This window comes from Onychostruthus taczanowskii, unplaced genomic scaffold (genome assembly GCF_017590055.1).
Source record: "Onychostruthus taczanowskii isolate IOZ18803 unplaced genomic scaffold, ASM1759005v1 scaffold5, whole genome shotgun sequence".
Classification (NCBI taxonomy): domain Eukaryota; kingdom Metazoa; phylum Chordata; class Aves; order Passeriformes; family Passeridae; genus Onychostruthus; species Onychostruthus taczanowskii.
The window spans coordinates 1,884,679-2,173,036 of NW_024502568.1; the positions used below are offsets into that span (position 1 = coordinate 1,884,679).

General features: G+C 41.1%; 6 protein-coding genes across 13 annotated transcripts in view; 2 read left to right on the plus strand and 4 right to left on the minus strand.

The window, feature by feature from the left end:
* Positions 1–32,724: 32,724 nt before the first annotated feature.
* On the plus strand, positions 32,725–143,766 carry WDFY4 (WDFY family member 4). 2 transcript variants are annotated; one of them, XM_041415488.1, is made up of 61 exons: positions 32,725–32,985; positions 36,546–36,660; positions 37,275–37,378; positions 38,738–38,884; positions 39,251–39,440; positions 40,407–40,596; positions 42,477–42,637; positions 43,046–43,498; positions 43,882–43,986; positions 44,856–45,046; positions 47,244–47,854; positions 51,889–51,982; positions 56,554–56,768; positions 57,660–57,775; positions 58,695–58,896; positions 59,167–59,243; positions 59,920–60,138; positions 61,135–61,319; positions 64,279–64,510; positions 66,450–66,601; positions 67,131–67,242; positions 67,358–67,548; positions 69,065–69,217; positions 69,574–69,647; positions 70,451–70,612; positions 71,380–71,471; positions 72,363–72,462; positions 73,275–73,480; positions 74,084–74,253; positions 74,616–74,741; positions 75,189–75,350; positions 75,463–75,660; positions 76,665–76,786; positions 77,358–77,511; positions 77,983–78,221; positions 79,549–79,658; positions 80,384–80,575; positions 81,125–81,264; positions 90,098–90,175; positions 91,134–91,337; positions 92,191–92,242; positions 93,094–93,260; positions 97,330–97,478; positions 98,615–98,735; positions 101,051–101,136; positions 102,406–102,468; positions 115,306–115,348; positions 116,144–116,263; positions 116,737–116,854; positions 117,528–117,637; positions 122,643–122,796; positions 124,426–124,517; positions 129,074–129,286; positions 129,808–129,955; positions 130,404–130,561; positions 132,138–132,296; positions 136,113–136,292; positions 139,267–139,449; positions 140,058–140,145; positions 142,415–142,526; positions 143,515–143,766. In XM_041415488.1, the coding sequence occupies exons 1-61, from the start codon at positions 32,725–32,727 to the stop codon at positions 143,579–143,581; spliced, it is 9,588 nt and encodes a 3,195-aa protein (XP_041271422.1). In that variant the 3' UTR covers positions 143,582–143,766. The 2 variants fall into 2 exon arrangements, with proteins under 2 accessions (XP_041271422.1, XP_041271421.1); XM_041415487.1 differs by having other exon boundaries at positions 57,660–57,754; positions 58,689–58,896.
* LRRC18 (leucine rich repeat containing 18) lies at positions 105,231–106,088 on the minus strand. The gene has a single exon (XM_041415489.1). The coding sequence runs from the start codon at positions 106,086–106,088 to the stop codon at positions 105,231–105,233; it is 858 nt and encodes a 285-aa protein (XP_041271423.1).
* Positions 143,767–150,994: 7,228 nt separating the features above from the next.
* VSTM4 (V-set and transmembrane domain containing 4) lies at positions 150,995–182,707 on the minus strand. The gene is made up of 8 exons (XM_041415571.1): positions 182,585–182,707; positions 176,994–177,392; positions 173,329–173,397; positions 172,443–172,550; positions 169,894–169,927; positions 164,506–164,618; positions 163,612–163,673; positions 150,995–153,543 (listed from the first exon to the last, which is right to left on the minus strand). The coding sequence occupies exons 1-8, from the start codon at positions 182,637–182,639 to the stop codon at positions 153,418–153,420; spliced, it is 966 nt and encodes a 321-aa protein (XP_041271505.1). The 5' UTR covers positions 182,640–182,707; the 3' UTR covers positions 150,995–153,417.
* Positions 182,708–198,526: 15,819 nt separating this feature from the next.
* Positions 198,527–216,833, minus strand: TMEM273 (transmembrane protein 273). 2 transcript variants are annotated; one of them, XM_041415684.1, is made up of 7 exons: positions 216,739–216,833; positions 216,368–216,483; positions 211,710–211,760; positions 210,874–210,984; positions 210,347–210,371; positions 201,534–201,560; positions 198,527–200,742 (listed from the first exon to the last, which is right to left on the minus strand). In XM_041415684.1, exons 2-7 carry the CDS (start codon positions 216,459–216,461, stop codon positions 200,739–200,741), a joined length of 312 nt encoding a protein of 103 aa, XP_041271618.1. In that variant the 5' UTR covers positions 216,462–216,483; positions 216,739–216,833; the 3' UTR covers positions 198,527–200,738. The 2 variants fall into 2 exon arrangements, with proteins under 2 accessions (XP_041271618.1, XP_041271617.1); XM_041415683.1 differs by lacking the exon at positions 210,347–210,371.
* On the plus strand, positions 214,432–262,019 carry CUNH10orf71 (chromosome unknown C10orf71 homolog). 6 transcript variants are annotated; one of them, XM_041415681.1, is made up of 4 exons: positions 214,432–214,521; positions 226,858–226,969; positions 250,968–251,145; positions 252,854–262,019. In XM_041415681.1, exon 4 carries the CDS (start codon positions 253,030–253,032, stop codon positions 257,635–257,637), a length of 4,608 nt encoding a protein of 1,535 aa, XP_041271615.1. In that variant the 5' UTR covers positions 214,432–214,521; positions 226,858–226,969; positions 250,968–251,145; positions 252,854–253,029; the 3' UTR covers positions 257,638–262,019. The 6 variants fall into 6 exon arrangements, with proteins under 6 accessions (XP_041271615.1, XP_041271616.1, XP_041271612.1 ...); XM_041415678.1 differs by lacking the exons at positions 214,432–214,521; positions 226,858–226,969 and adding exons at positions 240,157–240,580; positions 246,261–246,551; XM_041415680.1 differs by lacking the exons at positions 214,432–214,521; positions 226,858–226,969 and adding exons at positions 246,583–247,902; positions 248,420–248,517.
* A 12,126-nt stretch (positions 262,020–274,145) lies between these two features.
* The window catches only part of DRGX (dorsal root ganglia homeobox), a 16,413-nt gene continuing 2,200 nt past the window's right edge, over positions 274,146–288,358 (minus strand). Inside the window, exons 2-6 of the mRNA XM_041415882.1 lie at positions 287,794–287,891; positions 287,427–287,528; positions 284,736–284,908; positions 284,314–284,426; positions 274,146–274,411 (exon numbers count right to left, since the gene is read on the minus strand). Of these exons, the coding sequence (XP_041271816.1) occupies positions 274,146–274,411; positions 284,314–284,426; positions 284,736–284,908; positions 287,427–287,528; positions 287,794–287,891 (752 nt within the window). The remainder of the gene's footprint in view (positions 274,412–284,313; positions 284,427–284,735; positions 284,909–287,426; positions 287,529–287,793; positions 287,892–288,358) is intronic.

The following is a 288,358-nucleotide window of genomic DNA, read 5'->3' on the forward strand; positions in this document are numbered from 1 at the left end:
ACAACACCTCCACTGAGGCTTCACTGCTCATACAACCATTCCTTGTGGCAAGTCATCATTGCCTCCCAGCTCTACATGGGAATAATGATATTGCTCACTCCTGACAGGACATTTGCCTGATGAGGATGTGCAAATGTATGGTGAGGGGGCACAAAGAGAAGGAGAGGGTATAAAAAAAATATTCTCACTCCACACACTACCAGTTTGGGGTGATTAGCCAGGGAACCCAGCTGCCATAGATGAGAAAAAAATTAAAAACTGAGGAAAATTAAAAAAGAGATTTGTCAAACAAAGTAGTGACTGCGAGCCACACAAAAGACATAGAGATAACACAGCTATCCAGAATAATTGAAGTCATCTCTCTCTTCAGGGCATTCTGACACTGAAGCAGAAAAACAAAATTAAAAAATAAAAACAAATAATAAAAAGACAAAATAGAGAAAAAAAATCAACACATAAATCTGAGGTAGGGTTTCAGAAACAGAAAATAAGTGAGGAAAAGTTTAAGAAATAGAAACCTTTTCTTTCCTCCCCTCTTGCATTAAGAGTACTGAAGCTTGGGGCATTTAGAATTAGTCTGGAGTAGCAGACAATGATTATATATTGCAGACATCAAGCCAGTCCTCCACAATAGATAGGTTAAGTGACCTCATAGGTCTTTTCCACCTCTACCTCCTTTGGATTTATGAAGTATCTTATAATAATAGTTATTAAATATTTCATGCCATTTTTCCTTCATTAGTGATAGTATTATCCTGCTCCTTCCCATTTTCTGCATTCAGCTAACTTGAAGCACAATTTATAACTGCCCACTTGGAACAAGGCAGGAGTTTACAGGCCAGTACCAGTAAATCTGCATCACTAATATCTCACATCAACACTGTGAACTGTTGCAGCTGAAAGCCAGGCAAGCTTCTTATCCAGTACCCCAGATACATAACAGCTAATTCAAACCATCACAAGGAAGGGAAAGCAAACCTCTGCCTCTCAGAGTACGGTCTAATTTTGCCTCTTTTGGGTTCAGAAAACTAAACATGGCCTTAATGTTACCATGTGATTTGTTTCTGCTCCTGGTGCCTCACCACACAGGGATGAAACTGCCGGCATTTGCCAAAGAAAGAAAAATAATGAGGATGTTGTGTTGTTTGGGGAATTAAAAAAAAAATAAAACAATCATATTTGCAACATTAAAATTGATCCTATTTCTTCACTTCCATGAAGCAAACTGCAAAATAAGGAGAGGCAGATAAGGGACTTAGGTCAGATCTTTAAAGAGCCTCCTCAGTGTAATCCAGTGAGGGAAATGACATTGGTGTCTGTGATAAAATCTTCTTTGACCTTCCTCATGACCTGGCAGTCAGGTCATGGTGTTGTGCTTTATCAAGAGCTCTAAACCAGCACATCTACACATGAAACACTTCCATCAGCAGAGGGCAGACCTGAATGGATCACATCCTCTCATTATCAAAAAGTCTCCATGGTACAATCTCCACTTCTATAGTTTCATTTACCTTCTCCTTCCACTCTGTCTTAAGGATCCACTCACCTCTCCTGTAACCATCCAGCAGGCACTCATACTGACCCCAACAACCTTCCAGTTTTATAGACAGAAGATGCATCACTTTGTTAAATTTCAGACTTGATGAAAACCCTGTCTGACAGGCAGTATGGATTTTTTTTTTCCCCCCATTTCTCTAAACTGCTAAGGTAAATCCTGCTGCTCTCAACAAAACTGTGAAAAACTGGTTTTGTCTTTTGGCTCAATGAAGAGAAATTAATTTTCAAATTACAACTCTTTTGTGATGTAAGAAATTAATTTTTTATTTTGTTTTTAATTTCACTTCAAAATTAATTTAAAAGTTGAAATGTTGTAAGGAGGAAGATGCTACTGCAGCATTATAGCTTTTTCAGAATTAGTCTTCCTTTACTTTATCTCCACACTGAAGTACCTTAGCAGTCTCCAACTTCAGCATGAAAATCCCATCAGCCTCCAGTTTTCCTGACTTGCATGTACTTATATACACCCTCTGCTACTTTATCTCTCACTCTAAAAAGAAATTAGTTTTATTTAACTGGAAACCTACCATCTATATTGGCACAGACCTCACAAAAGACACCAAACATCTCGCTTTGAAATGTTACCAAGTACGTTACCTTGTATGTTCCTTTAGCCCCCCTTTGATACTATTTGTACTGCTCACACAGTAATTATTTATTTTAGTCAAGAGTTAAAGCTTTCATGATCAGTCTCTGGAGAATGCAGAACTTTATTTTATTTTATGCAGCACCATGTCTCAGTCAATCGCTATGATTGTTAATTCTTAATGCCGTCTTAGCTTTCCATTTCCTTCTTTTCTGGTCGTGACTGTAATAGTTAATTTCATTAGGGACATACTTAGCAACTTCATCTGCAAGTCAACAACATGGATCAGATAGAAATTTTTAGAAAGGGGAATTATTTATGGCTATTAACAGCATTGATGCTTATATTGCATGCTTCACAGAATACAATAATTGCATAGAGGTCAGAATGAGCACGGCCTGCTTTTAAAGCAGCAGCTATCTTAGGTTACTGGGATCAAAATATCTGCTTTGATAATCTAATGCAGTACACCAAGCCCCCGATTCTTAATGGTAGAAATATATTATTTGTGCTTATCTATTTAACAGAATTATGGAATCAGCAGAACATAAGGAAGAAAACAAATCAATAAATCAGACTCACAACTCAGCAAATATTTACATGCTCTGGAGTTCTGATCCAGTAATGTGTTTTCAATAACACCACACAGGTTGGTTTCACTCTTCACATTGTCATTAGTTGATTATTGATTTATTCATACACCTAAGTTCCAAACAGAAATCAGTGTACAAAGGATTCAAACTGTCCTTGGGAAAAGGGTTAGGATTCATTTGCACAGCACAGCAGTACTGAAATGCCAACCACAACCCACACCACCCCCATCCCAAAGCAGGGAAACAAGGCAAGTGCAGCACAGCGAGGTGACAACAGACCGGGCAGACCCACAGGTGGCACTAACGAGGCAAGCCATTCTGGGATGGAAAATCATTCTGTAAGGCAAGAATCGCAATTACAGACCTCGAAATCACTCCTGTGACTATGGAAGTGACACTGGCACATGGAAGTTCTCACATCCTGATGAAGATGGGAGGAGGAATTACGAGCCAAGGCAGTGAAGTGCTGCTCAACACTCACTGTGCAAATGCCTGAGACTGCATTGAATAACCTCCCCTCCAAAACCCCATACTTGGTTGTCATGCCTCTAAAAGTAAAATCAAAGATTATCCTAAGGAGTGGATGGGTCAAATTGGATGGAGCCACACTGCCCTCCTTACAGAGGCAGCAATCCCTGTCCAGAGGGCCACACACCACTACAAGAGCTCCTCTGCAGCTCAGACCTGCCTCCAAGAAATAGCCACATTCCTGTTTTCTCATGACATTTATTTCCTACCCTGAGCATGCACATAATGGAGACAACATCATCCCTTCCCTATCCATACCATCCCCCCTTCCTGAGTTCAATCCTGCCTGGCAGTATTAAACAATTTTTCTGCTCTTCTCTCCCACTACCAGCTCTGAACACTACTAGAGATTTGAGCTTTCAGTAAGTACTTAAACCAGACATGGAAATCAATCAAGTCAATGCAATTCAATATCAATTAAAGATGTAATCTTTTGAAATTTCATAGGCAGTTAGCTAAAATCAATATAGTCATTATAATTGATTTTGGCCAACAAACTGTCCTATAATAAAGGCACTTTGCTCTGGTGTTCCTTCAGTCTGATGACACAGTGACACTACATATTATTTTTAATAATCTTCATTTAAAGTACTAGCCACAAAGGGAAGTGGCTTCCCATACTATAGATTATATTCTCAGTTGGTTTATTTAATTCAAATTTGGCCTTACAAAAAGGATTCACTGGAAATGCAGGTAATATGGCTATAAACAGATACTGAATTTCCTTTTACTGAACTGTAGGCAATAAAATACTTGGTTTAGATTTTTCTGTGTCCATCACAGAACCATATCTTTCTTTGAATTTGATTGCTAAGATACCAGAGTCAGTAAGCACAAACAAAACCAAGGTACTTCCTCAGTACAATTTGAGAATTAAGCATCTTGAAACACAGTAAGTCAAGAATTAAAGGCATAATGTCTGAAGTGGTTGGTGACAAGATATTTTTAGGCAATTAGAAGAATATCAGTTATAAGGAACTGACAAGAGCTTTTAGCTCCCTCAAGACAGAGTAGCAGTCTCTACAGAAACAAAAAGGTGCTACACAGCCATGTAGCTGCTCACATTTTGTCATGTGGATGACAATTGCCACATTCAGAAACACCACCCTAAGAGCCAGCTTGTGCTCTATCATTTCTGCACCTGTCTCCTCACAATACTTTATAGAGCAAAGTGACATGCTATATTTAATTCCTTCCCTTGATTTTTTTTTTCTTTCAGCCAACGGCCTGGTGATGTCTTTATCACATCAGAGAACACACATACAGCAGCACAAACTGATATACATTAATGCAGGACCTTTCCACAAGTCAAGGAAAACCCAAGTATATTTGATAATCAATGCGATCCACCCCACACAATACAAAAATAAAACCAAAAACCCAACCCAAAAACATATAGTCAGTGGGATAATTTAATCCTTTTCTCCTGAAGAACAATTGACATTCATCTTCAAATTATTGTTAAAAATCGTCAGCATGTTGGACTTCAGGAAAAGTGAAGGATTTTGGCAATCCATTGCTATCATATAGGTAAAGGGGCATTGCTTTGTTGGTTGACATTTCACACTGGAGACATTTCAGCTATTGCACAAAGTAGTCCTGAACTTCATTTGCTACCACTATCAGCAAGGCCAGCAGGTCTCTGCTCCACAGAATAATTCTTTAAATGAGTTTAACCTTGCATTTGGAAAAGAATTTGAATTACTGCTTCAGGTTGTAGGAATGTATGGTGATTTTGACACCTGTCAATGAACAAACCTTAAATACTGTAGGTAACCTGCCACCAGCTGTCCTTGAAACTGCCCTGCAAATCCATATAGCCATGCCAGTCTTTTCAAACCACTAGGACTACATTGTGGATAAGTGTCAAGATGGAAGGATAATGACTTAATTCTTTCTGCTACAACAGATTGACCTAACAATTTACAATCTAGTAAAGTGAAATAGCCCACATCCTTTGCTATTGCAAAGTCAGAATTTCAGACCATTTTGATAATACATGAACAAGTACAGAAACTGCTCCCAGCAAAAGACCATATTTTAAAGTCCTTTCCTCTGCACTGTCCTCTGAGACCTCCCACCTGGATCACTGCAGACTATTCAAGGGACAGATCAGCACTCAGGTCACAGCTATGGGATGTGTTGCTTTAAAGCACATGCACCTGTTAGGCACTACAGACTGCAATGTTATCTAGCACACCCAAGCACCAGCTCTCCACTCCCATTGAACCCTGGCACAATCTCTAGGAAGCTGTACATCTTCTCTGTCTGGCTGGTTAGAGCTGCATACCTGACAAGAGAACTGCATACCTCACACTGCTCAAGGCATCTCTGTTGCTGGCAAAGCTCTTGTAATCCCATTGACAACCACACTGAGCTACAGCTCACCACTGCCAGAAGAAGAGAGTCTTATTCCTCTCTTCCTACTTCCACTCTGCTCTTCCCATCTGCCAATACATCCAGCCTGACATTCCTACACTGACAAGGTGAGACCTTTTTATAAGAAAAGTTGCTCACTGGAATGGTAGAGAGTTCTAAGAAATTTTTTCTTCCTGGTGTTTCAGTAAGTCAAATCAGGTCAGAGAAGGAAGGCTGAATGAATACCTTGAACCCCTCTGCAATCAGCAAGAGCCCCTTGCAATCCTCCCAATGGCTATGGCTATTAATTTTTAATAATCTTCCCAGTCATAGTAGATTCAGGAACAAACAAAAAAATACTGACTACAATAACATTCAGTTTGGAGCTGGGACTGTGGCCTGAGCTTGTATAGAACCAAATGCTGTGGAGTCCTGATCAAAACTGTAGCTCTACAGCTCTACAGATGCAGCATAGGTCCACTGCATTGTAAAAACTTGGGCTCCTCAGAGGCACTCCAGTCACACACATGCTTTTGCTAAATACTGTCTGTGCCATGCCAAGCACATGGGCAATATTCCTCAGACAATGGATGCCAGCACAATGGTTCCTAAAATTGATGTTATGAGCATCGAAGAAATTTGTCCACCCCACTCCAGGGGACATAATTTTCCAAAATTATTCTGGACTGAAAAAAATAGAATCTAGAGTAGAGAAATCTCTCTCAAGGCATTTTGCCAGCAACTATAAGATGGCTATAAGATGAAGTGATACCAGAACCCAGCCACTTTCAGCAGTAACCTCCCCTGAATTCAGCCACAACATTGTATTCTTTCTGTCATCCAAAGATCAGGAGGGTATTCATTCCTACCCTGCTTTTCACATTAAACCAAGAGCTCAGTGTGTCTATTTCAACACTGTTGTACCTGTTTTTAATGTGCAAACAAATCCTGCTTCCTACTGTGTGCAACAGCTAAGTGACTTGCTGCACTGCCAGGGCTGATCTGGGAGACAAAGGCAGAAGAAATATAGGAATTCCTACTCCTGCATTAATTCATACTCTAAGTACTCAGATTATTAAACTATAAGTATTTGTGACATCACTGGTTAATACAACTGGAGCTCTGCAAAGGAGTAAGTATTAACCCTGTGCCTGAAGTTCTTCCAAAGAGATCATGAGCAACCCAATCCCTTCCCATGCAATAGAATCAGTCCTCACTTTAGAAACAACATGTGCAGCTTCTTTGTCCTTTATTTCTTATACCACAGGTTGTTTTTTTAACTTCAAAACCAGTTCACAGGATGACAATCTTAGTGAACATAACAATTCTTAACACCTGCTTTTAAGAGGAAGGATACTACAAGTAACTTCATTCAACCACACAAAAAAAACCTAGTCTCTCCTCTCTTTAGAGATCTTCATAAAGGCTAATTTACAGCTCTTTGGGCACAAAGGATGCACAGGAAAACTCTGTGGAAGGAATACTTCTTAGAAAGACTGTCAGCAAGACCCTCCCTCCCCCATGTTAGTTTTAAATACTTAAATATGTGCAGACCTGGGCAGAGTCTGGGCACGGATCCTCTCCTCTCCCAGCTCAGCAGACAACTCACACTGCAGCCTCACAAAGGAGTTTCCTCTTTCCCACCAGTGAACCCTTATCCTTGCATCAAACTACCCCTGTCCATACTGCAGAGAGCTGAAAGAAACAAATTAGGTTGCTTATGGTGCTGTGCTTGCCTATTATTTACCATAAATGTAAGGGGAAAGCCAGCAGGGAAAGAAAGTCATTCTGGTAGTAAACTTACAATGAAGAGTAATACATTTATACAGGCAGTAAAAGTGCAGGTGATTGTCCTCTCAGGAGAGAGGTGCTGGCATTTGTAGCCCTTCCACTGTGCTATTTACACACAGACTGCCAGTTTCACCCTGTACTCCCACAGTGATGTTCTATTAGTAATTAGAGAGCCTATGACTTTGTGATTTTTTAATATTTAATTCCCTCCCCACAAGTGCTCTCCCCAGCAGTCCAGCTGCCCTTAGAGTTGAATTACTGCTCTTTCCCAATGCCCCTTTCCCTCCCCAGGAGGTGAGGCTATGGGTCATTATTACAAATTCAGATTGCCTGTGCTTAATAAGCTGGTGCCTGCCTGCACACTTTTCAGGGCTTTTTCTAAGAATGTCTGCCTGCCTGAGCCTTCAGGCAGGGACAGAAAGCTGTTTTTGCCAAGAGCAGCAATTACTTCAGCATACACCACGAATCTCTTGGAGAAGGGTATCTCTACAGAGATGAAAGGGTTACACCTTTGAACAACTCACGTCCTTCTTCATGGGACATGCCACCAAGTACGGGTGAGAATGTGAACCTTCTCTGAAGGAATCCCACAAACATCACTTTCTTGACCCTGTCTCTATATGTACATGGCCACTGAATCAGGACAACAGAGAAAAAAAAGAACAATTAGAGCCCAGAGCTTATAACACAGGTCATTGCCTCACACCCCTGTATCAGAGCAGCACAGTGCTAGGAGCCTGACCCTGTATCACAGAACAAACTCTATGCTCCATTCACCTCCCTAGGGCTGCACACAGTGAGAAGGGACTCTCATAGTTTACTTGTCCTCTTTAGTCAGGTCCTATTTCTTCACACTGCCTTCAGGGCAATTAATCCAATACATGCACCAAGTCCAGCCCAATGCCTCCTTCCATAGCCCCTGTACTCCTGCCTTAGGACTTTAAGTTAAACTCAGCAGTTTCATCTCAAGCTCCTCCAAAGCAACATGGCAAAACCCAGGCTCATGCTGCAGGCAGCCCTTCTACCACCTCCTCCTGCTCCCCACCATCTCTGAGATGTCTTCCTCCCCCAAATTGAGATGCAAACCTAATTATACTTACCGACACGTCATCCTTGCCTTTTACCCACATACCTTTCCAGAGAAGAGCTCCCAAAGTGCCTCTCCTGCCTTACAGAATCACCCATGAAAGGATGTGGGGTAGTGAACCACCCCCTCACAGGTGGGCTCCTCATTAATGGTGGCTCGCTCTGCCAGCTGCACCAGTCACTCTGATTGCTCTCAGCCAGGGCCTCCTGTGCTCCCAGCAATGTTGGTGGGCTCCAAGGGCTGAAGGAAGTGTTTGGAGGAGTTCACAGCTCCAGGGCTGTTTACATTGGTTCCAGGAGTAGGAAACTGGGTGTTGCCATGTGCCTGGTAGGCTGGAGGTGCCAAGGCGCTGACTCCCATGTGCTCTGGGATAGCTGAGTACAGCTCCAGCCCCTCTAACCAGAGCTGACCATGGCTGTACAGACACCAGAGCTGCCCTGTGCAGAGCTGGGGCTGCAGGTGCTCAGTTGGCATTTGGTGAGGGGCACTAGACACATGAGATCTCCCTTTTCCATCTGGTGAAAGGATGGCTCTTCACACACCGGGAGGGAAATAACTGTTCTGCTGCAGGTATGTGAAGGATATCAGCACATTTGCACCAGCCTAACTAACCACAATGTCTCCCATCACTTTTGCTAGACTCTAAGTTTTAATTAAAACAGAAAAAAAAGCATTTTATTATATGACTAAGGAAAATTTGTAACATATGTATGAGCATGTCACAAACAGAAATAACAGGTCATAGTGTACAAAGTCCTAACAAGTGGAGAAGGGTTATTCTTAGTGCCTCTACAACTGAGACACATTGTGCTGAAGACAGGAATACTGTAAATTATATATGATGGCAGCAGGGTAACTCTTTCTATAGAGGGCAATCACATCACTCAAAATACAAATGCATAAGCCTGTAGCCAGTCCAACTTCTATTTTCTAGTACATTTAAGTGCAATTGGGCTGGCAACATTTTTGGGACTTTTCAAGTCAAGGATCAAATGCCTTTTTTTTTTTTTTTAATCTCTTAAAAACAATTAAACAAAAATGCACTCATTGAGACTGAAGGATGTAGTCTGAAAATTGCCTTCCCTCTAATCTATACAGAAAGTTCTCTTGCCTCCACTCTGCAATGCTATATTTTTCTGCCCTATCACATAAGAAGAAAGTGAAAATAGAAGTTTTCCATTGCAGCCACTTATTTTGGGATCCTAGACTCCACCAATTGCTGCGCATGAGATGAAAAAATAATGCAAAATCCATTCAGACCCAGCCAGAGTGAATGATTTCCCAGAAGGCCCATTTATTCACATTAAGATTTTCTGTCTGTGAGATTTTACACCTTTCTAGATCTTATGGAAAGAACATGTACCTCTGAATGCATATTTCAGAGTTATAGATGTGAGGCTGCTGGTGGAACAGCAAGGACTGCCTTGTACTTGATAGTTACTTTTAGTAAGGCAAATTATCTTTGTTCTCTACTGTCCCTTTCACAGACATTAAGAACTACACCCTGGGTGTCAGGCTCAAGTCCAAACCACACATTTTCAAAAGCTTGAATGTCTTTAAACCCAGGAGCTTTCTTAAGGACAATCTACAAGTTAAACAAAAATGACAGCATCAGACATCACAACTCCATGTTTAAAGGAAGATTCTCAGCAGAGAATTGGAAATAAAAGAGAAATTGATGAAGAATTCCTGTTTGCACAAATGTGGGGAGCCTGAAGCAAAGAGCTAGCTAGCCAAACACACAGAGTGGGGTTTGAACCTCAAGAACTCTAAATACATGAAGATCCCTGGGTTCAGCCACATTGCTGCCTTCTGTCACACCCAAGTAAAACCACAGATACTCAGGATACCCTGAGTATCCCTCCTTGTCCCTTCTCTTCAATCTGTCTGCTCAGAGAAGTCACACTGCTTCCCTTCCACAACTAAGACCCCAATGGCAGAGCTGACAGTCACTAATCTGAGAAGTCAGCCAGACTCAAGCAGCAGCTTGCAGCAAATCAACTGCCCTTGTTGATGCTCGCTGTATGCAGAACATTCTCGCAGCTTTCTGAATACGTTGCTTGTCCACTGTTTATCACCTGAATCTTCATTAGCAATCCCAGCTGAGACTCCAGGGAGCATGAACTACCATTTCCTATTCCGTTCAGTCTTGCAAGGTGGGACACTTACCTTCAAAAAGCATTCAGCATCTCTAACATGGCTTGTTTACAGTTCCTGTGTACAAGAGCTATAGAAGTACCTTGCAGGATTAGGTCCTACTTGGTAAGTTTTGCAAGAGGTTACCAGTGCTTTGCCACAGCATTGCAAAAGTAAGAAACTTCCTGAAGTTTCCAGACCCAGAATCCCAGCTCCTTTCATGAGTTCTAAATTAATTCAGAAATAAACTTATCTATGCACAGTTAATGAACCAAACAAACACAGAGAGAATAACACATGCTGCTATAAACTGAAATTGAATCACAAAGGTACACTATAGTTTGTCCTCTAAGTATCAGTAGGCCCTAGGTATCTAGAATGTCTGTCCCATAACTAGACTTCAATATATATTAATACACAAATTAGTCTCTTCCAGGTGATTTCAACAGAGTGGAAGAATGGCAGGCATGACACAGCCTTCCTGTACGACCTTAGTAGCATCACCTGGCTTGTCTCATCAGAGCTATAATAGCTACAGGAATGCTGGATAACACATATATTAAAAGACTTCCTTAGAAGGGGGATGGCAAAGAGGCAGCATCTACAAAAGACTTGCTGAACTTCTACAACCTTGTGTGACTGAAAAATAAGTACTTATGACTTTATTGTGGGTGCGGCAGTACATATCTGATCCTGACACCTCCAGATGGCAGAAAGCTTCCTCTTTCCAAGATGCTAACAGCTATTTAATGGGCTGTTGGTATTTTAAGGACTGTTCATCACGTAATATGGCTTTCAATATATGATGCAGTGACATTTGGCTGAAAGTACCAGTGTTGGAATCACAGTAGGTAGAACCAGTGATGCCTTTCCTATTTGACAATACTGGCATGGCTGAATAAAACCCTAATCTTTATATACTCTTCTGACTGTGTTTGCTTTAGCTCCTAAATTACATTAATCTGATCTATTTCAGGCAGGAAGAGATCCCTCTGACACTGTCGTTAGTTTGTGAGTGGCAATGATGATTTCCAAAAGCCATGTCAAACGAGTAACTAGTGCTGCCCCTGAATATCACAGAATGCATCCCCTGCCAGAGCATCTCTTCCAGGTGACCTGACATCGAGACAACGGTTGTGCCCAGCCCCAGCTCTCTGCTTTACAAACATGGCACACTACACCTCGCAGCTCTGAACGACTGCTCAAAGCATCTGTTGCAAACCCAGGGCAGGTTTTCCTTCCTCCCTTTTGTCTTGCCCACAGCTCACAGAACGAGTATCTCCACCTCCTGCATCCAGCCCTGCAAGGATAATGTGCTACAGCAAACTGCTTCTCCAAGATGCTGCAGGTAAACTAGACACACCTGTCTCCAGCCGTTAGAATCAATTCAGCGTTAGAAACACAGCATTAGTAACCAATAAGGGACTGAAAAGGCTATGTCGAGTCCCAGGACAGATTACTATTTTTTAAAATTTATCCCTGCTGCTCAGCCCAGACATTGCAGACCACGCCGGTGAACACCAGCACAGGTCTCCTCCTCCTAGGCTTCATTCTCCCCGCACAGTCACTCCTCCCCAGGGCTGGCTTCGGCCGGCGGGGCAGCAGCCGCTGCAGCCGGGCTGGGTGGCACTCCGCGGGCTGTCCGCCACCGCCGCGAAGTTTCCCCGCGCCAGCAGCTGGTCTCCGTCCCCACCCCGCGAGGCGCAGGGCTCGCACACTCACCTCTCCTGGCCTGCCTGATCTTGGGGCTCAGCATGCTCCCGGCTGGGCGCTGCCCGCAGCCTCAGCGCCCGGCCCCGGCCGCCGCCCCTCGCATCGCCACCGCCGCTCCAGCCCTGGCTCGGGGGCGACGCTCCACGCGGGGCCGAATGAACCCTAATGCATTATTTATCCGGCCTCGAATTAATTCCCATCCAAAGTCGGCACGAAGTGTGTCGGTAATTACTGCCGATGGATCGGCAGCGCGCAGACACGAGGGCTGGCCCCGGCTGCTGCCGCTAATTGGCCGCGCGGCCGTGAGATCAATGTGCCGCCGCCAGCGAGCCGCGCTCGGCCCCGCTCCCGGGCTGCGGCTGCCGCGGGGCCGTGCGCTCAACAGATGCTTCCACTCGGCAGCGATCCGATCGGGAGCTGAACCTGCTTCAGCGGGATTTCTTCTGCGCTGGAAGAAATACCAAGAGCTCTAGTCCCGAGGGCAGCGGCGTGCTAGGCCACCTGCTGTGCCCTGCATCCCTCCCGGGGAGGCATCCCGGTGAGAGCTGGGGAGCCGAGGGAGAAACGACCGTCTGATCTCTGCCAGAGAGACAAATATCTCTTGCCTGCACTGGCAGACTCGCAGGATGGGCGCAAGGGAATGTCTTCATTACATTTCACATTACATTACATTTTAGCACCCATCATTCTTAATTGTACTGTTTGCTAAGCTCACCCTCACCCCTCCCCCGGAGGGAGGCAAGTCTGCAGTTCTGCAGTCAATAATGAAGAGGAGGAAAGGACAAACGTTTGTTGACATCGATAGAAACTATTAAGTAGTATCTATAAAATATAAACAGATAATTGGATGATAATTGCCTCTTGAGTAATGGATATATCCTGACCCTAAGCTGCTCATAGCTCCATCCACCTAGCAGTCCCTTATGTGAGTGCCACAAAGGGGTAAATACTTCCCTAGCAGGGTACATGCCCTGTAGTATCTCCCTGCAGATTTGTGTTGCCGAGTTGTACTGACAAAAGGCATCTGAGATTGGCAGTTTTCTCCTCTTCCAAGATCTATCATATCTTGGATATTGAATGCTGGCTATCAAGCTATATCTCCAGCACTGGAAGAGGTTCTCTGGCTCTTTACAGTGGTTGTACTTCTCAATGTGCAACTGCAGCAGTAGCTAAAATGTTTTGGACCCTTAGCTGCTGGCAAAACCAGCAGCTTATAAGTGATTGTAAAGCTTTGAGGTCACAGGCATGAACTCAAGCTTACACACCTGTAAGCAAGGATTGAAACGGGATCTGAACTACTGTCAGTTCTGAACACACAGCCTCCTGCAGGTATCTCCCCACTGATCATCTGTTTTAGCTGGGTTTCAGCACAGTGAAGAATAGCTAATGGATAATCCCTTGGCCAGCAAACTTAGCAAGCATCCTGATACTGTGGATAAGCAGGAGCAGCATCAGCAGAGGGGTTTTTTACATTCCTGCCTTTCTGACCAACCATTTAATAGAACTCTTTTTCTCTCCATATTTTTAGTAATTCCTGTCTATTTCTGTGCTGTTTATACATAAAATTTTGCAGTTTGAGCAGGAAGTGAAAAGGTGTGTACAGTAAACATGACAAGGGATAAAGTTGACTGAACTTTTAACCTCATGGGAAGCATAGAACACTTCATCCTGCTAAGTCACTTCCCATGAAAGCTTGATTTCCTCTCTAGGAAAAATATTATATAATGTGAGCTATATAAATAATTATCATGTTTATGAGTAAAATTAAAACATTCAAGCCAAGTTCAACACTAAATGCTAACTTCTAAGTTTTTCTTGTTAAATAAAAAATACTCAGTGGAAAGAGAAACGTTCAATTTGACCTGTTTTGCTTTGACTTAAACATTTTCGGCTCTTCTTAAAGCCATTTTAAAGCATAAACATAACTTAAATGATTTTTTAAAAACTAGGAAAGGGCAGGGGGGAGGGGGTTGGGTTTTTCTCCCCCATTTAAATACTGATCTGACGTTTAGGTCTAAAATTATCTGACATTATTCGAGGGAAGTAAACTGCTTGCCAAGGAAAGAAAAACAAACCAAATTAAAACAAGCCATCTCAGAGAAAAAAACAAAGTAAAACACAACCAAACAACCACCTCCAGCAAGTGGTTCTACATTAGCTGCAATGCTTTGGTCTGAAAATTTAGAGAAATTGTTCCTTATAGAAATACTAAGAGTAGATGCAGTAGAAAGGTAGCACAAGTTTCTAGAAGGAACCAGACACTATGGGAATGTTTAACTCCTAAAACTTCTGTACTGGAAACTTAAACTGAGGAACATAATTGGGACAAGCTACCTCAATGGTTTGTATTTACCTTAATTCTCCTGTGTGAGTTTAACAGCTCCTTTCCATCCCAGCAGCAGAGATGTTCTCACATGCAAACACACTCTGCAAACAGGGGAGAAACCTGTGTTGTGGTCCTCAAGTACATTAATAGCCTTAATGGCCCTAACACACCTGGCATTGTCACCATCCACACCCTCTGCCCACAGGTCCAGGACCTCTATTTAAGCCCACACTTGGGCTTCATATCCAGCTAAACTATCTAGTAGGAACATTAGCCTTCAGTGTGTCTGTAGTGATGTTTTCATGAATTTGGGTTATGATTAGAGACTGTTTCTTCAGCTAGACCTTACATCTCCTTCAATGCTATGGATCTACGTAGTAATTAGAAGATTGTGTCTGGTATTGGTAATCTTTATTCTATGTAATTCTCACTCTTAGAGCTGTGGGGTGTTTTCTTATCTTGACCCTAGATCTGCTTCTTCATTGTCATAAATATTTTAGTTGTGCTCATGTTCTGATTGAACCTGGCCATTTCTAAATCTTTTCTCCTTACTTCATTCAAGTACTATGGTTGCTATGGCCTGCCTGCTGTGCTCTTCCTCTGTTATCCTCAGGGAGAAAAGGGGATTTGCTGTTTATTCTATCCCAGAGCTGGGCTCTAAGGGTTGTCCCATTTAGCAGGCTCCTCAGAGTGACTAAGGAAGCTGCTAAGCTGTAGGCAATAGGACTTTTTATGACTGATTTATGTTGAGAGGGGCATCCCTGATGACTTGGGATACCAAAATTGTTGCAAACCACTGCTCTCATGATTATATCCCTCTGCTTGGTTAAATCCAGAATGAAAGTCTATTGTAGAGCACTAAGCACCTAGTAGGCTAGAAAACAGAAATCACTTGACTAACCACATACTGGAGAAGTGCTACTATGTGACTCTTATGTGAATCTAAAAATAAATGTGGTCATTAATTATCTGCTGCCTTTTTGGAATGTGGAAGAACTCTTCTGTCTGTCACAAGTGTTCCCCATTGATGGTTAAGCACACAAAATGAAGGCAGATGATGTGACCTAGGGATTAGAAAGCTTTAGGAGAGTGAGGAGATGGCGTCTCTTGTCTTAATGACAGCTTATTTCCCATGGCTCCAAGCAAGATATTAAATCCCAGATCATGTCCATATTAATGCAGCATTCTGAGATCTGGGATTGGCAAGTGCTATCTAACTGCAGAGGATGATAGATAATGAGTTCCTGCAGTGGGGACCCTCACAGAAGATATGATTCATGTGTTGGCGCCAAGGCTGACGACTGGAGGCTATGAAACACGGCGGGTGCTTGAGACGGAAGAGTGCGTGGGCCAGTGGAGTTGCTGGAGCTGTTGTGAGGCAGATTGAATGGATCTCTGTTTCCCCAGGCTGCACACACAGCATGCTGTCACCTACCAATTAGCGCACGGTATATCCTTTTTTCCTCCTCCTCATCTTCTGCTTCCATCTGCAGGCCAAGGACTTGTTGTAACTAGCTGACTGATAACATTTTCTTTGCTCATCAGCATGATGCACTTGGATCAACGCCCAAGATCAAATCACTCTGGACTTTGGCCCCACTGAATCTCAGATCCAGTTTATTTAGACTGTAACCAAAATTGCAATCTGTTCTAATATGTTATGAAATGGAATTAATGGAAAAGGGTCCAGAGAAACAAAGCAAGACCACGGTGTGTATTTTGAGATCAATAAGTGCAGCAACATTTCTTCTGCAAGGTAAGTTTGAATGGTTATGTATTCAGGAACTGTGGAATTCTGCTGAAGAAGATTGTGCATAAATTAACAACTTTTCAAGTATCTAATGACCAGAAGGAATTTCAATTTGGTATAGCCCTTGCTTACAGGCTAAATGATCACCACTTGAAACCTCTTGATGCTGATGATGTCAGCTGGTTTTCCAGGTGAAAAAGGCTACTGGTCTTTCAGCTTCCAGTAACCAGTGATTTTACTGGCAGTCTTAGGACTTATAGCAAGAAACACTCAAGCCATGAAGTGAGAATTTTACTGTTCTTCTTTGGAGATGGCCTCTCTAGTGTCATGTAAACTGATGCTGCAGAATGGAAAAAGCTGTGTAGGTGTTCTAGAGCGGCTCTGGTAACAACTGGAAGCTCAAAGGTAACTTTGAGGAAAAAAAGGTGATTCAGGAAAAACTTTAGTTTGGGGATTATCTAATGCCAAGGGACAAAGACTGGAACAATTTCTTTGGGTTTGGCTGAAAAGTAAGAAAATGCATAAGCCTAATAACATATTGGGCTTCCCAGGGGTGATGGTTACTGCAGGAGGCAGGGAATGTGCCCAACACATCAGGGCTGGCAGGAAAGGACAGAACTCTGATCTTACAGAACTACATTCAGGAACAAGAGCTAAGGGGGGCACTGAACAAGAATAATTTTTAATGTTTTTCAGAGTGAAACTAGGGAATTTCTGGGTGTCTTTATTATTCTTTTACACTCAATGTTCCTTCCCATATAGTCATGTTCCACAAATAGGTCAGAAGTAATTAATCTTTGATTGCAGGGTGTAAGAGTGACTCTCTAGAAAGCAGCTGTAGCTGTAGAGAAGCCTATAATACAGCTGCCTTGGAGTTCAGTGGGATAAGAAATTACCCTGCAGGATATTCCTGGCACACTTTAATTTTTTTTCTCCTCTGCAGTGGTGAACATATACCAAATGTACCTATACCCCTGTAAGATCTCACCTACTACTATTGGAAATACCTGAATGTAATCAAAATTTATCCAAAAGAGTGCCCTGTAAGTAAGAAAATTAGATATTTTACATAAGTGGCCTGCAAAAACACCTTGAGAATTGTATGTTAATTTTCATAGTAGATTAAAGAACCATGGCTTGGATTTCTTTCTCTTTTTTTGTTGTTTATACTTGACAAACATCAGAGAAATTGATGTGCCCTTTCTGATTCTGGTATAAGCAGTGATCTCTGACCATGTCAAGGTGCACAATTCTAAGGAGAAGAGAAACCTCTGACAGAAATTTTCTGCTTTTGAGAAGCTATTAGGCAGTGCAATTGAACAGGTGGCAAAAAAAAAGGATAGACAATTCTGAATGATCTGATAAAGACCTCCAAATGTGTTTTGTGATGTACCTTCATATATTACAGGAAAGCAAGACTTAGATTAGGAATGCAAGAACTTTCTTAAGAGCAGTAGGTGTCTTATAAATCCAGATATTCTAGATTGCATAATCAGGGAGACAAAGTATGCTCCTAGTTTTTAATTTTTTTTTTCTGTTTTGCCTTTGTGGTATTATCGTTATTATACCAGGATCAGAAATCATATGTCCCCTTTAGTACTAGAAACTCCTGCTGTTGCCATATTCCTGAACATGTCTGCAAGCAGAGTTTCCTTTGGCAATGAAGGTGAACATAAGGATACTGAGACAGGATGGCTCTAAGTATTGCATTGCATTTGCTTTTCACAGGAAAAAGAAATAAATATAGACTGGATATTAGTTGGATGGACAACCAGTGCCCATCTTAATTTTGTGTCTAGATGATAGCTTTATTAATGAGGCAGAGAGAAATCTCTTATGCATTGCAAGATCTTCTGGGGACACATCAGGGCAGATCAGAGACTTTGAATTATTTGGTTCTGCTCTATACACGATCTAGTTGATATTTTCTAATCTGAAATACAATGACAATGACATTGCAACTTGTGTCTTACAGCCAGATAAAATAGAGTTAACACAATTAAGGTACACAGAAATAAATTTTTCTCAAATGATATTTGGTTTTAAGTGTTTCATGTCTGAATAAGGACTCAGACTATTGAGGAATAGGGCACCTCTCCTACAAGGAAGAATTAGGGGAGACAGACTTCCTTAGCTGGCAAAAAGGCTAGTGGGGGAATCTAATATCAACCCACAAGAAGTTAAAGGGCATTTTCAGAGCACAAAATCAAACACCTGGTAATACAGATGCTGAAACACAAAAAGCAATGCCCCCAAGTTTGGACCTTAGAAACTCAGACTGGAGTCCAGAATATCATTTTGACCAGGAAGGTGATGATGCAGTACTGGGACAGATATCTGCAGAGCAGGGCAGATGTCAGCCTAAAGAGTTTTTTAAGATTATTAGATTAGTCTGGTTTTGGTGCTGCTTCTGTTCCGAGCAAAAGGCTGGACTAAGTAACCTCCAGAGGTCCCTCCTGTCAACATTTTTCTGAGTCTGTCTTAAAGCCTGTTTTCTGCTGCTATATGTTTTGATCTAACAAAATGCTACTTTTCTCTCTAGCCCTTGCCCCACTATCACCTTCAGATCATCACAGATCTAAGAGGGCTGCTACTGCTGTCAAATCAGGGAAATCACAGTTGAAGATCTTCCCTTCATCATTGCCTCTTTTAAATGGGTGATTCTTCTCACAGAAATTCTGTCAAATGTATTCTGATCTTTCTGAACTTAATTTCCTGGTTCTAATAAAGAAAAGTATTTGAAAGTTAAATGTAAATTGTGAAAGAGTGCTCACAAACTTAACATTGAAATATATGCTTAACTGACCTGCTGGATCAGAATTTATTGGAGTAGTTCACATTATTTGGATTTTGCATTATGTAAGCAAAACATTACAAACTTCAAAATGAAGTTTCTCAATACAACCAAGTCCCATTTAACTGTGTTGTGCTCACATCTCTGATTCCAGTTGTGCTACCTACACAGTTATGCAGTCTGCTCCAACCACCTATCAAAATTTGCCAGGTTGAGTTTCTTTGATATTCCTGAGACAGGTAGGATGTGAAAGCCTGGAAACATCATGGATTTCTCACTTGTTAATCTGTTTTTGTGCACCTCTCCAGACCTTCCCTGCACCTTTGAGAACAGTGACAGTGATATATCCTTTGACAAGGAGCTGCAGGACCTCATGAATCAGCTGCATAAAACTCAGGAACCTGGGCAATTGCTTATCCCATCTGTCACCTATGGGCCTGAAAGAAATGAGGTCCTTGGCTGGGAGAGGAGATAAAGAAATGCGTTATTTAAAACTTGAATGCTATCTTCGCAGAATGAATGTTACTTTTTTTTTCTCTTAGTGGCAGGAATCAAAGAGCAGTGCATGCATATTTTAGACACCTTGGACTGAAACTGGCATCCTCAGGAATGTATGTACTCCTGCTGCCTCAGGGAAAAATACAGTCATTTAGGCAGATCTGATTCAAAATGAAACTAGGGTGAAAACTGGAGGCTAGGTGAAAAATGGAGGGAGCTAAAAATTTCAAATGTGTCGTTATTTTAACACTGACCCATTTTTCTTCTGTTTCAAATTATTTTAAGCAGGGAATAAGAACATAATGAAATTAAAATAGAGTCGTTAATGACTTCCAGACTTGGGGTTTGGAGGCCCAGGTACTATTTGTGGCTCTGCCACTGGCTGGGTATGTCATTTAAATTCTTAATATTACTGTTTCCAGCCTGTGAAATGGAGTCTGTAAAACTGAAAATTTCTCTGATAAGCTTTTCAAGGTGTATAGAAGAATAAGAAATATTACTTATTATGTATAAGTGTTATCTGAAAATATGTTCCCATGAATATTTATTTGATCACAATGTTATGGAAAAAATGTGGCATTATTTAAAAAAATATTTTCAACTTCTCTATGGATGAATAAAATTTAGGAATCATAGTATTTTAAAGCATCATTCATTTTAGAGCAGATATTGTCCCATTAAAGATTGTCTTAGTTTGGTAAGCAGCATCTTGTTTACAAGGAAACCAGTTTCCTGCAAGAAGACAAATGCTTCTTCCCTTTGCCTACCCCAATATTCATATGTGGAGCAGACTCATTTGGACCATCCAGCCTGTTTATTTTTACAAATGTCTTCTCCGATATGCCCTGCTGTGGATGTTGTCCACTCATAGCTGCAGTATAATGAGTCTGCATAGAGATACTGCATTTGATAAGTCAGAAATATGTAGGACCAAAAAATAAAAAATCCCATGGTTCTAAATCCTTAACAAGATTCCTAAGCCTGTGTTCCTGCAGGGAATTTCAACTTGGAAAAAATAAGATACTGAAAAGTTCTATATCACTGGTTTTCAGAGAGAACCAAATAATTAATGATTTTTGTTTTGTTTAAAAGCAACCAAATAGCCCTTTAAAAATCACCCACCTGAACTCCCTGCCAATATAATTGTCTCAGTATATTCTTGTTTGTTATCCTTTATCTAGCCTTACTAATATTTTTGTTCAAGGGAAAAATAACTTTCCAAAACAAAACAAAGTTTCATTTTGAAAGCATCAAAAACCATCTGTTAAACTAAATATCCTTATGTTTTTTTCTTTTGCCAATGCTGACAAAATTTAAAGGTAATTTTCTTCCCCCAGAGTTTCATTTTTCATCCACAATCTTTTATCTGCTCTGCTACATGCTGACACCTTTATAAGCTGTGTCCCTAAAGGGAGAAGGTCAAAGTACACCACTGTTTTCTAAGTGGCTTCTCTGCTGGGTGCCCAGCTAAAACCTGTCCATTCCAGAGGCTGGTGGGAGTGTGAAAATGTAATCCTATAAATGCTGAAATAGCTGAAAACATGTAAACAGGCAGGTGAGTTTTTATTTTGTGCTGCGGCACTCTACTGTCTCCTTTTTCAAGACGGTCTCAGGAAAAGAAATGGGAGCTGCAACCCTAAGATGAAAGTGAACTGTGTGCTTGCAGGTCTGTGAGGTTATGTCTGCTGATGCAAGAGCAGCCCTTGCAAGCCCTTCTGTTGTGCTGCCACCTCGTGACGCTCAGGGAGGATGGTGCCAGCACAAAGGATGCTCGGAATGAAGACTGCCCATGTTACTGCTGAGAACCACAAAGCAAGTAATGCTCTCGGCAGCTCAGACAGAGGCTAAAAGGCTGTAAGGTACGGTTTCCTATTTAAGATCCATATGGGCAAAATTTGGCTGTGGAAAGCGGAGAACTCTGAATATATCTGGCAGGAATGCCTGTATTGGGCAATGGCTGCCTGTCTGAATATTTCATCTTTATTCTCATCTCATTTGAGAAAAAAAGAAATAAAAGTAGAAAATAAAAGTTTATTGGAAATGAAAAAATTTAAGACATGAAACAGAAATAAAAATGCCACCAGAGCCTGGCCTACCTTACTAAGGTTTAGTCATACACTTGTCATCTGTGCATTTCAGATCTCTTTTAAGATGGATCCCCCTTCTGAGCTATTCTTCCACTCGTGCCAAATAAAGTACAAACCATGTGTCTGATTTTGACTTTTTTGTCTTTTTTTTTTCTTTTATTTTCTTTTTAGTAGCTCTGTCATAGTTCTGAGCACAGGCTCTGGTACTAGTTTGTTGCTAGTTATTTGGATGAAGGGGGCAAACCTCTCAGGTTCCATTCTGAATGCATACAGGTCCCAGACTTTGACAGGGTATGTTTCTGCTTCCTTCAAGTTAGAGGCATCTGTGTTGTGACTGAGGTACTGAGATACAAAACGATTATTTAAGTTTCACCTTATGACTGCTGTCTGTTTTTCAGACAGCTTAGCAACTCTTGTTATGAATAAGCCTTTGTGGACCTCCATGTGAAGCCTGCCATTCACATTTCCCTGCTTACAGCCAGGCGGTTCTTGAGGGATCCTCGAGAGCCTGTGTCTGGGCTGGCATCCTAACGTGCAGCCTTGCAGGAGGAATTCTCTGGTTTGTCAGATCTGAGCACTGCTCTGCAGCCCTGCAGCGGCACAGATGGCAGCAAAAGGGACTCCTGTGTGACACGGAGCTGCTGAGGAGCCTCTTGCGCTTCCCTCTTGTGGTGAGCCCCGCAGCAAGGTGAGGACTGCATTCTTTTACCAGTTCCTCCTTTGCTGCATGTGGTAGCTACCTCTGCTGTGACAGCTCTGCTTTCAAGTTCTGCTGAATGCTCTGAGCTCCAAATGAACACACAGCCAATGACTAGTTCCTTGTTGCTCTAATTTGCCTCCTTAACAAAGTATTTTCTACTTGTTCAGTGCTCAGGTTTAATTTCGGGACGAAAACCACCTCTCTGATGAGCGGCAGCAATTTTGTGTACACTTATTGGTCCAGTTCCTAGCACAAAAGCAAACACTGATGTAGAATCTAGCTATAAATTAAGTAGAGATTAAGGAGATTTTTTTCTTATTATTTTCCAGCCTAGAACAGGGTTGTTTGAACACCCTAAAAGCAACAATCCCCAGGGAAGTAATTCACCTTCAAGATTTTTTTTTTTTTAAATCAGACCACACCAGATAGCAAAACCACTATTTTCATCCCCATTCCTCTTGTCCAGAATTTTGTGTGACATGGCAAAACAAATGCAATTGGAGTATTGGTTCTATAAATAAAGAATTTAAGAAAAGGGAGGATATGTGAGTCTAGTTCACAGTGCTGGGAGAATATCTATAGCAAAACCAGGCTTATCCATGAATAGGGTGTGACAGTTTATTAAACCTGGCTTATGAGGCACTTGCAGGCACCTTATGAGGCACTTGCAGGAATAGGGTGTGACAGTTTATTAAACCTGGCTTATGAGGCACTTGCAGGCACCTGAGCAGGTATGCTGTGGGAAAGCAGCCTTCCTGGATATGTGCAGAGTCTCTCTGGGAGCACAGCTTATTGAAGAACAAGGTCACAACAAGTTTACCAGTAGACTTGGGGAGCACAGCTTATTGAAGAACAAGGTCACAACAAGTTTTTTGGGTCTCCCAGTAGACTTGGGAGACCCAAAAAAAAAAAAAACCCCAAAAAGCCAAACCAACCAACCAAAAAAAACAAAAATAGTAGTTAGTAGGGAACATATCAGAGTGGAAAAATGTCTGCTCTCACACTTGTGTTTGAAGGATCTTGTTCAATTTTTTTAGCCTGAACTTCAGGCTCCCTATTTCCTCTAAGATGATGATGAGTATTGCAGTAGGCTGTGCAAGCTACAAAACATCCTTGCAGAAAGCAAAAGGGGTGTAAAACAGGAACTAGGACCCATTTATGAAACTTAAGAAAGTGATGTTGTCTGCAGAGATTTTGATGATCCTTTTGCAAAGAGAATAAGAGTAAATCTTCCAAGAAAAACATAAGAATAAATCTTCCAAGAAAAGCAGCTCTTGCTCAATGTGGTTTTTTTAATTACATCTTGTGTTTTTATCTGCAGTTGTTTATGAGTGCTATTTTCTGTCTGATAAGCACTCTGTCTTAAAGTCTAACTTTGCTTTGTAAATATTTTTTAAAAATCCTACAGAACTTCTGTATCATGATAGTTTAATTCAACAACTTTTGAGTTGGTAAGAAAACAATGAATTCCTGTGTGTCCTGTAGTGGAGAACTAATCTGAGGTACAGGAGGGGCATGCCATTGCTATGCCAATTAAATTTTTTGCACCAGCCTTTCAACTTCCTCCATCTCATTAGACTGACATGGGTTCTAGTGCGGAGATCATGTGTTCAGTAAAGCTGCCTTAAAATTTTCCTGTACAAACTTTTCTAGTAGATGACATTTAATCAAAATAACAGCTTCCTAGAGGAACTTACTTTTTGATACTTTTTTCCTTCTGGGGAAAAAATATTCTATTTATTCAGTTCTGTTTGGGTCTGACAATTTCAAATAAAAATGCTTTCACTTTTGTTACATACCCATTTTTAAATGAGGCTTCTTTTTTCTTGTCTTTTTAGAAGTTGATGTTATTTTACTGACTCTGGAATAAGTTTGAGATTTATTTATGCACAGAATTTTAAAAAATTGTAGCCTAAAATTATTCAGTGTACTTCTGCAGTTATATCATCTAGTGAGTCCCCCTGACTAATTTTAACTGTGACCAAAAAATGACCAAAGGGTGAAGCTATCAAGCAGCTGATTTACATGTGCTGCATAATGGTTTGCAGGAAACTGCCTCAGGATTGCACAGATTATGAAAGACTAAAAATCACTATTGCAGTCCAACACATAAGATGCAGAGCATTGGATATACTTCTGTTGGTTCCTGTTTAAACAAAAACATTGGAAAAATTCATTTTGATTAACAGATTTGTGTTGATGGAGGGAATTTGTTTCCAATGAAACATTCTGAAATAGCAAAATTCAAGTGACAAATTATCCTTACTACACGACATGGCTACTGCTGATGAAAGGTGCTGGCTGGGTGACAGGGGCACAGAGGACCAGCTGCAGGGCTCCTGACATTGCTCAGCTGGAAACACGGGCAAAGGAAATGGATCACTTTCCTGAGACAATTAGGAGCTGGACTGCAGGCCCAGGGCTGCAAACTGCCCTGTCCTTTTAAAGCCACAGCCATGGTGCCATGTGTGGGATGTATGGGGCTCCTGACAAAGGCTGAGTGCGCTCAGGAGCAAAGGATGCTGGCAGACAGGAAATACTCTCCTTGTGGATGCACTGTATGTCTTCACCAGCCACCTCTCATGGTTTCCTCAGCTCCATTTAATTTAAGCTCCACTTAATTTAAAGCTCCATGGGCTCCATTTAATTTAAAGCTGCAGGTAGTCACCTGTGCAGGTGCACAAACAGGGGAGTTGCCTGGCAGTCTGCACGGTGTGGCTGTGCCCCCACACACGGCACCTTCCCTCGGGGTGTGGTGCTGCCCAAGGGCTGGGTGGGGAGGGCCCTGGCTCAGCTGGAGCTGCCTGGCAGCACAAACAGGAGCTGTCTTTTCCTTCCACCTCCCCAGGGCTTTGACCTCCAGAGCAGAGGCAGCCAAAGCGGTGGGGTGGCCTCTGTACACGTGCTGCCCCACGCCTCCCTGCGCCTGAGGAGAGGAGCTGAGCTGCTCAGACCCACAGCCCTGCAGCTTCTCTGTGCCTGCTGCTTTTGCTTCTTTGGGAGGATGTGCTGAAGGAGCCGAATGCCTCCTTCATTGCATATTTCAAGGTTTGATGAGAAAAATAATGAGTGAAATGATGGTTAAGCAGATGGTTTAAATTTCTGCGTTGCCTTTCTCTGTGGTTTCTCTGTCAGCTTCCGTTCTGCCTCTGAAAAGAAGGGAGGAAAATGAAACACAGCCGCTTCCCTAAAGAAAAGAATAATCATTCTAAGAACATTTTTAAATCAACTTTCTTTTTATCAAGAAAAGATGATGGATTTTAGCAAAAAAGGCAAAGAGTGGGGAAAAGCCAGCAACTAATTCAACTTTTGGACACTGAAATGTTGAAAAGAACACATGTTTAGCTAGCTTTTTTCTCTAGATTTGAAGTTACAAATGTGCAGCACAAAAATTTATTGTCTCAGCAAATTCAGCTGAATTTTATTTTTTATGTCTATAAGGGGGAAAACCTGCTGAAGGGAGAAACACAGGCTTTCAGCAAAGCCCCATCCCATTTGGGTTTGCAGTTGGGCTGAACTATGAGTCCTCAAGCCAAGGCAAGGGCACAGCAGTAGGCAGAGGATGTGCCTGCTTTTGCTGTAGCCAGTCAGCCATTTGGTGAATGTAATACAACTGAAACATACTGCAAGTTGTGTTTTTGGGGAAATCTGCATTAGCTGACCTACAGCCTCAGGATGAAGAAGTACTATGATCCTTGGCATTGTGAACCAATAAGATAAATTGGTGTGGCTGGTATAGCAGATGTAAAGGCTTGAATCTTGTTTTTCCACTTGTGTGTGGAGATTGGAGAGGCAAAGAAGAGAGAAGTTTGACAAGAAGCAACATGAGGGAATGTATAGGATGCTGTGAGGTAGGTGGGTCTAGTAGCTGCAGTTATCTCTGGATCTTTCTCTCAGAAAGCCAGCTGTAGGTCTGGCTCAGACAGGTCCCCATCTCCACTGGGCCATGGATGACCTACATCACATCTGCCCTACCAGATGGCAGTTTCCAGCTGCTGTTGGTAGAGCTGCTCCTGGGACCAGGAGATTTAGTGCCCTTTCTAGATGCCTCAGAGTGAAGGTTCCTTTGAACTGAGTGCCCTGACATAGATGCAAATGCATGTGGGAGACGTGTCTTTCTTTGTTGTTGTTCCCTGAGACTATAGAGAAGAGGACAAAGAAGGATTTTTTCCCCTTTTTTGTAGGTAGAGGAACATTACAAAGGGGTTTTTGGTATAAACAACCCAGGCTGATAAAGGGTGTTGTGGCATGGTTTCTTACTATGTGAACTGTATGTTTGTCTTTACCCCTTGAGTTATTTTTACTACAGATAATTTGGTTACATCTGTTTTGCTCCAGTGAAGCAGAGAGTAAGAGGGTGGGCGTGTTGAAACTGGACTTTCAGGCCCATCAACAGTTAGTGAGGTATGAAAAAGAGAAATGGTACTTCCTCTGCTGTGACTCTCCTAACAACTGTGTGTCTGCTAGAGTGCTGACATCATCTTGTAAGGAAGTACCACTGGATTGGGAAGATCCCTGGGAAATGAACCTCTCTGATCAAACAGCATGGTGGGGCTGCTGCAAATGACCTGTGCTTTTAAAGTGGCAGTAAAAGGGTGGAAATGGAGCACACTTAGGCTTGGTTCTGAGTTAGGAAGTCTAAGACAGTGATGTTCTCTCTGGATTGGTATTAATATTCTCTTCTGGACCTCTGCTTCTGCCATTCATCTCAGCAGCATGGGTTGGGCTAGACTGCAGCTGGAAGTGGATCAGCTGGTATGTGAATGGCCTACAGCAGGACAGCAGCAGATGTGCTGGCACAGAGCTTCACGGGCTGCAGGATCTTGCTCAGGCTGTGCTGAGAGCTGCCAGAGCCCCATGGTGCAGCACAGGGCTGTGAGTGGCTCTGGGGCTCATTGAAGTGGCCAAATGCAACATTCACTGGAGCTGCCCTGAGTGTGCATAGCTCTGGGTGACCTTGTATCTTCTTGGAAACAGTCTGTAAATTATACTTAGTTTAGCTAATGCTTCCCAAAACCTGGCCAGTTTAGAGGCTACTGTTTGTATAGACTGGTGCAGTGTTTTCCTTGGGATCTGAGATATATTTCTGTTTGCAGCAAAGCTACAGTTCTGCTTAAATCCTGGTATAATGTGCAAAGGATGGACTAAACCCATGATTTTGCTGATGCCTGTATTCCAATACAAGACATTCTCATAAGAGATGAGGACTGTCCTCTGTGCTAGAACAGCACTGCGTCAAGAGAGATCCCTGTGGAGTACAGGCAATTGTTATCCTGCCTTATGATTTACAAGAAGTCTTCAGCCTGGATTAGCAGCGAAGTTGCAGTTTAATTGGAAGAGAAAGTTAGTTTTCCTTCTGAATGCTTTTTCAAGCATTTGAACAAAGCAGATGTTAACAGAAAACAGGTGGCTTTAACCAACTAAGGTGGAGTCCCCTCAGGTTTCAGTCACTGTAAGTTCATCATCCTGTTGGTTTTCAACGTCACCATAAAATTTCTGGGAGAAGCAGTTGGAAACACTTGAATTTCCTGTGTAAAAATCTTTAAATTCTATCTCCCCTTAAAAAAAATTATAAAGCCTTTCAGATGTGTTATTAGGGAGAACAAAAAAGCAACTAGACAACCAAGAAGTAGTCTTCCCCCAAGCCCCTATCTAATCAGGGTTCATTTATGTTGTCAGTGAGTTTATAGTGCTTGTTTGCCTCTTCATCTGAGTAGGTGCCTTGACCATTTCAGTGTAGAGGTCAGGGACACAGAGTTCCCCTTGCCATTCAAATGTATTTATTTTAAGGGTGCAGCATTTGAGGAAGGACTACAATAGTTGCCTGACTTTGGCCGTAGATTGTTGCACAGAGAGCATGAGCTTTGTGGTGCTGTATTCCTGTAGTAGTTTTGTAAGCCTTAAACTTAAAACCAAAGTGAAACAAATCCCACTCCCTTTCTCCCTTGTGAATATGGTACAGAGGGGGAAACACCTGGTTACTCTTGATGCAGGGAGAAGAATGCTGTGCCTTCCAGGTTTGTGTGTTAGCTGAGCTGTTCTAAATTGCTCTGGGAGCTTGATGGCTCCTGAGCTGTGGCTCATTTGCTTTTCACTTCTGCTTTCCCCAGGAAACAAGTGCAGCAGCTAATCAGGTGATTCACAGTGGAAAGTTTAAAGAGCAGAGTGGGAGCTATTGCATACACCAACGTGCCTAGAAGGGCAGAAGCAGCAACACTCATTTCTCTGGATATGATTATTTGCTGCAGTAGGAGCTACCAAGTCTAGGAGCCCAGGTATGTCACAAGATTGTCTGTGAAAGCAGATAGAACAGACTGCAGTATTGTTTGCAAATGGTATATTATGACAGGATTACTTTCAGTTAGTGAAAGTTTCAGTCAAAGTTCACCCTAAACTGCAGTGCAAAGACAGTTTTCCTTAGGAAGTAGTGGAATTCCTGTTTTTAGCATTTACAATTATTAACCGTCATAATTGTGTTCATTCAAGAGTGATCTTGGCTGCCAATGAAAGGGAGTATGAAAGAGTATCACACTGGATTTTTGGGATGATCTGAGCTGTGTGTTTCTGATAGTCCATAGAATCCTGGGATTTAATAGTCAAGAAAAGTATATTAGAGAAGGAATATTTAAACCTGATAGTCCTAGAACTAGGGGTCTGATATTTTGTCTAGTATATCTCTTGGTGTCTGAACAGTTGAAGTAAATAAGGAGGTCAATTGTAGTCTTTATTTTTGTGTTCATGTACTTTTGGAGATTAAAGATTGCCATGTACATGGCAACTAACATTTTTTAAAGATACTTACTGTACAAAGGGGACCAATTTTAGCCTGAATTTTGGTATGAGACTTGATTCTCTTTTGGTCTTGGTGCAAATTGGTATTTTTTACTTGAATGGGATCCTTCCATGAACTGCTGAAGGGGATAATCACAGATAAATATAAATAAAATGTAATTTAAAAAATCATGTTTGTTCCACTAGTAAGCTGTTAGTAACAGTATTCTGCTGGTCCTTCTGCCAGTTTTGGTCAGGCCTTTCTTCCCTTCTGTCTTTTCAGTCTGGAAAGATTTAGCCACATTGCTGTGTGATTTCACACTATCTTTATTTAGAAAAAAAGGGAAAATACATTATTAAGTTCCATTTTCTCTCTGTAACCTGACACTGCATTCTGAATGATATTATCAGGTTTATTTGCTTAGTCTTCACTTTTCTATTTTTTAAAATATTTATTATTTAGAATTTACTTTTTATATCATTGTGATACTTATCAAAAAGTATCTTATCAAACAATCAAGAATCAAAGAAAAAACTTATCAAAACTGAAATATGCTATTAACTTACAGTGAGGATCAGAACATGTGGTGGAGTGTACAAGAGACAACATATAAGACCTTTTCAAATTATCTAACTTATCCTTAATACCAAAGATATTTGAATGATGAACTATGTGATTTTGCGGTTGGACTTGAAGAGTAATTGTACTCCCAGATGAATAGAAAATTGAAAAGATTTAAAAGTCCTAATCAAATTGTAGATGCAAGAAAAGGCTTCTAGTAGTAATAATATTTAAAGCATATCATGCCAGTAGAGTCAACAGACTAATACTGGAGTACTGATATTTAGTCTGATATGGTTTTTGTAGTCTAGATGGCTGGAATAAATACCAAGGAATATCATAGTCTTCATTTTGCTTTCATATATTTCAGGAGATTAAAGTGTTTACACTTTAAATGTACATGTTGATTTTCACTAAGGAAGTTGCTTGTGAGTAACTGGTTGTAAGAGTTTCTGTGGAGCTGGGATGAACTCTTTCATTACATGGATTCACAGAATGAACACTTTGGGAGGCTATCCCTGCTTGCTTTGACCGTGCCACCAACAAGAAAGGCCTTCTCAGTCAAGTATAAATAGAAGGAGAAAATTGGTAACCACATTTCCAGGGCCATGCAGTGCAGCTCAGGAGCTGACTCATCAGTCACTGACCTTCTTTTGGGGCCAGTGGAAGCACTTCATTTCACCTCTCCATAACTAAATTTCACCCTTTATAGAGTCTCTCTGTGAAGCACTTTTGGGTTCTCTGTGCAGGAGACCATGGTGAATGTAAGCACTGGAGTGAGTTACTTGTAAACATTGATTTAGGCTTAGCAGAGTAGCTTCCAGGGTGAGTGATCTTCTTGAGGAAGAGAATGGCTTTGCTATTTGGGATACAGGTTGACCTTCACTGAAAACAATACTGAACTATGCTCACTGCTAGAACAGCACTCAGGCTTTCTCAACCAGCACACTTAACAGCTTCAGGATGACTCAAGTGGGTCAAAATCCCACACCAGAGTTAAGTATAACATATGACAAATGTAGCTCCCACACAGTCATGAGGAACAGAGTCTTCCTGTTTACTCTGTGCAGTCACCACACTTTTTCTTCTCATAGGGCTCGTTGTCTTAATAGAGATAATTAAGGAAAACAACAGCAGCAAAACACAAAATGTTGTGGAGATAGGAAGTTCTGGACTGACTGTTCCTTGGGGACTGAGCAACGTTATATAGGCCTCCATCTCCTAGCAAAGGAGAGAGTATAGGGTGTGATAACATAAGTTAGCCTGTGGTGTAGTGTGGAGGACCAGCATTTGCATCTAGGCAGAGGTGTCTGCTGGGACCATCATCCTGCTGCAGGTGGTGTGGTGCACAGTAATGGTGCACAGTGACAAGATAAATGCCCTGCCCTTCATTTCTGCAGTACAGCGCTACCGCAGGAGTGTGGAAGTGAAACTGGTTCATCTGGCATGGAGTGGGCAAAATGCAAGCAGTAAGCTAGCTGTGTAACTGAGGGATGAAAGAAGGAAGAAAATCCCAAGTGCTGTTTTAATGTTGGCTTATAATTCTAAGCCAGGCTCATAATAATGTCTTTTAAAATTTATTTTCATATATGTATGTGTTGGTAGTGCAGATCTGACTCAGAATTTTAGTTGCATTTGCTTCTTTGGCATTTTTATTGAAATGGTGGAATGGCAATCAAAGAGACAGTGTAGAGAAAGAACCTATTTCCCAGAAATTAAGGTAGATTAGTGTTTTTCTTTGAGAGGTAGTGATTTGTTAAAGACTCTTTTTGAGCTCTTAAAAAATGATATATTTGGTAAGCAAAGTGAGCTATATTCATCTTGGTGATAACTCCTATCTGCCCACCCACACTCTCATAATTTGCCCTGTCATAGTCTCAGGAGTAGTCAGACAATGACCTAGACTCCAGTAAGCTTATGGATGACTTTGATGGAAACTGGAGAAGCCTGATCTCTGTTGTTATAAATGTTGTCATGATATAGGCTCAGCAGAGCAGGGTGAGCTCACAGAGGCTGTGGCAAAGAAGTAGGGCTGAGTGACCCCCCAGAACACTATGGATGAAAACATCGCTGTAAAGTAGATGAGAAGACTTGGAGTTGAGATAAGGGTACCAGAAGGATTCCTCAATGTGTAGTGTAAGATGAAATTGAAATCACATTTTATTTTTGATGAAAATGAGAGTGCCAGAAGCACCATGCTCCTTCATTGTGGCATATCCGCTTTAGTTTACAGAATCACCAAACCAAGCAGCATTGTTGTGAAAATACCTATTGTACAGAGCTGTACATCTGCCACAAAAAGAGCTAAATGTTGCTGCCTCTTGGGGCCAGAACAGCTCTGTGAGGAATCTTTGGCTTTTCCACACAGCTGCTATTCCAGATGGGCTTCAGCCCCACTTTAGGTGGGGAGTGTTTCAGTGGTGTGCAACTAGATTTAGCATCCATACTCAATAAAATGTGCAACCTGGCTCTTAGCTAGTGCTCTTCTGTTGAAGATCTGCTGATAGTAACAGTTCTAACTTGTTTTACAGTTGGGGTGGCTGAGGTATAAGGGAGAAGATTTGCCTCAGTGGCAAAGCTGGGGCTGGAATCCAGATTTGCTGTGTGGTTTACTGGTTTGTTTAGCCAAAGCCCAGATGAGTTGCATACAGCACACGCATACATCTCATGGAAGAGAGCTTGTTCAAGCAGTTGCAGGGTAGTAAAGTTCTTGTCCAGGAGCAGGTTGATTTGCCATTAAAATTGGAAAAGAGTCAGTGACTGAGAATGTTTCCATGTCTCTAAACTCTAATACCAACAGTTAAAACTGTCAGTGTCTAATTTCTTTGGAGAGTTGACTGGTAAGAGGTGTAAATAACACAATACATTTATCTGGTCTCATCTCAGCATGGACAAAGCAGCTGAACTGCTGTGGCAGCTGGAGGAGTCACCTGGCAAAGCAGAACAGCAGGAGCAGAGCCCTGATGATGGAGACACAGAAGAAGTGCTGGAGCAGCCTGCACACAGCAAGGATGAGCTGCCCCAGAGCCATTCCCTCCTGTGGGAGACCCTGGGCAAACAGTTTGTAGAATATGAACAAGTGGCTCCCTTTCTCATCCCAGAGGAGCAACAGAGAAGGCTGCTAGAATTTCTTCCCCTCTTCTTAAAGGTTTGTTCTCTTTATTGTCTTTGGTGCAGATGACAATTTGAGTTTCTTTTGCCTTTTACGTTCTGTGGTCACCTAAACAGCCAGTGTTGTTAACTGAAGCAGGATCCCTTTAGGTGATAAATTTTTACTCCATTGGGAGCCTCCTCTCCAGTGAGGCAGCAGGAAAAGGCCTTGGCTCTGTGTGAGCCCTGCTCAGCAATGACAACAACATCTCTATTATCAGCCCTGTGTGCAGCACAAATCCAAAACAACCCCATTGAAATCAGACCAGCCTCTACCCCAGACCAAACCAGCACACTTCTTCTTGAAGGTCCATGGAAAACACATCCTTAATGCTTCTAGGGTATTAACTCATCACAACAAACAGGCCTTGCTATAGAAGATTGTCTCTCAAACTGCTTCCTCCTGTCTTCATACTCCAGGCTCTATGAGAAATTCTTCCATTGAGGTTTTCCTGCCTCAAATTTACAATTAGATTGAAATTCTTAGATCTCAAAGTTTCTGAGTTCTATTAGAGCTTTAGTTTTTGAATACCATGTAGTGAGCATGAAATAAACAAGTTGTGGTGAGATGAGATTATATACAACATCTTTAGATTTACTGATCCTTAACTAAGTACAAAAAGCTAGAATGCCTTTAATGTGCTGATAATTTTTGGAATGACATTTTCAAAGAACCAAGAAAGCTGAACAAGGATGATAAAAGCTGTAAAATCTTGAAGTCTTAGGAATTAAAAATTGGACACCATAGCAGAAAATTCTCATGTGTCATGATAAATAAGCAAATACATTTTGGTACCAGTACTTTAGGACCAAAGGACAGTTGTTCCCAGGAGGTAAGATGAATATTGCTGAGGGACTGGCAATGTTGTACATATGCCTATCCATCATGAGTTTCCTTTATGTAGGGCTGAACTTCACAAGCCTTAGGATTGTAAAACCTGTTTTCCTAAATTTCAGCAATGCTTGCAAAAAGGGGCTTTTAAATTCTCAAAGGAAACTTGGAACGGAATATAATCATAATGGAGAAGTGAATTTTTCATTAGCTTAACACTTGATTTTGTGCCCTAGGTGTGAGATTCTCCACTTTTCTTAGATATGCTAGTGGAGCTTTACACTGTTTGTAGGCATTTAGGTCCAGAAGTGTGACTAGAACATTTTGGCTTTGCATCATTCATTTAAGAGCACATTCTGGAGGATCTTGCCCTTTAGCTCTTAGTTATCATGTCCTTTCCCACATGACTTTTACTCCCTTCATATACCAGCCTTCTGCTGGCTTGGGGAAATGCATCTCAGTTTAGTGGTACATGCTGTGGAGTTCTTACAGAAACTACCTCACTTCCCCTGGTTTAACAATGGGCTCTGTGTGAGTCCTTTTCCCTCCTTGGAAGATTTTTCTCGTGCTTTTACTTTCCTGTTCCAATCATGCAGATGCCAGTGCATCTCTGCCTTTTTGTTTTAGTGCTTTAGCTCCTACTCACTTGGGCGGAGAGAGGGGTCACCAAGCAGGGGACGCCTGGGGTGCGGGGGCTCGTTACTCACTGCTACTCCTTGACGTAGAAGGAGAAGGTGTGGGAGGGAAATGTCAGCCATCTGCTCATGATTCAGGCCTAGACTGGGAGTCATTTTAATGTGCCTTCTGTATCTTCCCTCTTGGTGCCTCGGAAAGTATCAGAACGTTCTATTACACGGCTGGCTTTGAGCTAGCATCTCTCCATGAACCATGGAAGAGGAAGGGCATATGGTAACAGCAGACACAGGGAACTTGTGGCAGAATCTTAAATATGTAGAAACAGGTTTAAGAGGAAGAAAGAAAATCAGATTACTTTGATACCGTATTATCTGAGTTTCCCCTAAAGGCAGACCCCCTACAATAGAGTCAGATTGCTATGCTCCCAGATACAGATCTTGTGTAGGCTCAGACACGAATATGAAATTAATTAAGTCTGTTCCTAAAGGACAGTGTATTCCAAAGATTGGTGTCTGACCCTCAGGAAGAGCACTGACAAAATCAAATCAGAACATTAGTGGCCTGTTTTGTAGGGAAATGGACTAGTAGCGTTGCTATGAACATTTGATTACTGCTGTCTGCTGTGTATCGTCTGAGCTTCTAAAACTTACTCTGCTCTTTCTGTTAGCAGAAGAGTGAGTATAGCAAGGCCTTTCTGAAATGTAAAGAGGATGTTCCTCTTTGAGGGAGAGGGGAAGAAATACTGCACTGCTTTCTTCTGAAAAAGGGCATAGCTTAATGACAAACCTTGTGTATTTTTAAGTGACTGTTCTTGTTATTGTGTTTGCCCAGCTTGCTTCTGTTCTTTACAGAACTTCCCTCCCTTCTGCATCAGAGGTGGATGAATCGGTGGATCTTGCTTTTGTACCTGAGTGTCTCTGAAAGTAACTTAGGGTCAAAATCTGAAAAAAATAGCTTGCTTTTAATAATATTGACCAATTGATGAAAATTAATAATAGGCACACTGTGCAATTGCATTTCACTCTTGTAACACAGAAAGAAGATTTGGGTGCATTTTACTTATTGACTGCAGTAAAATGAAGTAAAAAGTTGATGTTTGCCTGATTACTGAGAGGTGACTGACACTTTGTCCACAAGCTGCCAAATGTGATGAAAAGAAAGAAATTGAAAGCCATGGTAGGGAAGGGAATAATATTTGTGGAGGATCTTAATGTACGAAGAGTTCCACTGATTTCTTGGCAGAAAGTACTATGGGATGTCTGATCCAATTTATTTTAGGAAGACATACGTCATTTGTCTTCCTTTAATCATTGGGGCTTACAGAGTGATATTTCAGAGTTTCTAAAAGGAGGCGACTTTTGTAAAGAAATTTTTTTAGGTTGCTGCGGGCAGAGATATCTCAGACTGGTCTTTAGAGGTGAATGCTGAACTGTTGCTAATACATAAATGTGTGTGTCATCAGAAGTTTTATATAAAAGAACGGGCACCTGGTTCTTGGAAGCTGGTTGGGTGCAATAGTATTAGTCTACTGGAATATTTTATTGATGTTGATTTTTTTCCCCCAAAGGTAGGGCTAAGAAACATAAAAGGGGTTTGTTTGTAAGACTCAGGGAATCAACAAGTCTTCCTGTTATTTATCTAGTAAGTTTTGTACTTAACTGCTTGTCCATTCTTGAACAAGGGAGTTATAAACCTATTTATAAATTGTTTATAAGCTTGTGTATAATTTTTTGTTTCTTCAGGGTGTTTGTCATATTTTTAAAGGGACTAGCATATAATTTTTGATACAAATAATTAGTGACAGAGTATGACCAATATTTGCATTGTTTGGATTGAATTCAGTGTAGAAAATTCTGTAAAATCTCTCTAGCAGGTGCATTACATGATTCAAAAGGTAGTTGCAGTTTGACTACTGTATCTCTAGTGTCGTATTCCTGCCTGTCGGGGAAATACTGCTTAATGGATTATATTGACTACTGAATTTTATAGAGGAATGTTAGCCTTATGCTCCTTTGTTTCTATTTATTAGTTTTTGTCAATCTACCAAAGACATGATGTGTCAGAGACTTAACATTGCACTTGGATTTCAGGCCTGGGAACAGTCTGCTGGAGCAGTTGTATTCCCCAACATTCAGCTGTTAGCCAGTGAGGTTTCCAAGCTTCTGACTAAAGAAATTAAGAAGAACCTCAACGGGAAACCTGCAGGTAAAGATCCCACACCATATCCATTGGATCCAGTTATTCTGGAAATTTGTGTCTTTCAGTCTCTATGCTGGAAATAAAGGGGGACCAGGAAAATGCTGAGTAGCAAGCCAGATATTTTAGTGGGTGTGATCTAACACTGATTTGAGGTGATTGCACTGAGGATTTGGCCTTGTATGCCGTGCTGATCTTTAGTTTGGAACTTCTGTAGAAGTGTGTAATGTATAATATGCAGGTAAGAGTGAAAGAGTAGGTTCACACTATTCTAGGGAGCTTTCTTAAATGAGAAAAACATTGCTACCACATATGGCTTTCCTGGTGGCTGTTGTACATTCTTCGTGCTGTCAGCTGCCACTATTCATGAACTGAGCTGGTATTCTTGGTGAAATTTGCCAGTTTGAAACATGTGTTTTACATGAACTGAGCTTGATGCTGAATCAAAATAATTTTATGTTTTCCTGCTTACTTTAGTGGACTCCTGCTACTGTAATTTTGTTAAATTTGTCAGATCTGTGATAGATCTGACAAATTAAACCAAATTAAGAAGAAGAAAGCATAAATGCAGCATTTTCCATCTTTCACTAAGGAATTAAAGTTTGATGTTTTTGTGATAACAGAAGAAGCTCGTCTGGCTTTGGAGCAATTGCTGAAGCAGAAAGGGGAAGCAGGAGATGGCCATTTGCTCCTGAAATCGGTGTATCTGCTCTCACAGACTGACTTGGTAAGAGAAAATACCACATAGCATTTTTTCCTTTTTATTTCAGAGAAACTGTGTAGGTACAGTGGAACAACCCAGTCTCTGTATTTGCATTATCCCTAATATTTTGAGCTTGATCATGCCCAAGGTATACAGTTAAAGGACACACCACAAGGTTTGTAGGCCAGGCTTTTCTAAAAGATAGCAGTAAGCATTTTGTGCTTTCAGATACCTTTTTAATTTTGGTTGTCAGACACCTGGTTTTTGTAGCATTTCTCTGCTTTTTTCCCTCCCATTGTGTATCTTTTAATGTATTCTTTATCAGTCTAGTTTGCATATCAAAAAGATGAATAATAAGAATCTGTCTGGTAATACAGTGGTTGACTTTTCAATCCTGATAGTCTCTCACTTTGAAGTGTTTCACAAACTCCACTTGTACAGCCATCCCAAATACAGACTGCATCAGGAGTACAGCCTGCTGGTGGGCATCTGTGGTGTGTTTATCCATGACGTTTAGTTAAACAGTTTGTCTTAGTCTTTCTTGTTCAAAAATACACAAAAATAAAATCTTATTGTCAGATTACAGTAGATATGTTCTGTATCTTAAGGAGGACTATAAATTTATATATACAGCTAGTCACAACATGATGGTTCTGATGAGACATGTTTTTCTCAGATTTAAGACGTTGCCATTTTTTGTAGCACACATACTCACAAAACTTCATACCACAAACCTCATTCTTCTGTTACTTTGGTGCTGATTTTTGTTATGACTACTCTGTGCCAAGCACACACACTGGGACTTCTCTGGAAGTTCTATGCAGCCATAGTGAAGATGAGAGGAAACTAAGTACTGAGAAACACTGTGAAGAAACTGCCACTTGCATTTATAAAACCTGTAATTAGACATGTGTGCAGTTATTCAATATGTTTAAAAAGTGAATATGTTATAGGTAAACTACTGCTATCCTGAGTCAGGAGGGAGTGGAGAATTCATGCTTTCAGCATTCCAGGCCTCTCCAGCTGCAGAGTGGCCTGGAAAGTAATGGTAAAGGGAAAACTGTCTGTCCCTGGCCTTGCTGTTGGTCCAGCTGCTAGTTAGTTTGTAGGCTGTGTGCTCCACTGACTGCAGGTCTCCATGTGAGGACAGAGTACTGCCAAAGCTGTAGTTCAGCTGGAGCAAGAAGTCCTGGGAACAGCTACAGCAACACACAGTGTATTTAATTCTGCCAAGTGGATTTTACAACCATGCTATGTGACTGCCAGTCTTGTGTGCCCTAGAGCATCCACGAGGGTAAGATGCTCAAGTGGGTCCTTCATCTGTAGGAACACAAGGAAACTGTGCTCAGCTTCTGGAGGAACTGATTGTATTTTTCTTCTTAGAGGACTATGTGGAACATTATTGGATCTGGACTCCCAGCTGCTCTGATGCAGTGCCTGTACCTTTTCTTTACTGTCCCTCTGAAGAAAACCAGTGATGACAGGGAGACAAGTGAGGATGATGCCCAAACTCAGGAAATGCTTGTTAAGGTGAGATGTGCATTTGGGGGTTCATTTGCCCTGGGTACTCAGATGTTCACTTAGGCTCTTAGCTGTTCATTTGATTCAAACTGCCAAAAAAACAGTAAGCTTGGACTGCAAAATATTGACTAAGCATCAGGAGCCATATAAAAACATATAAACTACCTTTTATTTTTTTTACTAAAGAAGACAACATGACTTTGACTGGGAAAATCCATTAAGAATATCCTGTGGTAGTTTTACTTGTTCATTTCACTGCATCCTTTCTCCTGGCATTAGTATCACATTTATAATCTCCTTCCCCAATGGATTTTTCTTAATTTCCTGGGTATCTCTAGAGGTGTTTATTGTAGCTGATATTTGTTTTCCTTTCAGATAATGCTTAACATGTACAAAGAGGAACAAGGCATAGAGGAACTACTGGCGGCTGATAAGCTTCAGTCATTAATAATAGCAACTTCTTCTCTGTGGGACCAGTGCAGCCACTCATGGAAAGTACCGACAGGCTGTGTGCTAAGAACCATTTCCAAGGCTCAGACCAAAACCAGCATTGTGTATCTACAAGGTTTGCCTTCTCCTTTCCCCATAGCTCCCCTGAGAGTGAATTACCAAAAAGGATAAATTACATCATCAGTAATCTCCCTTACATCATCCAGTAGTCAGCTGCAAAGCATGGGCTTGTGACTTAGTAGAGAGGAGCTTTATTTAGCACTGATAGTCATCTGGAAATGGAAGGATTTTTAACCTAAAAAAATCCTCCAAATTACAGGCAAGAGCCAATCCCACTTAATCACACTGACATAGGCAAGAGGAAGTTGTATTATGTTATTTCTTAAGTTGTGTGACTCAGTCTGTAGGCCTGAGCCTCATGAACACTAAATTGGGCTGGGCTCAGATATGGTATCCTTTGGGACAACAACATGGTTGGCTAAATCCTCACTTCTTTCTAGGCTTTATTAGTTCAAGCAATTTTTTTTTTCTTATTAAGAAGTACAAAGGCCACAAGTCTCAATTTCTTAGAAGTGAAAAAATAGTTTTATAATGCACAAAATACCATCAGCATTCCATGTCATGGAGTAAATGCATATTGATACTTTTATTTTTTGAAATAAAAATGTGGCTTCCTGAGTGAGATGGAAAGAACTATTTGGACATTTTGAAGCTGCCCTGGAAGGACTGGCCATGAGAGTAGACAAGAAAACTAGGCTTCATTTCTCAAAGTAAAATGTGTGTGCCCCATTACATATGCTTCATTGAGTAAAGAATTAATCTGTGAATTCTCCACAGAATGTGTGATTGACTTAGTATGAGACAAATCTGTTAGTCTCTGCTCACCTTGTGCTCAGACATCTGGATTCAGTATATATGAATTTTGGTGAGTTGGGGGGTTGAAATCTTATACTTCTGAGATTAAATCAGTCTGACTCCTATTTTACTGGGAAATAACTTCAATTTTTTTTTAATTTTTGTTAGTAACTGTAAATTTGTTTGACTGTCAGTTCTTAAATACCTGCTGTATTTTTTTCCACAGCTGTTGACTGCATTAAAATAGCTGTTCAGAATCTCTTTACACTGGCTGATACTCTGCCTGCTTGCGATGTGTGTGAAGCTGCCAGCATTGTGTTGTGCTTTGTGAAAGATTCTTATCCTGTATCATCAGCTTTATTAACAGAGTTTGAAAATAATGATGGCTACCAACTCCTGCTAAAAATTTTACTCAGGTAAGAGAGGTTTATAGTAGGCTTCTAGAGCATGGCAAACTTTAATTTTCAGTACGCATAGTGGTCTCTTAAAATATGAATCATATAGGTAACTCTGTGTGAATGCAAAGCATTGCTATATTAGGAAGGGAAGCAGTACATAACTTTTATTACTTTAGCCATAACAGAAGGAGAACAGTGTAGGGGAAGTTAGTTTGCAGGTGGGATGGGGACTTTTTGAACACAAGACAAAGGTTCTTCATCAATTAGTATTACAGAGGATGTAGGTCAGAGACATTTGTCTCAGTTATGGCGAGCTTTTAATCCAGGAATGCAGTCAGTTAGGGAGGGAAACACTATCTCCTTAGTGTGCAAAAACCAGCAAACAAAATCCACCCAAACTTAAATCTGAGATGTTTACACTCTTCAGAACTGAGATGAGCATAAACACATCAGGAAAAATCCCCACTAGTTATCCTAATCCAAGGTAAAAAGCAGGATCTGTTGCCCTCCTTGTCACCTTGTGTTGTTGCACCAGGCTGAGTTTCTTTAATATCATCTGAAGGGAGCATTTCCATATGTTTTTGTTTCCATTCTGGATTTGCCTATTTTTGTACTATTTCTGCAACACTTGTGAAAACTTTGGTCCCTGAACAATGACTGGGGTGCGGAGGGTAGTTTGTAATTTGGATCTAGAGGATTGTCAATTGAATCACTAAGTCAAAGATATCTGTGAGTGACTATGCCTGTTCATGATTTTTTTTTTTGAATGGCACAAAACTATTAATTTATGATTGGAAAAAAACCTTGTGTTTTTCTGGCAGTGTTTTGTTTAGTTAACAGAGACTGTCTAGATGTCCCTTGTAAATAAACTGAGTTAAGATGCATATTTCTGATTAAATTCTAGCCATGTTAGGGCAGGAAACACGGAATCCTTTTCAGTAAGGGCTAAGGCTGTCCCCATCCTTTTCAACTGATGTAACTAGGCTGAAGAGACAGAAATAACAGGTGCTCAGAGCTTCATATTAGTCTTCATTTCCAGCATATGCTGGCATAAAGGGATAGATGGAGAGTTCTTTCCAGAATGTTTCGTGTGAGTGGGTACTCTCTTCTCTCATGGTTAGAACTTTTCTTCAGGTAAGAAGGATCTTGCTAATAGCATTCCTTGAAACAGAGCATTTGCTTTCTTATGTTCTTTTGCATGTTTAGGAGAAACCAGAATATTTTGTTCTTTTCTTCAGAGATTTTTCTAACCTAACAGTATCAGTCTATTTCTCTGCCACTAACCCATGCCCAGATGATGCAGCTTTCCTTAAGAATTGACCCATCTTAGAACTACAGAATAAGATGATGTGATAAACATCTCTCTGTCCTTTGACAGACTGTCACTTCAGTCTATGAACCATGGCAAATCTGGGGTTACATTTCAAACTATTTCCTTACTTAGGAGAGACTTGCCATTGTCATGTCTGATTCACAAAGCTCAGGCAATATGATATTTTTCCCTTCCTCGAGGCTGCGATTTTTCTGTTATTTATCTCAGTTACCAAGTCCCTTATCTTGCCAACCATATGCCCTCCTTTTTATATGAAGTGTGTTTTAATTATTGGAATTTTCATAAAGTTTAAATTTTTATCCCCCAAATCAGACTTTTACTGAGTTAGCTTTTTCTTTTTCTTTTAAAGAACACATAACAGGACTAAGTTAAAACATTTATCTTCCATTTTTTAACAAGACTCTTTCAGTGTCACTTCAGTGTCTGCAGGTTTTGTTCTGATTCAGTGTGCCACCATGGTGTGGATTATTCTGTGTAGTTCCTATGTGCTCCATGCCTGATGATGTGTCCAAAGTGTTTCATAATTAAGGCATGAACATATGACTGTGCTGACTTTTGTTCCTAGATGCGAGGGTTTGCAGCAAGATGAAGGAGACCCCTATCTGGATGAGATCTTGGACATGCTGACTTGCCTTACAACCTGTGGAAAAACTGAACTGAAAGTTTCTGGCAATATTGTGCACCCGCAATTGCCACACTTTGATTTTGAACGGACACAGTCTTCTGGTACGGTGATATGTGTGTGTATATATATATATATATATATATATATATATATATATATATATGTGTGTGTGTGTGCGTGTGCGTGTGCATGTGTGGCCCAGTAGGTGGGTCATAGCAAAATGCAACTCTATTCATTTTGTGTCTTAACATGGAGGAAAGGAGTATGATGTGCCATCTTCAGATCTATGCGTCAGTGCTGCAGGAGCCTGAATGCCACCTACACCAAACTGAAACGACCATGTTAGCTCTAGCATCTCATCCAAGCTCAAGAATATGCCTCCTAATCACATCCCTCATGTCTGTTGCTCTTATTTCCACTTTCAGATGATCTAACATTACAGTCAGGGTGCTTGCAGACTTAAATGACACTCGCATAAAAATGATCTCACCTGGGTTTTTTCTGCACAGGAATGACAGTGAAAAACCTCCAGCCTTTCAAGGTGTTGCAATCCATTTTCCAGAGAAGTAATGATCAGCACCTGTGTGGAAGAATCTTGGCAGCAATTGGTACCATATGGGCTTGGGACAGAGTGAACTTCTTTCTTCTGGAATGGACACTGCAACCTATCAACCAGTTCACTGACATCATTCATTTCAAACCACACCCAGTCCAAATCCAGTTCTTCAGACTGGTGGAGTCCATAGTCCTGGACCTGTCCTATGTTCCCCATGAGATTTTGAAGAAGGTTCAGTATTTGATAAAGGAAAACATAGTGCCATTCTGCACCTTAACAGCTCTCCAGTGCCTTCTCAGCATGACCCAGAAGGACCTGTTATTTAGTGATATTTTCCGTGACTCTGGGCTCTTAGGCCTGCTGCTGGCACTTTTGAGGAAGGAAGCCAAGATCTTGAGGAAATCAGGTACAACTTAATGCCACTCAAAATGATTATTGAAGTAGGCAGATCAATAGGAATAAATAATGTTTTTCTACAGTAAATTTATATTTATATATATTTTATGCTGAGTAGCTAGATTTTGTCTTCAAGCCAATTTCCTAAATTTGACACACAAGCTGTGTCCTCTCTGAAATCTTTGCTGTTTATTTTTCTACTCACTAGCCTAAAGAGCTCTGGGATTTTCTTTGCTAGTGTATGTTGAATTTTTCTGGGTGGCACCCTTCAGCCCACACTTTTAAACAGGTCTTAATTTGGGGTTCTCTAGAATGCAAGCTTGAGATTGGAGTGAGAAAAATTCTTCCTTCCATATCTTGCATATTGTAACATAACTTTTAATATGCTGACAGCTGGAACTCCTCTGCGTAGTCTGAAAGAAGGCGCTGAGAAGGAATTAAATGTTGTGATGCTGAAAATGGTGGCTGCCCTTACAGCAAGGTCTGTGAGGAACACGGGTAAGGAAATACACATGACTGTGTTACCCTCATGATATTTGGTGGTAAGTGGCCATGGTCTTGAGGAGCACCAACAAATTTTCTGACTTTTTTGCTTCAGTCAAAAATGGAGAAAAAAAAATCTGTAAGTGTAGGGATAACTGTGTTACACTAGGAAGAAATGTGACAAAGGTGTTCTCATCCTGCATGATGAGTTTTGTCCCAGTAGTCAGCTTTTTTGCTTCATCCATGTGCATACTCCTGAAGTGTTTATATAGGATGCACAAACTTAGCTTGTGGAAAAAAGTGGGTGCACTTAACTCTTGTGTATCCTTTGTTCATCCAGATTTTCTTCCATTATATCTGTTATTTGAAATCTTGACTGGATCAGGTGCATGCTAAGGAACACTCCTATATTTGTGTTATACCTAAGAATCTTATACCTGTTTGTAGGGAATCTTGTGGAACACAGTAGCACAGGAGTGTAGGCTACTGAATACAGGAATTCACTCAATTCACTCTGGAATCCTAGAATCATCATGTTTGCAGCATCTTGCACGGTGTAAATATATTTTCAGAAACTATCAAGAAGTTCTCTTCGTAAATGAAAGAGATGCTTAAGCTGAAACTAAGGTGTCTTTCCCTTTTCATTCATTATTTTGTTGGGAACCTGTCATCTCTGATGATTGGAAATCATGGTCATCCAGTCATTTCATTCCTAGTTGTTCTTGTGCCACTCTGTGTCATCTTTAGCTTAATCAGCTGCTCTTCTTATCTGTCCTGCTGTATTTATAGAAATGTGGCACTTCACACCAACACTGAAAATCTGCCTGTAAAAACTACATGCAAAGGGTAGTTTAACAAAAAAATGATAATGTGTTTGTCCCTAGTTGTTCTGAAGGACTATGGAATGGTGCCATATATCAAGATATTTTTGGATGATGAGTGCTACAGGAGTGCTACTCTCAGCATCTTGGAACAGTTATCAGTCATCAATTATGAAGAATATATGAGCATTATTATTGGGGCCCTCTGTTCTTCCACTCAATGGGAGCTGCATCTGAAACTAGATCTTCTGAAGGTAACTAATGTGGTTGTCTCTTGGGCTTTGTTTCCTTGGCAACTATCTGTTTTCAAGATGTAAGAACAGAAGAAAGAGCCATAGGCCAGCTCTAGATTATGGTAACTTCATCACTTTGATTTTTAGCAATGCCTGTGTGGTCGATATCTTCACTCAGTATCAGATTAAAAAGTATTTTGAAGACTTAAATAGTAATGCAAGAGGGGAAAATGAAAATGCTAAAGGTACAATTGTATGAGCAGTTCTATGTAACGTGACAGAGAAAGGAGAAACATGTGTATGAAAGTGAATATGTGGAGAGAGGATGTAAGATGTGAAGCAGCAAGATTGGAAGAGCCAGGGTAGGCATGAGACAAACAGCTTCCTTCTGGTAAGTTTCCAAGTTTGAAACTTTGCTGTGCTTAATTTGGTCATTTCTCACAAACACAAGTGTAAACACGTGTAGACACAATGTAAAAAGAGATGAGCAATGGAAAGGAAAAGTTTTATGAATGTTTGGAGGAAGAAACTAGAACTAGTCCTAGCCTCTATTGACCCCAGAGTGTCTGATCCCTGAGCAATAAAACAGAGGAAAGAATTGCAGTGCTTTATTTTGGTTTAGGTCATAGACATCCAGCTGAAAAGCAGCCCTGTTGTAAGCACTGATTTTAAAATTTCTTTCTACCACCTCTGTCAAGTATGAATGGAATTCACTTTTCTGTACAATATAACAACTGCTTCTATAACAAAAGAACCATGTTATTAAAAAAATTTTTAAAAATGATGTTTATAGCTTTGAATTAAAATAGTAAACTTTAACAATACCTGTAGAAAAGTTAAGTATGGTGTCCAAACTAATATGAAAATAAATGCAACTTCAGTGTCTAATTTTGACAAATGATAACTGTATTAAAGTATAATGTAAGCAAATGAATTTATTTTCTTTATCCGTTGGGACTGTGATTGCGTTACACACAAATTCAGATTGATTTGCTAATGTATATTTAGCTGTTAAAGCCTGAGCCCAAATGCAATTAGCACTGCCGTATTCCAGCGTGGCACGTGGACAATTAGGAGGAATAACAAATAATGGAATGCATGAAATAAATTCTGTTAGCCATAACTGAGTTAGGGGGTTTCCAGTAGACATCAGTTTTATAGATTCAAGACAGAGGAATACTAACTCATAGGTGATTAAATTCTAACTGAATTAAAGCTGGAGGAAATGTGTTTACTGTTGACCTACTCTGGAATGTGTTAAAGCCATCCTGATAACTTCAACTCTAAGTTATTAAATTTACTCCCTGTTCAGAAGTCTCTGCCTGGTTTGATACATTATCATACAAAACTGAATGACAGTAATAGAGTGCCCCCTCCCCCTTCAGTTCTCACAACCCTTTCTCACAGTCCTAGGTCTTGCTATGGGCAGATATACTTCTGTAAAAAACTGTTCCTCCTCAGGAGATTGTGAAGTAAAGCTTTTTCATTGGATATCTCTTGTGGAGATCGATATCTGAAATTAACCCTTCACCCCTGTGCAAAGGTACAGCATTAAATTTGAAAAGTCCCTGTACAAAATGAATTGTGCGACACTCCAAAAACTTGGGATCAATTATATTCAAATGCAGCAGACTGTTTCTTTGCAAGCTCCTTTTTCTCATCAATTTTACTTCCACAGTTCTTAATAACTTTTCCAGATTAGTTTTAAAATGGCAAGCCCATAGCACTCAAAATTGGCAAATAGTTTAAGTTGTTTTATGTATGTGTTATATTGTCAAGTGGTATTCACTTATAACCTGCTTTAAGCCTATTGAAGTCAGATAAAATCTAATGACTTCATTGTCTTGAGATCTTACTTTTTATGGCTTTTTTTCCTCTAAAGTGTTGTGCAAACTTTAAAAATACCTCAGCTGAGAAAAGGTATTCTTGTCTTTCTTAATGAGGAGAGCCTGCTGCTTGCAATATTCTTTGTGCCATCCCATGTCACTGGCTTTTTTTGGGAAGGGTCTGGTTGTATGATTCATTGGGTATATGGGGGAAGGGAGGAGAAGTTGTGCAGTGATGACCTTTATTTTGGCCACCTTACCCTCCCCCTTCAAAGAGTGACATTTTGGTGAAAGAGTTTTTTGTACAATCTTGCAATTTTAAAGTAGTCTAAAGCTTCTTTCCCCTTTCGTTTGAGTGCTTCTTTTGTTTTCTTTCTTTCCAACATCTGTAGTCACTCTTGAGGATACTGGAGAGTCCCAAGAGCCATTCAGCTTTCAGAACCTGCAGTGGATTCAATGGGCTCCTGTCCCTCCTCTCTGACATGGAAGGCGCACTGCAGGACCCTCCACCTGGGCAGTGGGCAGCAGTTGGACACAATTGCATATTGGAGCTGGTTTTCTATGCTCTCCAGGGGATAACTGCAGCCCTGCACCTAGACCCTGTCAACAGCACCTTCTTCCAGAGGAACGGTCTCTTCGAAAAGATGGCAGAGGATCTCGGATCGCTTGGATGCTTCTGGACAGAACGGAAAAGGCAAATTACTGTGAGCCTTGAGAAGACAAGGACATTTGCAGAATTCTTGGATGCAGCATTCTGTTCTTCAGAACCTCTTCCAGAATGGCTAAAAAACTGCATTTGGATTCTGAGTTTTCTTGATCATATGGTCAAAGGAACCCTCCATCAGGAAAGGTACTTTAAGGAGAGGAAGCCAGAGATGGGAGAAGAAGCAAGAGATGATCAGGAGGCACCCCAAGCTCAAGAAGAGCATCCTTTTGCTTTCAAAAGACCAGGCAACAAATTACCTGCCTCTGTCTATATGCTGTGGGGGAACCCTGAAGAGAAGTAAGCCTTTATTTACCACAGGAGATAGAGTATTAAAGCTGATATGTACATTTTATATTGTAGAAAACTGAGGTAAGGTGTGATATAACCTGCCAAGGGTAAACAAATCAGTTCAGTCCCAACTCCCAGACCTTCAGGCAGCAGAAATCAATGCTTTTGGAAAGGTAAATGATGGAATAATTGGGAAATGAGGATTTAGTGCAGCAGTGGGACACATAGCCCCAAGAGTTGCAGATTTTATGTTGAAGATTCTGATACCTGCAAAACGGGAGCAGGAATGGAGTCTTAGAAGAAGGTGGCTGGGACTCAAATCTTGTGCTTAGTCGCTGCTTGAACCCACTCTGATCAATTTTGACTTTTTCAGTTATGTGGCAAGCTCTTCCAGTCACTTGATACATTGAAAATAAAAGTTATACTAAGGTATTTTAAATGCTCCTTCATGTGTGTGTGTCCAAGCACATGTGCAGACACACTCATTTATTCATGATGAAATAGAGAAAATTGGAAAAGGAACAGTCATGCTGCCTACATCATTGGATGAAGGTTTATGTCAAAACATATATCCTTGGTAGGAAGGGAAGACTGACCGAAATCAGCATAACTGTCAGCTGTGAATCAGTTCTGAATCACCCGCATTTTGTAACTCATGAGATTTTTCTCTTCATTCATTTTTCTCTAGCTTTATCTTGAATCTCAGTCCTTTTATCAGATTTGTTTCTGGTTGGAGTTATGCTTAAAAAGGCTAAGTTGATAAGTGTGAGATTTCTCCAACCCTTACCGTAGATTATTGCAAAGTCACCGTCCAAGTTAAAGACCAAGACATGATGTCTGCCACTCATAGCAGCCATCACTGAAGCCAGCAGAACTCTTTTTCCTGAGTACTGAAGCAGGCTGAATAAGCATTTCTGATTATATTTATACTTGTTTGAAGCAAGTAAAAGAATGTGTGGTGGATTTCTTTGTTCCCTGTGCAGCAGATTTTAAAGTAGTTATGGAGATGTTTGCTCCCTGTTTACTCTTTAAATTACACGGGAAGTTTCTGCTTAGGTACTCAGTGCTGGGGAGGAATAAATGCTCTTTTCCAAGCAGGTCTTCCTATCCTGATTTGGGAGAACATGGGTTCATGTGCATAGAGTACATAGGTGGTGGTATTTGTGAGAAGCACGCTGTCTGTTGTTGAAGTGTGTGTATAAGGGAGGCCCAGGGAAGTTAAGGGAGAAAGAGCAGGTTGGGGCAATGCTGGGAGAGTTGAGGCTCTGTCTTCTGATTGTCTTTCTGAAGTCACTAGGTTTTAAAGGAGCAATGCTTCCTATCTCCTTGTGTTGTTTTTACCTGCTAAGATGTTATGCTGTACAGTAACTGAATACCACCTGTGGAGACATGAATCCTGTAAACTGGGACCCTTTCAGTTCACAGTATCTGATTTGGGATTGTTTGTCTTGGTTCTGGGATGTGAAGGCACAAAAGGAAGCCTGATCAGCTAGGGATGGTGGGCGATTGTCCATGACAAGTGTATGCAAACACAAAAGAGGAACATGTACTGGAAAGCTGACAATCTTCAAGCTATGCAGCCTGTATCCTTCTCCACCAGTAAATTTTATGAAAACAAAAATAAGAAATCCCATAGTTTCTGCCAGCCTGTTGTTCCCCTAGTGCAGCTTCCTTTTAGCTGTACTCCACACTCACACTTCCCCCTGAAAGGTTTCAGGCAGCAGCTTGAAAGGAGGAACTGGAATGCAGTCAGCGTAGGTGGCCTGAGATGCCCCATCTTGCAACACATATTTAATATTCCCCAGGAAGCAGGGAAAGGAGGTGATTCTGCAGGAGCCTGTGACTAATACATAGGAAAGTTACCATTATGATATTGGATAATGTCCTAGCCTCTTCCACTGTCCTGTGGTCAATGATGCTGCAAGCTTCTGGGACACAGGGGAATTGACTGTCCTTCCCATCTCAAAACCAGCTCTCTGTGTTCCTGCAGTCATGTTTGAAACACCTCTTGTGGCAGATGGGATCTCTGGTTTTCCTTTTGTTCCTGGTGATTAGACATAGCCTGCTGCAAGCTGTGTTAACTGAGGCTGATCTCTTTGGGAGGGAAGCCCTTCTTTGTGCCCACCCAAGCAGCATGGCTGCTGCAGCTGCTGTTAGCACAGACAGCTCACTGTGCTAATGGCTCTTCGGGTTCTTTGTGACATCTCATTTTTGTCCCCAAAACCTCCTATTTGTCTTATTTAACTGACACAAGTGAAGAGCAGATTTGCAATTTACATCATGGAACTGGTGAGATAGATGGAGTGGAATCACGGGGCTGATGGGATAGCCCTGGGGCAGGAGTGTGAGAGATGGGGTATTTGCAGAGGTGAGGAGTTGGAACAGGAACACAGCTTTTGTACTAAGACAGCCCATAAAATAAGGGCCACAGAGAAGCCTGGAGATAAGGCTTACCTAATATTTTTAAAAACCCTTCTTGAGCCTTGTTGCTCATCTCTGCACTGACTCCAGCACCCCGATGTCCTTGTAGTGAGAGGCCCAGAACTGGACACAGCACTCGAGGTGTAGCCTCACCAGAGCCAGGTACAGGGGAAGAATCACTCCCCTCTCCTGCTGCCACACTATTGCTGATGCAGGCCAGGATGCCATTGGCCTCGCTGGCCACTTGGGCACACTCTGGCTCACCTGGGCATGGGCCAGCATGCCAGTTTTTTTTCTAGCCAGGCAGCTTTCCAATCATGAGTTCATCCCCACTGATTTTAGTGAGCCAGGATTTTTCTCTTTTAAAATGGTGTGGGTTTTCTCAGGGAGATGGCAGGAGAGTGTATTTTCAGTGTACCTTTTCCTGTGACATTTAAAAACTTGCCCACATTCATGTCAAGTACATACGTATGTGTCCACACTGAAACCACTGCTGCAGCAACTCTTTATACCAGACCTGATTTTGATTTGTTGCACAGAAAATATTGCAAATGAGCAATTAATTTGAAATTATCCTTCTTGAGGGTGCAGTAAAAATTATTTGTCACTGTGTGGCAGTGTGATACGCATTACTCCCTGTTCTGCTGTATCAGATGAGCCTTTTTGGGAGTGGCTAACAAAAATGTATAATTGCAGTCTTTTTACCCTCCTTTACATCCCTTATAAAACTTTTTTTTTTTAATACTTACTCTTATCCTTTTACCTTGTGTTTTATACAGTTCATAAAGCATATTGTGCTTTATTTTGTCAGTATAATTACAGCCATTAGATGTTGCCTTTGCTTTTCTTGAGAGATCTGCTTGGGACAGGTGTTTCTGACAGTGCACATCACACACAACTCCAGTTCAGAGGTGCACCCAGAAATGCTAATGATACTCTAAACAGTACTAGCCTGTAGTGCCTAAACTAGAGATTTTTACTGTGCTGTGAATTCATCTTTGAGATGTATCTGACCTCTAGCCTGCATCATGGCATTAACAGATCTTCTCTGTGATGTCTCTGATTCCTCAGTTCCTTCCTGTGCCTGAACATATAAAGGTCCTAAGTGCAAAAATCAAAACTGGTGGGAAAGCAGATATTCAATTTTACTTTAATACTTTAAGCAAATTCTAGTGTTGTAAGGGGAGGGTGGCATACTGATTTCATCAAGACATACTGTCTCACCTTTGCTTATTTCCCTTTTCTTTTAAAATACTAAGGTTACTGTATAACCCAAGTTATAAACTTCTAAAGGATAACACTGGTTGTGGACTGATGCATCAGCGATTCCTCTGGTTGTCTGTTTTCTGTTCTGCAAATACCTTCAAAGGCAAAATTTGCTTAAAGAGGCTGCCTCACATCTTTGAATGTGCAGGTTCTTGAAATTTCAGCTCATGAGCAGGTGATATCTTGTCTTTGTTACTCTCAGGAGGCATCCAGCTGTTCTGGGTAATTTGTGTTTGCTTAGTTTCCAATGCTGATCCTGGTTGCTATTAGGAGAATTTAATGCTGTGTTCTGCAGGAACATTGTTAGAACCTCTTTGCTGTTCTAATGATAATTATTATGTGTCTTTTCTCTACAGGTTGGAAATGAGAGACTGCACCATTGTACACCCAGGTGCTGTCTGTGTCATGGTGAGGTTGTTGCCAAAGCTGTACAAAGAAGGATATGCTCAGGTGAGTCTGAACATATCAAAATGCCATCTAAACAGTGTCTTCTATTTCTCTGTAGCTTCATTTCCAGGAATTGCTTAGTCTTTGCAAATGTGGCAGTACTAAAATTTACCTAAAACACTGTCAGGAGGAACAGCACAAATTTCACTGATCATCAATAGATGCAGGAACAACAAAGACTTTTGGCTGTCAGTTTGCCAAAGCATTTCTGTACCTGCCTGATGCAGTATATGGATTTTGGTCCCAGAACACTTATTGCAAAGGCATAATGTACAAGTGCCTTGAAAACTGTTTTAAGTATAGCAAACAGGCCCAGCAACGAGAACAGCCTGACTCTTCAAACCTAATGGTCCATAAACTTTTAATGCAGCTTAGAATGTGTTTGTCAAACATTCCATATATATACACACCCACTCTGAATAAAGATGCTGCCTATATTGTATTGGCTGTTTGGTCTAAAATACTTGAATGCAGTCAAAGTACACATGAAGGGACTGAAATAAAAACAGGTTTTTCATCCAGAGCTCTGAAAGGAACAAATAACTGCTGGCACATGCCAACTCTGTTTATTGGAATCAAGCCACCAGCTAGTGAAATTTTGTTAATTACAGTAATTAATTTCTGAAAAACAAGTAGAAGGGTTAATTGGATGAGAATGTCATCAAGAAATTGGAATTGGCTCCAGGACCTGAGCTCTGTAAGGAGGAGAGCCTCTCAGATCCTCAGTAGATGGCAGTGTTCTTAAAAGTATGAAGGTCTAGGTCACAAATTCCAGTTATATATTTAAGTACGCTCATGTTTTATTTTTTTCTCTCCCTCATTTTTTCTTTGTCAATAAGAAATTATTACTGGTAGTGTTTTAGTATTTCAGTTGTGAATATGATTGCCTCAGGTAAAATTGGACCACTATTATGCAAGGTCCTGAGTCAAACCCTAGATAGGAGTTAACAAATGTCTTGAGGAGTTCTCATAAAATAACCCATAAAAAAGTTAAAGGAAAAATAGAATTTTCCTGGCTATTTCTATTGAAAAATCATTGAATGAGAGAGAGAATGAATAGAATATTTCAGAGCTTGGGAAGCTCACTGATGCTGCCAGGTAGAGCCACAAAAGGCTGGACTTTATTAGCTTTAATCATAACATATACCACTGCATGAATCCTTGTGCCAGGAGATTCTGCTTGGAACAGAGGAGTCAGGTAAGATCTGATGCAACAGGTTTAACCTCAGTGGCTGGAGAAGGGAAGCTGTGTGCTAGAAGGAAAATAACTGAAGGAATTACTCTTTGGGTAGATGCATTCTGTCCATCCCAAACAGGTTACTATTTCTTTTTCTAGTGCTACAGTATTTAACAGCTAGATGAGATGAAATAATGGCTTTGTGGATGTACTGCAGACTTTCATAAAAATGTCTTAAGGGGCTTCTTGCTCTGAATTTAAGACTGAATCAAAAAGTACCTTTTTTAGGAGCAAATGTGGGGAAGAAAGAGACAATAACTCATCTCTTTCTGCTTTAGTACCATGATAGATATTTTAGGTCCAAGTGAACGAGAGTAATCTGGAAAAAATCTTAGAATCAGTTCAGGTCATGTGTGATTCCTTTGCTTTCACAGAATTGGCAACAAGAAAGCACTGCTTTTACAGAAACATTAATGGAATTCAATAAAATTAATGTACTTGCAATTCTGACCCTCAGAAAAAATATCAGTTTCCTGCCAATTTTGCAACTTCTCAGTGACCTTTGTCAGACCCAAGAAATGATGGGCTGAAGCAATGCTGAGCCTGCCATTGTAGAAAACCCAGCAGCAGACAGTAAAACAGGTGATCTTGCCCTTCAGCCATTTCTTATACTTTCTGTAATGACAGTTAAGAGCTAAGGAGAATAGATTTGTGGATGTATATTCCTGCCATTGCTAGGCATGAGAAAAAAATAATTTGAGTGTCATGGGTACAGAAACTTGCTTAAAACTTTTAAACTGACCAAGAGTTTTGAGTCAGTAAGCAGTCTTAGTCAGTAAACCGTATTTAGAGGACATTGCTCCTGTTCCTGCCTATGACTGGAACTGAGCCAGTTGCCATCAGACTCCGTGTTGTTTGACCACATACAAGACAGATTTTCCTTTTATTAATATGTTGTCTGTTTGGTGATGAAAGATAGCATTGCACATTTTAAACACTCAGTAAATTGAGACAGGTTCCCTTGAGATATGTGCCCCAGGATATTCACAGTGTATTTTCTACCTTGAAAAGAAAGAAGTTTCCTCTCAGACACGTCATCCTCTACTGAAATTTTAAGATTCCAAAGTGTCATGACAAATCTTTCCCATTTGTAATGTCAAGATAGTCTAGATCTGACAAGGGTGGGTGAAGGAAAGGAAAGAATTTTTGAGAAGAGAATAAAAGCTTGTTTCATTTCTGTCTCATCATCCTGGCATGTTTCTTCTGAATGCAGACAAAAAATAATCCTCACACAATTAATCATGTAAATTATTTATACTCTTACTAAGTAATTCTATTACTTCCACAGCTGGATTTTTCCTTTTTGTTTTCATCCATGTCTCTTGTATGACGAGCTGCTGTCATAGTCACTGTTGTGAAAGTAAAGCACTGTCCATCAATGAGGATTTTGCACCTCTTAAAAAGACACTCATCCTTGTTTTACATTTAGGCTAAATTACTTGTTCTCCCTTTAGATGTTAAAAAGTAAAATTTTTCATGTATTTCTGCACACATAATTATTGCTATTTTGTTCTTTAATCTAAGGAAATTGCATGCTTTTGAAGTGAATGCATGGTGACAAAAGTTCATCATTTTTGCTTATCTTGAATATTGCATAATAACCTTGAAGATGAATAACAGTCAATTAAATTCACCCACCAAGTTTTGAAACTATGGGCTCTTAGGAAAAAGAATCTGGGAACTACTTAAGCAGATTGGGCAAATTGCTAGGTGACATTTGCCCTCAAAACTCCAGTCTGAGGCAGAGCTCTGCTGCATTCTAACTGCACCTTCAATATCCTGATTCACGGTGCAAGTAATAAGTGTTAAGAAAATCAATCCATGCATACAGAAATACACAGCATGGTTTCTTGGCCACCTTTAATATTTCCACTAAAATCTCATTTTACTGGAACAAAGATCCATGAAAACAGCTCATTTTATTCAAAACAAAGCAATATTGGTATTGACAGAGCTGCTAGCCTAATGAAAACAATCAATCTTTTTGTACACCATTATGCTTTTATTGGATTTATTTTGGAATAAACCAGTTGCTTCACTTAGTCAAGACCTGTGTCATTCTCTGTTTAGTGTTACTTACACATACTTTCCTGCATATAGTCAGAAATTGAGTAAAATGTTAATTAAAATATTTTAAAAGCTGAGAGACTTTGAAACACTCTGTAATGATGTAGTTCAGCGTGGTGGACACTTTGTATGTAATGCAATGCACAGTGAAACTTATGTCCCTGGAAATGAATAGTTCTTCAGAGAGAAGAAAATGTTACCCAAAGAACTCACCCTTAGAGAATGTTATACAAAGAACACACCCTTCAGATCTGACAAATGGTAGCTGAGTTTGCAAAAACAGTAGGTATGTTGCAATGGATGTATTGTTTTCTAAGTGTTGCAGTTGGGGACACTTTGAAAACAAATTGCTTGTTGGCGTTGAAATTGTCCTGTATTGGCTTTCTCTGGTTGAATGCAAAAGAACTCAATTCCTCTTTACACTTAATAAGCTTATTCTGAATCCAGTTGCTTCTCATTCATGTTATAAAATCAAATCCCTCAAATCCCCTTGCCTTTGTTTGTGTGCCTGTCACCATTGTTGTCCTTTTCTTTAAAAGTTTGCATATCTATTTCCTAGAAGATCATGTGAGAAAGCTTGAAAGCTCTTTGAAATAGGGAATAATTCATCTTTACAAGATTTGTATTTAAATGTATGATCAAGTTACTTTTACATGAAATCTAGTTAGGTCAATGGGGTACAATGCATTCCTAACTTGGAACAAATTGCTCTAAAGATAATTTAGGAGAATTGAGGGACTTGAAGAACACTAAGAAGCAATAATGAAGCAAAGCTTCAATTCAGCAAAACATATAGAGAAATGTTTAAAATTGTTTCATGACATCACTTGATACAGTTTTCTTTAAGAACAGTGCTTTTAGCATGAAGAGTAGGTCATGCCAATATGGATCTCCACAGGCTTAATGTTAAATATGCTCTGAGCTCCTGTTTTGGAGTTTATGCCTAATAACCTGCCCTTGGTGGTGGCACCTTGTTTTTGAATGCCAGCTGATTGTTTTCTTCCTTCACTGCCATAGAGACGAGGCAGGAAAGCTGAGCTGTGGATGGCAGGCAGCTGCTCAGATGAATATATGCACACTGTTTTAGTGCAGAGCTTGACAGAACAGCCATGCAGTTCTGCTTGAGCCTCTTGCCTTAGGGGCTTCTTTTCTGAACCAGATGTTTACACTCAAGGATTTGACAATTGAAAAACAAATTAAAACAGAATAAATCAGTTGTCCTATACAGTTTAGTTCCAGCTCTCTGACTTTACTTTTGTGTCCATTTCAGCTTTCCCAGGAAATCCAATGTGCTCTGGTTGACCATATCCAGTCCTTGGTGAAGTCAGAGAAGAGTCGTCAGGTGATGTGTGAATCTGGCCTGCTGAGCACAGTCATAACCTCCTGCCAAGATGCTTTCTGCAGTGACAGTCACCCCCTGCACCTGCCCCTCACTCGGGTGTTTGAGAAGCTTGCATCACAGGCTGTTGAGCCACATGTGTTAAGGTATAAGATTGTATCTATTGGAAGCAATTTGCTTTAGCTGCGTCATTTTTTTGCAAAGTTTAGAGAGTAATTAGATGCTTCACATAGTGCTCTAATTCAGCAAGACTCAGCCTTTTCTTTCAAGTCCCAGTTAATCATCCTTTCTCACTGATTACAGGATATATGCTTAAATCACTCCTGAAGATGGTATGAGTCTGTAGTGTTCTGCATCATCTCTGCAAGGGTTATAAAGCCATTTCTGAATGAACTAATTAAGTCATTGCAAAACAAACAAGGTTATTCTCTCCTGGTATTTATATGGAGAAGTTGTTTTCTGCAGAGTAAAAATTACTTTCTCATGTCTAAGATCCATGTCAATGACAGATGCAAAAATAAAAAGTGCAGTCTTCTTCCTCAGTCGCTGTTTCCAGTTTGAGGTTGCACTTTCTTCATTAATGCTAACAAGTGGTAGACATTATAGTACCTAACAGCTACCAGAGTGCAGATGAATTTAAATATTCAGTGGAAGACTGTATTTCTTTCACTGAAATAGGGAATGGGATTTATAAAAAAGAACTCAATAAAAAACCCCAACCCATAGATTTTTTTTTTTCCCTGAAAAATTAGGGCTATACAAAAATATTGATTAAGAAAAGCAATCCTTGATATTTTTTTTCAACAGGAAAATCTTGAAAGGAAATGTAAAACAAGCAAAATATTTGCGTTGCTACAATGGAAAACATTTCTTCTGTTCTATTTGGGATGTCTTTAAAATTTGGCATTCAATAAAAAAAATTGTTCTCCAGAAGTCTCAGTTCTATTTGCATGGTTGCTGTGACTCCAAGTGTCTGGCTTGTTTTACTTTTTTATAATGGCTTCTTTTTTTATTTTTTTTTTTTTTTTTTATGTTAGGCAATTTTTGTGGTTGGGAGGTTCTCCACCTTCTCAGTCCAGCACAAACAAGACCAAGGTCCTTTCCTGTCAGGGGAGTGATTCAGCTAATGCAGGTAAGCACACAGTGAACAGGGGCTGAGTTAGAGATGTGTCTGAAATGACAGGAAGCTGCTGTTGAGTAGGTTGTTCCAAGGCAGTCACTGTGAAGGTGGAATATGCCCAGAAGATTTTCACCGGATATTCTCCAGATTGGGTGATACTTGACCAACACTGAGAGCTGATTTGATGGCTAGCAGAGACAAAATTAAATCTTTGCTCAAGTTAGATGCTGAGTATAGACTCAGATTTTGCTGGATCAGACATGGACATGGTTTATAAAAATACTAAAATTCTACAAACCAAGGGGAGTGTATCCTTTGTTTTGCAGCATATTTTTCCCATGATTTATAGACAGAAATAGAATAAGGATGGGAATAAAGAGCACTGTTTTTTGTAGTCCCTAGGATATCCTGGTAATCTACCTTGTTTATGCAGGCTGTTTTCCATCTGAGTAGTTTCTCTGCTCTAATGTATTTTATAGATGAGAAGCTACAGTACAGTAGTATTTGGTGCTGGAGACACCTGATACAGCATGGTCTGTATTTGGGTCTTATGTTCTTTGCAGTCGTTTTTCAAATCCTCTACCACATGTTGCTTGTGACCATTCTGTTACAGCACAGTTGAAAGAATCGTCTTTGCATAAGAAAAAGGAAAGCAATGGGTTTGGGACATTTTTTGTAAGGTGAGCTCTGGAGCTGCCTGAAGATGTGTGGGAAGAAAATATGGCTAAAATATGGCTATGGCTGTCCTGACAGCCTCCCATTTTGACATGTCTTCAGTGCAATATCGTTTTTTATTACTGTAGTATTTCTTTGGGCTGCTGAGGATGTGTTATCTCAAGAGCATGAGGTGCTGCTCTGAGCAGGGATGCCTAGAATACGGGCATACCTGTGGCTGGAAAATGACTTGCAGACATTGATCTGGTTAGGCACTGTGTTCATCTTTCAGGTTCAGAAGAGAGTGTGGTGGACAGTAAATCTGATCCTCAGATGGTTGTGCCTGTCAGGACCTCTCCTTGGCTGTCTAAGGGATCTGCACTGGCGCTCCAGACTGCCATGAGTCTCATCTCCATGACATCACCTCGGAACTTCCAGCTGCACAGCACTGCTTTAGCTCCATCGTTTGTGGAGTTTGACATGTCCATGGAAGGCTATGGGTATTGCTGCTGTTGCTTTTATTTTAGCTGCTCTGGGGTCTCCAAACCCTTAGTCTGAACACAGTAACTATTCACTTCTCTCTTCATCTTAATCTATGTATCCTATGGCTGCCTTCCATGCAGTAATATTGCCAACATATTTTGTTACTGTCTTATTGCTGAGAGCCTACTCTCTGCCTTGCTACCATGATTCTGCAATACCAGAAGTCACTGGTGACCCTCAGGGATGATTTTGTTTCTGATGACTGGTTCTTGCTTGCTTTTTCATAGGTGTTTATACCTCCCTACCTTGGCCACTGTCATGGGATCCAGTGCAGACCAGTCTGTCTCGGGAGGGACTGGCATGGGTAAGAACTGTGACTCACCTACAGCTTGCTGGGAGCATTGACTTAGCCCCAGTGAAAACATTCAGCAGCTGTAACAAAGGGCAGCACGTAAGCTGTGCATTCCAAAACACTTCTATTTCTGTGACCCAGACCAGCTCTGAACTGTAAAACTTGTACTGCTCAGTAAAATGGGGAACTGGGTGCAGCTTTGTAGTGTGATGAACGAATATTAGCAACACAAACTTAAAGCAAGCTTCTAAGTAAACAGTCTTAACAAGTAAGAGCCACCAGATTTTAGGGTAATCTCCTATGTAAGAAATAGGAACTGTCACTTAATGGGATTCACCTATACAACAAAATCCACTATTGGGTGGATTGGGAAATGGCTGAACCTTTTGCTTCCTGAGATTTTGTGAAATTTGAGAACTTGTATCTAGTATTTCATCTGCTCCACAGCATGGAGATCTAGTGCTCATTTCTCATCAGTCAGCTTTAGGTCATTTATACATGTGCACAGAGTCACATGTGCAATCTCTGTGATATTGAATACAGGCAATGAAGTCCAACAGAATAGAAATTAAACCCCGAAATCTAATGTTGGTTCTTCCATGGTATGGAAGAATGAAACAGAAAGCAGTTTGCTAATGGCTGCACAAGGAAGGCAACTTCCTTAATGCTTTTTCATTCCTCTCTACAGGCAGCAGAACTTTCCCTCCCTCAAGTGGCCTGACACTCTCCTGCTGGTTCCTGGTTAGCAAGTTTGGTTTGATGCCCAGCAGCCACCCACTCCGCTTCCTTACTGTTGTGAGGCACATGTCAAGAACAGAGCAAGAATTTGTATGCTTTTCTGTAAGCTTCTTCCCACAGGATCTTTCTTTGGTCATTTCAACAGAAGAAGTGGAATTCCAGCCACTTGGTAAGGTTCTTTTCAGTCAAGTGCAGTCCTCTTGTCATCTGGAATTTTTCATTAATAAATTTCCTCTTTGAAGTACTCAGGATATTAATGAGATTTCTCTTCAGTTTTCTTCTTGAATCCAGTCATGATTGTAATTGTTGCCCTTGTTTAGTTTTTAAGTTTGCTGTAGGCATTGTGAATTACTGCAATATTCAATGGAAAATTTTTGTGTCACTTATATTGTGGAATGCAGTTGTGGAGACTGGACTTGAACCAGTCAGTTCTGTGTGACACTAAACAGGTTTGGAGAATAGGACTGAGGATTTGGGGAGTGATCTAGCTTCCTAATGAAACAATTAATTTCCTCTCCTTGCTTTCAGAATGTTTTCTATTATGCCAGTCTGTTAATATTGTTCCCTGTTGATATTTTTCCCCTTTTCCTTACTGAGTAGAGTAGGTACTTCAAATGAAATGTGACTGAATATTCCAAAGGAGGTTGGAAATTAAGTGGGAATAGTATCTGGGACTTTCATGCACAGGTGACATTGTATGAGTGCTCTGATTGCCTTAGATAATGATAAAAATTCCAGCTTGCCTTTTTTCATAAAAGCTACAAATTAATATGGAGACTTTTATCACTCATGGACCTGCTAGGAATTTTTTCTCTGCGTATTTTTTCTCTGAGTATTTTCTCTGTAAATACTCAGAGAGGTTCTCCTCTTAGTGAATATCTTGGGTTTGTCCTAGTTCAGGGTAGGTGTGCAGCACCAAGGCAGATAGCAGGTGTTATCTGGGGGAGTGACATGTTGTATGCTGGAGGCATTTTGAGAGCTGTGCAAGTTGTAGGTCCTGAAACAGACCTTGGGCAGTGTTTTAAAAACATTAGAAATAATAGCATCAAATCACACTCTACTCCCAGACTGTCATGCTCTTTCTGTCACATTTGAAAATTGTGTTCCAGAGGCAGGTGAAGATGGGAAACTTTCTGTTCACTTATCCCTTTTTTTGCTGTTACAGATATTATGGAACCTGAGGGTGAGGTCCTAAATCCCTCCCCATTTCCAGGGCAAGTCAAGTTTGGCTGTGGTAAACTTCTGGTCACTGGCCAGTGGCATCATCTCACAGTGACAGTTGCTAAGGAAGCAAAGAAGAGCTGCATTGTGTCAGCGTATATAAATGGTCAGATGCTTGGCTCTGCAAAGGTAAAGGCTCTCTGCATAGATCTTGTGCCTGACTTTTGCCTTGCATTGCTTTTCATTTCCATCTCCCAATGCACCTACCATGACTTTTCAGTAATTATCTGGGAAACTCAAAGCATGGTGATTTACACATGTAACACGTGCCACTCTGCTGGGTGTGAATGGAGCTAGAAATCTGTACAAAATAGGGTGTATCTGTGCTGCTTTTTAGAACTGTGTTCTCAGCTTATAGTGATGCTTTGAACTAGCTCTCCTCCTCCTTCAGCATGTAGATAACCAGGGCAATTTGTGTGGTGGTGCTCCTCTAGAGCTGAGGATAGCTAGCTTGCAAGCAGCTCAGGGTTATGTTGCTGAAATTCAGTTATACCCTTAGGTCAAAATTTTCTAAGTTTACTAGTGATTCAGAGGATTTATCAGTTTAAGCCCAAGATCTGCAGAGGTTGCCACCTATAAAAAGTACTTGACATCAAGGTCTGGCCAGAAAACCCTAAATCAAGGATGACTTTGATTTAGGCTAAAATCTGCAAAGGTGATGAGTTACACAGAAGGTCTCCACTCTTTCTTTTCAAGAAAGCTCTTGAGAAGTGGAAAGGTCACAGAAAAATATGCTGCTGTGAGTGGTCAGCTCTTTGCAAGAATCCAAAGGTGGGAGGAGTTTCCTCAGACATCTTATCTGGTCATGTTTCAAGATGTCCTCTTTCTCTTATGCCCTTTGAAGAATCAGCCAGTGGTCTTTTTCCTCACTAGCACACTTAGCACTCAGGAACAGATAGGTGTTCCTCTGGGTTACTTGTTCAGTGTGTGAGATGATATAAATTCATGAGTTCATTGCTAATATTGGTGTACTGGCATTTCCCCTAATATGCAATTTCTTGTGATTTGTATCACACAGCAGTCAATTCTCAGGTTGGATGAAATAGCAGGCAAAAGCAATCCAAATGCACCTGAAGGGTTCATAATCTACAAGATAAATGAGAATAGCCCCTGGTTTCTATTATTAATATCATCATGCTCCTGGTTTTGCAGTTAATCTCATACTATTTCAGATATCTGATTTTTTGATTTTGAATACAGTGTAGAAAATGCAGCCTGTTCTTTTTATTATATCTCTGGTTGGTGTGGTGGATTTTTTGTTTTTGCGTAGAATCTTTTTATGAATTGAAACTTGTAACCTTGGTCTCCTTCTTTTTGTTCCCATATTTCAATTCAATCTCAGCATGTGCAAAGCTCATATGTGTGTTTTATTTTTCCCGTGTAAACACAACCTGTTTAATTCCAAATATTCTCTTTCCCATACTTGAGAAAAATCATCTGTCTTATAAGTGCCTTTTGGGACCTATATCCATTTCAAGAATGAAAATTTAATTTAATTTGACTTCCTTCAAATGAGACTGAAAGTCATCAATAAAACTAGGCTTAAACATTGCAATTGATGAAGGAATTAACAAGTGTGTTTAACATTCAGTGAAACAGCTCATATTAATAAAATAATCCTTTAGTAAACAAAAGATTGTCCCAGTGTTGGGTTCACTGATTAATGTAAGCCTTCATCTTGATATGTACAGCGCAGAAAAGATTGCCTAAGAAGTTAGAAATGGATGAAGGTTGTCAACAGTACCAAAGGCTATTTTTTAGTTGGTGGAGCTGGAGTCGGGTGTGTTACTGTGCTGCATCAAGTCTAATATTTATTCACTGAAGTGTCAACTCCTGCCTCTTAATATCGACCAGCCCTGTTTTCTAAATCTCAGTAGTCAGAGACCAGCAAATGCTTGGAGTCTCCCACCCTAAAAACAAATTTTTTAAGACAGGGCTAAGCCCCAAAGTACAGTATAGTTTCTGTCTACCAAAAAATCCCAACTACTTCCTGTTAGAGCTCTCTACAGTTAAATAAAATGATAGAATCACTTTAGGAGGCCAAATCGTAATTTTGGTACCAAAAATAAGTGGTCCTGTTTCCTAAACAATGTTAGCTCTACTGAAGCTTACTGATGCAATTGGACAATTTACACTCTTCAAAAACTGCTTATTCTCCATTTATGCCAGTACAAAGTAACTGTAACTTGTCTTTCTGTGTTGAATGTCACAATTTGGGTTGTGAAGTTAGGAAAGCAAAAATATGTCTGCAGTCAAGACAGGGCTTTTCTTTGCCAATACTTGAAATTCTTTAGACTTTGTTTTTGGAACAAAAATTAGGCTTAAACATTCAAAATGCTTATTTTTATAGTACTTCTTAAAGTCCAGTTTCTGAACAATAGTTGACAATTGTTGTGGTGGGTTGATCTTGGCTGGAATCCAGGTGCCCACCAAGCAGCTGTATCACTCCCCTTCCCAGCTGGACCGAGGAGAGAAAATAAGATGGAAAATGACTCGTTTGTTGAGATAAGGCAGTTTATTAAAGCAGAAGTGAGTTTACATGTGCACAAGCAAAGAGAAAAAAATAAGTTTATTCTCAACCTCCCATCAGTGAGTGCTGTTGAGCCACTTTCTGTGAAGCAGGGCTTCAGCCCATGGAGCAGTTGCTGTAGGAGGCAAGCATTATAAATAATTCCCTCCCTTCCTCCTCCTTTCCTTAGCTTGTATGTCTGCGTTGATGTTACATGGATTGCAATATCTCTGTTGTTAGTTTGGGTCAGCTGGCCTAGTTTTGTGCCCTCCCAGGATCTTGCCCACCCCCAGCCCCTTGAGGGAAATGCTGAAGAGGAGGTGCTGATGCTGCCAGCTCTGCTCAGTAATAGCCAGAACGCTGGTGTGTTATCAGCCCCTTTGAGCTCCTGGTGCAGAGCACAGCACTGTGAGGGCTGCTGTGGAAAAGGAGCTCCAGCTCAGCCAGGCCCAGTACAATTGTGTTGCGCAGCTGAGACTTCCATCAGCAGAGAGGTGGCAGGCAGTACCTTGCAGGGACAAGACCCCAGGGCACCCTGAGTGCATTGGATCCTCTCAGTGAATTCCTTCTCTGTTGCAGATGCAGTATCTCCAGCCTTTCCCAGGTAGCTGTATTTCCATGGAACCCTCTTCCTTTATTGATGTCTACGGATACATAGCCACTCCTCGGATCTGGAAACAGCCGTCCTCCTTGACCTGGCGCCTTGGTCCCACATACTTGTTGGAAGAAGCCATTTCTGTGGAAACCATAGAAGTTATTATTAAGCTTGGCCCTCACTATTGTAGCAATTTCCAAGCGGTACAGTTTCAAGGTATGGGATAATTCTCATATCTGCCACTCTTTGTTTGTCAGGGCAGTGTTCTTTTTATTATTGTAATCTTCTGTTAGTGTTCCAGCTGTGTCTAGAGATGACTCTAAAAGTCTGGGAAACTGCATTACTGAATGTTGTACAAGACTGAAGTAAGATACGTGAGGATCTTGTAACGTCCTGTGAATTGGAAAGAAGGGTCGGAATCAAGCAGCAGAGAGAGATGAAGAGTAAAGAGGGACAATGCATCCTGAGTTGCAAGATTGTAATTTCTGTTGGACAAACATTAAAGCAGAAGCTTTAAGTGAGACATTCTGCATTAACAGTGCTAACAGGGAAAAACAAAAGGCAGAAAGAGAAGTATAGAGTTTAACTGCAAATGCCTGCAGAATAGGAGAGAGGGGCAGGGGAGTAAGTTACATTCCATTTAATGAAGAGGCTTTTTAATTGAAATATGCTGTTAGCTTCAATTATTAAACAGACAGACAAAACATTTCAGTTATTGATTACTGTTTGTTCAACAAGTAGTGCATCCCCTCCGTGCTAGAGCTTGGGATGAAATGGGATGGTCATTTCTCATTTGAAAAAGCAAAATAATCTTTCTTAGTGATACTCCAGCCTAAAAGAATGTAAAAAGACTGGTTGAAAATACTCCTTCAGACAGAATGCTGTCGATCTACACAAAAAGCTGCAAATCAGGTATGGGATGGGGTTGTTGAGAGAGAAATGGTGTCAAAGTACAGCTCTGAAATAAAAACATTACCTGTAGGAGTCAGAAGGATTTGATTTTTTTAAATCATTGAGTCTTTATGTAGTCTGGGGGACTTGTTTTCTGCATAGTTCTTCCCAGATGGACTTCAGTACTAATCACAGGTTGTGGCCATGTGACTCTAGTGGTGCTCTGCTTAGGGGAGATCACTGAGCAACTTATAAGATGTGATCTCCTAATTGTGAAATGATCTCACTCTCCCTGCACTCTCCCTATTTCCATCAAAACATCCAAAGGAACTTAGGCAAATGGAAATTTTGACTTTAAAAAAGCTTTACACAATCCCTCCAAATACTACAGTTAGGGTTTTTTTCCTTAAAACGGGTTTATGACCTTGTTGCAAACAGCAGTGGGAATGTTTGGCAGTGTTGTGTTCTGTCTCCCCACTATCTCATTGCTTCTTGCTAATCAGATGCAGTTGTACAGAGACTTAGTCTGCAGACCAAGTCCTGCTGGAAGGGAAATGGTGACACAGTCTTGAGGCATTTTATTTATAGTTAATCTTCATGTGGTGTGTGAACTAATTTTTTTGCCTAAAAGGGCTGTGTTACCAGCACTAGTATACAGTTTTGTAAGTCAGCTGTTTTCCCAGTCTATAAAACTGTCAAAAATACAACATGATTTTTTTTTTAAAATAAAGATACATATAGTGTTTCTAAGTGTGAGAATGAATAGAAAAATAGAAAATTCTTTAAAGAAATGCATAAGAAAAGCATACCTGCTAAACCTGAGACTTTTAAGAAGCTTCCCAAATGTTGTGAGTTGGCAGCTCTGAAGATTTACCTAAGCTCTCCTTACACACAAATCTTTTCTTTGAGTACCCTGATAAAGTTCCCAGAAACACAGGAGGCCTCTGAAATGTTTTCTATGTCCAGAAAGTTTGTTTATACTGTGTGGACAGAGAGAGAGGTTTATTATGGACATTTCTGAGCTTCATGAGATGTTATGAGAGGATATAAAATCAAGGCAAAGCAGTTACCAGAGGACACAGCCATGCACTGGTGATGCAAGCTGCCATGGCCTGTGTTACAAAGGGTGAATGCTTTTTCCTGGTTATAGTTAAGACAAAGTGAAATTATTTCATAAACATCAGCTTCCTCCAGTTATTTTTTCACCTGTTTGCATATTGAACAGCAAAGTTCCTTCAGACATTCACAGTCTTTCTTGTTTTAGGTGAGGACCAGTGCAGTGATCGTATCATCGCACCTCTGGTGGCAGAAGATAAGATTTCTTTTGGAATCAATGCTGTGTGCTCATCTCTCACTACAGTCCAAGATATAAAGAGCTCTTACAATGAAGTGGATGCTCGACTGATTGCCAAAGAGGTCACAAATTTCCCTTTCTTAAACAAGAAATTTTCTCTGGCTTCTAATCAGTTTCTTAGAGCCAAATTTCTGACTTGTCTTACCTGTGTACCTTCAGATATTTTTTTTAACTTCTTTTTCCATTCCTTAACTTTATTCTACTCATAGGTTAATTTCACCTGTGGAGAGGAATAGATTGGACAGTGTGAGCACAATGTTAAAAACATTCTTTGAAACAGGAACAGAAGCCATAATTTTCAGGTTTTATGATCATTGGTTTCAGCCTGTGTTTTCTTAATGCCCTCACAAGGACTTTTCACATGGTATTCTATTGTTCTTGCTAATACCAGGTCTATTGATATATGAAAGTAGTGGCATTGTGGGATGTTGTTGGTGGGTGAATATTTCTCCTTACAATCAACCTTTTATTAAAAAAAGATGGTTTTCATAGTTTAAAATTATTAAAATAATTTAGAGTATTAGAGCATGCATTTTTTAGTGTCCCTGATACCAGCAAAATTTTTCCTAAAGTGCCTTTTATCTGTTTTAGATTGGGATTAATTCTCGGGACAGTTCAACTCCAATATTCCTAGCTAAGAATATTGCTGGACACCTCTCAGGTTCCTTGCGGACCATTGGGTCAGTTGCTGTGGGCCAGTATGGTAAATCCACTTGTCTTTATGTTTAATATTCTTTTAAGAGTGTAGCTTTTTTTTCTGTCCAGTAATAGATGAAGTCTGTGTAACTCCCTGGGAGAGTAACACTGCAATTTCCTAGGGGTAAGAGTGTTCCAGTCCTCCCCAGCTGCCACCAGCCTGAACTTTATTGGAGGCCCTGCCATTCTCCTGGGTCTCATTGCTATGGCCCGTGACGACCACACCATGTATGCAGCTGTCAAAGTCCTAAACTCCATCCTCAACAGTAGCCCCTTGAGTGGAAAACTGATGAGGCACATCCATGGATACCAGGTAGACACTCCTTTGTTCATTCATTCTGGTTATAGTCTTTCCCTTGTAGACATTTATCCCCAAATCAGTCAATGGGAATGAACCAAACACATCCTGACTATAGCCACTTGTGGCTGGAACTTAGCAAGTTAGGAGGGGGATATATAGGATAGTGCTCTGTCTCCTGTGCTTACAGTCCCTGGGAACCTCTGTAAGAGTTTTCTGCTGAAGGAAACGTGAGGACAGATGGCCCTTGGTCAGACATGATTTAATAAACTAAATAAGCCAGAGCAGCAGATTTGTGACTGACCCACTCTTCACCTTTTACCAACACACTTGATCCCACATACAAAAGACCACTTCTCACAGGCAGCTTTTCTTCCTCCCCTTGGCTCACACAGCCTAAGATTCCTCTTTACAGACTGCCAGTGTAGGGCTGACAATGGATCGCTACAGCTCAGTCTTCACAATGTATGAGGAATTGTGCTGATATAAACAAGTGCTGCCTGAATTGCATTGATTAGGTCTGTCCCAAATTAATCTTTAAACCTGAAAGCTATGCAGATTGAAGATTTTGGCTGTATGTAAATTCTATATATGTAATATTGGACGGATTGAGGCTCAAGTATGAAGTTTCAGTTTAGTATCATTTATTTTGTGCTGAGTAGGTGAAGCAGAGAACTCTGAAGGAACAGAGAAGACTCTTTAATATAGAAGGTTCCAAACAAGACCCTCAACATTAGGGTTTCATTAATGATTTATTATAAACTTTCCATTTTTCCAACATGCAAATTGTTCCTAAATTAATCGCAATTTATATGAATATATTTATCTTACTTAGGATTGGGCAAGCAATATCTTTCTTGTAGGTCAGTGCCTGTCTTTGTATTGTGTATGAGCTGTTCCTTTTGATTTTTTGCTACATAGTGTTCTCTCCATGGTATTGATCATTGTACTGCAATGGAGTGAAGCTTTTTTTTAACAGCCAAGTAATAAATGTGTCTTGATATGTATTTTAAAATTAATTTCTATTTTTCCCAACCTGTTCAAAATGTAATGGCTTTCTGAACATTCTTCTCACAGTATGGAGAAATTGTTGGATAATCAAAGGTAGGCTCAGTCGAGAAACTGACAATATTTCATAAATGTGTTTCATCTGGGGAGGTAAAAATTAGTATTTTTTAAATTAACACCATTTGTAAGCAATTAAGAACACATCCATGAAGAATAGCATAGAACACCTACTGTGGTTATTTACAGTTATATTTGTCTGTTGCTGTTTTAAAATTACATTCAACATAATATGGCACATATTTTCCTCCTGTTCAATGCCACAGAGCTGCCAAGATCCTTCAAAAATTCATCCTTACACTTCCCGCACAAAATTTTATATCTGAACTGAAATATTCATTTTCTTCATGATGCTTATGCAAAATGCATGCATGCATGACTGCTATATCTGATTAAACTATATGTTGGTCTTGAATTAAATACAGATTTTTACTTGGCAGATACTTATTCAGTCTTCTCTTTTCAGTTGCTGAGCTATCTATTGAAGAGGAAAACTCAGCTGCTAAACAACAGGATTTTACAGTTAATGTTCTCCCTAGTGGGCACAGCTGAGCTGGGCTTTGAGTCTTCTGTCATCAAGAACTACAGTGCATTCCAGTATGTTCTCTGCAACTTTGAGGTAAAACTGTTCATGTTACTCTGTGGGTTTGGCAGTATTAAAGATGGCTTTTTAATACAAGATTTGTTTTGTTCATAGCATCTCCCGGATTCAGTATTTGTGTGTTGTGCATTATCACACTGTGGGCCCCCCAGGTCTGCAGGAACACCCCAGAGGGTCTGCTCCTCAGGGCTGGAACTGCAGTTACAGCTCCCTGAACTGTCAGGGACTTCCCAGCGCCTGCAGGCTGCATTACAGAAACACTCAAAGTTTATGATGTTCTCCTCCCCAAACCAGTTTTAACTGTTTCTCTGATGCAGCTACTGCTCTCACAGCTCAGCAGAGCAGTAAAACCTCTGCTTTCCTCTGTCTTTCAGCTTTGGATGAAAGCACCAGAAAATCTTGACCTTGCTCTTCTTTCCCATCTTGTGGAGATCTTGCAGTCCTCCAGGTATAAACTTGTGTTTGAATCAAAAACCTGTAGGACAAACTCATCTGTAACCTGAAACTGGAACTCTGAGGTGGATATGAAGGGTCTAATCCCAGCTGGAACCAGAGGATTCTGGGGGTGAATCATTCCTGTATTGCTTTTTCAAGTCTGGACTTAGTGATTTGATCAGCCCCTAAGATGACTTTGGGGCCAGTCTGGGAAAAGATATCTGGTTACCTGGTTCAAGTGGAACCACTGATGTACAATGCAAGTTTAAGTATCTGCTGGGGAGGAGAAATCTTAATGTTTGACTATGAAATAATTTTTAAAAGTATATTACTGGAATTGTGTTTCAAATCAAAACACAACCCTTTTATCAATATTCTTCATCATCCGGACCGGAGCTAAATGTATCTAAAGAGACAAGGCATGGCAGAGGGACTGAGTAAAGCTAGATTCCTGCTTTTTGGTAGCAGAAAGCTCTGTGCAGAGCTGTCTGGTTCCCCTTGCTAAGATTTAGAGGAATAGCATGTTTTGCTACCAATTCACTGCTTGAATATGCAATAATGTTTTCTTTGAGCTTGTTGGAATGCAGCAGTTTCTGGGGGAGAGGGCAGAGGAGAAGAGTAGAACACAAAGTAGTCTTCTGATCTCCATCACTGACACCTGTTCAATTTGTCTGACAGTGTTTGAAATGTTATAAAGACAGTATTAGAAGCCAAAAGTGCAAAGTATCAGTGCAACCTGAGAATCCTTTTAGCTGAAACTGCAAATTTGGTCATTTCCAGTAGAAGCTTTTAATAGTCCCTGTGCTTTTTTTACAGAGATGCATGTCAGAATATTGCAATTGCCTACCAGGTGCAAATGGTGCCCAAGCTTGTTTTCCTTTTCAATGATCCTGAAATCAGCAGCTCCAAGATCACCGTGGCCTGCACTATCCTGTCCCATCTCTTGCAAGGATACTTTAATACAAGGGATGTTCTCAGGTAACCCTCAAGGTCTATAGCTTTTCCTCAGATTGCAGATGATCTGTACTTCTGCTAGTGTTGGAGAGAGCTCAACAGTATAGCTTCCCTCACCTTGTCTTTGGTGGAACACCAGGTCTTTGGCAACTGCAGTATCCCCTGGTGAAAAACTGATGAAAAACTTTTTTCATTCACTCCAACCTTATATTTGTGTGAAGGTGAACTGGGTGATGACTTTTATAATGGTGGCACAGACAGTTCTGTAGGTGTGACTGGGTTTACCGAGGGGAGACCTCCCTTCAGTTACAACATCCTACTGAGGGGAAGAGGAGGGCCAGACACTGATCTCATTCTCTGTGGTCACCAGTGACAGGACCTGAGGGAATGGCCTGAAGTTGTCAGGGGAGGTTTAGGCTGGATATTAGAAAAAGGCTCTTCTCCCAGAGGGTGGTCAAGCACTGGAACAGGTTCTCCAGGGAAGTGGTGACAGCACCAAGGCTGACAGAGATCAAGAAGTGTTTGGACAATGCTCTTGGGCACATGGTGTGACTTGGGGTGTCCTGCTGAGGGCCAGAAGTTGGGTTTTGGTGATCCTTGTGATCCAACACAGCACAGTCTGTGACCTTTTAATTACTTCCTAGTTTATGAAGTTTTCATCCTATCTCTGAAGTGGCTAGAATTTCTAATGGTGGTTGTTAAGTCACTGTTAACCAGTATGCAGCTTTGCATATACTCTCCAAGTTAATATCTTTCTGTTGACCACAACTGCTTCACTCTTTCTCTGCAAGGATTGGATTGTTCCTTGTTTACACCTTGAAACCTTCTTCTGTGGATGAAAATCAGATTTACCTGGACAGTGTGGCTGAGAGGCCCACTGAAGGTGAGGGGCTGCCTTTGGAGTAAGTGTTGTGATAGTTTAACTAGAGTATTTCCCTTCTTCCCCAGGACCTGATGATCCCTAATTGCAATATTAGTGCTTCTGTCTTTTGTGACAGGAAGAGGCAAATTTCAAATTTCTTCATATGGAGAGGGACAGGTTGCACTGAGGTTACCCGTTGTTCTCTCTCTGCCAATAAACCAGCAGTACTTTCACTGCATTGTCCAGAGCCAATGCAATGCTGAATTTCAGATATACACAGAGAGGAAGGACATTAAATGGAAATTGCCCCAAACCTACCTACTGGGCTGTTACAAGGAATAACATTTCAATGGGCATCCTGGATTTTCTGTGAAGACTTCACTACACTTACAGTTGTAGCAAATAATGATGCAGAGATCTGCACCTCTTAAAGTAGCTGTGTATTTGTCAGGTTCATGTAGAGGAGCATCCAGTCATTTGGCCCTTTCACTGGGATCTTTCAGTTGGAGCTTTACTGTTACTGCACCTCTAAACAACAGATCACATTAAGGTGACAGTGGTAACTGCAGTTTGTATATAGACATCTCAGCTAGGCAGTATAAATCAGATTGCCTGTTTACATTTCCCTCTCTAGTTAACCTGAGATTGATTCCTCTGAGATATTGTTCAACACGCAGTCTGGATGAGTTTTAAATAACTCTAAGGAGAGGACTTGGACAATGTAAGCGCTGGTTGTTTCTTATGTTAGCAGGAATCCTTATGTCTAAAATTTGATGTCTGCATCTTTTTACTTTGTAAAAACCAGATATAAGTACTTCTACAGGGATAATTGAGTGCAAACAAAATTGTTCATCAAACAGTGGAACATCTTTTGTCTCTTCCTTAGTCTTTATTGCTTTCTGATATTTGTAGCCTTAAACCAAACATCTGGAAAGACAATCTGTCTTCGAAACCAGCTACTGAAGATGCTGTTAGATGTAATACGCTCAGACAAACTTCAGCTGTCCTCTGAGTAAGTAGAAATGTTTAGGAAGTTAAGTGTCTCTGTCTCCCAGATTTTTCATCATCCTGGTGCTTAACCAGGACTAAACACACTGATAATATTTGAATTTCAACAAATACTAAGCAAGAGCAGACTGGATTGAGAGAGACCTTTTTGTCAGTGTTTTATCTGGCATTCACACAGCTGTGTGGTCTGATCACACATCTGATATCTGTTTTAGGAAAAGTCTCATGTTTTCCAAAAATACAGTGAAGGGGGAGCTTGGATGTTGATGTTTCTGCTGCATAGCAGGAGATGAAGAAATCCCATCTTTCTCTGAAAATCAAGTCAATCTAATGTGGGAATACTTGCACCACTCTATCGTAACAATGAGAATGCCATTATTATAATTCTACCTTTCATAACTTAAATACAGATTTCATACTGCTGGGAGCTGTAATTGTGCATTTTCATTAGATAGCACATCTTGGACTTGAACATTTAAACCAGAATTTTAAATTTCATAGCTTGAAAGATCTGGTCTCTGATGTAGTTTGCCTCATTTATTGATACACACTCTCAGAAGGGGCCTTCATATTAATGAACTGTTTTGCCTGACAGTAATAGAAGGTTAGATGTTGCAGGAATTGAATGACTTCAGCTGTGTGGATGAGCCTGTTGTTACATCTTTGTGATTCTCTAAAGGTACACCTTTAATGAGATTTTTTTTTTCCAGAGAAAAATGAGGTTCTAAATCACTTCAAGATAATTTCATATAATATCTCCTTTCTGTCTTCCATCATGTTTCCTTCCATGTGTTTTCATTTACCTGTTTGTCCTAGGGAAAAAGAAAAGACATTTTTGGCACTGGGGCCAGACTGGTTTCTGCTGTTCACACAGAGCTACCTGCACTTCAGCACAGTTGTCCTGGGAATCAAACTCCTCCTGTGCTTCCTCCACAATCGTTTGCTGCTGAACAAGTTCAAGGAGGGGATAGTGGCTGGGCGTTGGCTGGAAAACAGCTCTGCAGGGTTGAACATTCTAATGGGTATGTGTTGGTTTAACGTTCCCAAAACACTGCCTTGATCCAGCTCAGTGACAGAAGACCACTGTGTGCATGATAGAAGAATTCCCACTGATCTCAGTAGACCAAGAGTTTAAATTACTTTCTAGGGCAAACTTGTCCTGGTCCTTCAGAATTTCTGTGCTGAAAAGTGGAATGTAGTACTTCTCCCTTGCAGGTAATTAGCAACTCTGATCAGCATCTGCAGGGAGATGGGCCTTTTTGTGTTGCACAAAATCAGACTACTTGATAAGCCTGTAAGGTGTTCAGATGTCAACTTGTGCTCTGAAAACTTTTGTTTCTTAAAGATTTGTTCAACCTGCTTTTTGGTAATTAGACCTGGAGTTCTGAGAAAGGGAGGAGAAAGAAAGAAGAATAATTCGGGGAGAAAGCCCTTTAAGAAAAATGATAGTGGGAAAAATTGTAATCTGTTAGTCTGGAGGTGTTTTCTAAAGTGTTGATACTGCAGCCTAGCAGACTGTTCTGGGACAGAGACAAATCAGGATAAAGGTATCCTTCTGCTATCAATAATCCTTCTGCTGACATGACATTTATTTTTAGACACTTTTGTTTTCTTTTCCTTTAAAGATAATTTAAAAAGTCATCCTCCAGTACCTGACAATGGCTACTTCTTAATTTTTGGATTTTCTGTATTGCAAAGATGTCTGACTGATCATGTTCACATCCCTGAGATCTACTTGGTTGTGGCAGAGCTCTTTCTGGCCACTCCACAGTCTGAACCACCTGAAGCAGTCAAGGTATGAAAAAAAAAATAAATTAGCAGACAAGCACCTGAAGCTGCTATTGCATTACTATTTTGACATTTTATGCCCTTTTCCGTGAGAGTATTCTCAGGTATGTCAACCCTACTTGGGTTTTGTAATAATAAAAACTATTCATATTTTTTTAATTAAGTTAATTAATTTTTATTTAAGAAAATTTATGTTCAGAACAGCCTTGTTCATGCAGGTGTTAAATGTTACAAATTTAATAGGAGAGGAAGAACCTGCTGAAGGCAGACACATGTTGGTTGTGTTCTGATGTAGAGAGAGCAGGAATTGTTCTTGATGTATCATATGCAATTCCCATCTCTTAATGAACTCTCTTTCCTCCTGTGTAGAAAGATCTTGAGTCTATGTTGCAGTGGATCTTGCAGCACCACCTTAGAGAGAATGTCCTCAAGTTTGGGTTGTGTGCAGAGGCAGCTGTGTTACTGCTGGAAATGGTTAGATTCACTGTGGACAAGGTAAGTGTTTCATTGCAAGGACAGGGCAGTGTGAATGGCCGAATAAAGAGCCCAGGTGTGACAGGTGCTGGTGGCAGCCTTTACCTGTAGTCCCTAATCCTGCTCTGTCTCAGAGGGCAATACTGGACATGACAGTGAGCAGGGACTGCCAAGGGGCACAACAACTACTGCCCTGGTTATGTAGCACAGGGTGTGATGGGCTCATGTTTTACAGAGACCAGAGGCAGATCTTGCCCACAACAGTACTCAGGTTTTTCATACTTGATGGTGATATGTCACCTTTCTGGTTGTGTGTGTCTTCAGTCTGCAACGTGGAGGTTGGCTACTGGTGCCTTGTCTGAATTTGTGGCTGTGTCACTCTTGCTTAGGACTACCTAAAGAGGAACAAAGATAAGCTTTTATGAATGAGAGGAATGCTGCCTTGACCAGATGCAATTGTCTGTTCAGCCTCTTGCAGATGCAGAAACCTCCTGGGCGATTGCCTATCCAGGGAATGTTATCGAGTTTCTGTGCTTGATCTATCACAGTTATACACAGGACCCTGTGTGGCACTGTCCTGACTTCTTGAAAACTTTGGCTATGCTTGCTTTTCATTCAGGACCACCCAAGGTATGTGTACAGGAGCCAGCATAAACCCTTCTGACCAGAGAGGGGTCACTAGGAGAAAAAAAAAATCAATGTACAGTAGACTGAGTGGAAATGTATTGCTCTGCTTTCACAGGGTGGGTCTGAAGGCCTCTTGACCCCTGATGGTCCAGCCATTGCCGAAGGGAAAGGCTGTGCTGATCCCTCCTCTCTCCCACTCCTACCACACCCTGCCAAGAAACAAGTGTGGGATTTTGTACGAGTCCTCCTGATGGACAGTCTTCTCAACATCCCAGCAAGCAAACAAGGACATCCCCTTGAGCTGCTTCTTGAGGTTTATCCCATCAGCAGGCTTTGCTGTTCTACCTTGCACTGGGGGTGGAAGGACAGGACATACCCTTCTAGAGACCTAGTAACAAAAGTGCTAACAGTGACAGAAGGAAAGGACTTCTCTAATTCCCCTGCATTAATGTGAACTAAGAAAATGCTGTCCCTGGAAAAGAAAAAAGACATTTTTCAGGCAAAGTTTAATATTGAAGAAAAGTGTGAAAAAAATTTCCTTTTCCTTCGTAATACCTGCTTGTCATTAGGGCACCCCTTGAATTTGTTGAGAACAGAAAACATCAGATGGAGAGTCCTGCATCCTGATTTTTGAGATAACAAAATCTCAGTTCTCAAATAAACAAAAAACCCCTGTCTCAACAGTAAGTACAGATTAATACAAGCTGTAGCAGCTGAGTCTGGATAATAGATTTCAACCACTCAAAGCACTCTAGAGAATCAGAGTAGTCTGAAGAAAGCAGAAAATTAAAACTTTGGGATTGAACTCCAAATTGTCAATAGTCCAGGTGTCCCAGATGTGAGTTCTGATGCAGATTTAGCTTAGTAATACAAATAGTAATAAACATAAGTTTGACTGCAATTGTAATGAGTTAGATCCTCTTGTGGAGCACCAGGTTTATACATTTAAAGGTTTATATATACTATCCTGAGGTTTGGTACAGTTAAAACAGAGTTTGGATTTCTGGTTGTCTGAATCCTGGGTCTGCTAATGGAGCTCAATGTCCCTGAGCACAAGACCTCTTGGGAACCACCTGTGAGCCAGACTCTGGCCCTTTACAAAACTTTGTTTCTGTTCATTGTGCAGAGGGTGACTGTGCTGGCTGTCAGCTAGATGGTGTAGTCCTGTGTAAGACTTCCTTGTTTTCCACCTGGGAATGAAGTTCTGCCATCTCATCTGTTGTCCAGTAGCTGTCCACATATGCACTCGCTGAAAGTGAAGTTGAGTCAGATTTCCTGTTTTCCTGCTGTACTAATATGTGTGCCATCACTGTATAGGCTTCTCCAGAAGATGCCACCAGTGAGCAGAGGAGACTTTTTCAGACAAAAGTTCTGCTATCTGCTATGGACATCTTTCAAGTTACCAGCCAAGGCGAGGGGAAAATGAGACCAAGAGGTGAGTGGTGAGAATCAGATTAACTATTGCTTAAATATCCTTCTAACTGATATTTAGCATGTAGGTGTCATTGTTAGAGAGGTTTGGAAGCAATAGCTAGAATGATAGTCCAGCTCAGCAGGTTCCGCTGTCCATTCTGTCTTGCTGCAAGCCAGTTTGCATAAGTTATTGTAATTTTTTTTTTTTGCAAGCAACTTCCTTTTTTTCTTTTTGAGAAGAGATTCTGAATATTAGAAAGGGAGTATATAGAAAGAAACCTAGATTTATTCTTCAATGCTTCTGAAAGCAGCCCCATTAAATTAGTTGTTACTTCTCTCCTTTCTGAGTGGTTAGTTAAACCAGTTCTTCATTACAGCATTTTAGTGAGATTGGTTCCATCCTTAAGATGGAGCTGTCATTTCCAGTCTGAGTGAGGTGTTTCTGCTATACCTAGAGTCTTACACATGTCCCCAGCTCTGAGATATTATGACAGACTCTTCCTCCTCAGCTCTGGTAAACTCACATTTCACTTTTTTTTTTTTTTTTTTCATTTCCTCTTGTTATGGAATCAACCCTCTTATATCCTCTCCAGCGAGCAGTGATCCTCATGGTACTTCAGAATCAGCTGCACCCCTGTCCATGATGAATATTGCTTATTTTGTTCAGAAGCTGGTTGAGAAACTGAACAGCAGAATGTTTGTGGCTGACCCCAAGCAAATCCTGATCTTCATTGCCAAACAGATTATGTGTGTGAGTCACTTTTTTTCTTCCCAACTTTTATCAACATGCTGTAGCATACTGATTTTTTACACTGAGGTCATGATACTGCAATTCTGAAAAAGATGGCTGTAATCCATTTGGTGATTGTGGTGATTGTTGTTATTCCTGGTTTTGTTTTTTTTTTTTTTTGTGCATGAGAACATAACAGCTGTAAATTATGATTAGAGAGAGATGGTGCAGCATAAAGAAAGGATAGTTAACTCATTTGTGACACTGTCTGTTGGCTATGTACACATTGCTGAACTGGGACAAATTATTCTCTTCCACAGTTACGGGGACTTCAGCAGAAATACAGAAAAATGGAATTTTTATGTAACAGGTAGTTATAGGGAATTTTGCTGAAATAAGTTTCCAACAGTTTAAATGAAATGGGAGGAGTGGATCCTTGGGGAGAAAGTTCATTGAGCAAGCCAAGTAAACTGCTCTTTTGTGTTTTCACAGGTCTTAGAAAGCTCTGTTTCTCAAAAGGAAGTTTTCCTCAGTGCCCTGTACAGCTGCTTAAACAGAGCCATCCTATACTGCTTATCCAGACCACAACAATCACTGCCTGAACAGTTTAATGTCCTCAATACTCTCATTGTTCTGCAAGAGCAGTGGGACACTATTTTTGCCACTTACAACTCAAATAGTAATTTTGTCATCTGCCTGATGTACTGTCTTTGCCAACTGAACTCGGGCAGGTACAAGTGTTTTCTTATGATATTTCTTTATGTTTGTGCTGTACCTATGGAAGTGGGTGCAGAGGGGGAGATGTCACATAACTTAGGCAATATCCAGGCTGGGGAATCACCAGAAGCTGAAATTGAGCTGGATCCAGCAGTTCCAGCAGCCTACTCAGTTCAGAGTAGTCACTGCAGTTAACAAGCTTGAACTGATTTCAGTGGAGCTGGCTCACAAGCCCATCAGGAAAATGAGCATGTGGAAATCTTCCTGGGATGTCAGATAATAATTTTCAGGCCGAACCCATTGAGATGGGGTGAGGATTGCTTTTATGGAGTAAGAGCACAAAATATTTTTTTAAAAAATTAAAGCGCAGAAGGGTTTATGTTATCCAAAAGCTAAACATGGTAAATTCAGGGAATCAGAAATGTGGTATTTTAAAGAAAATCAGAAATAAAAATGGCAGCTTTGCATACCCAAGGATTTGATTCTCCCAGATAGTAGGGCCTGTTCAGAATTGAAAGAACTTTGTGTTACTAGTGGCTATATATGCTATTATTGACAGCAATTCTGTAAGGAAGTCCAGCTTGTCTGGATACCTTAAGCAAGTCTCTTTTTTTTCTTTTTTTTTCTTTTTTTTTTTGTTTAAGTATTGCTGCTGTACTGAAGTTCCTAGTGTCTTTTACCTCCTGACTGGTAGATTGTGGCACAACCCCACAGTCCCAAAGCAGAAGTCCTCTTGGCCATGATGATGTTCTCAATAATCACATCTACATGCCAATAGTATCCATGAAGCTGAGTTTGTAGCTTTTTTGTGCTGAGCAATTTAGAAACTGAGTGAATCATCAGTGACACAAAAAACTCACTAAGCAATTCAATGTAGGATACAGCAAGACACTGCTTTCCACATAGTGGCAGATTCCTCTAGCCAAGGAATTCAGAGTACAGAGACAAAGTACAAGATGTCCAGGGGAGGTGCAAGAAGGCTGAAGCAGACTGGCTACATCAGGACAGCCCAGTGTTCCCTCTAATTGGGGTGAATGGTAGATACAAGTGCAGTAAAGTGCAGGGATAAGGCACACACAAGAGAGGGATCTACAGGGTCATGATGTCTGTTCCTTGACTTTGAAAACCAGACTGGCAGTTATTAAGTTCCCACTTGCTGAAAATTCCATGGTATTATGTGGCTGATATAAGCTCCAAACCTGAAAAACCCCTTCTACTAAATGAATCAAGTAGGACTGGATGTGAAGAAAAACCTGTAGCTCTTTCACTGTTCTCAGTTTGTTTTCAGTCTGATTTCCGTACCTGCCCTCGTTTTTTTTCTTTTTTTCCCCTTTGTCACAGCTGTTCAGAAGGTTTTGGGGTGGATGCAAAACCAAAGCTGGCTTCTTATCATCAAATTTTCCTTGAACCCAGTGAAGAGGAAAAGGGGAGCCTGCCTACTCCAGATGATGGTAATTTATGGCACATGTTGCCTGTGGCTTAGAGAGAAGGAAAATAACTGTCTTAAGCAGTTTTCAGAGCAGCTTGTGCAAGTGCCACTTATTTCCTCTTTGGTGTACAGGCACAGCATGCACAACACAGAGAAAGAAAGTTGTGCTAAAAATTTGTGTTGGATTCAGTGTGGTCAGCTGAACCCTGCAGCAGAGCAGTGGGGTTTTTTTTAAAATTTTTATTTTAAAATATATATTGGCTTGGTTAAGCTGCGACCAAATCAGTCTGGTTTGCAGGAAAATAGAGAAAAACTCAGCACTTTCTTGTACAGTATCCCCCTGCTGTGTCAAATTGTTTCACAACTTGGTTACCTTTGCCTCTCCATCTCCAGTAATGTTTGGCAACATAAAGGAATGTCCTTTATGTGCTTTAGCATTCTATGCACAATAAGATCATCAAAATTCTGATTAAATGGTTTTCCAAAGCAGAAACCAGTTTAAACCATGTGTCACTCCTACTTGTTTCTTTCAATATCATAAAATAAATGTCCTGCTGTTTTCAGTATTAGATTCACTAGTCTAGCTTAGAACCTATGGAGACAGTGGACACAAAGGAAAAACTCCACTGACTCTGGCAGTTCCTCTGAACCAGTGCTTTTCCAAATGAGATGTTTTTGCTTTACCTGTTGATTGACTTGAAAACATAAATGAAGAACTTTTTTTTTGGTGATACTTTTGTTTCCTAGTCCGCCAGGAGATTCTGAGAACAGTGGAATTCATCTGGAAGCAGCTCATTTCTCAGAGGCGGCAGGCTCTGGAGGACATTTACAAGATGGATCTTTCTGTGAAAGGAAATGACAAAGAAAGGGACATGAAGATAACAGAGATCACTCCTTTATGGGAAGAAATTATGACAAAAGCTTGGCAGCACTTGCTAGGTCTCTGTTCTTTTATGGAACACTCATTGTAGTAAGCAAAAGCATTGTGGTAAATGGGGTGCCTGATGGAAAGCTGCAGTTCCTTTGCCATGCCTTTCCTCACCTGAGAAGCAGATTCTCAGTTTCTCTCTTTTAGGGCTGTGATTGCTTACTGTGTCATAACCCAGCCCTTCTGTGATCACCTGGTGGGGTCACAGGGCTCATGTTGTACTGCAAGAAAGAGAAATTCCTTAGATGATTGTAACCCATTGGAAGACTTAAAAGGGAGGATATATGGTTGAAAGAAGGGCATTGCAATGTGTGTGGTGCTGCAGTGATTCAAAGTTCATGTCTGTGTAATGAAACTGATCTACGGCAGACCTCTCTGAGGCTTTTAAATAAAAGCTTGAGAAGTATGTGTTAATTCACTTCTTATAAAAATAGAACATTATTCATCTGGAGTGACACACTGCCATGTTGTTTTGTCTTGTGTAATGGGGATAGAACCCCTCTATTTTCTGACAGGCTCAACTTCGTCTTAAAAGCTTTTTTGTCTGTTGTCACTTGCAGTATCTGAAAAGAAGCTTCTCCAGAATAAAGCAGGGACAAGCCTGTCCCAGAGCAAGCACAATTCCTGGAGTGAAAGCCTCTCTTCAGCTATTAGGTTCATACCTGGCCGAAACACAAAGGAAACATCATGCAAATCAGAGGTAAATTTTGCTCTTTGTCTTTTCTGGATCTGCCTTGTATATTGCTCTGGATCTGGATTCAGGAGACTTCTGAGTGTGTCTGTTGGTTGACATATTCCATTGCAATCTAGACAGCTACTGCAGCTGAGGTTCCTTTTCTAGGCTGCTAGAAATAATTACAAAGGAGCAGTGACCTGAAGAACTTCTGTGAACAGGCAGCCTGTTCATATAGTCCAATAATGCATACTTTCTGCATAGGGCTCAATTATGGCACTTGGAAAACCTAAGCAGCCCAGATGTGTTTGTGCTTACAGGCCTCTGCCTGGGGTGGAGCAAGGGGAGGAGATGCCAGCTTTGCTGCTGCTGCTGTTGGCTTGCATCACCTATGTAAACCTTGTCCTTCAGTCTCTGAATTAGTAGGAAGGCTCAGGTGTTATCATGGTGCTATCCTTACATTTTCTACTCAATATGAAGTATTAAAGGTCCAAATTTTAATTTAACCCCTAGAGATAGGGAAACAAGCCTTGGTGTATAATCCAGGGATGGGTTTGGAGGGTATGCATAATTCCTCCTGTCAGCAATGAAGATGTGAACTGTCTTTTCCATGTGTAAGCTTCTTCTTTGCTAAAAGAGAGGGCCATTTCCATGTTTTTCCTTAGCATTGTCAAAAATAGACATAAAAAGCACTAGATAGATGTTACTTTTTGAGTGAATTAGGGGTAGAGTAACTAGCTAGAGGGTAGGGCAGAAGTGCATTGCCAGAGTATTCAGAGCTTTAAACCAAGCTTGTGCTACTGTTGTTCTCAGTGTATTAAGGTCTTTTTTCTTCCTCCTGAGGAGAAAATGAGCCCATTCTAGCCTCACTTTAGGGAGCCTTAACCCTCTAGCTCAAGCTGTCAGAGACTGCAGCTGTGTCTGCTGATGCCTGGTTCACTTGCAGGTGTGTTGACCAGGCAGACTGTGACACCCAGCTAAGGTGTCTGACAGTTCCTTACTGAGCTGCAAGGCTTTTTTCAGCGTGCTGCAGAATCCCTCCCAGTCCTTAAAATCACTTTGCTGCTTACAGAGTGAGCAAGCTCTTCTCAGGTACATATGCATACTGTGATGTCATACTAGAAGAGTGTTGACTATTTGCCCTGGGGTCTGTTTAATTATTTTTTAAAATTAATTTTGATTATTACAGCTGATTACACCTCAGTGAGCAATGTAATTGATATTTGTAAATGTATCCCAAGGAACATTTTGTACAACATGCTTTTTGCTGTTGAAGGTTAAAGACTCTGTTATTGGTTTTTCCCTAAATATGCCCACATCATTAGTTCCTCCAGTGAAAAGGTTGCCATCTGGAAAAGGCAGCACGGAGACATTATTCAGGCACAAGTGCATGAAATTGGTGTTTCTACATCTTCTGTCTCTCTTCTGCAAGGAAGCTGCTTGTAATTAAAGGAGCTGGGTTTGGAAGAAACATTACTCACTTGGTGTTATTCCTTATCATGTCAAGTACTGACAGCTCCATAGCCCTGATAAATTGTTCTTCTCAATGGGATATGAAGTTACAGTTCCAAATGTTCTTCTCCTTTCTCCCTCTCCCCCTTTCTCCCTCCAGCCTGTCTTTCAGAGTTTGATGTGCTTTTTAGAGAGGTGGAATCTAAGAGGAAGAAAATGTTGAGTTACCTCTCAACAGCCCTCTTCCTTCATACGCTTACTTACATTAGAAAAGTTACATTAAAAGTATTTTTAACTAACATCTGTATTTTTAACTAATATTTTTGACAACTTAGGTAATCACTTGTAAAAGTAGGGTAATGTAATTTTGTATCATTTTTTGTGTCAGGTGACTTCTGTATTCACTACTGGCCTTTGTCTTCACTTCTGCCGGTTATGGACTTACGCATTCCTAAAGCAACAGGAAATCTCTCATGTTTGGTTGAAACATGGAGATTACAGTAAAAATAACAGTATGATCTAAAGAATTTAAATCCCATTGTAAAATAAAAATATTTGCTCCTAATTGAGCAAAGTTTACTAACAGAAGTGCAGAAATTCACCCAGTATTTCAGAGGTGTGCCCAGCAGAAAGAAGAAATTTGTTGTTTACTGGATTATTAACTAGATTTTTTTTATCAACTGAAAAATAAAAAAAAAGACATTGAAGCAGTGGTAGTATTTGCTGCAGATTAAAACAAAAAAAAAAAAAAACAAAAAAAAAAACCAAGCAGCAAAACACTCTTAAGTTTTTCCCTGTGATTATTTACAAGATAGGAAGAGTGCTTTTGAGACCCCATCCTCAATCTGGAAAAAACAGCAAAATTCAAACTATTCACTCCAGCAAAAGCTCAGACCCCACATTTCCGTTGTACTTTTGCTCATGTTCTCCATCATCAGCAAAGCCAATTTCCTGCTCTTTGGTGGCAAGTATGACAATTAGCCATCAAATGCAGCTGTGTTTTTCTGCGTATTTCTGAATACACTGTGCTATCTCAAGCTTTGCTTGTGGCTTTGTCTGGGAGGTGTGATCATGTAGAAAAGAGGGTGTAATTACATTTCTGGTAGCAGAATGGCAGTGATCTGCTGTGGTGATTGCATCTTCTTGGAAGTCTCGGTAGTCATGCAGGAGCATGAGGAGCATTGCACAAAGTTGGATTTTTTGATGCTTACAGGTGACTGATTTGGGTAAATTTGCTGGCAGGAAGGTCTGTAAGATTGAATACAGTGCCAAAGGTTTCAAATCACTGACTTTCTTGTTTCAAAGTGAGCCTTTTGAGCTCTTGCTCTTTCTCCTCCTTTCCCCCTCCTACCCAGTTTTGCTGTCAAAATCTACTAAAGGTATTTAATTTTTAGGTTAACAACGACTGTGACTATTTCTGATATCATAAAAAAGCTACAAAAGCAGCAAAGGACCACTGTAGCAATTGTGTTTCAGTCAACTGTAAATCAGTCAGAGCTGCTCCATGCCCTGACTTGGGGTTCTTTAGGATGAGTGCCTGGCAAGGTTACAAGCACCACACTTCTAACTCCTGTAAGACACAATGCCTCACAACTCTAGACATAGCTGTTACTCTTTACAAGAAATGCAGAGCCTCCTCAGTTTTACAGGAGGCCTGATCACACCTGTCCTCTCCTGTTTTTGATTAATTGCATTCCTCTATGACAAAGACCCATATAACTTGAAATAGATAAGGACATTTTAATCCCCTTTTTAATACCATTCTTCAGAATGAAGAGGTTAAAAGCCAGAAATGTTACTTCAATCTTTTTCTTACCAATCACTCTGTTGGTCTTTTATCAGTTTTTCAAGTTAACTGAGTTAAAACAAGCAAACATTTAATGATATTTCTTTGAAAAGAGCATCATTTGTGTAACATGTTTATCTTCATAATAGAAGGATAATTAACATCACTAATTATCTAATTAAGTTCATTAACTATCCACCAACAGTGCACCGTGAAGTTGACATTATGTTCTTCTGTCAACAAATGCTTTGATTTCTTAGGAAGTAATTAAAATGTAAATTAGCATGTCATTAAATGCACAAGGGAACTTTGGAATCAAATATTCATTTCAAAACTGCTCATAGCACGCATTTTTTTACTTCAATGAAAGCAGGCACTTTACTATTAATGATGTATATTAAACAATTTCCATTATAATATTATTGTCTTGTTTAATAACTGGCTCAAAGCTAAATTACTGCATGCTGTAGCAAGCTGAAAAAGTTTCTTTAACTTTGAACAAAGAAATTTTCATGTCCTCTTACAGGCACATGTAAGAGGACATGAAAATCTGACACACTGCTCATTTATCATTTTCAGATTGTTTACAAAATCATAAAGAAATCATTCAACAGGTCAATGTTAGAAAAGAATTGCATGAAAACATAAAATATAGAGCTATTTCATATTACGTGGTAGAAATTACTGAACTTTCTGGAACATGTGGGGATCATTTCCCTATTCATTGAAGGCAAGTGTCTGCTGAGAATTGGAGTGTAAATGCTGTATGATGACTACAAGTCTTCAGGCTGACCCAGATTCTCAGGCCCCTCTGTCTGTCCCCTAAAAATTCATTAGAGGCTGCTACAGGAGATTCTGTGTGATTGCCCAGTGCACAGTAGAAGCCTATCCTAGCACGATTGTTTCTTTCTTGATTGATACCAATTTAATCTTAAAACCTGAAATACAAGAGATATCATGTACAAATTTTTTGTGGGAACTCTTCAGAGGGAGTTTTCCTGTGTTTTTAAACTCAGTGGTCTTCTGTGGGAGTGAAGTCCCTTCATTGAATTACACATTGTATTAAAATGTTGCCTGTTATTTCTCCTGCATATTGTTTTAAAATATCTCTTTGCCTTTCAAGCTCGACATTGTGTCTGGTCAGGCTAAGTTCGGATATTGAATTTCAGCAAGTGGAATTTAATGTTTAAAGCTGTTGGCACCAGAGTCTCATCTTTCAAGAGCTGATGGTTGCAGAGTTTTACTTTCACATAACAGAGCTGATGCCAAATGAGTTCAATGGTGTTAATGTGGATGAAAGAGGAGTTTATTTTCTTGTAGAAAACCCTAGAAACATGTGCTAACCAGAAACAGATTATTCTTTTCTTTGCTGAATACACAGACAAATAATATTACATATTTCTTGCTTCAAATATGTCTGTTTTCTTCTACTTTTTTGATTCAAGATTTTATTTATAATAATTTCAGAAAGAAATGGTTTGAATTCAAAAGACTTATGTGTCAATTTAAAATGAAAAATAAAGAAGAGAAAATCGAGGGAGGTCCTAGAAATCTCTGCAAGATTGACTTAAATTTTTCTTCTAGGTCAAGGTATAGGTTGCTAACTCTGCTGAAGTCTGTGACCATTCATTTCTTGCTGCTGTCATCTTTGCTAGCCAAATTAAAGTTTGCCTGTGTCTATCTGTGTTCTATTTATACTTTCTGCTTCAGAGCAGCTTGACCTATATGCGCTAAAAAACCCCAGAAGTAGTCTTGTCACCTTAAAATTTAAGTCATTTTAGAAAAACTGTTGTTTTTATGGGTCAGGAGAGAGATGTTTCTTTTTTCCTGTACTCTGACCCCTAAGCATATACTGATGTTCACAGAATTTTTTTCATCAGCTAAAGGACTAGACGGGCAAATTTTCCTAAAAAAAAAAGCCATGCTTGAAATGTAATCAGAAAATGCCAGCGCAGGAGGCTGTTGGACAAATGTATTTAGATAATAGCGTGTAATAAAGCCCTAAGTTACATACACCTGTAGGACTTCTACATTTTAAATAAAAACAGGAAAACAGTGAGTAAGAACAAGTGAAGGCAAGAGACTCCCCTGCTATTCCCCATAATGCCAAAGTGTGACCTTCACCTTTCAGTTCAGAGGTAAAACCTAATGCTTCTGCTGTAACAGGATGGCAACTGAGTCCTCAAGGGGTTGATTGAACTATCCCAAAGTCACAGAAGCCTTTCTCAGAGACAGGATTAAAGAACAAACGTGCCTTGACTCTCATTGAGCTTTTTTGCTATTAGGAGGCAAGTTATCTGTTCTCCCAGGAAATAATCTGTTCAGGAGTGTCGTCTGTTGAAGGGCTGTGTGTATGCATGCACACATACAGACTTATGGTTGCTGTAGAAGTAGACTGGCTTCTGTACTGCCTGTCCTTAGCTGATAAATACAGTCTGGGAGCCTCATCACACGTACACACCACACTTTAGGTTTACCCTTTGAAACCCAACCCTGTGTGTGAGTACATTTATGATGCACTGGAATATGGAGGGTTTTCTCATTAGGTCTGCTATTCCCCAACCAACTGGCAATGCCAGGAATCCATCCATGATCCTTAGGAGCAGTTGGCACACTGCATTAGCCTCCTAGAGGGATGAGGCACGAAGCTTCCTTGCAACACTTCACTGCTGGAACTCAGGCTGTTGAAAATCTAAATGAATTTTGGCGATGCAACAATAAAATCCACACAGCAATAACAATTTTGTGATTCAAAAGAGCCTGCAAACAACCCTCAGTGTGGAGAGTGTATGTGAAGGACTAGGATAAACTGCTCTTTAAACTGCTAAGGAAAACATCATCTGCCTTAGCTTAATGATTGTTACCTGGGGAGTAATGAACAATTTTTCCTCTTCTGAAATGAACCTACTTGCTGCCTAGTGCATAGTCACTTGAAAAGTAATCTGGTCACAGGATGGGTGGCCTGTTGTTTGCACAGGGAAGCAGTGTACCTGGTCACTGTGTCAGATTCAGTAGCAGGAGCAGATGTGGAGGTGTTACACACTTTGTCTCTATCTGAATAGAGCAGGGCTGATGCACTGGAGACTTCACCCAGCTCTAGTGGTTTACTGTAGCACTCAGATGCTTGGCACAGCGAGAGATTTGAACATTTGGGTTTTCCTTGTGTCTCTTACAAGTCCAAAATTAGTTTGTCTTGATGTTTATTTTCATTTATTAAGAGTTTTGGCACATATTTTTGTGTGCATGTATATTCTGTAACACAACATGTACAAAGAAAACCTCCAAGTGCAGAGCCCCAGTGACATGTTTCTTTAGGAAAGAACTGTGGTATATGTGCTGTCTGTATCATCCAATTCAAGTATATTATGGCAAGCCTGAATATTTATGTGGTGCATGAGTGCTAAGTGATCTATATATATTTTTTAAAAAAAAGAGACATAAAGCATTCCAAAGCTCTGTAGAGCTTTGTTAACTTATAGGTCACATCTCAATCTTTTTTTCCTTTTCGACTGTTTCTCATTACAGTGTCTCAATTGCTTTACTTGAAAGAAATTATAGAAAATTCACACCCTGGGTTTCCTCAGTGCTAATCATTTTTTCTCCTATTTGAGGACTCCATGCAGCAAGACAAGAAAGAGTTTTTGAGTCTGTGATTTGTTTTGGTTTTTTAATAGGAAAATAACTTGTGAATTCTATCACCTTTTCAAGCTCTAAATATTGGCTGGGGAATATGTGGCAGAAAAATTATCTGATTCTACTTACAGTATGATTGCCTAAGGCTGCAAAGTAGAGAAATCTCTATTAAAAAAGATTTAAAGCATGGTTGCCTACTATTTCCTGCTACGGTTTTCTAGATTTTTAGGAAAGGATTGATCAATAAGGTCCTTTAGTATGCCTTTCCCAAAAATGTGCATTACAGTTCTTACATTTACACCTGCTTTTCTGCATATAAAACTCAAACGTTATGTTACAATACATTAGCAATTATCTAAGCTGGCCTGTTCTTGTTTAAGATAGATTTTACTGTGGCTCTGCTGTATTTAATCTACTCCATAAAGAGTTTCTCTTTTAAAAGATAAGCACCTACAGTTTTTAATGGAAACTGTTTACTTCTTAGAAACTTGTTTGCACTAGTTATTCATTAGGCATTACAGTATAATTTTTTTTTGACTGAACACTTAGTAATAGCCTGGTCTATATTCTCCATGTTTATTGGTTATCTCTTTCAGGTTTTGGGGTTTTTTGTGTTGGTCTGGCTTGTGTGTGTGTGGTTTTTTATTTTTCTTCAATCAGAGTCATCTCCAATTTTGTTGACTGTTCATTTCACTTTACAAGCAGACGGTTTTCCTGTGAGATCAATAGGGACAGGTTCCTCTGGTTGAAGCTGGCTAGCTATAGCTCATTTGGAAGCCAAAGTGGTCAGCCTTCAGTTGACCAGATGTGGGCAGCAGAAGTTTTCTTTCTTAGGACCTTTCATATGTTTCAAGGGCTAGGAGCTGGGGCAGTGAGAATCTTTGCAATGTGGACTTTGACCTTAGGGATCTCACTGATGACCATGAGTGAAATACAGACTATGAGCAACTTGGAAACAGCTGCCAGTAGAGGACTAACTTGGCTTGAATCACCTCTGAATATCTAAAATGGAGAAATTGATTTTTTTTTACTCTGAATGGTTTTGCCCCAAGTCCACATAGGGCCAGGATCTCAGCTCTTCTCCTATACTAGGACTGGTTTAAGAGCACAGAGCTGCTGTTGCTTTCTAGGTCAAGCTTTATGGGAGTTTTATATGAAATATGGAACAGTTTTGTGAGGCCACAACTGTGATTACAGGTTTAATGATGCTTTAAACAAACAAAAATATAATTACTTTAATCAGTGTAAAACAGGAGCTTCCTGCAGGGAAACACCAATAAATGTGACTTCGCAGCAGGGTTACAGACCTGGCTGGCAGCCAGCAGTCGTCAGCACAACACCCAGACCCCGTATGTTAACTTAATTAGAGCCCAGTGCCAGCAGCAGCCAGACAGTTTGCTGTGAGGGACCACTGCCAGTGTGGCACAGAGTCCCTGCATTTAGAAATTACCTACCTGACCCATGGCTTTAGGTAGTACGAGGCTGGGACTTTACAGCAAGTTTAGCCTTATGCTGTGACTCACAACAATCTCACACTTGTCAGGGAAGTTCAGCTGCATATGTCAGCCTTCATATGGCACTGGGGGCACTCACCTCTCCTTTATAATCTCACTATAGATCCTTACCTCAGTTGGAGCTCTACAACAAATTATTATAATTTATGCTATTTGCAGTGCTAATTCAGCTGCAAAAAAGGAACCTTACATTGTATTTGGTGTTTTCTTTCCCCTTCTGAGAAAGTTCTGAGTAGTTCCACTAATGACCCTTGTTAAGATGATCTCTATGTTTACATTCCTGATGTAAGTTTAAAACTTGCTCTCAGGTGGCTGACTCATCTCTACACTGCCTGCAGAGCCATCAAACTTGCAGACACAGGCCATATTCCTTAACTGTTCTAGTAAAAGACAGAGTAACTAATGCCTGCTTCTGGCCCTTACAGGATTTACACCTGCAGCATCTTGGTATAATATGTTCTGATGTTTCTTCTAGGGATTTGTGTCATGTATGGAACGGTACCGAAGAGTTGGGCAGGAGCTCTATGCTTCTCTCTACAAGGACCACGTACAGGTAAAGGACAGGAATATTGGGCAACAACTTTCTGTTGTTGAAAGGTTACTCTTGGACTACCCTCAGAAACTGAGCATTTTAAAAGTGAGATTAACATTGTGCATAAAGCTGTGAGATTAACATTGTGCTGAGAGTTGATGAGTCAACACTCCTGTCCTGACATTACTGCTGAAGTGTGGGATGGCATCACTCAGCAATCAGACTCCCCACTTTATTTTCAGGGCCCTTTTTTTTTTTTCCTTTGTTTAAATGAATTATTCAACTCTTCCAATGGCAGAACTGTGACCTTTCTTTCTTTTTTTTTTTTTTTTTTCCTTTAGTAGCCACTAAAACTTTTTAAATAGATCTCAAGTTCATAGAGACTAAAACATCACAGGTATGTTTCTGTTTCAGATTTGGCCATCAGGGACCAAAAAACTCTTTGCTTCTTTGAAATTCTCACCTCTTTTCTCCTTTATATTGATATGTTAGCGCTCCCTAACTGCTTGCGCGCAACACCCTAAGGAGAAAGGATTAAATTTATGCCTTGCTCAGACAGAGCATAGTACACTTACTACTGAATCATTCAGACTGTTTTCATTGAACCGTTGTTGCCATTTGTCACACACGTTTGCCAGGAAAAAAATTGAGTGAATAAAAACCTCTGTGATGTGGTTCTCCTGGCTCACTGCTTTTGAGTTGGAAATTTTATGAAAGCAGCCATTTTCAGGTTTGTGACATGCTTTTATCTGTCACAGTATTGTCTAGTCAGACTGTCACTATTTTATCACTAGTAACATCTCCTGCAGCACACTCCCAGCGGTCAGTTGGACTGGTGTTTGTTAGGCCTGCAGCACTCCCTCTGCAGAGGTCCATCTGATGGGCTGGGTAGATCCCTCTGAGTCACTGGGGCAGTGTCACTGGTGGCTGAGAGGAGGGAGGTGTCCAAAAGCCACCACAAAGTGTTTCTGCCCCACAGATGCAGCAGTGTGCTTACGGCAAAGCAGCCAAGGACTGGATGATACTTGAGGAACAACTTTTCTACAGAGGGGGCCCATGGAGACATGCTTCAGGATCATTAGAGCCACGATGGATTCTTGATTGTTACGAGGGGCCCTCGCGAATGAGGAGGAGGATTCAGCATGTGAACACCCAAGTGGCAACAATGCAAAGGAAGAGTGAGGTAGAAAGCTTTCGCAAGAGGTGCACAATGTCTGTAAGAGTTTCTGGTGACTTTATAGAATTAGAGAAACATTAAAGTTGGAAAAGACCTTCAAAAGCAGAGTTCAACCTTTGATGTGTATCTCTTTCCTCTGGTTCTCATCACCTGACTTCTGAATATGCTGCTCCATGTATAGAGAACCCACTGAAGGGGTTAACAAAGGCTGCAATGTATTTAAGAGCAACAGAATGATTTTTTTTCTCTTTTGTTGTATAAAGTCTCCTCAGACAGGTGGCAGTATAAGCTGTCCATACTTTTCTGCTAGTAGTATCTCAACAATGCAGTGCTTCCCAATGTATGCAGCAGAGTCCAGCTGGAAGGCTGCACTGTCCTGTTACTGGTGCTGCTAAAAGTGGAGAATGGCCAAAAGGGGAAATGAGAGTGGTTTAAGCTAATACTGAACTGTGAATGTGGGGTATTTACTGCTGTCTGTTTCTCGAACATCAAAATGCAAATCCCATCAAGGAAAGGCTGAATCACTTTAATATAAGGTTTCCATAACATAAGGCATTTTTTGTTCTGCTTGGATTCTGGCAGTTTTCTGTATACTGAGTAGTATGATTTTTATCCTATAACTGGCCTCATGTATGATCATCTTTGGAAATAATAGTTCTTTTCCTTAATTGTTTACATTTGTTCTTTTAGGTTCCTTTCCAGTGATGATTATTTGTTCCTTTCCAATGAGTTTATTTGAATTTCCAAGGCATTTATTTGCAACATAGTTCTAAATCTGTGTTTTCCTCTGCCAACAAGGTTCTGAGTTATGTTTACCTATCTGCATGTTCCACTCTAGTCACACCTAGCCTCTTTACAGGTTCTCCTAGGAAACAGAAGGGAAACAACCTCCCCTACTGAAGTGATTCCAGGTAACCTTTTAGGGCTACATTGCATCATCAAGACAGTAGACATTAACAGTCAAAGATAATTGGAATTAGGGTATGAATTTCTAGGTCACAATTTAATCCAGAGAAAAACACCTTCCTGTTTGTGCTCAGGGTGAAAATGTCACTGTAACATCTGTGACAAAACTGATGCAAATTTCATAGGTGATATATGAACTATCTTCAGAATTTTCTGCTCTCTTGTTGCTACCTGTAAGGTCTAAAGCAAAAAAGCTATTCTCAAGTGTGAGCTTTGGGCTCTTTTGGGCACCTGGAAAGCTCCTAATTGCTTAAACTTGGAAAAAGTGCTGTTGGAAATATGCAGTATTTTATACTTTTTACTGCCTAGCAAATAAATGAGTGGAGCTCATTGTTTTAGACTTCAAACAAGATGGAAGCACTATGTAGTTTCTGCATGAAGCCTTAATAAGAAGGCTGATTGTGCCTTTTCTATCTGCATGCATTGCATGAGTTTGCAAAATTTGGGACACAGCTGGGGCAAGATATAAGTGGGTTGTCTCTCTTTGGCTTTTCTTAAGATCCTGCTTAGTCTATGCCCCTAAAAGACTACCGTTTAAAATTTTTCCTAATTTCCTAATCTTCTGTGAATATAGGGATTTTGTTTGAATTATGACTGACTACTTGTATCTGTCTTTGGTTCCCTGAAATAAGCATCCTTCTTTAGTAGTCACAGATTTTAATTCTCTTGCCTGTTTTTTGCAGATAAATAATGCTATTTCCCAAGGTAGAATAGATTCGGTGAAAGACTAAATTGCAAATGCTTTTGGTGTCATCCAGCTGCCAGTAAAACCACAATCTCTTTTATACTCATATAGGAGAGCTGATGTTAAATGGAGCAGAGAGGGAGATGGATCAGAAGGGATTAGATTGTAACCAGCTAACATTCTTCCCAGCTCTACATGAGAGTTTCCATTCAGAAGACTTCTTAGAACTATGCGTGGAGAGACAAATTATATTGCAGGAGTTTTCAGAGAGTGAAAAGGTAGGAAAGATGAACTGGAAAATTTTCTCTGGGGACATGACATTTTTGAGGGTGAATTGGATATGGAAGCTGATCTGTTCCTTTCAGTTTGGGGTTCAGGAGGATTCAGGCTACAGTAGACATCATTACTCTCTGTTTCCTTACAGCAAATACAGTTTTCCACACTCTGTATGAACTCCTGTACAGACTCTTCTTGAAGAGCAATTAATATTAATTCCTTGAAGTAAGAGAAAAAAAATTGGGCATGGCAAGCAAGATATTCTTTTAAGAGACACTGTCTGAATTTGCCTAAGACATGGCAAATTCTGAGACTGAGAATTCCTGTGCTGCTCTACAACCTTTACTCATGCTCAGAGCAGTGCCTACATCAAGTTTATTTATAACCTCTGGAAGAGTATGCCAGTTTTGTACAGGTTGCTAGTTCAGTGGTGTTTACGTGTTGTCCTGAAGAATACCAGAAAATGTTTCCTTCCTCCTTTTACATGTCTTTCTTTCTGTCTCCCCATGAGTACTGGACAGATTCTTCCCTCTGAGGCCGTATAAACTTTCCACGCTTCCTCTTTGATGCTTCCATCATGTGTTATCTAATGAAAACATTTCTGTTCCTTCTTTGCTCTTGTACTGGACTGAATGCCCTTCACCATGGTTTCTTCCCAATACAAGGAAGAGGCTTAAGGTTCAGGAACACTGAGGGAGAAGATGAGTTGTGGAGTAAATAAGAGTAACTCTTAGGAAGATGGTACCTTTGATGTCAGTTTAACTGAGACAACACCAATGAAATTGACAACCTGGCCTCATTCCCTCATCTTTTGCAGTGTACCTGTTTATTTCAGTGTCATCATTCCCTAAGTGGCCCAGGAGTTAGCATTCCATAGTGGAAGCCAAATACTTGTAGTATGTAGACTCAGACTGCACAGTGCTGTGATAGCTGTACACAGATATAGAAATAGCTGTTTTAATAAAATATCTCAATACCATCACCAGATTTTCTTGATGCTTTGCCAGTGGCTAAGGGGTCACACTTGTGCTCTCTAATATGACTTTCTCAGAGTTCTTGATGCAGTCTGTTTCTGTATCAGAATTCACTTCTCTGTCCCTCCTCCTTTTGCGCCTTCCTCCCCATACCTCTCCCCAGCAGAAGGAGACAGGCATGAAAATGTGAGGCATGATTTCCATGCACTGATCTCATTTTGAGCCTTCAGGCTGTCTGTCTCTTCTCCATGTAACTCTGCAGGAAGCCATCAGAAATGCCAGGCATGTTTTTTTTCCAGCAGCAGTCACTGCCTCGCCGAGCTGACAGAAGTATTAACAAAAGCAGCGGGGGGTGACATTAGCTGTCCTGTGCTCACTTAGTGCACAGAGGTCCTGCCTTGTCAGTGGCTGCCTCCTGAGCTGTTTGCACTTTAAGCAGGCAAATGGAGCCATTTTATTTCCTGCACTGTTCAGAAAAGTCATTGAGTGTGTGTGTGTTTGAGTGAATGTGTTCCCTTGTACATCTGAATGAACAGAGCAATCAAGAGATGCAGGGCTTTGGGCAATACCTTAGAAGGTAATTATTCAATTATTTTATGTCATGTTTGCTTCATTGATTAATGATTCTAGTAGCTTGTGAACTGGGTTTCATCTGTTTAGACAGAAAATGAAAGTTTTTGTTTAATTTATGATAATGTCAAGCTGCTTGGTGTTTCAATGCAAGACTGAAGGTACAAGGCTTGCAGGTACAGCACTGTCCTGGTGGATGTTCAGCAGTACAGCTCAGATCTTTGTTACTCATCAGCAATAATATAAGTCACATTCCCCAAACGAAAAAAATTTACTCATCTCAAGGGCTCTTGTATTTCAAATAAGGCAGATTTATTTAATAATATAAATTTGAAGAAATAATATAAAATTGAAGAAAGGGATTATTACTATTGACTGGTTTTGGTTGGATAGTACACAATACTTGGGCTTAGAGTTTAAGGTTTGTGAAAGAGAGGTTATGTGCTCTTCCCCCTCAACAAGGTCTGCTAGCATGCCCTGGTTCTGCCTTAGGCAGAATAGCACAGTGGGTTTTTTTGTGCCAGGCCATATTAGAGGCCTCCTTCACGATCCACATGCCTTCTATAACCACACACGTGATCTCTGGGTTTGGTGAGGTGGATTTCTTACAAGTCTGGATTTCAACTTTGTGTCTGTGGAGCTGCTTTATGCAACTGCCTGATGTTTCAATATCCAGTTACCTTCCTTTTAGGAAGAAGCAATCTTTTTCCTATTTAATTACTACAGGAAACCATGTGGTTTGCTAATGTGAGCAGAATTCCCCAGTATTCTCAGTGCAAGGATACATGTCTCTAACCACGTAATGACAGGCACTCCGGTCCAGAGTTCTGTGGTTGGCACATCCCCTCAGAGACAGGCATTCCTGTGGGAGAGGTGATGGAAAAGTGCTACCTTCCTCTTAGAAATCATTTAGAGGGGAAAAATATTGAAGAGATTTTCATGAAAAATTACCCACAGAAATCTCCCAGGGCTGTTTTTTTCTTTAAACCCAGAATGAGGAAAACAACCTCCTGTGCCCACTAAGTGATTTCAAAATGAAGCGCCCCACTTGTTGGTAAAATAATGACTTTTCAGTAAAGTATTTAAGTGTGGAAACAAGACTGTATTTAATTTACTTATGAATTTAGTATTTATGTTATCCTAACATCAAAGACTAAAAGCTTGTGAAACAGTGTGGGTCTGTTTCAGCTGACCTTAGCTAGACCATGTGTAGTTTGGGATGGCAAGGAAGATTGTGAATTTGACTCCAGAAATAGTGAGTTTAGGAACAAATGCAAAGAGTGAAGTAGAACCATACTTATTCTACATATTATCATATAGACTTTACATGATCTAGTAAAACTAATTCAATTTCTGGGTCAATTTTGCATATCCCATAAAATAGTACAGCTCCCTAGTTCTTATGAAGATTGGTAGAGTAGTTTGGTAGATCACTGAGATCTTAAGAGAAAATCAGATTTGGTAATACTTCTCATACTTATCAGTCTGTTCTCTTAGGAACACTGCATTGCATTTCTGAGCCAGGAAAGTTGTGCTGTTATGTAAATACCTCTCTAATCCCTTTGTATGTAGCTCTCTGGTCCTTGCAGCTTCAGATGGACTCAGCTTGCAAAATTCACTCATTTCTGGATTCTGTGCAATTCAGGATTGTGCTAATTTAGAAGAGGAGCTCAGCAGTGAGCAGGGTTTTTTTTCGTATGTAAGGTAGTATTAGTGCTTTAAGATTTTGGGAGCAAAATTTTTGAGGCTGGGCTAATGGATGATTAGCTACTGCCCCCTTCCTAGGAACAGAGGAGTTATTGGTTGAAAGTTCTGGTTGAAACTGGGCACAACACTGAGCTGACCTTGATCATCCCAGTTGACTGTACTAACCAGTGGACTTAGCTTTTGGAGCTGAGTATATATAGAATATTTGATAAGCAGACAAAAATAAGGAACTCCATGCTTCTAAATGTAAGGGAAGTTCTTTGCAATTAACTACTGCTTGTTTTAAAATCAGAACTTTTAAATTTTCTGCAGGCCACACAATTTTATGATCTCTAAATTGATTTGTTTACTTTCCGCACCATCTCTCAGCCATAGAAAATGTTCCAGAATAAAGGCTTTTTTTTCTTTAACAAAACTGGTCAATTCCCAAGAACACTTTCTATCAACTGGCATATATAATAAACAAAATACTTTGTTGAAAAATTCCCCATGTTTTTAAATTGTTTAAGAAATTCCTCTATTGTAAGGGCCAAATTGGAGTAAAAACAAGAAATTGAGTCTTAGGATGTCAAGGGAAATTTTAAAAAATATTCTAGAATGTTTATCTAAATCCTTAAGACAATTAGATTGATAGATTCATATATTCTGATTGGGCTTCTGTCAGTCATACAGTGATTTTGTGACTTTGGCCCTGTGAACCCATGAATGAATATGTGAGTTTTCTGGTACAAACTTGTGCTCTTCTGCATCACTGGCTCTAGCTCCCTGCTGCCTCTGTCTCCTGTGTTACCTGGCCTTACTATGCTTGCCTCCATTCTAGGTGATGTTCAAGTGCTCCGTGGTGGTTGTGCAGGGTCATACAGCACTGGAAGGGGTGCTGCTCTTTGGCCAAGAGCACTTTTACATCTGTGAGTGCTTTGTGTTATCCCCTCTTGAGGAAGTCTACTGTACTCGTCACTGCTTGTCCAGGTGAGTCATTCTTTCCTTCCTTCCAGAGATCTGCCTGGTCAAATTCAGTATTGGCACATGGATACCTTGAATTTGCACAATTTTGTGGGGATTTTAAGCAGAATAATAGCACAGCAAGAAGTTTGCCATCCTTTCCATTTGTTAAAACAACTGTTTAATGTAACTAACATAGGTGCTTGTTCACAGGCTTTGGGGGTGCTGTGAGAGCACCCATCTTCAACAGATGGAGATGGTGGACAGTCTCACACCTACACTGCTGTTTTCAGTTATGTCATGATGTTGTTAAAGTTTCTTTCTGAGTAACTCACATCTTTTATTCATATGGAACAGTTAGGACAGGAGCCTTTAGCTTCATTGTCTCATAAGTTTTTTGTTTGTTTCTCCAAGACAGAATCGTAAATAATATTTGGCACACTGCTGTCATCTCTTGACTCATGATTTATTGAAAGTGATCAATATTGCAAATGAGTCTGTTAGACCAAGCTCTTTGTGCGTACTGTGTGCTCATGTGCAAAGCCCAGTGGGACAGTGAGTAGCTCAGCATTTTTACTCTCTGTCTGCTCTGCATCCAAATCTTATGAAGCCTAACATCAGTCAATCTGATCGGGTGACTCAAGGATCAATTGATAAAAGCTTAGGTTGTTTTTCTAAGGGATTTTCTGTGGGCTAGGCTGTTGATTGCAACTCTAATACATATACGCTACTAAAATAATAATAAATTAATTGCTTAATTATTAGTTCCAAGTAATTGCTGTTTACAATAGCTGTGTGTCCATATGATGCTTACCCTCAACTTGGGCTTTCAGGTTCTCCCAGCAAGTTCCTTCCCTTGCTGATTCTCAGACTCCAATGTGTGCAAACATTGCTGTCTGCCTACTTGCATATACTAAAATAACTCCAAACCTCCCCTTAACCTCCACAGGCTCTTTATTTGGGTAAGTAGTAGAAAATCTGCCTTTAGGGTTTAGCTTTATTTATTTAGCTTTGTTTTCAGTTTATGTATGTCCCAGTTGATCTTGATATCTCTTTGTATTGTTATTTTTCTTTAGGGGAGGACTTAAGCATTTAAGAGGGCTCCCCAGGTTTTTTTTTTTTTTGTTTCAAATTAATTTTTTTAATTTATTTTTCTACTGCAGAATCAGTGATCCATTTATTTTCAACTTATGTCATAAAGATCATGCTGTGGGAGACCAGATGTGTTCCCGTTATTCGTATCACGACATCAAAGAGATTCATCTGATGCGCTTTCTCCTGCAGGTAGGAATTAACAGGCTCAGTCATTTGAGGGAAAGCTGCAACAGCAGTAACGACATGTGACTGAAAACCACTTGCTCAGTTTTCACTAAGAATGATGATATTTTTTCACTTCAGTATCAAAATGCTTTTTGTCCCATCATTGCTTCATTAGCCTTTGCTATACTTCTTTAAACTAAACTCCTTTCTATACACACCACAATGCCTGAACACCCTGACTAGTGTGGTGGGCTTATTAATTGTCAGGCTGACAGTGTTGTTCACACAAAATTTTTGAAAATTAGACTTGAAGTTAATGTTTTTATTTTTATGGAAGCTACCACTAAGTGGCTGACTTCAGTAATATTCAGCTCCCATTAGTCCTGGCATCAGTGTACTATGGGTTACCTACACACTAAACCTGGGCCTCTTGGAGTAAATTTCAAGTCGTGCATGTGGTTCAATAAAAGAACATAAGCCTTTGTTTTGTTTAGGTGAATCTGTGAGGAGAATCACAGAAGCTCTAGTTGTAACTAGATCTTCTTGCAACACCAGACCCTGTACTTGCTTTAGAGGGTTTTAGTACAGTTCAAGGAGTAATTCACATATTTGACCAAAATATAAAGTTCTGAAGCAGCTGTAACTAGTTACTTGTTATTTTGAATCCATTTTTGGATAGTTGAGATTCAGCAGTGAATTACAAAATCATTTTGAAAATTCAGAAGCTGGAGAAAATGACAACTGTCTTATGTCATGTGGTATGATACTCATCCATGAGTCAGCCATGTTTTATTTTATATATAATTACGTATGCAAACTGGGCAATTTTAGTAGGTGACACTTGCTTCAGGATTCAGTATATTGCAGTGGTTAGGCCACTCACTAAGCACATACAGGAATGGTAACTCATGTTCTGAGTGACTGTATGAAGCTTACTAAGATCACTGGGGATCAGCCTGAGCAGAACTGTCACCTCTTCTGTTTGGGGATAGTATCAAAGTTGCCAGCAGAAGACTTCCAAATACTCATATATTCACATTTGTGTATGCATGGATTTTTTAACCATGAAAAACAGAAATTTTTGGTGTGTCCCAAAATGAAAAGAGGAGATGAGTAAGCAGTCTTTGAATGGGACTAGGGCAAAGGCTGAGCTTGTTGGTTTGAGTGGTTTTGTGTTTTGGGATTTTTTTATTGTTGTTTCATGGTCTTTTTGTTATTGTTCCAGGGTTGTTTTGTTCGGTTAATGAGAACTGAAAACTCAGGTATCTGTATCAGGCTTTTGCTGGGACTCTGTGCCAAAAACTTCTTTGAAAAAACGTTGTGGAAAAAGAGGAAAGCTGATTCCTTGTGCTTTCCCTGCAGGACAGGTAGATCTGCTGTTTAGGCAGGGACTGTTCCTCTGCTGGTCTCCTCTTGTCCATGCACGTAGTCCAGCCCAGAGCAAAGCACTGGCCCAATTCTGTAATGGCAACGCTTGAGCAGACCTGGTTTGGAAAGCTGAGCTCCAGAGCAAATGCTGCAAGCTGTTTATTGTCATAGCTGCTCTCATATTACCTTTCTGCTTTATATTTTGTTTGTGAATCATGTATGGGCCACCTGCCATTAGAGTGTTTCTCTAGGTTTGTATTGCACCTGCCACATTTGGATTGAAACTCATGTCTGGGTTCCCAGACACTACATGTTATTTATAGTTTTACTTGAATGACTTGGGGGAAAAAGGTACCTCTCACTAAGTAAATAAGAGGATTATATTCAAATGCCCAGCAAAACAAAGTATAGAGACATTTTGGGGATGGGGAAAAGGAAGCGAAGTTTTCTTTCAACTTCAATTCATCAAAGTTTTGGTGCAAAATGTCATAAATTCCCCTTTCTCCTTTGGTGCTTCTAGTCAGGAGAAACTATTTGGCAGTTCTGTTGAGCTCTGTCTTAATTTAGCAAGCAGTATGGATGCTTTCTAAAAGAAACTCTTTAGATTCCCCTCTTTGTGTTATCTTTATCACCTAGTTAGTACTTAATGCTACTATTGACTTATTAATCACACTGGGATTTCACGATAAAAATGTTTCAGAACAAAAGGAAAAGGTGAGTGATGGAACCAGTATCTGGAGTTTGGTTTTGCTTCAAAAAAGTGTTTGAACTGCTAGTCACCTTGTAGGACCATCCCTACAGTTGAAGAAATTTAGAATGTTAGACATATTTTGCTTTACTTCTGCACATTTGTCAAAAAGTCAAGGTCTTTTTTTTTTAAAGCTCTGAAGAACTGGACAGGCCATGATGGAGCCTTTGCAGCACTAGGCTTTGCTCTGCAGCTCCTCACACGAAATTATTTCCCTTTCCAGGAGATCGCCTTGGAAATATTCTTCAAAAATGGTTACTCCAGATTTCTTGTCTTCCATGACAGTGACCGAAATAAGATATTTAAAAGGTAATGACTAGCTCACAGTAACATGGGTATGTTCCTGGTGATGCTTAGTATACCACTCTTTCATCCTGATGTCAGGTGTCTGTGTTTTGTTGCTGCAGGACCTTTGTTTTCCATTTTTCCCTTGAGTTTTAATGGGTTACACTTTAGCTGTGAAATTTTCCTTTTGCTGACCTGTGGAGTCTTTGGAACATTACACAGCCATTGACTTATCAAGGAATCTAATGTTCAGGACTTTTCTAGCACCCAGTGGTGTTGTGTGTCCCTTCATCCCAGGAAATTTTAACTGTAGCTGTTTTCCTTCCTCCCACTGAGATGAGAACCACCTTCACCTCACCTCACAGTACTGGGTGAAAGAAGATTTCTTCCAACCCTCATAGTATCACTAGATTCTTTAGGAATAACATATTTTTGTCTCTCCGACTTTATCTTTGTTAACTTTTAACAATGGCATTTTTTTAAAAGATTCTCCTTATCTGCTTGTCTTGTTTAATGAAACTTGAATGTAAGACTATGAAGTGATTAATTTGCACTTTGTTTTCTTGCATGTTATTATCTACTGCAGTTCTGGCCATTAGATCAGGATTGCATTCACTGGCCTCTACACAGGAAAATTCATTTCATTACTAGTGCTTCCTCTACTAAATTCTGCAGCCTGAACTGAGCATTGGTGCTGTCAATTTCTAAAGAATCACAGGAATTCCCTCTGCTCCTGAAATCTCTGAACAACTCCTATTTCAGTGTTGCATTAAAAAGTCAGTGCAGATTTATCTGTTCTTCTTTTCCAAGGAAGTGAGCATAGTGAGGCTACTTAGAATCACCAGGATCTGCCCCAGAGCCAGCCCTTATCTTTGCTGTCTTTGAATTCTGACAAGTATCTCTTGGGGGAATCTTTCAAAGGCAGTTCAAGACAAGGTTTTGATCCTCAGCTGTAGATCACAAAAACTGTATATTTCAAGGGTATAGTTTGTCTGATATCATAAACCCACAGCAAATGTAAATATGAATGGCTGAGATGAAGGTTGGTGGCTCTTTCTGCCATTTTTACTAAATAAATGTCTGAGTGGGTTCTTTTATCCAGCCCATAGCAACTCCTTAATATTAGATGCATCCTTTTGCCTGTTCTCTTATAGATTTATCCTAGGTTAGAGTCTCAGGGCAATGCTGTGGCTTCCTGAAGAAAGCTGTGAGGACAAAGCAGTTCTGTGGATATGTAATGTGTCCTAATTACCATTTGCATAACTGTAATGTGGCCTTTCATATCTCCTATAGATTCTGTTCTTTCCAACCTGCTTTGAAGTCAAAGGGGATAACAGAAGAATCCTTAAATATAAGGTAAAACATAGGAAACATTGGATAATTGTAATACATGCAATTATGTGAATAAATTGCACCTTTAAAAAGCATATAGAAACATACCTATTTGTATCCTCCCTTTTAAAGATTCAAAGGTGTTCCTAGGACTTCAAAAAGCATTCTAGCATACTTTATCACAGTATGAAGATGAGTGTCAAAAAGCTGACTGTGAATAGGTGATTAATAATTATCTCATTTGTATCACTTTATTGATAAACTCTGTGCAAAGGGTTACTGTGGGAAGAGACAGTGAGGTGAGGACAGAGCTAAACCATAATGCTTTTGCATAATAACCTCTTCATTGTGTGCTCAGGGCAGACAGTGATGTACATATGGATGCTTTGGCACCTTGTATTAGCTGTACAGTGGAGATTCTAACTTGTCCCTCAGATTTACTGTTGCAGGAAAAAAGTTTTCTCCTAGTGGGAGGTGCTTGAGAAAATGTTTCATGCATTCCATGAGTTAGAGTAACTTTTCTCAATTTAGGTATCTGGGGAGCACAGCTCTAAGTGCCTAACTGGTGTCCTCTGAAATGATTGCTGAGGCTGGAATTGTGTTGAGGCCTGAGGTGCACATTGCCCCTGAGTTGTTGCAGTTGTGTCAGCTATACCCATTTCAATTTTCAGTCTACCTGTTGCAGATCATTACCTATCTTGTAAATGAGCACTTTCAGCTCTGAGCTCCAGTCACCAACTGGCTAAAGTATCAGTGCAATGTGGAACCAGCTCCAGCTAGAGCCTGACCTAAACCGGAGGTGGTGGCTGGCTGTGGAGAGTGACACCTGCCCTGTGTAAACAGCAACTCGCTCTAGGATTTCCTTTTGCCCTGCTTGCTGGGAGATCAAGAGGTGTGAATGTCATGACAGAGGATGCATTAGAGCTTCAAGAAATTTGGGCATTAATTGACTGGTGGTTATTGGAAGAAACACTTGACTCATGGTTAATCTCAGAATCTGAGACAGGCTGCATGCCTGTGTAAAGTAGCCTGTCCTGAATTCCAGTAAGGCTCTGCCGGCAGGTTTTTTTCCACTGGCTGAGAGAAGCCCCTACAAAACTTATTCTCTCTGAGAATGTAAAGGGCCTTTGGCATAGCTTTGGTTGGACCATGTCAGGGCATGAACTGAAATAAAATAAATGTAACATTTATTATAATCACTGCCTAAGCAGCAAAGCCAGAAAAGTTGTGTTTAAAGTGGAAAGTTAGAGAAAATTACGTCAGTAGGTGTGCTTCCCTTTACCAATGAGAACTAATGGACTGAGGACTTGATGAGTTTACTCTTCCCTTGTTTGAATAGTGGAGCTGTTTCAGAGTTAGAAAATTTCAAAAGCAGCACTTGGGACTTCTTCCCCATCTAAGGGGACAATGGCAAACTTCCACATCTTTCCACCTTTTCATGCCATACCTGAGACAAGGAGGCAGGCCAGATTAAATTCTTTGCTCAGACACATTACTAATAATTGCACAGTTGAAGCATGGAAAGAAGAAATTACTAGTTTGATGCATCATATGACATTGAGGTAATAGAATTTCTGGGAAATCCCTTATCAGTTTATCCACCTAGTCCATAGGAAATAACAGGAGTTCCCAGGCTCTACTGTAGTCATTTAAAAAATAAAGTGCTCCTGGCACTTTATTCTTCATTCAAATATACTTAAATGTTTGCTGTCACCATAGGTTATTATGGCCACTGCCAGCCCTTCCATGTCATGCCTGAGTGCTTTTATATCTGCTCATTGCTTGTCCCTGTATATTGCTGTTTGCAGGATGTCAGCACTCTCTGCCCTATGGATGTGATTTCAGCAAGTGAATGTGTGTGCTCAGGTGCACATGTCCATATGTACATGTCAACAGGAAGCTAAAAGTTCTGTGGGGATACCAGACCTGACTTTGTCAATGCAGAAGCTGACTCTTGGATCATGGAAGACAGGGACTCTTCTCTTAATCACTTTAGTCACTGCTTAAGTGATAAGCCTGGAACCCTTAAAAAGATAAATATTTTTCCTACCCCTTCTACATCCTCCTTGGAGAGACTCAGAGGCCAGCCAAACACTATGAGTATGGATAGTCATGCTGATTTTTTTGGACAATTTGGTACAACTTGCTGCACCTAGGTATAGCACTCAAAATCCCAAAGAACTTGCAGAAATCTGGTCCCTTGATGGCAACAAGGATCACTAGTTGTCTATCTCTAAGCATTGTGTTTGTACTGCTTAGTTACTCCTGAGCATAACACTTGTGTTTGCTGCCTCTGCTGAACTGGAACAGGCTCACGTTTCCTACACTGACAGTGCCTGTTTGAGACTCTGAGAGCTTGGTGGCAGCCACCAGCAGCAGAAGGTTCCCAGGTCTTTTCCTTTTCCTCCAAATGTTCAACTATGTCTCAACCTGTGAAAATGAGCAGAAATAATCTTTGGGGCTTAGTGGTGGGAATGGATTTACTAGAAAAACATATTGTTTAAAAGATCCTTTCACTGGACACTGCACACACAAAAGACCCCAAAAAGCCCAAACATGGAGAACACGTTGCAGGGACTGGCCCAGATTTAAACAGCCTTTTCCAAATACACATCTGGTTTAGTTGCTCTGGTTTTCATTCTAGAGACCACAGAAGTCTGCTTATAAAATGAAGCTGATCTTTAAAGAAGCAGAACCGCAGGAAAATGGAGGAGGAGGAAAGTCAGTTTTTTATTTTCTTGGGCTGGACTTCATGCAACATGGTCTATAGCGTGCCTTGGTATATTTCAAGGATTGTCATCTTTCATTCTCCATTCTTCTTGGTTATCTATTGCAGTGGAATTGGGTGCAGTGAGTGAAGGGAAACTTGGCTTATCTGAGGGGCCGGGTGTCATGTCCTCTAACTTGTGCAGCTCGTCCCTCTCACCCTGACACGTCTGCAGACAGGAATTGCACAGGTCTTTCTTTTCTACTAAGTAAAGCGATTCTATGCGTTTAATGGTGTCAATTGGCTCTTCTTCCTTTGCAAATTCTGGTAAAGGGTTTCTTTTTACATTCAGTCTTTCAAGCTTGGGGAGCTTTTTCACACTCTTTGGAATGATGGTCAAGGAGTTGTCAAAGAGACCTAGCTCAATAAGTTCCTTCAGGGATCCAAGAGTGGTGGGAATAGTCTCAAGACAGTTTAAGCCAAGGTTGAGAGTACGCAGGTTCCTGAGAAGGGTCAACTCTTCTGGCAGACCTTTTGTGGTCAACTTATTGTTGCATAAATTCAGGTAAGTAAGGTTGCGAAGCGTGCCTATTGCTGCGGGCAGCTCGTCAATCTGATTACTATGCAGGTCCAGCCACATCAGATTCTGGAACTTCTCAATGATGTTTGGAATCTTTCTTAACATGTTTCTGCTCAGATCAATTTCCTCCACATCAGCCAGCTCCAGAAGGCACTTGGGGAAGACGGCAATGCCCATTTTGCTTAACTCAAGACGGCGCCTTCCATTAAAAAGTACCCGGAGTGAATTTTTGGCCACTTTCAAGGTTATCCTTTTCCCTTGTGGACCTTTTGCCTTGGGCATCTCTCTGCTGATAGACAGACACACCAGACTCTGTGGATAAAATGTGAGAACTCCGGTAAAGTCTTTGAAAGCCATGGCTGTTAATCACACAGTTATATGTTAATATTCCTGCTAGACTTTTCTGAAGTTGGTTTTCTTTGAGGTCAGAACTTTTCAACTGAAAATCTGCAACTCTGAAAATTCTTCCTCAAAGTATTTTCAGTAGGTGAAATTCTAATAATTTACAATATTATTTCATTGCAATGTAACATCTATATTACATTAGAGGGTGAAATTACAAGTGGGACACATTTGCTGTCTTTCATTCCTAAATACTGATTTGAGCTCAGGGTATCACAAAACTGAATGAAATATGTTATTATCCATCAGCCAGTTGAGGACTGGAGAAAAATATATTATGGGTCTCAACACAGTCCCTAGAAACTGCATTAAAAGAAGCTATTCAAATTTGTCTCATTCTACCAGATCAACAGTTGCCATCTTTACAGGCCTGGCATTTGCTAACAGGTTGATTAAATTTCTTGTGTAATGGACTTGAGATTTGGGCTCTGGATGTTATTGAAAGATTAAAAGTTTAAAGAAAATTATTAAGAATTTTGTTTTGACCAGGACTCAGGAACATGGTGAGCTCCCAGACTTGCCAGAATGATTGGCAATTCATACCTCACCTACAGGGCAAACTGCAGCAGGGACTGATGTCAGCACTGCTGAATGCCGTGTTAAACCAGGCCTTGCTAAGTGTCCTCCTCTGGATACTCTAATCTTGTTATTTTGTTCATGCTTTGGGATAGAGGGTCTCCCACTGCAAAGGTGTCCTGCCCTCAGAAAAATGCATATAGGTGTAGTAGACTTTTGACTCATACCGATTCTCAGAATGTGGTACGTGCTTCCTGGAATGAGCCCTGTAAGAGTATAGCCCACTTACTCTCAGGTTTGGTGAACTCTTTGTAATCAAAGGTCATCAAATACAGCTGCTAATTACAGCTAGTGGCAAAGGAAATAGGCTGATTCCCTGGAAATGGATGACAATGTCCCTCCCAGTAAGAGTTTAGAGAGCAGCACAGGTTACAGCTGAGTAATCTCAGGTCTGGGTGTTCTGGCATTTAATTTTGAAGAGTCAAATTGCAGCTTTGATGAATGATTGTTTAGGACAAAATATAGATTTGTCGACAATACATGTCCCTATTAGAAAGACTTCACTACAAACCCTTCAGGCTTTTTGGCTACTCATTAATCATGTTTGAATACATGAAGGGGAAGCTCAAGCTACAACTAAGGCATTTCAGCTTCTTTTCAATTACATGCCATAGCCCAAAATAATGCAAAAGCATTAACCCAGCTACCACCCACCCTCCCAAGAGCTCTGTAATGAGGCAGATGCTTCAGAAAATACTGGAAGCGGTGCAGTGGATTCAGTCTTGCCCTGAGGGTGAGTTCCAAAATAGGGTTTTTGTTGTTTTATATGAAAACATTTAAACACAGTTAAATGTTTCTGTGTGTCACTCCCATATTTCTGTCTCTCATGAGTACTTACAGAACCATATTACCAAGAACAGCATTACCAATGCTTTTCTATCTATATGTTGACTGGTAACTGAAGCAAAGTACTCTGCAGTGTGAACAAGTATTCCTTCCGCCTTTGTTGATGTTAGCATAAATAATTCCCCAAGAGCTCGTAGAAATTTCTGGACATCAAAAGAGCAGGATTTTCTAATCACAGGTCTCTCATTTTAAGGATTTTATGCAATATTCTTGTTGGCAATTCTGTGAAGGTAAAGTTGAGCAGTATGGGAAATGCCAGAGACCTGCTGGTGATACAGGACACCCTGAATCCTTTCTGGTGCACAGAAGTGGGTTGACTACCATGCTTCAGGAAAAGATCTATAGGGGAGCTTTCTTATGTGCTGGCAGAATGGAAAGAGACTTTCTGTTTCCTGTAATTGACATGAACCAGGTGACCTTTAGGTCCGATTTTTTGTTTGCTTGAATTTTGTGTTGGATGAGCTGACCAAGATATTCAGTGCTTTTTGATAAGTGAAGCTTTGCAAACAAGTGTGCCTTTAAAAAATGAACAGGATCCTCAAGGAAAAACATGTAATTTTTTTTCCTAATTTCAAATTTATCGTTTCTTTTAAAATGCTTTTAAAAAACATGTTTAAATCTCAGAAAACAATGCATTCCGTTATAATTTTTTGCTATTACTTTTCATTTAAAATCCAAGAGGAAAATATTGAGCCAAAATTTTTTCTTTTCCTATTTTACAAAATACCATCTAGGCAAAGAATCATTCAGTTGTGGCCCTGTTGTGGTACCTGGTTCCCGGTGCCGGGTCCCTCTGCGCTGTGCGTGCCCGGCAGCACTAGAGGGAGCCTGGCGTACAAGGTTGAGTGCTGCAGTTCAGCCTGCCTGCCTGGCTTTGAGTATTTCTCTGTCAATAACACTTTCCAAGCTGTTACAAAGTTTGAACCTGGATCTTTCAAGTTTTTACGAAGTCCAGACAAACAGATGAGTGTGATTTTCCTCAAGACAGATCTCTTTTTATGATGCACTGCACAATGCACTGCAGACTCCAAAGAGTTTCTTCCCACAGCCTACTTTAGCCAGATTTTTTTACATCCAACTGTGAACCTCTCAGATGGACTGATCAAGTCCCTAAGGAGTGCTCACTCTAAGTGCTATTTAGTTTGGGTTAAAAGTTGGAGCCATATTTCAAACTTAGAAAAAATATGATTTGCAATTCCAAAAATAGGGATTAGTACTAGAGGACTGCAGAAACATTTTAGTGTGCTTGAGAACTTGAAGAGGATGAATAGCTCTCCTACCTCTGCATGCTTGTAAACTAATTATCAGTGTTTTACAGGGCTGTAGCTGGAGATAATGGAGCCTACTTAGCCATGTCTCATTGTCTTTGGTTCTGTGTAAGAGGGCCCTAGTCCTGTAGCCACTGATATTAAAAATTCAGGAATCACAGGAGTTCTCCTTGCTTAAATGTTAATTATGCCTGTTCAATCTTACACTCACAGTGCATCTCCTGGAATGGCAGAAGGAAAGGTACATGTGCTGCCCTACACCTAAGAAATGATGATGAGACTTTCCACCTGTTTTCTCTAACAAGAGAAAACACCACCGCCGGGTTCACCCTCTGAGTTGTTGGCAAGCCTTTTCCTCGGGTGGAGGGTGCTGTATTTCTGTGACAAGGTCCACTAAAATGGATAGAAAACCCTTTCCCTTTCTAATCACACTTGTTAGAATCTTTGGCCTGGATGGGCTTTCGAATGCCCAGAGCTTTAGGAGTGTTTAACAGACCCAGAGTTTAGAGGTTGATCTGATAGAGAAATTAACAGAAAATGTGTGTCAAGGATGTCATGCTGTCTGTGGTGCTGTGTTGCTGGGAGCTGCAGGGATAGAACAGACCTGAGCATCAGTACTAAGAGTGTCAGTGTCTCTCTGAGGCAAGGAAAGATTGGGGATTATTTCTTATCTGCACTTAAGCACTTGCACAGGGGTCAGTCATGACCCATTGTATCTTAAGCCTGCCCTAAGAAGATCTGATCCTAAAAGACTGCATATTTGGACCCTGAACATCTCTTTTTCCTTTCCCAGCTCAAGTGGGAGCAGAACTGGCCTTCTGCCTGCAGCACTGCTTGGTGCTTCAGGACATCCTTCTCTCTGGTTCTGCCTGTTATTTTCTTCCGGTGTTGGTGCTCCCTAGTTCACCCAAAGCTGCAGAGAACCATCTTGAGCCCATCTTGAACTACTCTGTGAAAAGTTTCCTCTGTCTTTCCTCTTGGAATTCTGCATGCTACAGAGCAGGCCTGGCAAGCGCAGTGGAGCTCCGCATTCCCTGCACCTCTCTGTGGCAGGAAGGCTGTGAGGTGACGTGTGCTAATTCAGCCAGGGAAGAGGTGATAATACCATCTGTAGTGAAACACTTGCATGTAGAGCTTAAAACCAGCATTCATACAGCAAATGACTTTGCATGAAGCCAAACAGTTCTACTTCCCTGCTTACAAGCCTGTTACCATTTCTCATTGTTGGATATGATCTGTTGTGGAAGAGATTAATTCATTGACTGTCTTCATTGCAGTCTTAAACAGGCAGGTTTAGACTCAATTCTACCATGAGTACATAGTTTGAGAAAAGTTTCCTTTCTTAATATTCTTATTTTCCAGATGACTTCAGGGCCCCCATACTATCACACAGTGCAAAGTCACTTGCAAAACCAAGGCCCATCAAGAATAAGCAAAAGCATTGTTTCATCTTAACAATTCTGCCAGGCTGCCCCCTCCATATGATCTTACCGAAGTAGCCTGAAAGGCCCAGAAGGTGAGGTCAGATGTCACAAGCTGCTCGTTTTTTCTTAGTAGTGTGGGCTGTTACTGTGCAGTTGTCCCCTGTCTGCTCTTCTTTGAACGCTGAATTAGTCTTTCAGTCTGTAAATAAAGCCATGAGCATGAAACACAGGACAGTTTCCTTTCCACAGTCCTGTGAATTCAGAATGGTACTTCCTTGATGGAAAATGGCAGCTCTTCAAGCTTGTGTGAGCATGCCAGTGAGGAGTGGCTAAAGGGTTTCCCCAAGCCCAGGGTCCTGCTATTCAGCATTACTTCTGCAGCTTATGAAACTTGTGTTACCAAGCAACGGGAGTGCTACGCCCTTGGAGATCATTAGCATAATGGTTGGTTCCAGAAAGCAAGATTGAGCTGGATGGAAAAGAACTGAATGGCATGCAGTGCCTGGAAATGTTGTATTTCAAATTATGCTGAAAGAAAAAGCATCTGGAGCTCATCAGATGCTGTTAGTCAGCTTCTAACATTGCCTTAACTGTCCATTTTAGTCACTTGACTATTTCATTTTACTTGGCTGTAGCAGAGTGAGAGATACTTGTCTCTGTGTGTTAAAATGGATGGTGTTTGTGATATCATCCTTACCATGTGACAAATGGGATAGATGTAGACACAGGAGGGAAGGCTCATTCAATGGTGCAGCAGAGAACACACGAGCTGCAATTTATCTGTTCATATGTATCTCTCTGTCACATCTATCTGCAATATCTATCAGTGACCCTTCAAAACTCCACTTGGTGTAATGATTTCCATCTGGAGCATGTGAATTTTTTGAAATTTGTCCCTATGACTGATGTTACCAAGCTCAAGCTTCTGGTAACTGATCACAATAATTTCAAAATAATACCTGAAAGAAATCCTACTATGGAAGAGAAGGAGCTGAGTGGTTTGTTTAGGTGTTATTTACAGGAGAGGCAACATTGAGGCCTCTCTTGCTGATAATAGGACCAAGATATTATTGGCATTAAGAAGCTGATGACATTAATGTACTTGTCCGATTCCAGGGTTGGCGATTGCATTCTGCTCACCTAAACAAGTTAACTGGATTTACTTGATGTGTTTCTTCATGACCTGAATTATGCCTGAGTGCAGCATCTCCACAGTGCAAATGTTGTCCCTTTGGTTTAAGCACTGTGAATGCCCATGGTGCAAGCAGTGTTCCATAAATGAGGGAGATTTCTTTCTCCCCACTCCAGCCCTTTCATGACACCCTGCTTCAAGGAGCCCTACTTGAATATGGTTTTTATTTTGAATTACATGTCAATGCTTTAGCACAGATTAGGCATAACTGGAAGGTGGACTGGTATAGTTAAACAAGGAAGATGCTGTACCTTTAGACTAAAGTAATGTAACCTAGCACTCTTCTAAGTTTGAGAGAGACAGATTATTTCACATGGGAAAGTTGGCATTTCTTTTGAAGTCTTCTTTCCTCTGTTAACAGTATGACTTAAACCTAAGTTCTGGCTTACCAAAAAGGAGATTTTCCTCATCTTTGGTAATTGTAAAGATTTTTAAAGAAAAGTTGGTTTAGGAGAGCCTTGACACAGTTTTTTAGAATGTAGTCTGGGGGATGGAAGGAAAAAAAAAAAAGAAAATTAAAGCAGATATATGAGAACCTATTAAATTTATTGGAATTTTTGCATTAATTTTAGTAAGGGCAAAATCTTATCCTTTGGGATTATCTCATCTGCAATGAATTTCCAAATGGGTTGAGGTCCACCTGTCTCTAGCAAATGGCACACTCACAAGGGTGAGATCATAGTCTGATGTTAATGGAAGAGGGATTAATAAATCACGTATAGAGTAGCCAAAGGTGCATCATCATTAGTATACATTGTGTTTACATTCTGCCATAGCTGGTGTCCTACAAGTACCTTATAAATTAAGATATAGATAGATCTGTAGGTGCTTTTCTTGATTTCATATAATTTCACTCCCTCTAGAACTGTAGTTATTTGTGTTTATAAAGCACTTCAGTTTCTTTTACAAACCAGCCATTGATCATTTATTTGTTTTTAAATTCACTTACTGCAGTTGGGTAGCTGACCTTCATCTACTCTGAACTTTTGCTGTGCTGTCTAGAGAGGTGTTGGCTGAAAAAATGCTAATTGATTATCAAGGAGAGGGTTGGAATATGCTTTAGCTGCCTGTAATGCAATTCTTGTTTTGACACCCTGAGTCAACAGAGGAGAATGGAGAATTTCAGATCTCTGGGGAATTAGAGGGAGCATCCTCTAAGACCCAGAAGGATGGATTTTACAGGGGAGAGACTACATTTAGCCTGGCTTATTTTCATGACATGGTGAACTTGTCAACCTCTTTGAGTTATGTACTGCCTCCCAAAGTCAGCAGAGAGAATTATTTTGACCCTTGTATGGTCTTATTAGCTGTTTAAGGCTTGTGATGAGTAGGGCAAGTGTTTCCCTAGGGGGTCATGGCACCCACAAATCAACATATGTATATTTACATAACATGCACACAAGACTGGCCCAGTTTAGCCCCATGTGAAGCATTTTATAAAGCTCTCCCCTGCTTTCTAACTCAACCAGAAATCCAAAATAAACCTGGATGGTTTTAGTGAGCAAGTATGCCCCTGTGGAAAGGGAAGAACCTAACTTGACCACTCTGTAACAAACAGCCTAATCCAACCACACTTCAAATAATGCCAGGAATCCTGATCCTGTTACATCCCTTTAAGATACCCTCTCTGAGTTCCAAATGTGTTTTGGAGGCCTTAAAAAGGCCACTGGGGCAAAGTTCTGTGAAATGTACGTAGAATGTGAGAGGACTTTATTTCAAAGGGTAAGTGTTCATGATACTGCTTTTTTACTTTGGAGTTCCCACATTCATGAGCCATGTGTTGCTCAAACTGGGGGTGCAACACAACTACTCAATAGAATTTCTTCTGATTTACACTGTGTAAATTGTATATGTTATTCTTTTTTTGGACAGAGAGTGACGATCATATTTTTCTGTACTGACATGAACTCTACACCTTTGTGTGTACTGGTTTCTAGAAACACAGCCTATCGCTATTAGGTTTCATATGCTTAGCAGAAGACAAGCAAAGCTTAGGAATTGTAGACCATGTGCTAGAATTCATCTTGGCTTTCATGTTTATACATTCAAAACCCTTCTCTCAGACACACACTTTTCTCTTAGCAAAGAATAAAATAATGTGTAAACCATAGTGTTTTTCCTTTATGTACACTATTAAATAGTCCACGATTTAATAAGCAGTAAAATTATTCATAAGTATGAGAGGTGGTTGACAAGAAATTACTAGTGCCAATTCAATAAAATGGTAATGATCATAGACCATTCTGGTGCTTTATTTAGATCTTTAAAGCTACTTTAAGCCTTGCTTTGTGGATTTCTAGTGTGATCCAGCACAGAGCACAGGAGTAAAATATAGCAGTTAGTTATTCCTGCAGTAGTTTTATAATCTATGCTGAACGGATTTCCTTACACTTCATGGAGTGAAATGTCCTGACTCTGAGCTGGCACCTTAGATTTGTTTTAAAGGGAAGAGTCTCTCTTACCACCAGTATTGTATCATGTCAGTAAGCCTGCTTACTTTGGCAAATGAAAAGTTTCTTTAGTCTGTACTGGTTTTGTGTGGTATAGAGTAAATTTTCCACGTTGTAGAAGAAAATTGCATTTGGATTTTTGCTGGAAGCAGTGTTGATAATTCAGAGATGTTTTGGTTACTGCTGAGCAGTGCTTACACAGGGTCAATCCTCAATCCTTTCTATCTCTCAAACTGTTCCACCAGGACCATGGGGAGGCTTGGGGTGTATAAAACGTTGGGAGGGAACGCAGCCAGGACAGCTGATCCCCACTGGTGAAAGGCACGTTCCACAGCAAACTGTATCGTACTCGGCATATAAACCTGGGGGAATAAGAGGCAGGGACATTCCGAGTGATGTTTGTTTTCATAAGTCATGGTTACATGTGATGGGGCCATGGAGATGGCTCAATACTGGCCTGCCAAAGGGAAGTAGAGAGTGAATTCCTTTTTTTGTTTTGCTTGTGTGCATTTCCTATGCTTTACGTGTTAGACCATCTTAACCCACAAGTTTTCTCACTTTTTCTCCAGCAATTCCTTCATCCCTATGCAGGGACAGTGCGTAAGTGACTGTGTTGGGCTCATTTTTCATTTACCAGCTGGGGCTAAAGCATGATAATCCAGTTGTCACTTGCCTTACTTGGGTGTCTAGATGTTGACAAGAGTAAGTCCATGGTCTTCAAATACTGACATATGTTCTGGTTAAGTGCAGTTGAAATGAAACGTTGACTCTTATTTTCAAGTGAATTCCCCTGCTTTTATTTGATCTTTTTGTTTTGGTTTGGTTTTTTTGTTGTTTTTTTTTTTTGTTTGTTTGTTTGTTTGTTTGTTTTTATTCACAGTTTTAATATCAAGCTGCATTTTGAGAACGAAAAATGTGGAAAAGATATGTTCCTTACTTTCAAAAGTATTAAAATGACACTCTCTAAGAATTAAAATCCACTCTCTAAGAACTATGTTGGTTGCAAAGTGGATTGTGCAACAAAAGTCTTTGATATGGAGACTGAGAGGGTTCTGTTTTTAAGTCAGTGTTTTCCGAATGCTTCCCAAAAGCATGAGCTTTTGAGAATAAGGCTTCAGAACAGAAGCAGACAGGCTTAATGGTACCTGTCATTAACACTCTGTAGCTCTACAATGGCATGAGACTGGGAATGCAGACTAAGCAGTGTGGCTTAACTCAGAACAACAATAACCTAATCAACAACGCTCTAATTTTGGAATTATTTGGTCAGTGATAAAACTTCAGCCTTATAGTGTTGGTGTTCTCTCATTTTTGTGTGATGGGAGCAGGGGGCGCAGGGAGCACAGATGTTAATGTGCTGGCTTTCTCTTATTGTCCTGAAGTAGGCTGTTTCAATTAAATGTTTGTTCCATACAGGAAGCACGCAGGAGGGGAAAAGACAATGCTTCAAAAGTGGCAGGTAAGCTAAATCTTGGCTGCACATAATTAAGCAAAGAATTTCACCACATAGATATGTCTGCGCACAGATATATATGTGTGTGTGTGTACACATGTACCTCAAGGCCTAAGCTGTTCTCTCACTGCTGGAGGTGAGGTTGTTGGCAAGAGGAGCACAGTATTTACATCTGGTTATTGCAGAGTTTTTGCTCCTCCTGCTATGAAGCATATGGTGCTACTGTCTGCCAGATTAAGTGTGATTTTATGCACATTTTTAAATTGAGACCAAAGAGCCACCTAGTTGAATGCCTTTTCACAGATCATCTATACAGTTAAATCAATGCACAGATGTTTTGCTGAGCTGAGAGACGTGTTTACTTCTCTGTAGCCATGATCTTGGTGACTCAAGGCAAATGAAGAAATCCATACCTTCTTGCTTATATGTAGCACTTTGTGCAGCATTTTCTGTATGGGCAGTTGTCCAGGGTTTTCCACTATCCAGTCTGCATGCATTTGGCTCACTTTTAAATCAAGAAAAAGTGCTCTGTTATGCAAATACAGCATAAAAGCACTGCGTGGTTATAGACAAATGCAAACGGCCTGTCTGAAGAAGAGACAGAATGAAGACAGGTTCTGTGGAATGGATTGTTGTATAAGAGGTATTGTGTTGATCTGAATGGCAAAGGATGATTGATTTCACTATTTATATAGTTCTTGTTTTGGTGGACCTGAGAACCACAGGCCTGTGAGGGTGCTTTTGCATGCCTTTTTAGGGGCAGAGTCTGGAGATTTTAATGCTTTTTTCCTTTCCCTGCAGAAGAGGGAGATCAGCAACTTTGATTACCTCATGTACCTGAACACTCTGGCTGGCCGCAGCTACAATGATTACATGCAGTATCCTGTGTTTCCATGGGTCCTTGCTGACTACCACTCTGAGGTCAGTGCTGGCTGCAGAATTCCCTACTTTCTATGGCAGGAACTGAAAAAAGGATTGGTGAATTATGCCATCGAAGCAGAAGGGTCTAGACCAAGGGTTTAACATTTGAAGTAGTTTTTGAACTGTGCTGATTCCATAAGATTAACTTCATCTTCAAGTCAGCATACTGAGGATCATGTTCTGTGGGTGAACATCTGTTTAATACAGACATAGTTAAGGCCATGCTGCATCAGCTCAGCAGATAGGCATGGACAGGTTTCTGTGAACACAGAGGAGGAGCTTTAGACAGAAAAGCCTTGAGAGCAATTTGCAACCTGCCAGGTCCTTAATTTGTGAAGTTCCAGAGGAGGATAAACCTGTAACCTTCTTGTAAGAGTGAAACTTCCAACACAGCCTTGCCACTCCCAGTGTCACTGGGATAGTTACGATGTCTAAGATCTTAAAATCTGCATCTCTGCTGGGTTTCCTTTCAGACTCTAAACCTCGCTGATCCTCGTACATTTCGAGACCTGTCAAAGCCCATGGGAGCACAGACTGTGGAGAGGAAACACAAGTTCATCCAGCGCTTCAATGAAGTGGAAAAAAGTGAGGGTGAGTGTTTTAGGAGGCTAATAGACAACAGAGGCTTGAGTCCCCTCAGAACAGCCAAAAACTTTGCAGAGCTGTGGCTAAGGGAAACACCATGCCAAGAAGAGCCTCTCTCACTGCAGTATACAATCTGACTGAATTCAAAGAGAAATGTATCTTTGAAAGAAATGCAAGTACTGCCTTATGTGCCTTGTACTGCTGCATTCTGTTCTCTTCCCTTGGACAGGAAAAAAAGCTACAGCAGAAAGCAATATTCCCTTGAAAAACTCTTCTGTTAGCAAAGCTGCACACATTGGTTTTATTTGTTAGCAAAGCTACATGTAGAAGACTGCTGCATGCAGGTTAACTAACAGCTACCTTAAGAAAAGGAAACAGAATGTTGAGGCTGTTGACCTCTGGTGATCAAGACCTTTTTTGACACTACTAGAGAATGGGATGGTCTGGAAAGTTAAAGGCCTTATTCTTCAGAAAATGAAATGTGGAAGGCGAAAAATGAACATGATCAGTAGTAACTGTGCACATTCAATGCACATATTCAGTGCAAGGTGTGCTGTAACTCACAGGTCTTTGAACACATCTTCTTAAAATGCCTGTTCCCTGTTTAGTTGTATTGTGGTAACTGGATGCTATGGGCTTGAAATGGTGGGGTTTTTACTGATTTGTGTGCAATTTCCAGGAGACCTGTCAGCCCAGTGCCATTACTGTACTCACTACTCATCAGCAATTATAGTGGCATCTTACCTGGTCCGAATGGAGCCATTTACCCAGACCTTCTGTTCTCTGCAGGTAAGGGGGCAAGATAACTTCCCTCCTACTTCTTGATATGAACCATGCAGTGCATTACTGCGGCTGTGTAATGAAGGGGGATTAGTTCTTCTGACATTTGATATACACTGTATGTGGACTTGGGGCTTACTTGGGGCAACATTTATGCCATGAAAGTTGAGTTCAGTGAAAACAGCTTAAGGGGACGATGGTTGATGCAAAGGAGAAGGATTATTTAGCTTTGTGAGAGCTGAGGCATGTAAACAGATAATATTTTATTGTCTGTCTGACCATAAGCTTCTGGCTTTGGGGCAGATGAGACTTGGTATGATATTCTATAAGATGAGGTCTTCTCAACATCTTCAGAACATTCCTGGGCCAGGTGAGGACATATAGGTTCTGGTAGGTGTGAAATGATAGGGATCATGAGACCAACTTCCTGAAGTGGGACGAGATTGCATCCAATGCTCCGGAAGGAATATTTTGTGTAATCTTGTTCTGAACTTGTTACTGTTTATACGGTGCCAGTTGTGTACACCTTTCCCATCTGCCCAGCATACAGGGGAACCAAATTTCCCAATTGCCCTTCTCAGCAGGCAGTTGGTAATGCTCAAGCAAATAGACTTGGGCTGTAGCAGAGACTTGTTACCCTCTTTTCTGCAATGTGTTGTGTTATAATGGGGTCTACCAGGAGGACCATTCTCTAAGGTATATTTTTAAAGAGTATCTTGCTGAAATCTACCTACCCTTGTGAAGAAATACAAGAAGATAGCTTGGCCAGAATATTTCACACTTGGAGACTGCTGTATGCATAGTGCAGGATGACCATGTTTCCTGCAGCTTTCCAAGTGCTTTGCTGTTGTGGTTTGGGTCTTCTTTCCAGTGAAGTAATACAAATAAAGTGCTGTGTTAATTAAGTAATAAGCCCTGTGATATCGGCTGTTACCAGCAGTAGCTGATGGGTTAGTGAACCACCTGAGGCAATGGTTGCCATCACACTCTGTGAGCCATATGTTAGCTGCAGTCATGAATGACTGTGGAGCAGTTATTTCTTGTTGTAAACAACAAAGGCTGTTGGATCTCCCTGGCACACTTTTCATGCATAATGAGTTTGCAGTCTGAGTGAATGCTTTGTGACTGTGTTTGTGTGAGCAGCAGGTAACCAGCAGTTTTGTGAGCATAATTATCTTCAAAGGCTACTGAGATCTGAAACACGCAAAAAATGTTCTGGGTGTGGACCCACTAAAAGAAACTGTTGAACTCCTTCTGTTCTTATTCTTTTGCTTTTATGTTGGTGCATGTTCAGCTGAGCTCAGTGTTGTCATGTTCCCCAGGTGACTGGTTCTGTGGTAGCTCAGGAATTGCTAACTGTGAGATGCTTTCAGGAAAACAGCAGATCTGAGAACTGTATGATCAAGTCAATGTCAGGTTGCAAAAAGAGAACTCCCACACTTAAGCTCTTGGAAGGGTGCTGCTGCCTTTGGGAGCTGTGAAAGCTTCTCAGCATCTTAAAAAGTGAAAAAGCTACATTTATATCTGCCAAAGGACAGTCTGAATACATGACAAGGACATGCAACAAATTGGGCGCACTCTCTGTGAAAAATTGATGTTGGCATAACATTTTGTCTCTCAAGTCAGTTGATTTGCACCTGACCACAGAAATATTGAAGTGAGAAAGTATTGCCTTCAGTAGTGGGACTGTACAGGAGAAATCTTATTTCACTTTATTTTAAGTGTATTGAAATCTGACTCTGGAGAAAAAGTTTGTATGTGCTGTGCATATTGTACTGGAATGGAGGAAAAATTGGCTTATCAAACAGGTATTGGTTGGTACCTCCTGGGATTCTTTTCAAGAATTGGTGTCAGCACCACAAGAGAGCAGTAAGGTTTCTGTGTTTCCTGTCTTTATTGGAAAGGCATTCTAGGACCTGCCCTCAATATTGAGATTTGCTTTTGATCAATTCAACTCTTTTATCCCCTTTTTTTCTTATCCCACTCTTGCATTTCAGCTATCAGGTTGACTTTTCCTGACATTTCCCTCTCAAAAGTACTTATAGGGAGCAGGGTCTTTACTCTTCATGGTGTTACTGACCTTCAAGCAGTCACTAGCAGCAGGGAACAACTTCTTAGCATCTCTGGGCATCTTGTAAGTCTTTGCACTTTCAAAAGCAACTCTTAGAAACACTGAGGTCTTTGGGTCTAGAGCACCAACGTGATGGATGCTTAGTGTTACAAATTTGTGAAGTTCTGACTTCTCTCTAGAGACCATTTTGCCTACTTGCTTTGTCCAGACTACTGCTGGACTGTAGTTTTAAAAAGCATATTTTTTCAGTATTTTTCATGGCAGTAAGGCCTTTACTGAAAGGAAAGAAAACAGACTTACTGTTTCTAGCTGTAGAAAAGTCATAAGAGTTCGTTGTCTTGCAATCTAAAAGCATAAAGCTATTCTTGATTCTCTTTTTCCCTTTCAGTGCAGTTTTTGCATTCATAGAGAGAGAAAACTCATTAATTCTGATATAAATATATGCAAATAAATTTATTAATATAGGAAATGGGAAAATCAGTTATTGCTTCCTTTATAAATAATACAGGCTTAAGTTTTAAAGATATTACTTTTCCCTAAAATGAATTAGACAGCCAGAGAAAAAATCACATTTTTTCGTGGTGGTAATATCTTTAACCAGATTTGTTGCGCTAACAGCATTTCCTATGTATATATTATTTTTATTTAATACAGGTAATCTTTTTATTACAAATCATATTGTTTCTCAGGAGATTACCACCAGCTCTCATAAAAGCTGCAAAAAAAGATGAAAAAGCATCAATCACCACCAGACACGGCACTCTGTGTGCAGATTAAATATACAAAACCCTTTAATATGCTTCAATGAGATACTTGTTATCTGTTGATTTATTTATAGTCCTCCTTCTACTCTGTTTTAATTTCAATTTGAATTTGACTCCAAGGGTCCCTGCCTAATAATGATCAAGAGCAGGATGACCTTGTGCATCAGATTAGCTCCAGATAGGCTTGCTCATGTGATTAGCCACTTTTTCACTCTGTCCCTTGAATGGGTGTGGGAAGGCTTCACAATTGTCACTGGTATAAGCAAGAAAGATGAGTAGCTAAAGCAGAACTATGCTGTCATTTAGAGATGAGGCTGGACCAGAAGCCTGACCAGAATTCACCTTAGGGGAAAGAGGGGTGGGATCTTTCCATCTGGAATGTATGTTAAGTTCTGATGTGAGTCTGTCACAAAAGACAAGCAAGGAATGAGGCTTCAGCACTTGGGGTTTATTGACTACTGTCTTCTGATAACTTACCCATGAAAGTATTTTCTCCCTAAAAAAAAGATGTGGCAAAAATTACTTCTTGACTTGCAGTTGCCAGGCTGAGCAGGGCAGATCTAAAGGAGTTGCAAGCTAAGTGTGCAAGTACTCAGGGGGAGCCAAAAGGGCAGTGGTTCTTAGCATCAGAAACCCGTGTGGGAACTGCTGCTGGGGTTCATCTGATCTGTGGGACTGGGTCCCATCCTCACTGCTTAAATGTTGTTTGCCTATGTAAGAGATTGCAAGTCAAAACTTCAGCTGGTTGTTACTGTGCAGAAGTGCAACATCCTCCTCATCTGGCACATGCAACAGTCTACAGGCAGAGAATAAACTAACTGAAGGCTTTGTTTTCCCAAGAGGTCAGCCTTAGACAGAACCTGACTGCATCTCATCTCTTAAACAGATTGACTCTTGCACCTCATGTGTGTTTTAGTGTCTTCATTATACAATCCCACTGGTTTATTCTTTTTGCCTAGGGAAGCAGCTTTGAGGATTGAATGGCTGAGGGTGAGCAATCATTCACACAGGTTCACTGTACTGCAGAACTACATAAAGTACTCATTCTATCTCTGACAATCTCTCCTGAGCTCTGGCAGAGGGCTGTAGAGTTATGCCCCATGACATATAATCCAAATTAATTAACCCCAATGAGAAATATCTATATTAGCCTGGGAGCACTGCTGCCAGCACCTGAACTAGGTATTGAGAAACAATTAAGTTCTGTCACTTTAATACAGGTAAAAAGTCAGCTTTCCTCTAAAATATTTTGGTGTTTCTGACAAACTTATTCAGATGATCTCCAAAAACTGATTTTTATTTGGTTATTTCCATTATTATAGAAATTGTATGTTACATTAAATTCTTCCATACTCCATGTAGGGTTCCATATGGAAATGTAAACCTGGATTTTTACAAATACATACAGTAAATGAAATCCCATTAGGAAATTCTGTAGGGAAAATGATTTTATTAGAAGGCATATATCCTTCATTCAGTAAGTGCCTTTTATTTTAATTTCTCCTTGAGGCGTTAGTTCAGAATGATGTCCTGGTATACTAAGACCACTTTTGTCTAGTGTTTGACTCTCATTAATCTAAACTTATTTGAATATTCTCAAGATGTGAGGTAGTTTTTTATCTCCTTCAATGCTTACCAGTTCAGCTCAGGCCCCAGAAATGCTTTTTCTCTCCCCTCTTTATGCTGTCCTTCCTTCCCATACAGAATGACCAGTCTCTGCAGACTGGGCCTTTCCTGTGTTCCTGAATCTAATTAATGTTACTTCAGTGGTAATCTCCCCTTTTCCAAGAATTTTTTTTTCACAGGAGAATTGCACATGAGATTGTTCACAACAGTTTGGGTCACAATTGAAGTAGTCCATTGCAAACCACTCTGGGATGAAATAAATTAATTGCTTTCAGAAGCATTAAAAACAGGCATGGGGGTATTCTCAAGCTGTTCATGATGGCTCCTGCTTGCCTGTTATTGCAGGCTGTGCTAAGATTCCAAGCTTTATGCCCTCTCAATACACATATCTACAAATCGGGACTAAGAGAGCTCCTAGTGTACAGAGCCGGGACAGATCCTGAGACCTCCCCTTATCAATCATCTGATAAGGGGCATTGCAAAATTGGCTAAGATGCTTTTAATGTAACAGAATACTCACACTGAAGTCCTTTTGTCTGTCTCCATTTCACAGGGTGGGAGTTTTGATGTTGCAGACCGGATGTTTCACAGTGTCAAGAGCACATGGGAATCAGCATCAAGGGACAACATGAGTGACGTCAGGGAGCTCACCCCTGAGTTCTTTTACTTGCCAGAGTTCCTAACCAATGCAAATCACTTTGAACTTGGTAAGTTCTAGAAGGGACATAAGTGTTCCTCCAGCATCCTACCAAAAGGAAAGATCCAGATCATGTGTTGAGAGTTGGTCTCTGGTCTGTGTGGATGACACTTTCTAACCATGACATCAATTTTTGTTCAAATAATACTGCAAGAATACAAGCTTCTGAAACTGAATTATGTCAGAAGAACCAAGTTTCCAGCCCAGGAAAAGAAGCAAGTAGTTCCTATTAATTTCTGGGCAAAAGAATTACATGTTTTGTCACATAAAAGTTGAGTTTTATATAACCAATCTAGTTGACTGCTTCTGAAAGTATGGCCTGTATTATCATATTTGTGTAACTATTGAAAATGTATTCTTCTTTTGGAGATGTGTCAGTTGTTAAATGGTGTTGGTGAAAGGTGGTTTTGTTTTTTTTTTTTTTAATCTGCATGAAATAACAAGGTGATTAGTTTTCAAATGTCCCCACTGTTCAAAGGTTCTGCACAACTCACATGAACTTGATACATATTCCCTGTCCTCAAGCAGCATCACAATCCCCTCTGAATGTACACTCTCTCTGGACCTTTCTGCGTCCATGATGAAGGCTCAGAGAGAATCCAGAAAAAACACTATTCAGAAATAGGCGTGGCAGTTCTGGCTCACTTCACTTTACAGGACTTTCACACCATTTGCAATGCAAAGCTGCTTTCTTTAATAGACACTGGTTGGTTAACAATTAAGGCAGAGAAAAAATACCTGAAGAATCATCCTGAATTTGTGACAGCAAAGGCAACTTAACCCATTGAAATCTAGCTATAATTGTATTTAAGGTATCAGTGAAATTAGGCATGCTAAAGATAATAAGGTTTATATTTCTATATAAGAATAAGAAAAAAAAAAAAAACTGTTAGAAGTTTGTTGAAGGATAAGAAAGAATTAGGGTAGTTTCCTCCTGAGAGGAGGCCAAGAAGAAAAGCCTGGCTGAAATCAAGATACAAGAATGGAGTGTGGGGACCCAAAGGGCACCAGAATCTTGCCAGTAGAGAGAAAATATACAGGAAGATTTTAAAATAGACAAAGCCAAGAACCTGAATCTGTTAGCTGCTAAATTGTATGGAAACTTGTGGTCCCAGAGCTGAACCCCAATTTAGATTTGCTTTCATCCAGTTGCACAACACTGTGCTCTGAATTAAGAACATATGCTCACCTTCTGAAAGGAATCAGGTTGCAAAGGACTTGAGAACAAAATCCCTCTCAGTGGCTGCTTTGGTCAGAATATTTGGCAGTAAGGCCTGCAGGATTATGTATAAAAAGAAAGCTGTGCAAACACATTTGTCTTGTCTGCGTTTGCATTCTGTACTAAAATGGCTTGTGCTGAGGACATGCATATTTTTACTGTGTTAGTGACAATTACTGAACATTTTCTCACTGCTTTATCACTGGATCAGAAATCCCAGAACACCAGTTCTTCATTCGTCTATGGCATTAAATTTGATGGTTTTTAAGTTTAAATTAACGAAATTTAAATTTCACTAGTCTGAAACTGCATGTGGGAGAATCACCTCAATTTCCTTTCACTTCAGTATTTTAGTAAAGTTGTTCCTATTTTCAATGTGTCTGATTCTTATTTTGGGTTCTTCCTTTGTAATTCCTGCAGGCTGCATGCAGGATGGAACAGTGCTGGGAGATGTGCAGCTTCCTCCTTGGGCAGATGGTGACCCCCATAAATTCATTTTTCTGCACAGACAGGTCAGTGAATATAAAGATTTGTGACAAAATGCTGTCTGGGTCCCACTGAAAATGAAGCTCTGAAGGCCAAAGTCACAAAAGAAAATGTTGGATCCAAATGCATCCTGCCTTTGTGAAGTTTGTGTTGGTTCTGAACTTTGCATGTCTGTTTCTCTGCCTAAAAATTTACCTTCAGTCAAGGCAAACTTTCCAGACCAGACGTGGATTACATGTAGGTTTGAGGCATGAACATAGCCCACAAGTGTAAGAGAACATAATATAATGCACAGGAATTTATATGCATACAGTTCCATGTTGCTAACAAACTGTGTGTTTATTTAAATTATTTATTTCCATCTCTGAGTCATGCCAGAACTAAAGGTTATTTTTTATTTTGGGGGGTTGGGATGGGGGAAACCTAATGTAATTCACTGTCCTTAATGGAGTCAGCCTTGGCAATTTGAAAGCAAATAGCTCTAAGGTCCTGAGACTTACTGCAATTAGTGCTATCTATTAATAGTCAGAAAGTCTTCCATGTGATGTCATCTGCTACATAAAAGTGAATGCAAGTGCAATTCTGTATGAAGATTGTTGCATTGAACTCAGACTTTGCAGCATAATGTCTTGGTGCAAGTCTCTCTAGTGCTCCTGCGTTGCCCCATCAGATTTCTAAGGGTGAGCTGCGTGCGTGAGTGCACACAGACTGTTGCTGTGTACAGCTGTGATGAATTTGTTAACATTGGTGGGGCTAAACAAACAGCCCATGATTTTCAAGGCATTGCATTATCCTGGTTTGTCACGTTACTTCAGTTTTTGCCTCATGGGTTCTTCTCACCTCTGCTCCATAGGTCCTGCCCTTGGGATTTCAACTTTCTCTCTCGATAACCACTTTGTAGGTTATTATATCCAAACCTGGGCATACAACCATCTTTTCTATTTTGGTATCTCCAAATAAGCATTTCTTCAGCTGACCTCTCCAAGTGCTAGTTCAAATCCTCTGACCTCCTTACTACCCTAACTACTACTTCTTTTCAACAAAACCAGGGTCATACTCATATTTTGTAAATACTTTTCTTCACTTATCTTCATTAGTAGCAACAACAATGTTCCAACTAAGTTACCATTACTTTCATAGAATCATAAATGGTTTGGGTTGGAAAGGACCTTAAAGATCTCCTAGTTCCAGCCCATCTGCAGTGGGCAAGGACACCTTTCACTAGATGAGGTTGCTCAAAGCCCCATCCAACCTGACCTTGAATATTTTCAGGAATGGGGCATCCTCAACTTTCTCTGGGGAACATGTTCTAAATTCTAAGCACTCTCACAGTAGGCAATCCCTTCCTAATATCTAATGTAAATCTACCCTCTCTGTTTAAAGGAATTCTCCTTTTCCCTGTCACTACCTTCCCTTGTGAAAAGCTCCTCTCTGGCTTTCTTGTAGGCCTCCCCTTAGGTACTGCAAGGTTCCTGGTGCCACAAACTCTTTGGCTTTTGAATGACTGAGTATGAGAGAGAGCCAGTTCAACTCTGGTTTCATTCACACATGCTCAGGTTTCTCCAGTGGGTGAACATGGATATGATCTGAGCCTGCACTTGCTTACATTTTTTTGTGCAGTAATCCTGCCTCTGTTTTTTTGGTGGGTTTTTTTGTTTGGTTGGTTTGGTTTGGTTTTGGTTTTTTTTTTTTTTTTTTAATGACTGTTGCTTGTATAGTGCGACTGTTGATTATACAGTGAGATATTTCATCTTTTCATTTAAGAGATTAAGAGGCTCTCTTTAGTTTCTATTTTGAATTTATGACCTGAACTCTTCACTTAGAATCTGTGTCAGAAGAATAATGCTAAAAAATATTTAAAGGAAGTTAAATTTCTACCTTGCTGCTTTACCTATTTTGAAATGGATAACTCTTGTTATGGATAACCTACTAAAAACTTTGTCTTCAATCATTTTGAAAATTACCTACAGGGGTAACCTGCAGTTACCTGCAGGGGTTTTTTTGCTAAAGAACTGAAATGGAGATTAAAAGCCGTGTTCAGAATGTGTCACTTCCTGTACATACATAGTAATAGGTCTGAGACAGACCTCAGTAATAGGTAACTGAGACAGATGTCTCTGAAGCTGTGTAGAGAGTGACTTAGAGGCTCAGAGCTCTGTTGACTCCAAAGGGAAGAGAGATCTGAGCTTTTGTCAGTGCCCATAACCACAGTTACTAGGAGGAAGGAGATCCTCATCTAAGTTTTGTTTGCACTGTAGATATGCCACTGGGAGTGCAGCCCTTGCTAAAGTGAAGAATTGAGTCCAGTGAATGCCCTATCTCCTAACTATTGCAAATTGGTTTTGGCCATTGAGGTCAAATATGCAACAGCTCCCACATATTCCTCAGTGGCTCCATGGAAGGCATGGAGGTTTTGGGGCTTTTTTGGTTCCTTTTGCTGCTCTGTCTTGTGGTCTTTCCAAGGTGCTCAATCTCTGTTTTCCAGTTCCCCAAATAAGGGAAAGGCAACACTGTCCTTCCCTACCAGCGATGCTTCATAACAAAGCCATGTATGACTGAAAGATGCTGCAATTTTACACTGATGCTTTTAAAATAAAAGCACAGGGAGACATCCTGTCTCTTCTGTTGTGGTTGCTTGGAGTGTAAGCTGCTGAGCTCCTTACTGCTTGTGTAATGGTGAATACTCCAAAGGCACTTGGATGAAATGGAGAAATCTGCTTTTGCCTTGTGCTTTAGAGTAATGGTGCAGTTTGGAAATCAAACTACAGTCATCACTGCGTAGCATGGGTTTGGTGTCACTGTAGAATGATCTCAGATTGTGTGAACTAGATTTGTTTTGGATGAAATGAAAGAAAAACACTCCAGTTGTGTGCTCCAGATGTTGACAGCATTTTGCCAGCAGGAGCAATCTGGATTTAGTCAGAAGAAAAGCCCCCAGAGTGCATTTAATGTGGATACTGGGTGTTCTCTTCCATTTGTCTACAGAACTGCTTCCACTGGGCTGTACTGTTTAATAACATTGGCACAGCTGATAAATTAATTTAAATCTCAAATAGGAACAGCTTAGCAAATGAAAGATCATGTTTATAGACTTGTGTTAATAATTTGCCAGTCCTCCTGAACATATTTCCTGTACGGTCACTGCAATATTGTCTCTTCAACCATAGTTGATACTAGGTACTACACAGGGGAATGCAAGAAATATTAATTAACCTGTCTGGGAGACTTTGCCTAACCCTGAATTGAAGAGTCAGAGATCTTGAATTCTGAAACATGAGGGTTTCTGTCTCCTCTGATGATATCCACAAGGCTGGAGGTACTAATTACTGGTATTGTGGCCATTTTTTGGAAGGCTTCACAATGAGTTTGGTGCATAAAACAGATTGAGGTTGACACTGTTCTGAGGTTTGACAATTGCTTTCAACAATATGAAAGCAAATAATTGTTCTTGACATAAAACTCTGAACAGCTTCCTTTTTCATGCTTAATAAGTTAGGAATCTAGTCCATGTATTTACTTCCTCCCTAAACCACAAGTTCTCCCTCCTTGGCTGGGCTTGCCATAGTGCTCAGTGAAATTCTGAGAGGCTGCACAGTTACAGCTTTGTTAGTTGCTTTGTTTTGCTTTGGCAGGAATGCCAGTCAAAATTTACAGTTTGTAATTCATGGACTAACTGCTTTTATTAATGAGTTCTGAGTCTGTTCAGGGACAGATTGTACACTGTGGCTGTGCTGTGAGCTGCCCTGTGATCATTATAGCTGTGGGCACGGTCATTTACACCAGCTGCACTGGGCAACTGCCTGCTCTGTGAAATGAGCCATTGTTCTCGATCCCATTAGTTTGTTTATTTCTGCTGTGCTTTGGGTGGGCTGGTCTGCTTGGAAGACCTTTCACTGAACATCAGGGATTACTCAGTCAAATGATTCAGAGATAGGAAAGTGCTTTTAATAACACTTGACACTGCTGCTTGAGTCATTGGGCAAGGCTATCTGGGAACGCACAAAAGTTTGGTGAGGCAGGTGATGGCAGGAGCAGTAGTATTTAGTGAAGCCTCACAGGTAAGACTGGCTAACCTGGTGCTGGGCACAGGTTCAGCTTGAACTTGTGTCCCCTGCTTATGAACTTGCTGTCTGGGTCTTCCAAAATCAAGTTTTCCTCTGTGGTTGCATTGAGCTCTCTATGGAGCTCACATTTATGTGGATATATTACCTTGTAGCATCTCTTCCAGTCTTCTTCAGTAGTAATTGTTTATTCTGGTCCTGTTAATCTGTCTGCCAATCACTGTGGGTGCCAAGATCTGTGGAATACTTTCATTTTGCTTTGTGGAACCTACCTGTGTTGCCTCTGAGGGTATTGGTGCTGGTGTCTGTTAAGTCAAACATGTGGCACCCTGTCCTTCTGTTTCCTGTGGGGGTCCAATTTAGTCTCAGTGTTTTATGAGATTGTGCTGAGAATGGTGATACTGGAGAAACTGAAAGTGTGATGACTTCCGGAGAATTTGTCTCCAGCAAGGATTGGAAAGCAGCAATGCATGTGTAATGGATACAGTCTGGCAAATTAAGTCACTTTGTTCTGGTTCCAGGCACTGGAAAGTGACTATGTCAGTGCCCACCTTCATCGCTGGATAGACCTTATTTTTGGCCACAAGCAGCATGGCTCAGCTGCAGTGGAGGCGGTTAACACCTACCACCCTTACTTCTATGGAGACAAGATGGACCTCAACAACATTAAAGATCCTCTGATTAAGGGCACTATCCTGGGATTTATCAGCAACTTTGGACAGATACCAAAGCAGGTACCACTTTATCGTGAGAGTAGAGAACATAATCTATCTTGATCTTACAGTATTTTTACCAGAAACCAGTAATAGTAACTTAAATCAGAAACACCATCTGACGTAAATCTGCTGAAAGATGAGCTGTAGGCTTTTCCAGACTGTGTACTACATCAGTATGCACCCCCAGTTTGTAGCCATGCTGCTCCTGTTGCATCCCATACAGCTGCAGCATCAGCTCTGTGTTCTGCTCCTTCAGTATTGTCACACAAGTATTCACTAGTCTGGGAATGGGTATAGTCAACTAAAATCCAGCTCAAAGTCTCACCTGTGTTTTCTTTTTTGTGCAGAATTGTTGGGATCAGCTTTCTGTCTCTCTGAGGAAGGGATGTAGTCTGATGAAAATGTAGTATGTGTAAGACTTTATTTTAATTAAGAGGTTCAGTGGTCCTGGAGTCTGTGATTAAGGATTTAAGCAGGTGTTTCTCCTGCATGGTCTTGCAAATAGAGATTTATTTTTCAATGACATTCATTTGTTCTAGCTCTTCACAAAACCCCATCCATCCAGGAATGCTCAAGGAAAAAGTTCAGCAGGAAGAGAGACTGCGCTGTTCCTTCACTCAAGTGGAATTCTTCCTCCTTTTGTGAGCAGTCTGCAAAATCTGAAGCTCTCACCAGTTACCATAAAAGGTGCTGCAGGGGCTGTGTTCCATTTTCTGAGCTAACAAGTACACAATTTTTGGATAGGATGAATTTGGATTTTCAAGATCACAAAAGTAGTCTCACATCTTTGTATGGGTTGGTTCAATCAAGATCCCTCCTACCAATTGTGATTTTTGTATCCTTATATTAGGAGTGGGCACTGGAAACTTCTTCAAACTTCTATTGTAGAGTTTGGAACAATTTTTTTTTTAAAGTCATCCTCTCCATGTGCATTTTTGCTGTCCACTGGAGAGGAGTGTTTCCACTATTGTGTGTGGAATCTCAGTTTCAGAGTGGATTTCTATCTGTGGGCCTGGCCACAGCGCTGAGCCCAGATGTGAGACTTGCCAGCCTCACCACACAAGCTGTGCAAGGAGAAAAGTTAACATAAGTGCTCTAAACCCAACAGAATTAAATATTTTCTCTGTCTTGCCAGACTATCCCAAGGGAGCTATTGGACACATTGTTCATACAGAGAAAGGCATTCTGGCTGTCGAAAAAAATAAGATTTTGATTCCTCCTCTTTGGAGTAAAACATTCTGCTGGGGATTTGAGGACTTCACCTGCTGCTTTGGCACCTATGGATCTGAGAAGGTAAATAAGAAAAAACTCTAAGAATTCAATAAATTAGTTATATGTTGTGGTCTTTGACTGGTTTGGACACATTTCAGAGGCTGTTGGGGAGCTGATTTCAGAGGATGCTGTACAGAACTTTCTCACAGTCAACCTTCCTGAGGAATCTCAAGCTGGATATCCAAGATAGTGTAAAATGATTTTAAACTGCTCAAAAACATGGCATTTGCCTCTAAATTATCTCAAGTATTCCATCCAGTGATTGTGTTGTCCATAGGTCATAAGGACAACACAAGGTCTCCTGGTCACTGATGAGAAATTTCATTGTGCAGAAATTTCTGCTGGAATTAAGGCAGAACCATCTGCCAATTCCCCTCTGGCTCCAGCATAGCCCAGTGCATTCATTCAAAATAATGAAGTTAATAGTCTTAATTCTTTGTTGTTGAAAATAAATGGTCTATATCATCACACGGCTTGTTAGGACACTTGACAGATCTAGTTTCTTCCTCTGCCATAAATACACTTTTTTTTTAATGTATTTGGGACAATTCTATGCAAAGAATTCTGAGTTTGCTTAGTTACCAGACTAGCATAACATGTAATTCACCAAGATACTGACTTGGATATTTGTGCAAGTGGCATTCATTATGTTTTCACAGACATACCCAAAGCCAATGGAAATGAAAAAGCCATGAGATATATTTTAATTTCTGCACCCTGTCTAATAAAATCAGTGCTGAGCAGTTCATAGTATTGCTGCAGGCATCAATTATTCAGTTTTTCACTTCAAAACTCAGGGTGATGCTGAGCATAGTGAGTGTGATTACACAGTCATTGGGAGTCCAACTTGAGTTTTTTCTGGATCAGCAGTGCCAGTGGACATGAGCTTATAAGAAACTTTGGTCCTTGTTGTAAGCAGGTAAAGGTTTATTCTGTCTGTGGCAGGGGTTTTGTAGCTGTGTCATCCAACTCCACCAGAATCACTGGCACCAGAGCGTTGTCCCAGTTGTGCGGGGAAGAGATAATGCAGAATGTGCAGGAGGATGCTTGTGCAGTGATTGTAGCAGTGTGTAATAGATCTGACACTGCTTTAGACTGATTTGGGTGCTGCTAACAGAGCACAGAATGGAATTTAGTGCTTTGTCTTTTGGCTTTTCAATCCAAATAAGGGAGGGCTTGAGGGCCTGGCAGTAATTCTGTTGGCAGTGGTCATCACAGCCTGAGACTTCTTTTTAATCTACCTGGAATGTTTGTCTTGTTTTAAAATATAGTTGGTAGAATGAACTTTCCTGAAGTTGTGTAGGAAGTGTGGCACAAAAGGAGTTGGGACCCAGATCTCCTAGGACATGAGATACTGAGCTTTGTTCAGCATTCCTGTTTGGTCCCTGGAAGGTGGCACAGCTGCATGCAGCCACAGTCTGTGCAGATCCACATGCTCACAGCTGTGCTCACACAGAGACTGGTTATGATGAGCTTTTCTTTCTTAGATTTAAAATATGGAGGGTCAGTTTTGAAAATTGAATCTGTCATTTGGTAATAATAAATACATAGTATCACCCGATGAGAATTTGACTTAAAGGTGCTTTTTTTTGTACAGAATGTGACTACATTTGAGTGCATGGCAGACTGGGGGAAGTGCCTCTGTGCAGTGTGTCCTTCAGCAACTACCATCATCACATCTGGAACAAGCTCAGTTGTGTGTGTCTGGGAATTCTCCCTGGTCAAGGACAAAGTGAAATGTCTAAACCTGAGACAGGTAAGTACTGTGGCTTTTCTGCTATAGAAACTTGATGAAACCCAGTAGATAAGGTTTTTATCTCTCAGATGATTGTCAGAAGAAGCACCTTTGTTGAATAAAAAGACAGGAAAAAAACAATAATAAACAGTGTCAGTGACAGGAGGCAGGAGCTGATAATATGCCTTATACCAACAGCTCATAGCTATGAGTGCCACTTGGTGGATTTTTTCCCTTTAGTAGCATTTTCAAAGTTCATAATCATAAAAGAAATAATGAAGATAAGGCATATTTTCATCTCTTGAAGTGCAACCCTTGGGTTATTTTAAAAAACAAGTATCACCTGGAGATGCTTATAATTTGTTCTGAGATGCTACAGCAATGGTCAGGATCTCTAAAACATCCCACAAACTTAGCTGGTGGAGATGAAGGCTCAGCCAGGCAAAGATCTTGATTCTTTTTTCTCAGCCTGAATTCAGAACATAAAACGTTTATCTGTCACCCTGTGAGGGAGGGATGCATCCAGTAAGAATGCTATAGTTTTTGTCCTCATTATCTGAAACCTTGAAGTGGTCTAATCAACCTTGTTGATTTAGAGTTCATCTATAGTCACCAGGCTGTATACATGTTATTTCATTTACAAAACTGAATTCTCATATAAGATTTGTGTGGTTCAGCTATGGTGAGTTCTCAGCTTTACAAGTAAAACTAGAATACACTACTATCATATCTGGAAGGTAGCATGGGGCCCTTCCCTAAAGAAATTAAGATACTCTTGATTTAAAAACTCTGCTATTTTTAGGCAGACAAAAGGTTCATTGATCACCAAGGTTCCAAAGTGTTAGAAGCTTCTTCTGTTTGTTTGTTCTGGAGGGGTATTCAGATGATTTTTCAGTGCTCTTTCTACATTAAGCCAAAACATATTTTATTTGTCGTTAAATGAAGTGAAAAATTCATTGTCTGCTGTAATGCCAGAGAAGTATTTAGATCTTCATTTATCAGAAATTCCTGTTGGAATTTGTGTTGAAATTAGTGGGGGAAACTGTTTTAGAGCAGCCTCTCTTTTGAGGTTTATGGTGTTTAATGCTGTAGAAAGAAATATGAGACAAGATCTAATGACCTTGTAATCCAGCTAGTTATTATTCCAAAGGAGGACATGAACATAGAAATGGAAGAAATAGCAGTAGAGAAAAGAATAAGCAATAATTTTCATCAACATCTAAACAATACCAGTTAAGGGATCAGTCTGAGTTTCAGGCAACCAAAGAAAGCTGTCTTTTATCTGGATTATAATGTCTTTCTCTTTAACAATCTAAAATCAGCTTTGCTGATGTGTTCCACTGTGATTAATTTGGTATTATCCAAAATCCACAAAGTGGTATGAGATCATGCAATGACAGATTTTGTATTTTTTCTTTACTTTGCCAGAGGAGGTTTTTTTCCTTTTTATGACTGTCTGGACTGGATGTAAACTTGAACTATGGTTCTAAATGTCTTCCAGTGAATTACTTTCTGCTTTCCTGTAATTCACTGTTTCATGGTGGCTGCTTTTTCTGCTGAACAAAAAAAAAATTCCTGAGAGAGTGAGCTTTGCTTAAGAACAGCTTATGTGCTATAAAGTGGAAGCTATTCACTTACCAGCTGTCTCATGGGACTGACACATTCTGATTTGGAATGTAGTAAAGTACAGAAACTATATTTCTGCAGTAAAAGTAGCTTTTGCCTCTCTAGTGGGATCTGCTTCCACAGTTTTGTGGAACACTAAAGATTGAGCATAATTGCCTCAGTATTGATCCATGCAATTTACTGGCACAGGGATCTGTGTGATCCAGTGGCCAGAATTTCTGGGCCAAACAAAACACTTGGGCAAGGTGTGTTCTTTGCCTCACAGACCTCTCAGGAAGGTGTGGAGCATATCTGTAGTGTGTCTGTGTCCTTGTCAGCCAGTTAAGTTGAATGGTCAAACTTGGTTTAAGCTTTCATGGACTAAACATCCTTGCAATGAAGCTGGCTTTCTTTTTTGTCTTTTGATATTTGTTAAAATACCTTGGAGATAGGCCTTGAGATTTTTATGCAAATATGCTCAGGATGTTTCCCATTGAGGAAAAATCTGCCAGTCTTTGCAGAATGATAATGAAAAGATGTAGGGAGTCAAAAGCATGAGACTTTTTTTCATGAATGTGCATTGAGATTGCTGGGTTGAAGATGATACTGTAATTGTGTGCAGGTCTATCCATCTCTTCCACACTCAGCTTGTATTTAAATTGTTTCACTGCCAAGTAAGATCTTCATGGGTTAAAATAAAAGAGAAAAAATGTTTTAGTGAAACTTGTGCAGGAGCTTAGCTTGGCTTGATTTGGCAGTTTGGATACTTTCACACAGGATATGTTTGCTTTTATGCTTTGGAGAAAGGAGAGGAAATTTTGAGCCCTTGAACCAGCCTTGTCCCAGCCCTTTTTGCAGCAGTCTTGTACAGTTCTCAAATGTAGGCACTTGATTATGCCCAGTCCTTTGTAAAAACATGTCCCACAGCCAGTCCAAAGCTATCACTGAGCCCTCTTTCCCATGTTTAGGTGAGAGTGTTTCTGACTTCTGAAAACCACAGTTAGAGACCTAATTTTGTATTTATAGCTGACAGTTCTTGTGAATGGAATACATCTCAAGCTGAAAGTCATCCCTCACAGTTGTGGGTCACCTTCAGCCATACAGAGCCTGCTGCAGCCCAGCTTCTTCACCAGTGGATTAAAGTTTGATTGCTGTTGTCCTGGTGACCTTGGCAAGTGGCAGCACATGTTAGCCAGCAAGAGTTCAGTCTCATACTCACGTGCTGGGAAAGAGTGCGAGGTGTGTCCAGAGCTGAACTGAGACAGAATCTAGAAATATGCTAATAATGTCGAAAAAAGAAAGCCAGCAAGCAATAGGCATTTCCTTTGAAAACCAAAAAATAAAACTGGTGGGTCTGATTTTTCACAGTAAGGCAGCTAAAAACCAAGCCCTGAAAAGCTTTTTAGGAAAGCTGTGAAGGACTTTTTCTCTGTCGCCCTACAGGTTTTACTGTCATTTACTGTGGTTATGTAGCAGAAGTATACACTGCTGTCACTTGAGAATGCTGAATAAAACAATTTTTAGCAGCATACTTCAATCCATGCCTTCTATCTGTGCTGTTAAATTGCCTAAAGCATATTTCTTTTTTAAGGAAACTGTTTAAATTAAAGCTAAGTTTAACTGAGCACTCCTGATGTCTCTGAACCTATAAAACAACAACAACAAAAAGAATGTTGTGTAAAGATGAAAGTGAAAGGAATTCCTACATGGTTTTAAAGCAAGAATTCTCCATAAATGCTGTTTCTCCTCTTAACCAATATTAGAAATGTATTAGTACTAGTTTAGATACACAGAAAGATAAGACTCAGAAGGTTACTGAATTGCATCTTGATGAATTGTATTTCAAAATGTTTTTAAATATTGACAAATTTCCAAGCATAAATTTTAGTTAAAACTGCATGGACTGAAGTGAAGAATTACTTTTTTTTCTTGCTGAGCACAAAGCACTGTCTTAGAGTCTGAGGAGTAGGCCAAAGCGCCTGAATCACTGTGTAATTTGGGCAAGTCATATAATCTCTTGGACCCTCAGCTTTCTTCAACCGTTATGAATTGAGGACAAGGATGCTGCGGGGGAAATACCAAATCCTTTGGTATTTCCCCCCCATTCCCTCTTCAGTTCTCCAAAGAATGACTAGGTTGCTTGTCATTACTAAGCAAATGTGGTAGGACCGTGGTTCCCTAGTAAATCACCCTCCATCTGCTGCGGTCTGTTGGTTGGTTTTTCCCCACCAGGCTCTGTATGGACACACTCAGGCAGTGACCTGCCTTGCTGCATGTGTAACCTACAGCATCTTTGTGAGTGGCTCTGATGACAGAACCTGCATCATCTGGGACCTGAACCAGCTGACGTTCATAAAGCAGCTTCCTGCCCACGAGGAAAGCCTCTGTTGTGTTGCCATCAACAATTCAACAGTAAGATCTTCATTTATCATCTTTCTTCTGATGCATCCATGAACATTTCATGATAATGTAATGGGTGCTTTTCCCAACATAAAAACATCCTGAGAGTCTGATACATTGATTTTTTTTCTTTCTACTGAGATTGCTAATAGTGTCCTTAATGATGAGAGGAGAGCACTAAAAGCAACATCTTAGACTGAGTAGCTAAGTAGCTAAGAAGCGTCTGTGGATAGATAGATAGCAGGATTAAACAACTTTTAGTTTATGGAGCATGAAGTATTACCCTAGTACCTCCTGGATTTGGCTCACCCATAACCTTGTTGCCCTTGTTATTTCATTAATTTCTCCTGACATTCATGCAGCAGAGTCACATCTGATCTGCACATTCATGCAGCTGAGACATGTTAGACTGCAGTCTACCAACTCAGGTGACAACTGCCTTACACCTTTGCAATGATAATGTTGGCTTTTTCCTTTCCTTTCTACTCCCAGGTGCAGGGAGAACTCCTGGTAGCAGTGGGTATAAATCTGTTGAGGTCTCTGCCTGGCTAGAATTGCATGCATGTTGATAGAAAAATATTCTGTGTTGGATTTTACTGTAAACACTCTGGGTGAGATTTTTTTCTCCCAACCTTTTACCTCCCAAAAATGTTGCTTTCATATTTGTTTGGGGTTTTTTTTGTTTTTTGGGGTTTTGGGTTTTTTTGGGGTTTTGGTTTTTTTTTGTTTTTTTTGTTTGTTTGTTTGTTTGTTTGTTTGGGTTTTTTGTTTGTTTGGGTTTTTTTTCTCTCTGCTAATATAGTAGAACAGGGTTTCAGCTGCTAGACAATTCAAGGTTGAATCCAGTCCTGGATAGTGTACAAAAGCAAAATTGAGGTCATAGGAGTAAGAAACCAGGCAGATATTCTCTACTTGGTCTGTGCCAAACAGTCGTCTCCTATCAGAGCTTTATTGACCATGCAGTCTGATGGCAGCAATTTGAGGGTGGGAATTAAGTTGTCTGTTCAGTGCCAGCTCAGCTCCCAGTCCTAGCAGTCCTGGATAGTGTGAAGTGGCCAGTGGCTCAGCAGGCCAGTTCAGAGTATCTTGGTGGTCCCTTATGAAGTGAGCTGAAGCAGTGCCAAGCATTCAGAAATGAAGGGGAGGGCTGGCACAGAGCTGCTCGAGATCCCAAGGGGACAGAGCTCTCTCCGTTCCGCACCATCCAGTACAGCAGCCTCTGCAGGTATCTGCTCTCCTGGAACTGCCCAAAAATGAGACAGTCTGTGCCAGGAACAGTCTGGTGACTGATCCAAATGACTGAGCTCCACTTCAGTGCAGTGCAAATGGTTAAGCTGTTTGGATAATAGTATATCAAAATGTTCACTTAATAGAGGAAAAACCTTAGAAAAGTAAGACTGAAGCTTCAAGAAAAAAAAAAAAGGTCCATATCTTGTGGATGAAAAAATTCTTTTTGACATTAACAAAACAGAATACTTAATTCTGAAATGTAATTTTTGTTTAAGTCTTCTCTATATATTTATGTAAAGCTACATGTAAATAGAAACAAAGTGTTTCCATTGTGCTACAGTGTTTTGATTGACACAAAATTGCATGATTGGTAGCAAGGGTTTTTTCTTGAAAAACTCAGAATAGTTCAAAGCAAAGTTTTGAAGAAAAAAAAAACAGTGAAATAAGAACCCTATACAACTCTTCATTCATGTTTGTTGGAGTTGCTTGAGTATCTGGAAGTTCCATCTATAGATCCAAACCTCATGGTATTTGTGTAGCATAGACAAAAAATAAGAACTGTCCCCAAAAGTTCATAAACTAAGGAGAATTGTAAAAGCTTGCTGTAATTGTTTCAGTTAGTTTTAAATCCCTGATCCAGACTTGAAAAGCACTGTAGATTATTGCCAAATGCCTGGACATCATGTACTCTCATGCAGATAAGGTAGCTGAAATTTAATCTCTTGAATTATTGGCAGCTCTGTTTTGAACATGCTATCATTTTTTATCTCCAGAATTCTGCCCAGCAGTGTGAAGAGCCCAGGTCCCAAATGAGGCAGGGGTGAAGTAAGCTGTTAGTTGACTTAAGCCAGATGCATGCTGCTAATTTAAGGGCACACTGTCCTTTCTCAGAATCAGATGACTTTGCTGTTGAGGTTCTATTTAGCTGATTCTTATCATGGATCAAGAGTAGAAAAGTCATGTCGAATTTCAATTAATAACTTGATCAAAATGCACTTTTGATTAGATCATTTACAATTGCTGCATTGGCTCTTGGTTCTTTGTGTTTCTCTAAGGATTTACCTGTGTATTTGCTCCTTATAAGCAGCCTCTGGTAAGGCTGCACCTGCATGGAGTGGAGGAGAGAGGTGCAGAGGATGTTTTCTGCCTCACAAGTGCAGGTCACTGGATGCAGAGCTGGTCACTGGTCAAATGCAGAACGTGGTGTAGAAATGTGATGACACTGAGCTCCCTGTGAGGGGCAGAGGAGGATTGTGAAATCACCAAAGGCTTTGTAGCTAAGCAGGTGAACACCACATCCTCGTTTCAGGGACTGTTTATTTGTAAATCTTATAAGAGCACTAGTTCTGGCCCAGAACCTGTGCTAGGCACTGCCTGTGCACAGCCCCTGTCCCTGATGGTAGCTGGGTCAGACTGTCAGTCTGCTTTTTTTACAAAAAGCCTGGATTTTATGGAAAACAGAAAGGGAACATTTCATTAAATATTTTCATTTAAAATGTGGGGGAAAAAACCCTTTTTTTACATTATCTTGCTAAATCTGAGACAGTTGTTTCAGGTTTATGTGATGTAAAAATGTCAGAATTTTTAAAGGAAAAAAACAGTAATTTTTACTTTGTCTGGTTTATATATTCTGCCCAGTAGAAAAAACAATGGCAAGAATTTACATCAGAGCAGTCAGCAATTTCTAATCAGAATTTAAAAGTTATGAGGAGCATGAGTGTAGGAGGTTGAGACATTGCCTCTTGCTGTGTTACAGGGTGACATTGTCTCTTGTGCTGGATCTTACCTGTACCTGTGGACAGTCAATGGCCAGCTCCTCGCAAGCACCAGCACTGCCTGCAGCCCCACCTGCCACATCGTTTGCTGCTGCTTTGCTGAAGTGATGGACTGGGACACACGCAGCATCATCATCACAGGAAGCACAGATGGAGTGGTGAGGGTAGGTGGATGGGAGAGAGGAAAAGGAATCCTCATTCATTGTAGACCAGAGGTAGAGATTTTTTATTTTAAATGGAAGGACAGAGCTGTTAAAAGCCCATGCCACTCTCTTAACAGTGCAGGAAAGGGCAGAAATGAAAATCAGAATAAAATATTGGCTTCCTATCAACTTTTATCCTCCTGACAAGAGGCTTGCCATACAGGAAGAATTTTGAAAATGTGCTTTCCATTCTGGGATGATTCTGAAAGCAAAAATTCTATCACTCCTCCGAAACATTTGAATACGGTTTCTGAAAGTTCACAGCTCAGTATATTAAGACCTACTTTCTCATGAGTAGGAATTCACTGCTGATTCTGTCTCCAGTGTGGTAGGTGAACTTCCTGAGTTACTGGGATTTTCAACAGTGTGTCAGCCTTGCAACCCCACCAGCTCCCTGCATACATTCTTCCAGTGTGACACCCTGCAGCACAGTGACAGAGAGGGAGACAATTGTGAAATCCTGCTGTTAGAAGCCCAGTTCCCAACCCCTTGCTGGGAAGCAGGAGCTGAATCTTTCCCTCATTGTTACAATCCATGCGTTTTCCATTTTTAACCCCTCACTGGCACAGCTGTGGAAGAGCAAATACAGCAACACCCCAGAGCAAGGTGCTGGACTGAGAGCACAGAGCGGTGTGATGGAAGAGCCAGGCAGCACAGGTATGACCACAGTGTGGGCTGGAACTGCAGGGGGACCCAGTGCTGCAAGCCTTGCTTGGTGGTGAGGAGGAGGAGGGGGTGTGACACCATGGTGTGAAGGGGAGATGGTGTGGGCAACCAGTGCAGTCTTACTGTGACCAGCAACAGCGGTGGGTGGCAACTGCCCCACCCTGGTGACAGAGGGCACACCTGAGCCTGCCATCTCACGGGCACACCTGGATGAAGCTGAGGGCTTTTTCACAGGCTCCCCCTTGGGTTCTGTCAACTTCAGAAGACCTTTCTGCATGAACCTGTAAACCAATGGCTGGAAATTGTCCTGGCTCCAGAAAGGCCACTGCCTTGGCACCTCTGCTGATGGCATGTACTAAAGTATCCTGGCATCACGTCAGAGGGGGCAGTGCCAGATCCTGCTCTGGCATGGAGCAGAGAAGTTTGCTGTCTTTGCCACCTTAAAAGAAGCCAGAGGTCCTTCAGACTGGTGGGAGGCCAGCAGCAGGCCCTAGTGCTTGGAGCTGCTTATTCAAGGCTGTGTGCAGCTGAAGCTGATACCCTGGAGTTCTTGCAGAGCTGAGGTTAATGAGATGGCAGGACTGTGGTGCTGAATGGAACTAAAAACAACTCAAGCTCACTTCTCTGTTCTAACAAATACTGGAGCTGAAACCTGTCAGAAAGCTTTAAAGGTGCATCCTAAATAGCACAGATTTCTTCTTTTCCCAGTGCTTTTTCTAAGAGAAAGGGACTGTGATGTTATTATGCATAATTTACTCCACTTATTTGCTGTGGTCCTCATTACAGACATTCTCTATTACTTCAATTTTAGGCACACAATTTGCGTAAATATAGAACTATAGATGTAACATCTGCAAAAAAAAAAAAAAAAAAAAAAAAAAAATATAAAAAAAAAAAAAAAAAAAAGAAAAGATATTATATAGTAATTGGGCATTACCACAGAGATCTTCAGAAGTGCTGTTCATGGAACTTGGCATCAGCATTGCTTGAATTGTTATGTGAAAATATTTCCAATATGCCTCTGTATGTTTAATGGCCTAACCAGATGCTTCTCAAACATGTTGTCATGCCTCTGAGTAGCCAAAGCCAGATGCTTCTAGAAAAGGTGTAAGAACACCTGAGATGCCAGATGTGGGATAGTCTGGCTGTGGTAACTTCATATTTGTTTCTGTTCTCATCTCTAGTCAAAGACTGTTTTGTCAATAAGTCAAAGCAAAAGACTTTCCAAAATTCTTTCCAAAATCCCTGTGGTATTCTGTAGTCATTTTGTGGATTCTCTTTACCTATAGAAAAGTCTCATTTGATTTAAGAATTTCTGAAGTTCTTGTCTTTAACTTCCCATGGCAGCTGTTTCCAGGCACAATTGCATATGAATGTTTTTGAACAGATTGATACTTTAGCTGCTTGTAAAATGAATATCTTGAGCAGTTTTCTAAATGAGGACTTAAAAGCCATCCATGGGAGCACAGCAGAACACTCTTGTTTGTGTTTTTTGTCCAAGAGGACTACAAAAGATTTGTGTCCACCCCACGTATCCAGTGATGTGTAGAGACACACCTGTTTGCACATGAGCATAAGGCTGTGTGTTTTCAGATGGATACAGGAACAGCATTTTTTAATAAAGAATTGAAAGCTGTAATCAAAGCAGGGCCATACTCCCTTAACCTGTTCAGATGACTACAGAATTATTTTAAATGACCAAATATTCCCACATCTCATTCTGTGCATTAAAGAAAATAAAATTAATACAAAACACAGTCATTAGAAAGATCAGAGTAACTGTGATTATGTTGTTAGGTGTGTGTATGTATGTGTGTGTATGTGAAATGTCCACAGCATTTAATTACTGGTTCTGTTATGAGCAGATTTAGATAAGTTGATAATACCAGGGCTTTATGTAATTTCTTTTTACTAGGCAATTATAGGCTGTATTATATCCTGGCAGCAAAGTATTGTGGGGCATCTTATTAAGCACAGAGCCAGTGAAAACTGATGAACAATTTTGCTGAACTAGGCATGCAATTTAGAAAGCAATAATACACAAATCCAATTTAGCACACAATTGATACCGCCGCACGTCAGCACATGTAACTATCATAGCCACAAATTAAATTGGGATGGGCCTATTTTGCAACAGCACAGGCCAAGATTAAATATATTTGTTCTCAACTTAACAACTTGCTGACCGTAAATAATAACAATCTCATCCGTGCTGCCCCCTAGACGCTTTCTAAATATTTATTTTTAAACCACACAACAGGTAACAAGTGTGGAAAACATCTTGTTCTCTGTCGGGAACTGAATCCCAGTGCTGCCCTGACTGGCAAGGCGAGCAGGATGAGCCCAGCAGTGACGGCGCTGGCCGTGTCCAGGTAGGGTCACTGCCCAGCAGAGGGGCCCTGGGGCTGGGCTCCTGCTGTTCAGTCGGGTTGGGGCTTTTGAGAGCTCAGTCGGACCTCTTGCAGCCAAAAGCAGCCCCTCAAGGAGCTAGGCTGGCTAGGTGCATTAATGAATGATGTCAGGGGAGTCACTGGGTAGGCAGGAGACAAGCCAGGAGCAACAGCAAGTTTTGGCCAGAATAGTTGTAGAGCTTAGTAGCTGCTACACCATCTCTGCAACACAGAAATAACTCCTATCTGAGGAGCTGTTGGAGATGATACCTCCTTAAAATGTACACAGAGAGTTTTTGGCCAAAAGACTACATTGTTGTTCAACTCCTCTCAGTTTGCACAGGCAGCAGTATTTTAGTTTACTCAAGCTCCTCCCCCAGTCAACTGGCTGTAATATTTGTTATTGTCTCCTACTCCAAGATGTTTTAATGTACTGTAAAAAACTTACTGTCTCTTTTCCTGAAAGTGTTGAGATTTTGACAGTTGAGAAAATGTTCCTGCATTCTGCACGCTCAGCCTTAGAGCAGTTAGTGTGATGTTGATGTGCATTGAAAGGGGGAACATTCAGGGTGAGGGTTACTTTCATTAGTGTTGGTGGCTCTGCATGCAGCAGAGATTTCATTGGCTGAGGCCAGGACATCATGCTAACAAGTCTGAATTCTGAATCTGGACAGCAGATTATTTAACATCCATAGAATCTCAGAGAAGGGTGAGAGCTTCTGATCTGGTTAAGTTTTCCCCAATTCACCTACTGAACTCTAGAAAATTTTGAATCCAATTCTAAGCTCAGTCTTTGAAGTACCAAACTCTGAATACTCTCTAACATGGGTCTTCAATTTCAACTTTAAAGATAATGTACACCCCTGGATATTGTATCCTCCTAATTGCTGCACATACAGGAAAAGTCTTGATCCTGTTTGTGTCTTCTTCTTAAACATGGTTTTCTTTGTCTTTTTCTCTCTTTCTCAAGAAATTCCTCCAAGCTCCTAGTTGGTGATGACTGGGGAAGACTCTGCTGCTGGTCTGTGGATGGCTAGGAAGAAACAGTCAAGATTTCTAGGTTTTTCAACCCTTTCAATGGAGAGAAAATTTATTCTTCAGAGCATAAGAGAAGCAGAGAAACTGGAAGCCTCTGGTTGGGGACTGAATCTTAAGGGAGTTGATGGACTGACCCTGCAGTCAAACATAATTTAAATTAGACACTGGACCCCAAAGTTGTAAGAAAAACTGACAGATATGCACATAGACAATGAGATTTTTGTAGTGTTTGTCTTCAGAAAACTTTTGTATTTAAAATGTTATTTTAGATATTGAATTTGACATAATACATTTTATTTCACAAATGTTATTTAGCAAACAAAACTGCCTTGATTATGGCAAAGAGCAGTGTAGCTTAATAATAACCTACTGTATTTTTAATATCATGAGATAAAAAATATTCAGGCTTCAAACAAGCAAATGAGTATGTCTCAGTATTTTTGTTCTTCACTGACAGGAAGAATATTAATATCTCCATTCTTATTCTTCCCTTCTCCCTGACTTTGCATAAAAATGTATGCATGCCTTTTGAAAAGCTATTTTGTTTGCAAAGTGCAGTTTGGAATTCCCAGCCTGACACTGCTGCCTTTATCCAGCCCCACTGTGAACATGTGTTATGGTGCAATGTTTCCCACCTCTGACTTTTTCTTTATAATAAGGCAGGCAAAATGTATGGAATCAGTGAGGAGAAAGGTCTGACATGGCTGGTCAACATATTCATTAATTTTCCTTCTTTTCTGTCTTCTTTCTAACCTTGTCCTTATACTCTCTGGAAGTTCAGTATATTAGACATGCTTCAGGATTTACCTCTACCATCTCCCTTTTTGGTAAAAGAGTACTTGTAGTAAATGAAGGCTGAGACTATAGTGTAATAAATTCAAGTGCCATTTGTGTCCCTAGTGGGGATGGAAAAACAGTGAAAAATCAGCCTCTTTAACATTTTAGCATAATTGAAAGGAGCTAAATTGATAACTCACTCTCCCTTCTGCTCCTCCTTGACCTGGTGAAGAGATTGAATACCTTACCTCACACACAGAAGGGCTGAGCAGCCACACAGGCAGAGCAGCATCCTGAACACGCAGACTGCATCAGAGATGTGCCAGGAAGAACACGAAGGACACTATGGGCATGAAGGCTCTTCTGTTCATACCACCAAACACATCCTTGAGCAGACAGTTCCCTGATTTCCAGTGCACTGAGACTGGATAGCACAGCAGGAACGAAGCCCCACGTGTGTTGCAGATGAGGATCTGCTCTATGCCAAAATCTTGGTGCTAGAGACTTGCTAGAACATTAGGAGGAATCTGGAGTAGAGCACAGCTTTTTATCTGTCTTCTTTTAATTGCATGATCAACTTTCTTCCTTCTATAGGACACTGCTTAGCTAATGACTCTTCCTTTGAACTATGTTGCTGAATGAGCAAATCCTCCTGTAGCAAACAGCCTCCTTCCCTACAGAGTGCTGAGACATGTCCCCACCACAGCCCCCCGCCATGGTTTGGGCTGATCTCCATAGTGAGTGAGGTAATTGCCTGTGGAAAATGCAGTAATTAGATGTAAGCTCATGATACAGGCATACAAGGAAGTCTGCATTACATCTACACAGATAACCTGTCTGATCTTCCTTTCTGACCTCCATGTGCATGACTTGATGAATCAACTACTAATCTTCCTGTGCTCAGGGAAACATACACTGAACACAGGCCAAGGCAGACCAATATTCAAATCAAAATATGGAGCAAAGGTGAATTGTGCCTGTCTTTATTTTTCCTGAGGACTGTGGAAAGGTCAATTGTCAACAAAACTATACTACTTCTTTCTTCTTCCTTCTGCACATTCCTTAGAAATAAGGTGAGATTTGGATACATGGACAGCAAGACTTGGAATCCTGTCAACTGCAAATACAGCTTTACTGAACCGTGGTAAAGGTGATTAGGAGCTGTGAAAAAAGGTCACTACTTGTGTTTTCATTTATCTGGTAAGCATCTGGAATAGCTTGCAAATTTTCTCCTCCTTCAGCCTTTCCATGCAGCCTGTCTTTGCCAAGAGCAGATGCTCCCTGTTCTAGAGCTGGCAGTGGCACTCACTGTGCAGCTGCATGAATGGCTCCAATACTCTAGATATCAACCTGGCTTTGTTTGGTATAAAAGGCCAGATGTAGGCTGGCCATGAGTGGATTTGACAGGCTCAGCTCCTTGTGCCTAACATCAGTTCTCTTAAATCTTCAATAGTTGCTTCAGCAACATCTGTTTTGAATCACAGAGAACAGGTCCAGAGTGTGCACGTGTGAATGGAAGTCAGCACGTTAAATGTTTTCCCAAGTCAAGTTTCTCCTCATCGTCACGGAGCTGTAATTTGGGAGAATATAAAAGGCAGATGAATGGAAGTGGGTTGCAATTTTGTCCTGGTAAAAGTTCTCATTAGGAATGACTTGCTGTACAACATTGCTTGGTTGAGAAAGTTTTGGGTTCATCTCTAGCTTCAGAGAATTTTTCCCCAATGACATAAATCATGGGAAGAAACGCATACTGTCAGGACCAAAAGCAAGACTCACATTGAAGAGTTAAGGCACAAATGTCAGCATGCTGCAGTTATCAGATTTTCTTGGCCTGATAGGGCCTGTGTGTGTGACAGGGGTAGAGTGCTACCAGGTCATTTTTCTACAGGTAAGACTCTGGGACAGGAAGTTTTTACTCAAAATTTGTAATAAGTGGTTGAAGAATCATCTGAAACGAACCCTCTTGCAACCACCTGTTTTAATATTTGTTTTGATCTCCTGCATATTTGTAAATTGTGAATGTCCATGAAAATATCCAGGAAATTCCATCAGCTCTGGATGTGGAGGTAGCTTTGACTGATACATAGAAAAGACTTGGTGGTAGGCCAGGGGCAGTAGTGCTGTGAACTGTGAATATCCTGATGTGACACATGCTTGGGATGTAGAGGTAGCAGATCTAGAATATGCTTGAAAAATGAAGTATAGCAATTCCATGGCAAATACTTTTAGCACAGCTCCATTGTTACTGTAAGTGAAACTGTGTGAACATCAACAAAGTGTTATAATTATCTCAGAACCAACTTTTCCATAGGGTAAGTAGCTCAGGGTGAGAATTATCCTTAGAAGAAATCCAATGCTATTAGGATATGAAATGCAGAAATAATTTTAACTCTGCCCTATAGGGAAATGAAGGAGAGAAATGTGGAACAACCAAACCTTTGTGACTTTAAAAACTAGTTTAATCTAATTGAGTACCATAAACCCTAAAATGCCTTAATTACACTTATTTGGTTATTACACAGGCTATCTTGCTTCCTTTTTCATCAACAGAACTCTTCTAAGTATTACACTGAGGATTAAGTAGACTCTGATCTCTAACATTCTCTGGGCTAGTTAACACTCATGAGGCAATATTTGCCCATGCACTGCAAGGCCTTTGCATCCTCAAAGAAAGAGGATTTGAACCTTTTTTTGAGAAATCTATGCAAGGCAATCTGTTATTCCCACAGGAAAATTTTCCCTGTAGTTGTCACTACGTGCTACTCTTCCCAACTCAGGGATCAGTTGTTGCATTATTGGTGTCACTGTTCAGATGTGTGCATGCCAATTATTGTCATTGAAGTCAGCCAGGCTCCTGGGGGGGTGTGAAAGAGTACAGGCTGGTGTAATTCCTATGGAGGAATGCCAACACTCTCTATAATTTTTTTTCCAACAGTTTGTCATCAGAGCTCTTCCCAAGCATCAGGAGGCTCATGAAAATTTGCCACATTAAATTTTTATAAGGACTCATCTGAAAGGGCTCACCCTTATTCTGTTCACTAGGATTAAGTGTTTTACGGAAATGTGGCACCCAGAACCAGGCAGCCTTCAGCAGTACATTGGAATATCAGTGATCATAATATTTGCTGTAATGAGTACTGAGCAAATGTAGCCCTTCTGATGGGGACAGTGGTGCCTCTGTCCAGCAATCACTTGATGTGTTTCATATTCAGATGTTGCAACTCTATGCTTGTGGAGACTTTGGTGTAGAGTAGTCATGGGGGTAACAGCAGCATGCGAACTTTCCTTGTTTAGGTCAGAAATTTTCTCCTTGTTCAGTTTGGACACGAGGCTCTCAGGACTTTGTTTCTCCCTTGCACACATGTTCTCTGGCCAAGAGAAACAACAAATTCTCCTGTTCCCATATCTGCTCTAGTTTTGATGGGATGCTCTGCTCTCCTGAGGGGAGAACATGAAGTAAACCTCAGGGGTGAGAGTGCTCTTTGGCCCCTCCAGTGCTCAGTCCGTTCCCTACCATCTCCTGGCTGTGGCATCTCCAGGAGAAGTGGTGGTAAGTTAACTCTCCTCGGCCAATGCCCGTGTCTTTTACTCTGTATTTTATGGACACTGGACTGACCAAAATCAAATACAGTCACGGTGCAGTCATTGAAATTCCCACCTTTGACGGACATAGTTGCAGAGTACCAGATCTAGTAAGCATCATCTTTGTGTGACGGTGGGACCGTGGATGTTGTAAACAAGGAATTCCAGTAGTTATGGAAATAACCAGAGCTGCTGCCAGACTATGAGATTATTTGGTAGGGAAGGCAAAATCCGGATTTCCTCCAAAGCCTTCAACTGCCTGGCAGGCTGGCTTCAGCCAGCATTTGTTGGCTGTTTTTGTGTCAGGACTCATTTACCACCTTGTTGTGCAGCAGCCTGTGGTGTTCATGGGGAAGCTCAGGGCTCTTCAGAGCCTGATTATGAGCTGAATATATACTCCATATCTGGGCTGTATATTTACAGGCCCTTCCCTGTGCCAGTGCTGGGGCTGTGATAAGTGGGAGGAGGCCCACTAGAAATCTACTGAAGCAGGTCTAATTGAACCAAATAGACCAGCTCAGTAGAGTAGAAAATAGTCCTTATATATCTACTCGAAGAAGATAATGACCTTTTAAATAACAGAAGTAATTTTATTTCAATACCCCAATTACTCTGAACTCTCAAATGTCAAAGTGCCAAGCACTTTCAAAATAACTTAATTTAGACATTTATAGCACTTAGACACTGCTAGTTTCTTATCTAACCTAATTATGGGTTGTACAGGAAATTGCAAAGCATCCCAATTAGTGTTATTTTTTATAGTGATGCATAGGAGCGGCCTTTGCCATTTGCTGTAATCATGTGCATGGCAATTTACTAATTTTGGCTTCTGTGTTTGTTCCTCTTCTATCCTCTGGTTGTTTTTTGAGAGCAAGCAAGGAGGAAGTAGAGGTGGAAGTGAGCATAGCTATGTTTGTCTGATGGATTTGAAGGGCATATTTTCCTCTGAGAGCAGAGAACAGTTGCAAAGCAGGACCATTTAAGATGGAGTTGTGCCATGTAGAAAATAACAGCTGAATAGCAAAATTGTTTACCTTTCTCTGAACTGAGCATTTAGCCCCTAATTCTTGACTTTTCTTATGCTATGTCCACCTTGATATACTAAGGTCAGGTCACATCATTAGAGAAAGAAGAACATCATCTTCTAATTAATTACACATCTATAAGTATCAAAGAAACCCACTGCAAGACTACAGAGAAGAAAATTTCACCAAGTATAATATGCTTTAGTGTGAGAAGTTCAGAATAAATGGATTTAGTTCCTTCTAAGAAAACTTCAAGGCCAAATTAATCCCTGGCCTAACTCTCTGGCTTCAGCCCCACAGGACTAGTTCAGAGGAAAGATATGTGTAAAGCTGCCTAATGATTGCCTGAAACATCCCTTCACAGACAACACTGAGCAGTTTTCATTCTAGTTCCTATACACAGCAGGCAGAATGAGAGGTGGAGGAAATGGTGCAGCACCACTGAGCAGTATTCAGTGACTACTTGCTTTCATGGTAAGGGGAGAACATGCATCCAGTTACTGTTTGAAAGTGACAGCTGTTGCCCATTCCCATGTGGGTTTTTGTCCTGTATATTTTATGTGATGTCTTTGTTCTGTGCTGTGCCCCTCCACCTTCCCCGGTGTCAGGAGAGTTTGTCTTAGCAGTCAGAGAAGTTCCTGCAGGCTTCTTCATTCCTCAGGACAACCCAAAAGTATCAAAGGCTAATTTCTCAAGGAAAGATGTGGGGTTGTGGGTCGTTATGTACTGCTGTTAATTGTGCCCAAGGTGATGCCAGCCTGGAACAGGAAGGAAAAAGCCCCAGAGGTGTTCTTGTCTTGTCACAGCTCTGTGTACAAAGCCCTAAAGCACGCTTGTGTTCTCACCAAGTTTTTAATGAAGAGAACCCCACAATTATGTTGCATTTATACTAAAACAAATAATTTGCTTGCAATTGCAGAGATAATGACATGCTGACCACACATACCAATTAGAAAGTTCTAATAAAGAGTAATAAAATACCTTTTCCTTGGGCTGCAGATTCAACCCCCACACAGCCTGCGACACTAATATGATTTACTCCTATTTGCTGATGGAGGATTCCAGTAATAAAATTTAATGTGGAGGAACAAGGTGTATTTAACCAAAGCTGTAAACATATCTAATTCCATTTAAAGCTATAGGGTGCAGTACATTAACGTTTAACAATCTGATATTAAATTGGTGTGAAGTTAATAGAGCTGTATTTGTTAAGATTTCAGCACAAAGCCATCTTTTACCAATGAAAACAGGAGTAACCAAAATAGTGTGACTCAACAGACTCCAACTGCTGCTTAATAAGTTACTGAGAGTCTTCATAGAGTAAGGTACTAGAGTCTTCCTTCTTTTATGGCAGGAACTCCTGCCATAAAAGAACTGTGGGCCACCTTCAGCTCTGCTGCTGTTCTGCTAAAGCCAGAGAGAGTTAGGCCAGGGATTAACTTGGCCTCACAATTCCTCTTAAAAGGAGCTAAATCCATTTATTCTGCATTTCTCACAGTAAAGCATATTACACTCAATGAAATTTTCTTCTCTGTAGTCTTTCAGTGGGCTGCTTTGACACTTGCAGATGTGCAATTAACTGCAGCATGATATTTTCTGTGTCCCCATTTAATAATGTCAGATCATGTCATTTTCAGTGACATGATCTGACATTATTAAATCTAGGTGGACATTGCATCAGAAAATATATGGGAAATGTCTTCCTGGGAAGATGGGTGTTCTCCCAAGCAATATTTCTGGCCTTGTTTCACTCAGCTGGTCTGTTGCCTTTTGGGATTCTGCTGCTATGTGACATCAGTTCCAAACAGAAAATATTTTAAAAGCTGGAATTTTCTGCAGAAAGAAGAATTCAATTCCAAATTCGGTGACTTTCTAAATGTTGTGTAAGAGATAAACACATGTCCTTCGACCTAGGAAGGAATATCCCCCTCTAGGAAGCAATAAATCCTACAGAGACTAAGACAACAAATCTTACCAAAAAAAAGGTAATTTATTCAGTTCAATTAACTATTACTTTGGGAAGTTAGATATCAAACATAAACAAGAATATATAGGATATTAATACATAAAGAATGGTATTCATTAACATGCTGGACATAAATATACAGTAGAGGATTCTTCTTAACAATGGGCACAATGGCCAGTTCTATGCAAAAGAAACATTTGTAACCAAACCTGAAAGTTTTCACAGCTAAGTGTTGAAATTATTAATGTGTTAGGATTTTAAATTCCAAAGTAGCAACTAATAAATTCTACATTTCTCTAAGGCCTTTTGAACAGCTGTCCTCTCTGAATAGTCAGGATGCTCCAAAATTGATCCCTGAATGTTGAATCACTCATGAGCACCAATTTGGTTTTGGTCAATGAGCTGATTGCTGTTGTCACTGAAAGTCCAACACCTGATCAGAAAACAAGGAAAGATACCATGCCCTTTTGGTGGGTGATTAAATCCTGGAATAATGCAAAGGTGAAACAAACATCTCTTTTGACAGCTCACAGATGCAAACATTAAAAATGCAAATAATTACTAACAAATCTATTGATGAAAGCTGGCCTTAGTTTGGAAAGAACTGTTTTGATGAATGAATAGAATTGGAATTAGTACTGTACATAATGGTCAGCCTGATGAGCTTTTCTTAAATACCTTTTCATAGAAGAGATTTTATCCAATGTGAAAGATGACTGCATTTTATATTTACAGATCCTGGCTAGACAATAGCAGATTATGTGTGCTGCCTAATCTCTACCACTGTTCAAAAAAGTTAAAAACCAGTTGATACAGACTCACTTATTCTGGTGAACCCCTCCAAAAGGCAGTGATGTGCCCTGTAATATGGTTGCCCTTAGATGCCTGTCCCCACACTTGATTGTCCTGCCACGCTCCTCTCCTGCCCTCCCATGCAGTAGCAGGAACAAGGGCAGGAGTGTTCCTGTGGTGATTCCCAGTTGTGGTCTGAGCCCTGGTGAGAAACTGTTCTACCACTAAAGGGGTGTGACCTGTAAAGGAAGAAGCAGCTTGGGCCATCTTAGTTATGACTCCAGAGCCCAGGGAGTGCTACTCCAAAATCCACATTAAATTCTGCTGAATGAGCAGCCTGTGATGGGGCTCCCTCACAGACCTGGAGAAGAGCTGGCATGGGCCAAGTATGGGCTCTCCATGACCTGATGGTGACCTAAAGAGCCAAACCTTCTACATCTCCATGAACTGCACAGTTACTCAAGGGTTAAAGCTTCCCAAGAGCTGAAAGATGTTAGATATTTGAATTATCACTGAGCTTTGGGGAAATTCAGGCACTGAAGATATATAAGCTTGAAAACATCAGTCCAGCTATTCTTCATGACTGAAATTCCCAGGATGGCACAGAATAGTTCATTTTCCATGAATGTGTATCAAAGGAAAAGGAAGAATGCCTTCACAGTTATCAAGAGGTAAAGAAAGAAGAATGTTATTTTGTGTCCTGACACGAGGCTCATTTTCCTATCTCCTGAGCCCTGGTCTTTCCAAAGAAATATCTCCAAAGTCAGCAGGGCTTTACAGAGTCTGTTCCATACTAAAGGAGAAGCTCTGTAATTTTATCCTCTAGGTCAGCAGCTCATTAGTGCAGGCTACAGGAGGAAACTTTTCCAGGTTTGGAAATACCAAACTAAACCAAGACCAAAAGCAGTGTCCTGGTTCTCTCAGTTTTTACTCACTGTCAAGTTTTTCCTATTCCCAATCAGAATTTTAAAAAATCAAATCCTGGGAGATATTCCCAAAATACAAATATTCTTCCTTAAATCATGGGGGTTTAGCTATAAATGCTTCTTTCAGATTATTTTGAAATAATTTATTTCAAACACCATACTAAAAGTAACATAAGTTTTTAAAGACAATGTCATTTAGAAAGGGAATTTGAAAACACAGAGCATAAACCGTTTTAACTATTTCTGGAGAAGGGGAAAAGAAGTAGAAAAAGTAATTTTAGCTTTTCCTTGGCTCTAGCAAAAAGTCTCAGCTTTACTGGGTTATTTTTGTGATGGGGCGAAACGCATTTAAAGTGGCCATTTTCCTGGTCAGCGGTCTTTTTCTTCAGTAGCAGGATGCTGGGCATGGATCCTGCTGTTAGTCCTCCTGAGGCTTGCTAAGATACTGATGTTGGCAGCTGGACTCATCACATCAGCATTAAAGAAGGAACAATGTTTAGTGTTAAAAATGCCCCAGGTGGAACTTCAGTCCATTTCCAACAGAGGTACAGAACACCACAAAGGGTATCTCTGGGATGTCACTTGTTGACCAGCTGCTTTTTCTATGATTACTTTCATCTACGTCATGTTTAAAAGTCTCATAGAAAAATAGAAGTGCATGAAAAGAAATAAAAAAAATAAGGACATTTGTATGATTTTTATAAATAAACAGCACAGCAAGAATTAAATAGAACACAGACAAAGGACATTTATACAGGCATGAACTATTACAGCTTGTTCTCCTCAAAGAGTATCTGTGCGTAGACTGTCATACTGGAAATGCCTTTGGCTTCCTGAATTGGCTTCATCAGTTCAAGTTCAGCATATGTTAAATTCTCTTCTGCGATTTTTGGCTGCAAAACAGAAACAGCAAATTCGTTATAATGTCGTTACCACTGAATGTAGATATTTTATAACATTGGGTATAGTTCTTCTCCCACCCATTCTAATTCTACTATGTTGTTAATCAATTTACTCGGCATTAGAGATAGTTCATAGAAGATGAAATAAAAATAATACTAAAAATAGGAAACAGGGCTAAGTAGGATTTTCAGATTTACTTGTAATTTAACAGAATATTTTGACAATTCAAATACTACAGATTTGAAAGATGTATTTTAGCAAAATGTTCTGCCTCCTTAACACTAAATTTCCCAATTTTATTTATTGCAGATTTCACAATTTAAAAGATATATGCCAGATGTGCTTTCCAGCTGTAAACCTTGGACCAGTTACATCTCTAATCACAGCCACTCACAGAGCCTCTCAGTATATTTCTTAACAGAACCAAAAAATGTTAAAAATACACAGAAGGCAGAAAAAATTGGATAGAATTACTGCCATTCCAGTGGAATTTCAACACTTTTGCCAAGCTATAGATGAGTTCAGAGTTTAGAACAAAGGCCATACCACCAAAACTGTCTACTGTATTACAATGATTGAATTCGACTTAAAACTATAAAATTTAGCCAAGGGAGATGGTCAATAAAATTTACTGAACAAATTTATCGTGCGTGGCAGAAGCTGCCTACTGCTATTGGCAGCTTCATCCAGACTCAGGTGGCTTACAGGAGGAAAATCTTGTACTCCTGTGTGCTTTTTACTCACAGCTGGGAGTGGGTTGTTCATGTCTAATTCACCTCAGAAAATGTAGCAACAAATAAAAGAGTTGCTGTGGAATTGTGTGTGAGACCCTCAGTACTGGAAATGGATTTCAGTTCATCTGTAGAAGATTGAGGTTTATGCTCCCTGAAAATGGGTGGAGTTCTACAGCTCTATGCAAGTGAAGAACGGGAGAATTTGTTCTTTATCTTCTTGAGTACTGTATTCTACTCAAGTAACTGGTGTCCTCGAGTTGAAGTGCAGAAGACAATTAAAAAACCAAAACATTTCAGCCATGCAAATTTTTGCAGTCACAAGAAGTAACCATGAAAAGTTTCCATCTCTCAGACTAAGGAATGGCAGTTGTAAACTTAAAACTGAATTTTTAAAGTTCATTAGGTTTCAAAGTTCATAAACCCAGATTTTCCACACAGTACTTAAATGTTAGGAAGAAATTGTAATTATTTGCCAAGGCCAAAAGTTTCACATTTTACTTATTGCTTATTTATTTCTGATTTAAGACAAACTATTCCTGTTTCCTTGAAATGTGTTTTAATAAGTATTGTATTGTCTTCTGCCTAAAAAGATAAGCATCTAATACCCTCTGAAATCAGTCCCTGTACCCCCCTGCTTCCTGTCCTTTGCACTGCTCTGTAATCCTCTCCTTTTGCCTTGACAGTTGCTCACACTCAGCATTTCAGTTTATTTACATCAGGGTGAAAAAGTTTACACTTTTCCAGCGTTAATTTGATCTTATTTCTTCCCTGCAGATCAGATCCTCAAAAATTTGCACAGCTGCTGCTGCAAGTGGTGTCTCTGAAGTCAGCCAATCTGTGCAGTGTGAGTACCAGCCCTCTGCAGGGCTGGCACCTCTGCATTTCACTGGGCACACTGTTTTCCCTCCCTCCCTATTTCATCTCAACTCCTGGTCCTCATTCACTATCAAATACTCTGCTGTTGACAACTCAAAACATTTCCTGCTTTCACTGAATTCTCTGCTGTAATGACAAAAAGAATTCCTGTGGATCCAGACAGATCTTGGCTTTAAGAGAAATCAAACACATATTTTCTTTGTTATTATATTAGGACTGAACTGAATCACAGGGTTTAGAAGGACATCTCTACTATCCTGGCCTTGGCTTAAAGACTTGAAAAAAACTCTTGGTCAACTGCTGTGATGCCTGAAAAATTTTTATATTACCCTCTTCTTTCTATCCTGAAAGTATTAGCCTCAGTTTCTAGGTGCTTCAATTGTTTTTTGCTTTTAAGTTAGAGATTCCTTTTGAGATTTCAAATGATATGTGCCTGTCTCTTCAGTTATGTAGTACAGAAGCTAAATACAGGAGTTATATTGAGGGTGGACACCACAATAACACCAACAAATGCTGAAGATTTTATTTCCAATGTATGACAATATATTGAGTTTCTGTTTGAAGGTATTGAGAATTTTACTGCCAGCTTTAGAGTCACATCAGACCTTTAATGCATAATGATACACTGCATGTGAAAAGACTCCTAAAAATGAATCTGATAGAACTTTTGAAACAAAGCTGTTGGTCACTGCCAGAATAAAACTCTACATTTCCTAAGTCTGATGCAGACATCTGTTGAGGTAGAAATATTTTCATTGTTCTGTAGGAACCAGTTGTTCAGGACAAGCTAAATCTGTGTATGTTTTCCCCTTTGTTTAATCATATTTCTTGTTATGTTTCCATTTAGAAAATGCTGCATGTCCAAAAATAGCCACCCTAACGCCCAGCTCATGTAAATTTTAGAAGTAAGATTTATGAAATCATATTGTCCAGGTGTTTTATTATATTATCTCAAAATTGCATTGTTTTCCACTGTAGATTATATCTTTATTCTTACCTTATTCTATTATGTTTGGATATGAAAAATAACACTAGATTCCCCAAAATAAGTCATTGGGCAGTAGTGGCTGATGTGTTGCTTTCATACATTTTTATGATGTTCCTATAGTAAACATAATTTAATAAAGCCAAAACACACTAAATAAATAATTGCATCTAGAAAAGCAATAAAACCAAATAAAATTAGTACTTTCATAAGTGGAAAAGGTACTTCAATTACTGCTACAAGCAACAGCACACCATAAAATGTGTAGAATAATTTCCCTTATGCATATTTCTAGTATGTAATAATTTGATTGAAAATATGAGGAAACACACAGGAGGTTCAAAATTGTGAAAGGTATACAGTTTTCAGCAAAAGATGTGTAATAACAGTGCATGGGAGCCAACAGCACTTTAAGTACCTGTGGTAGCCAGGTTTTTATTCCATACACTCTTCTGCACTTCATTTATCAACCACATGTTTAATTTAATTTACTGGTTTGTTTGTCCAAAACCAACTTTTTTGAGCAGACAGGGGAAAAAAAACCCCTAATTCTACAATTTCTTCTCTCATTAGGATTGGATATTGTCTTGGCAGTGTTAACCTGGAACTGTGCCACCAACTTCTTTCTGGAACAGTTGCGTGACTTTAACAACTGGTGTTATAGGTGGGATGGAGGGTAGGGCAGAAGAGGAAGAGACAATGAATGACTGGCCATTCACCCTTCTCTTTCTGTCTTGAGTCTTCCTCTAGGAGACCATTGGGATTTCTAGGGCTACAACATCCTTTTATAAAAAATTGCATCATTGTTCTAAAATAATATTGAAATTATTATTTCAAGTAGGATTCTATTCCAATGTGGCATTCCTAGATACAGTATTTATCTTGTACATCTGTTTTCTCATCTTGGGATCATACACTTTGCCAAAATATAAATTAGGAAGAGTTATGATTTTCCAGTGTATCTTCTGGCAAATGCAAAATGATTCCTCTTCCAGTTTAATTTTAGTTTATTCCAGTCACAGGGCTTCCCATTGGCAACTATTCAAAAGACTTCACTTATAGGAACATTTTTCTTATTAAGCAATCTGCAAGGTCTATCATGTGAATATGTAAAAGAAACTGAAGTATGTGTATATATAGTTTGGTTTTTATTGGGTTTGTCTAGTATATAAATGTGTTAGAAATTAACTAGAAGGGTTGGGGTTTTGATCATAATTATTCTGAATTTTATTTCATAATTACCAGGAATGTCAATTTCGCTCCTGCCAGGCTTAGCTAGCTTGTTTCTTTGCAGCCTCAAGGATGTTTACTGTGAGCAATGTCAGACTTGAAAGTTCTTGAAGTTTTAACTAAAACTACTCTCATCCAAATTTGTAATTAGGTATGAAGAAAACAAGCAAATAATAACCTCTTAAATTTAACTTCTCTGTAAAAACAACTGATGCCAACTTGCACTTAGAGACTGCTGCAATCTCACTGTTCCATGACCACACATGTTATCATGAAGATGACAAACCCAATGAGAATTTTTAGTTTACTATCAAAAAAAAGCAGAAAAGGTCTGACTTCCCAGTTCATTTCAGTCTTAAATATTTTAGAGACTATTGCAGCAGACATTCCCCTTTGAATTCAGCGTCTATATAATCACATGTAATGTGGTTTTTGTTTGAGATATGATACAGAAAGACTTGTACAAAGGGGAAAAAAACCTGTAGATGAAATTGAATTTTCAGCTCCGAGATTTCTGGATTTAACATGCATATGTCCCAAATTGTGCACATGGCAGTGGGGTTGGAACTAGATGATCTTTAAGGTCCCTTCTAAAGCCATTCTATGAAATTCCAGTCAGAGTTTCACAGTATTTTTAGTAACTCTGGTTTTCTGCAGTACCACTTGAAAATGAAACTCCACCTTCACTGGCACGCCCTGCACTCGTGAGTGAACGGCTCAGGTCAGCGAGGATAAAACCCTGCCAGTTCTGCAGGTGTTTGCTGGTGCAATTGCCAGTGCATGGCAAACTGCATCCTGTGGCCCGGCCGTGCCTGCTGCTGGGTGGACATGTGGTGCCCAGGGATGCTGCAGAAGTGCCAATGGGAAAGGTACAGAGTCAAGAGGTGCTGCTGATGTTTGACCCAGCCCCTAGGAATTGCACTTCTTGCCAAGTTATTCCACAGCACCAAGCAAGCAGCCTTGCCCCGCTGCCATGAAGGAGCTCTTCTTAGCAAGCACACTCTGGAACTACCATTATTTTTCTCTCCCTTTCTCTTGCAAAAGCCAAACTTGACTCTTTGGCTTTTTTCCTTTAATGTTTGAGAAACATCCTGTTTTGTAGCCACAGTCAGTAAAAAGCTCCACAGAAAAAAATGCAGATACTGTCCAGATGGCACAGCTCAGGAGCATCCAGTGTCACTGCTGAGCACACTCCATCAGAAAGTGTTGAGACAGGACTCCCCAGGCCAACTGATTGGGCTTGTTTCCACAGGAAGAGATTGTTGGCTGTCTGTATGCATGCCCAGAAGGGTGGAAACTGCATGCTGAGTGCAGACTAAGGGAAAGGGGGTCCATCATCTCCTCTGCATATTTCCTTCTCAAAGCATCTGGTTTTTACCCCTGTGGAGGGGATGGGATATGGATGGCAGCTTGGCCACCACTGAAGGGTCAGTGAGTGAGGTGAAAGTGAGTATGTGCTGAAGCAAAGATCCTACATTTTGGTGGATGGGCTGCAACTCCCTTGCCTGGGCCACCAGGGACACTGGAGAAAGCACATGGTGGCAGTGGGGTCAGGCAGGAGAAAACTCACTGTAGCTTCAGAGAGAAAAGGATCTGACAGTCCTGTTTTTAAATCTACATTGGAAAATCCCTCCCTTTAAAATATGTGGCCTTACTTGTGCTAAAATCAGTACTGCTCCTGAGGGCCTCAGATAGACTTAATGCTCAAACCCTTCTGAACTTCAGTGGGATGACTTCCTCATTAAGATTGTACCATAACTCAGAAGTCAGAAAAATATTTTTTTTAAGAGCTTCAAGTGTTTACCAATGTCAGTGGCTTGATTGCTAGCAGAAAGCCAGAGATTCCCCTGTAACAGAGAAGCTTCAGAAATTACTTCTGCAGAAATTCTGAAGCTAGATCTGCAAAATGACTTATCCTCTAGAAATTCATCTACTGGCCAGTAAGAGTGCTGAAATGTCAAGAGAGACATTCATTGCTAAAGCTAAGAAATATGACATTGGAAAATATGGAGAGTAGTAATTATGTCTTTTAGTGGCATTATCAGATAAAAAGGGCAGGATTTTTCCCATTAAGATGCCTATTTTTTACTCCCTATAGCATAAAATGCTACACTCCCTGAAACGAATATCTACAACAATTTGTGAAGACTCTTTCACCATTGCATCCAAATTTTGGAATTGAGTCTTACAGAAGTTATTATTACAGAGCCAGGGACAAAGATGATTTGATAAGTCCCACTGAATGAGTTTTGGGGGAAGATCATCTTCACCTTTGCTAATGATCTATTGCTTTTACAGTTGCAGTTATTCCTAGATTCTAAACCAACACTGCTGGAAATCAGGCTGATTCCTTCTTATCATTAAAAAAAACCCCAATGAAGTAATTAAAAGTTTTCACTTCACTGGTGATACTTTTGTTACTCCAAATGTGTCATCACACAAAAATCATCTGCTATGGGATTTTGTAGATATACAAGTCTTGACACTTAATGCTCAACAAGAAATTTTATGTATTTATACAAATTATTCCTTCTTGGGAGTAAAGATAGCAACTTCAATCTGAACGGGGAAGCAGGCATAACTCAGTAGCTTTAAGTATGCTGAGTTCCAAGTCTCAACCTGAATGTGCAAATGATATTTATGTCCTATGGACATCTCATATCCTATGGAGAAACTGAAAAAAAATAGATATACTCTATTCCACAGAGAGGGTATTCAAGAGGCTGGTCAGTGTAGGAATAGCAGAAGCCAGCTCTTGTGGACTGTGACACTTACATAGATGTTTCTGAAGAACTAAGCCCAGGGGATAATTTGTAATACAAGAGATATATACCTGATTCAAAGTGTGATATTTATATGATATAGCAGAGTGCACACGTCAGTGGCAGAATCAGAAGATTCCCTGCAGCCTGTCGTATCTGAGCAGATATTCCTCCCCTTAAAATTTAGTGTGAAAATTATGAAGTCCACAACAATTTTGCATAAGTAAAGATTTGAAGGTTTGATCCAACCTGAAGTCACATCCTTTCCATAGGTTGTAGTGAATCACACAGGAGCTCCTCAGATTGATGGTTTCAACCTTCACGAAAAGACACTAAAGCCTTTTCATTTAGATGATGTTCTGTAGCTGACACTCTTGGGCTATGACAGCTAATCTCTATGAGGCAATGAAAGCCTTACCAGAAAATTTGGTAGAGGAAACAGAAGATTTATCTCTACCAACTAAAAGGGCTAAGTACTTAAGGCTAGAGCAGAACAGCCCTTAGAGAGAAGAGTTTGTGGGCCCCCAGAATTTTCCTTTTCGTAATGACTCTCTGTGCTGCTTGCATGCTATAAAAATCATCCCTTTTTGCATTTCAGCATCTCTATTTCCTTTGATCTGTACACATTTCTCATTGATGCTAATAGAGAATGACACAGATGGGGAATATTTTTGCAACAGGGGGAACATAGAATTGTTATACTGGCTAAATCAAAAGCAATATGACTTAAGCAGAGTAGTTAAAAGGCTTTACTCAAAGCTGTGCAATTGAACTTGGTATTAGGCTTCCTCTCTTTGTTTGTTGTTTTGTTTTAATTTTCATTGAGATTATGTCCATATTTTATCCAGGTTATTGTGTTCTTGTAAAATTATACTGCAACCCACTCTAGCACGTTAACAACAAAAGAAATTCTCTAGCTTATTATAAACATCTTTCAAGAAACCAAAAGCATATGTCCTCTGGAAATAATTTTGCTGGTATTTAGGCTATTACAAAAAATTTCCCAAAACACTGGAATTATTTTGTAATGTTCCTTTACACTCTAACTTGCTAGCTTAGGTTTTGTAGAATATTCTCCTGGTGCCCCAATATAGTCTCCTCCTTGGGTTGCACAGGAAAAACTCAGAAGTAGCCCAGAAACTCAGCAATTTGTGTTTGTCTTTGCAGTAGCGATTACGTGGTAAGTGTGCCATCAGTGAAAAAAGACCTAGTGTAGACACCAGCTGTGCAATCATTAGTTGGAAAGAAAAGGTTATTTTATCCTGCAGAGATTTGGCAGGATGATGACAATTTTTTTGCTCCAAAGCAGATGGAAATTTTAAAATCTGAGAATTTTTTGAGAATTAAAATGAGGATACAAGTTTACTAAAAATTTAAAAAAAAAAAAAGTTTCATTTAGATGTGTTTGATATGTCTTTTTCTTTGTATTTTCTGTATTTTTCATCTTTCTTTAAACTTCTTTAACTTCAATTAGTTTCATTTTCCTCACTGGAAAAAAAAAAAAGTAGTTTAGAAGCAGAAAGTATGGATTATTTTTTCCTGAGACAAAACATAGATAACTGTGTTGTAGAAACAAGTTACAAGGCAAGAGGAACAGACTTGGGAAACTGCTCTGGGAAGTGCCCAGCTCAGCTTCTGAATGTGCCTTATAGACTGACTTTGGCTTTGTTTACTTTGTCCCTTAATGCACTTTAGTGCTACGTGAGCCCATATTTGTTGCATCACTTTTTAGCTTAAAACTAACTCATGCCCATAGGCTGTGCACTGTCTGGGGGCTGCTGCATCTCTCCAGGTGCACTCTGAGATGAAATACAAAAGCGAAGAGAGCAACATATGGAAACAGCTGCCTGACCGAATTCCAGCAGCAAGGCATCAAAACAGTTTGTTATCTGCATGCAGCATGTGGATCCTCAGTCGGCATAGGGGAGACAAAGCTGATTTTGTTGTTTGAAAAGGCTTTACTCCTGCTCACCTCCAAAGTGTTTGGACCTTGACTGGTGTTGTGTAGGAGGAAGGGAAGAGCAACAGCTATTTGAGGGCTATCCTTGGAATTATTTCAGAAAGAGAAAGTATCTGGAAACAGACTTCCTTCAAGTTCAGTGTGTGTTGATGTGCTTTAATGACCTGCAGGAAGCATCTGAGTGCTTTAACTGGTGAGAGCTTTTCCTAAGAGGGCTGAAGACTGCCTGATTACTGCTGTGCCCGGGCACTGGGATTTACTCCAGGTGCACGGCAAAGGGCGGCTGTCACCCCTGGTGCCAAGTATTCTCATCTGTGTCCTTGTCCTCTTAGCATAGCTTTGGCCTGCCACGTGTCAACATAAGGCCTTTTTCTTGGAGTTTTAAAACTCTGCCTCTTCTTCTGTCAGCCTGACTGGTATGACAAAGTCCGGCCAAGTGGTGATCCCAGCAGGATCAGTAGAGGAACAACGAGCTCCATACCCAAGCAGTAAAATTGCCTAAGATATTAGCTGAGCTGTTCTCAAGTCACCTGGCATTATGCCCAGGTATCCAGGGTTGTAAAAAGTAGAAGTTATTTACTGACAATTGGTGGGAAGGCTCCCAATTCTAAGCTCACCTGAAAGTGAAACCATCACATGGCATTTGAGTTATTCCAGTGGCATAATTTTAGGCACCCACCTTAGCCTAATATGGAAAGTTGGTCTCTCTGGGATCCCTCTATTGCCAGAGAAGGAAGAAAGGATTCCCAAAAGGCAACTCAGAGCAGTAGTCTGAATTACCAGGAGCATCAGGCTCTGACTCTAACTCATCCCTCTTCCTATTGCCTACACAGAGAAGAGAGCAGACCACAGCAGCTACAGGCATCTGAAGTGAGTTGGTATAAAACTCTGTCACTCTATTACCACTGGATGTCTTCTCCAGGCACTGCTTTGTTACAAAAGCAGAGAAACATCCCACCATCCATCTGATTCATCTGGCATGTATCTGCAAGGGTATTTTTCAAACAGAAACTTGTTTGGGAAACCCAAGAGAAACCATCATATGAAGGTTTTTTCCTTAGTATGAGCCATATCGATCCATCTTATTCCTGCAATTCAAGGCACTTCTGACTTACACCAATGAAGTGCAGAATAAGGCTCCCCATTTCTCACTTGAAAAGTTTTAAAAGAAGTGTGAACAGTACAGTTATGATTTTGTCAGTAACTGGTATTTTTTCCAAAACACCAGCTGCTAGAGGCACGTGAGAATGAATAGCAGGTTTCATTTAAGGACAGGCCAAGTTTGTAAACATGACAACTGTTAGAAAGCTGGAAAACATGATCCAGTGTAACATAATGCTCAAAATGAAAAGAACCAAGATAATTCATCACTTGAAAAATTATTACTTAAAAAAAAGGACCCGTATGATTTTTTAAGGCAATTTATAACATCTAAACCTACAGTTCTGGAAACATTACAGCATTTGTATTGAGAGAGTATACAGCAAATTATGTCATAGAAAATTACTCACCAGGATCAATTTTCTTTGAGGTTTCAAGAGCTTGGGCTTCGGGAAGTTATTGGCAATTGGAGCTACAAAAATAAATATTAAGGGATCATTTCATATTATTATCATTCACTGTCATTTTTAGTATATGTATTAGCAATCTATAAATTATATATTAATAGCAAATTAGAAGCAAAATGTACTTATATATATGTTTAACCATATTTCAGGTATTTTACAAGGAAACATAATGAATGTTTTGAATTAGAAAAATTCATAAGATTAAAGAATCTGATATGCAAGACATGCTGTTTGTATGCAAACACTAGAGCAATTTACCTCCTGGGAACTGATCATTTGTGACCTAACGTGCAGCAAATCTTCAGGTCCTTTCCCTCTTCTCTCCCACTGGCTTAGCACTGGCAGCGTAGCTCAGAAAGTGCACCTAAGAGTTTGTGAGACTGACCCTGGGGTTGCAAATCCTCTTGGAAAATTACATCCCCAAGAGGCTGGTCTTTTTCTGCTCAGTTTGCTTGACTTCCCAAGTACACGGGCAGTTTTAAAGAGTGCAGTGTGCTGGCTTCCCTCAGAATACTCCCAACAAGTAATTTCCACTTGCCTAACTTTAGTCTTCTCTTTGAGCAGGGTGAATACTGCTGCAGAGGTTTGTCTCTTTCCTCTAGCTAGTGGCAGCTGAGACCTCCTGCTTGGACTCACTGAGTAGCATCTCAGAATGCCTAAAGCTGCAGGGAAGTGACAGCCTGTCCCACAGCAGGTACAGGGCATTTCTTCCCCCCCAGATGGGAGCAAGAACATGCAGAAACAGTGGCAAAGTGCAGGATTCCTGATGTCCCACCCTGCTGCCCCTCCATGGTTGTGCTCAGGATTTGAAATATTTCTGTGTCTCTATTTTCATACCTTTTGCTGGGATGGCTGGTGGCTGCTCCAGTTTCTCTTTCTCCTTCTTTTTCTTTACCTTCTTGGGCTGTAGAGGAGACATGCTTGTCACACTGGTAACTGTCTCTCCAGAGCTGCAAAGCACAGGCCCAAAAGTGAGGGAAAAATGAAGGCAGTGGAGGGAAAGAAAGTTTGTCCCTGTGAGTTCATGCAAACACATCACTTTCCACTTGTGGGAGTCCGTGCCCAAAAACCTGGAATGTGATCTGGGTATAAAATTATAAACCTCTTATGGGGGTTGGAAATGCTCTGGGTTTTGCATTCTTTCAGCCATACAGTATGGCTGAGAAACTCAAAGAGTCTCACTCATCCTGGCATAGCAAATGCAAACTCTCAGGTTTAAACAAGACACATTTCATAGTACCTATTCCTTAAAAGCATGTATGACCCCACTGCTGCACCTACGGTGAACTTCTGCCCACCTGCCCTCAAGGGTCAGAGGCTCAGACAGATTACAATAGTTAAATTAGCTCCCATGAGAAGTGTATGGAAAAGCAAAATCTGGGATGCAGATTCTGGGCTAAGACTGGCTGAGGGACTAGGACAGCATGCAGCATGTCTTCAGGCAGCTCAAAAACCCACATCTGCAAAATCTGGCTTCTTCAAGGGGGCCAGTGTGCCCAGGGAATATAAAACAAGAAGCTGTGCTCCACTCTCTAACTCAGACATTCCCCAGTACATCTGCGCTGAAAAGGTGCTCTTAGCTCTGAGGGAAGAATACAAGTTATGCTGTAAACAGACTCCTATCTGCTGGATTTTTTACACTTATCACCTCCAAAAGGCTGAAATCAAACCCTGCTTTGAACATTCAGGCTCAGATCTGCAGTCAGGCTGCAGTGCCTGTCACTGTGGGTCACGGAGCTGTGGTAACTGACTCTGCAAGGGCTCCCTGCTTCCAGATAAAGGGGAATAAAATTGTCCTGGCTCAAGTGGTAATGAAAGGAAACTTAACTCACAGCTGGGATGCGAGGAGAGTGTAAACCATTCAGTTATGATGACTACAGTGATGGAGGTGACTCGGTAAGCAGTGGTTGCTCAGCTGCATCTGCCCCTGGGCTCACCCTGGGGAAGGCTAGGGCAGTGTGGTTGTGGGGACCTTTCTCTCAAAAGTATATTGATAGTAGTTTTATCTAACCACTACATGTATTTTTGGTTAAAACAATGCTTGCTTATTTCAAATACAACACATACTTGTAAGCTTTAAAACACAATGTACAGAGCTCCATTATTAAGCTTAGAACTTCCTAATATCTTGCTAGATATGCTTTTCTGCAACTTAGGAAGTCATTCTAGCCAAGCATTAATACACAGACCATTGTTCTATTTGTCCTCACTTTTCTACTTCTTACATAATTTTTCTTCTGACCAATCTTATAGCTACTAGCTCTAATCACAGTTCTATTGTCTCTAATACTTGTCTTTTGCAGCTTTCCCAACACCCTCTAATTTTATAGATTCCCACAATATGCTGGGAGCTCCACCATGTCACGGAACACAACCAGGGTCTCCATAGTCGTAACACTGATAATACTTATTTCACTGAATTTTAAATAATTTCTCCTAAGGTCTCCAGATTCTTTTGCATAATGAAACATTCTCTTTATATTAACTGAATAAAATATTCTTTATATTAATGGAATCAAATATTCAGGGCAAAAGACTTAATGAAAATTAAGATGTCTCAGCTATTGCCCACACAAGAACAACAAAATTACAGACACATTTGACACAGTTGTAAATTCAAATGATTGTCACTACCACTGGTAAAATCACTCTGGATTTATACTTGTGTGAATTGCAAAAAATACTCTGGTTTGCTGGTTTTCCTGAGTTCTATTTCATGTACTCAGTCAAAAACATAGATTTGCTGCCAAACTTTCTAAAAAGTGTTTAAAAAATAAAATATGTTCATGATTTACAAATAAATCATATTTTATGTAAACTGAGGGCTGGAGTGAAACAATTTCTAAGTCTGCATGCTCTACTATAAACCTAGCCAAAACCAGCCATTTGTTTCTATACCAAAATCAAGATTAAATGGTTTAAAACCAGCAGAAAATGAAACTCTTCTGCCTGGCTTCTTTGTACAAACAGCAAACTACCAAGAAGAAAGACTACCAAAAAGGAGGTGCAAATGCTTTTTTTAAAATGTTTTTGGTTTTAATAATACAAGGTCATTAAGGCAGATGTGTAGCCTAAAGATGCTGTTGTTATGACATAACTTCTTTAAGCACAATATATGAAAAAGCTTGGTGTCAATTCATTGCATTAGTCATTATTCCTGCTTTGCCAAGAAAAGTGAAGCTACAAAGAAATGTTTTTGAGACTTGCAGATTTCTTTCGAATGCCAGGGCCACACAGGGTTAAGCAATTCTGGGAGATACAATAACTATACTTGCTGTCACAGAAATGAGCTCCTCAAACCAAACAAGGAGGCTCAGAAAAGACTCCTTGGCCCCAAAACACTGCCTCTTTGTGAGCTTGTCTTGTTCTATGTCTAAAAGGAAAGTTAGTTTTTCATCACCAGCTCCTTCTTCAGCCCCCAGGCTTCTATTTCAACAAAGTCATGTTGTGCATTTCTTGAAGGATCTAATGAGTTTTTAAAGAGCAAGAATAATATAGGTGCTTGGGGAAGTAACCTGTGGAAGATGTGTAATAATCATGGAATGGGGCAGCAGTTGCCCTGAAGGTCATGGCTGTTGCAAGACCTGGAAAACTACTGAATTTTGGCTTTGCTATCCTTATTAGAGTCTAGGATGTGCAACTCTTCTTGTTGTCATCTAAGTCAGCTATTTTCTCTCGTCAAAGGTCTGCAGGGGGGTGACAAAAAATTCACTTGAGTGAACTGGGTAAGCTACTTGGATATTTTCCAGGTAGGAGAGCTGTGTGAAAAGGTGCCAGGGATACCTGGATTCTTGTTTCTGGTTCTGTGCAGCAGAATATGCTCCTGTAATGTGAGATTGGCACTGTGGAACCAAGGTGTTGAGATGGACAGCTTTCTGAGGAAAACACTTTCTTTACCTCCAATTATTTATCTCCAGAAGGGCAGTAACTGAAGGACTAGAGAGTTCAGGCCAACACAAATATGAAAGACAGAAAAAAATGTTCCTGCTTTCAAAGCTTCACCTCCTGAGGGTTTCTGGATCTGAAAACTGCCAAAACCAAGGAAAATAATATGAAGAAGTGTATTTAAAGAAAATACCAGAAAACAGAATTAGGTGGTTTGGAAACTAAAAATAACTGTACTATTTTATTTAGGTTGTTATTTTTAAAATGTGGCAAAGAAATGAGTTTTGGTCAACTCATTTTTTTCCTTAATTTGTTATTGGTCAAGTAGCAAACCAAAACCTAAACATTTGCTTTGCTACGCTCAGGAAATCTGGATTTAATTTTCTTTTCTACCACGGCCATTTTGCAAGACCTGGGGCAAATCACTTAGCCCACTGTGCTTTAGATTCCAATTAAAAGCAAAAACATCATTGTGATGTCAAGACATAAAATATTTTAAGATGCTTAGGTATTACTGCAGTGGGAATACAGACTTTTCTTAGACACCAGACTATTAATGTAATTTTGAAAGTGGATTCTACTCTGTGTTTGAAATATCACTAAGGGAGTTGGAGTTGAGCTTCTCTAATCAAGGCTGAATTTTGCACAGTAGTAATTTTTAATGACAAGAATCTCATGCAATTAGTTAATCATTTTGGCCTAATGGATATTTAGACAGTAGATTTTGGGTCTAAGTGTGTTGAATTAAGTTCCAAGACAAGGAATCTGCAGGTGAAGAGCAACGAGTTCGAAGGCAGTGATGGTTTGTGTTTTGAGCAGAGGGTGGAAAATAAATGGCACCAAGTGTAAAACATAATTATGATGCTGGTAATGCTTTCATAGGTATTTAATTTCAAAGCCCCAAAGTCAGTGCACTTTAGGCATGCATTTGTGTGATCGAGGATCTCATTAGCATAACTTGTCACACTGAAATACATGAAACCATGTTTTTATCCATACAGAGTCATGCATTTCTTTCACTTCTAGAGAATCTGTTTTATGGTGAAGAAATCACATTGGCTTGTTTTCTCCCTAAGTTTGGTGTTTGCAGCAGTGTCACTGCTATATCATCTATTCCCAGAGAGCCAGGGTTGGTAGTGTGTGTTTTTATCTGACTGCCATACTCCATTGTTTGAGTTGGGTCTCATTTTTCTTCTCTTTTTATGTTCCCTACCAGTATACTTTGATTTCCTCCCCCTCCTCATTCTTTTTTGTTTGTTTGTCTTTTGTAATTCAAATTCTGTCCCAGCAGTTAATAAAGTAGGGGGAAAGCGAAAACATCCAGGAAAAAATGAAAACTGCTGAGCTGTCTCTAAATATTTGGGTGGTGCAATGGCTGGTCAAGGTCACAGAACAAAGATCTGTCCATAAATAACGTGAAAGTTTTGATTTGTACTGGCCTCTCCTGAACCCTGTGCTGCTTTGTTTTGATTTCACTTCCATCTGAGTGCCAGTTAGACTAAATACCACGACAATTCCATGAGAATGCACTAAAAATCACACTGTTGGAGGATCTTGGGTGTGCTATACTTGGCATTGAATCCCATAGTGCCTAAAGAGACTATGAGAAACAGTATGTGATACCAAGAGGTATTGGATTTAAGCTGCAAGGCTAGAAACACATGGTTTCTGTCACTGAAAACTGGGACACAGCTGTCTTTCTGTGTTGTTATGAGACATCTCTCTTTCATCTTTTTTGTTTGTAAAATGTTTGTTATATATTGTTACTGCAGCTCCAGTCCAATATACATATCAGGAAAATCATACAATGGAAATCAGTTTTATAGCCACATCATAAAAAACTTTTGGCAGCTGCTGGTATTTAAAGGGACAGTGATTAACACTGCAGCAGAAGAATTCTTCCCGTCACTTGGACTCTTCAGCTGGGAACAGACTGTGGGCCTTGAAAATCTGCTTTTGAACCCCACTCCATCCCTGGGTGTGGGAATCGCTGGGTAACATTGCGATTTGGTCTGTGTGCAGGGACAGTTTAAGTCATTACCATCCCATGAGGTGTTGGGGAACCCTAGAAACCCACACAGAATGAAAGTAGGCTTCTTCAGAACGCAATTCAGAGCATCAAGGAGAGACATATCACTGGAACACCTGCAGGACCTACAGCTAGCCCAGGCAGATTCTCCCTTGTCATGCACAGCAGGCACACTCAGGAGTCAGGGATCTGCAAATCTTTATGTTCCCATAAGCATTTTGAAAACATTACTCCTATGATTCAGCACACACAGCAAAACAAATCCAGAACTGGTACCTCAGTTTAGAGCAAAGAGATATGTAATCTCCTACCTGTTCTGGGGGCATTTCACCAGGTAATGCTCCACTGTTAAAGAAAAGAAAAAAAAAGAAAGAAAATGTGGCTTCACACCAACACAGTTTACGAGTTTCAAATGAGCACTGCAGACAGACCTGTGTTGTTGAAAGGGTGGAGTTGCCAGGTTGTTACACTGGGAGAGCTAATGACAGTCACCATACATCATTGTATTGTGCTTTAAAATGCAGTCTGACTTGAAGACATAGGGGAGAGGGGGAATGTATTAAACAACACCAAAAATTTGCTGTGGAAATGCTGGGCAACACACATTCCAGTGGCCAGCCCAGCCAAAAGACATCTTGCTAAGGAAAAGCACAGCAGGCCAGTAATTTTACTTTGAAGACTTTTATTTCCCTTGTGGTGTCTGTATTTATTTCCAGAAGCCTGAAATAAACCATTCACCCACAGGAGCCACGGCTGTTCCTAATGTAAGTCAGATTGTGGCCACAGGCACAAAGGGATCCCTTCTGGGATCAGATCAGAGGTCCAGTCCAGCCACCATCCTGTCTCTGACAGCTGTGTGTGTGAGGTGTGTAAATCCTTCTTCAGATTCCTTTGAGTCAGTAGTCCTGAGCAAGGGCAGCTGCCCCCACTGCAGCCTTTTAGGAGCCAGGGTTATTAAGATGCTCTTTTGTGGCTTTGTGGCTTCTATGCCTCTCTTAAAGGACAGACTCTGGCTCTTCTGATCAGCCTACTGCCAATTTATATCTCAAAAGGATGAGAGAGTGCATCCCTGGGTCATGATGTGAAGCTGAATGCAACACAGACATGCCCCTCCCTTCTCATTCCCTGTTCTTTAAAGGACCACGAAAAGCAGACACCAGGGCACGCACATGACCCTGCCCCTCTCTACAGGAAGTTTTCATATCTGGACTTAGCTAAATTCTCCCATTCTAAGGGAGCTATACAGCTCCCAGGAGATGCATTTTGGTCCTAAGGAAATGGGTGCTGAGAGCACCAGGAGCTGGGACTAACAGAGGGACAATGTTTAAGTCAGTCAAGGCAGTGCTTCCATCTACCTGTCAGACCTTTTTTAAATGTATAGAACAGTAGGCCCAATCCTCCAGGAGTGAGGGAATGCTCATGTACAGTGCTGACAAGTTTTTGAGCATGCAAATATTCAGATATCTGGGTAGCAAAGATAGGTTTTAGCAGCTCAGAAGAACCTACTTTTTCTCTTTTGTAAATCCTTATTCTATATTGTATATTATTTCAATATTTAGCTGGTGTTGGTTCAATGTAAATAGACCTTTTCATTTAAGCTGCTTATATGCTCACAGCAGTAAATTGACAAAACAAATCAAATTCTAACCCAATGTCTGCTCAAGAAAAACTGGGATACATCAGTCTAGTGCTTGTGGCTTCAGGGTGACTCACCATGACCAACATACTTAAGTGTGGGTACTCCCTTGGCATAAAACCTTTGTCATCACTTAACAGGGTAAGAAGAATAACATCGATCTTGTTCCTTCCTCTTGGCAAGCAGAGTTGTTGGGCTCAGTTAGAATCAGAGTTACCCCGCTGAGTGCACTACCAGGAAGATGGAGCCACAGTCTGAAATGTGTTTGTGGTCAGGCAAGGGCTTCTCTATACATCTATTTCTGGCTTACATGTCTTCTCACTTGTGTATCTGAGTCACTCATTCCTTTGTGGGACCGCTGTAGGCTGCAGAGGCAGCAAAGTCATGATTCTGTCCTGCCATTAACAAAGCAACTCACTAACCAGACTCCTCCTGAAAGCTTCTGTTCAGAGGTGGTCCTTACACCTCCTCTGACGTGGTGGCTGCTAAGTGTGCTGGTATCTCATCTTACAGCTTGTGTGAGGTCTCCAAATAAGCCACTTTCAAACTGAAATGAAAGTAGAGCCTGCACTGGTTACTCCACAGATCTGAAATAGCACTTCTGTTTACAACAACACTGGTTTGATGCAGCCTCTTTGAGAAACCCTCTCTGAGGCCAAGGATGACACAGTAACCCTTGATCTTGAAATATTATTATGAAAAGACAGATTTGAATGTTGAAATGATGCTTTAGTTTCAGAAAATACTGCAAGTGAGATAGTGCTAATAAAACCCCTCAAACTCCCAAGAATATTGACAGCTACTCAAGAGAGGAGAATAAAATAGAACAGAGTTAAGATTGCTTTGAAACCCCTCTACATTTTTGGAGAAATGTGACTCATGCAAAATTTTAGTTTCTGGTCAGAATGCAACTTAATGATTCAGCACTTGGTCTCCTCTGAAAGAAGTTCCAACTACTTCCAACTTATGTTCGTGCAAAGGTAGAAGATTTTTGAAAAGTCCAAAGCAAATTTAGTTTTATTTCCTCCCTATTTAAAGGGAAGAAAATGCCTATGTTCTAATTTGACTGGCAGAATTTTTCTCTTCCTACCAATTTTAATTAAAATTACAGTCAAGGCAAGGAAATATTTATTTTTCCTGCTTTCTCTGCATTCTCTTTTCCACTCCCCTTGCCCCCCTTTTTGGCAAAGGCTTTGCAGTGATCAAGAATGGCATTTCACTCACCTGTGGATCTCCTCTTGTTCAGAAGGGACTGGCAGAGAATGACAAGTGTGAAAAGGAGGACACTGATGATTCCTATGGAGCACACGAACACTGCATACACGTAGAGATCTGAAACCCAAACATATGATGGTCAGTGCTGCATCTGGTGCTTCTTGATGATGGGACAGGAAAAAAGTTACAAGATCTAAACAGACTCTGGTCCAATAGATTTAGGGTAATAGATCAGAAGTAGTTTAACCCTCTTGAAACTTTCCTATAATATCCTGCTCAGTTTGAAATTTGGTTGAAGTCTGCATAAATGCAAATAGGCATAACTGCACTTATGAGTTGCGACTTTCAGGAGCAAACAAAAGAATAGTTGGGAGATTTTTTGAGCAAAAACTCAAAACCCAAAAGGACTTCAGTTGGGTTATTTCCCAGCTCAAACAGCTGTAATTTTTTTTTGTGTAATAAAATAAAAAAACAAACACAAACAATGAAACAAGAAAAGTGGCAGTGGGGAGAGTGCTGAGTGGCTGAGGAAGAAGGAAGAAAGCCTACAATTGCTTCTGCTGGCAGCACTGGCTTGAAATTTCTGCATGATTATTTTTTTCTTTTTCAAAATACAGCCTTAGTGTCCCCTCATGGCTTTTACTCAGGTGTTGTAACATATTTCCAGTGGTTATTTTCCCATTGGCCATAACAGATATACAAGAAACTGAAGCTGGACTCTTCCATTCTCTTTTGTCCAGTACCTCCTGTACTTTGTGGGATGATTTCTCAGGCAAGGCTGAGTTTGCACAGGAACTAGCAAAGTTGGTCTGGATTTGGGGCACTTTAGTTATCCTGTTCATTGGACTAAACTAACATAATGTATAAACACAGGAACAGTCATATGTATCTTTACCTTCAAAAAACTTCCAAGCTTCATGATTTTTCTTGGAAGTGGGATGATCAGAAGATCTTGATGAAATCACTGAAAAAAACAAACAAGACACGACAAAAATTGAAAAATTTGTGACATAAAAAGTTTTAACTTTTTGAAGTAAATGTATTCTGCCTTAGACTTCAGTGTCCCAAGATCTTGCTTTGTCTAATTGTCTTCTGATGAAACAGTTCAGAATTGTCACAGCATTGTCCTCTCTGTTTCAGGAGGATGGATGACTGCCAATATCATAACAGCTGTACATCCCAAAACCAGAATCCAAATGCTCTGACTGCTGAAATGTTGTTCAAAACCCTCCCTGCTCTCCTCAGCCAGATTGTTTATGCATGCTGATATTTTTTATGATATCAGATTAGATGACATCACTTAGGCCAATTCTGTGTTATTTCTTTCTCTAGCAATCACTGCAATGAAATGGGAGTCTGGTAATGTCCTCCAGATTGCCAGTGAGGTCTGAATCTCCAAGAGAGCTTCATGTGGCAAATCATTAGAGAACAAGTATTTTATTGGCAAGGGAGTTCATTAAGGAGTGCCCTGCATGTATGTGAAGGGTGAGGCTAGATCAATGGTTATACAACTGTCAGGACTAGTGAAATCTAATGGGAAGCTTGTCCTGAATATTGTAACAAATTACTCATCTGTTACATGAAAGCATCACATATGTAGATTTTTGGCAAATATTTCAGGATAACTTCCCTGAGAAAAGGGCTTTTGTTCATTTTGGGAAAAAAATAATCTTGCATTCTTGTATCTTGAAACATTTTTACTGTTAGAAAATGCCACATGTAACTAATATTTAAGAAGTCAGACTTTCTTCTATGGGAAATTCTGATAAATAAGCTTCCCAACAAGACAGACTGTTGTGATCATCTACTTGTTTTTGTTGTCCATGCCAGCAGGATTATAGTTGGACCGCCTAATTTTCTATGTTTGTCCTCCTACAAGTAGTCTCTTCTCTTGAATTGTAAACCATTTGGAACATGTCTTGCTCTTCCTAAGAGATGTGCAGTATCATGAGGGATTGCCTAACTGTAAATGATGTTTTTGGGGTGCTGAATACTGTTCTGAGAAGAATATTGATTATTTTGATTTTTCTGATAGGAAGGGAGTAGAAGAACCTTTTTTTTTTTTTTTTTGTCTCTGATAAACTAGTTTTTTTGTGTATTCCCTACTATAATTGACTTGGTTTTAGGCTGACATTGATGACGCAAGCCCAGGAAGAGATGCCTTTAATGAGAATATGGGGGAAGGAGGAAAGGTTGACCTTATCTTAGAAGACATTGTGTGGCTGAACTAGGAGGCACTTCTTGGCAACACTGGAACATGGATTTCTCTTTGTTTTACTAACAGATTTAACAATAGCCTTCTTATAAATGCTATCTGATGTCTTGTATTCACAACACTGAAATGGGCAAACTGCAATAGTTCAAATTTCAGGTGGACGTTCTGAAAACACTACAGAGTTGCTGTAGTTGACACAGGTGCAGGAATAGAAAACTGTTAGGACTCCATCTCCACAACAAGGCTTCTTTTCCAAGGAAATGTATTTTGCCCCTAAAGTAGAAACCAGATATGTAACTAAAATTTAAATGTCATCATTACATGGTAAGGAATTGTAGCCTGTAACTCAATTGTTTTTCTGTAAGTCCAATATGTGTATTTCTACAAATTTATGTGTTGTAACAAAATGTATTTGCAACTTATTAATGACCTATACAAATTTGCACAAGCAAACTTGATAGCAAATAACAACATTTGAATATAAATTAATAGCAGTATATTCTACAGATCCAGCTGTCAACTTGCTTCAAGAGCGAGTTACATTTTGAAGAAGTAGAATTATCCTTTTCTTTTCCCCCTGGAAATCTGCATCTTGCACAATAATCTCTTCTTTCTGTGTGAATACATCTTTTAAAAAAAGGGACTGTTCTATTTCTGCCTCTGCTTGATGTTCAAAGTTTTAAGAAATTTGTCTAGGGCTTTAGCATAAAGACACTATTTTGAATTTGGGCATAACTGCAGATGCATTACTGGAACAAAATGTTAGGCAACACAGCAACTGTGATGTGGTGGAACACTGCTACCTTATTTGATAAAGCACAAGCAGTACAACTTAAGTATCCAAATGCTTCAGGCAATTTGTATTGCTCCTTTTGCTGTATCCTGGGTCTAACTGTAATATAAATAAATCCCTTTGCAATAAAAAGTGTAACTGATCATAATATAAAATACAAAATGCGTTTGGAATAACATTTCCTTGAAAAGCCCAAGTGTTACTGTTGGGAAAACTGGAAACTTTATCAGTACTTGGAAAAGAGCTACCTTCCCTCTCAAGCACAGCAAGTACTGTACACTCAGGGTGCATTAGGCAAATGCTAGCAAAGGTGGTCCTTTGCTTCCAGTCAAGAGGCTTTAAGTGGTAAAACAGTTGCTATGACATTTAAAGATATGCAACATTTCATATATCTTTTGGTATCTTCAATCTAGATTTAGAATAAACACGGTTTTAAGGGGCCAGGATGGTTGTGGTGTTTGCCTCAGATCCCCACAGGGTGTCAAAAACTCTCTACAGGCTGGCCAGCCTTCCTCCCTTGTCTCAGGTTTCCTGCTCTGCTTTGGGAGAGCAGCAATACAGCTGAGCAGACAGTGTGAAAATGATGAAGGCATGAGGTCTCAAATCCCTATTCTGATTACTCATACTAGAAATCTGGGTAGAAATATTATTTAAGGACTGGACTGAAAAATTCCATTGATCTGAACTCCATAGTTTAGCTATGAAAAGTAATGAGAGGTTTCAGTGTTATAATTAGCAATAGCCTGAGAAGCTATGAAAGACATGGAGTATCCCTTTGTGAGGAGGAGTATGACAGGTGGGTGGCAATATTTTATATTGCTTTTTCTTCTGCTGCCATTTACTTGGAAAATGTCATTCCATCTCCAAGATGTCCTGACAAATCCGTATATTTCTACTACAGGCATTTAGGATCTTACATCATAAAGTGAATGAGGAAACACTCGACGCTGCTTTCTGGCATTATCGTTAAAGTTGTGAGATACCAATTTTTCTGTTTATAGAGACACAAGCAGGGGGTAGTTTGCCAGCTAGCACTGATGGCACAGCTGCTAAACAAAACTACCGCTTCAAAGGAATCTGTTCTCGAAATCCAACTTCACCCATCTCTGAAAGTGTGGATGTGGCGACTTAAGATTTGAGCTAATCCATCCCAAAGGGAAGGCTTGTTTTCAGTTTGGCTTACATCTGCCACTTGTTGCTGGTCATTTTATCCAAAGTTCAATACCAGCAAGCTGGCCATTGTTTTTCTAGCTCTGCTTTCTGGCTGGAAGTGGTGTAAACAATAGTATTGAAGTGATAGTAAAAGTGCTACTTACCAACTGCTGCTAGGCTAGAACTAAGACCAAGGGCAACACTAAGACAGAGGCAAAGCGTAAGCTGAGTATTAGGTTTTCTTCTCCTATCCACAGATTACACTCAAAAATAATCTAAATATAATCTAAAATAATATATCAAAAATAATATAAATTCAAATGTCTTATGGGTGAATTTACAAGAAAAATAAGGGATCACAGGACAAGAAGTTATAGACTTGAAATCAGTAATCTCTCACCTCTTACTTCAGTAGCTGCTGTACCATTTGACCATGCTGTCCACTTATTTCTGTGTTTGCCAATTTCCTGTACTTTGCATATATAATGTCCTTGATCTGTTTGCTGGAGGCTTAAAATAAGAAATTTGTACATAGTTCCATGTTTCTCTTTAAGAAGATGAAGTCTTTGCTTGTGAAAATGGTGAGTATAATTTCCATAATACTGGACAGAGCCAAACTTTGTCATTTTGATCATCAGGTGCTCCTGGGCAGGTGATGCAGCGAAGACCCACCGCACAGCCAGCAGATTGTCTGTCTTCCTCTTTTGAGAAATGTGGCAGTAAAGGGTAGCATTATCCCCCTCGGAGTATTGCACTGTTGGTCCAGGAGAGACCGTTACATTTAAAGCCTCACAAACATCTGTAAGGAAAGAAAAGTTGGTGAGAATCCTTCACACTGGCACAACAGCACCATGCAAGCCCACAGCAGGTAAACGGATGGCATCTGTTTAGTGTGCAGTAATATAGTGACCTTGTAGAACCTGACATCATCTGCCTCTCTGTGAATGTTAAGGATGGCATGAGGCTCTCCTTCAGCGAGCCTGCCCCAGCATTTTTTCTTTCACTGATCAATAACCTAGAGCTGACATGGAGACCTTGCTACTGTCACAGGACCAACTTCACGTAATGTTTTATCAGTCTTTTAACAGCTTTGGAAACTGCTCTGTGACCAGCTCTTCTGACAGCTTGCATCTTTCTCAGGACTTCCAGGCTAAATGGTTTCAATAACCAGTTTATGCTCATTTGTTCCTGTGCCAGCTTTAAGCTTAAAATAGTGTTTTCTTCTCTAGAGCTTACTTCCTGACTCCATATACAAAGCAATTATCTAGCCTCAGCCTTTGGTTTGTTGAGCTAAAGAAGACAAGCTCTGTTAGTCTCCTCTAAAAAATAGTGTCTTCCCTATTCATCCTAACAACCCTTCTCTGCATTGGTTACAGTTTAAATTTTGATTGTAATTAATTTATTTTTTTAATGTAATTGACTGCAGTTACAGGCAGTGTCTGGAAAGTTGTCCAATATCCTGTGGAATACTCACAGTACTTCTCAGATTTGACTGGCATATACCTTGCCTGTTATATCCCAGAATTATCTTGTCCTTGTTCACTTTCATATGTGATTTTATGTCAGGTGACAAATAAATAGCATACTTGGGTGCTTTCCCTTCTTTGTCATTTGTGGTTCAGTCACCAGTGTATCAAAGAAATTCTTACTAATCCCCAAGTATGTGACTTTGCTGTACTAACTTCTGCTCTACTTCTGTTACCCCATCCTCAATTTTTCCTATGTGCTGTCCTCTTCTCATGCTGATTTAATAAGGTCAGCATTTCAATGTGCATGCTTCTGTCTACTTCTTTTGGACATCATTTGTGCAGACGTTCATACTGTTTCAAAACATCATACTGCTCCTTAGATTATCACTGGAAGACCACTGAACTCTCTGTATCCTACAGTTCCCCATGTCCTCTGTTTTAAGTAATGTTCTCCTTGTCATCATCAAATGGTCATCTCAAACCCGGGTTAAATTCATCAGACTAGTTTTTCTGACTACAAATTCAAGTTAATCTGACAGTATTTTCATGACAAAATATGACATGAGATCATATCAGGACAAATTATTATCCATTAATTTCTGATTCTTGTCTTTAATGTTCTTCATCCTAAACCACCACTCAGACAAGTTCTTTGTCTCTCTGCTTTACATCTAACAATAGGTGAAGGTAGAAAAAAGTGTCCATAGCTGTTAAAAAGAGGAAGATTTCCCTGTCCTGACCTAAGGGATTTATACTGGACTGATTTTCTGAGGCATGGGAATCAACACTCATTTTATTTCCTTCCTGATGCACGTTAAGAAAGTCTTGATTAGTCATAGCAGAAAGTGATCTATTTCTGACCAATGCTCTGTTGTGGCAATGTGTTCCCTAAATGCCTTGTGATGTGTAATCTACTGGTCTGAGGGCATCCACCAGAGAGAGAGCCATATTCCAGCAGTGAGCAAGCACTCCCTGCAATGCACTCTGCAAAGCATGAAATGTCCTCTAAACTGTGAACTTCCTGTTATGTGAATACTGTACTGTACTCAAATACTAATGAGAATTGCAACTCTGGGAAAATGATTTTTTTCATTTCTGGACACTTTTCTAGCACATCAGCAAGGAACATTTTAACAAAGGGGATGAGTGTTTTGGCAACAACTATTGTCTGACATCAGCTCCTGAAACACAAACATATATTTATCTTCAAAATAAGCAAGTAAAGTATTTCCATTCTATTTCTGAAGGAGTTTTGAAGACAGAGACACTGGTTTTACAGCCCCAGTGAAGCAGTGAAATGAAGTGGTGAATTGTATCACCTTACATAGAGTAAATCCACTAAATTAATGTTGCATTGCAACTGTTTGATAAGAATTCCGAAAAATAATTATTTTGTGCCACTTCCATCAAACTCTTTACTGAATGGCATGTTTATTCCAAGTAGACTTTTTTTTTTTTTTTTTTTTTGAACTTTTTTCGGAATGGCATTTTTTTTCCAAGTAGATTTTTTTTTTTTTTTTTTTTGTTATGAAGGAGAAAATATTTTGTACAAAGAACTGTTTGGGTTTTTTAAAAAAATTATTGGAGAAACTACAGCTAAGCATGGATGAGGTTACTGGTAAAATTATTCATGCATTATGTTTGTGTCTGCAATTCACGTAAATGCCAAAGAGGTTATTTTGGATTGTAGAAGCATAAAGGTAGAACAGGATGTTGAAATTTAAAATTAAGGCTGAATCCCACCAAAAGCTTTCCAGGCATGAAACTTCAGTTATTATTCTCTGGACTTACCAGCCTTGGTGCTTTACTAGCAGAAGGGAAGCCAGTAAATGGCTGTCTCTGCTATCCAAAAAAGATTAAATTTGAAGGTTGTGCTGCTTAGTAAATAAGGAATAATTTTGAGATTTTGAACACTTTTTGGTGTCCTCAAATATACTTCAGCAATAAATGTTTAATAAATCATTTATAAAAGTATAGTTTGGGTAAATGAAAAACACAGACTTTTTCTCTACTGAAATTATGAACATGTCATGAAAACTGAAGAAAAACAATTATGTCATTTTCCTGACATGTGAATTTCTTTTTTGAAAAAGCTGGCTAGGAGTAATTGTGAAATACAGTCCCAAAATAAAAGGCAAAAATAAAATGAAATCATTGCTTAATTCCAAACTAGGCAGAACACAGTGCCAAGAAGTACCCAAGAGAAAATGCAGAGGAAGTCAGATATGGTGATGATGGATGCCTCTGTGAGAAGATAAAGCAGCATTGTACATGTAGACTCTGATCCCTTTCTAAATGTTTAGACTCATACAAACATTGGTATTTAATACCTAATGCTTCTGCTTTTCCTTTGGGGACATGCCTTTTTATAGGGACATATCAAATTTTGCATCCTTTATGTTTCTGATCAGTGGGAACCTATCTCCTTATCTTCCTTCTGTGGCTCCCATTGGTGCTGCTGCACAAGTGGGGAGAATTTTGGAAATCTCATGCTGCCTTTATCATGGTATCAGCTCATGTAGAACAGGGTCAGGTGATGCTTTATATAAAGCAGAGAAACAGTGTCCATTTGACTTTATCCTCCTACTGCTGTTGGGGGAGGAACAGTGAATTTTGTGGAAAGCAAAACCCTCATTCAAGATTCTCAGACACTAGTGGGCATGTTCCTCCTGTCTTTAGCAGGCACTGGTCAGCCCCAACATGAGTTTTACCCTTGTAATGGGCTCCTTGCCAAGAGCAGGAAACTTCACAACTTAAGAGCAGGCTTGTGTGCCAACATAGCACTGAATTTCTAGACTTCAGATTGCTGTTTCAAGTGTGGGATCACTGTTTATCTTCTTCTGCCTTCCCACTATAGTACGATGTAGCCATTCAGGTGGAGCTCACCACAAGAGTTTCAGTCTTGCTTCTGCTTGGACAGGGAAATTATTTATAGAATGGGGAGGAGAGAGAGTCAGAGACTTGGTGATTTCTTTGCAGTGTGTTTAACCGTCAAACTTCTCCTCTTTTTGCAATGAGCTGGCTTAGTTGCTCCCATCCCACCATTTTAGCTATTTGCTTCTCTGGTATGTTCCACCAGCATTTCTCAGCACCCTGCAGGGACCCAGGAAAGGTGACTGCTGCCTAAGCTCTGTTTTAAAAAAAATCCCACTTTGAAAATAATCCACTTCTGCTTACACCAGTTCAAGTCCAAGAATTAGCTAGATTTGGACTGTGCTGTCTGCCATATTACACAGCAAAACACTTTAACAGCACTGTGAGGAGTACCAAACTATATTCTAGCACCCAGAAGCTTGTTTATGCCAGGGCCACTCCCCTCTGTCTGCGCTGGAACAGTGCAAGAGGATTTACAGTGGCCAGTGGGTCCTTACATGTGGTGTAAATTTCAGCATGGCTGTGGTTTTGGGGGAGAACCCCAGTTACTTCAGCTGAGATAGGAGTGGAGCTGTTCCTGCGCACAGCTGCTCACAATCCAGGTTTAGTGCTGTATACAGGCCTCTCTTTCTTCCTCCGTGGGGCAGAATCTGCAGCAGAATTCTGCCATGGGCAGAATCTACAACCCAGCCTCCAGTGCTGCAAGGACAGACAGATGGGGGACTGGTGGTGGTTACCTTCTGATCTCAGCTTTGCATGACCAGAAGCATATGGGATGGCTTTTATCTGTGCTGTAGTTTGTTCAGTGAAGCTATGCTACTGTCAAAGCCTGCTTTCGTTTGATTTCTTTGCAATTAAAAAGAGCAGATGAGACAAGGAGAAGCAAAGCTCTTTCTTTAAATGAAAATAATTAGGAGCTGGCTAGCAAGAGCACCAAAAAACAACCAGCAGTTTTCAGTTGAACAGATCTGTCAGCAAGTTTCACAAGTCAGAAGCTCCCCCTCAGAGAAAACTTCTGCATTGACTAAAGATGGACTTGAACCAAACCTCTGCCTCCACCACCTCCTGCCCTTCTGCAGTGCAGTTCAAATTCAAGTCTTCCATTAGCCTTGAACGAGCAAGGCTTCCCCACCCCTCTGGGCTCACTGCACCTGGAAGTTCAGACCCAGACTCTGTTCTGCAGCTTCAGGACACACAACGCTGTCCAATATACCTTTGTTTCTAGAGGCATGAAGGGTCTGAAAGGGAGGGCACTTTTTCTAAGTGACCTACAGGCTCCATTCCCACCTGATGCCAACAGGATCAGGGCACCTGTAGAAAAAAACAACGCCGAATCTCCCTTTGCTTCGGCTTTGCCTGGCACAGAAGACGGCCCATTTCCATGAACTTGCATGGAGAGGGCTTTCTTTCCTGAACAGGATCCGATGTCTGCGAAGAAGCGCGGCTGCCGGGAGCCCGGGGAAGCGGCAGCGTGCCGGGGTAGAGCCGGGCGGGCGGAGGGCTCCGCGGCCGGGGACCCCCGCTCCCGCCGCCGCCCGAGCGGCGCTGCCGCCGCCCCGCCCGCTGCGGGGAGCCGAGCGGGGCTGCCCGAGGCGGGGCCGGGTCCCGCCGGGCCGAGGAGAGGGGTCGGGCCCCTCTGGGCGCTTACCTGGGGCCGAGGCCGTGGCCAGCAGGGCGGCCAGCGCCGTAGCCAGGAGGCGCATGGCCCGCGGGGCGCCGGCTCCCGTCCCGTCCCCCTCTGCCGAGCTGCCTCCCTCCTCTCCTCCCCGGCCTCTCGCCTCCTCCCCGCGCGGTCCTCCCTTCTCCCCTTGCTTTTCATCTCCTCCCCTTTCTCCTCCTTTTTTTTTTTTTTTTTTTTCCCTTCTTCTTTTTTTTTTTCCCCGTTTTCTTCCTTCCCTCCCAACTCCTCTGCGCTTCCCAGCGTCCTGCCCCTTCAAGTCTCCGCTATTTCTCGCCCCCTTTCCCTGTGGTTTCTGTCCACACCGTGCCTGTAGGGCGGCATTAGGGCTAGACAGGGATGCTCCATCTCTGGCCTCCGCGATCCTCTCTGCACACACACCCCTTGCCCAAAGGACACGGGTCTGTGTCGAGGAAGAATGAGGAAATCCCTCCCTCCCTAAGTACAGAAAACCTCTGTACGAGCAGGTGAGGCATAAACAGCTGGAGGCTGTGGGGTAGATTGCTGGGATGAGGAAGGCTGTATTAGGTGTCCTCTCCATTTTCCTAGGAGTGTTGGCAATTTTGCAGGCCCTCATGCCCATTCCACTCATCCCATTCCATACTGGAGCAGGACCACCACTCCCTGGCACTTCTAGTTAACATTATTTCCCATTCCCCGAGTTCAGGTGGTGGCAGCCTGGGGACAAGGAGGTCTGGCAGGCAGGAGTAGCCCATCAGCGGGCATGGGGATGGACACTGCAAGCCTTTAGGACACCTGTGCCAGGACATTGGATACTGTGCTCTGGTGTTTGCCCCCTGCTGTAACAGCACCTACCAACCACTGACAATCAATGTCTCCAAAACCATCCTGAATTAACTGATATAGTAGCTTAAGGTGCAATTGCCCTAAGGTTAATGTCCTTGTTTTCACAAATGGTACTACAGTGCTAGGCCAGAACAGACAAGGGAAGCTGGCACCTTGCAGTCCATTCCTTCCTCTCCCCTGTGCTCCTTTGAAGTGTTTATCACTTGAAAGCCTGCAAATCTCCCCAGATATGGATTTAATACTTCTGCCAGCAAGTATGATGGGTTATATATTCAGGTTGCATGAAGTATGGATGATACAAGCACATTGGCATTCCTGCTTCCCTGGATAGGGCAATTAGTTCTGATTTAGCTGCTCCACCCCTCTCCTAGTAATCGCTTAGACAGGATAATACATGTCTGCTTTTAAGCAACACAGATAATTTAGCGTCTGCTAAATCTGATCCTTGTGAGATTGAAAACTGCCTTTAAAATCACGAAATTTGTTTCCTCTAGGGAGAGACTTTGGTGTCCATACAGCAAACACTTCTCACAAGAGAGTGACAGGTCTGGATTATGCACAATCATCAGACTTGAGGAAGCAGAAGCAGTTTTTAAAATTTATACTGCCTGGGGAGGTAATTAAAATTTGTAGATTCAAATCTACTCTTTTAACACAGCAAAGGGAAATCCTATCAAAGAGATAAGCTAATTCAAAAACAAACAGACAAATTCACCAGAAATATTCAACAGCAATTATGTAGTTTGATGGTCCTGATGGAAACTCCTTTTCAGGATGTCCTTGGACTCTTAATAGAGAGGAAACCAGGGATGGCTGATTTTGCATACCCTTCCAAAGCATCTACTTCTTGCTGTTGCTTCAGAGAAGATATTAGGCTGGATGGACATCTGGTGCTGAGATGTTTCTGCTTATGTAAAGTGTTTTCTCAAGATTTTTGATGTCTCTTACCTGATGCCATCACAGTTTACCCATGCACCAAAAATCCCAAAGGCCAAATGAACAAGCAGCACAATTCCCTTTTTCTCCCGCAGGCTGGGTGCACAGCTCTCTCTGTAAGACAGTGCACCTCCCTTTGCAGCTCTGGAAGCATGCTGACGCACGCGAGTGGAGCCTCTGACCCGCAGGATATGGCTTTCTCAGCTCTGGCAGCACGTATGTGGCCTCGTTTCCTGCTGAATGGGTCTGCTCTGAGAAGAAAAGTGCCTAATCAGCACTCCAGTGCAGCTGACACAGCACAGACTGACTGTTTGCAGAGCCTGGAGCCCCTCTCTCCCTGGGGCAGTGTTATTGAAATATCAGCTTTAGTCGCTTGGGGTGAGACCTGCTGTGCAAATCCCCTTTGCCTCTCTGCAAAGTCACATCTGTCAGGAGAGGTAACCACAGCCTCTTGGCTTTTGCTGTCCTGTCCTTCCTCTCTGGCTGTTCTTAACCTGCCTTCTTGCTTTGAAAGGTCTTACTTGCATTCCCAAATCTGTCTCCAGAACGTGCTTCAGGATTCCTGTGAGCAGGATTGTGCCTTGCCCTTATAGTAGTGTTGCAGCGTGACAGAGGGACACAGAGGCATCCACTGCAACTCACACTGGGCTGCTTTGGCTGGGCTCTAGCATGGAAAAAAGGCTTTCTCAGGGCTGCAGCTCTCACCATGTGTTGGTGGGCTGGGGTGGGCTGTTAAGGAGAGCTATACTTGTTCTGAGGAATGTATGGGAGTTTGCTCCCCACCTGCAGCAATAAACTCTCTCTCTGAAATTTTCATCTTTCACCTGGCCACCATCTTTCAGGGCAAGGAAACTACAGCTCATCACCCTTCCACACCTCATGCAGGCAGCATGCAAAGATGGTCTCTGCCTGTCTGGAGCCTGCCTTCAGAGACATGAGTTATGGACAGGTCTTTTTCAGAGTCCAGCAGTTGGAAGCTCCCATGGCCCAAGGATTCCTAATTAAAAATGAATGTTCAGTGATTAAAGACTGATAAAATCCAAACTGATTCAATGTTGCCAAGCATGGAGGGTATTTGGATCTGTATCCAAATTTTCCTATTCCTTTAATGGGTCAAGTTACTGTAGCAATCCAGAACTTCTGAACAATGTGGTTCTGCCCATGTTATTCTATGGCTATTTTCTGGACCAGCTCATGAAAAATGATATTTTGTGAACCCAGCTCCTTGTCAACAGAAAAAACACTATGTAAGAGCTTCCAAATTGTAGGCATCATGCCTTTTATGTCTCTGAACACCGTGCAAGGTTTACACAGTGTTTGGGGCTTTGATCATATTTTTCTTGTGGCCATTTATTTCTGACTGATTGGAAAATATCAAAATAGGTAGTGTGATGTTGTTAACTGCAGATTTCCTTTCCCCCCACGTGTAAAGTGTCCTTCTTCCATTCGCTTTTCCTTTTTTCTTTCAGGGTTTTGAATGAATGATACTGATGTATCTGGGGAGAGTCTGTTGTGCAGCCACTTTCATGGAAAGGTGAAATCCTTACTATGATGCTGTAATATATTTTTCATTTTCTCTTTCTTCAAATAAGAGCACATTTTGTTTTGGTACAGGGAACTTGCTTTTGTTATTATTTTTATGATTATGTCTGGGACTGCATGAAAGCACAGGGGATTTAGTATATTTTTCTTAGCTTTTGCTTCAAGTTTGATCATTCCAATTTTCAGGGCACTGCTAATCCTGAGAAAAAATGAGACTTGTAGGTGTTTTGCAAGAGTGTTTAGAGACTGTCATATGTACTTCCTGCATAGTCAGGTGTGTGCAAGAGTTGAAGAGTCTTACTGTGATTGTTGTGTACAAAGACACAGTTCCAGTTTCATGTAGTTGTATATAACAGTGTCAACTTCATACAGTGGTAGGTGGCAGTGTAATTTGGGAACTATTAAAAAGTCCATTGATGCTCCAGTTCTATTCTCCAAAAATATTAAAATGTCAGTTTTAGGTGGCCTTATTTGTGGCAGTCGGTGAGCAAATGTCATGTTAAGATAGATTTCAAAGGCTTTTCAGTGCATTGGTATGCTCTGGCCATGCATTGTCCTTGGGCACCTGTCCCAGTTAAGACACTACTGACAGGACTTCAAGCTAGCCCCTGTGAGCCTGCTGATCCCCCTCTGCTCAGCTCAGAGGGGGTGCAGACTCCAGAACCACACAGTCAGAGAGAGTTGCCCTGACAATGCACTGTGCTGTCACCTGTTCTCCCTTGCCTTTCTCCCCAAATAAGTATTGCAGACAGGTTTGAGGAAGCACAAGTCTCTCTGAAAGACCACAGGATATGGTTTATCTGTGAAGTCTCATGCTTCATGGAATTCAGTCTGTGTACAGACTACAACCTGTGTAGGCACCATATTTTATATGGACTTTGTGTCCATAATTTGTCTCTCTCTCTTGCCATTTTCTAAGGGACTGACTGATGTAAGGATGACTCTACTGAGACAAAGCAGTTATCCTTCTGGTTCAGTGCCCTTTTTCTGACTGTGGCTGGAATAAACAAATACTTAAGGGCACAGCAAACACACATTATTGTGTTCCCAGGAGACTTTTCCAGCTTTGTATGGTTTGCAGCATGTGCTGTCTCAGCAAGATGTGTCTCAGAGCCTCAGTGATCAGACCCAACCACTCAATGTTCTCTTCTGTCATTTAGTTCTGGGCTGAGGAGACAAAGTTTTTCCAGTCCATCCCCCCTCTGTGGACAGGGTGGAGGTGTTGCTCTCATGGTGCCAGATGTGGTTTCTGATGGAATAAAGTGTGATGGGAGGGAGAACATTTTAAGGTGAAGCTGGTCATGAAACAATCGCTGTACTCAAATAGGGATGGTCAAAGAGCTGCTACATGGCTCTTGGCAAGTCACACTACAAAACCAGTAAACTGAAGTCAGAAGGTGTAGTGTACTTGTCTCAGATTTGTTGGCTTATGCTTGGATTTATTGTCTTAAGTTTTCAAACATCTCTTCAATAAGTTTTCCAAAGTAGCACATTTAACCTTGATGTATCTTAAGAATAAATGCTTCCACATAAATTCTTTTGACTTACCTGCTTCTGTTCAGAAACCGGAAATACTACAAGAAATGCATCCCTTCTCCGTTCCTGGTATTTCTGATCTGCCCTTACCCAGTGATCTGGATTAAGAAAAATTGAAGTAGTGTCCAAGCGGAGAATTGAATGGTTGTGGAATGCAAGATTTGGGTGAAGGTGAATTAAAGGGAAGAATGTTGAACTAAATGAGATCTAAGGAGCTCTTCTAGCCTTGGGGTTTGTTTTTTTTTTTTTTTGAGACTGCTTTACACTTTCTGTATGTTGTCTCATTTAGTAGAAATACTGAATTCTTGAACACACCACAGAAAAAAAACATTTAAGGTCTTCACATCCCAAGGAATAACAACATTTTGTATTTGACCTACTTTGTCCTCCTTGGACATAGATAGACTCTTGCCCTCTGCTCTCCATTTTCTACCATGTCCACCAAGAGTTTCTTCTGTTTCTGCTTTTCTTAAGGATAATAAATCCTTGACCAAATTTCTTATTTGGATAATAAATTGTGACTCTGTGACTCTGAGTTTTGAGTTTTTTAAAACATTCCAAGCTGAAAACAAAATACCCACGCACATACGCACAGCACAGTTTGTTGTCAGAAAAGCAGGGAATCCTTCCCTAACCTCAGGAATGTCCCTGGAAGATGTGCTGCACTTTTGCTGTGTTGTCAGGAGTGGTGTCGCTACACTTTGGCGGCTGCTAATTTTAAAACAGATTCTTTAAACTTAAAAACAGAAGTAAAAGCCTACTGTTTCATAAGGAATTCTTCCAGTAAAAATCTTTATCAGAGATAGTTTAATCACGGAACTTCAGTCAAATTTTGTGTGCTATATAGGTTTGAGTACTTTGAGGTCAAACTTTGACCTCTAAGCTCCAGGAGGACTTATGAATGAGAAAAGTGGTTGTGTTTCCTGCTGAGCAGTGAAATAATGGAAAAGTATTTATCCAAACATCCAGTAGGTCTGTGAACTGCTCAAAAAGTTACCTCACTTGTGTTTCTAAGATGATCTCTCTGAAGAATTTTTGACCCAGCTTTGAATAAACAAAATATTTGTTTCATGTCCTTCAAATACTGGGTATTTTAGGATAGAATGTCTTTCATGTTGTAGACGAGGACATATGTTCCTCAGTACTGCATCTAAGTGGAAAACAGGCAAATGCTGTAGCACATTAAATGGCATCTCTTTCATGTAGCTGTCAGGTACTGAATATTGTGTTCTTCATCTTCTTTCCTTTAAAGGTAAAAATAAGGAGCAAAAGAAATATGTTATCTGGTCTTTTTCAAAGTACAGAAGTTCAGGTGCCACTTGTTAAAAGATTCTTTGCAGAGAAAGAAGCCAATCTCACATGCTGCATATACCATAAGTTTGGATGCATCCCTTAACCAAAAATAGATATTTTTCTTAGCATTGTTGTGGCCACATGGAAGAGATGTAGAGATGTCATATCACCAAATCAGCTTGCATTTCATCTGTCTGAGAAGTTGTTCCAAATAAGCTCTCAAATATGCACTACCTATTAAAAAAAGGAATCTGATTTTTTTCCTGCATTCCTCTGCTTACATGAGAAGGCGATAGACAAAGTTTGTCTCCTAAATCAGGAAGAAGATACTGCTTCAACAGCAGGCCTTCGAAAGGCACCAAATTATTTGCAGTGTTTGATGGAAGAGAAGAGGTCCTGACCCATTCAAAACTAGTGATTTTGATGTGGTGAAGTAGCAGCCAGATCCCTTTTGACTGTGTCTGGTCTGATTTTCTGGCTCCATGGCTACATGGAACAATAGTCTGTGCAGGGCAGCTGGGACGTGGGCAGAATTACAAGTGAGCATCCTTCAAATTCCTCTGCACAACACTAAGAGGGCTTTTCCTCTGCACTTCCTAAATGACAGAAAACCTGTGTGAATGATTCTCTGTGGCTTAGGATAGGCAACTTTGAACTCAAGATTGTACCCTGGAAAAACAAAAAATTGTTTTTGTCACCCATGAAGGTATTAAAAGTGTACTGTGTTGATGTTAAGTCAGATATTGGCAAAGCTCTGGTGGTGGGTTGATTGGTTTGTTTGTTTTAAAGAGAATACTAATATTTGTACAGTTTGAAAAAACAATTCTCTTTGTGGAGAGCCTATGCATAGACTATTTCTATTCTAATGGTTAAAGTCTGTCAAAAGTTATTAATAATAGCAATAGAAGTTTCTGATGGGAATTGTTGATGAGGAGAGCCAGTAAGCAGTGGCTGAGTTGCTTTTCATGAGTTTGTGGGATTATATCTAGAAAAACAGTGCAGTTTCTTGGACCTGCAATTTTATCAAAATGTATCCACAGCAGACATTGAGCAAAGGCTTCCCCCTGGGGAGTGACTGCTGAAGGGTGTTCCACACCTGAGGCTGACTTCTCCAGGCTACAAGGTTTGTGTATGCCTGAGTGGCTGTGGAGAGACACAAATGGGAAGGAGGAGAGCTCATCTCCTTCTCTGGGACTCACAACAGACATCGTGCTGATCTTTAAGGGAAATCTGTGTTTGAATCTAGGAAACCTCTAAAGTTAAATCAGATGGGTGAGTGAGAGCATCTAAATTCTGCTTGACTGGCAAATAAGGTACGTTGTACCTTGTAGTGTCTTGTTGAATGTCTGCTGCTGATTCTGCTCTTGAAGTCTGATTTATTTTTGTTATTCAGACTCCTCAGTGCACAGGTAGTCAACACTCTGACTGAAAAGAAAAGCTAGCCAGACAGTGAATGACCACAGTGCTAAATGGCCACAATATGAGCCACGGCATAGGCAAGTAATTTTCCAAAAAGGAGTGTATTTGATGATTGCTCTGAAGGAAAAAAAAAAAAAAAGATTATAGGGAAAAAAAGGAAGCAGGATGCTATCTTTTAAAAGTAATAGCACACAATACAGGCTTCAAAATGTTCCATAATTGTTTGTGGTATAGCCTCAGAGTAAGGAAGTACTATCATGAAAAAGAAGTAATTTGAGTGAAGCTGGAGATCATAACATTCCACTCACCCGTTGAAATGCCTACTGTCAAAACACGGGTTTCCGATAATACCCAGAGACTTTCTCTGCTTCTTTTGATCTGTTGGCCTGTAACAAATATACTTTCCTTCTCTGACACTGAACTTAGAAAAGTAAACAAAATCAAAACCATATTTAAAGCACTGACTCACAGAAAACATTATGCTCACATATGTATGTCAAAGGCCTATGTTATATTAGTCATTATAATTAGATTAATACACACATCTGCTTTACAATGAAATGTGAGTAATGTGTCACTAATTATTATCATCTGTAGTTCTTTCTAGCGGTGATATTTCCATTTTTAAAGGCTGCACAATCTCTGCATTAATAAAATGTTCAAAAGCAGATTTGAAGTTTAAATTCAAAAATTATAATACCCTGAGTTGTACTTTTATTTTGCTCATATCAGTATTTGTCATAAGGGACAGGCTGGCTTTCCATGAACTGTCTGTTTTGCCCCTTTCAGTAACCAGAAAAAATGTTCAACAACTGGACTGATATTTCTTCCCTGCCTTTCCAGACAAATGTGTCTAAGCTTGCCTTCTCTTTACAAGAGTAGCTTTCCTGGGAGCCTGTGAGTTGGAGCAATTGTGTCCTTTCGGCACTGCTCAGCCCTCTTTGATAGCATCCCAATTTCCCAAAAGTGTCACTAAAGACTTTGTTAGTTGTTTTGGTCACTCCTTCTCTAATGAGTGCATTGTCTTGACCAGACTCAGAATGTTAAGATCAGCTATAAGATTTTTCTTCTTCACTACATCTCGGAAGACACAATATTACTGAGCAGCCCACAGCTGCAGCCAAATCATGTTTTGTAGCCATGATGTCCAGACATCTCCAGAAGTAGCAGTGTTGGTGTTGTCATCATTGAACTTGCCAGTCTCATCATGAGTTACAGCTCTAATACAATTTTAAGCTCCGGGCGTGGTTTTGGCTTGTGTGCCGTTCACATGCTGTTGTTTTGTACTCTGCCATGAGCAGGTCCTGTCTTTGTATCTTTACTTATGGTGTATTTGCATGCTATCATGGCCACAGTATCAGAGCAGCCTGCTCTCTGTAAGCTTCAGTTAAGTCTGGGTGACTTCCTTTGCTTGTCAGATTCCAGATGTTTTGCCAGAGTTTATTTCTGAGTCTTTCATGATCCTCTCTTTGGCTTCTCTGTGCATGTGTGTCTTCATGCCTGTGATGAACTCTGCTCTTATCAGGGTTAGTCAACTACCATGCTCCCCTAACCCCCTTTCTCCCCACTCCAGGAAAAAAAAAAAATGTTAATCTTTCAAGTCTTAGATCTGTTGCAGACTCCTCTAATACTTTCCATTCCCCCTGCATTAAAACAGTCTTGCTCCATTTTTGCACAGAATGCAGTCCTCCTTAAGGTTCTGCAATCCATTTTCATTGTGAGACTCTTGGCTGTCTTAATTGAAAACTAATAAAACTTCAAGCGGCTGAGAACCAACTTTTATCAGAAATAAACTGACTTTCTGCCCAGTATCCTTCTGACAGCATTCACTGTAGCTGTAGAAGCTGTGCATGTCTTCTCTGAGGTGGTTTTTTTCAATACTAGGGAGTTTACCCACTCCACTATTCATTCCTGCAGAACAGTTTGATTCTCCCTGATACTGTACTTTGTCCTGAGCTAAGGCCAAGTCTGAGAGCCTGACAGGCTGTAAATGATATCTGAGTGTGTCAGCATTGTTCTGCATGGAGCACCATCGAACTGAGCATTTCCTTCTACACGTCTCATACAGCAGTTTTTAAAGGCACAGCTGCACACATGCTGTGAGCACATTTTCCCCAGGACATTTACCTTTCCACCCCTCACTTTTTATGCCCTGCAAAGGCATTGTGGAGGAGGAAAATTAAAAGACCTTAATGCAGCCTGCAGCCCAGGGCTGTGAATTCATCTGAGCTGCTTGCAGAGTGTTAATGGACATCACGCAGGCCAAAAAGGCACAGAGGGAATCTGTCCCAATAGTTTTTAAAGCTTCACTTCTGTTGGTAATGTCACCTTTGAGAGCTAATGAAACAGTTTTCAGATGTGGGTCTGGTCTCTGCTAATGCTTATGATTGTGAGCATACAAATAGTATTGCATACTCCAATGGGAAGTTTACTTGGGCAAAATTCCCACTGAGGTCAGCTGGGCTTTGTCCAGAGCAATCCTTGCCTAATAAATCCCTTAATAGTAATAAGCATTGAGTTTGGAACTGTAGTTAAATATAGGAATATTTTAAATTTAAAAATACATGGGCTGGAGTCTCCTACTGTCTGTATTGCTCTTTCCTGCAGTAATTCCATCAAGTTACTCCAGTCTTTACTGGTGTAGAGCTGAGTGCAGAACCATGCCTCCTATTATCACATGAAATAACTCATGAAAAAAACTCAGTTTTGTGCAATTTAATATTAAAATGTGAATTTAGGGCTTTAAACTAGTGAACAGCATGATTTCTAATGAGCCCTGCAGTATCTTAACCCTAAAATAAAGTTGAGGAAAATTCTTATTTTGAAAATATGATGGCAGAGTGGTTACAACATATGGCATTTTGACAGGGGTGTAAGCTCCCTTGTCATGACAGCAATGAGTGTTTTCAAGTGAGGCAGAGAATCAGATTGTGCTGCTTTTTGGCTTTTCTTGGTCAACTTGGCTGTAAATGGGTAGCAGTCATTCCAGCTGAGAATCAGAAAGGCTGTGAGAGAAAGGTCAGTGATAGCCACCTTAGTGTTTTCATCAATGTGGTTTACCACAGAGTTGGCAGGTGCCAATCTGATGGGCTGAAGTGCCTTGGTGTAAGTTGTGGCCATTTTCCTGCTACTTCTGCTGAGAGATGTGTGTTTCCAGTGTAAGCAGATTTGTCTTGGGAGAGAAAGAAACAGAATGAAGTCAGCTTCCCAACACGTTTGGTTATGTTCTTGGTTGAAATTTGCTAAGTAAGGCCATGGATCTTAGTAAGCATCAGGTAACCTCCAACAAGAGATCTAGAGAAGGCCCCAGTCTGGTAAAAAGCTTGAAACAAGGTTTTGTGTCCTATTTTTCTAGCTGCTTACCTTCATGAAGTATGCTGGAATGTAAATGTCTTGGAGGCTTCTGCTCTTTTATCAACTTCTGATAGAAATTGGCAGATCTGTTCAAATGGTGGCAGAAGGCTGCCTTGGCCTGAGCTCCAAAATTCTCTGAAAGAAGAGATTCTCCAAATCTTAGCATTTTGGTGGATCCATAGAGTCAAACATGAGCTCTGAAAGGATCTGCCATGGGCAGGTTACTACTCAGCATACTGGGAAATAGCCTGAGTTCAGCTGTTGTAGGGACCAGTCAGGAACGGCTGGGCTGCAGCCAGCGGTGCGTGGGGATCAGTCTGCTTTACCTGACTCTTCACTTTCAGCTCAGGCAAAGCCTGGCTGACCCTGCTGGGGTAGAGCAATTAACATTGCTTTGAAATCTGCTTCTCCACTTACGCCTTTTAACATCCATACAACTCAATTGCTTTGATTTTCTCTTGTTTTTCCCCCAACATGAAAGATGCTGATTTTTACTCTCAGTATGTAGTTGCATCGACTTCTTTAATGCCATTACATTAGTATCAATTGGCAATATCCAAAAGGACCAAAAGGCCTGTTTCCAGAATGAAACAGAAGAAATTCTCATCAAACAGGCCACAGTTGAGTACTACTGTTAGACACTGGGATTTTCCCAGGAAATTGCAGGATGGGAAGCAAGAACTTCGAGAACTGTGAAGAGGGTTAAATCCAAGTTAAATCCATAAAGTTCTGTAGTGTGCAGAATTTTTGCAAATGAATATGTGAATATTTGTCTTTTACACTGAATTCTTGGAGTCCTTACCCAAGTCAGAGAAAGCCTCCTATTCTCCAGAGTCCTTAAGCATGCATTTAACTAAAAGAAGGGATTTTAAGGAGAATTTCTGTGGAGCTCTATGTATTTCCTATCAGCTGCTTCCATGTGGGAATCAAACCATTTATGTATACAGTTCCTGACTCTGGGGCAATTAAAATCTCAGCCATAATGTTATATTAACACAGAATTTGGTGTGCCTAATGACATATTAAATCTTCCTAAATTATAGCTAAATTATGAAAAGTACTAATTTACCAAAACCAGTTACTAAATGTTTAGAAAAGGAAGCTAATTGAATTATCTCTTGTTTGTCAGAGACAGATAATCTCCTTGTGAGAAATCTCATTTTTTCTGAAGCATGATTAATTAGCCTTACGAGTCAGAGATTATGACAAATTATGCAGGAGAAGATAATAGATAATGGTGGGAAGGCTTGGGAGCAGAAAAGTAGCAGCTGTTGTTTGGTTCAGGTCTAGGTACCACTTCTGGATTCACCCTGACCTTGTATGGTCTCTTTGCTGCTGCTGCTGCTGCTGGAGGTGAGCCTTGCTGCTCTCACAGCCTCCCTTTGCCCCTTTCCCTGACATGCTCAAAGCCTCAGCCCGATTCTGATCAATAGCATCACCTCCCCAAGAAGGATGCCTGGAAAACAACCTGCTTTTAAGTCAATGAATGGTTTCTACTGAATAGTCAACGACATGAGATGTATTTCTAATTCTCCTTTAGTCATGGTAGGAAGGCATTTGTGACTGACACAGAAGGTCCTGTCATGGCTTCATCGCCTTGCTTGAAAAACCTGGCAGGTGTTGGATGTGAATCAGAAGTTCATTGGTTATGTTAATGTTACATCACATGGGTTTGAGAATAATTTTCCATTTGCACTGTCTTGTACATGTAAATCATGCTGTAATAGGAACTAGATTTGAGTTATTATCTCGTTAACTTTATTTGGAAAATGTTATGATCTGTATTATTTATTAACATGCTCAAAAGTAAGGTATACTTAAAATTGTAGTGGGTGTTGCCAGAGCCATATGACTTGAAGACTTAGTGTCTGAAATAGAATATCAGATAGTGCAAAACTCCCAAATTAAATAGTGGCTGTTGACACCATTCTGTTTTTCCTGTTGTTCTAACTGCTAAAACAGTGATTTGATGCAAGTATAAGTTCACATGTTCTGCCTTTTCCTTTGCAATCACTTTTTACCCCTTCCCAACATCAGTTGGTTCTCTCGTGTTTAGTTGTCCTTTATATCATCAGTTGCCTTATAAGAAAAAGCAATTTCCCAGGCATCCCCAGCCAAGTCCCTGTGAACCTACCACTGTCCACAGTCCCATACCACACACATCCAGTCATCAGGACCTTCTGAGGTATCTGAGAGTCATTCCAGCTCTACTTTGGGACTGCATCCCTTTGACAGGAAGGAGCACACAGTGGCCTTTTCTTCTGAGTTGCTACTTTGTGTTTTGCATGCATTTCAAGGTAGCAGCTCCTTTGAAGGCGTCCCTTCAGGAGCCCTTGGGCACTCAGCACAACTTTCTGTTGCTTCCCTGGTGTCACTCTAATGAGTTTAAATATGAAGCAGCTTAAAATATACAGGGGGTGTTCCCCAAGCAGGTGAATAGTCAGTGGTTTATATTCATCGGAGCATTTCAGTCAGTTTTAATCACAACAGAATATGTTTCCATCTGGTCCCAGCCCTCCGAGTCCTCCCTCAGTACTGTGGAGTAATTGAAGAATATGATTAAAGGTAATTATTTTAATTGCCCATTGACTGAGGAAGATTTCTGATAGTGCTGCATAGGATCTGATATGTAAAGAAAAGGCTTGTGTCTTGTCTGCATCAGGACAGATCCCCATCAGCAGTGGTGTGAGGGGTGCAAATGAACCCACTTGCATCCTGCAGGCAGCCTGTGGACTGTGGCCTGGAGAGAGGGGACGTGGGGCAGGAAACACGACATGCTTTTGGATGCAGAAGACAGAACGTGTGCACTGTGCCACTTTGCTTACAATGCATTCGGGCTTGTTATTAGCTCACATCGTGTTCAAGCCCAGTGTAATGTCACTGACTTTGCTGAGGCTCCCTTTGGTCAGTGAAAGCACAAAGTTTGTCTAGGAATTAAAGCCAGAAACATGAGAATTGAAACCATATATATTCAATAAGGTGAAATACTTAACACCTAACCATTCCAAAAGCAGCATTTTTGTTGGAGGCAGCAGTAAAGGAGAATGATAGTCTACTAGGTAGCTCACCATGTTGAGCTTGGAAAACTTTGTATTTTTTGCTCTGCTGATCCTGTGCTGGCCTTTGCTGCAGCACTTGGGCTGCTCCATGTCTCACTTCCCCTCTTGGCTGAGTGAACATGCCTTTTTAGGACTATGTGAATTGCTTTCATGATGTGTTGGCATGAAAATTTCTACAACTTCACTGATGTGCTGATAGGGAGAGCAAAGGCCTTTGTGATTTTTTTACGTGTAACTATATAGTATCTATGGAATTAACCACTTCTGACAGTGGAAAAAAAGCACACCAGAAAACAATCAATTCAACACTTTTGGCTTAGTGACACTGAGCAGAAGTTTGCTGTAGGATAGTAGAGTCTTTTAGGAGATCATTGGCACATGCAATGCTCTTAGGCTTCATCTAGATGTTTGCTGGGGTGAAGAGGCTGTCAGAGAAGATGGACCTCTGTCAGACCTAGACTGACTATTGTAATATCCCCTGTGTGTAATGAGAGCAATTTTCAGAACATTCAAGCCTCTGTAGATCCTATTTGTATAGTATAAACATCCTTTCTTTATCAGGTCTGCTAGTTAGGTACTTTCTTTGCTTGTGTTTTCCCCATATTTGCTTGGTGAGTCAAAGAATTTTAATAATCTTTTTTATTTAAGTGCACTTGTGAGAAACAGAAAAAATATACCTGACTAAAATAATCTGAGTTTTCATTTACAGGCACGAGAGAAGCCAAAAAAAATTCATATTGCAAATGTTTTAACCGCTGACATTTGTCATCCTTTCTGTTTGGGAGGAGCTGAATCAGAGTCTCCTCTTCCTCATACCTTTTAGAGTAGATTTATATCACCAGGGTCTGATTTCCAGGACTCCACCCACAGGCACCTTTTTATTACCATGCAGCTGTACTGAGTCCAGTGGATTTTTGCCTGATTTATTATCATGTGAACAAGGGCCTCACCAAGCTGTGTGACTCCTGCAGTTAGTTTTGATTTGCACTGATGCAGCTGGCAGAAGGAATTGACTTGAATGATCTCACTGTTGCTGTGGCTCTTGCATTGTAATTAAAGCCAATGCTGTGTCGTTATCTCTTTAGAAATGCGTGCTGTGCCTGCACCTCTTAGCTCACTTCTTGTGCCTACAACTCTCTGCTCTCCTGAATAACTCCATTCACCAGCATCGTTTTGTTGCTGGGCATCTGCTGTGAAGGGACTGAGGTCCAGAATGACATGCGGGGGCATGTGTCCAAACCCTGACTGCAAAGAGCTTCCCACTGTCACCATTCGGGGGAATGCCCATGAGCTCAGGGAGAGCACGGGGTGCTGAGCATGGACAGGCAGCTGAGTGCAGATAGGTGCCTGTTCTGCTGGATGTTGACTGCCTGGGCTGAATCCTTGACCAAAAATTCGTGGAGCTAACTTATAGTGTCTTTTGTTCAGTCTTTTGACTGAATGCCTCCCAGAGGTTCCTTTTTCATTAGTTTTCCTTCACTGATTATTTCCAAGCACTGCTGTGCAGTTTGGCCCTAATTTAGGAGCTGCTGATGCTCCAAGTGGTGCTGGTAAAGCTGCTTGTAGGAATGGGCAAAACAGCGACTCCCTGGGGTGGCAAAAGACTGCAGCCCCATGTGAGTGTGCCCAAAGCTCTCTGTGACAGCAGAATCAGTAGCTCTGAGGGTCCCTTGTGCCCAGCTGCCTTGTCTCAGTACCACTCATCCTTCTCCCATCCCCAAGGAGCCAAGGCACACACCAAAATGTTTTGAGAAATCATAATCTATTCATCATCCTGGCACATTTGCCTGATCAAGACTACCAACTTAATTCTCCAGGCCTTTCTCCTCTACTGCTTGTAACTTAACATTTCTTGTTTATTTTCATCTTTATTTCCCATAGTGTACCGAAATGATGTGTACTGAAACATTTGTTCACACAAATAAGGGAAGGTGATAGCTTTCCTCCCTGACCACATGCTCTCTCTTCTGTTCCAAGTCTTAATTAAAATGATACTACAGGAAGCAAATCAATTAACAGATACCTTACAAGATGCTTTAATCACTTACACATGTACACAAAATTACTTACAAGTATCACATTACTGCTTTAGTTTATCTGTTAGCAAATGCTGCTAAAGAACTGCAGTGTTACTGAAATGGGTAACAGACACCTAGGAAACCAGGGAAAGTATTCCAATATATAATTCTTCTCTCAAAATAAATTGTACATTTTGTTGTGCAAAATGTGTGGAAAAATTACTATCCAGTTTCATTTGCATATTTGACAGACGGCCTGCTTTGTGAAAGCCAAAAAATGCCCACATTGAAATCCCATCAGTTAGTTACAAGTAGTACAGTAGCTTATTCTTTATAAAAACAAAATTCTGATATATCTGTTCTTATGCTCTAAAAGCATGTTTCCTCTAAGTCCCTGACCCAGCACATCAGCTCTGCCTGATGTGAAAGCTGGTAACTGGATAGGAGGCCCTGGTCTCCATGGTTTTTCCGAGTGATATTTCTTAATAACACTCAGAATTTCTAGGTTGGACTTCAGTCTTAAAATTGCTTGCTTGTTTGTTTGTTTGTTTTTAAGTTGGATTAAATCTCTTATATTCGTGGAGAGCTGGAAAGAACTTTATTTATTATTTTTATTATGATCTGCCACACTGAGAGCAGAAACAGGTATAAAAGTGAACTTTAAGAATGTGTGTAAGGTGAGAGATTTGAAAAAGCCCATGTGTCTATAAATATTGGCTTGAGCTAAAAGGTTATGAAGATCTTATTTACTTACAGGTTGTGGTCTTTGGATCTGGATAATGGTAAATTGCAATAAAATAATGTAACATCCTGTTTGGAGTCATCCTGTAATGCTACAACATAAAGGTCTGCCTGTGAAATATTGGGATATCACTTAATTAAGTTGGGCATGCCGTGTACCTGAGGCCCCCAAGCCTTGAAGTTCTGCTGGGTTTCCTGAGAGAAGCTGTAGGAATAGCAGAGGATGCTGGCCCAGAGTCCCCAAAGCTCCCACAGCTGACACTGGCTGCCCTGTGTTCACGAGGTGAAAGAAAAGCCTGGGTTGAAATAACAAAAATCTCCCTGTTTTCTTGCACCTTGTGATGACAGTATGTTATATACAGCATTCTTAAAGGAAGAGGATTAAACAGAACAGAATCTACAGCATTATTTTCTGAACTGAGACCAAAGCCACCAACTTCAAGTGTTGGTAAAAGTTGGAAAGTGTTTACAGAATAACTCGGGTTTAAATTATTTTAAATTGTTTAAACTACTCTCATTGTTCTGAAACAAAGCTCTAATTTTTCTTCTCATCACTCCCACTGTAAGAAGCTTATAATTGGAGCCAGGCAAAGCAATTTTGATGTAATCAAGTCCACCAGAACATATAAACCTAGAACAAGAATGAAGGTGCTGGGAAAGTGAAATTATTCACAAATTTTGATGGAACTTAATGCATGGTTTTATAATAAAAAATAGGGATAGGGAAATTATGAAAATAACAGATTAGCTTGTTTGTACAGTGTTGACATGAAGTGTCAACAGAACATGAAAAACATTATTTGAAAAAGGAATTTTTAATTTTAAATGGTTGAAATAATCACTAACACCTACAAAAGACATCAGTTCTAGGTCTAAAAATTAAAACTTTAAATTAATGAAATGTTTTCTTACTAACACAAAACATGTATTTCCTGAAATAAATGAGAAGCCTTATTTAGTTCTAACTTCAAATGAATAGTTTTCCAAATTGCTGAAATAATTATTTACTTATCTTGAAATATGGGTGTGACCATGAATTCTGCTGCTGAATTATATCACCACCTTTCGGATTACCTGATATTTAACTGACTTTAGAAATCAATCATATACTTATCACAGAATAAAGAGGATCTATTAGTGAACAGAGCTCATCTATTTTATTTTCCTCACACGTCACCTTCCTAGACATGCTGAGGGAGATTTCAGGCCTTTTGGGTGCAGGTGATTGAAGTTAGCTGCACTATAAGCTCTTCCTGTAAACAGTCAATCAGCCTTTCAACTAAAGAACAAAGAAAAGAATTGCTATTGGTAAGATTCCTGCCTGTGCACAAGAGACTTCTATTGATCCTCAGACCAGGTAACTGTTGATTGCAAAAGGGTTATTGATCTCTTGTACTTTGGTTTCTTATTGCATTGCTGTCATCTGTGAAAAGAAAGAAAAATTGCAGGTTAACAATAACTCTCTGGCTTTGTTTTTACCTGGATTATCCCAGGTAAAACATCATTGTTAAGGCTGAGCTGGGAGATACTCAGATAAAAATCACAGAAATTCTAGAAAATTATTAATGGGGATGCTGGAGTTACACTCATGAAGTTCCTTTCACTTAACTTTTCTTTTACTAGATGTTTCTTTGTACCTTTGGAGGCATCTGTTTTTCCTCAGTGAATTAACAGAACAAATGCATGCTTGTGGCTGTTGTGGTGACTTCCAGGTGCCCTTGTCACTGCCAGGCAGGAATCCACTAGCAGCAAGCCATGTATTTTTGGGTAGCATCCCAGTGCTCCCTGCATTGCAGACACTGGACTGTTATCATTTGGGGTGCTTCCCACTATTGCCTTTTCCCAGATTGGGGAGCAGCTGAGCAGCTCCCGGATCCCTTTTTTGGCTGCATCTTCCCAGGAGTTTATTACCTGGAGTGCCTGCTGCTGTGGGGCAGCTGCACAGGGCAGCCAGCCCTGCAATGTGCCTGGGCCCTGTGCCATGGAACTCCAGGTAAACCCCGGTGAAGCCGTGGGAAGCACAGTTAAATTCCCTGCCCTGGCCCATGCACAGTGCCCAGCAGATCCGGGCTGTCAGGAGGAGCTCGGGGTAACCCAAGCCTCTGTTGCTGTGTCAGCTCTCCCCAGGTGGATGTGCCTCTCCTACTTTGGGTCTGCCCAGTACTGCCACTCCACCTCCCTGTGCCTCCAGCACCCCTTTCCCCCAGAACATACCTGTTTTGGCTTGATCCCGTGTTTGACCTGCAAAGTGTAGAGAGTGAGCTATTAATTGTGACTTTCAGAGCCATAATCAAAGGTGAGAATTCAAATGAGTAACACATTATGGTTGCAGAAATGCGGGAACTTTTTTCTCTTTTCTTCACTGCTCTAAATCTTTTATTCAGTTTTGCTCCATCTAGTGTCAGTGCTTGGGAACACGATCTTGTCTTGCAGCCCTCGACTTGTTTTTATTAAATCTCACGACTCCACAGGGAAATGAACTTTATGGCAGAGCCATTCCTACAATACTATTTCAGCATTTTCTGGTGTCTTTGCTAAAGAAAAATGTCACAGGAGATTTGGTGGCCAGGGACAATGCTTCACATAATTTTCCTCTGCTTTTTTTCCTTCTTTGAGAGAAATTTTCTTACTTGTATCTTTAAGAATGCTCTGCCAAAATTTTCTTGACATTCACTGCCCTGTTAGTGTCTGTAAGAATTCTGATTCTCATCCTTCCAGTCTGACCTGGGCATACAGTCCATGGGAGACCATATGGTGAGACATAGATAGGCTGGAATCAGAGGCATTTCTTCTGTTCTGCTGCTTTTCCTCCCTTGTTTCTTTCTCTGGTTTGGGGCTGGGGTGTCAGCACAGCTCTGTAAGGGGGCAGTGCCTGCACTGTCCTGCAGCACAGTCACAGCTGAGTTCCCATCTGCCTGCTTTGCCCAGCCCTTGGGAGCCTCCAGGGCAGCCAGGGGAGGTGTCTGCTGGAATGTAGGGACAACGGCTCACCTGTACCTGCCTGCTTGCCTGGTGACTGCACTGGAGGTACCTGGGGCTTGTCTCAGCCCTCCTTTACCTGTGCTGATCTGGCACTTTGCTGACACAAGGAATTTCTTTTAGTGACACAGCTCTGACATTACTCAAGAGGTTACAGTTATGCAATAATATTTTTCAGCTTGTTAGTTTGTGGCAGCTCTTTCCCAGAAAGGAGAGGCATTTCAAAACATAACCAGGGACCTGATATAGGCTGTGCTTATGAACTTGTCAAAAATTTCTTCACAAAAAATAACAGACTTTAGCCTGTGAAGTGCTACACAAATTTCTGTCTGGATCTGTAGCAAATTTTAAAAATACAGTATTTTTCCGACTTCTAACAACAGATTAATGCAGAACAGGCTAGTGCAAAGTGATATGAGCTAACTGAGGTGAATCAGCAATTGGATAAGGTTCTCTGCCTGTGTCACAGGAGAAGAAGCTGGCAGGGAGCTGCTAGGAAGGGCAGCTCCTAAGTGATTGCCTAAGTGGTCTAATCCTAACTCAATTCTCTGCATATAAAAAGAGAAAAAAAGACATAGGTTGGGATGCCAATGCTCTTCTCCATGCAGTCCAGTGCAATCAGTAAGTTACCCCAAGACAGTGGCTGTCTCACTGATGCTCTCAGGCAATCTTCCCATTTTTGACAATGCCAGTTCTTGCAAGCCAGGAAAATCCAGCCTTCCCTGCCACCTCAGTTGTAATATTTTACCACTTCCCTTGTGCCAAACATCCTTGAATAGCCTGATAGCTCTGAATATTATTTTTATGTGCTACTACATTGATTTTTGGCAGGGCCGGGTCCCTGAGACAGTAGAGAAGGGTGACTTCCTGAGCAGAACACATGGCAGTGCTGGGAAGGGGAGAGGTGAAGCAGGCCTTTCTCTAGACATGGGACATCCTTTGCTCTTCTCCAGGGAGTCATGGAAGCTCGTTCACAAACTCTTTAAAACGTCCATTTCTGCCTACAGGGTTAGTTATTCTTCTTATCCTCAGCTTCCACCTCTCCTGTGCCAGCACAAGTGTTTCAATGTCTGTGTAGTAAATAAGACTTGGAAGTCGGCCAGGTGCTGTTTTAATGCACACACAGAAACACACACAAAAATCTAATTACTTTTCAGGCAGTGTTTTTCCTTTAGAAGACCATGCAAATTTTCCATTGACTCTGTTAGCCTCTGCAAAGTGCCTTTAAACCCCATTTAAATCCATATGGAAAGCCTTTAAGCCCGTCTGTGAACTGCTGAGAAGTACACCACACATCCCTAAGCATTTGCAGTAGAAGTCAGCATCGCTTTGTGGTACTCTTTGATTTCTTTCAGCTTGCTATTTGTTCTCTGACACCAGGCTGTAAAGTATACATGGGATATGGAGAGTGGATGATTATAAGCAGCAATCAGGAGAGAAACAAACAACTGTGCTAATACTTAGTACAGGTTGTTCAAGGTAGAACTCTTGGACAGTAAGAGATCAGGAAAGTGAAATAAAATTATGTGATAGACTGTACCCATGATCTTAAAAAAGGATCTGTAAGTAATCTTATTTTCTGAGATGGCACTGATAAAAGTTCCTAGGATCTGAAATCAGTGATTCTTTTTTCATAAGTCTGATGTGAACTTGTGTGCAGAAATAAATGTGATACACAAAATCCTGTGAGTTGGAATATGCAGGAGCTCTAATTCCATGCTGTTCTTAACACCTGTGTCACTCTTGAGTCTCTTGCATCTAGAGGCCTTGGCTTGTGTTGGTTTTAAGCTGTCCTTTAGCTATCATAGCAGCTTTCATTCCTAGCTAATCCCATGTTGTCGCTTCTCTGACAAGCCCTAGGCAACACAAAGCTACTCAGTTTCTTTGGCAGACTGGTGCTGCCAGGAAGCAGGAGGCTCTTTGCTCGGTGGCATCTAATATTTGAGTTACCCTGGGTGCCTGCTGACAGGGGTGAAGAGGGTACTCTTCCAGAAACATTTCACCTTTTTTTTTTGTATCCAGACTTGTAGCAGCTCTAGGGAAGGGTAGAATTACTCGTTCAGTGCTGGAATCACTTGCACCAGCAAGTTTGCCAGCAGCTACCACGATGGTTGTGGAAGGAATTGCCCCTGACAGGTGTCTGAATATTACCAGGAAAGCATTCTCCTGACTCAGCAGGTTTGGCACCAACTCTTACAATCAAATTATGTAGAGCTATTCGAGACTAACCTCAAACAGTTGTGCAGAGGGCTAGGAAGGAGTAAGGATTCTTCCCTGTTTGGCAGCTGTGAAAAGGTCAACCACAAAGGCAGTCCCCAGATCCAAGGGGAGAACAGGCGCCCTGGGCCAGGTGCCCTCCCAGGGAATGTGGAGGGTGGCCAGAGGAGCAAAAAATAGCCAGAAGTGTGGCTCTGCCCATCAGGCTCATAGCTGGCATCAGTGAGGTATGCTGTATCATTGAAATGGGTTTAATGAATTAATCTCACCCTAGAAGTTTGTACCATACATATCTCTGTGTGTGTACATATATATATATATATATATATATATATATGTATGTATGTAAACTGTCTTTCAGGGGCTGTTTGTGTCTGTATGCCCTCAATCCAGGAATGGTGCTAGGGGAGCTGAAAGCCTACAGAATGTCTTACTGCTGCTTTTTAAAGCCTGCTCTCCCCAGCATAGTGCAAAGCTTAATGTCCTTGATTTTGAAGTGTGTGATAAAAAGATTAATTTCATTTTATGGAAAGGGTAACCTGAGCCAGGGACTTGTCCAAGGTTGTTCAGAAGAACAAGTTCAGCTAGACAGGGCAGTGCCAGAAGTAGGAAGAAAAAACAGTTTATTACTCTATTCACTGGTGATTATTGCCTCAACACAGAATGGATGTTGACATTTTGTTTATGCTAATGTATATGTTCAAGGAGTTGAGACAGCCATTTCTACTGAGATTATTTGCCCATTTTTTAACATTTGCACACACTTGGAGTTGTTTATATCATCCCTACTCATCCTTAAATTTATTTTCAATAGCATGCATTATTATGGCATTTGTGAAGCTTTAAATATTTTCCATTAAACTCAATTCCCTGGATGCACGCTGAGGAAACCTAAAGCATTGACTGGAGCCTTCAGCCTATCAACCACTCACTAATCCTCAGTGTTGAGCAGGAAATTGGGTCTGTTCTGGTGTATCAACAGAGCCACACTCATCTCGTGCAGGTGGTATCTACCCAGTGAAGTGCAAATGTTCTCCTGCCTAGGAGGACTGGAGCCCTCCAAGCTGTCTTCCACTCCCATCCTCATGACAGTCCATCACTACTGGTTTTAGCCCATGGTGGCAATGTGAAGAGAGGCTCTGTAGTCCAAACAGACCTCACAGGAATAATTTCTGACTGATTTTGCGAGGCTATTTGGATCACTGAAGAAGTATCATTGCTCCCTCTGTTTTTCCTTCTATGTAAACCAGTGACAGCTTCTGAAAACTTTGTTGGCGTGACGGTTGAATTGTATGTAGAATATTCTACTTGTCAGAATGAAAGACCTTGTGAAGGTCTGCTTGGGAAACCAAGAGTGGCAGGTGAAAGAGCAGCTTAGGGCATCACTGAGGGATGAAGAGAATCCATTCACACAGAGGTGTCACAGATTCTGCTGAAACTACATAACTGGTTTGCTGCAGATCCAAGAAGATCAAACTGACTGCATAGTTTAAAATAGTCCTGGGAGAGGAAAAGAAAAAGTAGGCTTGTTTTAGGAGAGTAAGGATAAATGCAGGCAACTTGGGCTGTGGGCTGAACTTACAGTGTTACCTGTGAATAGCTGGCACAGTATCTGAGGGGCTGCAATGCATTTCAGTGCCCAGCATCCTGGGAAACCTGTAATCTCCATATTAACCCTTTTTCCTTGTGCACCACTCTTCCAGTGACACTCTCAGACATGGCCAAAATCTCTTTTGTTTTTCAATTTGTATTTACTTAGGGATTTTTTTTTTGTATATTTTGGGACCATTTTCCAAAGGACTCCCATATGTGGCTCCCATATGTACCCACTCTAGCATCACAATTAGATCTCCAGGTAAGTTTATTTGTGAGCTCAGACTCCAGTGACTAGACAGACTGTGTCTCTCATTTGCAGGTGATGGGACTCATGTGGTTTTGTCTTCCTGTTTGTTAAAAAATGCATTGTGCAATTCACAGTGTTACAGACCAAGTTTGGATCAGAAAAAACTCTTCTCATCTCCAAAACAAGATGTTTGTCTTTCTATCTGGCTTTAAACTTGTTTGAAGGATATGATATTTTTAGATCAGATCTTATTTACTGTCCCTGCTTGTCAGGCTACATGACAAAATGCCAGGAAAAAGACTCCTGGTTCAGATGTTTAGGCTGCCACAGTTCTGGGAGTTGGAAGAAACTGCATACAATTGCCCAAACCTAGTCTTTTCCATGCCATCAATCTGTGATGTTTATATTTTCAAAGTGGCAATTTCACCTCCTATGCAATGCGTGGCACTGTTTTTTGTGAATTTTAGAACATATTAGAGGCTTTCAAATTGCAGTTACATTCCAAGACCTGCTCCATTGACCTAAATACTACAATTCTCAAAAGTATCCTGTTTCTCAAGCACAGTCTAGCACAGGAGAGAGAAGTTGTCCCTTAGAAGTCAGGAGGGAAAATAGAATATTTAGATGAGGCTTTGGATAGGAAAAGAAAATCACCAATATGCTTGGCAAGCACCTCCCACACCCCTCCTCTCTTTCATAAAACATCAGAAGAACTTGTGTATTGCATGTGGAACCTGATTTTCTACTGAATGATTTACATGGAGTCCTGTAGAACCCAGTGAATGGCCTGGGGAATTTTGTGTGTATTGTTGCCCAGGATCTGTTGACAACAGATTCATTTGCGGCAGGTTTAAAATATGTACCTTTTCCTTTTTAGTAAACATTCTCTGTCTCTCCACCCTTCTCCTGGTCTCTGTATGTCTCTCCCTTTGTCTTCTGTCAAAATAAATCTGGCTGACATGCACTGTAGTTAACTCAAAATATTGCCAGCATTAAATGTGGCCAGACATTTTTATGAATACATTAAACTTGCATGAAATTTTTAGGCATTGTAATTTACCAAGCTTACACCAAGATGGCATTTGATACTGACATGAGCTATTAATTAAAAAAGAGGACGTTAAATAATTGTCAGTTGACATATAAATTGCTGTTTTGCTGGCTGACAGAATCTTGCCTCAAGCTTTTTTCTTCTCAAGTGTTAGTAAATATCCCACTGAGTTTAAGGGCAACCCATTATGAATTGATTGTTTAAATCTTAATGTTATGTACCTAACTAAATAAAGTGGTAAATTCTGTTAATTATTTCACAATGAGTTGTCAGTGTCATGTGGGTATTGAAGTTTTTATTTTTGTGTTTTTAAGTACTTTGGAAATTATCAAGGGGGATACATCCAAATACTTTCTGATTTTAGTGAAAAATCTGTTCTTGGAAGGGGTCAGTTAGGTTCAGTACCAGCTAGCTGGGGTTGTGACACAGAGGATGATTATCTGCATCAAGACCTTCAGCTGGTATGAGGCTGAGCAGCTCCATTGGCTATGGAAGAGCAGTGCTGGGTGATGCCCACTCGGAGTATTTCCCAGCTAGGGAAATATTGAGTGGCTGGTGGCATTTGTAGGAATAATGATGTAAAATTTAAAACAAAATTTGGCTGAAGGTGAATTTGGTGGAGTGTTCTATCAGTTGCATTAAGTATTTTTTTCCTGAACAAGCATTAATAATCATCCCTGGTCAAGCAGAAAATGAAGCTGTTTGCAGAAGAATTGCCAGTTCTCCTCTCCAGTCCTAAAGGAGATGGTGTCTCTCAATACTGAAGTTTTCAGGTTGTCTTTCCCTGAGGGATTCAGGATGGCTATATGATTGGTTGGAATAAATCAGGTGAATTCAGATAATAGATTTCACTTTATCAGAGTGTTTTCTAGGACTAGCCACTGGTCTAAAAATTCCATGAATTAGAATTCCCTAAGTAACACAAGCAAGTATGTAAAATTAACTTAGACTAATTATCATACGTGTCTCTGGTGACCTAAATAAGTCCTACTAAGTATTAGTTTATTAGGGGAATTTTTAAATGTTTATATAGCTCTGGTAGTATTTTTACTGCCAGAGGTTTCCCCAAAACCAGTAGAAGGCTATTCTGTTTCCACAGACTATTACCAGCATTATAGAATCCCTTAGTGGCCTACCAGAGAGTAATACATAGATGCCCTGAAGTAAATGAGAACAAAGATTTGTAGTAAATTACTAGTAAATTACTGATTACCGCAGCAGAATTGAAAAGTACACTGATTAAGAAGTGACAGTGGATTTCTAAGTTTTTTTCTACCTAGCCATCAAAGTGTCATCTTTAACATAAATAGTTTTGCCCCAAAATATTGTGGAATTGGACTTTCTCTTACTGGTCAGTGTCAGTGGCTCTAAGGCAAAACGTTTCTGTATTGTGTCACACTTCCAGCCTTAAGACAAGATTTTTGTCATGAAACTGGAAATTTCACTCTACCTTTTAGCAAATGCCTGTAGACTGGGATAGGGAAACATCAAAGAGGTCAGTGTAAGGTCGCCATTAAAGATGTTAAATTTTGCAGCCACCACAAAGTCAGCCACTTCCCCTAGAAAGATCAGAGGATGATGTAATAAACGTTCAGAGTGTCTCTGAAGGAAAATACGACATATAATAAACAGCAAAGAGAGCTAGAGAAGTCCAGTGTGGAACAGTTCATAGATCATCCTGTCTGCATTTCACCCAGGCAGTAAATCTACCACTGCCTTCTGTGTTTCTTCTTGTCTTTGTCCCTCTCATCCCTTTATTCTCTTTTCTCTTGACTCTGGTCTCTGGCTTTTTGGTTCTGGCTTAGCTCTTTCTCATGACTTTCCTGTTCATTGCTCTGTCTACACTGACCTAAAAGCATCATAAAGTTTACCAGGTATTCCATTTTTTTCTTCTGACCTTATCATAGTCCTAATCTATTTCAGGTTAGTGCACAGGAATTGCTGGAGTCTTGTCAGAGAATGGTGTGTTACTAAAAAAGGAAACATTTTGTGCCAGTTACCACTGAGGGAGTGTCCCTGGGAAAAGAACACGTGCGGCAGGACTGGGGGCTTTCTCTGTCAGGCACACAAAACATCGAAGCTGCTGCTGCAAAGGATGTCCTTCCTTTGGTCTTTAATTCAGTGTTTACACATGCTGTGCTCTCTTTATGAGGAATGGCTGTGGTGTGGACATTCTTCTATCCAGCTCTCTCAGAGAGGCCAAAAGGCATTTCTGAGATCATAGAGTACAGCTGTTATCTGCCCTTGATGAGAATGCTCCTTACTTGATGTTTGGGGGGGGTTTTAGTCACTTATAAAATGTCTCAAAGGGACACAAAAAAGTGTCCACACCTGTAGGTTACCAAGAGCCAACAGAGCTTGCAGTCCAGAGTCTGTGCTCCTGTACATCCCTTCCCCACTGCCTGTCCATGAGGGAGATGCAGAGTGCCCATTGCCTGAGAAGGCTGGCACTGCTCTCCTGCTGGTGAACTGGTCAGGTGTTCAAACCCTAAAATGGCCTTACTGTTTCTGGGTAAGGGGGAGGAAGGTGAGGGACAAAGAGGCATCCCTCCCAGCAGGAATGATCTCTGCATGACCCTGACTTGTGAGAGCCCAGAGTGAAGGGAGTTTTCAGAACTGAGATGCAGACACAGTAACCTTAGATGAAGCCATTTACCCAGATTGCTGTTATTATGCATGGTACAAACAAACAAAAAATAAGCTTCATTGCAAGTGTTTGAAGGATTTTCATTTTTAAAAAATCTCAGTCTGCTGGTTTTTCTTGTGTATTTCTGAAATGTTGAAGAAAATTCCTTTTTCCATGCAGACTGACTAGATATCCCAGCCCTCTAGAGCTTACCATGTGTGCTACGTGCAACCATTCCAACGTGGGGAAGCATCATGCATAACGAGAGAGAGAAATTAGAAGTTGTGCATAACAGAAAACACGACTCTTACCTTCTATCCATTTTGCCATCTGACTCTAAAGTGAGAAGAGGAAAATGTGGTTAGTTGAGAAGCAAGAAACAGAGTGGTGATAAGCCTCCACAGAATTTGTGAGGAGGCTACAAGGAGTGCATAGTTACAGCTGGTAAAGATCCAGCCATCCTTTCTGAGGCAAAACTCTTTGATATTAGTTGTGTCATGCAACTTTCCTAAAGCCCTTCTTCATTCTTCCAGCTGGAATATCTCATGACAATTTCCTCAGAGCTGTGTCTTAGCTAATACTTTGTCTGGTTTGAGTGTGGTTGTAGCATATCCCCAGGGTATAATGAGAAACAACTTTGAAGCTGAAGAACTTGGTTATAGTGAAATGCAAGTCTGCAGTTCTAGGCAGTCCAGCAATTCAGACACTTTTAAAATAGTTCTTCACAGGAAAACCAGAGCTGTTGCTTGTACACAATTCTAACACTGAAGCTTAGATGTGCTGTATCAGAAGAGAGCTAGATCTATGGAAAAAGGGATCAGGAGTATTTTTTTCTTACCTCCAAAGTCACTGTCATTCATTTTGGCTTTGATCATGCAGATTATAACTGCTATGAAACCGATTGCTAGAACTGCTCCCAGAGTAACTCCTATAATAACATATGTGTAATCTGCAAATAGTGAAAACAAATCAGTAAGTGTACACCTTTAAATAATAAATACATTGTTTGAGTTTCAGATGTAACACATCCCTTAAAAAAAAAAACTGAGCCAGAGTAGGTGGCTGATAAGAGTCTGAGTCTGTTCTTTAAAATCCCTGCATGCAATGGAGCCATGTGAACCTGTGGCTAAGGGGCTTGAGGGTGTTTCATGATAATGAGCATCTTCAGCTTTTGGTGTGTGCACATCTCAGCTGGGTTTTAGAGCCAGGACTTGACTTTAACCCAAAAATAAAATCCCCCATCCACACTTCTTTGCCAATCTGCATCCTTCCAAACTGCTATTGCTGCTTCCAGATATGCACATGCACATATCCACCTCCCAGGCCCTTGGCTCCTGCCTTGCCCAGCTGTTCTGCCTCTGTAAGTCTTTGCTGGGAGGAAGGGGAATTTGAAAGTGTAAACTATGTGCTGTGATTTGGCATCACTGTGTGTACATGAGGGTTGTGTGTCAGGCAGGGGGTGCCTGTGTTCAGGATCTCAGTCCCATGCTCTGTCCTCATGCACATCATTTAAAGTGCCAGTCACATGACAGGACTCTGCAGCATAGGCAACTCCAAACTCACAGTGTTTATCTTCTACACCTAAAAAGTATAAGAAGTCTTCTAATGGCATTCAGTTTTGTTATTTTGGGTCCGGCTTCCTGTCTGGAAGTGAAAAACCCACCATGAACTCACCTATTTCCTCCTCTGGATTTCCAGAAGCATGTACCTTTGCTCTCCAAAAATCTGGAATGGAAATATTTTAGCCTGTTAGGACATTGAGCAGAATGCCATTTCTGGCTTTTTCCAAGGGGACAGTTGATTCTAATGAATCCTAGGGTAGAATCCTAGGCTTCCTGCAGTAGTGAAATGTTGTCAGTCAAGTTAATGAGGGCATCCTAGAAATGTGGCCACACTGTGCCTGTTTTTGACCAGAGGAGAAAATACAATTCCAAAATTTTAAGTTGCCTTAGCACTGTTTTCATTCTATGGTTTTGTCACTGCAAGCCAGAGAGCTGTATGCAAGAGAAGCTGCTATAAATCAAGGAAAATATTACAGATGCACTAAACCTAATAAAACATGCTAATAAGTGAGGATATGACATAGCCCAACACCACTTTTCGCATGAATCCCAATCCTGCCTGGAGTTCCAGTCTTCAGAATGTGATTTATTGCTGGCAGAGAAGAGTCTTTTCCTCTTGCAAGCAAATTTTGTGGGCTGGAAACAAACCTTTCCAGAGAGTTTCACACCGAGTTCCCTGTTCATTAAAAGGAGACCTCCTGGCTCTTCCCTGCTCCATAAAGCCACTGAGCCATGGTACCTGATGCTCAGAGTGTGCAGGCCCTCAGAATGGACTGGCTTTGAAGAAAACAGTTCATTCCCACATACTTTAGGAAGAAAACAGAATCAACATGTTTAAAAAATGAGAAAAAGGAGAGGCCATGTTTAGTTTTAATGTTGCTTGGTTATTATAGGAAATTGCTAAAAACATACACTCAAATGTTTTTTCATTGCAAGGACATTTCCACCAAGGCCTTTTCAGGTAGCTCGAAAGGATGTAACTGATGTGCAGCTGCATGAGGTGCTGGGCCATGGGAAGGCTTTAAAGGCAGGTATAACTCCTGCACTCTAAACCTATGTGCTGCTCAGCTCCTGCCTCCTGCACGTGCTTCAGGCACAGCACAAAGTCACTGCTCTTGGGCAGGGTGACAGTACAAGGGGCACCTGGTGGGGACACGCTGCTTTGCACACAGCATCACCTTTTCACCGGCATTCCCCACCGTGGCAGGGAACTGGGAGGGAGTATTGTCTGGCTGAAACCCAAGCAAAATTTCAGTGTCTTAAATGCACGCAGTTTTCCTACTGCTACTGTCCTGATGTTGGACACATTTTAAATCCCAGCTCCTCCCCTCCACTTTCTGTGGAGAAAGAATTTTATTTTCTTGAGGTTTTAGGGTCTGTACTTTCATTTGTTGTCCAGTAAAATGAATGCTAGAAAATTTTAAGCATGAAGCATAGACCTTGCATTACAAAACAAGGCATTTTGGTGTCTTTACAGAAATAATCTTGTGTCTGCTTTTCAGACTGCTAAAACTCTTGAGCTGAGTGTGGGCCCTGGGGCTTCCGGGGTTATGCCAAAAAAACCTGATATACTGGGTGGCTTACAACAGATTTATTTTTCTTTCCTGGTCTTAATCACATTTCTATTCCCAATTTTTAATAAATTATAAATCAAGCTTCAGAAATCTGGAGAAAAGCTTAAAAAAATCTTGAGTTTTAAAGCAAATATATTTTGGGAACTAATTGAGAGCTGAAAGTTTTTTTGGTTTTTTTGCCAAACTTTTCTACATAATGAAAATGTCTGGAAACTTATTTTATACAAGCAGAAATGTTTTCTCTCCAAAATCTCCATAACACTCAGAAGAGGAGTTGTAAGGAGTAGAGAATCTATGCTTATACTGGCTATATGAAATGAGGAAAATCAAAGTTATAAGGAAATTTAAAGAGAACAAAAAGCTTTAAGGCTACACAGTGGGCACAAAAAGCATAGCTTCTGGTTTTTTCCATATTAAAAGGTAGTCTTTTTGCTCTCGCCTGTGATTTTATTTCATTATAAATTTGAAAAAAAACACCTTTCTTCCATCCCCTTAATTATTCTTTGTGCTCATATGAAAAATGTTTTAAATTCAAGCACAATAAAAGTGATATTGTATTACTTTTATTATCCTAATGATCATAATACATAGACCTTAATGTATGCTTTCTAATGGAATTAAACCAGTGACAGATTATGTGTTTTATGGCAGAAATAATATTTTACATGGAATATTTTATGTAGGTCCATTTAATATATTGAGATTAAATTATTAGTTTCTTTTTAAAAAGGGAGGGAAATTCCTGAAAACCCACAAGACTAAAGAGAATATTTTCAATTCATTCTTACAATATGCTTTTAATTAAGTTTTAATATCATTTGCTGGATGCTGCTTAAATACTGTTTGCTTTCAAAGACAGTGTTAGGTGGATTCTATTTGTTTCAGTTTTTTCTTGGCTGCAAATAGGTGGACTAATTAATTCAAATACACAATTTTCTGTTTGATCTTGACCTTATCTGCAATTTAGATCTTTTGGGGACATACAAAAACCTTCCATTTGGGGGGGTTGGAAATGATGGCTTAAACTCTGCCGTGCTCTAGTCCCAGTGCTGGGTTTCTGACTCTGTAGAGAGTTTAGACTAACACTCACGTCTTGAATAAACCCTCTGGACTTGCAGAGTATTTGCTCCTGTGGAAGAGCCTAGCAGATGAATTCAATACCCAGGCTTGAGTAACTTGTGGATCATTTTTCAAAGAGCCTCGAAGCCAGTGACGGTGCTCTTTGCCCTGTGCTGTCCTGGCTCGGGCGGTGTGCAGCTGGCACAGGCTGGGGATGTGCCCCCGGCTCTGGCAGCACCAGGAGCCTGCTGAGACACCGGGCTGGGACTCCAGCCTCTGGGGAGCATCTTGGTGAGTGTGCTGCTGGCAGGGGAGGCCGCAGGCTGGAAGGGCCCTGCTTACAGGTGGGGGCATGGAGAAAGAGGAACAGAGAACGTGCCGGGGGAGGGTGCTGGGTGAGCCGTGCTGGAGCCGGGCTCTCAGTGGGGAAGCTCTCCCTGCCGGCTGCAAACACTCTGTAACACGGAGCATCACTCTGCAACACGGAGTGCAGCTCTGTAACACGGAGTACAGCTCTGCAACACAGAGTACTGCTCTGTAACACAGAGTATCCCTCTGCAGCACAGAGTACCGATCTGTAACACAGAGTACCGCTCTGCAGCACAGAGTACCACTCTGTAACACAGAGTACCGCTCTGTAACGGAGTATCACTCTGCTGCTGTGGTTACCCTCTGCGAGGTGGAGCTGCTGAGCACGCGATGGAGCCGCAGATAAACTCGCTGAGCTGGGAGCCTCCAGTCTGATCTCGGTGTAACTCTGGGCAGTCAGCCCCCCGCCAGACCTTGCTGCACACAGAGCTGAGCCAAGCAGAGAGCAGCCTCTGTGTCACACTGCTGTGCCCGGGCTGTCTGTGACACAGCTCTGCTCACCCGGTGCCTTGCTCAGAGGTCAGCTCAGCCAGGAAAATGATGCAGAATGAAATTTGGGCATAAAACCAGGGAGCAGGAAGAGCTCAATTTCCCTGCCGGATTAGGTATTGTAAACCATTCCCAGCCATAACCTACAGTGGTAAACAGCAATACAGTGAGCCTCATCTTTCTAAGTACACAGCATTTGCCTTAGTCCCTTTGCTTGTTTCTCCTGCTTCCACGTGACTTTTCCCCCTTTCTCCAACAACTCATATTTCTCCTCATTGCAGCAGATAATGGCTAGTCCTGTGCCTTTGCAGCAGCCAGGAGCTCACAGCCATTTACAATTGAGGCAGCAAAAAGAAAAGGAAGCAAATCTCTGGGAAGCGCAGAGGCAGGGTAGAGAGCACTACTGCAGATCTGCGGACCGCTTTGCGGAAGGTGAGGCAGGAGGGGATACCCAGTGGACACAAGCGGGAATAACGAGTCTGCATGTCTGAGGTGGGGCAAACTGCTCCTGTGGGATTCCCCAAGTGTAGATGGTGATATTCTGTGAATGTCTGCATGAAGCAGGGTAATGAAGCATAGGAGGAGCTCATTAGGTAAAAGCTGAGGCTTTTACCACCAGAGGGTGATGCTTGCCCCCTTAGCAAACGTCCAGGGACAGCAGTAGCCTATGGAACTGCTGCCAGCTCCCCGCTCCCCGTTAAACTACACTGCTAGTCCCAGTGTTCATATGACCCCTGCTGAGGCTTCCTAGCCATGAGTCCCGCTGCTTCCCTCACAAAGTGGAGATGAGTAAGAATGAAGTAAGGAACAGGTTGTGAGAAAGCCCTGCTTTGGGCCAGCAGGGAGCATTAGAAGCAATGTGAGTCAGGACTCAGAGTTCAGAAAGGGAGAGTCGCAGAGTCCAAGAGCAGCTTGCAGTCAGCACGCATGCAGGTCAGTTTTCCCTCAAACACCACTGAAGTACTGTTTCCTGGACAGGGAGTAGGAAACAGTGCTAAACAAGGTGCTCAGCAGGTGCACATCTCATCTGCAAAGCTGCAGGCATTTAACTTCACTGTGTCTTCTGGACTGTGCACAGCTGAGCCCTTTGCACCCAGAATAGGAAATGTGAGCTAGAAAACTCAGCAAAATACCCCTCTGGCTCAACAAATGTTTTTTCTCCAAGAAACAAAGTTTTACGCAATATATAGACAATGAAGCTGGGGAATAAATAAGCCCATCAAGCTCAGGAATAAAAGCCCTCAGAAAGAATAGAAAACAAATAAGTTAGATCACTTACGTAAGAGAAGAAATGCTGTAGGTGCCGATATCCAGCTTGTTAGTAAGGTCATTATGAAGTTGTGACAACAGAGTGGTTTCACCCAAGTTTTCATGAATTTTGCTCTTCTGCAGTGTCTGGGGAAAAAAAAAAAAAAAAAAAAACAACCTAAAACAGGTCACATGATTATTGAGAAACTACAGTCACATCCTGACTAGTTAGATTTGCAAACAGAAGTTGCCTTTTTTGGGTTTAAGCTCAATACATAAACAAACTTGAAAGTGTTTTGTGGAGAAGGTGGACAGCCAACAGCACAGCCTAGTTCAACTGTTTTGCTGTCTAAGGGACATTTAAACACTAACAGTTCTTTTTGCATATTGCAAACGTCCTACCACAGAGAATTTGTTTCTGCTGAAATCTTCTAAATCTGTTGATAACCAAGTGGATTTTCTGTCTTAGAAGAAGTTTTCTGAGGCATTATCTTTCAGTATTACTAGCTTTCTTATGAACTCGACTTGAATGCTATCATGTTTTCAGTCGAACACTTATTTGAATATTCCCTTTTCATGATCAGCTTTTTCAGGAGTAGAGAATCAGCACACTACGGCTGCTAAACTATTGCATAACAGTTCCCAGAGAGTAACTTCTAAGAAAAATGTCTTGATGTCCCTGTCTTATTTTGCTGTGGGAAGCATTGGTACAACTGACTGAGTGTGGCAGATGCCATAAAAAGTATTTGTTACTGCTTTGACCTGTAGTGTTGGTGTGCACACAGGTGTGTGTGTGTGTGTGTGCAGTTCATTTTTGCTCTTTCTCTGCTCCTGGTTCTCTATGGAATCAGAGTTGGAAACACCAAAAGCAAGTAAACAAAAATCTCTACACCAGCTGGATGGGAAAGATCAGGATCCTTGTAAGAAACCTCCTCTGTTTTTGTACTTCATGTTGCATCTGCAAATGATCCCATGTTTCAAGATTCCTGAAAACCTCTTCTAGAAATAATAACAGGAATGTCAGCTTGCTTGTTTTGTTTTGGGGTTTGGTGGCTGGGTTTTTTTTTTTTTTTATTTGGGGGTGTCTTTGCTTTATTTTGCTTTGGTCAGTTTTTGTTGCTTCTGATGGCCCAAATCAGCAGTCTCAAGTAGTTTCAGTATTTCAGAGGAGTATCTCAGTATTTGGGTGAAATCTCTACACCTATTTGCTTTATTCCACTGCTGCTTTTCCATGAATGCTGCAAAGAGCTTAGCTAGGTGACTGCACACAGCTGACTGTATAAGCTTCACTGTTCTTTTTCACAGCATACCTCCAGCAAGGAAAAGCACTGACCAGAATAAGACTTAAGAGAATCCTGCTTTGTAATAGGTTTATTCTGATTCTTGACCAAATTGGGAAATGCGGTTTCAAGCACCGTCATCATTATCAGCCTTCCCTCTGTTCTTCACCATCCAGCCAGTGGGCAGGATATATATGTTTAATTAATTCTGCTTTTACCTTCGACCTGTAAATAGTGGGAGTAATGTCAGATTTATACGTTACATGAATAACAAGGATTTCTCAGGAGACCCTGTCTTGGTGAAAGAGGCTAACTGTAATTTTCAGCTGTGAGTAATTGTATATAATATAATCCTAAATGATTTTTCTTCTGTAATTTCATTAGAGTTTAGAAATTTAATTAGATTTTGAATCACTCTGAAATAAAGTAGCAAAACACCCAGAGACTAAGTGCAGTGGTTATTTTGTCCTCCGAGGCCAGAATTCTTGGTCTCAAATTGGCATGTGTTCATTAGGAGGAAGTTTGCAGAAGTTCTTGATATATTATTGTCTTTCAGAACGGACTCTGAATAGGTCTTTGGAGAGCATTAGAAGAGCACACAATTATTATACAGACTCTTTTTGAGGTTTAAGATCATCTGCCTTTCATATACTTAATAAAAATACGCCTCTAAAGTTGTTTAAGAAACTGTGGAGATAGGAAAGATGCTACTCCAGTGCCTCAGTGCTCTTCCTGGTTTATTAGCAACTCCAGTACCTGTGTATGATGATACAGAGAGGAGCTGTTTGCTTTACTTTAATGATTAGGTAGGTTTATGGTTATTTTTATTGCCACACATATGAACTGTCATGGTGGCTGTAATTAGAGACACACTAAAATGCTGTTCCTTCTATTCCATCTGAGGTTCAAAAGAAATCTGTCCTGGCCAACTTTGATTCTCTGTGCAATTCATTCTGTGGGCAAAAAGTGGACTCAGATGGCAGTGAAAAGCATGAAGCAAAGACCAGTGCAACAGCTTATGATAGTATGGGGTGCCAAGGTAGTTGTGGGTTTAAAAAGGAGATTCTCTTAAGAAATGAAAAATACAAATGTTGTGAAATGAAGAATTTCAGCAGGACAAATCAGACAGACAAATATAAAAAAGCTCTCTCAATAACAACAAGATAACCTATTTGAAAAGAAAGTAGTAGGTCCAGTGCAATGGGATGCAGTCCAAAAGTGAAAAATCAAAAAGAAGCACCCTATATAATCAGAATATTCTGTTACAGACTGACCCATGCAAACATTGCTGGCTGACTCACGTCAACATCCTGTTGACAGGATTCTAGCATCCTCTGTGTTTGCCACTTCAGCTAGACAGGAGTGAAACAGTTCCTTGATCTGATCCAAGGGGTCATTTCCTTTGTTTCATTAACAGCTCTTGATGAGATCTCATCATCACACAGATCCAACCCTCAGGCTCAAATATATGCTTCAGAGTGTGGCCAAATAAATCTTGAGTCCGATTGAAAAAGATTGAAAGATTTTGTGCACTTTGCTTGATGGATACTGTGGTGATTAGACAACCTCAGGCAGCCTGGTGTGTGTGGATATGCTGCCTTCCATCAACATGTCATGTCACATCATGGAACAAATTGAAGAAAACATGTTCAGGCTGGCTACTGCCAAAAAATCAAGGTGCTTTTGCTGTGGGCATCCAGAACAAATGGAAACTATGCTTGAAAACTCACAGCTGCTCTTCCTTTGCTATTTTCTCCATCACCCCCTCTGTCAGGACTCTGAGCTGCTGGGACAACTGGAAGGGATTCCACATGGCATCAAGCAACAGAATCACAGATGTCGGGTGTGTTAACAAAGGGAAACACGCCTGCACCAGTTATTTAATGCTTTCCTCCCTTGGTGTAAGGAATACTGTGGGAAACCGTTCGGCATTCCTGTCTTGTTGCTTTTTTATTCCACTCCATCTCTCTTTCCTTTTCCATGTAAAGTAATGTGTTATGTTACAGAGATGCTGGTACATTTTAAAAATGTGTTTTCTGGATTTTACTTAGGGACACTATAGCTTGTCTCTGTTACCAACTCAGAGAAGTGTGAGGAGGCAAAGAAAAAAGCCTTGGGACATGCACTCAAATCTCTTGTGTACATCAGGAAAGACAGTGCTGAAGTAATCTCTACATTATTTGTCTCATTGATGAAATCTCAGTGAGCAACTGGAGGAGGAGATTTTTCCACAGGTTGTATATTTTCTGAAGCACTGTAAGTCCCAGTGGAGATGCTGTACTATTTGTAAAAGTGCCAGAGGAACTGGGATGCTGCAGGAGGAAGAAACAATCCCACACAGCTCATGAAAGGAGTCATTGTTGGAGAGTTTGGCTCTCTGAGCAGTGAGTTTTGGACTGGGTGACCCTAAATGAAGGGTTCCAGTATTCACTGGATGATATTGTCTGGTGCTCTGGTTATCTCGGTCACTGGAGGGGTGTTTGTTGATAAAGTTCCTTTACTGAGGCAGCACTGCTGGAATTTTTCCTATGTAGGAATTCATACGGCATGAACAAAACATGCCAGGCAGCCTGGCTTTGTCATTGTTGCATATTCTGATACACTCAGCTGTGTCTCAAAATACCTTTGACATGTATGATGATAATTTAGAAAGCTCCTAAGCAACCTCTGAAAATGGCTAGGTGCTTACTGTCTGAAGGTGGAGTGTGTGGAGGAGGAGCAAACTGCATTCAGAGCAAGAGGAAAGGGTAAAGTATGTCCACTTTCCATCCAATATTCTTGCATCTCCTGTCCATCTGTATTCTGTATAAGCATGTTGGACTTTACTAAAAGGAAACCGTGGTGAGTTTCCTCCAAATGATCTACTAAAGAACATAGTGGAGTAGAAAAAACTTTTTTTGTCTTTCCTGTTTCAGGTGTAAAATAGGATTTTCAGCAGACTAAATCTTCAAAAGAATATACGCTGTAAGAGTGGAAAGGTTGAGCATCTTTATGAGGAATGAACTCCTGAAAAACACCAGCTGTTCCTTTGTGAAAATGTAGATTCAGTGCTCCATAGGAGTGGTAATTCAGGTAGTTCATGTCCCTGTTACCCCTTCTTGGCTGGGTCACTTGCTGAATTGCATTCTCATGATGTGCTGTAACCAGAGAACAGAATGATCCATTGCACTGGCACAGCAAAAATTTGGTGTATCCACGGATTTTTTTTTCTTTTGCTAGTCAGTTCAACCATCAAAAAAGGGGGTATGAAATGTGAAATATGTAACTTCCACAGGAAAGCCTGGTTAGTTTTTGGGTAGAAATGTTCAACTTGTGGTTTTGGGGGTGGGTGTGTTTTGTTTCAATGATAAGGAAGCTTTTGCTCTCAGACTGCTAGTCAAGGGCAGCTATGCCTAGTGAACAGTGGACAACTGGGCTCCTAAAGCTCATTTGTATTATTCCTTGCATGTACAAACATGTTGCACTTTGCTTTTGAAATCCTGTTGTCAGAAGCCAGTTTGGAATGTACATAGAGCAGAGTTACTTGAACAAACCATGCAGTTCCTGTTCAAAGGAACTGCCACTTTCTTTATAATATAAGCAATACTGGTGACATGACATTGGACCTAACTGTATCCCATTTTGGTGCCAGCTAATATTTGCACTTACACATGGCATTAAAGAAGCTGGGACTTCTCTTGACATAAAGCAAATGTTGCATCTTTAATGGAATACAAGAGGCGTAAACAACCTAATCCCTTTTTTGGGATTGGAAATGTGGTTTTTTCCTCTTTTACATTTAAAAGGACTAAAAGTCTTTAGACATCTTCATAAACACAGGTTAAAGTTAAACAACCATTCAGCATTCATTTCCATGCAGATCCCCCAAAATAGATTACATTATCTGCCTGTGAAACCAGCTCTTTTGCTCACGTGCACAGTTCTGTGGAAAGCTGAAAGATTTCAGCCTCTGACAAAGGTGTTCAGAAATCTCATCTGTGCATGGTAGGGCTGTGCCTGCCAAACTGAGTGAAAAGACTTTTATAGACAAGGAAGAATGGCAGTAAAATTCAAATTTAGATACCTGAAGTAAGAGAGTTAAATATGTTACCTCCCTTCTTTCTTTAATCCTTTATATATAGATACAGGGATGTAAAAACCTGTTTTAACTCCTTCAACAGGAATTTAAGTACCTACATTATGGTTTAAGACCATTGGAATATTAGAATCTTATAGGATCTAACCTGTGTTATCTTTCTGATGGATGAGGCCTGAAGTCTTTCCTATGGGGGTAGTGTTAATGATAGGCAGTTAGCAGAAACAGCATCTCAGTGCAGAGGCACTTTCCTAGTAAAATCATCACTATGCCTGATCAAGTGACAGCCAAGGCATTCAGCTTTTACTGTGTACTAACGTCTGCCTGCATCACAGCCCAAATTAATCTTATGGGAGGATCTGAAACAAGACTGCCTTTCTCACTGAATCCTTGCAGCACCACAAGTTCTGGTAGATGCCATTCCCCTGCACTGTCTATCTCTATTGAGCTTGCAGACTCCTGCACCTCTGCTTCCCCTCACACAGAGCCCTTATGAAGTAGATTAATTTGAAGATATCCTTAAAAGCTTTAGATGGTGGACAACAAATGTGAGGTGATTGCTGATTGGCAGCTTACGTAAATGTGGTCTTCATTTCTCTGTAGAAAGCAAGACCTCGGCCATAACATGTTTCTTGATTTCCTTCCCTTTTGTTTGTCACTGTCCTTGTTTATCAGTCTAAAGCATATCAGATGAACCAGGCCAGGGGCAACATGGGGTTGCTTGATGGTGTTGATGCCATAGTGGGAAGCAGCAGAACCAGCATGTGAAGTATTCAAGGGCTGACTTCGAACTATGTGTATTTGTGATATGCAAGCTGCACCAGGAAAGGGAATGTGAGGTTACTGCAGTCACTCAAGCCTGTGAAGATATTTGTCATTCCAAAACTATGCTATTGAGGGCTTTGGTTGGTGGGGGAACATCAGGGAGGGTAAAATAGTAAGTGGAATGTAGGTTCTCAGGATTGCTATTAAAGAGGAACAAGTGACATCATGACAAACTCATCTATTTCTCCCCCAGGAAAGTGATGGAAACAGCACACATAACATTACCCCTGATCTCCTGGTGTGAATTTTGCAGGGTTTGTATAAATCCAGTGTACATGGATATAGCTTAGGCTGGGACTCCTGTGTTCAAGGGAATTCTGAAGTGCAGTTCTGCCCCTCTTGGGCTCTTATTTTCTCTGTGAGCTTGCTGGCACCTGAGCCTGGCCCATGTACACCAAGTCTCTTCATGGGTTCAGCTAAGCAAGGGTTTGCAGAATGAGGAGTGATGAAGAGACTGCATCTACATGTCCCTGTTTTGGCTGCAGAAAATCAAAACCATCCCCTTTTGGTGATGAGTATCCTTAAATGCCACCATCCACTACTGGGATGCCAGGGGGAGTGGTCTTTGCATGGTGCCACTGCTGCAGCCTGTGGGGCTGTTTCTGCCTATAGCTCACAGCTCTGGGTTTGCCTAGACATTTCCAACGACAAGACATGTCCTATGCCTCTGGACATATTTCATGTCCAGCGATTAATTTTTACTTTTATAGCATTTTTCCATTATTTTCTTCTTCTTGGCTGTCTAAGGAAGTCAAGCCTTGATAACACCTGCCTGGAAATGCAGGCTGGGCTGGAACTGATGTCCTCCTGACTTGCTTGGATCTGTTCTCATCTCTTGGGATCTTCAGTATTAATTGTCTGTTTTCTACTTTTTTGAGCTTTTGCCTTTCTCAGTCCAGTCCTTTGGCTGTACTATCACCTAGAAGTCAATGCAGATGCAGCAGAAGGTTTTGTTCAAAATTTATTTCCCTGGTGCCCAAAGTAGGACAAAACTGAGAAGAACCTGAGCAAGAACCTGCTGTAGTGCTGGGAAATTTCTGAGTGGAAAATGGAAGATTTTTCAGTGATCCACATGTTCACATGGTCTGACATTTTGATTAAGGGAGGGAGGGGTTAATTTGCTAGCATCATAGAATGGTTTGGGTTGAAAAGAACCTTAGAGATCTTCTAGTTTCAACCTCTCTGTCATGGGCAGGGGCGCTTTTCACTAGACCATATTCCTCAGAGCCCAAATCAGCCCTGAACACTTGCAGGGGTGGGGTACCCCCAACTTCTCTGGGCGGCTTCTTGCAGTGCCTCACCAGTTCCAGTGCCTCACATATCATGTTCCTTTGGAATCTGATTGTCTAAATCATGTAGGAAAAATTCTAGTCTGAGTTACATGTGTACAGTTTAGTGCGTCACTGCTTTAGTATCTTATTCTGTTTTTTCTGTGACTGAAGGATTTCTAAATTTCTCAAGTCACCTGTAGGACGCCAATCCAGCAAGGTTTAAACAACATCAGTAAAATTACAAGGTGCCTGTTTTCTTTCAGGACTCTCCCCCGTGAAGATCCTTTATGATCAGCATTAGCAGGTGATTCCTCCACCCTGGCAGCCTCTACTGGAGTGAAATACAAGCACTTTTACCAGCACTTACCATGGATAATTAACAGCTTAGTTGGGGCTTCAGTATTTACTTGAATTTGCAAGGTTGCAAGACTTAGGGAAGCCCAGTCTGATCATTATTCACTTCTGAGACAGATGTCGTGGAAGAGGTTAGTATAGTCCCTGGCTTCCGTGTGAAGCTGGGAGCAGGATTTGAGGGGGTAGGGATGTAGGGAGGCCATGGGGAAGGGAGGGAATGACAGCATCAGAAGTAAATAGCTGCAGGAGGATGCTGATGGCCACAGAAAAGGGGCAGAAACACCTTTGGCTACAGCAAAAGTGGCATGACATGTTAAAGGAGAAAGGAAATGTAAAACTGAGAGTCATGCTTAAACTACAGACTATGAAGTGCCTTGTCTGGGGGTGGGCATGTAGGGACTGATGCTAAACGAGTAGGTATATTTTGTAAAGCATATTTGAGGGCTCTTAGGCTAAGGAAATTTTAGATGAATTTCAGATGTCAGGTCAGACAAGGGGACAGAGATATAGCATAGCAGCAATGTCAGTCTGAGCAGAGAGCCAATAAAAGGTCTTGGCTTATTCTACAGAGATACAAAGATCATGCAGCATTTTCCAAAGCCCTGTAGCAATCAGGTACTCTTGCAGTTGATCCCATGGACTGGGCATCCATATTCCCTTGGCTCTTCAGACCATATCCCCTTGGCTCTTCAGACTATCCTTGTCTCTTCAGTGAGCTATTGCTATCCCACTTGGTGTGATAAAAGAAACTGCTAAAACTGGAGGCTGCTGAGTGCTATGCTGCCTCTATTCAAATCTCTAATGAGCTCCTCCTTGTAGCTCTAGGTTTAATTAGTTTTCATTGCAATATTAATGATCCAAACAAACCATTTTAACTTTCCTGTTGCACAGCTGGAATCTTCTTATTTAGTATTGTACTCTATAAGGGAATCACACCAACTTCCTTTCCCCTCCCCCATTTCTGCCATTAATATGCATTAAAATCTCAGTCTCACCGGCATAGAATTTCAGACCTGCTATAAAACTCTAATAATATCTAAAAATGGCAAGACTGAACTAGTGACAGAGCCTTATCCAAATAATGCAAAGATAGATTTCTCCTAGAGTTTGATGGAAACAATTATTAATATTTCATTCTTTTATTTACAGTCTAACAGCATTTACAAAGATTTGTTCATTCCTTTGAGCATACATAAAATCTCTCTTGAACTCCTTAGTATTAGAGAAGAAATGTCTAATCTGTCAGTCTCCACCAAAAATGCCTGCTTTCTCTCTTTATTTTCCCCTCAGGAGAAGGGCACACCCTGCCCTTCCCAGTGTAGGTCTGAAGACTGCCTACCTCAAAGTCTTCTCCTATCACAATGGACTAGATGCATCTCACATTTCCCTCTGAAATCCCCAGGAGTGAAGATTTAGAGGAGAGCAGAAACCCCCTGGTGTGTTTCAGCTCCTGGACTCACTGTGACTTGTGAAGCCTTAAATAAATTGGACTGTAGATATTCTGGGCATCTTCCTGTTGAAGGATCCTAGAGAAGACTAGACTCTCTGAAGGACTGACATAGAATCTTGACAGCACCTTCTTCTTTCTAAGCCACAGAAATAATGAAAAAGTTGGTTGCAAGAAAGCTCAGAATTTCTTGCTTAAACTCCTCCTCAGAGCTGGTCTGTTGCTGTCACAAAATCTGGTCAGTTTTGGCTTTTTCCTGTTTAGAAATGGATGCTTTCTAGGAGCCTGAAGAGCTGTGCTCTGCTGAGAAGCTGTCAGCAGCTGGATAAAAGGATTTGCCAGCTATACTGCACAAGGCAGGTCAAGATACAACTGTGAAAGTGCAAAATAGATTCAGCACCACTTGCAAAAAGTAATTTCATTGGGACTTACTCTCATAAGTGCTCACATTGTTTTTGAAAATAGGACTTTGGAGTGTGCCTGTGAAGATCTAGAAATGCTGTGTGATTGCTGGCTCTGTTGTTGCCTGCAGGGTCTAAGTTCAAGAGAGGAACAAGTGACTTGATTGCAGAGCACCATCTGCATGACCCATGTAGTGGAGAGCTGGAGGTCCCTCCCCTGGAGCCCCTGCAGTGTTTCCTTCTGCATGACCCTAACCTGCCCCTTCTCCAAGAGGGCTGTCCTCATAGAGCACTTTTCTTTAGGAATTCATCAAGCCACATGGGAGCTAAGCTCACAATTCTCTCCTTAAGTCAAGCATTTATGGTTCTGTAGATTTTCTTGAAACCTACAGCAATTCAGTAAATGCAGGAAAGCAATTGTATCATCAAGGTCCCTGGCTGCTGCTTGTGTTGGGAGAATCAACCAGGAGAAAGGCTGGACACTGATGGTCAAGTCTTCACTCAGGGGTCCCAAGGTTTCTCCAGCTGTGTAGAACTGTAAAAATAAAAATCTCCACCTCCACCTCTGTGTTTAAATACCATTTCTTTTTCTGCCTGCCTAGCTGCCTGAATAGAGACTTTTAGTGTGTGGGTATCCTGACTTATGGGACTCATGGCCCATGGCACATTTGTCTGCAGCTGCAGTTTCTTGAATATTCATATCAGAGAGCTGATTTTGCTATTGCTGTTGTGCTGGTTTTCTTCATATTTTTATTCATTTGTTGAATGGGAGTATAACCTACAAATCACTTTGTCAAGCTGACAGGTGTTTGTCCAAAGTGCTCCTGCTGAAAAGTTGTTGATAACTAACTTATTTGCTCCCATGTAGGAGAAAACAAGAGGATGTGTAATCCCTTCAGAAATCACCAGAGTAGACGGAGTAGAGGAGCAGCCAGGGAAATGAGACATGCTGTCTCTTTGCTCATCTGCAAAAAGTGGAGGTAAGATTGAACTGAAAACACAATCAGAATCATATCCTGACAGTGTGACAGGGTGATACAGCCTGCACCCTCAGGAATGTGTGGCATTGTGGAGGATATAGGGAGCACAGCTTCTGGCTGGGCTGTGCCCAAGTTGGAAAGGACATCTTCAAGAAAGGAATATAACAACAACAGGAAGATAATTTCCCTGAGGTTTCATGTCACCAGAGTTGCCTTTAGTGTTTTGTTGCAATTGACAGTACCACAGCAGGAAAATGAGCAGTTTAAATGCACTTCTTACTCTAAATGCAACTGTTACTTAAGATTAAAAGTAGTAAGATCTCTTATCCCTGCCAGCTAACCACAGCTTACCACACAAATATCTCCCTTTCTTGGTTTCCAGGGGCTTATTGTCTTCCCTTGGCTGCCAACATAATTATGTGTGGTTTCTTCCTAACTCAGTTCTGCCAGAAAGATGAACTTTAGTTTAGGTTCTTATCGAGAGGACTTTCAGTCTGTTCTATTTCTTCAGAGTCTCACCTGAGGCATCCAAAGAGGCCAGCAAGATCCAGAGAAGGGAGATGGGCATTAAGGTTAAGCCAGAAAACTGCTGGGCACTAACACCCTCACTGCCTTGGCAGCAGTCAGCACAGCATGTGTAATTGCAGCTTCAGTGACCTGCTCTGCTCTTTCTTCAGCCAGCAGCCCCTTGGTCAAAATACTGCTGTAAAGCTCAAACCAAAGGGATTATACCAAGGGATGGATCTGCTTGAACAGAATAGTTTTCTAAATTGAATTAAATTGCTGTTCAAAGAGTGCTTCCTTCAGTGACAGAAGTGTGATTTTACCTCTTTCTATTCCTTGTATCTCTGCAAAAATGAACCACCTGAGGGGACAGCTTCATGCCTCTCCATATCTGGAAACTTCCATAAAACTGAGCCAACTTTTGGTAGCAAAATGTATATTTTTCAGTGATGTTTAAATTAAGAGCCTTGGTTAATTTACTGCTCCCAGACTAAATCACATGGCTCTTAGAGAAACATCATTTTATCTCATACCAAACATGTTTTTCATTGCTGGTGGGGCTGACAACATCTCGTGAAGAGGCAAGACTTCAGGAGAGCAGATGCTTTATAGAATTTTTATTTACTTGCCATTTTGAATCTGTGCACCACCAGTTAGATTTTTCTTTAGCAGCTGAACATAACTCGTGGTTTTGAGAGGCACTGAGGACTGACAGCCTTATGTAGAAACCATTTAATGGCACTTTTCTCCCTTTAAATGAAAGAATAATTTCTTGTGCTGAAACAAACACAAAAATTGGTATGTTTTGGGCATAAGTTGGTGTTGCTGCATTAAATACTGAATCTTCTGTCTCCCCATAGAAGCAGGAGGGCCAGGAACCTTGCCTTAGGTACAGGCACTCTAAAGAGAGAATTACAGACACTCACCTGCAATTTCAGCAAGAGCATTTCCGAAGACAAATAGTACTGTAGAAACCAGGTGCATTTATGGTTGGTCATGAATAAAAAATAATTATATTAAAGGTGTAGGGTTGGGCAGGCTTCCTATTCTGGAATTGGAATCTCCTCTTAAAATCTTGAGCCATTTGGCTTGTGATGGAAAGCTGCTGGAAATGATATTTCCACATTGGAGCTCACTGCAGGGAAAACTTAAAGCTGTCAGTTGTTCCAAAAGCTAATGGAGACATTAAAAATATAGCAGCTTACTGGGGAGAAAACAGGGTGTGTGGGGAACACGTGTTACTAGCATATGCTGTAACTGGACTGTACGTGGTCTCCACATATTCATGAATGATGGCTGACCTCTACTCTGCTAGGGCACATGTGTGCATGTCCATCATGACAACACACTCTGAACTTACTCTATCAGAGGCTCTTGGGAACATAATCCTGATATCTGTCTCCAAATATAACTCTGCTGGTCTGCAATATAAGGCAGTGAGGAGAGCTGCTGCACCCAGGAGCCATTTGGAAACTGCTGCAGTGATATTCACAGAGATCTCTGTGCCTGGTTGATGACCTTCTTCGCTAAGAGGCAAATGTCTGCAGCTTGTAAAAGAAAAAGATGCCTCTGAATGCCTTTCCACTTTTAAAAGCTCCTCAATGCCGGCTCAGCAGAGCAAGTGAAACCCACAAGTGGCAGTTCTTGCTGTGTCTGTACTGTAAGAATGTATGCAGCCATGCATCTGGACAGGGAGGCTTGTCCCAAGCAGGGGACTGGGAATAATTCTTGGAACTGCCTCCAACTTAGAGCTAGAGGTTTGACCTGAGCCAAATCACTAACTAGGAACTGTTTCAGTCAGTTCCTGAGAAAATAAGTCAGTGTTCTTCTTTTTAATCTGTTTGTAAAACAAGACTGCAGAGCAGTACACAAGGGATTGGGAAAGACTCATTCATTTGTATTTAAAGAATATCAGGATCCTTGGAGAAAAGTTCCTTATTAGAGCAATAATGAATACAAAAAATAAGAACAATTCTGTTATCACACGGAAATTGCAGAGATCATCATCACTTGACTATAACTTTATTTGTCCTGTGGATTACAGCAAAAGAACAAATCATCCTCTCTAAGTGTTTTTGAATATGGAGGATGAAAATTATATATTGAGATCTTTTAAAAGAAAATTAAAACTTTAACTCTGAGGTGTGTGTAATAAAATGGCACTTTAATTCTCTAGTGAGCCATGCAAGCTTCTTCTGTTAATTTATTCACTTCTTTTCTTTTTGTGCTTCATGTAATATTCTGAAATTATTAATGTGGCAATATATTTGACCACAAAAACCTGCCTTCTAGTGTTGTTAAGATTGTGAATTAACTCCACAATGGAAGGCATTTCTGACTTCAAGGCAAAGAGATCATGCTTGGGATAAAATTATTAACAGCATGAACAGATATGCAAGAACTTCTAGCAGAGGTTTTCTCAGGTGTCTTGCCATGATGTGTCTGCAGGCTTAGGTCTGTCCACAGTGTTGCTGTGTTGGCTCTGGGATGTGTGTCTCTATGCTGGTGAGCTACACTCATGCCTCCAAAACATCTGCTTCATGCTCAGCAGTTAGAAAGGCAGACAGAAGACTGGGAAAGGGACCAAGAATAGTATTGTGTCCCACATAAATCCATTCTGAATAGTCTATGGTGATTGCTGTCACTTCAAAGCAGTTGTAAGAGCAGATTAAAGAAAGTCCAGGGATTAGAAGTGTAGAGAAATGCAGAGTATATTCTTCCATCAGAAGGACCATCAGCTCCAGTGCTGTTGTGTGAGCCTTCACTTGATACTTGAGCTCCCTGACTCTTGGCACAGGCAAAAGAGTGTTTGGTTGGTATTGTCTTTGCCGGAGGCTGGGCAAAGGCAGATTGCATCACCCTAACCCTTTTCTGGACTTCTTCTGAAGAAGAATGAGGTAAAGTTAAGGTGAATTTTTCACTCAATGAAGAAGTGTTGAACTATAACTACTCACTCTCCTCACTGCTTCCAGGCAGAGCAGAGAGTGGGGTCAAGCCATGGCCATGCTCTGCTCTGTCCTCCAGTTCTTGTGCTCAGCACACTGAGAGCTGAGCACATTCACTTTTCACAGGGCTGTCAAATAAACAGTGAAAGGAAACAGACTTCAAGACTCTTTTGACTGGAAAAGAGCACGTGTCTTTTTAGGCAAAGGCAGTGTTTGCTCATCACTGCTGTCAGCAGCAGGGGCTCTGCCCAGAAGGCCCTTTAGGCACTTAATTGTGTTAGGGGAGCTGTGAGGTCACGATGCAGCACCCATAGTGCTGGCAGCCTGTGGCAAGGGGAGGTGGGCTTGGTGTCAGCCCTGGAGTGTCACTGCCAGCACCACTCAGCACCCCTGGCTCCCTCCAGCCCATCTCACACTGTCCCAGCCACGGCGGGGGAAGGACGGACTTGGTACAGGCAGATTCCTCTCTGCAGACAACTGGGTATGTGTCTCTTTAGTTTTTCTTTCTGGGAGAAATTCTGTTTCCTGACTGATTATGAAATAAAATGCAAACTGTAGGGTGACAGCTCAGCATGGTTTGGTTTGGAAGGTTGGAAGGAAGTCACTTAGAGGAGGATACTTAATTTGTTTAGGTGCTTTTGATTTGATCCTATTCAATCTTAATCTGCTCATATTTCTTGCTGGAAAATTCGCAATTAATATACAGATATATAACCAGACCTGCAAATTTTAGAGGAAAACAATGACTGTTTGTACTGCTGCTTCTAGTTTCCTCTTTATTATTTTCTCAAATTTTTAGGATTTTCTCATTTATCCCTGCTCCCTTTGAATCTCCTCTCGTGTGTATTTCATTTGTATTTGCTTGCTCAGGGGATCTCAGTCGTTGTTGTATTTCTGTCCCCTTTCTAGGGCCAAAGTCCTGCCACCTCTCTCCAGCTGTCTCAGCGCTTGGTGCCTGGGCTAAGCCACTCAGGAAGGTTTCCTCTCTTGTCTGCCAGCTGTCCTGAGCTTGTGATTCTTCCTTAGAGGAAGAAGGGCATGTCAGTCATCCCAGAGGTGTCTGCTAACCTCCAGTGATGAGGAAAGGAGCCAAGATCAGTTTAAACTTGTAAAAGATGAGCAGTGGGTGTGATAGATTTTGTCCACTGATCTCTCCTTCTTGCTCATACAGGATATTTGGCACTAGAGCTGTTCTCTGCCTCACATTGTGAACTATTTCTGCATCCAACACTGAAACAAGCGTTCTTAAGTGTCTCTGTCCCCTGGGGGTGAATTTGTGCATTCCTGTGCCCTCACAACAATAATAAATAATATCTTCTATTTATAGAGCTTCAAAGTTTCCCAAAGAGCCACATTTGGGATGCAACATACCAACAGTTAGTGCATAGCAACCCTAGACAACTTAAGACATATGAATGTATCCAGTTGAAGCTGAAGCTGAGATTTCTTTTGGCAGAAGATAATTGTAAAACTTATTAATTATTATTGGTTTTGTTTATGCAGCTCTAGACTCAAGAGCAACAGGTGTTTTTAAAATATGACCAGCAGTTAGAAAAAAGCACAAAGGTATTGCAATCGTACCACAGTAATTTTCAAAAGGCAGAATGTCCTAGTAAAAATCCTCCCTTGGAGGTTTTTTCCATGTAGGACCCAGCACAAGCTATTGAGTAGCCCATAATGCCAGAAGAGGAGAAAGATGGCTTTTTCATAAGTTCCCAGTACAAACTTGACCATATAGTTTGGTTGCTCTGAAGCTAGCAACACATCTACAAAGCATCTTGTAGGTGTTTAAAGGTGACATCTGGAAAGAATACCAATGCAAGTATTTGATATGAATCCCTATGTATTTTGCAGGGTGATTTTGTTCAAATTGACAGTGGGATTGACAGGGACGTTGTGTCTTCAGCAACAGGACCATGTGTACATAGGCCTGGATTTATAGATCATCTCTAATTGCAAGGTTAGGTGTTTGCTCACTCTGGTAACAGCCACAGTGGAAACCATTAAAATCTCCTGGACGTCACAAACTAATGTAGCTCAAATAGTAAATAAAAGGACAGTGTGATTATATTGGAAATATTTTGTAGGAGCAGTGAGTCTACAAATGATTTTTGAAAGAACTATGAAATGTCCTGTCTTTAGGTTTTTTTGGTTTTTTTTTTACATTGATGTCCAAGTAAATGGTAAAGCTGTGAAAGGTGCAAAGGAAAATGTGAATCAGAACACTGGAATTAACCATTCATCAAGGCATCTAATGCTGAATAATATAAAATTATTCTTTGAGAAGAGTGTTCCATTTTTATGCATTTTGATGCACAACACCCATTCCTTGCTTTCTTCTGAACTTTCATTACTAGCATAGAAGTTTTGTATTTTTTCTTCAGTTGTTTTCCTAAAAATCTGTAGTCTTTCAGAAAGGGTAGAGATGTTTTATTTTCAATGGAGATGTTTCATGCTTGTCATGCTCAACTAAGCTTGAAAAAGACTATCCAAGTTCTCAATAGCATCCCTCCTGCTAGGACAGCACAAACTCTGTCTGAAGCAATAAGCAAGCAGAGCATTTTCAGCTCCCACTCATGTCTGTGGAATGGTTTCTAATGGTCGATTAGAGCTGGCTCAGCTGCATATGCCAGGCTGCTTCTGCAGTAAACATCAATTTCCAAAATATCCAGGTTTTGTGCACCACTTTGAAATGTGTGAGATGCTGCTGTCCTTCAATAGGACTGGAATATTGAAATCAGAGGGACTTGTGATCCCAAATGACATGGGCACTGTTAAAAGTGTTGCCAAATGGAGACATCAAACCTTGCCTCTTTGTTCAGGCCTGCCTGCCTATGCAGTCATTTTCTGAATGAATGTGGAAACATTGGATGTAGGAATTGCTGCTGTGTTTTGAAATAGCAATACTTTCTGTCACTAACTAAAAGACTGCAATGGAAATTCAGTTTGAGCTTGCAGTGCTTAAACGCTTCAGTCTGCTTCAGACAATATCTGTATTGAGTGTAAACACTTCTGAAATCAAGGACAATATCTGTATGAGTGTCATTATGGATCAGCTAGAAGCCTTGATATTGTGAACATGTTTAGTTTTGTTCCTAAGAGAAGAGTCCCTAATTTCTGAAGGAAGATAATTAATCATGTACCTGTTTGCCGCATTAGAATTTTCACCAGTAATAATTTCATTATTGTTTTATGTTTATCTTATTTTATCTAAAACACTTTTGTAAAGTTTAAAGGAAATCAATTGTGACTTTTTTGAAATGGTAGTATTTATCTCTTTATCCCCACTATATTTTTATTCAAATATTTGACAGTGTGAATTTTCTAATTAATTTAGCAGACTAGAAACATTAAAAAAATGCCTGAAAGCAGTGGTTTATATGATCATAATTCAAACCACATGCCTTTTCCTTAATGGAATGAGAGTAAAGAATTATTTTGTTTGCATTTGTCTCTTTATTGGTACCAGCCACTTCAGTACATTTTGTATGGTGACTTTCAGTCCCAGAAATCACTTTACTGCTAGGAATAGTCTCTGATTACCTGGGACTCATCTAATTAATCATCATTAATGGGTTGTGACATAGTTTTTAGGCCTGGGGGAATTCTTAGTGTGTTCTCTGATGGCATCTTCCTATCTACTCCGCTTAGATCACTGACTCCATTCTCCAAGTTCAGCTACAGGAAAAGAATGAAAATCCATCCCTAAGCCACCCAGTTCACCCAGTTCCCTGGGCAGGTTTTGCCATGTACCTCTCAGGTGGTCCTGGGCAGTGTCAGCCAGCCCAGGTGTGCTGCACACGGAGGAGCTGGGACGATTCCTGCAGCACAGCAGCACCAAGGAGTTCTGTCTCTGAGTGCCCTGTTTCCGTTTCCTTGCTTTTCTGCAGAGGTTGCTTTTCTGTTCCTCATTTGGCTCTTTTCTTCTCAGTCACTATTCAGCACTGTTCTGCAGAGAAGCACATTTGCTATCTTTCAGGCCAGGTTTTCAGCTGTTCTTGGCCTTGCTGTGTTTGCATGAATTCCTCCCGCTAAGGCTGATAATCTCACTCCTTGTTAATCTTCCATTCCTGACATTCAGCAAAACCTTGAACAATTACACATTGGCTGTTTCTGAAAAGATGGGCATGAGCTTCTCATTCTCTCTCTAGTTCTTTCTGGTTTACTGAATGCTGATTTTAGACTGCTTACTTTTCTTAAATGTGACGTAAAGTCATATCATTTTGGAGAGACAGTATTATAATTATTCGGATTACTGGAATGAGAAATGCAAACAGCTGTGTTGCTTCTTGCAGTTAAGGGGTGTGCTCTGATCTGCTTGTGGACTGGAAGCAGGTTAGGTTAGGAAGGTTAGGAAGTGTGTTTGCTGTGCCTGGCATTCTCCTGGTACATGTTTTTCTGTCAAGACATGCAAAAATTGAATTTTTTTCAAAACCTTTGTGGTTTCCAATAATCCTTTCCTGAGAAGCATTCTGAACTAGGAAGATAGTTGGTTTGAGAAGGAGGAAGTGCAAATTTAAATTTCTTCCCTGTCTGATTCACATCTTTCTCCTAAACCAGCTGGCCTCCCCTTCACTGTCCACTGGTACTCCAGTACAAAATCACGCAGGGAGATATTTTGCACCCCAATATCTTCTGAACCCATTTTGCAGTACTCGAGTTTTTGAGATCATGCAGGCATGTTTTGATGCTTCATTGAATTCTGACAAATAAAATTGTACCATAAAATTATTTTCCCCTGCTGTTCTTCACTCTTTCTTGTTCTTGGCCCACGGAAAGTGTATTCTACAAACCGGAAAATGAAAACCCATGTAATTCAGGCAACTCATTAGACTATAACAAGTTTTGATGTTTTATCTTTTCTTTCTTCACCTCTCTTCACTTCTCTTCTCCCAGAGATAAACACGCATTTGTACTGCAGTACCTCTGCAGTACCAGCTGAACTGCAGCATAACACAACTTCCTCTTCTAGTGCAGCACACCACAACTTCCTCTTGTCATTTCCCAGCACCTGGGGGGAGTCAATCCTGCCCTCACTGCCCAAACCCCATTTCTCAGCTGTGTAGGAACCTGGGACAGGATAAGGATGGTGATTCTGTGGAAACTTCCATGGGAAATCATCCAATGTGTTGTGTGAAGTGCAAAATACTGCATGAAATCTGGATGGAGGTGTGTGGGGCTGAAACAAATATCATACTGTCTGGTTCACCTTGTCTGTGGTGGGGTGAGGGAGTGCAAAGGACTGAGAGCAGCCATGTGGCACCTCTGGATTGACTGGACTTTTGGCTGCCTGGGCTCTCATACGATCCCCTAAAAATAGCCCCTTAAGGTTCCCATCATTGTTTGGCCAGCTATTTTAATTAGCCTGTGGTCTCTGGTTTTTCCTTTGCAATTTGTAAATGGGAAATATTTACACTAGGCCAGTGACCCCACATTCTTCCAACCTTTTCTTAAATTAGATGGATTATAGCTATGTTTATAAATTACCTAATGCATTTGGCCGAGCATCTCTAAATGTCGCTGGCTTCTACATAATGTTTTTAATGAGAACTAATTTTAGATCACTCCGACTATTTACTGGTATTTTTTCCCACATCTGATATGCCACAAGTGTGCTCATTTCTTAAACTTTAGTTTAACAAAGACTGGTTTATTGCATGTCCTGGCACAGGCTGAGCCTCTCCTGCAAATTGCAAGGTGCTGTCAGCTTTTGCTGGCATATCCTGATGAGAAGGGAAAGATTTCCAAGAAAAATCAATGCCCAGAAGGCAGATAGGTATTTAGCATGTTTTTTGGCTATTTTAGGTAGTGCAAACACTTTGGAAAATGGCTTAGGTAGAAGAGTGCTTTGCAGGTTTAATCTTTATTTGTAGAATAATTTAGCCCTCTTCTGCTGTTTAACATTCTCTGTAGTTAGTATCTTTATTGCCACATTTGTCTTCCACTCTTGGCAGAGTGTTTAATATTCAAGCAGTTATGTAAATACATCTTTCTGGGGTTCCTCAGGTGTGATCACTGTAGTGAGGTGGCTGTGGTACTGGTAAAATGTGACTGCTCCTGACTGAAATGCCAGTTTGATTTGGGGGAAATATGCAGGATGAGGTTGTGACTGGCATCCTTGCCAAAAGTGTCCCTGAGGCTGTGTTTTCAGAGTCCTTCTAGGCTACATTCTGTCCCCAAAAGCCAAAAGAGAGATGCTGAGCCCCAGGCTGGTGCCATGGTCGGGCACTTCACAGAGTTTTAGGATGAGTGTTCCAGGCTGGAATCCAGACAAGTTCTTTCTGAGTCAGCTGAGTCTGGTGCTATTGATGGCTCAGCAGCAGGGACAGGAGATCAGGAGATCAGAATTTTTTTTTAAATTGCATTCAAGGTCTTAGTCACAGATGGACAAAAAGATGGTGGAACCAATGTCTGCCAGTGATTGTAAATGCAGTCAGAGTCAAAATGTTAGAAAGTTTGTTGGTTTCATAAGAAATCTGATTTCAGAGAAGAAACATAGCTATTTTTTTAGGAAAGAATAATTTGTACTACTTTCTGAGGGGAGGATGAAAATAATTTTGACATTTTATTTTATTAAACACCATATTATAAAATTATGAGAGATGAAATTAAGGAAATATTTCTTTTTCTTGAATCCTTTTCAGATTTCTTCCAAAGCTTCCTTTTGCAGAGACTTTTTACTTTGCTAGGCTTCATTCAAAACTTCAATAAGGACAAATGGGAAAATTATGCAATGGCTTTAAAAAGTTCTCTCCTTGTCAGAATTCTAGGAGTCTCTAGAGCTGGGACCAATGAACTTTATCTTCTGGCAAGGTTTGAGCTCTAAGGAGTAGGCCTGGAGAGACGCTGGGGATGAGTCCTCCATCTGTCTCATTGCACAAATTCAGCATGAAGGCATAAGCAGCTCTTCCAGAAAGGTGGAAAAATGTCCCCAAGGAAGGAGGCCGTAGGACTGCCAATGGTTCTCAGGTACTGGGGATCTTTATGTCCCCACATACATCTTCTCAGCTGGGTTTGTCAGGACAGAATCTGGTTCAAACCAGGATGTGTAAAGGGCTGGGCACAGACAGAGAGGAATATGACTTGCCATTTCCCCGGATGCCACGTGCAGCACAGTCTGTGCTGGCTAGGAGGGGGAGCTGAGCAGAAAATGCACCCTTGATCTTGTTCCCCCTTGGGAGAGAAAATACCTGTATCAGTATTTCACTGCTTCACTGCTTTTGTTCAGCAAAAAAGTTTTGTTTCGTGACCCAGAGGCTGCTCTGTCCAGCCAATGTTGTACACTCACCTACACTCCTTGTCCAGTGCCCAGATATCAAGTTATTCCACTCACTGTGATAATAGTCAATAAATCATTCAATCTGTGGCTGACAGGTAAGAACTGAACCTGTGTTGCTCTGCTGGACAAAAAGTGCTGTAAGCAAACAACTGAAAATTCAATATAGTCCTATTGCTCTCATGGGTTCCTAAACAGACCCCTTGCTTGTTAATGCCTTGAGAATTATAAAACATTTAATTTCTACAACCAAAACAGTTTGATGCTTGAGTTTTCCTAGTCCAGGGTGATGTTTTCATTTCTGTTTATAATCAGTTCCACTCTTTGGTTTCCATGTACCAGGGACTTTTTGGATGTGATTGGTGCATTGACCCCTTGGGATCTGCATACTGCTTCTCTGGGATTTGCAGCTAAGGTAACAAAGGAAAAAACCTCTCTCTGTCAGTAGGGCAGAACCCCATTTATTTCCCAAGAGAAAGCATTGTGATGGGATACAAATCAGAAAAGGCTGAAAGCTACTGCTCTTGCATGAGGCTCTCTTGTCAGAATTCTCAACATTGCCAAGCATACAAAGTTTCAAGTGTGTGTGTGAAAGATGGAGTTCATTATGCATACAAACATACATACATTTTCCACTGACATATTTGTGCAAATTGCATACTGTTTTCATACAAGTTTAAAATTTCAGTCCAAACTGCTGTCTGAAAAAGTTCAGTGTGATCTGTTATTGCTTGACACTCACTGAAAGAAAGCAGCAGGAATTTCTGGTTTTTAAATTTCCTGGGAATGGGATAACAACAGCTAAGTGCCACTGGGTTGTGTTTCCTGTGTGTTATTCAGTAATTTTTCCCAGAAGTGGTTTTATTTTAATGACAGCCCATCTGATCCCAGAGTCTCATCTGAACACTGAATTAGCAAATATTTACTACCACAGTATTTCAATAAGCTTAATGCCTATCCCAAGATTTGAGTCCTTTCAAAGCTGAAGTATGTGAATCACATTTATCCTAATAAATATTGTTAACCCCAGTTGCTTTCATGTGAGAGGCCTGTTTTGGATTTTCCAAGCAATCAGCCAACCTTCCTGCATTAGCAGTTACCATTTCCATAGGGATCTTTCTAGCTGTGATTGAGCCTCTCAGCAGTTCACAAGTTCAGGGCTTACAGAAAGCAGGGCTATACCTGCCTCTCTTCATAGACAGCAGAGATGGGTTTATTTTTAGCACAAGTATTCCAGAAATACATTCCTCCCCTCTTTAGAAATCTGTGGGAGAGACAGACACACATATAGACAGTTTTGCCCACAGTTTTGCCTGAAAACTACTTTTTCCATTGTCTCTTGTAATCCCAAGCCTTTTTTTCAGTGTGCACTAGTTCTCTCCTATGTCTCAGTCCACAGGTGCCGTGACTGATACACCAGACCTCTGTGCATAAGTGCTGTTACAGGTGCAGAGCATGGGGAGCTGCTGGACCTCTGTAGTTCCAGGCCAGAACTTAGCACTTAGAAGTGTCCTGATGTTTGGCAAGACCAGCGTCCAGTTTGGGATGAGTTAGAAATACTTGAGCACAAAAAGCCCTGACTAGGACTTCAGGAGAGTCATCTTTGCAAAATCTTCCTGCTGGAATTTAAGGTGAAAAATGCACCTTCCTCAGGTGGGGAACTCAAAGCTGAAGGTAGCTTTGGAGAAGGCAGGTCACTGTCCCTCTGAAGAGGGGTAAGCCTGGGCTACTCTTGGATCTCAGGGACAGTTAGTTCATCACAAGTGTCCTGGTGCTTGGAGATTCTCAGGCTGCAGAAACTTGCTGGTGCTATAGCAATGTAATTAGCAGGTCTTTTTACTGTGTAAATGACCACTGGGCTCATGTGGAGTCCTGCTCTGCTATGGAAGCAGGAGTTGGGTAGTAATCACAGGAGATCCTGCTCTTCATTTTGCTGTAGGCTGTGGTTCAAGTCCAACATGATGCTGAACCCCAGGAGGGTCCCATGACTCCAGTAAGAGCTGTGTGCACTCAGCATGGCACAGGGTGCCATCCATTGTTCAGATCTGCAGTACAGAAGTGTAGCTTGTTGACTTCATGGCATATTTCTCCCATTATTCAACATCCTATTGCAGTGTGCCAAATGAAACCCAATGCTGGCATGTGCCTTCCAGCAGGATGGCTGATCTTGTTTGCTTTGGAGGGACAGTGGAAGAGGTCCTTACTCCAAGAAGTCCAAGAACACTGGCTACATGTGTCCAGCCTTGATGATGAAATGAGCTATTTATGAAAAAGCACCCACAGGACAGCAATGTGTTACTCGTGTGCATATGTACGCAGTATTTTTAGTGGTGACCCTAATAAACACTTTGCCTCCCACCTGTAGGTACAAAACTGCAGTGCCCTAGGGTTTGAGTCACTGGCAGCAGCGAGCCCATGGCCCAGCATTGCTGTCTGTATTAGTTATCTCTGAAGAATTACTAATGGCCAATGTGGATGTAAAAATAGCTGATGACTGTTTGTTTCATCTGTCTGTTACTCGACACCGCGTGGTTATTCCAATACGTATGTTTGCCTCTTCCCCACCATGATCTCCGCTTGGTTTCCCCTTGCCTTATAACTATTTAAATACATTTTACTAACTTCGGATTCCTGGCTCATTTCACTTCACCTGGCTGGGCAGGTCTGCGAGGATTCAAGGGTTAGCTCCTCCACTTTTATTGTTTTTGTTTATTTTTCAGTCATTGTTTTTATTAAAATAACCATGTTCCGAGGAAGAGTCCGACACACATAAGTAATGGGAACTGCTAATAGCAAGCAGGCTGCTCTAAAATGTGCTGGGGCTTTGACTTAAGGGAAGAAAGCACAGCCCTGCATTGTCCCTATCAGGAAGCTGGAGCACAGAAGGTAAGGGGGAAGCATCTGGGTGTTTTAAAACAGGGAAATGGTTTAAAATGGTGGTTTCTGAGTGTGTGAATGTATGTGCACTCACAGATCAGTAATGTGATTGATCAGATATGAGAAATCAAACATAATTTAAATCTTTTCTTCAGTCCTTTCCTTTTGTCCAGCTTTTTTTTTTTTTTTTTTTTTTCTCAGAGAAATGCAGGATTGTCTCTGAAAGTTTGTGTGTGGAAAGAGACATACACATAGATTTTCTTGCAGTGAATACTGTTTATGACATGTAATTATTTTGCAAAGGGGTGTAATCTGTTTAAAAGAATATTAAATTTATATGAAGCTCCATTTAATTTTTGTGCATTGTGCTGTAAACAACTTTAAGGAAATATATATTGTTTTTATTTTTCAAGTGATAACTGCCTACAGATAAGCTACTTTTTAAAATTTTAGTGATTTCTATAGGGTTTGGAAGGCTGTTGGAAGTTTCTTTTTTTTGGAACAAATAGGAATCGAATAATTTAATTATTTTATAAAAATTAATTACTATGTTAGAGAACCTGAAAAAGTAAGAGAGTTCAAATACCTATGCAGTGCCAAGAGGCCACTATAAATGACTGCGACTATGACTTGTATCCACTTTTAATTGGGAAGATTTCTTAAATGGCACAGGTTTTTCTTGCTCCAGTTGTTGCAGAACTTCTTAGTCTGCTATCCTAAGGAACTGCATTTTATTAGTCTAGCTGCAGAACTCAGTAACAAAAAAAGAACAGAAATAATTAAAACTGAGCTTGAGAAGCCAAACTGCTTATGCTTTTTAAAATAACTTGTAAACTGGTAATCTGATTGAATCTGAATAGGGAAAAGTTTTACAGCAGCAGAGCAGAGTGACTGGTTCACACTGGATTTGTACAGTACCAGCTAGGGGGTCCCTCTCTAGTCCTCTGCTGTTTCTGGGAGGGAGGCAGGGAAGAAGGAGAAGGGAGAAGAGATAAGAAGGACAAATAAGCTTTCTGGTCAGGATTAAAGTCTGTGGCTCTCTTCCTCCACTTCTTCAAAGAACTGACCACTTAAAAAGCAAGTGTCCTCAGTTAAATGCTTAAGGATGAGGTCTGTGACAAACACGAAGTCGTAAAAGATTGCCAGTACACTGGAGCCCCAGCTCCAATTCTCCATCTTCCACGCTTGTCATTAGGAAGGTATTTATGTACACATTCTCAGCTTAGTTACCAAAACAGCTGTAACTTGAGGGCCGCAGCTGGGTGGAGGTTTGCAGGTGTAATTGCATCCCTGCACTGCAAGCCAAAAGCACACAGCAATTTTGCTCTCTAGCCTCTTATTCCTACCTACTTCTCTGAAATGCTTGTCTTAGCTGTACTTGCATTACCAGAGCTGTGGAAAAGGTCCACAAAACTGTTAATCCCTCCAAGACCAGAAACAAAGTCAACTAACCCTATGAGCCATGCTGAGAGAAAATTCCACTCGTCTGTACCAGTCTTTCTTTAGTCCAGCTGAGTTACACACAGGGAAAATTGCTGGCAGAGGCAAATTCTGCAAGTGGTTTTTAGCTGCAGGCCTGCCTGCCGCTGGGGTGCCAGGTCACACGGAGCTTTGGCTGCTCGGAGCAGAGGGTGAGTTCACTGCTCTTAGAGGTAACTGTGCATTGCTTGAGGTTGTGTTGCATTTTGGGATCAGCTGTCTGTGAGCCAGCTGACAGGTGTGTGGGGAAAGGACCACAGTGGGAGCTGCATGTCTTCACTCAGAGGGGAACTTTACCCTTGAGATAAGGTTGTTCCTCTTTAATCAAGCCTGCATATGCTTTTGGATGGATCAGTGATTACTTACACATATCTGAATTTGTGTGTGTATGTATAGGTATATATTACATATGTATATTTGTGTATGTGTGTGTTGACCTTGGTGTGTTATGACTCTCTTGCTGCTTGCCAGGTTTTATGGCAAGTGTGTGTGGTGGAAGAGACTGCCACCAAGACCCCTGTCCTTTAGCAGTCTCAGAGAAATTAAGGCAGCATTGAAGCTGTAAGAGGACAACTCTTACCTAGAAGTAAGGTTTCCCTTGGGTTTCCCTGCCAAATGATCCTCTTTGGACAGGAATAGAAAGCAGATATTTAATTATAGTTCTAGATTTCTTTATCATCTATCACCTGTGCTTGCAAATAATGATATACAAGAAGGCAGTAGCTAGTAATGATTAATCTAAATCATCTGTTAGCATTCAGACCCATCTTCTTATGAGCCAAGGTCAAATAGGGATGCATCTTTATTTTCAGCCTCTCACATAGCCACATCCCATTAGTTTCCAGGATGCTTTCCCTGTTACCTACACACTGTGTCAAAGGCTGTTTTGGGGACTGTGAGAAGCCTATGACAGTGGGGTACATAAAGACCACCTAATTCATACTTTCCACTTGCAATTTTTTGTAAGAATCTCTCAAAGAAATGTATGTGGTTAACATTTGACTACACCTTAACATGCAAAGTCAGCAAACAGCAGTCTCTGGCAATTTGCAGCTCCTGCAGATCCTCAATCTCAGATGTGCCTCTGTCTGTCAGCTTCACCTAGATCAGACATAAGCTGTCATACCTCAAGGCCAGCTTGGCTTACCTATCTACCTCACTATAGACCCATGTAAAATTTTGCACTCTGCTGGTGGCTTTTGTTTTGCTGAGGTGTATTTCATGTGTCCCTGTCTCTATCCTTTGCATATTTCAAAGCACAGAGCTTCATTGTGCAGAAATTGGGATAAGTGCCCAGGACTACCCAGGATGCTGGCACAGAAAAAAATATCATACTCAGAGGGAACTGACTCCTGCAGGCTGTGTCAGGGTTTGTGCTGGAGCAGTGGAGCAGCACCCCTTATCAATATATTGTTCACTGAGGCTCTATTTTGACTGATCTGCTTTGAAGTAGTGATATTAGGACTTGGTCTGTCTCTCCAAAACTGAGAAATTAGTCTTTGACCAGGCTTGTGAATTGAATGAAGCCACAGACAAGTAGCTAGAGTTGCCACTTCTGTGGTATATGGAGAATAGAGAAGGGATGGGAAAGAGAAGTAGCTGGTGACAGCACTAGGCTGACTAGGCTGATGCTATTGTTTGTCTGCAGGCTTCTTCAGAGCATCTAGGGAAGCCCCATGCTGACAGCATCACTGAAGTTGCTGAGGGACAGACTCTACTAGAGTCATCAGAGTCTATCTCTTGGGGAACAAGTGTGGATTCTCCTTAAAATTCTTGATGCTTCCTTTTCTGTCTTTTGCATATATCCTTTACAGAATAATCACAAGAAACACCTAAGCAAGCGCATTAACTGTGAAAGGTTGAAGGATTGGCTTGGGGACACACCATTAAATCATAAAAATTAATCAGTCTCTGAATAGGGAGTCTGCATTTCCCAGGGCAAAACCAAAACAACTCCTGTGCACAATGCAGAAAGAGGGAGCTGGAAGGAGCTGTCATCTTGTTCAGGGTAGGATTTTTCTCCTGGCTTTTGCTCCTCGAAAGGAGGAATGTAGTATGGCCTCCAGAGATACCTGGGACAAGGGTGAGGGGGTTCTCCCCTGCCCTCCCCGAGGCCTCCCATAGGTGTGTAGCTGTCCCATGGCCACGCTCCAGATAGCAGGGAGAAGGCAAATGACAGCTTTTGTCCTTCAACTGGAATGGCTCTGTTGTAATCACAAATGGTTGAGGAGCAGTTTGTCATTGGAGGAGAGATGTTATGTGAAAGGATGGCTGTGTGCGTGGGTCATGTGCTCTGGCATGCATGGAGTATCACCCTCCCTGCCACACTGCGTGCTCAGGAGCAGAGCTCTTTTGGCTGCATTTGAAAGCTACAGCAGGGTGTAAGTGAGAAATAGCTCTGTTCCTGCAACCTGAGCCAGAATTTTGAAAACTCCACCTTCTCCCTCACCTCTGATACCTGCATCTTTTTGTCTGTGGTATTTTGGTATATTGCCTGTCTGTAAATCCTGTGGAATTCAGTGGGGAGAAAACTGCTTAGAAGTTGGAACAATTTTGAACCTAGCATGTACAAACATTTTAAATTATCTTATTAAATGAAAACAGATTCGGCAAAGTCTTTGTCCAAATCTTGAAAATATCCAGAAATTATAAAGAAAAATAGCAGATGAGACTACCAGTTCTCAAAGAATAATCCTTTTTTTCTGCAAGCCTGTTATTTCCTGAGATTATATCCTGTGCAGTGGGTGTGGGTCAGACTCTCCTTGTCAAGAAGCTTATATGGTTTAAGTGTAAACTTGACAATGCTGATGGTATCAGTGTGTTGGGGCTGATGAGCAGAAGGCAGTGTAAGTGGGGGATGGTTTCAGGTTCCCCAGCCTGGAAAGAGAAGTGAGGCGTGGCTTGTTGCTAGCTGCAGATTTCCTCGTGTAGGTCACAGAGGAGAATACACCTGTCTCCCATTTGTGTCTAGCATACTTTCTGATATGGTTACAATTTTCCCATGACAGGGACTGGGACTGTCTGGTGTTCTCCTGATTACAAGGCATCCAAAACATTATATTTGTTTTCTTGACCATATTTTTAAAATATATTATAAAATTATAAGTACATAATTATAAAATTATATATTTTGATTATTTTTTAAAATATTTTATTTCCCTTCCCCCTTTGTCATCTTCCACCTCTAGCCATTGCAATGCTGTGATGCTTCATAGCTTTCCCTCTGCTGTGGGAAAACTCCTTTCTCCTATTCAGGAAGAGAAAACTCAGAAGCTTTCATCATCTAACTCTTCTTGAGAATGGAAAGAGATGAATACCTGTCTCATCAGCCAAAATCCTTCCAGTGCTCAGTGAGGGTGCCGTACCATTGTAATGTCAGCTGTCACCACCAGCTAGTGAGGAAGCCTTGAGTTTTAACAATCTTAGCAAGATATAGGTATCAAGCACCTGAGATGAAGCAGAGATCTTTGCAGTCAGTCTCCTCCAAACCTGGTTGAATTTCACTATACAATGTAATGCCAAGCTGCAGCACCATACTCAGTTACAAGGGAGGTGGTGTGGGCTCACAGTGATTAAGTACCATGAGTTAAGGGCAGTGAAAAGGCACATTTTTGCCTTACCTGAGAAAGGTTAAGCTCTTCTTGTGCAATTCAGAAAACACAGATTTGGTTCCCTGCCCTGCCACAAATGCCCTCTTTCATCTTGGGCAAAACAGCCAGTCGAAGCTGGGCCTTAGCTGCTGACCTGGAGATGGGACACAGATCCTGCTCGCAGTGGGAGAGTTTGCAAAGATAAATAGCCACGAGGTGTTCATGTACCATATTGCTGGGGAGCTGTATAAATATCTTGGTGTACAGTGACTGACCTAGTTACAGACAGTGGCCTTTTCCAGGCAGACATTTAATGCCAAGAAACCCACTGTTTGGGTTCAGTTGCTTAAATGTCACTTGTCTGTGCCGACTGCAGGTCGTAGGAGGAGCACCATCCCTTCTGCCTTGTGTCTCTCATAGACTCATGCTGTTTGTCAGGTGCTGTACCTGCCCTTGGCTTGTGTCAGTCATGTGCTCTGTGCCTTTGGCTTCCCCTGTCACGTCTGCATGATACTGGCTCTTCAAAGGCAGTGAATCAGGAGATGGAAAGGATGAGCAGCAGTTGCAAGAAAGCCTCAGTCCAGACACAACACTTTCTGAGAGACATCTCCTTCTTCCAGACGTAACAGGCCTGGTGGCAGGATGGGGCATTTGGAGGACATTGGGAAAGGCAGTCCGGAGACCGTCTGGAAATAACTGTTGGGTCTTTGCCACTGAACCAGAAAGGGAAAGGTAGAGACACTTGCAGTCTCTGTTCCTCCCATTTTTCTTCATGTGAGGTCTTCATCTTCCAGTGTTTGAAGCTTTGTGGTCTGAGCTGGAAAGGCAAGCATTTCAGCTGGGGCTGCAAGAGGTTCACCTCCTTTGAGGAAAGGACTCAGCAGGATACAGAACACACAGTCATTAACCAGGTACATTTCTTCCTTGTGTTCGTACTTCCACCAGCCTACACTGACCTTCCTTGAACTGATGATTCCCTGGTTCCAGCTTCCATTGGAACAAATTAAGTAGCTTCAGTAGAGATCACTAGAAGAAAAAGACTTCAGTTCTTTTTTTCAGAAAAAAAAATGAGAAGAGGTTTGATTAAACAAATAAAAACACAATCATATTCATTTTAATGACATTTCCCCTAGAAAGATAATTCAAAATTTATGGGCTTTATAATTTAAAATATTTACTTAGGGAAATTTCAAAACAAGATCACACTCTCTGTTGCAGTACCATCAGAGTATTTTTTGACATCGAAAATAAAATGAAAGATTTCAGTTAATGTTAAATAGCATACACCCTCTTTGATTTAAGGACACTAATAACATAACTATTATAGCTATTATAGTATATATATACATGTTATTTCTCACATCCTTTTTTCACTGAAAATGGTGAAATAATCTAAAAATTTTAAAAAAGGTTTTTAATTCTAAATGAAATTTTGAAATTCCCAATTTCATTTCTCTTCAGAATCTTTATTCCATGTGAAATTTCAAAAGCTGTCTAAATGAGAACAACTTCCCTTAACACACACACAAACATATTTCCAAAAATTAATATTGTCCACATGATGACAATTCAGTCTGGCAGTCAGCTCTGCTGGTGCAGTCTGGAACTACACCATGCCTGCCCTACCCCTCTTAGGTCTATGTATTCTAGTGAATATTGCAGAAAAGAGCAACATTATTTTATCCCAAATGTACTATTTTCAGTGATGAGCAATACAGGTTAGAAAATCAGAATTGTCCAGAGGGCACTATTTGGTGGCATAACAATGTGGCATTGGTTCTAACCCCTTTCCTTTGCATGCTGGTCTGAATACCTCGTGGGGGTGAGGTTTGGCTCTTCGCAGATGAATTTCACTTTACTGTGGTTACAGTTGCATATGTAGCTTCTGGACAGTGCACCAGTATTGGCTGAGGAAGTAGATGTATTCAGTCACCAATTCTGTTCTCAGTTATTCTACTGACGTCTGTAAAATGACTCTAGATTTATACCAGTGTAACTGAGAACAGAAGCTGGCCCAAAGTCAAGAACAGTCTCTCCTCTTCTCTGGCCCAGAACAAGCCGTTCAAGACATAATTGCCAGGCAAAACCCTCAAGGGGAACGGACCCAGTTTCCTGCACTGGTTCGGTTCAGACACACAGTTTCTTTGCCTTGCTTTCCACAGCATGATCAAAGACCTTGTTCTATGCTAGTCATTTCTGCCAGTCTTTGGGATTTTCACCTTCAGCTGGAGAGATCCACTTCTTCATCTTCCATCTGCTGTGGTGGGTATTTGTGTTTGAGTAAAGCTGTTCCCCTTTCCCCAAGCAAGAGAATTCACTTTGGTTTTGTGACTACAAAGAATTGGTGAAAGTGATCTTGCTGGACGAGGGAAACAGAAGCTTGTGCCAATAGATTTAGTTTTATGTCCCTCTCAATTTAGAAATTGCCTTTCTTGACAGTTCAGGGAAACGTGGCTTGAGCATTACTGCCTCTCTTGGAGGCAGCTCCCCTGCTCATTGAGGGTGTTGTGATCCTCCCCGGGTCCACATGTTAATTCCCTGACACCTTTTTGTTTGTTTTCCTAAATGAGCAATGAATCCATCAGTGCTGTGATCATTGACCAGCAGCAGCACACTCCGTACTCATTCATGTGCTGATCACTGCTGCCACGCAGGATTTTCCAGCAATATCCAAGAGACCTCACTGAGCCAGCCCCACGGGCTAGGGAGAAGCTGCCATCGGCTGGGAGCGCTGCCTCAGCTTGATGACACAAAGCTGAAGAGACCTTTTTCCATCCAGAGCTCTCATCTTATTATGAAGTCCTGTGTGTGCCATGAACAAATATGAACCTATGCAAGACAGTCATCAGTTCATTAGGGATTCTCCTATTTCCCATGGTAAGGAGCATTAACTATTCATTGTCATTATGAGTCCCTGGAAACTTAAAGCAGCATGTGTGGAAGTAGAGCATGCCGCTGAATAAACGCCAGCCAGCAGTCACCACAGGGCTCTGAGTTTTGAGCTGGAGCCATGGATGGATGCTACAGAGAGAGTGCCAGATGAAGAAACCAGCTCACAAAGATTGAAAAAAAAAAAAATCTTTCCTTCTCTTCTCATTCTCATAGGTAATGCAGTGCTGCTGACTTCAGACTGCTATGCAACTCCCAGAGGGCGCTGCCAAAATGCCACTGTGATGTCTCATGGCATAACCCTTCAGCCAAATACCAGCCCAGGGAGGTGGGGGAACCAACTGGCCCTTTATATATTGCAGCAGCGGTGATGTCATACGCTCCAGCCAAGTTTGCTGGTTTACCCAGCTCCTGTCTAGTGAAAAAAAAGGCTGACATTCAGTCTGTGCCAGGCCAGGAATAGTATCTGTAATTTAACCTCCTCATCACAACTTGCTAGGCACTTAAGAGAGACACTGAAAAAAGCCTCCTATTTAAAAGAGAGGGGAAGTTGGTTTCTGGATTGAACTGCTTGAAAGCTCTTTTCATGCAAACTTTTTCAGTAGCTCATATCAGATGATGCCTACTGCTAACACCTTACATGTTTCTCAGCATTTCCAAGTGGTTTCAGATGCCCAGCATTGCCTTACTTTTTCTATAACATAGACTAAATTCAGACATCCTTAAGTGTTTGAACTAGTTGAATCCTGACCTAAGCTCAAATGCTGCACCTTGCTTGTTAGTGGCCATATTTGCCCAAAAAGGTAAAGAAATGGGACTTCACCAGGTTATTAAACCAGTCAGAAACAGCTTCTTTGCCTAAGAAATTGTTATCATATTTATACAAGGAATAACTACAGCAGTACAACGCTGGTGTTTCCATCTAGTCCTGGTCTGCACCTTGAACACTTGGTGCAGATACAGTTTTTCCAGCCTGAAACATTACACTTTACAAGCACCCGTATTATGCCCAGGCAAGACAGGGATTGTCACAAGGGTTTCAGAGACAGTGGCAGTCACTATTCTTCATCAGTGGCGCCGAGTTGTTTTTGTAACTGTGACTCCATCTAGGAAAATAATTGCTGAGATTACATCATGATCTCCATGCTTATAGTTACTCTACTCACTTTTCAGCAAAAGTTCTCAGTTTACAAGGGACAATATATTTCTCCAGATCTCCGTCCATGAGGTCTGAAAGCCAAGATTCCTCCTAGTTCAGGCTCCACCACCACTAAGTACTGATAAACATTGTGCCACTGGAATGTACTCAGCAGCCCCGTTAATGAGGGAGACAGAACTTAATCACCATCTCCCATGTCTGTGCAGGCTTTGCACAGTTAAGATTACCACAGAAGCAGTAAAATTGTAATTTAACCTCTGAGCAAATAGAGAACTGACTACACATCTCTGGAGCGAGGATACCTTTTACATCTGGCTGTAACCAGATGTAACACTGTTTGTTGTTTGCTTGCTTTTCCTTTAGTTTAACCTTTTTTACCCACACATCCTAGACAACAGAAAGCTGTGATTAGTACAGGCTTATCCCTAAACACACAACTGGTGTTCCTCAGGTGAGGTGCAGGACACAATCACAGTGGGTGATTAACACTTTTGCCAGTAGGTTTTGAATATCACCAGCTGACTCAAAAGTTTCCTTTGAGAAGACTGTGCTATCTGCATTACCTCAGGGCCAGACAGTTCTCCTTGTAGGAAATCAATATATTCTTGCAAAGATTAGGCAAACTGGCCTGAGCCTTGGGGGTTTCCACAGCAGAAGGATGGCAACAATTCATGTTCACCATGGCTGAGCTTTCCTTTAGCATCTCCAGCCTCTGGTTCATGCATGGAAGTAAAAAGAGATTTTGTTTACTGCCTTATACCATGCCAGGTGCCCACCTTTCATCTCCTTTACCACAGGAACTGAAAACTAAGGACTTTCACACCTCAGCTTCTTTAGTCCCAAGTCTACCAGATTGACATCTGTATTTGTTGACAGTAGAAAGCCATATACAGGTGGAGTGGGGGCATATATTTTCCTCTCAGTCCCTCTGAAAGGGTGGCACAGCTGGTAAGAATTCTTCTTTTTAGCCTGGAGTCATCACCCAGCCTTTGCAAAGGGCAGAATGCCAGGAAATCATTGCTCACTCAGCTGCCAGTCTTTGCTGGGGCTACCAGAGTGTGCTGGAGATTGTGACACTTGTTTGCTAGGAGCCTGACTGCACTCCCCAAGCTATCAAACCCAACAGGTATTTGGTTATTGTCACTCTGGGATGGACAGCTGTCTCTTTTTGTAAGAAATCCTGTAAATCAGCCCTAAAATGGTTGTAAAATGGGAGTGAACAAATGAACAAAACAATCTTCAGATCATGCAAACAAAAACCTTTGTTTTCAAATTGCAGGGTTCACTTAGGATCAAAAAAATGCTGAAGGCCAGAAACGCCAATAGCCTGGGACACTACTTCTGTAGAATATACATCACTGGACTATTTCTACCTCCTCACTAAAGATGGTCAGAAAAGAAGCCAAATACAAGTATGAGAGTGAGTTCTAAAAACAAGAAGCAAAATTATAAGGCAGGTATGTACTTGTATTTCTCATTTATATAACAGTTAAGAATCAAAACCAGGAGTAGGATGGCCTTTCATTTGTCTTCTCTTTTTTCTTGCTGCATTATGCACAAAGATGTATGTCTGTGAGCGGAGTGAAACTCATGTTTTAAAAATCTTTGTACAAAGTAAGATGGAGAAGCTCTGTTAGGCTCATTTTATTTCTGGTGTAAATCTATTGTAGTTGAGCATAAGTCATTGGAATTGCATGGCTGGAAGGACAGGATCTAAATTCACTATGAAACTTGGAGTCTAAAAATAGGTTGGCTGAGATTCTTTTAAATAGAAAAGGAAGGTGAGGAGTGTTTTCATTTGAAGAAACAACTGAGCCAGAGTAATTTAGCTGATTGAACTCAGTTCCTCTTACCTTTGATACTTGGACCAGCACTGGTTCATCATAGAGAAAAAATAGGTCCTTTCCAAGAGTTTCACTGAGATGGACCAAGGTGGAATCAGGGATTTGGACACCTGGAGAGGCTGGAATCTAGATCTGAATTTCATTGTTCAGTTCTACAAGCTGAATCAGTGGATTCAAGCTTGAGATGATCTTCTACTTGTATAGAAGCCACTATAGATGTGAACTGTGGTGTTTCAGCTCATCACAAGTTCATAATGCCATTGTAAGGAGGAGATGGAGATACCGACCAGACTTTAGTTAAAGAGTTTTAGCCAGTTCTAAAGTATGCTTTTAAATTGAGTCTCCCTGCAGTTAGTCAAAACTCTGCTCAAGTCCTCTAATGTGAGAATAACCATCTAAAGAATTTACAGAGAAACTGTGAAGAGTTTTAGTATAGAGATTTCAAGCCAAATGATCTATTTTGCTTTTACTTGTTCAATTAAAAGATTCCCCCGTCCTGTGTTCAGACAGGAGATACACAAAAACCTCAGTACTGTGGGCCCTGACTGTGTGTCATAATCAGTCTGTGGTGTCTTGTGTTGAATGGGTTACCTTTATCTGTCAGCAGCGCTGGAACTGAAATCAAATGTTCCCTGTGCTACTGTAGAGGGTCTGCTACAGTCCCCGAGGCACTCCTGCCTTCTGCTGGCTAAGCTGATGTTAGCAGCCTCTTCAGTCCAACAGACCAACACAACCCAACTGTATCCTGCTGTGGGTGGCTAAATTGTACTCTAGCACTATTTGTCTGGAACATGCACAGTAATCCTTTTTACATGTAGTGCCACCCTGTTTTCTCAAACAAGGGTTGTGTTCATGGCAATTATCATGACAAAGCTGTGACAATTAAGTTTTATCAACTTTTTTTTCATTTTGGACTTAGCGTGCAAAGATGTACTCAGTGACAACTTTTTTAAAGCAACTTTTGTTGCTAATTCTTCCCTGCCAAAAATGGCTAACCTTCTTTTCTAAATGGATGCACAGCAATTGGAAGTGTTTATGGTTGGAGGTATGGAAAGGGAAGTGCTTGAAATTTTTTTCTTGTGTCCTTGTTTAAGAGCTCAAGTAAAAATATGAGGTGAAAACACCTTTTTTAATGGCTCTTTCTGGAAATTAAAATATCTACCATGAGTGGCTTGACTTCATCAAAATAACTGTGTTTTTATGTTGTTCATTGTGTTGCTAGCATCACAAAATTAGTCAGTGACTGATACATCTGCAAAATGCTCTCTGTCTAATGGTGTTAATATAGAAAAATGGTAATTTATATTTTTTGGCTTTGCAGAGAAGAAAGTTTCCTTCAGCTATTTTGTAAGATGAGTCAATGCACAGCAGCACCATCTGGAAGAATGGCTTTGTGCTTGTGAATTGCAAGCAGCTGGATCTGCCTCACAAAGTCATCTGCCTACTCAACATCTGACACTAATCCTTTGGATACTTCACCCATGACTTTCATGAACAATGCAGGGAAATAAGAAACATACAGAAGGACACAGTGATTCCTCAAGTATTGGGAGTCTCCTGGATGATGCAGACAGAGAAGTGAGCAGCCTCACGGCTCGGGCTTTCAAAAGTTTGTGTGTAGCAGAACTTGAAGACCCTTACAATGAACCAGAACTTTCCATTTCACCTGATTTTGCCCTCCAGTTGTCTGCTAAAATTCACTCAGGGACGTTAAACCATGACATCAAGAAAAGCAATGTATGTGACAAGTTAACAGCAAAAAACAATGAACATACACTATGGGCTTCTACATTCCAGCAGTTACCTAAGTGTGCGTCAGAGGAGAAGATGTTTGCTAAAAACAACACCTTTGCCATGGAAAGGAAATTGAGCTTGCCAGTCCCTGGTCCAAGAAGCAATAAGCACGTTTCAAAAGTGTCCTCATTGATTAAGACATTTGATAAAACTGCAGACCAAGGGTCAGGAAGTTCTCTGATAACAAATAAGCAGCCCATTAAGAATAACTTTCAAAAATACAAAATAAATCATGGCAATGATACTGCTTCCTGGGATGATACAGACATTTTAAGCATCCACAAGGAACCTTCTGAATTTTCTGAGGCTAGTCAAGGTAGGCACTGCCTCAGTGGCAAACATGAGCCACAGAGAAGACCTAATAAAATAGACCTGAGTTATGGGGACTCTGATGGTTATTATCCTGTGCTGATTGAGATGTCAAAAGTCGCCAAGTCAAATTTTTCCCATTCTTCTAAGAAGGCTTTAAAAAACAGAAACTTGAAAGTTAGTGAGCCAGCAAAAAAAGGTAGTTTTCTTCACAGTGAGAATAGTGCTTTTGAATCATGGAATGTTCATCATAAAAAAATGACAGAAAAGGAGGAATTCATTGACATAAAAATGGAAAAGGAGGGTCTTGCATACCGGGAAGAATCACCATTTGTTAAAGGATCCCACACAGGTGGACATAAATTGTCACCTGCCATGACCACTGTTGCTAAGAAGAAAGAGAAAGATTTTCAGATGAAGCCAACTCTACAAGAAGCTTCTTTCTCTCTCCGAGTTGTACCTCAGGGTCCTTTCCCTTCAGAAACCACATTTCCTGTTGCTTTCCCTCCCACTCCTCCCCCTAGGAATCATGTACACCAGGGTCCCCCTCGGCCACCCCCTGCCCCACCAGCGCTTCCTCTCCCACCCCCAGCCTGGCCCAGCCATCCCCCAACACCCCCCAGCCCTGAAGCCCCTCCTGTGCCACCACCCCCAGTGCCAGCTCGACTTTCCCCCACTGCCTTGTCCCAAGCCTCTGTGTCACCCCAGTCTGTGTCCTACAGGACAGTTTCACCCTCACTCAGGTTTGAGACACCCAGTCCACCTCCTCCAAAACCCCAGGACACCTTAACTGAGGAGGAATCCCACAGCCCCCAGCTGGGCAATACCTGTCCACCCTGGAGGAGACAGAGGGCTACAGAAAGGGCATCAGGGAAGAGACAGGCTGCAAAGGAGAAGGTCACAGACAGCCACAGGACTTCACTGTCTGAAAAGGCAACTAGTGCTGACCCTGGTCTGCATGTGACTCCTCTGGCTAAACAGGCAAACTCCCCTGGGTCCGTCAGTCCCTCTTTCAACATCACCGAACTCCTAACACCTGTCATACCACCGAAACAGGAGGTGGACACTGCTGAAAAGGAGCTGATCCCACTGACACCTCCTCCCACACAGAGCACAGCCTCAAGAGACAATGAGGAGAGCACTTTAGAGGATTACAGGTCTTGGGATAGTTGCAGGTTGACAGCATCGAGTCTGTTATTTAACTTAAAGGATGTGCGCAAACGTGTTAAAAGCATTTATACCCCTTCTCCCCTGTTAAGGGCCTTGGAGGAGAAAAATAAAACAAGGGAAAATATGCAGGAGAGTACAAAAATGGATGCCTCGTTCTCAATTTCTCATGACAAAAGTGAGAAAAATATTACAGAGAAAGATGAATTGAGTGATATAGCTTATGTATTGTCTAGCAGTGTTCATGAAAATGACAATAAAACTGGACACTTCACAGGCAATTATCTGAGTTCACCCCAAACAACAGAAGACCTTCCATTTTACCAAACTGGAGACAGCATGAAGCAAGACAATTCAAAACACCAAGATCTGGTTAAAAACACAGGGGATAATGAAAATTTCTCTTCTTTCAGACATGAATCAAATGAACTTGACTTAGGAAAACATCAGCAGTGTACAGCACAGAGACCATTCAGTAGAGACAATGTAGATAAAACCGCTGGGCAGCCCATGCAAAATCACAATGTGCAGGGTGAGGAAAATGAAAGACAAGCTGCTATTCAGAATGAAAATTTTGCCTTCAAAACACTCCTAAATCAACTCTCACCAGAAGAAGATGAGCCTTACAGTGGCACCCAAACCAACATTGTGGTACCTGGCCATGAAGCACGAGGCAAAAGAAGCACTAGTTCCTCAGAGCAATCCTTTGTCTCCACAGTGGAGCAGCCACTTCAGGAAGAGCCATTTCTGCCAGTGCCCCTGATGGAGCAGACGTGCCTCCAAGAAAGCCAGAGGACTGACAGTGAAACGGGTTCAGAAAGTAAGAAAAGACACAAGGAGAGAGGGAAAGAGGTTGGGGAAGATGAACTGCAATATTGTGCTTGTATCAGCCCTGGTACTGATGCAGCAGAGAAGAGGGAGGGAAGTGTTACTGGGAATGAACAGAGGAGCTTGATGAAAGAGAAACTAGGGAGAGAGAAAAGGGAAGAGGCCAACAGCACAAATTCTGCATCTGACAGTATAAGAGACATATCCATCTCCAGGTCTGAGGAGCCACAAACACCATCATCTTCAAGCTCAACCAAACCCAGTCTGTTTATGATTAAAGATAATACATTCAGGTCACCTCAGGTAATAAGGGCCGTCAAGCTGCCCCTACTCCGGTCATTTTCCCTGGATGATACAGTGAGCAGCAGTTATAAGGAAATGGAACGTAAGTTTATGTCCCCAGCAGTTTACAGCAAGCAGCACCAAAACATGTTGCACTCCCAGGAGGCTGGCTGGTGGGCATCAAGACACAGAGGGCAGCAGAACGTGAGGGATGGAGCAGCTGACAGAGAAAAAGAAACCAGTGAGCCTGGATCTACTTCAGTAACACTGGATCCCAGTCTTCTGGAAAATACAGAGAGCTTTTCATTTGGAAAACTGACGGAAGAAGATGAAAAGATTTGTGTGTTGTTAAATAAATTTGGGAAAATGGATGAGGAAAGCATCTGTAGAAGTAAAAAGATACCCATAAAAGCAAGACACAGCTTAGCACAGCCAATTATAGGACTGGAAAATGACCAAGCACAAAACAACCCCAGCTATTCCTCAGAAAGAAAGACAAATTACTTTAAGAATCATCATTTATCTAACCGCAAAGGGGGCTCTTGTGCAAAAAAGATAATCACCAGGCAGACAATTTCCCCTGTGACTGGCTCCATATTAGAGGACCACACATGTTCTTCTGTATCCAATGACACTTTGGAGGATATCCTGCATACAGAAGGTGCACCTTTGTTAGACAATCTTTCATGTTCTGCTGTTACAAGCCCCAGATCAGGAAGCACAATGCACTCACTTGCTACCAGTTCATTGTCAGAAAAACCAGCTGTTTCTGGCCTTAGAGAGACAGAGGATGTTACAAATCCTGCCTTGTTGAACGTGGCACTAGAGAGGCAAGCATATATGCCTGCGGAAGAGATAATCAATTCGGCACAGAGGAATCTACTTTTGGATGTCACAGGGGAAGATGGGAGACTGGAGCCCAGGGGACTTGGTGGGAGACCAGCAGGCAAGCCACCCACTGTGCCACCAAAAACAGAAAAGGCTCTGCGTCGGGCCAAAAAGCTGGCAAACAAGAGGAAAAAAGTGCAAGAGCAGCAGAAAAACCACCAGACTGAGCATGCAGATGCTGTAGGGAGAAAACCTACTCATTCTGGAGAGACAACAGTATCTGCTTCACACTTAGCATATTCTCCCCTTCATCCTCCCCTTCACTCAACATTTACTCCCACAGAAACCACTCCTGGGAAATCTAGACTTGCACCAGCAGCAAGCTCCTCACCCTCTTCAACCCAGCGGAAACTTCTCCAGGACCCTGACTCCGGCCAATATTACGTAGTTGATTTACCAGCTGAAGTTAATGTAAAGACATTTTATGACCCAGAAACGGGCAAATATATTCAAGTCTCAGTCCCTTCCTTGGAACAGAACTTACACCAGTTCACCTCTTCAGAAATGAAGAATTCTCCCTATGCCTCCTACCCTAGAGTGCTGCCTTTACCAGCCTCTTCGGTAGCTGTGCTGAAATCCCCCTCTCAGCTCTCTGAACCTGCCTGGTCAGTGCCTGCTGCACCAGAACCGCCTGAACTACCTGAAGATGGCCAGCAGGACTACAGATACACTGAGTCTATGGACACTCAGCCTGACACTGAATCAGCCTCCTACTCCTACCATCACGATGCTGGAGAAACTCAGGTTCACTTAGGAAAGGATGTGAGCCCAACCCAAAATACTAGCATTGTCACCCTCACCAATTTAGATGATTTTGCTGCTGAAGGAGTATCTTGAGAACTGAAGCAACAGAAAGTTGCTTTAGTGTTTTAAAGAACTGTTTGGACAGACACATGCACACAAAAAGCACATGCAGATTTGATATTTGTACAACACTTTGTCTGAATCTCATTGTGGTTTGGGTGGGAAAGGAAAAGAAAGCTGTATGTGTTGAAAGATGCAAGGTAATGACCACTCTGAAGAAAAGAGAGATTGGGTAAGCACCAAATTATCAGTGAGATGAAGGGGCAATGCCAGCTAGACAAATACATTTGACAATGTAAAGCCACTGCTTGCTGCTGCTGCTGCTGCTGCTTTGTCATTAAGAAGGCTGGGATAGCCAAAGCAAGTGTCCTATTGCCCAGATATGTTGCATGATACAATGCACTAAATAAAACCTATGAGACCATCCTATGAGACCTAGAACTGACGCTGCATCTACTGAACTTTCCTCACTCACTGCCTTTGAACTATGTTGACAGGTAGAAAGTCTGTGGCTACAAATATGCCATATGTGTAAGATCCATTTTTTTGCACACTTTGATTGCCCTGATGTCATTGATAAGACGATTGTATGCTGGATGCATGATACAACAGCCATGTCAAAAAAAACCCTTTTCAACAATCAGAATACAGTTGCAGTTGCTCTAGATTTCCCATATACTCCTGCAGTGCACACTAACATGCTGCTGAATTCTTACATTTCTTGATAACATCCAAATAGGTTCCCCCAGAGTCAGGGTTTATTTTTAATGCAACTTAAAACTTCAGGTTATCTTGATACTTGGCCTGAAATATTTTGTTGAGGAGCGAGGTTGAATGAAATCCCACAACAGTATTTAATTGTTTGTTAGGACAAGAAGTTCTTAGCTATTGTAATTGAAATGTGTTTTGTTTTGTTTTCAGGCTCCCACTGAAACATGGAACTAACTTTTAAAAGCTGAAAAATGTATCTAAGTTTGATCTTGTGAATTCTGTGATTTAATACAAACAAACAAACAACATATTCAGAACATCCAAAGTATTAATTTCTAGAAAAGTACTTCTTTGAATTATCACTTTTCTGAAAATCTGTATGAAAATGTCACTCATCCTTGCATAAGCTCTTTTTCATCATCATAGTTAATGAGGAAACCTAGGTGAAAAGATGGAAAAATTGAATGTATTGTACCTGCTTGTAAATATCTGTATTTGGATTATTCACTTCGTTTTTCTGTCTCATTTTCATACTGTGTTCCCCAGTTACTGAAGTGCAGAAACTCTAAGGAAGAATTATGCCAGTGAATTTCAGCCTGATTCACATCTTGGGCAATTTTCACAGGATTTTTTTCAGTGAAGCAGCTCTTGATTTCCCAAAAAGAAAGGGATGAATCAGGCATTTTTTTAATGAATACAATGTGGAGACAGAACACAGGCACTGCTCCACTCTCCCAGTGTTATTATTTATGACAGAGTTTTCCTTCAGAAAATTTCCCAGGACTGAAGCCTCTCTTGGGACATAGCCCCACTATATGGTTCTCCTTCCCTAACCTGAATTCAGCTCTCAGCCTTCCTCCATCCCTGACAGGGGATGTGTGTTCACAGCCTGTTCTGGTCCCACCAGACAGTTCCTTTCATTAGTTCCTCTTACTGAGACATTTCTCTTAGGCAAACACTAAGGGCATCACTTCACTGATCACAGTGGGGTTTGGATTTAGCCTTTAATGATTTTCTGTGGTTGATTTCACCTGTTACGCATTTTGTGATTTGGTAGGTTTGATTGCAGCAGAGGTGTGGGTTGGAAATGAAGAAGCTTGTACTGGTATGTTTGAGTTTAACCATGTTCAGCCAAATGCCCATATTTGAATAAACATTTATTGTTCAGTTTTCCATCCCGGAAAGTTTTCAACACCTGACTGAATAAAGCTCTGAACAACCTGGGGTGTCTTCAGAGCTGACCCTCTTTGACCAGGAGGCTCACATGGAGATCTCCTGAGATCTTTTGCAGCCTGAATTATCCTGTGATCCTGTTCTGAAAACATTAAAATTTAAATGAACCTTGACTTGGAACACGGCAAATGCAGTCTCCCCTGAGAAAGGGCTCATTTTGAAAGAAAGTTTTTTAAAAATAAAACCTGAAAATCAAGAGTGTTTCAAGAACAAGAATTCCTTTTCCAGTTGTAAAATTAAAGGAAGTGGCTCTTACTATATATATTTTTTTTAAGTCACCAAGATTTTGTAAATCTTTGGTGCTATTCATGTTGCACTTCTCTGGTGCTGTCACTCTAAATAGCATAATATCTATCCAATATAGAGAGCATCTCATCCACGTGTTAAAATATAGATAAATAGATCCATTAGAGCTTTCCATGGTGCATTTAGACAAAACCTATGAAATCTTAAAGCCTATCAGAATGCACAAGCCTTCTCTTTTTTTTTTGTGTGGGTGTGTGGTATTACAAATTTTAATGCCCTTAACGGCCACAAGTCAAGAAGTAGGCTCTCAGAGGACAGGATAAAAGCTTCCTTTCCAAGGGAAGACTATGGATATGAAGTATCTGTGCACAGATTAAAAAATTAATGGTAAGTTGATGACAAAAATGTATACCTGTATTTTTAAAAGTCCCTTTTATTTCTTTAACTGTCATTTGTTTTGTAGACATTCACACTTCTGAACCCTTTTGTCAAGGGTCTCCTAAAACCCTTATTGTGGAGAACGGGATGCTCCATTATACTGCTTCCAGGTATGTGAGGAAAGCAGGGTGTATTTTTCCCTCTGCTTTAAGGTGAACTGAAACATGGGCATTTAAAGAGGAGCCAGTCCTAACTTGTATACCAAATACATTTCAAGTAGGACTTCTTCATTTCTACCAGCCCTTTCTGCTAGCTTCAGGAAGCTGCATTCACAGTGGACTGTGTCTCTCAACAGCTCCCAGAGGGGGTTTTGACCTGGAGAATTTGTAGGTAAATTTTTGTAGCAAGGTGAGGGTCTTCTCCAAGATAACAAGTGACAGCACCTGGTGAAATTACCTGAGAGATAATTTCCATGGAGGTTTAGATTGGACATTAGGAAACATTTCTTCACTGTAAGGGTGTTCAGTCACTGGAATAAGCTGCCCAGGGAAGTAGTGGAATCACCATCCTTGGAAGTGTTCAAAAGGTGTGGTGAACACTTGGTGTTAAGTTAACTGTTGGTCACAATGATTTTAGAGGTCTTTTCCAACCTTAATGAAAACAAACAGGGGAGTTTCGAGAGTAGATAAGAAAGTGGATTTTGTCTTGTATCCAAAGCTTTCTGCACTTTGCCACAAGGCATGAATGATATTAGAAAGGTATTGCTGCAGGTCCCAGTCTGGTATTGAGCAGAAACCCATCTGCAAACCAGCTGAGCCCATGCTGCTGGCCAACTTCTTGCTGGGCTGTGTGAATGTGTGTGAACAAACGTACCCATGCATCCATGTAAACAACCCTATATATATATGTAATATACCTGTAAAACTGCCATTTGCACATCAGTATAAGAAAGCAGTAATGTCTGTGATGGTGAACACAAAATGTTTGTGTGTTAAAGGAAGACAAATGACACTTTTTCAAATAGCAAATACTTTAAGTTCCTTGCCTGTTGTGTTTGTGTTTGTTGAGGGGATGTTTTCCATTGCTGCTGTGGGAAACACCTCTGAAAAGAGGTCAGTACTAGGCAGAAGGAGAGCTGTAAATTGACCCTTTTTGGGGGGGAGGGGTGCTATGGGAAACGTGCAATAGTCCTGGAAGCAGTTGTAGGAAAGCAATGTTTTGTGACAGTGACGCTAAGATGTAGGTGAAAGAGGTGTTGAGGCAAGCCAAGCCAAATTCTGCCTTGCCAGCAGACTGTGGTTAGGACTGAAGAACACAGCAGGCTCTTGGTATGCTCGGGAGCACAGCAGGCTGAAGGGAACAGGGGCCATTGCTTCCACTATTTCCTTCTCCTGCACGCAGCCTTTGTGCATGCTGCATTTCTTGGTGGCCTGAGGCTCCTTTACAGTGGAGATTCTTCCTTGGCAGGTGTGACTGAGGCCAAACCTGACTTAGCTAGTCTTTGGTTCTAGGGCCAGAACTGCCTCCCTCTGAATCTCCTTCTGCTTGTGGGGTGACTGCAATGCCAACAGTCCAGCTGTCACATGGCAGACTTGGACTGCCTTCCCACAGCCATGGCTCTGTCCCAGGGGTTTGAATTTCCTTGTGGAAAATGCTGGATTTGTTTTAGAGAGTTTAGTTTAAGTGAAATGGCCTACATGAATGGATTGTTGTCAGTTCCTCCTTGGGAGTTCAGTGCCTTCCTAAGTCATCTATCCAAGAAGATATATGTTCCACCAATGCAACTGTATTTGCAAATAAGTAATTATTTATTAAACAAAATAAATGGGACTTGTTTTATAATACTGGAATGACTTCTAGCTAGCTTTTTCATTGCAATTATGTGTCATTGTAATTCTATGTCCAGTTGTGCTGGCAGAGAAAGTTGAGAACAAGGAAGTGCGTGTGTGTGTGTGTGTGTGTGTGTGTGTGTGTGTGTGTGTTTGTGGTATACAATTAAAAGATCTAGGAGATGACTGGATGCAAGGCTTCATCCCTCTTCCTCCTCTTCCTAAAAAGAGGGAGCAGGACACTGAGCAGAAGCACTTTTGGCCCACGACTCCTGCCATCATTCATCATTCCCACCCTCCCAGTTATGTAAGGGCAGTGTTCTGTCTGGCCAGAGGACCATGGAGATATGGTGCCAGCACCCAGTCCAAAAGCACTGGGAGATGATCATCTTCTTGCCACCACCCAGAGGACATCAGGGCTTTGGTACTCCCTGTGTCCCATCCACCTGGGGGAAGTTACCAGGTGTGTAACTTGTCTTTTTTTCACATTTCTCCTTATTTTCTCCTATTGTATGTTGTGTTATAAAACACAGTGGAGACTCTTCTCAGAGTGATTTTGGCTTAGACCTTGTCCAGACTGGCAGTTTTATTTAGGTCTGCTCTGCCTCAATTCTTGAGTAGCCAAGAAACCCTTGCTGACAGTGGAAGTGCTACTGTAATATGAATATAACAGGCCATAAAGAGAATAGTTGGCTGGTTATGTTTTTACCAGAAACACATAAGTTTTTACCAGAAACTGACAGGTTTGCGCATCTGTATTTGGGGGATATGCTCTGTTTCATTTCTGTATAAATAAAAACTCTAAGTTTGATCCCTTCTCTCACTGAAAAACAGCATCAGAAGCTGGTGATATTGCACATGATGGGTTACACGGGCTCTAGTGAATACATACAAATGTGTAATTTGGAGCAACTGGTGTACATCAGTCATTTTTATTAAAGAAACTCTGCTTCAGAGCCTTATAGAATATAAAGAACAAGGAACACTTGAGTAAATTGGATTTCAATATGTTTGGGGTTTTTTGTGAAATCCTCATGATAACAGCAGAGGTCAGTGATTAATTTATTTTGTGTTTAGGATGATTATTCTGGTCTTATGATGATCTCACATTTAACACTGTCCCCTGATACTAAATATAATGTTGTAATTATGGGGTTTAAATGGATAGGGAATGGTTGAAAATGACCTGTGGTCTTCCCTTGTTTCTTTTTGATATTCTCAAAGTTTTCATGATGTTGATTTCTCACATTAGACAGTCAGATCTTTGGTACTATATGGCCAATTAGAGACTTGTTTCTAATATGCTATTGAACGTACTTAGAAAGCAGCATTCCAATAGTGCAGAAGAGAAATCATTTCTGTCCCAACTGACTAAAGCTCTGTGTTTTTATAAAAGCAGACTTAACTCAAGCCTTGGGGGAAGCAGCTTGCAGTGGTAAAAGATAAGCACTTTCCTGTGTCCAAGTCCATACTGAATAAATTGAGGCCTGGGGTATTTTGAAAGAAGGAGAGAAGGGAAGACTCTGTGAGAAGCAGGGACAATCTTTGAAACCCTTCTAGCAATGGAAAAAAGTGGAACTCCAGCAAAAAGCAAAAAAATGTTCAAAGCTGGAGCTGCACTTTGCAAAGCCAGTGCTTCTCAAAGGAAGGTGCCTGAGAGGCAGATTCTTCCCTGTGCTGGCTTGGACTTCCTTGTCATGGAGCTCCCCGGTGTGTTCACACTCCTGCCCCCTGGCATTCAGAGCCTCATCTTATCACAACTGTCCTTTTGCTTGCTTGAAGCTGGCATGGGGAATGGCAGCATTCAGAGCACACAAAAATGGAATTATTGCTGTGCCAGCATTGTCAGTGATGTCATCAACATGAAACATTTCAGGTGAGCTAAGGTGGCCTTCTTCAGGACCATTCTTACTTTGACAGGGCAGAGATGAGAGAGTCTGAGATAAACACTGATCTTTCTATTCCTAACACTGATAAGCTGCAAGGGATGAGAACTGGATCCGGTCCAAGAGAAGCTCTCTTTGCTTGCCCTGAGATTCCTGAAAGTCTGTTGGCAGAATCAGTTTCTGCTGGTGAGCACTGACAGCCTGGAACAGGTGCCCTGAGACTGCATCGCTTCCCAAGCAATGTGAGTGAAAACATTCCAGAATTATTCCATGCCAAAATCGTCCATGCTATTTGAAATTTCTAAAAGGAGAAGTTAGAAAAAGAGTGAAAACAGAATTTCCTATCACTTTACACAATGTTATTGTCGATAGTACACCCATACCTGTGTAGAGATGCATCTAGGTATGTCTACATGTCTCTATAAACTTATGGATACAGCCTTCATGTCCTTCTGAAGTACATGGTCTAAACAGTGCCCTCAATGTCCTTTCCAGCTCCCACTTGTCTGTGCACATCCCATTACTTGCAGCTTCACAAGGGAACTCCATTTTCCCCTGGGATTTCCATGTTCCACTACTCCAGGGAGATGAATGTTTGCTTCTTTTCACATTCATGCCAGGACTAGGGCTGGACCTGTGTGCCCCCACACCTCCATCTCTCTGCTGGAGGCAGGGTCCTCACCCACACATTGTTCCCTCTTGCTAAAGGTGGTGCAGCTGGTGAGTCTGGGGCCAGGTGGGACTGCAAAGGGGGATGGAAATGCCCTTCTGCTTACTGTGTTCCCTTCCTGAACCCCCTGCATTATCAGCCCCAGACACAAACACTCCTCCTGGCAACGGGATCAGCCCAGCAGCAGAACTGGCCCTAGCACTGATCCTGCTGCCATAAACTCCCTTCCTTAGCAACCAGATGAGCCCTAACATAAACCAGGCAGGATTAAATACCACCTGGAGTACTGGACCAAAAAACTACTGATACAGCCAAATCACATGCCTGCACCTTAGCAGGAATTTTTCAATAAAACACCTTCTTTGCTGAAAAAGAAGCTGTTTTAGCAGCACTGAAAAAAACCTAAATATTTGGAGTGTTAACTTTTTTTCATCTGCTGTCTTCTTAGATGGGAAATTGACTCAAAAATTATTGAGAAGCCCTGCTTTGCTTACATGGATATCTAAGTAAACAGTCCTCTTCCCTTTCTTTTAAACTGAAAGTATTTTTAAAAGAAATCATTAATTTAAAAACATGTATTATGAATTTGAAGGTAAAGAAAAGGGTTTCAAATATCACAAAACGTTTTTTGGTTTATTTCTTTGGAGTTTGTTGAGCTGAATACTGATTTGCCCTTTTTTCCCAGTGTTTGGGGGTTTTAGTTGGTTGGTTGGTTTGTTTTGCTGTTGGTAGTGGTTTTAGGGGGTTTTTTTTCCGCATTTTGGAATGAAGAAGAGATGTTACCGTCACCAAAATGGCTATGTGAGGGGAACAGTCTCTGATGCTCCGGCTGTCACCATGAGCCACAGCGGAGCTCCCTCTTGCGCTGGACTGTCGGTGGCTCTGGGTACAGCTGCCGTGTGACCAGCTCCACGCCCGCAATCTTCTATTAACGCCGCAGGGGGCTGCTCTGGCTGCGGGCTGACTGCGTTCTCCAGCGGGACAGGAACCTGCTTGTAGATTTATATCCTTCTGGGCGTCCGAGGCATGTTTAATGGTGTGCAATATCTGCCTCCCTGGGGTGTACTGAGAGGTTATCTGATCAGGCTCAGCAGGACACCAACCACGTGGCTTACACTTGTCAATTTTTATGTTTCTCGTCTGAAAATCCCAAACAACAGCCTGGTCCTTGGAAATCTTCCAGTGGTTGTGAGAGTGGCACTAACGTAAGGGCAATGGCACATTCACACTGCACTTGAAGGGCTCCTTCAGCAGGTAAATATCCTTCATCCTGTAAATAAAGCTGAGCTGGGGGTAAAACAAAGGGTTTATATGTGTGACTGCATCTGTACTGCAGGCATTTGCTGGAACAGCATTGTCAGCATGGTCGCATATGATTGGGCTGAGCAGGAGGAAGCCTGTGATGCTCAGAGACCACAGATAAAACCCCACGATCCCAATTTGTGTGGTTGTTATTATGGCTAATCCTTAATCCAGCCTGAATCAAACTAAACCCTCACTCATTCCTAATTCCCCCAAATTAATGCTCACATTGGTGAGTACATGCTGTTAGCTAACAGAGCACACACAGACATCATCCTCCATAACATGCTGAGCTCTTTAGAAGACTTTTTGCTCCTTGCTGCTTATTGCCAGCTCTGCCAGCACAAGTATTTCCCAATCTGCCTGTAGCAAGCCCAAAATGTTCCCTCCTGCTGATAGAAATGTGAGGAGCTGAGCTCAGGAAGAGAGAAGGCCCCTGAGAGAGGGCAGGGGGAAAGGATGCAGTGAAAGCAACGTGCTTAAACGATGTCATCATTTACAGAAGTACCATCTGGGCAATGCAATTCTCCCTTGTGGCAGGTGCTAAGGGCCTTGTTAAAGTGTGGGCCAAATATCTCCACCTTTACATGCAGGAGCTGTTTTGGTTGGGCACATGTAAGTCCCAGAGACAGAGAGAATGGAATCAAGGTTGAATTGCCTTCCCACGCAATGGCAGCAGGAATAAGGTGTTTCCAGTACCCTGGTAATTTTCTGCTCAGTAATGTAGTTCTAAAATCTAATTAATAACAAAGACTGTAATTTATTCCCTCCTCTCCTGCTTTCCAGTGTCTGGGAAACTGTGAATTGAACAACAGAAGAGTACTAGTGTCACTAAATTGTAATATGTATGTGATTCATTGAGCTGGTGAAAAAGCATAGCTCTTAACTCAGTGGATTATTTTCTTAAAAGTTTGATTTCATCTGAACTGGCTAGGAATTTGAAGATTTTCAGAGTTTCCTGTAGACAAGAGGCTTCTCAACCTCAACAGCTCTGTAGACACTTGATATTCGTACAGAGCAGCAGACCTATGACATTATTACAAAAAAAAAAAAAAGAAAAAAAAATTAATCCAACCAACCAGCTACTTCAAAAGAGAATTTCAGCCAAGACCTAGTGACCCCTTTGTGGGACAAACAGTACCACTTGCATCAGTAGCTGTACGGCTGCTCATCTCTGTGATGATGTGATGCAGACAACCCAGTGTGGCATTGAGAAGCAGGGTGACACTGAGGGGTCCCAGGTGTCTTGTGAGCCGTCAGTGAAGGGACAAGTCATCTCTCAGGCTGTGGAGACACATTCAATTACTAAAAGAGGGGACCTCTAAGCAAGAAATATCTCCCTTCAGAATGTCTGCACAGAGTACTACAGGGCTCAGGTTGGCTTCTCAGTGCAAAGGGTCCGCTAGTAAAAAACTACTGAGCAAGAAATTCTCCCCCTTCCTGTCCTTCCAGCTTGGAGCCAGGTTGTGAGCCCCATCCACAGCCTCATAGTGGAGGTGGGGATGAAACCATGTGCGGTGAGTCCTGAGCTTCACTGACAGAGAAAGGGCTCTGTGGGGTGCATGAAGCTGACTCACCTGCTCCTGAGCCCGGTGGAGGGCAACTCCACCAAAAGAGAGAGGAAGCTGTGGTTTGAATGTGTGTGCTCACACACACACACACACACACACACAGGATGTCTGGCTGCTTGTTGTCTGTGTTATTTATCTGAATAAGCAGCAGCATCAATCTGGATTCCTCCCAGGTTCAGACCCACAGGAGAAGTATTCAAGTATTTGGCTTTCTGAGAGTGATTTTGAAACTTCCTTTCTGACCCTTGCTGGATGGTGATTGTCAAATCCTCCCTGGAGAACCTCTGGCTCAGTCCCAGCTGGGTTTAACTCTAAAGTAATGGTTCAGAGGAGAAATAGGATCAGCTCTTTTCTCCTGTACATCTTCCTTTCCTGCCAGCAGCCAATTTCTTGTGCGCTGCTACAGAAATATTTCTAATAAAAAGCAACAACTCCCAGGGATGCTCCTATCCCTTGCTCTGCCAAGGCTGGTGATCACACCAGCATCTTGGTTCTCAAGCATCTGCCAAAACCTGATGGCTTCAGCCAGCACGATGGAGCGAGTGTGAGCCAGCTGGGATATAACAGGCAGAGTTTAGGTTCCTGGGGAGTCTTCTTTGCAGAGATAGGCTTCTTCATTTAATGGGCTTTGGATCTTATTTAACACATTGCCTCATGTACAGTGAGGGTGTAAAGAAGCTGTGTGCACATAATAAAAAACTTGGCCTATTTGTGCCTAGGGGAGCCCTAATAAATTTGCCACTATAGCAAGTGTTAGTCTCTAGGGCCAATACTGAATGCTGGAGTTTAATAAAAAAGAATTCTGAAACAGAAGAACTGAAAGGTAAACCGGTTTGGCTGACAAAGCAAACACAGTTTAATTAAAAATGAAGTTTTCTCCTGGCCTTGACCAGTCCCAAGGAGCAGTGTCTCAGGCTGGCTGTGTCTGGCCTGCCTTCTGATGGCTGCTCTCAGGGTGCATTTCCCTAGCACAGTGTCAGAGATCTCCCAGACTGGGCTGAAGGCACTTCTCAGAGTGTGTTCAGGCCATTGTTAGGGCAGAAGATGGGTAAATAAGTCATGAAGGATGACACATTGCAGATGTCCACCTGTATACAACATTAACAGTACAACATGTGACAGTACTTTGGCTTGTGCTGGGACTTAGAAAGCACGATAGTGACAGCCACCCTGCCATTAAACCAGCCCAGAGGAGTGGATATTTTCCCTGTACAAACAGCTGTCGCAATCTCAGGTGCTCCAGGACACTGTAGAGTTATGTAGCTGCACTGTCTGAGACCAGAAGCAGCTTCAGTAACTTCTGGGCCCATCAGAACAGAGTTCTAGAAGCTTCCTTTTCACTCTGCATGTGAAAACTCTTCTTGGTAAAATGACGCAAGCGGTGGTGTTTTTTGCCTTCTCTGTTTCATATTATGGATGTTACTTTGAAAAAACATTGACTACGGAATAAGCCATTGAAATTAAATACTAGAAGAATTATGCAAGCCAATATTTTAAATCCTGGTGAGATTTAACTATTACTGTTTACCACAAGAAATGTCTCACAACTCCAAAATATGATGCTCAGACTTGTGAAACAGCAGATCAGCACCTACTTGTGACAGAAAACTTTGGGCAGACAACAAAGTCACTGTGGTTGGATTATAAAATATTGTCAACACATCACTTTCAACTAAGGCTAGATGTGCTACAGGCCAATGAAATTCACATTTTCACAAGCCAGGACTGTTAAATGCTTCTTTGGTAGTTATCAGGAAAAGATCTTATTTTGTGATAATATGGCCACCCAAAGTCAATATTTTACTACACTGCAAAGGAAGTTTTTAACTGGAAAGAATAAAGCATTGTTTATTGTACTCCATTACACTTTTATTTATGGTATTGTGGTGGTGCAACCCCCCCACCCTCAGGCCGCACTGTGATCTCGGAGAGGGGTGTCAAACTCTTCAGTGGAGAGGTCTGAGTTATGTCCTCAAGGCTCGGGTATCAGTCCAGGGCATCTGACTTCCCCTGCTTCACACACTGCTCCCACCGCACCGCCAGCCAAGCACAACAGCATCTTTATCGAGCAGAGCTCTTTTAGAGGGAGAATGTGCCACAGCAGCACACCACAAGCATTTCATCTCCATCCCCTGCTCCCTTGTGGTCCACCCAGCAGCAAATGACTTCCTCCCACACTGCGCTGGCTTTTTCTGCTGCAGGGAAGCAGAAAGCCTGAGAGCACAGCAGACGTGCAGACTTCCAGAGACACAGCCCTGCCAGCAGGCTTTTAGCCCTGGCCGTGACCTGGCATAGGGGACTCCTCTGGGAAGTGGAGAGGTCATCCCAGATTCACCAAGGGCAACAGTCTGTGGGGAACAGAGAGGAGGGCACTGACTGCAAGAGGGAAAAGTTTAATGGTAAACCAAGATCTGCATGCACATGGCCTTCAGCATTGTTGTAAATAATACTCCTAATAAAGAGCCAATTAGACCAACAATCTCATTACTATCCAGCATGCAGTGTAGGAAGGACTAGCCTAAAGCATAAATGAGCAAAAGTGAAAACACAGCTCCACATTTCCTGATATAATGTACATAGGCATAAGGAGACTTAATTAGACGTGTAAGAGGTAACAAGCATGGAGAGCTGAGAGAATGGCAGGCAGCCTTATAAAGAAGCCCCATGGTGTGGCACTTTGCAGCAATGCCCATTAACAACACCCAGCCCAAGGTGTTATGGTCACCCCACACTTGTCCTGAGTGCGGGCTCCTGGATGGCCCTGCCAAAAACCTCCCCAGTGCCAGGCTGGGCCCTGGAGCAGCAGGAACTGTAGTGGCACAAGTGGAGAGTCAGAGTCAGCACCAGGGCTGGAGGCAGGACCATGGGCTTTCCACAGAGCCATGAGTGAGGATGCAGGGAAGGTAGGGCATGAGGGGGAGCCTGGGCATTGTGGGTGTCTGTGATTTCTTGAGAAAGGAGCCCAGGACAGGAGACCCTTGCCAAACCCAAGCAAGAAACTTGTCACGGTAACCATCCATGCTATGTATGGCTCATGCTAGTACAGAAATTCTGAGAAAATTATTTCATAGGATCCAGTGACAATGCAGTGAGCTGTCAAACAAAATATATTTCTCTTACATCCATCCCTTAAAGCTTCAGCTTCCAAATTTCCTTCACACAACCAAAAATATACCATACAGGCTAGTTTTGGAATAGCTCTCATGTAAATCATCCCCTTGGGCTTGGGCCTCTCAAGCTGGGGTTCAGCCTGAGTGACTTTTTATAGCAGAGTTATAAACTTTTAAATGCCAGACTTAATCAGAGCTACTGAAATGGCCATTAGAGTGGTTTAAGTGGCATAGCCCTGATATATGACAGCCCAGAAAGCAGGCAGGTGGCTCATCTGCAGTGGGCAGTCCATCTGGAAGGGAGCAGGGTCTGGTGGCTGGAAACAAGCATGACTGAGACACAGATCTCTGGAGTTTTGCTCTTGCCCTTGTGCTATTGCTGATTGACTTCAAGCAAGCTCTCTTGGGATGCACTGCCCCCAGCAGCCAGGTCTCAGATCAAAGGCTTAGCGGAAGAGGTGGCTCACCATGCCCTGGTTGCTCCAATATGCTGAGAAGAACATGAATATTCATCTGCCTCCCTCGGCAAACTGCAAGAATTGTGAGAAAATTGGTCTAGGGTTTAACACAGCATTGTGTACACTCAAAACACACAAATCAGTCTCATTTTTGGCTAGAGCAACCATTCACAAAATCCTGCTGAATTATAATCACAGACACATCAGACACTGAAGTGCTCAGGCTTAAGGGGGTCTAATGCTGTTTTGCTCCTTACCAGAAGGCTTTGTAAAGCTTTGAGCCCCCTAATTTTGCAAGTTCTGAGACACACAGCAGGTTCAAGCTGTGCATGGGAGAACCCCCCTCACTCTGCAACATTACTGTGGTCTGAGCAGAACTGGCCAGTCATCAATGTGAAAGGTGCTTGCACAGAGAAATTGATCCAAATGAAAACAGTACAGAAGCTTTTCAGGGTCTTCTTTCTAAATTTATTCAAGTATTAAACAAACAGAAACTACAGCATGCATCAGATACTTTCCTTTATTGTACAACAAAACTGTGGACTTGTTTGTATTTGCAGCATTTCCAGCAACATCAGGCAGACTTGTCGATGTTATCCAGTTTTGCACAGTCACTAGAGTGTCGCATCATGAATTATTAAATCAGTGCTTCGTGGTAATACATAATTTCTTATCAATTATTCATGCTAATGTGCGTGTAGTTTACTTAATTGTGTTATTGACGATCAAAAGTAATTTCCTGAAAATCCTCAAGGACAGAAAATTTAATCAGCGTAACTACTTTTCAGATGCAATGCTGTTAAGTATTCTTAATTTGCTCAACAATTCACTTATTTATGTACCTTTCTGGAGGAAATACGAGTTTAATCAAACTATTAGATTGAAGAGTTAGTGTACAGAAGGGCTGAAGTTCAACTGAATGCAAGGTAATTATGTTGGAACAAAGTTGGGCCTGCCTCTTTGGACTGGAATATTTTTTTAGTCTTTTTTTAGGAGGGAGAAAAAAAATTGTGATTGGGAATATCACTAAGAAAACAGTGATTCTCTCTCCTTCAACCACACCCCACAACCAAGCACACAGCAATCTCTTTTATTTTGGTGGAAGAAAAGGGTTGTTGCTGTTGTTAAATTAAACCATAACTTGCAGCCAGAGAAGCCACCTCCACCCACAGTTCAGCAGAGCAGCTCCTGAAGATGAAGTACAAAAGCAGACCACAGGCTACTGTATGTTCCCCTCCCTGCATTAGGACGGTGAAGAATCCCCAAAATAAACACAATATGTGGCAGAAGGAAAATAAAATTACTCCATTTGATGGATGTGGGCCCTGCCTGACTTTTTTTTTTGTTCTCTGAGTGAAGGACAGACTCAGCAATGCCCTCTCTGCTGGCTTGTGCCCAGAAGACACAAACTCCACCCTGGGGGTGCCTGGTACCCTTGGCTCCTCCACAGGGATGGTGCTGGGTGCTGCCAAGTGACCCCACTTCACCAGGGCTCCCACCCTTTGAGTGGGTGCTGACACCAAGCCATGCCTCATGGAACGGAGGGTGTGCACCGGGTGGTATGAGATGTCCTGTGAGCCCCGAGACGTCCCAGGTTCTGTAAAATTCATGGGCTGAAGTCACTTACATAGAGGAAACAAAATTCTGCGGCCAGCCTTACTCAGGAATGCCTTTCCAAGCACATCCCCAAACCTGGATCCTGTGAACAGCCAAACAAACTGTGTGTAAAGGCTCAGCGTGTTTCAGGAGGTCCACAGAACAATGTGCAGGATCAGAGGTGAAAGAAATCCTTCCACTAGCATCCATTTTACTTGAACAAAATCTCAGAAAAGTGGTTTCAGCCTGTTCTGCAGGGACACCTGTGGAAGTGTCCAAGATTCTAAGGAATCTGCAAACGGCACATGGAAAATTCAACTCCATGTCACTAAGTTTAAATCTTCACATGCAGTTCCCATGGGAAAAAAAAAAGTGAGATTAAAATGACTGCTCTTCAGATCTAACTCTGCTTGGCTTTGGGGAGGTTTGGGTGAGAGATAAGACTAAATTTACTAAGGCATCAATTTCTCCTTTGCACTGTTCCCAAACTAATTAGACACTAATTAGATACTAATCTTAATTATTAGATACTAATCTAATAATTAGTATCTTTTCATATCTAGATTCATTACAACAAGCTCTCAGTAAATGGAATAGTGTAAATTTGGATACCATAAAGGAATATCCTTATAAGCTTTATTTCCTCCTTATTAAACATAAAACATGGAAAAACATATTTGCAGTCTTGAAATTAAGGATTATTTTTGTCTTCCAGTCTCTTTTTCCAAGACAGTGATGTAAAAATACCCCCAGCTTTGTTCAGCTCTAGAGACAATTCACTCTCCATTAAATACCAGCATTACTGTTTGAAGCCGTGAATGCCACTCTGAAGTCATGGGTCTTTCATGTCTAATGCAGGGACTGCCAAGAGTAATACACTAATGTTCACACAGAGGCTAGTGCAAGGATTTTAGTCACAAGTAAACTCATCTCAGCAATTTTCCAGTAGTCTACTGCATGAGAAGTTTCACTTTCAGAGAAAAGAAAAAAGAAGAAAAAAATTATTAATATTTTTGTTCTATTTTCTGCCTCTCTTACACCTGGATTGCCTGGAATAGGTTTGGTTGAAGTCAAGTGCCTTCAGAAATCAGCAGGCCAAGTTGGGATATACCTGGATATTCCTTCCCCTCTGCTGTGAGCAGTGGAGTAACTGGTGCCTGAGTCCATCTCTTGCCCCAGAACTCACATCTGGAAGTTATGCGCTGCTTCTAACCATCCATTTCACACAGGATAGGAAGTCGAGATGTGCAGGAGTAAGCCAGGATCCTGGGCCTTTCAGTGTCCCTGGGATGTATGGGGCAAGGAGGGAATAAAAACAGTTTCACCAACGTTTCCAAACACAGATAGTGCTGATAAATCAGGGAAATGAACCTACAGCGACACAAGAAAAGCAAGGGTGCACGAAAGGCAGCCAAAGAGGCCCCTCAGCTGTGCAGGTCCCTGGTGGCTCCATGATGTCCCACTGGGCACAGCCACACTGCAGTTCACCCCATGGCAGGGCGCCGGCGGCAGGTCACCGCCCCGAGCCCAGGGGCCAGCACCACTCCGGTCTCATACGCTCTTCTCGCCTTCCATGTGCTCCTTGGCTGCAGAGGGCTGCTTGTCCTGGCTGCCCTCAGGGCCGGGTTTGGCAGGAGGCGTGGGGCTGCTGCTGGCGGCGGGCAGGAGGTTGGCAGACTGCAGCACAGCCTCCGAGTGCTCGCGCGCCTTCATGCGCAGCGCGGCCACGCTGGCCGTGCGGTTGCTTTGGCAGCCGTAGGTGGGCAGGAAGGAGAGGCCCATGGGGTCCGGAACGCAACACGAGCACAGCGGGCTCCCTGGGGAGGAAGGAGACAAGGCACCGTCACTTTGCTGGGGAGGTCATGGAAAATGTCTGTTCCCTCCATGGTCAGTCTGAAGAGGACAGAGATGGGGTGGACCTTTAGTGGGTATGTTGGCCTTTAGTGAGTACACAGGTGTCCTCTGGATCACTAGGGCTAGAAAACCCATATCCTGTTCCACTGATCCTTCTGTGAGAAGGATCTGCACTGTGAGTCATCCAGGGTGACAAACAGAGTGCAAGAGGGAAGTAGAGGCAGAAGTGAGCAGTGAAGTTCAGATCACATGAGATTTCCTCGTAAGCAAGGCTCAGCTCATTCCCTCCTCTCATATCAAGCTGCTGCTCTGTGGCTGCCATCAGCCCCATGCTGGAGATGTACCCTGCTCTCCACCTGCACACTGAGCCTGATCAATGTAGGCAGCAGCATTTGGTGAGGGAGTGTAGGGTTTCTGTCACTTATCTTTGCCTGGAAGATGCAGCAGAGAGAAAGGTGAAAATATTCCACTTATTACGGTGACCTTCTCCTATCTCACTGTAAAATGAGATACTTTCCCTTTTGCCAGGCCCCTGCCTACTACTGGCACCATGTCTACATGCAAGAGTCTGTTCTACCTTCACCCATTCAGTGTCTGTGCTGCGTCAGGGTGACACCTCAAAGAGAGCAGCCTCAGAAGTGAGCTAAAGCTACCTAAAATTGCTGCTGTGATACAGCTTTAGAGTCCCATCAGGAGAGATGGGCCACAGCATCTCTATCCTGTCATTTGAGACAGGCTGTTCCAAGCAGGCAAGAAAACACTGCAGCATGGATGAAGTAATTAATCTCTCTTGAAGCCAAAATCTTCCCTGCAACCCACTGACAGAGGCAGTCCTCACTCCCCCAGCTGCCTTCCTGAGGCTCTTCCTCTGGTTTCTCCTGGATAATGCTTGAGCTTGGGCCAGTTCCCAAACGAACACACCTGGAAGTGTAGGTTGATCACTGGGCAGGACATGCAGTCCATCCAAAAAGCCAAGCTGGCACCCAGCTTAGAGGCATCTATTGAATGACAAAGAATGTGACAGAGGAGTAGGATGGGGAGGCAGGGTGGGATGGCTGAGCTACTTCTTGAGTTTCCTCTCTGGTTAAAAAACCAGACACTGTTAGTCACCATGTTTCAGGGGTCTTAGGGGCCACATCTACTCCACATCCTCATGTACACCCCTGGCAAAATCCTGTCTTTTGCTTACATGCTATCTTTCCACAAGAAACAGCCCAGTCACACACATCCTGACACGATGCAGTATCTTCCCCTGATCTTTCCAAGCCAAGGACTTGCTTTAATTTCTGCAGTTAATATTTGAGTTAAATGGCTCATGACTAAGTGATGGAACTAATACTCTACAGAGTTTTACACTTCTGTTCTTGGTAGCAACGGGTCAGGACCCGTCTGCTAGGAATGAAGGCAGACAGTTGTTTGTTTTTAAGATGTTGGCAAGACTTCTCCACAGCAATTGTCAGAGATTTGTGGTTGCCAGCAACATTCAGGAAAAAGTATTCCTTGCATTTCAAAAAAACAGCATCTACAAAGGACAGCTTATTAGTATAAATGGAAAGAACCCTTTTCTCTTGTAATACTTCTCTGATAAAGCATATTGATCAGCAGACCAACTTTTCCATAGGTCCAGGCATTTAAGCACAAACAAGTTTCAGCACTTCACTAAAATCCTCTGCTTCTTTTGCTGTTAGCTCTAGGAAGCTCAGTCTTGAATTCTGTGGTTGTTTTGAGCAGGTCAGAAAGAGGGTTTGTAATAAATCTACTCAGTAACGCAACTTACAGTTTTTGCCACCACCAGCCATGCTCATAAAGTAATTTTTTGCCCTGTTGAATGACAGCCACTGTTTTAACAAGAGGGAGGAGAGGCCTTTCAGAGTCCCTGCAGTTTGCAGCAGGTTTTTTGCACCAAGTCCCACTATATTCAGGTTCTGCTCAGAGATGGGGGAGCTGGGAGGCCTGCAGGAGCATCAACTGCTTTTGCGCTGCTGCTTTCTAACACAAACTGAATGAGGCTTTCAAACACAGCAGTTCAGCTCCCAGGCTGAGGGGAGGGCTGGCCTAATGCAGACATTGTTTAGTGAGAGGTGGGGAGAAGTGGAAAGCAGTCTTCCCCTGTTCAAAAAAGCAGGAATCAGCTCCATCCCCTAAGAATAATTTTAATTCCATTGTTAGAGGAATAAAATATTTATCAGTATTCAGCACCAGCCTAAGATCTTTGCTAAATAATTTGCCCTGATATTACCTAGTGGCTCTGCAACCTGAGGGTGCAGTTACCTGTGGTGGAAACAAAGCTATCTCTGGCAATAATTCACCCATAAACCATTCCTTTCATTTCCACTGAGGCTAAAATACTTGCAAACAGCTCACACATGAAAAAATGTAAAGTAAAAAGCATCATTTGCTCCAGGGTCCAGCTAGAATTGGGGAGAAAAGGATTTAGCCCTGTTCCTTTTTAATGTATGTTGTAAAGAAGGTTGACTCTACCTTACAATCATCTGAATCAGCAGATAATAAGTCCAGCAAAATGCACTGGACTTTGCCAGCACAAAACCAAGGCCAACAATGGGACACTCAGGAGTCCAAGGTCTCCTTGGACCTTGTGACCTTCCCATCAGTCAGCTCACAATCTCCAGGAAAGTGACAATGGCCAAGAAAGAGCAGCAGTAGTTTTTAATATCTTATTGCAGTGGCCTTGAGCCCACAGTGGGAAAGTAAGGAATTGTTCCTACTTATTTCAAATCTTCAGAGGACTTCAGATGTCCAGCTCCCATCAAAATCAGTGAGGGTTCAGCCATCAGCCCTAGATCTTGATGCAGCCCCCACCAACATCTATGACAATCTGAGATAAGTTTAACAGGATTTATATCAAGCTGCTGCAATATGGACACGGTACTGTTTGCTTTCTTTCAGGAACTTACTGCCTTCTGTACACAAAATTAAAATACACAATTAGATTTCCATTAACTTACAGCAAATTCTGCTGGATTGATCTGAACCTCCTTCTATTCCTATATGAGATCATACTTTAAATGCGCAGCCTGAACATAAATACTTAATGTAATAAATACAGTCTGAAATATTTGATCCACTTGGCAGTTTAATTGATCTACTACAGAGACTGACAGAAAAAATTAAATTAGTTTTGTCTTGTCTCTGCCAACATCACATTTAAATTGTAACAATATTTGATCTACACTTTTCGTTGCAGACTGTTTTGTGTAATTCCATGGTTCAGTTTAAGGTGGGAAGAGAGGGATAGGAGTGGGGCACATGCTGATACATAAACATCAATAAAAATTTTTAAATATGCTTTTTGTGTTTCAAGTCAAGGGCTTAAAGAATTTAATAGGTAGTCTTTCCAAAAGGCAAACTCCACATTCTTTTCCTCTTTCATTATTTGTGCACATCAGCATTTGATATGGACAGCTGAATTACAACCTGACATGGAGGGAAGGAGAGAAAAAATCCCATTTAAAACCCTCATATCAATGCATGATGTTTAGTTTTCAGATGAAAGATTACGTTTGATTTAATTATTGTTATCTTCTCATAACAGTCACATTGGTTTTCTTCAGCTCTAATCCCTTTCATAAGGATTAGAAGGTCAACAACAATCTCAAGTTCATAGTGTTAATTACCAGTGGGAGCTGATTCAATGGGAGCTCCCTCTTGCACTTCACAGACGACACCAACATTCTGTCAATTAAAGCCTAAAAGTCAAAAGTAGGAAACATAAAAGTGGCTTTATCCAAATCTTCTTGAGCTCTGAATCAGGAAGTTCAGAACAAGAAAGGCATGAACTCAATCCTGAAATGGAGAAACATCAGATATTCTCGGTTTAATCTGGGGTAGCCTCAAGGCTGCTGGAATTATACTGGATGGTTTCTCCTTCTACTGAGAAGCTGGTTAAATGTGGAAGGTACCTGTGCTGCCTAGAGGCTGGAAGAGCACTTCAGAGGTGACAGCAGAATCCAAATATTATAATTTCACATCTCCTTGGCTGTGACTCCTCTATGCTCAGTGGAAACAAAAAAGAGTTGATGATCTGGCTCAGATGTTCTACCACCAGGAGCCTTTCTGCTGAAATAACTCAACACTGGAACTGGAGGATTTCATCCTCCTTTATTTGTGCCAACAGTACTCTCAAAAAAAAAAAAAAAAAAAAAAAAAAAAAAAAAAAAAAAAAAAAATCTGAAGCCAGGATTTGCCTGTTAGGCCAGGAAGGCTGGAAGCAAAACCCACAAAAAAGCTAGGAGAACAGAACCTGTCCTTTGCACGCTGTCAGCTTGGCATCACCAACAGGAACCCCTGCTCAGCTGAGGTCCACTAACCTTATCAAGATTTGTCCTGGAGGAAGGAGACAGCACCTATTTGCTACCTATGCTCTTAGGGCTCCAAGGGTGTTTCCTAGTATTTGCAAAAAAGACCAAAAATCTCTGCCTGTGAGGTAGGGCAGCGCTAGAGCTGGGGAACTGTAGTATGGGAATCAAAATCATTTTCTCAATGTATGTGCATCTGCAGCAAACTAAAGAAATGTATTAGATTCTCTGAAGTCAGAGTGGCAGATAAACTAAGAAAAATGCCAAACAAACCCACTTAATATATTGTCTGTGTTACATCAGAAAAGTCAATAAACCCATAATCAAGAATGACACTGAAAATAAAAGACCCCAAGTATTTTATTCCCATTCCCCAGTCTTACAGTAAACAGTGGAGCTTCAGTTCAGTCAACACCAGTTCAAGGGTGAGTTAGGTCCTTGAACACTTCCTTCATAGCATTGGCAATGGGAATTGCCCAACGGAACTGAGCAAATTCCCTCCATCTTTCCATAATAGAAATTGAAATGTAATGGACGGGCAGTTCTAGTTATGTTTTAGGGTTTTTTTCCTGGATACTGCAATTAAGCCTCCCTAATACGAACAGCAAGCACAGCAGCAGCAAACCATAAAAGAGCCTAATCAACAGTGGCCTGCAATACCCATTTGGATGTGCGTAATACAATCGTGCTTCTCTATCAGTGGTGTGGGGGTGCCCTGAAAACCAACCCAGCTCTAACTTGCACAGAGAAGAGCTGTGGGTGAATTATGAAAGTAATTCCCTGGCTGGTGTAATTATTTCTCTCCTCATGCACTTCACTCATCATGGGTCTGGGGAAATTTCAGCGGAACGTAACAGACACACTCTTGGCCTCAGCCACCAGAATGGTGGAACATATCCGCTGAAAAACGGAGATTCTTGTTTACACCCATTAATAACATCTTCTGCATTAATGAATTGCATTCATGCTGTCATCCATTAAGAAGGTACTTTGAGGTCTCTCTCTGCACAGAACGCTAGCTTCTCCAGATGACTCTATAGTTATACAGCCCATAAATAAAACAAGTATTTTCCCTTCATCTTTGAGGTCTGCAATTAAATCTACTAAATGGACTGCAGATGCCTGGCTTACAGTAAGTGTTTCATCTTAGAAGATCATGGAACTGTCGAAGTCACCACAATGAAGTAGCACAGTTGTCAAATCAGGGCAATTTCAGAGGGTAATGAACATCACAAATTTCATCTCTGTGAGTCAACCTTTTTCCTCATTATGGCCAGTGGTGAAGTACTAAACCCCCGAGGCAGGAAACACTGTATACCCCAGAAATTATGATGTTGTGCTAATTTTTCAAATTAGGAATTGTGTTTCCTGACAGCATAGTACATAGGGAGATGATACAGTAGTTAACAGATGTTTGCTATTGAGTACAGCCTCCAATGTGCTAAACTTCAGAGAGACAGGAGACAGAAAAAGGTCTGTTGTATTATTGAACAGAGAATATTTGATAGAAACAGAGAAAAACTTTCCAGTGATAATATACTCTTCTCTGGAAAAGCCTATATTCTGAATAACAGTTTTCTTTGCATAGTATAACCAGCCCATTTTATTAACAGAACATCCTGTGGTGCCAGTGTCCTCACTTTGATGGAAAAAAAAATCTCAGTTTCAGAGACAGCAGAGTTCATGGGCCATAGCTTTCTTCTCATTCACCAGAGCAGACCTGGTCTCATGCTCCAACAATATCCCCATATCCTAGAAAAAGCACATGGGGAGTCCAGAGCCACATGAGGCAAGCCTAACAAGCACTTCACAGTCCGTCCAAAAGCAAAGTTGCAGTCTTAGTCCCTGCCCCAGACTAGGCTGTCTTAAGATTTACTATCTCTTGTAGACCAACTTCACCCTTAGCTATTACATCCTTATACTAGAAATTAGATCCCAGAACCTTGTGGCCTAAGCACTTTATGTGCTTTGGAAACCTGGGTCTAGAGCCAAGCAAAGTCAGAGAAAGTATTGGGTTTTTTACTGAAGATGAAGAACTCTCAGATGACAGAATGAAAATGGTCCCTGAGAGCATAAAATAATTATTAATTACTTACACCACCATCATCACTTGTTATTCACTGCATTGATTTTGTCTCCTTCTAAAGCATCAGTCAAATATTATTCACTGACACCAGCAAAATGTTGGCTCTCAAGTCCAACAAAACACATCTTGTCTCCCCAAAAGAATAAGAAAACAACCTACACTTCCTAGTAGAACCTGATGTGCTGAGAGTGCTCATTTTTTTGCAGGCAGCTCTTATGGCTGTACTGAAGAATGTGATTCCCTTTACTGGCCAGGATTGTTCTCCCACTGGTGGGAATATATATCTGTTTACAAGATCCACATAGAGGAGCTGCATTTGGTTTGACACTTGCATAGAAGAAAGCAGGGTCATGCATCCTTCCATAGTGAAATAATGCTTTGATTCCGGAACAACTATTTTGCTTTCAAAAGCACAGAGAATTCCTGGTAGTTTCAAAGCATAGCTGGCACAAGACAAATACTGGGAAAAACTCTCAATCATTTCACTCTTCAATAAAACTTGCAAAATTTTGGAAAAACTTTCTACTTGCTGAATTTTCCCTTATCCAAACAATCCAAAAAACAAGCAGCTCATAATTTTATTCCCTGTCCTGAGTTTTTTGGATTTGTGTGACATAAAGTTCTGTGCCTCCAGACTGACTGTGGCAGGGTTCTGGCATCATTTCTGCAGCAAAATGCAACTAGATTTTCAAGTGAGAGGCTTAGGTCCCTTAATTCAGATGTATAAGGACATCTACAATTGCCCACATGCACACAGCTCCTGTCTCAAATAGAAATGAAAAGGGAAAGTCAAACAAACTGAACGAGCATATGACAAAGACAGTCACATTAAGGTTTTGTGAACACTGTGTCTCTCCCTGTCCTTTCCTTCCTTGTCACAACCATTATCTTTTCCTCCAGACTGACACAAGAGTTTGGTTGTGCTCTCAAATGCACTGGTTTGGATGAAAATAATTTCATTTACCTGGAGTTTCCATTCCAAAGAAAAGCAAACTGTGCATTAGGCTTGTGATACCTTTGGTCCACTCAGAAGATTTAGAGATTGCCCTGGTCACCAGTTAACAGGACCAAAACTCAGGGACTGCTGTGCACAGCCCTACCCCAGCCCAAGTGAATTACTCTTGAAGAAATGGGGAAAGAGGAACTCGTGGAGATGAGCCAAGGAAGGAGGACACAATACTCCACAATCAATGCCATAAGAAAGATGTTACAATTATTCTCTGCTTGTATATATCAGGTTTGGTCCCTCATATCATGATAAGTTCTTCCCCCTTAACCCCAAAGGCAGAATTTGACATTGCTAAGACCTAGCAGCAGAGCTGGCAGCAGAAGGAAAAGAGCTCCCCTCAAAGCAGCAGCTCAGACTATCAGCCCCTTGGCAGGATAACAATCCCCTGACAGGCACACACAGCTCCTGGTAGGTGGATACACAGATGCACAAATCTGCAACTGCATTACATAAAATCAAACATGCTACTTTATTCCAGTTCCCTTGCACGTACCTGGAGATTTCTAGTGCCTGGCAAGAAATATAAAGCAGACATTTCAGGAATGAACTGCATGTATAACTGACAACATTCATCAGGACAATATGCAGGCATCTGGTAACTGACCATTCCTACACAAATTGTATCAATAAAAAAATCTCTATTTACATTTGGGCCAGTTTTTTCAGGGACACTGTCTCCTAGTCTGGGCAATCGACTATTTAATATTTAACAAGATTCAGGAATGTAACTTTTTCTGCCCCTAGGTTGTAAAACTTCAATCAAGCAAAAAAGAGCAAATTATTAGTTTCTCAATGTATTGCCTAAGCTATAAAATCAAAGAAAAAAGTATCAGGAAGTCTTCCAAATAAATAAAACTAAAAATAAACAAACAAAAGCAACAACAACAAAAAAATCCAACACCAAACAAAAAAAAACAACCAGCTAAAAATTCCAACCCCTCATACCAAATTTTTTAATCTTTTTAATTTCATTTTGCTTAGCTTTTATTTGGGTATTTTTTTCTTAAAATTTAACTACATTTATTCATTAAACAAGTGAGAACACATATTGATGCATTTAATTTTAAGTGTTTGATCATAAACTTTAAGGAAAAAGCCTCCTTTACTTTCATATAAATTATTCACTGAACATAGCCCTATTTCCACACTTTTTAACCTGTCTGGGACTGCAGTTATCAATGAACAACTATTTTTACCTGAAAAATTTCAGCTTAACTACTCTAGAGAGGCTGTTCCTGCCCAGTGGAAAAAGTCAAAATTCACAACCCCAAGACTTCACAGGGCAGAGATCAAGAGGACTCAGACACTCTAAACAGCTGCACACCTACAGATTACAATAAACTTTTAAGTTTTAGGGTTCAGGTCACACCCATGATTTCTTGATTTAAAATTCCAGGTCTTACACCTACCAAAAGAGCAGTAACTGTGTGGTGTGTCTGGCTTCAGCTTTTTTTGAAGGACAGGAGGGAAGGGGGTGCAGGGAGCAGGACACTGGACTTAACACACAACTCAGGAGTTCCAAACATTTGCCCCAGGAATATACCGTGGCAGTGCTGATTTAACTGGAAATACAAGGAGCATGAGGTATGCCAGAGAATACAGTGAGATGTATTAGAGGCCATTTTTCTTTATAGTGGGGGTGTCTTTAACTGAGAAACTTTCCTCACAAGTTCTTGCAGCACATTGGGACACAGAGTAAATGCGTGTGCCTCTTTGTGCTTGGCACTGCTATGAGGCTTTGCATCCTATAAATCTATAAATTGAATTCATCCTGCTTACACTCTCAGTCTTATAAATTGTTAGACTAAGAACAGCTAATGGATGAGTAGGTGATTTATTTTTAAAAGTTGCATACTGCTGCTGGAAACCGAAAGTATATAGACACGGGATGTACCCTTCCTGAAGCCGGGGTCCCAGGTAAAGAGGAATTACTTTGTACCCTCCCCTGTCCCCAGGAACATGCTTTATTCAAGTTCTCAAAGGGGACCAACTACCCAAGAAGAGAAAGGTCTGGATTGTGCAGAGATGCACTGCAAGGAAAACCACATGCAAAGAGCGGATGAGGCATCAGTAATGGTGCCAGGTACTACATAATGCAAAAGGATGTATATAACTAATTTATTAGAATAAATTTAACTCTTAAAAAAAAAAAGCATATGCAACAAAAACTCTAAAGGAGCAAGCCCTACCTGTCTTACTCCTTCAGAGAAAACCTGACCTCACAAAAAGTAGCTGTCAGAGTAAAATGAAGGAGTTTTGCCACAAATCATGCTACAAGATACAACAGGAGACTCACTTCGGTATGTGCATCATCGATCAGTGCAAATACTGCCCATCTAAAGAGAAAGAGGGGTCTGCCATTTCCCAAAGGTTTCCTCACAGAGGGCAGTGGAACCATGTCACTTAGCTTGAAAGGGGTTCTCTTTGAGCTGACTCCCAAGTAAAGTAATTTACCTTTTAGAGAGGCGACATGGGATAAAGCTTGTGCATAGGTGGCTGTGTTGAGAAGAGTCCCTGGCAGGCAGGAAGGGAAGAAAGGTCCTGTAGGACCCACTGCTCGGCTCAGGCTGGTGGAGAAAAGAAGACAAATTCCTTACAAAACCAGAACCAGCTGATTCCATTTGTGCATGCACTCAAACACATTGGTGTCTCAGCACACAACTAAATGTGACCCAGGCTGGACAACATCAGTCTCCCGCAGCCACCACCTCCTCAGCATCTCCACAGGGAACAGTGGATTGCACAAGAAACACCTTATTTTCTTAAGATTATACCTGTAGGTCAAGGCATAACAGCAAATCTGTATGCACATACACACATAAGAGGCATTCTTGCCCACAGACAGGTAGGCAGCTGATATCGTGTATTACTCTTACCTCTGCTGGATCTCCAGACCCTCTTTTTTATTCCTGGTTTGGTCTGTTGGAGAAGGGGAATTTATATTCCTTGCAGGAGGTGCCACCTCAGCCATGGTTTCCTTAGAGCCCTCTTGGTCGGAAGCACCCCTCTCTGTTTTTCTCCATTTGGCCCTTCGATTTTGGAACCACACCTGGAGAAGGAGAGCAGTCCTAGGTGAAACCATGTTTAGCCAAATGTGAAGCAAGGAGATTGTAAATTTTTACTCTAATAAAATCTGTCATTTACTAGCTTGGCTAAATCTTCCTCTCATTTTGTATCCCCATTGCTATTCTAGTTGAGTCTTAGGATGACATTTGTATCTGTAATATTTCTGCATCTGGAAAACAAGCCAGAAATGTATAAAGACATTCAAAAGGCATGTCACAACAAAAATTTAGGGTTAAATACATATCTAAGCACTCTGATGAAAACATATATAAGTGTTTAAATCAGCTGCTGCTAGAATCAGAGAGGTCAGAAGAAGTTGTGGATCCAGCCATCTTATCCAGCCCATTTTCTGGAGAGGGCTGATACTGGCTGTTCTTCCTCTCATGGCCACTCTGCTTTCAGAGGACTCAAAAGCAGATAGGCCCTAATTTTGTAATATCATTCTGCAGTTTAATAATGTTGTTGTGCAACTGCCCCCATCTCAGGCCATGCTATGAATTCAGAATAGAGCACCAATTTCCAAACCTTTTTTTTTCCCCATATACCAAAAAAATATTCATATTCTTGATTTTTTTAGCTAACTATTAGTCTAAAAACTTTTTTTTTCTATTGACCTTGGAGCTGATATACTGGAAGTACGATGTTTGAGGTGGCAAATGCCAAGCCTCTCTTGAGGTCAGGAAATCCACATTTTAATACATGAATTCAAGTATAGGCGAGACTATTGTTATTATTATTCTTCTCCTTCTCCAATTCCATTTTAGTTAGCTGCCTTTTAATTGCATGTATCAGCAAACACTGAATAATGATTTTATCTATATTCTAAATTTAGAGCAGTTAAATGCAAAGCAAAATGCAGACACTTTCTTGTGTCTTAATTGAATGAAGGTCACAGCTATAACAATATTTAATTGAGCTATTTTTCATTATCATATTTTAATGACTTTGCACTGACAGTTCGCCTGCTTCTGAGGAAAGAGCATGATGAAGTCGTTTATTTCCCTATTTAGTTATTGTTTGACAACATCATCTTCGATTAAGACTCTGCTTTATAGCACATTAATCATATTTGAATGAGCAAGGGGTATAATGTAAACATATCTCCCATCCTCTGTGTTTCCCCATGTCCCTGCATGAAAGCAGGCTAAACAAATGCTTGCATCTATTGTCTGTTTGCATAATAGCCAACAACAAGGCTAAACACCAGTCCTCAGCAATCTAATTGTCACCACCCCTATCTCACCCTTGCACCTTTCAGGAAGAAGTTATGATCTTCCACTTCTGAATGCTCAATAATTGTCCCATTTATCTCAATTTGCAGTTCAGTCTTTAGGCACCAATAGCCAAAATGGCATTTTTATTATTTTTTTAAGCCAGTACCTACAATGCAGTGGTAAAAGGAGATTTTCATTTCCAAATAATAATCAGTTTAATTTGCCCGCATATGACCAATGATTCATGTTCAGATTTAATAATCAGAATCACATAATCTGATTATAGGAGAAATAATTTGTTTACAATCCCCAATTTACTGTGGTGAATTCCATTATCTCTCTTCAGCCATTGGGTTTTAAGAGATACTAACATGACCCTAGGGAACAAAAGGCAAGCTATTATATTTCCTACAATTAGATCTTTGCATAGTCTTAACCCCAAGCACCTAAATAAAAAAAAAATTTAAAAAATAGAAGAACAGTGTGCAGAAAAGCCCCATAAATAAACATTAATGCATAATCGTGTTCAAAAATAATGGTTTGCAACTCTGTTGTGGATGCCTGAACAGTTACAGGGATCCATCCCTGATGACTGCAGGACTGCTTCTCTTAGCAGAGCATGTACACATACATGTGAACTGGATATGGAAAAACAAATACATGGAAAAAGAAAAGAAAAAAAGAAAAAGAAAAGGAAAAAGGTAAGGAGAAGGAAGAAAGGGAGGGCTGGAAATGTGTGGATGTGGAAAGAGTAATCAAGGCCAATGGTATTTATTGGATCATATTAAAGGTGTGGGAATTGCTCTGCAGGCTCTTTATCTGCCTAAATTAAGTGTTTAGAAGGAAGGCAAAAGGGAGAAAAGTTGAAGAGGTGCAGAAGCTTTTTTCCTGGCAGCTGGGCTCCCTGCAGTTGGCTAACCCCACTGCTCTACAGTGGTCATAGTTGCTTTGGAGAATCACGTCTCAGCTCTTTTCTCTGCACCACGCCCCCCCTCCAAAAGCAAGGAAATGGATGTGCATTGATGTAATTTAGTACCTTGGAGACGCGGACAAATTAGTGTAGAACATTATCACTAGTTAATTATGAATGACCGATTAATCAACCTAATCTAATATTCCACATTATGTTGATGTTATTAAAGTGCATCATGAAAATGACAGATCGTCTTCATTTGCGTTCTTTGGCCAAATGTGCACTCTGCAGTCATGATGTCAAATAAAAAAAAGATTTTTAAAAAAGTTTGCCAGTTTGAATATCCAAGTTAAGTAATTCTCCAGGATGTTTACCTGCACCCTGGCCTCCGTGAGGTTGATTTTCAGAGCCAGCTCTTCCCGAGTGAACACATCGGGGTAGTGGGTTTGAGCAAAAACGGCTTCCAGGGCCTCGAGCTGGTGGAGGGAAGGAGAGCAGAGATCTGTGAGAGATCCGTGAAGGATCTGGCCACCCCACGGGGTGTCTGCCAGGTATGGATGAGGAAAACGGGGCCACCGAGGCAGCGGGGCAGACAGGATGGGCTGGCATGGCGCGGGGCGTGGGGGAAGGAGGCTGGGAGCTGGCAGGGAGCAGGCATGGGGGAGGCAGGGAGCAAGTGTGGCGAAGGCAAGCAGGGCACAGGGGGTGCAGAGGCCGGGGCAGAGAGGAGCAGGCTCCTACCTGCTGCAAGGTGAAGGTGGTGCGGTTGCGGCGCTGCTTCCTTCGCAGGAACCCGTCGTCGAAGTCGCCGGCGGAGTGACCTCCGAAGGGGGCAGCGCCTGCGGGCCGAGAGCCGCGTTAGGGCCGGGGCACGGAGCCGCTCGGGCGGGCAGCGCTGCCCCAGCTCCGCGGGGCCGGGGGATGCTGCGGGCACCGGGGGCTTCTGCGCCCGGAGACCATCCCGGCCCGGGAAAGAATATTTTTCGGGCCATTTATGTTTTAAAAGGACGTGGAGACTAAGCTTTGACACAGGCATGTGGACGGAGCTGGCAAAGGCCCTGCCCGTCCCCCTAGGGAGCTCGCAGAAGCCCCTGCCCGGACGAGGGGGCAGCGGGGCCGCTGGCAGGTTCCTCTCCAGGCACCCCGCGGGAGCAGCCGAACCGGCCCCGTCCGCTCGCCCTGGCTTCTGGAGGAGAAGGTGGGCACGGCGCTCGGTGCAGCCCAGCACCGGCTGCTCGGCCACGGCTCAACCACCGGGAGTCGGTAGCGGGGCTGGGGGAGGCCACCCTGCCTTTCCCCGATTGGT

Excerpts from the sequence above, each read along its gene's own strand:
- WDFY4 (XM_041415488.1), top strand. The coding sequence starts at position 32,725 with ATGGACAAAGCAGCTGAACTGCTGTGGCAGCTGGAGGAGTCACCTGGC. Across the intron at positions 97,479-98,614 it reads ACTCGTCACTGCTTGTCCAG|AATCAGTGATCCATTTATTT; the intron begins GTGAGTCATTCT and ends TTTCTACTGCAG. Across the intron at positions 117,638-122,642 it reads AGACCTTCTGTTCTCTGCAG|GGTGGGAGTTTTGATGTTGC; the intron begins GTAAGGGGGCAA and ends TCCATTTCACAG.
- LRRC18 (XM_041415489.1), bottom strand. The coding sequence starts at position 106,088 with ATGGCTTTCAAAGACTTTACCGGAGTTCTCACATTTTATCCACAGAGT.
- VSTM4 (XM_041415571.1), bottom strand. The coding sequence starts at position 182,639 with ATGCGCCTCCTGGCTACGGCGCTGGCCGCCCTGCTGGCCACGGCCTCG. Across the intron at positions 177,393-182,584 it reads GGCCACGGCCTCGGCCCCAG|ATGTTTGTGAGGCTTTAAAT; the intron begins GTAAGCGCCCAG and ends CTTTCCTTACAG. Across the intron at positions 153,544-163,611 it reads CTCAAAGAAAATTGATCCTG|CCAAAAATCGCAGAAGAGAA; the intron begins GTGAGTAATTTT and ends TCTGTTTTGCAG.
- TMEM273 (XM_041415683.1), bottom strand. The coding sequence starts at position 216,461 with ATGAAAACTTGGGTGAAACCACTCTGTTGTCACAACTTCATAATGACC. Across the intron at positions 210,985-211,709 it reads AAATCCAGAGGAGGAAATAG|ATTACACATATGTTATTATA; the intron begins GTGAGTTCATGG and ends CACTATTTGCAG. Across the intron at positions 200,743-201,533 it reads ACGGGATCAAGCCAAAACAG|ATGACAGCAATGCAATAAGA; the intron begins GTATGTTCTGGG and ends TTCTTTTCACAG.
- CUNH10orf71 (XM_041415681.1), top strand. The coding sequence starts at position 253,030 with ATGCAGGGAAATAAGAAACATACAGAAGGACACAGTGATTCCTCAAGT.